Source organism: Periophthalmus magnuspinnatus, chromosome 21 (genome assembly GCF_009829125.3).
Source record: "Periophthalmus magnuspinnatus isolate fPerMag1 chromosome 21, fPerMag1.2.pri, whole genome shotgun sequence".
Classification (NCBI taxonomy): Eukaryota; Metazoa; Chordata; class Actinopteri; order Gobiiformes; family Gobiidae; genus Periophthalmus; species Periophthalmus magnuspinnatus.
In genome coordinates, this window is record NC_047146.1 from 18739765 (window position 1) to 18998076 (window position 258312).

At 41.5% G+C, this 258312-nt stretch overlaps 10 protein-coding genes across 12 annotated transcripts in view; 6 read left to right on the forward strand and 4 right to left on the reverse strand.

Annotated features, from left to right (window-relative positions):
- The window catches only part of parp4 (poly (ADP-ribose) polymerase family, member 4), an 18720-nt gene extending 3147 nt beyond the window's left edge, over window positions 1-15573 (forward strand). The window contains exons 8-36 of the mRNA XM_033986454.2: window positions 538-675; window positions 974-1138; window positions 1234-1385; window positions 1501-1632; window positions 1749-1847; window positions 1928-2111; window positions 2729-2870; window positions 2941-3083; window positions 3175-3306; window positions 3814-3900; window positions 3977-4141; window positions 4238-4284; window positions 4378-4459; window positions 4546-4683; window positions 6011-6200; window positions 6307-6377; window positions 7390-7577; window positions 8324-8423; window positions 8501-8671; window positions 8773-8853; window positions 9068-9148; window positions 9270-9365; window positions 9984-10088; window positions 10175-10198; window positions 11357-11395; window positions 11514-12857; window positions 12941-13043; window positions 13141-13270; window positions 14811-15573. Coding sequence (XP_033842345.1) covers window positions 538-675; window positions 974-1138; window positions 1234-1385; window positions 1501-1632; window positions 1749-1847; window positions 1928-2111; window positions 2729-2870; window positions 2941-3083; window positions 3175-3306; window positions 3814-3900; window positions 3977-4141; window positions 4238-4284; window positions 4378-4459; window positions 4546-4683; window positions 6011-6200; window positions 6307-6377; window positions 7390-7577; window positions 8324-8423; window positions 8501-8671; window positions 8773-8853; window positions 9068-9148; window positions 9270-9365; window positions 9984-10088; window positions 10175-10198; window positions 11357-11395; window positions 11514-12857; window positions 12941-13043; window positions 13141-13270; window positions 14811-15024 — 4743 coding nt within the window. The 3' untranslated portion in view covers window positions 15025-15573. The remainder of the gene's footprint in view (window positions 1-537; window positions 676-973; window positions 1139-1233; window positions 1386-1500; window positions 1633-1748; window positions 1848-1927; window positions 2112-2728; window positions 2871-2940; window positions 3084-3174; window positions 3307-3813; window positions 3901-3976; window positions 4142-4237; window positions 4285-4377; window positions 4460-4545; window positions 4684-6010; window positions 6201-6306; window positions 6378-7389; window positions 7578-8323; window positions 8424-8500; window positions 8672-8772; window positions 8854-9067; window positions 9149-9269; window positions 9366-9983; window positions 10089-10174; window positions 10199-11356; window positions 11396-11513; window positions 12858-12940; window positions 13044-13140; window positions 13271-14810) is intronic.
- A 1151-nt stretch (window positions 15574-16724) lies between these two features.
- LOC129457299 (C-type lectin domain family 4 member E-like) lies at window positions 16725-17677 on the forward strand. Its single transcript, XM_055230667.1, has 3 exons — window positions 16725-16844; window positions 16935-17044; window positions 17473-17677. The coding sequence occupies exons 1-3, from the start codon at window positions 16728-16730 to the stop codon at window positions 17636-17638; spliced, it is 393 nt and encodes a 130-aa protein (XP_055086642.1). The 5' UTR covers window positions 16725-16727; the 3' UTR covers window positions 17639-17677.
- A 5438-nt stretch (window positions 17678-23115) lies between these two features.
- LOC117388900 (protein NLRC3-like) lies at window positions 23116-33694 on the reverse strand. The gene is given in 12 exon segments (XM_055230375.1): window positions 23116-23952; window positions 25600-25643; window positions 26188-26361; window positions 26795-26968; window positions 27050-27783; window positions 27785-28836; window positions 28924-29128; window positions 29229-29298; window positions 29368-29466; window positions 32517-32600; window positions 32676-32810; window positions 33654-33694. Coding segments are annotated over 11 exon segments (3264 nt in total). The 5' UTR covers window positions 32747-32810; window positions 33654-33694; the 3' UTR covers window positions 23116-23395.
- A 3911-nt stretch (window positions 33695-37605) lies between these two features.
- On the forward strand, window positions 37606-39241 carry LOC129457270 (uncharacterized). The gene is made up of 2 exons (XM_055230376.1): window positions 37606-37800; window positions 38711-39241. The coding sequence occupies exons 1-2, from the start codon at window positions 37606-37608 to the stop codon at window positions 39239-39241; spliced, it is 726 nt and encodes a 241-aa protein (XP_055086351.1).
- An 18474-nt stretch (window positions 39242-57715) lies between these two features.
- LOC117388901 (ATP-binding cassette sub-family G member 4-like) lies at window positions 57716-68552 on the forward strand. Its single transcript, XM_055230377.1, has 13 exons — window positions 57716-57838; window positions 58235-58347; window positions 58461-58598; window positions 61604-61749; window positions 62759-62882; window positions 63019-63133; window positions 63215-63357; window positions 63715-63801; window positions 63890-64058; window positions 64145-64245; window positions 64329-64487; window positions 65866-65984; window positions 68327-68552. The coding sequence occupies exons 1-13, from the start codon at window positions 57721-57723 to the stop codon at window positions 68550-68552; spliced, it is 1758 nt and encodes a 585-aa protein (XP_055086352.1). The 5' UTR covers window positions 57716-57720.
- A 2368-nt stretch (window positions 68553-70920) lies between these two features.
- LOC117389794 (nucleoporin NUP35-like) lies at window positions 70921-85931 on the forward strand. The gene is made up of 9 exons (XM_033987520.2): window positions 70921-70963; window positions 73855-74013; window positions 75812-75966; window positions 79324-79369; window positions 81524-81632; window positions 82049-82118; window positions 84509-84637; window positions 85228-85362; window positions 85719-85931. The coding sequence occupies exons 1-9, from the start codon at window positions 70951-70953 to the stop codon at window positions 85794-85796; spliced, it is 894 nt and encodes a 297-aa protein (XP_033843411.1). The 5' UTR covers window positions 70921-70950; the 3' UTR covers window positions 85797-85931.
- Window positions 85932-89287: 3356 nt separating this feature from the next.
- On the reverse strand, window positions 89288-148626 carry LOC117389785 (protein ITPRID2-like). 2 transcript variants are annotated; one of them, XM_033987507.2, is made up of 22 exons: window positions 148527-148626; window positions 136813-136888; window positions 132672-132788; window positions 130398-130440; window positions 127925-127974; window positions 127439-127489; window positions 119970-120009; window positions 119797-119892; window positions 117386-117533; window positions 115338-115398; window positions 107838-107945; window positions 106626-107028; window positions 105681-106119; window positions 105016-105067; window positions 103462-103544; window positions 101080-102447; window positions 99988-100047; window positions 98686-98810; window positions 97283-97394; window positions 97090-97155; window positions 96239-96556; window positions 89288-94387 (listed from the first exon to the last, which is right to left on the reverse strand). In XM_033987507.2, exons 2-22 carry the CDS (start codon window positions 136862-136864, stop codon window positions 94304-94306), a joined length of 3876 nt encoding a protein of 1291 aa, XP_033843398.1. In that variant the 5' UTR covers window positions 136865-136888; window positions 148527-148626; the 3' UTR covers window positions 89288-94303. The 2 variants fall into 2 exon arrangements, with proteins under 2 accessions (XP_033843398.1, XP_055086471.1); XM_055230496.1 differs by lacking the exons at window positions 97090-97155; window positions 97283-97394; window positions 98686-98810.
- Window positions 148627-149539: 913 nt separating this feature from the next.
- On the forward strand, window positions 149540-210590 carry LOC117389786 (protein ITPRID2). 2 transcript variants are annotated; one of them, XM_033987508.2, is made up of 22 exons: window positions 149540-149639; window positions 161224-161299; window positions 165419-165535; window positions 167768-167810; window positions 170210-170259; window positions 170695-170745; window positions 178256-178295; window positions 178373-178468; window positions 180732-180879; window positions 182867-182927; window positions 190320-190427; window positions 191237-191639; window positions 192146-192584; window positions 193198-193249; window positions 194721-194803; window positions 195817-197184; window positions 198217-198276; window positions 199454-199578; window positions 200870-200981; window positions 201109-201174; window positions 201708-202025; window positions 205476-210590. In XM_033987508.2, exons 2-22 carry the CDS (start codon window positions 161248-161250, stop codon window positions 205557-205559), a joined length of 3876 nt encoding a protein of 1291 aa, XP_033843399.1. In that variant the 5' UTR covers window positions 149540-149639; window positions 161224-161247; the 3' UTR covers window positions 205560-210590. The 2 variants fall into 2 exon arrangements, with proteins under 2 accessions (XP_033843399.1, XP_055086470.1); XM_055230495.1 differs by lacking the exons at window positions 199454-199578; window positions 200870-200981; window positions 201109-201174.
- Window positions 210591-212785: 2195 nt separating this feature from the next.
- LOC117389795 (nucleoporin NUP35-like) lies at window positions 212786-229938 on the reverse strand. Its single transcript, XM_033987521.2, has 9 exons — window positions 229874-229938; window positions 226579-226737; window positions 223311-223465; window positions 219690-219735; window positions 217331-217439; window positions 216847-216916; window positions 214089-214217; window positions 213366-213500; window positions 212786-213009 (listed from the first exon to the last, which is right to left on the reverse strand). Exons 1-9 carry the CDS (start codon window positions 229884-229886, stop codon window positions 212932-212934), a joined length of 894 nt encoding a protein of 297 aa, XP_033843412.1. The 5' UTR covers window positions 229887-229938; the 3' UTR covers window positions 212786-212931.
- Window positions 229939-232341: 2403 nt separating this feature from the next.
- Window positions 232342-243175, reverse strand: LOC117388903 (ATP-binding cassette sub-family G member 4-like). The gene is made up of 13 exons (XM_055230378.1): window positions 243053-243175; window positions 242544-242656; window positions 242293-242430; window positions 239142-239287; window positions 238009-238132; window positions 237758-237872; window positions 237534-237676; window positions 237091-237177; window positions 236834-237002; window positions 236647-236747; window positions 236405-236563; window positions 234910-235028; window positions 232342-232567 (listed from the first exon to the last, which is right to left on the reverse strand). Exons 1-13 carry the CDS (start codon window positions 243168-243170, stop codon window positions 232342-232344), a joined length of 1758 nt encoding a protein of 585 aa, XP_055086353.1. The 5' UTR covers window positions 243171-243175.
- Window positions 243176-258312: the final 15137 nt, after the last annotated feature.

The following is a 258312-nucleotide window of genomic DNA, read 5'->3' on the forward strand; positions in this document are numbered from 1 at the left end:
TTGTATACCATAAATCTGACATTTTTTAGCAAAATAAGTGGCCCCTGTTTTTGGCGTAAGAAAATGACTGATTAAAGGAATATTACATGTCGTTGCTTTCATATGTTTATATTAATAAATCAAGCAAAAGGTATAATTTGTTCTCCTTGAGTATGGGGACAAAAACTGAGGGAAATAAATCCTCCATCCAGAACCACGGCCATTATTTAAAATACCGGTAGGTCAGTTTTGTACACTTAGGGTCATCATCTGTCTATAACTGTGAGTTACTTTTATGAAGAGGTTTTGTACAAGCTATTTCATCCCAAAATATAGACAATGAAACATCTATCCTGACCAAGCTCAAGGTCTGGAGCACTGCAATGTACTCGACCATAGCTTGGGAGACACACAGAGGAAAAATAAATACTTGGTGACTACAGCGATTGGAGTTGGCAGAAATATTAATTTCAAAATGATTCCAAACAATAAAGTTAACCTCTGTTGTACATGAATATACAGCTGAGTTTGTTAATATATTGCGGTGTGTTCCTGCAGCTGCTACTGGAGGAGAAGCTGAACATGGGGGCACTGTCTCCAGAGGTGGGGCTGTTTGTGGAGCTGCTGTGGCAGGAGGCTCTGGGCTGCATCAATCTGACGCTCATCACTCCAGTTCACAAGATCAGTCTGAATGATGTATGAAATTTCCATTGTTTATAGTCATTAAAGGGACATATTCTGCAAAATTCCCTTTAATAAGTCTTTAACCATGCTTTACTGTTGTCCCTTTATTGTCAGTTGTAATTGATTCATGCCTGTTTGAGTAATCCTGTATTGTCCTGTTTTGCTTAGAAAACTTCACCTGCTCGCTATGTCTGTATACATAAACATTGACTAAGCCAGTGTTATCATAAAAGTGGATGACTTTCCCAGCATTTCCAACCATTCTCAGTTTTGTTCATTAAAAAAATCACAATTGACTTTGTGTGCGCAGGTGACCAGGGCAGAAGGACTCTTACTGCAGGTTCAAAGAAAAATAACTGATCATAAAATGGAGGAAGCGCTCTCCCTCTGGTCTGAATACTATACTCTTCTCCCCACACGATTTCCCGTCAGTCCAAACATGTCTGAGGTCTCTAAGCAGTTTGACCTTTGCCAGGTAACTGTTATAATCTGGTCATTAATCCTTATGCAATAATATATCAATGCCTTAGAGTGTGTAATTCTAAAACCTTGTGTTCTTGCTTTTTATAGTTAATTAGAGACATTTTGAACGTCAGTGAAATGACATTAGGAAGTGCAATACCGTCAAGCGTAGGTAAATACCGGGCGCTGAGATGTGGTATTGAAGCAGTTCCCCCTGATAGCTTAGAGTTTGAAGCTGTGACTTCTCTGCTTCAAACCAGGTAGAAAATATAATAATAATAATAATAATAGTATTATTATTATTATCTACTATAATATACTCAAAGTACAGTAAAAGTATAAATAATTCTTGCACATTCTTCGTGTTGATTCCAGTAAAATACAAGTTCATCAGATTTATCAAGTGATCAGAGCACCGGAGCTCCAAAATTTTAAGAGTGAACTTGGAAACATCCAACCTCTGCTGCATTCATCCAGTCCTCACAACTTTGTAGGAATCCTTTCTCGGTAAGACTAGTCCCACTTTTAAATAAAAATAAGATGTCTGTGGATTTGTGTGTTTATATAAATTAAAAAAATATATATATTTGAATCAATTGATTTGCTGAAATGTGCTTTTACAGTGGCCTCCTTATGCCTCATGTTGCCGTGGACCAGCATGGCATACAAAGAACTGATGCTGGTAACCTTGGCAGTGGTATCTATTTCACTGACAATATAAAGTTAGTAATTCAAAATCTTTCTCACATGACATACATTATTAAAAAAAATCTTCTGTAATCATCTGTTCTTTGGTTTACAGAACTACTCTGAAATATTCCCAGTGCAGTTCTACAGACGGATCCCGGTTGATGTTGGTTTGTGACGTAGCGTTGGGGTGGTGCAAGGACCTCCTCGAGAAAGATCTAACTCTGACCCAGGCTCCCGAGGATTATGACAGTGTGCACGGGGTCCAAAACAAACCTGGTGTTCAGTCCGAATTCACGGTATCAGTTTATGTTATTATAGTGGTGTTTAGACATATAGGTCATTCAAAATTATAGTTGTGTCTATTGTGCTAATGTTGTCCACATACTAAACAAACAAATTTTAAAGCAAATGATACAACGTAGTACTAGTAATGCTTTGATTTTAAAACTTGTTAAAAATGAGTATCTGGTTTTGGTATTGATTAGTATCTTGTTATTAATCAGGTTTGATTGGCAGCGTTGCTAAGCACCCTCCCTCTGCTAAACCAGTGGTGTGGGCGGGAAGGGGTGTTACCGTCAGCTTCACTCCAGATTGGCGCTTGGGTTGCTTTGTTACTCACAATCGGAATTCCAAATATAACGCGCCTCTATAACTGCTAGCCTTGATGAGCTTCATTTGACTGGAGCCGAATATTATAGATGACATCACACTCAAAGTCCACTTCTTTATACAATCTATGCTTCAAACACTTAGTAACTATGGGCATTAGGTGGGTAATACTGTTGATTATGCAACTAGCACGAGAGATGATGATGAATTCAGGTACAAATTTCCCCATGGTCTTTGGATGATGGGGGACAAACAGATCCCAGAAAAAAGACAAAATGACTTATATGTTTTGTTTGTTTCTTAGGATGATGAATACGTGGTGTACAGTGCTGATCAGGTGAAACTTAAGTATGTGGTGAGGTTCAGCATGGAGGGTGATGAGCTGAAAAACTTTACTCCAGAGATTGATGTATCAGAGGAACCAAGTCTGCTCTCTCCTGAACAAGGTATACTCTTTTCTTCGGCAAACTTTAAGTATTTTGTTGTTTCATGAAGAGTTACTTTATTTGATTATAGGGCCAGGCACAGTTGAGGATGGCATCGGTGACATAAAAAATCCATTAGAAAATGTCACTGCTGGACTTCTGAATAGTTCTGGACAACAGATACCACTGCAGGCTGTTCATGTCAAATGTAAACTTATGGACCTGCTGGCTCAGGTATAACAATTGCTGCATTTGGACTTTTGCCATAATGTAATTAACAACAACAACATAACTTTAAATGTTTAATTTTCTATGTCAAATATAGGTCATCATCTTTCAGAAATACACTAATCAGAGCGCCGTGCCTATAGAGGCCAAGTATGTTTTTCCACTGGATGACTCAGCGGCAGTATCTGGATTTGAAGCATTCATTAATGGCAAACATGTAGTGGGACAAGTAAGTTAAATGTAATAAACAGTAACTGCCTGGGTTAGGGTTAAGGATAGGGTTAGGGTTTGGGATAGGGGTTAGGGATTAGAGGTTAAGGATTAGGGATTACTTTGAGGGCATTATAGTCCAGTCTACTTGAAATAAAGGGATGGATCAGTTTTTTGTAAGAGGCGTGAAATGTTTTTTTTTTCCAGTGATAAAATACAAACCTACTATTAGGCATGTATGACGATCCATATGATACCTACTTATTGAGTTACTGAAAGAGGAATATATTGGAGTTTCAGTTTAGAATTTTTAAGAAAGTACATTGGACATCTTATTCTGGCAAGACTGAAGTGTAATAAATATAATATAGGACGGGTAGTAGGATGCTTGAACTGAAAATGTAAAATCGGAGAATTAATGGGCATGATGAGAGAGAACAAAAAGTTCATTGGTAGACGACACTAACATATGCCTTAAAAATAGACACGTAATCATAATTTGTCATGTCCTTTGTTTTTGCTGTAGGTGAAAGAGAAGGAAACTGCTCGAAGACAATACAAGCAGGCCATTGAGAAAGGCCATGGAGCCTACCTAATGGACCAGGATGCCCCTGTGGGTTGATTCTTACAATAATTCATCAAAGGTTATAACAAGTCACTTTAAACAGTTGATTTTTCTGTTTATATAGGACGTGTTTACCATAAGTGTGGGCAATCTCCCTCCTGGTGCCACTGTCCTGATTAAAGTGACCTTTGTGTCTGAGCTCATTGTTAAAGATGGGAGTGTCTTCTTCTCACTGCCCAGCAGTGTTGCTCCATGGCAGGAGACTGCAGCACTCAACCAGACCACCCAGGTCTAAGTCACTTTTAATCAAAATGGAATACATTTCAAGTTATTGCCATAACGTGGTAATGCAGTGTTTATTTAATTTTTATCTTAATTTGCCCAGGTGACATTAGAAAAAGTCTGTGTCACTGATGAAGGAGCTAATGCAAGGTGAAATTTCATGGTTTAAGCTAAATTGTGTATTATAATTTAATATTATTATATTAAATGTAATCATATTATATTAAATCATTTTCTCCTTAGAGAATTCAATCTTGACATGTCAGTCGAAATGCCTCATGAAATTACTGAAGTAAAATGTACCACTCATAAAGTCAAAATGAAGGTAGGACATTCTAGAGCTAACTCGTATAACTTTACTCGTTTACTAATTTCTCAGGTCAAATTTCACTAATATTTGCATATTTTCAGAAAACTGACTGTAAGGCGGTGGTGAGTGTGCTGCCTGGAGAAGTTATGGGACCAGAAGGTTTTCAGCTCCTGGTCACTCTGACTGAGGTCCATGTGCCGAGGATGTGGGTCGAGAAACATCCCAGCAAAGACAGCCAGGTTTCAGTTATTCTAACTATCTCTACAACAACAAAAACACGTGCAATGCAATATTGTTGAATAATGCAGTGATGATGATGCCTTATTTGGGTTAACTTCACACCTGGTAATAGCACTGTCACAGAATGGAAATAGCATGATAACTGACACAATATGGCATAGAAACATTTTTATTTTCATTAAATTTCCTTACTCCACCTTGACCTGCCACCTTATTGTGGTGGGGGAGTTTGTGTACCCGAACAATCCTAGAAACTGTTACCTGGGGCATTATGTCCCTGGTAGGGTCTCCCATGGCAAACAGGTCCTAGGTGTCAGGTCAGACTAAGAGCAGTTCCCAATACTCCTATGACGAGAAATATATCAAGGACCGTGACGTCGCCCGGTATGGCGCAGCTGGGCCCCACCCTGGAGCCAGGCCTGGAATGCGAGCGCCTGGTGGCCGGGCCTTTGACCACGCCTGAAAGGACGACGTGGGTCTGACCTTCTGTGGGCTCACCACCCACAGAGGGTCTCACAAGGGTCAGGTGCATAGAGGACTGGGCAGCGGTTGAGGACGGGTGTCTCAGCGACTCGGTACAAAAACACACAGCATCTGGCAATACCGACATGGAATGTCACCTCGCTGTTCACGAGTGAGGGAAGAATGGAGCGTGGGATTGACAGGTGGATCAGTGCAGCGTCTGCAGTGATATGGTCACTGTATCGGACCAGTGTGGTAAAGAAGGAGCTGAGTCGAAAGGCAAAGCTCTCAATTTACCGGTCAGTCCTACCCTCACCTATGGTCATGAGCTTTGGGTAATGACCGAAAGAACAAGATTGCGGATGCAAGCCGTTGTAATGAGTTTCCTCCACAGGGGGGCTGGGCGCTCCCTTAGAGATAGGGTGAGGAGCTCAGTCAAACGGGAGGAGCTCAGAGTAGAGCCGCTGCTCCTCCACGTCGAGAGGAACCAGCTGAGGTGGCTTGGGCATCTATTCCATATACCTCCTGGACCGGGCCTTCCCCGCAGGACACGCTGGAGGGACTACATCTCTCAGCTGGCCTGGCAACGCCTCAGGATCTGGAGGAAGTGGGTATGGAGAGGGAAGGCTTGGCCGCCCTGCTAAAACTGCTGCCTCCGCGATCCGGCCCCGGACAAAGCGGAAAATGAATGGATGGAAATTACCAATAAAATAATAATCATGTTTCCTGATAGCTTACAACCCTATATTTGGCTAAATCTATAATTTCCTTCCTGATGCATGGTGTATGTGGCATTTATTTTTGCTGTATTTTCCTACATTTTTACATTCACTGTTCTTACATTCATTGTTTGTGTTTTTTAAGGCTTGCATGCTGGTTTTCTACCCAAGATTTGAGGCCCCCTCCTGTAGAACCTCAGATGAAGTTGTGCTATTGTTGGATGCATCTCAGTCTATGAAGGGAGAGTCCTTGAACACAGCACGAATGCTTGCTCTGCAGATCCTAAACAATCTTGACCAAAATGTCCAACTTAATGTCATTTTCTTTGGCACGGGTACGTGCGCATGTAATTTCTCAATAGAGTTTTTTTTGTCTATACAAGCAATACTATATAATTAACTATTACATTACAAGTATTTCTGTTTTGTGTTTTCAATTAGATCACACAGAGGCTTTTCTGTCTGCCAGACCAGTTGTTGAAGCTCGCCAGGAAGCAAAAAAATTCATTAAGGTAACAAGTGTGTTTTTTACGACAGAGTATAAGGGTCCGTTAAAGAAAAATAAATTGTGCAGGCGCTATGAGAATAAAGTCGTAGCATTTCGACATTAAAGACGTAATTTTACGAGAATAAAGTAGTAATATTATGAGAATAAAATCGCAATTTTATGAGAATATAGGCTGCTGTGCATGAAGTACTTATACTGATGATAGTGTGGTGATGGTGGGCTAAAAGACACAGTATTTCATTGTGCGTAAACCCCAGTTGAAAGTTTATCTGAATAAAATGCTCCAAATTCTCCATAACGCATAACGCATTGGTCTACTCATTCACGAAGAGCAGCCCATATTCTCATAAAATTATGACTTTATTCTCGTAATATTACAACTTTATTCTCATAGTATTATGACTTCTCATAAAATTACAACTTTTTCAGGCTTCGACTTTATTCTCGTAAAATTATGTCTTTAATGTCAAAATGTTACGACTTTATGCTTGTAGCACCCGCATAATTTACGTTATTTAACTGACCGTTATACTCCCTCTTAGTTTTTATTGTAGGCATTAAATTAACAGTATTCTTTTAAAATGCTTACATAATTTGCCCTGTACAAGTTACACAAGAAATGCCTACCAACAAATTATGGTTAATTATAACGATGATATATATATATATATATATATATATATATATATATATATATATATATAAAGAGAGAGAGAGAGAGAGAGAGAGAGAGAGAGAGAGAGAGAGAGAGAGAGAGAGAGAGAGAGAGAGAGAGAGAGAGAGAGAGAGAGAGAGAGAGAGAGAGAGAGAGAGAGAGAGAGAGAGAGAGAGAGAGAGAGAGAGAGAGAGAGAGAGAGAGAGAGAGAGAGAGAGAGAGAGAGAGAGAGAGAGAGAGAGTTGACAGAGAGATGAGTGAGTTGACATCTACAGGCTTGTCTATTTATTCTGAAAATGCATATTAAAGGTAATATCTGCAATGATCATCATCTTTATGACAATGGTTACCTTTCCCCCAGCACTTCTCGTCAGTGGGGGGCAGCACTGAGCTGTGGAGGCCCTTGCGTGCCCTGAGTCTGCTGCCTCCCTCCAGTGGCACAAGGAACCTGCTTCTGCTGTCCGACGGTCACATCCAAAGCCCGGAGCTCACACTGCGGCTGATCCGGGAGAATAGCACGCACAGTCGGCTCTTCACCTGTGGACTGAGGTCTAGGCCATGATCATTTATAGTGGCAGTATAGTGTCTATAGTGCCAGCTGCTTGTTTTTATGGAGACATTTTATATTTCCTGGAAAGAACCACAATATTGCATTAAATTTACCGATAATTCATTTACATTTTGTATAGCCAAGTATCACAACCACTGACACTTCACAGGGCTGTATTGGAGGTTGGCTGTTCAACCTGTGCCAACCATGTTGTGGTTGTGCTCTGGGGCTAGACATTTCCCTCCTATTGTGTAACTGCTGTCTGTCAGCCAAGCGTATTAGAAAGTTCAAGAGTTGAAATTTTTATGACATTAGGACGTGAACAGTGCATTTTCTAGTATCTCTTAAAAACAATGTGTTCTTTTTCTCTTAATTTTCTAATTCTGTTTATTTGTAGCCAGTGTGGCTAATTTCTATCTTCAGTCCCTCGGCAGGTTGATGTCAAACAGTTGACAGGACAGGAAAAAGAACAGCAGCAATTACACAAAAGCAAATGTAACACACCAGCACACTCATTGTACACAAAGGTAGAACAGTTAATTTTAAATTAGAAGTTAAAACAACAACCCTTCACTATCAAAGTGTAATTTGTTGGAGACATATTTGTTAATGTCCATATCCAACTGTTCCAGTTTTAGGGATTATATGAGTCAATATATTTCTCATTTATGGGGCCAGTCTCTGGTCATGTAGTTCCTGATTTATGATTTAAAGAAATAAACATTTTGTGTATTTGACACTCTAGCCCAACAGCCAACCGGCACATGCTGAGGGCTCTGGCTCAGGCCGGAGGTGGAGCCTATGAATTCTTCGACACCAAATCCAAACATACCTGGTTAGAGAAAGTAAGACATATTTTCCATAGCTCCACCATATTGTAAGTTCTTGTTTTATCTGTTTACTTATTATTGCTCTGTTGCAGGTGACATCTCAGATCAAGCGTATGCTGGCACCAGGGGCACGGTCTGTGTCAGTGAAGTGGCAGCAGTTTAACCCAACAGCTCCCCCTCTTGTTCAAGCACCAAAACACCTCCATGCCCTGTTTAATGACTGTCACACTCTTGTCTTTGGCTTTGTGCCACACTGCACTCAGGTATTTGGAATTAAAATAAATATTACTCATTTAATTGCAGAAGTCTGAAATGTAAATATATTTACCCAGTTGATATTGTTTTGAGTGTGTTTTTTTTACAGGCCACACTTCTTGGTAACCTTGGTGGAGAGGAGATTAAAACTATGGTGTCCACAAGTGAGCTGCAGAAGACCAAGGGCACAGTAAGGCTAATGCATAAATAGAATAAATTAAACTTTGACTCACATCTTGGATCTGTTTCCTTAATGTTTGATGTTTTCTAACTATAGCTATAAGTTAAGTATTCTTTTAAAAGCCAATATTGGTGGTGTTGTAAGAGTTTATTATCACATACTCTTCTTTAATATGTAAAGTAAGCAAGAATTTGTTTTTATCAGATTATTACATCTGTTACAGTTTCTTCACAAACTTACTGCAAGAGCCATTATTAGGGATTTTGAAGATGGCAGCCTCGACTCTGATGCAGTTCTTCATGAGGTGTGTGTCTCTCTGTGTATCTGTTTAAACTATTGTAAGTATACATCTTGTGTGATTAGTTTGTCTCTTTTGTGTTTGTTTTTACATGTGTAATAGTAATAACACTGGATTGTGTTTACAGGAAAAGAAAGCTGAGCTCAAGTCATTTGTCATTGAGCTGAGCAAAGAGTTCTCCATCCTCTCTCAATTCACCAGCTTTGTGGCCATAGAGGAAAGGGTATGTCACCTTCACTATTGCACTGATATTGCATAATAATAATAATAATAATAATAATAATAATAATAATAATAACAACAAGTCATTATAATGTATTAGTCTTTCCCAGACGTTCAGAGTCACTTTACAATTCCTTGTATTAGTCATTCATTCCATATTTGATGGTGGTCAGCTACTAATTATAGCCACAGCTACCCTGGGGCAGGCTGGTGGTTGGAGAAGCTGAGGGGATGTCAATCATACACCATATCCATTCTTAGCAAGGTGGGTGAAGTGTCTTGCTTAAGGACACAACAACAGATTGCACTAGAAACACTGTCATCTGTTTGTGGCACCTGGCATACCCTGAAGCCTCCCCTTAAGTACAAACCCAGTCTAGCCCTACTTAGCTTCCCAGATCAAGCAAGATCAGGCTTTGACAAGGTGGTATGGACACAAATAATAATTTCTGTTTACACAAAAAGATTAAAAAGAATATGTCCATGCTCCTTGCATCTCTTAGCTTAAATCATGAGGTGATACAGCATTGTTCAGTAAGAGCCAATTACTAGAGTTTGTTAGATGTAGTTAAAAACATTGAATCAAATGACAATGAATGTGTACTGTAACCTATTGTAGGACTCAGAAGAAGAGAGAGGTTTCACAGACATCCCCAAACTAATTGCTGAGGAAGATGTGGACTTCTTGCCGTACATGTGCTGGGCTGAGGAAGAATCCACTTTGGTAATTGTGTTTAAAAAAACTTTTTCACCTCTATTAGCTGCTTGAAGCGATTAAACAATACATTTTTGTTTTTGGTTTATTTTCAGGAAATGGAAGCTGACGATTATCTGGTATCACACTGGAGTAGCTTATAATTAACACTTTATTACACTCTGCTCCCAGTACATTCCATACAGTCCCCCTCCTCATGTGTCCAACCGTAAAAACGCATTAGTTACTACTCATTTGCCCTCAGTGCATTTCCCCCTTTTAGCTTAGCTTCCACTTTTTTTATTTTGTATAGCACTCTTAAAACTTAGCACATTACATTGTCCCTTCCCCAGTATTTGTCTCAGTCTCTTTTGAAAATCTTCAGGTGCGGACGATTTCGAAGGCAAACTTTTGTAGCAGTATCTGTCAAACAGGATGATAAATGTGGTCAATAGAAGTGACTTGGCTATGGCTTCATCCACAGCATACTTTTTCAGATGTAATGTCTGAGCAGGTTCAGATTTTTCATTAGGCTTAGGGACCACTACCATTCCTGCACATCACTCTGCAAGTTATTCAATTGGCGCGCCCATTTTCTATAACTGCAGCTTTATTACACTCCATTGCTTACACATTCCCCCTCCTAATGTATTTTAACATAACCCTAACCCTAATCCCATCATAAACGCATGTGCTAATTAGTTCCTAACATTTTCCCTTAGTACAGTTATGATTATGAGGTATTGTGTAAAATAATTATTCAATTCAATTCATCTTTATTTTGGACTCATGGTCCATTTTTAAAAACAGACAGGGACAGTGACAATACAAACAATAAACATCTACATTTTAAAAAGAAAGCCATACCAGTGTCTCCACATCCTGGACTGATGATGAATTGCACTGAATCTTTTGCTTGTTAGTGACATTATTATTTCATTATTTGGCTTATTCAGTCTGCAGATAAAACTGTACATTAAAGTTCTTAGTACAGCTTGTTGAGTGTTCATCGCGGCCTCCTCAGGAACACCCGTATAGCATCATTATAAGCCACCTGCAGCCTTTGGAGACTGACTTTTTTGTAATGAGTCCAGAGTTGTGCAGTGTATAATGGTGTACAATATGATTTATTATCTGTACTATTATAGAATTGTGATATATGGCAAAAATTATGATAAATTGTATAAAATAAGACAAACACAATTGACTTACTTAAGACACTATAATTTGTGATTGTTCAACTTCATAATCAGTCTTTTCAGTTCAACAGTGTATGTTGGGTTTTGCTTTATTTTCAGGATTACGAAGAAGACTGTTCTTATCGTTCTGATTCAGAGGTATTGCATGAAAGAAATCATATTCAAATTGATTGCTTGAAAAGAATAATACATACAGAACCTTCATGTTACATGTTTTAATAATACTACATTTTTGTTCTTATTTTCATCCATTTAGTCTCTTTTGGACACAATTTTAGGTGAGCAGGAAGTTCAGGAAGAAGAGGAAGTAGAAGATGATTATAAAGAAGTAGAAGTAGAAGGTGGACTTTTTTCTTTCTGTTCCCCTACAAAAAAAAAAGAAGAAAAAGAAGGAGATGAAATTAAAGAAGACGTTGGAGGTTTCACAATCAGTGGTTTGTGGAGACAAAAATCAATTTCTACTATGCCCCCTCCACCTGCCAGTCACTCTGCTCTACTGAGACAGGGGCAAATGTCTAGATTGAGTGACTCTGCTGACCAAAAGACACAGACTCCGGCACCTCCTCATACCAGTGACTCTTTCCCAGACAGATCAACAGTGAATCTACACTTTGCCCCTAAGAGCAGGCTTACTTGTGTTCAGCAGTCAGCCCCACCACCTCCACCTGCCTTAGTCGAAGATTCAGTTCAAGGAGCCCCTGTGGAATTTCCTCTTGTCAGTTACTCATTGAAATCGATTGAGCCAATGCTTAAAAAACATGGCAGAGCAATTAGGAGCTGCTTGGATAGTGGTCATCAGCCACCCCATCTGAGTCTGTCTGAGTCTTCTGAGAACAGCCATACTTTTACCTCAGTTGAAGGTTTAGCTCCTGGTTTCTCGAGCCGACGACTTAGCCAACGACTTTGCCGACCATCTGGGACGGGTATAAATCTTGACAATGAGGTTTTAAGCTTGGATTTTGATCAGCAGCCACCCCCACCACCTCCCCCAGCCCAAGTCCAAAAAAACACCATTGCCCCTGGAGCACCCCCTCCGGCACCTCCTCATACCAGTCACCCATTCGGATCAGTTCTTGCCCCTTGGTCTTTTGGGAGCAGCCTTGCTTTTGGTCAACAGTCAGCCCCACCACCTCCCCCTGCCTTAGACGAAGATTCATTTGAATTTGTCCCTGTGGCATGTCAGGCTGTCAGGTACTCATTTAAATCATCTGAGCCAAGGGCTGAAAAAGTAGACAAAGGGGTTTTAAGGAGAAGCTTGGATTTTGGTCAGCAGCCACCCCCACCACCTCCCCCAGCCCAAGTCCAAAAACCCACCATTGCCCCAGGAGCACCCCCTCCGGCACCTCTTCCCAGGTACTCAATTCAAGACCAGTCAGTTGTCTGGCTGGCTGGGCCTTATGAGAGCAGCCAGACTTTTACCTCAGTCGAAGATTCAGTCAAAGGAGATACTCAGACACTTCCTGTTACGAGGAGGGTTCGGACGGCAGCTCTTCTTGGTGCCTCACTTGGAAGGGAAGCCGAGGCATTGAAGCAACCAATACCTTACACTGCCAGCGCTCGTATGTCAAAATGGCAAATAATATTCAGTTTGCAGCACCCGGTAAGAAATTGTATATAAATATCTATTGAATGTACATGAATGACTGTCATAAATCTCTGCAAATACTCAAATGTGTGTTGCAGGAAGGTTACTGGGAACTAACAAAGCAACTCGGCAGACTACTGAACTGCAACATTTTCCACTTTGCCAGTGATTTCCTTAAAAGAAAGGGCATTGCCTCATTGGGTAAGCCTTACTCTTCCTATGGGTGAAGTCTCCATAATGCTTATTTACTTTTTGAGTTTATTTCTGTTTGTTTTTTGTGTTTTTTCTTGGTCCCCAGGTTTGAAGGCCCACATGGACATCCTGAAATTACTGGCGACTCTGCTGGTTTTGCAACTGATGAGGCTGGAAAACATTAAAGAAGGACAGATGCTGCGTACTCTCTTCTGCCTGGAGGACAGCATGTGCAGGTCAGTACATCTGCTAGATGTGATGTATGTTTAGCAGTGTATGCAATTTTAGTGACGCTTTAATGAGTTTTGCATTAATCACTTTACAGAAGATCAACCAAAAATAACAACACCTTTGCGTAGTCACAGGACAATTTTGTTTTATTTGATGCTCTCAGTAGTCAATCAATCAATCAATCAACATTTATTTGTAGAGCACTTTACAACACTCAAAGTGACCAAAGTGCTTCCCAGTAAAATCAAATTAAAACAAGTTAAAATCATACTAAAACAGTAAAATAGGAGAATAAAATAGAATAAAATACATTAATACAACAAAATATAAATAATGATAATGTGTCACAACATTACTAGGTGTTGAAGGCCAGTCTGAATAAATATGTTTTGAGCCTGGATTTAAAAAGACCAAAGTCAGTAATGGTGCGCACATCAGGGGGCAGTTTGTTCCAAAGTTTGGGCCCAGCAACAGAGAAAGCCCGATCACCCCACTGTTTGTATTTAGTTTTTGGAACTTCCAAAAGGAGTTGATTCGATGACCTCAAGGCCCGGTTTGAATTTCGGACCACCAACAGCTCAGCCAGGTAGGGCGGGGCGAGGCCATTAAGAACTTTAAAAACAAAAAGTAAAATTTTAAAATCAACTCTAAAAGTAACAGGAAGCCAATGGAGTGAATAAAGGACTGGGGTGATGTGTTGGCGTCTGGATGTGTTGGTTAAAAATCGTGCTGCAGCATTTTGCACAAGTTGGAGGCGACTCAGGGACGACTGAGAGACACCAACATAAAGTGAATTACAATAATCTATTCTAGAGCTGATAAAAGCATGAATCGTTTTCTCAAGGTCATTGCGGTTTAAAAATGGCTTAACTTTTGTTAAAAGACGTAGCTGAAAAAAGCTTGCTCTGACCACGCTGTCAATTTGTTTGTCAAATTTAAAAGCGTTGTCAAGAATGACCCCGAGATTTTTAACAGTTGGTCTGAGCCTTGAGGTCAGTGAGCCAAGATTTAAGGGGGCAGAATCACCAAACAAAATATATTCTGTTTTTTCTTCATTTAAATGCAGAAAATTTTGTCCTAACCACAGCTTGATATCTGCTATACATTTGAACAACGATTCAAGCGCGTTTCCTTGACATTATAGGTAAATATATTTGAATATCATCTGCGTAGCAGTGGAACGCAAGCTTGTACTTGGCTATAATTGACCCCAGGGGCAGCATATAGAGTGAAAACAGGACAGGCCCAAGAATGGAACCCTGGGGTACTCCACAAAACAGAGAAGCAGTGGAGGATGATAGTTCACCTATCTGTACTGAGAAGGTCCTATTGGTCAGGTATGAGGTGAACCACTCAAGTGCTGCACCGCGAATGCCAACATGGTGGTTTAGCCGGGACAGAAGGACTGAATGGTCCACTGTATCAAAAGCAGCTGTTAGATCTAGTTAGATCAGTAGTGGCCCTTAAAATAATTTATGTACATGGACTATGCTCTATCATGTTTAGAAGAAGCACGGTCATCTTTTGATCTCTCCTGTGTTCTAGACCTGACCATTGGGAGGCAGTAAACAAAGCGGTGAAGTGGGTTCGTTGGGCTGATCGACAGTACCCCTGCATCTACAGCCGCCTGGAGTTCGGTCTGAGCTGGGACTCCTCCACAAAACAGCTACTTGGGGCAGAAAGGATCCATCACTGTTCCCCTCTGATAGGGCTTAACCTGAACCCCTCACCATACGAAGGTCCTATAATGCAAAATTAGAGGAATACTTACTACTACTACTACTACTACTACTACTTCTGTGTTTTAAATTACATCACAAGATTCAATAAGCCAATATGGGGGGGCAGCTAAAAGTAAAATAAAGGTTTTGGTAAAAAAATGCTGATTTCTGTTGAACATTTGTGAAGAGAGTATATGGGGCTTGCAAATGTTTTTTAAGTGTAATATTGAGGTGGCCAATTATGAAATGGGGAGGAAAAATGTGTTTTGATTATATTCATTTGATCATATAATTTTTTGTGCCTGGATTGACATGGATAAGTTTGTTTCAGAGAGGAACTGATCAGAATTATATGAAGCTAATTCTAATGTTCAAATGGCATAATCTGATAACTGTCATATCTTCATTAAATATTAGCATCCTTATTGGTGTACTTATTGGTGTACTAGTGACACAAAAAATAATAGCATTTGTTGTCTTTTCTGTATAAGTAATGGAGTTTTTCAGCATTTCTATTGATGATTTCTTTATTAAATAATTATCCAATCAAAATATTCAGTTTGCCTGTACTTATGAATGATAATACGAAGAAATAAAGAAAAGAAAGAACAATCAAGTGTCCTTTAATCTTTTATAGTTCTTTGGGTAAAATGCTGAATGCAACTGAAAATCATCACTTCCTCCTAAATAAAACAAAACTCACTTTCATTCTTTAGCCACATACTTTTTATGCTCGACTCAGAATCAAAGTGCAATGGAGGAGGAAATTTATGTCAATGTTGAACAAGACATATCTTTCAAAACAGGATCCTTTACTGCTGAAAAAGGTAGACTATAAATCTTCATTATGTTTCATTAAAATGTTTCATAACCATATTTTGCATGAATATTTATCCCCAGTGACATGTCATCAAACTAAGGAGAAAAAACTTCGCTGTGCTATTGTTTTGTTGGGAATACTTTGCATGTTGCTGTTATGTGCCCTTATTGCTGTTGGAGCGCACCGTGAGTCAAAATTTACTTATTCAGAATATACTTTTATCATTATTTATCATTTAAATGTAAAGCCCCACTACCCAACTATAATTGTATGCTCTCAGAAAACTCAAGCATTATCTGTCTTTGTTGTGCTACTTCAAATAATATTGAATCACAAGCTACAAGTCAATAGTCACATGTTTTAAACATCTACCTTAACATGGATGAGTTGGATGAAAACATGAGGTCAGGCAATTTTCTGATTACAATAATACTTAACAGAACTCACATGAATGTCAGTGTCCTACTGATGAAACAATGAAACTATGATTATTTTTCTTACAGTTTTTATCAATTTATATATTTATTTATTTTTCAGACTGCTTCTCAATGTGGCTTTCAGCCTCAGATATGACCAAAATGAAAGTCCAGCTAACCATGGAGAGGGACCTTCTGAATGCCAGTCTCAGCATTAAAAAGCAGAACAGTGAGTGTGGGCACAATCAAAATAATGAATGTGGTTTATTGCTCAAATTTCCACCAAAACATTTACCAGGTGTTGTCTTGCCTCCTGATACTGAAACCTCCTTACCCAAAAGCCCCACTAAAATTCAGGAATTTGAATCTTTTCATTTTCACTTGCTAGTGCCATAACAGCGTAAAGTTGGGTGACAACCTGGTTTTATGTGTGGTCAGACTGGCTGCAATTTACGATTGTGATTATTTTTCAGAGGTTGTGTTGCAGTGTCCTCCAGGGTGGAGGATGTTTGAATGGAGTTGTTACCTCATCTCCAATGAATCCAAATCATGGAAACAAAGCCAAAAAGACTGCAGAAACAGAGGAACCCGTCTGGTGGCTGTAGATAGCACTGAGGAGCAAGTATAGAGCACAAAAATCAAAACAAAATTTGAATTGACAATACATTTTTTATTTAGTAAGGGACATTTTATTATCTGTTCATTGTTTCAGGCTTTTCTCTCTGGTCTCATTGAAGAACACACAATGCTGTGGATTGGTCTCGCTGACTCCATTAAAGAAGGGACCTGGAGATGGGTCAGTGGTGATCCTTTGACTTTAAGGTAAGGGGGTAAATAAATAGGCTATTCATAATAAAAGGGTAATTTAACTAATTTGACTGATGGGGGTATTTTGTCAACAATGTCCACTAGTGGGAGCAGTTATTCTTTTAAATTCAGTTCTTATTTGTAAAGAAATATTAACATGAACCAGGTAAAGTAATAATGGCTCCTTTTACTGCAGTCAATAACTTTCTATATGTTATACAAATGGACTGCTCTTAGTGTAAATGATACCTCTAAATTAACTATTTTTATCTTTTAGTTGATGTAGGAAATTGTGAAGTAAAAGCCAAACAGAAGTTACATAAGTTGCATTAAAAAAAACAAAAACAAACTTACACTTCACAACACTTCATACCATTCAGACATGTTAAGAAAAATCTGATCATTACATCTTCTAAATTAACAATAATACAATTTTGTGGTAGTTTCTGGCAAACCCAACAGCCTGATAACGGTGGTGGCATTTGGCAGTTTGGAGAGGAAGACTGCGCTCATATCACAACAGGAACCAACTCTGAAAACAACTGGAACGACTTGTCCTGTAAGACCAGTTTGAGGTGGATCTGTGAGACTGTCCTGGCAACAAAGTAGAGCAAATCATGTCTTAGTTGTAATTCAAAATGTCATGTATTAAATTGAAGGTGTTCCTGTGCTCATATCGACAAAAACTATATTTTCTCCATTTTGAGATGTGTTTGGTGATTCCTCCTCTGGACTCCCTTCTTGTTTCTCCTCTTGTCCCTCCTGTTGTCCCCTTTCTTGTTTCTAGTTTAGTTCCACCTCTTGTTCCTCCTGTTGCATGTAAAAGTCTGAAGCCGATATCTTGTGCCATGAATCCTCAACTTTTACTGTGTTGGCATCAATGTTTTTCTCATAATCTTCAATGATTTGGATATGTTTTTGACAAATGACCTTTGCCCTCTCAGTTGCTAGTTGAGTAAGTTTCTCCTTCAGGTAGTGACCGACTTGCTCTGCCAGAAGATGTTCATAGGCGACTTTATAGTAAGGAGGACAGCAAAGTTCTTTCTCAAACTTCCGATGCTTTCTTCGATAATACTGGACCTTAACAAAAACAGCCACGGTCCAGATCAAAAGCAAAACGCAAATTACTATCATCACATAATTCTGCAAAGCATAAACACAAAATATCAAATCAATATTAATGAGTAACAGTGGATTTCACCCCAGTGCCTCCGAAGTCACCAGAGATGACGCTGGTGAGGAAAGATTTGGTGCCCGTTTGTGCAGAAAACCTCCATCAACCATCAAAAAAACGTTATGAATTTGAAAACAAACTCACCCACATAGTTTCTTGTGTTTAAACTGTGTGGTATTCTATTGGTACACGCTTAAAGGAAGGAACTTTTTTACCGTATAAAGCGTATAAGTAGTGCAATTGATACATACCAGAGATTCAATTTTAAGCCCATTTTCGATATCTTTTTCTTCATCCGTGAGTTGATTCTTTTCTTTGCAAGGCACCCCGATGTGATTGGAGTCAGATTTTGTCTTCACACAAAAATACCAGTCTCCATACAACAGAACTGCACTTAACCAAATGGCACCAACAGACATGAACTGCAAAAAAACTTGACAAAGGAAACTCAAAAAGTTTGAGCAGCATTTTGTCTTGGAAATGTCACATATTCTTCTCTGATTACAAGACTTGATGTAGAACAAAATCCAGGTCAGAATCACAGGAGATACTATCATGTAAAGTACTTCATTACATTGTATGTCAGATGTACACGAGCACTTAAAATCCATGTCAAAAATGTATTGTAAGATGAAGAACAGTATAATGAGCAGACAAGTGCTCGCAGCTTTTGCTAAATCCTTTAAAAATTTTACTACAAAATCACGTCCAAAATGCTTCATGGTGACTTCTTTCAAAATCTCTTAAGTTTGAATTGGAATCGTGGTAATGAGTATTGTAAGTAGCATTTTCTGCCCTTTTGTATGGACTGACCACTGACCACAGGCTGCAGACATTTCAAAAATACCAGTGTGAGATACAACTTCTCCATTTGCCTGTGACGATCTCATGGTGCAAACAAACCACAAACTTGATTTAAATAAAACATATGCTTTTCAGTTATTTAGTATTAAACTATAGTATATGTAGATCAGTATTTTGCATTTTGTCCATTTTGAATTGCAACATTGATCTAAAATGGCTTGATAAGAGAAACAGGTGGATTGACCTACTGTTCAAAACTGCAGAACTGATAGGGCCCGGTTCTTCATAATGACTTTTCACCAGCAAGCAACAGATTTTACGTAATATGTTTCCTTTAACTATGGTTGTGAACTCTCTCTGTAAGGACCCTTAAATTATATTATATATTTTTTAAAAATGTTACTGGAACCTATACCTGTAACCTTAACTCTAAACCCTACCGTACTTTAATTATACTCGGAATTACTAATCGCCTTTTTGTGAATTCCTGATATCATATAATTACAAGTTTGTGGCTCTGTGGGATGTGGCTAAAGGTAGCATAAACACAAACCTTTTTCTGGTTTATTATAAGCTTTTTCTGCATTTATTTCATTTCTCTGAGCCTCTACACCATGCTTAAACATCTCTTTATGTAATGAATTGGGTTTGGCTCATGTCAGAGCCATTATTCACTGGAAATATTATATTTCTGATCGTTATATGCGAGTGTCATGCATCAGTAAACATGAAACAGCTGTTTTGTAGCACATATCAGTTCAATATATAAAGTTGGCATCACTGGAAATACAGTGGTTTATCACAAGATGAAGGCTGTTTGGTGAGAGATTATTATTTTATGCTTATATTTGCTTTTTTCCATCTGAGTTTGCATTCTCTCTTGTCCAATCATCATTTAAAGTGTGGGAGACTGGAAGTGGAAAAATATTTGCATCACATGCCAACTCAATGTGGTGTCTGCTTCAGCTCTTGTTCCCTTTTCATATAATATTTGATTTTACAGTAGCATTCATAAGAATCTAAAGAAATGGCACATTTTGCCTTTGCCTTGTTCATAAGACAAATACACATTTTATTGATAATTATTTTTAACATTAAAAGCTGTTTTGAATACATGGATTTAAACATTGCTGGACCTACAAAAGAACTTGCGAGTGTGACTTCAATGGCACCACAGTGTATATTTATATTTGCTGTGTTATTACACCTCAAAGGTTGACAAAACTACATAACTTATGTGTCGCCTAATCAGACTCTACATAATTCCCCAGAATTCCACATAACGACATTGAGCACCTCGCCCTTGTGAATATTTAAGGTTTATTCAAAACAGTACTAGAGAGGTGTTCTCTAGTAACACAATCAAATTACACACACTTCATGGCAATGTTTACTTTTGGGGTTGTGTAGAAAAGGAGATGCTACAGTCTGTCCGAACATGGCTGGGACAGATGAGTGAAATATTATAGCATTAGTTCAATAGTTCAACGGAATACAATGTTACAACCAAACGGATATTTGGTGCGTCCTAATCTTTTGGACAGGAGAGATGGCGTCTTTGAGGACGATCCTCGTCTGCAGGTAAGTGTACTGAGAAGAAACCATCCACAAGTCTAGTCTTTTGAAATAATTAACAAGCTTATGTCCAAAAACAATGATCATGTGTGTTATGTAAATCAAAACAGAATGAAATGGTTCAGTTTCCAAAAGTAAAAAAAACAAGCAAACTGTTGGGTTTGTAATAGTTTTGGTGACCACATATGATCTGATAGCAAGCATATTGTAATACTGTGTTATATGTTCTTCAACTAAATAGAGTAGAAATAGAAATAGAGTAACTTTAAATTATTATTATTATTATTATTATTATTATTATTATTATTATTATTATTATTATTATTATTATTATTATTATTATTATTATTATTGGTACTGGACCAGCTCTATACTCTTCATCGGGTCCTCGAGGGTTCATGGGAGTTTGCCCAACCAGTCCACATGTGTTTTGTGGATTTGGAGAAGGCATTCGACCGTGTCCCTCGTGGTGTCCTTTGGGGGGTGCTCTGGGAGTATGGGGTCCGGGGCTCTTTGCTAAGGGCTGTCCGGTCCCTGTATGACTGGAGCAGGAGCTGTGTTCGCATTGCCGGCAGTAAGTCAGACCTGTTCCCGGTGCATGTTGGACTCCGCCAGGGCTGCCCTTTGTCACCGGTTCTGTTCATTATATTTATGGACAGAATTTCTAGGCGCAGCCAGGGGCCGGAGGGGGTCTGGTTTGGGAACCACAGGATTTCATCTCTGCTGTTTGCAGATGATGTTGTCCTGATGGCTTCTTCGAGCCAGGACCTGCAGCAGGCACTGGGGCGGTTTGCAGCCGAGTGTGAAGCGGCTGGGATGAGAATCAGCTCCTCCAAATCCGAGGCCATGGTTCTCAACCGGAAAAAGGTGGTTTGCTCTCTCCGGGTGGGTGGTGAGTCTCTGCCCCAAGTGGAGGAGTTCAAGTATCTCGGGGTCTTGTTCACGAGTGAGGGAAGGATGGAGCGGGAGATTGACAGGCGGATCGGTGCAGCATCTGCAGTGATGCGGTCGCTGTATCGGTCCGTTGTGGTAAAGAAGGAGCTGAGCCGGAAGGCGAAGCTCTCGATTTACCGGTCAATCTACGTTCCTACCCTCACCTATGGTCATGAGCTTTGGGTAATGACCGAAAGGACAAGATCGCGGATACAAGCGGCTGAAATGGGCTTCCTCCGCAGAGTGGCCGGGCGCACCCTTAGGGATAGGGTGAGGAGCTCGGTCACACGGGAGGAGCTCGGAGTAGAGCCGCTGCTCCTACACGTTGAGAGGAACCAGCTGAGGTGGCTCGGGCATCTGCTCAGGATGCCTCCTGGACGCCTCCCTAGGGAGGTGTTCTGGGCATGTCCCACCGGGAGGAGGCCCCGGGGAAGACCCAGGACACGCTGGAGGGACTATGTCTCTCGGCTGGCCTGGGAACGCCTTGGGGTCCCACCGGAGGAGCTGGAGGACGTGTCCGGGGTGAGGGAAGTCTGGGAGTCCCTGCTTAGACTGCTGCCCCCGCGACCCGGCCCCGGATAAGCGGAAGAAAATGGATGGATGGATGGATGGATTATTATTGGTCCTTGACATAACACATGGATACAAGTGCACAATTGACGTACTCTAAATTTTAGGCCAAATTCCATCCTTTTTCTAAAAGGGAAACAGACGTTTTAGGCTGCACACGTTTGCATTGTCAAAAATAATTCTATTTGCCTTGTGAGGTGATTTTTGTCTTTGCAAATATCAGACCAACAGATGTGTTTGTCTTGTCCTCTGTGCAGCATGGTGATCCTGATCATCATATTTTCTGGGACTATCACCATTGTCATCAAGGGCATATTGTAAGCAGTTGTGTTCCTATGTAAGTTGTTCTTTTTATTTGTTTTGAATTATATAAATCCATACTTGCTTCATAGGCTCCAGGAACCCCCAAAATGTACTATAATATATCCCACAAATAGGTGTAGCCTTTCGTCACCTCAGGGGTTACGAAAGGCTTCGTAACCCCCTAAATGTACAATAAGCCATTCCATGAATGAGTTATGTTCATCATGGACGTGGCTTGGAGCGAGGACACTTTGTACGGATCAAGGCGTTATTCTGCACGAGCGGTGCTAGCTGTTAGCCTAAAAGCTAACCAGTTACCTTTGTTTACCTTAAAATGTCAAAGAAATTAGCCCAGCAATGGAGGATGTTGATGAACTCACAAAGTCTGGGAGTCCCTGCTTAGACTGCTGACTGGAGGGAAGTAGAACTGATGATGAACATAGGTAGAGGACTTCTGTGTTAAAACGTATGGCTATTTCCTGTATTTTACAAATTTTTGTTTTACATTTTTCTTCATAAACTGCCACTTAACTGATGTAAAACTATGATAAAGATTTACCGCATGTACTACTCCAATGAAACAAGTAATAATTAGAAAAATCTATTAAATCTGTCAAACGCATTTTAAAGTGGTACGGTAATTATTTTATTTTATTTTTTAAACTCTGAAAATCAGTTTTAAAAGAAGCATTGAGTTAATATCACCACTGCTTTTGACCTGGTCGTGTTTATATTGGTTGATATGTTTTGTCTGTGCAGCGTCACTCCGGTACTTATGTGTGGCTCTTAACGGGGTATCCGGTCCTGGGAGTGGTAGTCTCCTCTGTGCCGTGCCTCCTGTACAGTACAGAATGTGTTCAACCAAATTTACATAAATGTTGGATCGCAGTGTGACTCTGAAGTGCTGTATATTATTTCAGAGGAAATAATACATCTCTTGTCAAATTAAATGAAAATAAAATCCTCATTTACAAAGTATTTTTTTCTGCAGATTTGACTGTTCTATTTTACACAGAGGAGGGTGAGTCTGTCGGAGCACACAGAGATACTGAGGAGCCTTCAGTCCAGAGCGTAAACCCAGGGAGCAGAGGCTGTGCAAATGTGGTGTTGAAGGTGTGAAGGTGGGTCAGTTGGTCAGAGGACACTGTGTAGAAGGACAGAGAGCCGGCAGGACAGTCCACAAACACTGCTACTCTCCCAGAAGAGGAGGAACAGGGCTGAGGAAGAACGGTTTCTTTGTTATTATGGCAAACAGAAAAAACATCTTTAGAACAGAGCAGACTCCAGGACTGATCATTGCCTCCAAACAAACTGGCATATCCATGTTCTTTTGTTTTGATTCTTCTGTAAGACACTGATATATAAACCCCTCCACTCCACTGGACCTCCCAGTAACAGCGACCACTCAGATCAGTGGAACACAGAAGCTGTTCCCAGGTCTCAAATCTGTCCTGATGATCTGGATATGGCTGCTCTTCTGTCACAAGTGTCACCTTCTTGTTTTTGTCAGAGAGTTTGAGTTTTCTCTGAGCTGTGTTTGGATCCAGAGTGAGATCGCAGAAATCTGATGGAGAGAAGATACAACACAGCAGCAGTTAGTCCCATGTGAAAACACATTTATTTATAGTTTAATATGGGTAAATCTATTAATTAAAGATAGATTTAAAAGCTTCCAACTGTTTATGATTAATGTATTTATTATTATTATTATTATTATTATTATTTTATATATTTTTTTTATTGGCTGCTATTATTTCACTAGTATTTATTTGGGATCAACTCTTTATTTCCTTTAGTTTCATAGCCTCACACACATCTATTTCATATAATTTTCAAATTAAAACTTTTGTTGATGCAGTGGCAAAGTGCAGCTCCAGTCTCTGACATCACTCCACACATTCCCACACTCGTCTGAGCTCCATGACACAAACTTTCTCCTTTAAAATGTCTCTATATGAATTCACAGTCACTTGTCACGTGCTTGTGTGTAGATAGTTCTGTGCTGAGTCCAACAGCTGTGTCTGTGTCAGTGTGGTGCCAGGATTCCTCGTTTGCCTCCAGCAGCTGTAGTTCTGATGGGGCTTGGTGCACACAGGGGCTGAGACATGTGGCTCTGTGTTGCAGGAGCTTGTTCACAGCTGCTGTCCTTTTGCCAGTGTTTGTGTGATATCTGTTGTAGTTCGAGTGATGAAAAAGCGTGACAGCAGAGGCACAGCTCAAAGGAGAACAGGCTATTGGTTTAAATCCACTGACTCCAGAAGAAGAATGAAGATCACTGTTGTAGATGTTTGAGCTGAAACATGAGTGAAGTTACGAAGCTCCAGACATGCTCCAGGTGTTTCGTTGTTTCCCATGATGCTTTATTTGAAACTCACTGAACTCATAAAACAGTCATTTAAGTCACTTAAATCACAACACCATGTACAGTATTAAAGTGTTATTTGTATGAAACAAATAAAATCCAGAAGACTAACCAGTGTTCGGTGCAGCGTCTGCAGTGATGCGGTCGCTGTATCGGTCCGTTGTGGTAAAAAAGGAGCTGAGCTGGAAGGCGAAGCTCTCGATTTACCGGTCAATCTACGTTCCTACCCTCACCTATGGTCATGAGCTCTGGGTAATGACCGAAAGGACAAGGTCGCGGATACAAGCGGCTGAAATGGGTTTCCTCCGCAGAGTGGCCGGGCGCACCCTTAGGGATAGGGTGAGGAGCTCGGTCACACGGGAGGAGCTCGGAGTAGAGCCACTGCTCCTACACGTTGAGAGGAACCAGCTGAGGTGGCTCGGGCATCTGCTCAGGATGCCTCCTGGACGCCTCCCTAGGGAGGTGTTCAGGGCATGTCCCACCGGGAAGAGGCCCCGGGGAAGACCCAGGACACGCTGGAGGGACTATGTCTCTCGGCTGGCCTGGGAACGCCTTGGGGTCCCACCGGAGGAGCTGGAGGACGTGTCTGGGGTGAGGGAAGTCTGGGAGTCCCTGCTTAGACTGCTGCCCCCGCGACCCGGCTCCGGATAAGCGGAAGAAAATGGATGGATGGATGGACTAACCAGTGTCTGTGTAATCCCTCAGTCATCCACATCAAAAAGACGCAAAAGACGAAGTTTAAACTGGACAAATCGTTGTAGGAGTCAAGACGTTCAGTTTGCTTGACAGATTTAAACTTTGTCTTTTGCTAAAGACTAACCAATGTTAAATGAATTAAGTCAGACTTACATCTCCGGATTGTATTCATCCATCTTTCTCCAGCAGGCTTCAGTCTAAAGGAAACACACATATAAGAAGAGATATAGTGCTTTTGTCTGCTGTATAGTTCTAATATTTGGCACCAGTGGATTCATTATGTTATAATTTTGACAAGATAAACAAAAGAAAATGGATGAATTAAAACTGAATATTCATCTGCAGTTTTTTATTCTTAATCCTTAGCGTATCGCCGAAATATAATAAGGGGAAAAAATGTACAACAAAGTAAGTATAGTTTTGAATACAGGAGAGATTAGTCAAACATGCATGAATCTCTCTAAATACAACACAAACAGTGGGTGAATGAAAACAATTACAACATAGTTAGCTTTAAAGGGTCAATTTTGCATGTCTTCTTCAAAGGTTTGTTATGTTGACTGGTTCTGAAACTGTGGTGCATGCGCCTCCTCTGGTGGATCTGAAGTCTATTTTAACTGGATACACCCTCATTTACGCTTTTCAATGTCGTACGAATGTGGATTTATTTCTTTGAATTATGTTTTTTATATGGTGAGTACTTGTTTTTATATGGTGAGTACTTGTTAGAGTGGATCATACCTCAGAGTGTCCAGTGTGCTGTGAGGGTCCGCCTGTAGAGCAGACAGGAGCTTTATTACTGTGTCTCCTGGATGGTTATAGCTCAGATCCAGTTCTCTCAGATGGGAAGGGTTGCACCTCAGAGCTGAGGCCAGAGAAGCACAGCCTTCCTCTGAGACCAGACAACCTGACAGTCTGAGGACACATATTATTGTAATTAGTCAATTATTAATAACATTTAACCCAGATGAGACAAATAGAGCCTTCTCTGTGGCAGCACCCAGAATATGGAACAGGCTCCTTCTGCCTGTCAGATCCTCTCAGTCTTTAACACAGTTTAAGACTGAAAACCTGCCCCTTCTCCCTGGCATTTAATACTAGCCGGACAGCATATCTTGGTGTTTTATTGCTCTTTCCCTATATTTTGTATTATCTGTATATTTGTTTTTTGTTGACCTTTTATGTGAAGCACTTTGGTCAGCTGAAGTTGCTGTTTGTGCGATATAAAAACATATTGAATTGAACAGAATTAATTCCTGCCCTTTATGTTACTTTTATTAAATGTTCTTTTCCAGTGCAACTACCAACAGGTTATGTAATAATTGTGAATACTATTAATCCCTCTGACCTGAGCTGTTCCAGTTTACAGTGAGGACTCTTCAGACCAACAGACAACATCTTCAGCCCTGAGTCCTTCAAGTCATTGTGACTGAGATCCAGGACTCTCAGACTAGAGGACTGGGAGCTCAGGACTGTAGACAGAGCTTCACAGCTTCTCTCTGACAGGTTACAGCTGTTCAGTCTGGAGAGAGAACACATTGTTTATGCAGTTGGCTCAAACCATCCTCACAAACAAAGGTAAAGGTAAACAAAGGTTACTCACAGAGCTTTGTTGGAGGTCTTGATCACTGGCAGCAGCCTCAGTAGAGCCTCTTCTGAAGCAGAGTATTTCTTAAGCTCAAATCGGTCCAGATCTTCTTCTGATGACAGTAAGATGAAGGCCAGAGCTGACCACTGAGCAGAAGACAGTTCACCTTCAGACAGACGTCCTGAACTCAGGTACTGTTGGATCTGCTCCACCAGAGAACGCTCATTCAGTTCATTCAGACAGTGGAGCAGGCTGATGCTCCTCTCTGCAGACACATCCTCACTCAGCTTCTTCTTGATGTACTCAGCTGTTTTCTGACTGGTCTGGGAACTACTTCCAGTCTGTGTCAACAGACCTTGTAGAAGGCTTTGATTGATTGACAGTGACAGACCCAGGAGGAAGCGGAGGAGCAGGTCCAGGTGTCCATTTGGACTCTGTAAGGCCTGATCCACAGCTGTCTGGTGAAGATGCTTTAGTTTTCTTTTTATACTGAACTTTGTCTTCTGTGTTTTCTCTGAGAGCAGGTTGATCCCAGTGTTGATGAAGGTCTGGTGGACATGAAGAGCAGCCAGAAACTCCTGCACACTCAGATGGATGAAGCAGTAGACTTTGTCCTGGTATAGACCTGGCTCCTCTCTAAAAACCTGTGTGAACACTCCGGAGTACACTGAAGCCGCTGTAACGTCCAGCCCACACTCGCTCAGGTCACACTCATAGAATATCAGGTTTCCTTTCTGCAGCTGCTCAAAAAAAGGCCAGTTTTCCCAGTGACTCCACCATCTTCCTGGTTTCTGGACTCCAGTGTGGGTCTGTCTCAGATCCTCCTTCATACTTGATGCTTTTGACTTTGGCCTGAACCACCAAGAAGTGGATGTACATCTGAGTCAGTGTCTTGGGCAGCTCTCCTCTCTCTCTGCTTTTCAACACATGCTCCAGGACTGTGGCAGCGATCCAGCAGAAGACTGGCATGTGGCACATGATGTGGAGGCTTCTGGACGTCTTGATGTGGGAGATGATTGTCTCAGCCTCATCTCTGAACTTCTTCCTGAAATATTGCTCCTTTTGTGGGTCGGTGAACCCTCTGACCTCTGTCACCATGGAGATGCACTCAGCAGGGATCTGATTGGCCGCCGCAGGTCGTGTGGTTATCCAGAGGCGAGCCGAGGGAAGCAGGTTTCCCCTGATGAGGTTTACCAGGAGCACATGCACTGAGGCGGACTCTGTGGGGTCGGTCAGGGCCTTGGTTTTGGTGAAGTCCAGAGGAAGTCTGCACTCGTCCAGACCATCAAAGATGAAGAGCAAATGGAGGCCTTCAAAGCTGCAGAGTTCTGCTTGTGTTTGACTAAAGAAATGATGAACAAGTGTCACCAAGCTGAAGCTTCTCTCTTTCAGCACATTGAGTGCTCTGAAAGTGAACGGGAACAGCAGCTGTATGTCCTGGTTGGTTTTGCCTTCAGCCCAGTCCAGACTGAACTTCTGAGTGAGCACTGTTTTCCCGATACCAGCCACTCCCTTTGTCAGCACTGTTCTGATTGGTCCATGTGTGTGAGCTGGGCCTTTAAAGATGTCTTCACATGTGATGGCTGTCTCTGGTGGACTTAGTTTCCTGGAGGCTGTTTCCACGTATCTAACCTCATGTTCTTGGTTGACCTTTGAAGGCCCTCCCTCTGTGATGTAGAGCTCTGTGTAGATCTGATTTAGAAGGGTGGGGTTTCCTGCTTTAGAGATGCCTTCACACACACACTCAAACTTCTGTTGCAGATTAGACTTCAGTTTACGCTGACAAACTCCAGAATAACTCTCTGAATGAAGACAACAGATACAGACCTGAGTCTCAAGGATTATAAAATGATCGTGATCACCTTGTTAAATGTGTTAAATGCTCCTACTGCTCCACAGACGCTCAGCCAGCTCCTGCTGCTTCATCCTCCTTAGGAAGTTGAGTGTGATCTTCAGAACAGCCTCACTGCAGCTCCTCTGCTCTTCATCTGCATCCTTCACAGGTTCTAAGCACTCTAGGTAATCAGTACTCAGAATCTTGTGGAGCTTCTCCAGCTCCTTCTGGACAAAAGTGAAGATGTCCTCCTCCAGAAGCTGAACAGACCCAGTATAAACAACACAAATTTAGTCAGTGTCAGATCTGTGTGAAACAAGTTCTCATCCATCTGAACATTTACAAACTTTAGTGACAGACCTTAAATATGGAGTCCAACTGTGTCTGATGGTGCAGACCACTGGAGACCCCTGAACCCTGCAGCTCCATTCTGCAAGAGAGACTAATTAAACACTTATGTTAATTTCAATTGTTTTATTAAAGACTTATGGAAACTCACAGCTCTGTGGCAAAAGCAATTGGATGTCCCATAGACTCCTCACTCCTGAGGGACTCACAGATGGAACCAGGTTCAGACGGAGTATTTTTCTGGTGGATCCTGAGACACAGAACTTCAGTCACAGTGACTATTTTTAACACTTGTGTACACCTCACTCCAGAATCCATCATTATCTACAATGGTTCAGTTTTCACACAGTCAAATACAAACTGTAGACACTGTTATAACATTGTCATTAAGTTTGCCCATACTGTTTACCAAACTGTTACTGGCAGTATACTGTAGGGGTCGCTGTAGTCACATTCTGTTCTGTACTACATGTAGTCTGTACAGCACATGTTGTGGTTCACTGCTAATAAATAACGTGTGCTGCATTACAAATGGACTGATTATTGTGAACAAATCTACATGTCAGAAGAGGGATACATCACAAAGACTTCACAGTCCATGAACACAGCTGGAGCCGGTAAAACAAAAGAGAGAAATTTGAACTCAGCACAAATACAGTAATAGGGGATGGATTCCAGTAACCAGATCCTCTCATCTTTCACGCCGATGTCTCTGAAAACTGAAGTAAGTTCCAGCCAAAATAGCCGCTGCCCACAGTGATAAAAATGCTAAAACCAAGGTCTATATACTCCTCAATCTGAAGGGACCCGTGGCCATATAAAGGGAGCAATCATTCACCTATACAGTACTGTTAGCTACTGGTGTAATTGTTACAGCGGCAGAAACAAGAGAGGACTCAACATGTTTGAAAAGAAGTTCAAGTAAATATGCAATACTAAAACAAATGTCATTATGTGGATATACAACTTTAACAAGAGAGAAGACAAATTAGGAGACACAATCGAGGCATATATGTTTACATTATGAAACATGGAAAAACAAGACAAGCTAATCAGACATAGATTAGTTTGTGGTGTCAGCAGTGACAGAGTCAGATGCTCCCTGCTCAAAGAGATCTTTATGTAACAAATCATCTTAATTAATTATTTTATTTCTATTTTTAAACTTGACTTTATGTTTTTAAGCAAAACATGTCTTGACAAAAATACAGGTAATGTAATTCTAGTAGAATCAACTCCACCCAACTTCTAATTTGAATCTGAAACACGAGCAAACAAAGAGGTGGAGGTGTGTATGCCTTTTTTAGATAATTTAGTTACTCACAGGTTGTCATTTGGGGTGTTTTCATCTTTTGAGTATGTTTCCTTTAAAATTAAACAAAATCATCCTCCATGCTCTACTAAGTGATATACAAACCTCCCCAGCACTGTCTAAGTTTTATTGATGATTTTACCGAGATGCTTTCAGTCATATGCACAGACTTCCATAGTTTAGTCATTACAGGTGATTTTAATGCACCTGTGTATAATTTGACAGAAACACTAAAGAGTTCAGTTCAGTTCTGTCCTTGAAGCCTTTGGCCTGACTCACCCACAACAGAGGGCCCACTCTAGACCTGCTCATTTCAAAATATTTCAAATGGCAATGTGGTCAGTGTTGCTCTGTCTGACCATTTCCGTGTTTTCTTTGACTTGTCTGGTATTATGAAACTCTGGCTGGTCCTGCAGTTGTTTAAACGAGACGCGCCGTAGAGGACTGATGACTCAGTCAGGGCACATAAAGGGAGTGCCAGAGGGCTGAGCGGGAATGGTGCAAGTCTGAGCTCCAGATTCCAGAGAAAAGATGTACATGTACAAGCACAGTTTATGTAGAACAGTGGAGAAGTAATATTTTTGGAAGTTGCAGAAAGAACTCTTGTGTCCTGTTTGCAACAGTAAAGAGATTAACAAACCCTCCAGCTCTACTGTTGTTAGAACTAACTTCCACATGTGCAATGAGTTTGCAGTATTCTTTATTTTTATTTATTTATTTGAAACAGGGACAGTGCACAGAAAACATTAATCTCAAAGAGCAAATGCTCCGTGCCAGACTTAGCTAAAAACTACTTTCCATCTGCAGTCCTCAGGCAGCTACAAAGACCTATTTACATAAAAACATCTCTGACAACAACATCTCATCAATAGCAATGTCTCCGTAAAATAACCACTATCAATTCTTCATTAAACATTTAAAACTGTCAAAATTAGTCTAATTAAGACTAATTCCGCTGCAATATGTTTCAAATTCATCATTAAAATAAAATCCAATTGATTGTTAACAATATCCTCTAAAATGTACAGTTATCAAATCAGTATTATTATCCTATAAAATACAATTTATCAACAGTAATACCATCAAGACAAATATCATTAGGCAAACACTTCTACATAGTGCTGTTCAACCAATCAGAGAGTACGCTCCAGTGATGTAGCGACGTCATTATCCAGAAAAAGTAGAATAAGCTACAAACTAGTGGCGACTTAATTATGCTAGGCACACTGGCTGGCATAAAGGCTCGTCATGGACTGAGACACATTGCGGCCAAGCCTCCGTTGATGGGTTTTATGTAATAAATACACTAAAGCAAATTTCTCAACCTGGTCTGCATTGTACACAAAGACACAGGGAAAACAAAACATCCTGGAACAGTCTTGAGACACGCCTTTGCTCTGACAATGTTTAAATCCAGGCTCAAAATAGTTCTGTTTAGGTGTGTATAAGACTGAGAGGTTTTGTTTAGTTGTGCACATATGACTGAGAGGTTTGATTTTGCACTGCACTTTTATGATTTTTTAATGTTTTGATTTGTTTGTATTGTGATTTTAATGTATTTCGTGTTCTTTGAATTATTTTGTGTACAAAGTCTGTTATGATAAACCTCCATAATAGTCTGTTTGTCTGGACCATGGCAGTTTATTCTGAACTATTGAAGTCAATTGCTTTCTCTCTTTCCTGAAAGAAGTTTGTCAAATGTTGGCTCTTTTCAGATTCCATTTTAATTCCACTTTCAAATCAGCAGTATCTCTGTTGGAGAAACACAGCTGTTAAAGGCATGTGACTTCAGCAGGTCCAGCGGGTGATGGGGCTGGACTAGGATCTCATACGCCAAAGGTCTTTTGCCGAACATAAGGATATATGTCTTTGGCCTACAAAGAGAGGTCATCTGTAGCTCTCATACACTTATGTTGAGTTTAATAAAAAACATGTCATCCATATCATTCTAAAAGGGCTGTTAACATTAAGTTGTGAGTCTGCCTTACTGTGGACCATGTTCTCTTTTAAAATGTATCCATTGTCTAGGGTGATCGCTCTTGAATGAGACAGCACTGGCCCCAGAAGCAGGCCTGTGGACACAGATGGAGTAGTGGCTTTAGTCTGAGCCCTGACATGGAGAACAGTGGTTAGTGATCCTCTCTTACCTGTGAGCTTTGGGGGAGTGAGTAGTTTTAGAGGGAGGGGCTCCGTCCTCTCTGGTCTCTCTCTGATACATGCTCAGTTCAGGTGCTGCTTCTTGTGATCTCAGACCCTTAGGAGGAGCAGATTCATGGCGCCGACTGTAAAAAGTCCACCCAAAAATCAAACATATACCTGTTATGCAACTCAGTTACAATTTTTTGTTTTTTTGTGTAAATGGTTATTGTAATGGTGGAACCACAAATGAATGATTTTGGTTTCACATCAGTAATGCATTGTGGAAGTAGTCAGATGACATTCCTGCCCTGCGCCTTGTATTCAATAGTTTTATTACTATGAAATTTAAGCCCAATTTTTGCTACAGTGAACTCCATATTTTGAAACTTTATGTAGCTATATAAATTGAGAATATTTTCTACAGCTCAAGAGGATCTCACAACCAGCTATACCAGAAATAAATAGAAACAAAAAGTCTAACTAAGAATGTAAAATGAAATCTTAAATAATTTGAAATGAAAAAGCCATAACCACAGACTGAACCAAAAAACACTCTCGACCAAAACCAAAGAAAGTTTGATTTTAATTGAATACATAACCCAAAAGTCTAAAACAAGCTCCAAAGCAGGACTAAACCCAGGTCTAAACCAGGACTATACCAGGACAAAACCAGGTCTAAACCAAAACTAAACCAGGTCTAAACTAGAACTAAACCCAAACTAAACTTAGTATTTGACACATTTTATTATCCTTGAGAAGAATCCACACAAAATCATCAACAAGTATAATTAAAAGTCCAATCTGAAGCAAAAATAAATAATAAAAATAATTATTCACAAAATATCCAACAGTGGGACGTTAGAGCAGAAAAACTATACTGCCGTTTACATCCACAAGTCACTTAAACCGACAGATCACAACAACCATATGAGGAAACTATGAGAGGGACAATAAAAGAAACATATTACATGCCACCGAACACTTACCACTTACTGCGAGTAAAACGGAGACAAATCCACAGACCAGTTATCAGTAAATAACCAGGAAATAAACCAAGAGTCAGGACGAATACCCAAGGCAAATATCTGAACCAATCACAAAAAAGTACCAAAAAAAAAATTACTTCTCCATTCGAAATTGGCATCAACAAAACACCTCCCACAGTGTCCTAAACAGGGTTTCACTTCTTTAAAAAGGTGGTGGTGGCCATGAGTATGGTCAGTGTGCAGAGGAAGTGCAACCCAAATGTTGTAACTATGGGGGAAAGCACTTAAACGAGAGAATGTTGAGCAGTAAACAAGGATGAAGGAAATAATATCCTGTGACGAAGCAGTAAAGCAGGTGAATGGAGTGGATCATGATGTAAGCCAGAAACAACAAGAACAAAATGTAGCAAAGGAAAACGTGACTCAGAATATTGCATGGAAAGAGAAAAAGGAAGTTGGTGACTTTAATTGCTGGAGTGATTTATTTATTTATCTTTATTTATACAGGGGAACCCAATGAGAGCACTTGGGCTCTCTTGTTCAAGGGGGCACCCTGTTTAAAATACAACACAAGCAGAAAAAGTCCATAAAAAACATTAAAAACAAGTGCATGTGTGTATAAAAGTTTGTTATTAAATTGTGATTGTGTCACCAATGTATCCAGTTTTGCTTTTCCTTGGAGTGTTTCCATTTTTGTGAAGCAAAACACCAAAAAGCCCTCTTTCCCATCTCAGTTTTGGTGCGGCTCGTCTTTAAAGCAGTCGTTTGCTCTGGAATTTAATTTTCCGGTATCAATGAGTGACATGCACGTGATTTATTCTGCCAAGTAGTCCCTTATAGATACATTTTATACAGTGCTGTTCTGTTCTAAAAGACAGTGATGGCCAACACACTTTTTCATAGAGAAAAGTGATGGATTTCAAACCCATCACCTGTAGTAAAATGAAGGGCTGAGTGAAAGAGTGAAAGCAACGGTTTCAAAGCAGAGGCCGAAGTCTTCATGTACACCACATCACCTTAATCCTGTATGGGGAGGAAGGTGGCTTGCACTATTTTTTTTTCTGTAATTTATTGGAATACAATGTTTCTCTCTGTAATAAAATGATAATTTTAATTTTAAACTGTTAATCCCGAGATATGTTTTTTTTTAAAGAATACGTTTTCGTCAAGCCAAAACCCAATCAATGCACCATTTAGCGTATAAAGATGTGTAGCTTGCATGTTACTTAAATGTTTTTGTTTTTTGTTTTTTGCTTTTTTTTAAAAAAAAAAAAAAAATAATAATAATAATAATCATATACTTAGTTTTGTATTCAATGACAGTTTAAGATTTTTTGTTTAAGTTTTCATTAAAATCTTGTTGCAGTTTTAAAAGCACCTGATCAGTAGAGGGAGCACTTGTGGGCAAAACAGCATCATCTGCATATAAATGTATGAGGTTCTCTTTTAAACTGTAACCAATGGAATTAAAAATAGTAAAAAGTAGGGGGCCCAAAATTGAGCCTTGGGGCACTCCTTTACTTGTAGTTAGAAAATGTGATTTAAACCCATCGGCTACTAATGCCTGAGTTCTGTTTGTAAGATAATTTTGGAACCAATTACATGTAGTATTGTTAAATCCAATATGTTTCAGACGCTTGAAGAGGACTCCGTGATCCATGATCCACTGAATCAAAAGCTTTAGTTAAATCAAAAAACAGAGCTGGGCTATGAAAACTTTTGTGGTTGCAATGACACCACTATGCCCTTTTCTGAAACCTCATTGATAAGACTTCAAAATAGAGCATTTATTTGATTTAGGGGTGAAATCGAGATCTGAGAGGATTCAAAATATTGTTGAAGCAGTGGTGAATTATTGTAGAATGTCAGGACTGAAATGGGAAGAGGTAAGGGATGATCTTGATAAGGGGCCGAACTTGAAAGCATTGATACGTTTCTGACAATTACAATGCTGCTCCTACAGTGGAATGTGAGGAGTCTTGTAGCCAGTGGGCAGGAGCTTAAGAAGTTTGTTGGTAGTAGGAGTGAGCAACCTTATGTAATATGTGTTCAAGAAACTTGGCTTAAGCAAGGTTAGATTTTGTTTTGACAGATCGTGCAACATTTGTGAGGCAGGGTATCCCTTATAGATTTTTGATTGTTGGTAAGGACGGAGTATGTAGTGGTGTAAGTTTGGGTAGGGGGTAGAAATCTGGTTGTGCTTGATTATTATAACTCTTGTGTGAGACTAGAGTTAAAGAAATTGGAAAGTACAGGACAAAATGTGTGGTGTGGTGATGACTTTAATGCCCATAACACATTGTGGGGAAGTGAGAAGACTGATGATAATGGTCACATAATTGAAGATATGTTAAATGGATGGTGGGAATAAAACTAAAATAGATGCAAACACAGGCAAAGAGTCGGTTCTGGATTTGACTGTTGTTTCTAGTAATATTGCTCCTTTGTGTGTTAATGGGAAGAGCTCCAGAATACAACTATTGGAAGTGATCATTATTCTGCATTTTGTAAAGTTCAGCTGCAAGTGACCGTGTCCGATATAGATAAGGGAGAAAAATGGGTTTTTGCTAAGACCGATTGGATACGGACCGCACAAGGTTTTGCTGTGTACGTCCAAAAATGTAAAATTGAAATAGGTAATCTTACCTCTGATTTCTTGAGTGTCTTTACAGCTGAATTACTTGATTTTCACACTAGCCCCAGGGCCGGCCCAACCTATAAGCAGAATAAGCAGCTGCTTAGGGCCCCGAGGCCAGCAGAGGGCCCCCAAGAGCCCAAACATTTAGATTGAAAATAATATATCACGTCTATTGGACACAGGGCTTGTGTGTTTACAGCAGCCTAAATATCCCTCTCAAATGATTACATTTGTTTTATATCTGTAGTAGCAAAATATCTGTCCATTTGTTTTTGAGTCGGGCAGAGGTGAAGGCAGCTCTGTGTTTACACTGGTACAAGGACCCAACATACTGTAAATTTAAGCCCACTGTCGCCAACTGGAACACAATAAAATCCACCAGAAATGAAGAAAAAATGTCTAGAATTTTTTTACATGTTAACGCCCCTTATATGTTTGTGTTCTGTTCTTGTGACTGTGGTAGTTACGACATTCAAGCTAGGGCCAGCCCTGCCTAGCCCTCACAAACCTTTTGGTAAATAGTTAATATCCACATGAATAAATCTATGCATAGTTTTAAAACATTTTTTTTCAGATGGTAAAGTGAAACCGTGGTGGACCGCACAAGCTCAGCCAATCAGAACGCTGCTTACTTCCAGGTTCTAAGTGGCGAAGCCTCTACCACAAAAGTTCAAAAAAACAGAACTAGTTCTTTTCAAACAGTCTGCAGTGGTCCACAGTTTTGCCTCACTTACCTTATGTGTTCAGAGCATCATAATTATTCATGGCGATGAGTTTAGAAGTGCTTTTCACAACTAGCATGCACTACCTGGACAATAAACAAATTTGAAGTACGGTACATTGGTGAAGTAAATATAGATGATCAATGATAATATTGAAACCAAACCATGAAACAGAATTATCCCGAAAAAACTATTCTAAATGTACAAAATAGTTTTTAGAAAATGAATTGCGATACAGTAAATACATAACAAAATGCAACACTTAAGTAGTTAGTGTGCGTCTACAATGAGGTATAGAAGTTCATAATTCAACCTTCTACAGCTCTGATCTAACTATAGTACAAAAAATTAAGCAAATATTTCCCACTAGTGCAAAGAAAAAGTCTCCACCGTAAATATTGACCCCCAAAAATGATTGTTCCATCTGTCATGTATTGAGCGATAAGTTGATATAGCATTTATCATGACAGGCCTAGGTACAGGAGTGTTAATTGTTGACAAAATGGGCCACTTTTACTTCACACTAAATAATATTTTGTCCGCTCAGTGTGACACCACCTCCTCATCCTAATCAATGCTTTTCTCATAACAGATGTTCCGATTCACCATTGTAATTTTCACTCATGGAGATCAGCTCCCGGAGAACACAGACATCTTGGAGTTTGTGGAGAACACTGAGCTGGCCAAGCTGGTGCAGGCCTGCGGGGGGCGCTGTCACGTGGTCGACAACAAGTACTGGACCAAAGATCAGCAAAAGGAAGACCCACAGCGGAGCAATGAGTTTCAGGTAAGATTTAGGGCTTAATGATTATGACTTTTGTCTGTTCTGTGCAGTGGTGGGTAGTTCTCAATTACATTTACTCAGTTACATTTAATTGAGTAACTTTTGTAATTGTACTTTTCAGAGTACTTTCACTGCTACTTAAGTAATAATTATGTTGAAGTAACAGTACTCTTACTTGAGTAAACATGTTGGTTCCTCTTCCGACTGTAAGTGAATCTACAAGTGACAAAAGCTTTATCTTGACAATAAATTATTTGAACAGCGCTCCTTCAGATGATTTATTTTTTCACATTTTTGTATAACAGATAACAGATTTTGTGCATTGTTTAGTTATTTTTTTAGTTTTCCTTCAAATAAGTTTAACTCCAAATGATATAATTATAATTATATCAGATGTTATGTTCCGACAGTTCCTCTTTTAAGTCACTCTTAATTGAGTAGTACTTTTACTTTTTTCAAATACTTACTTGAGTAATTTATTGTACCACTACTTTGTACTTTCTACTTGAGAAATAATATTTTGAAGTAACATCACAGGTTTCTGCAGAATCAATGAGTGAAGCACTAAACCCTGTTAATCTGAGATGAGATAAATTTGATTTCATTTGTAAATAATAGATGACCAATGAGTTCCTTTCATTTCACATGTATCACTGAAAATAACAGATCTGATTGGACGACCGGGCTTGAGACGCAACGGAGGACGAGGGGATCAGACTGATATCAATCTGTAGAAAAAATACAGAGAGATATTATTCTGGATTTGCCAGGCAAATTAATGATACTTTTTTGAAGTTTAAATTAAATGGAAATTACTTCCATATTATTTTGTTTCTGAATTTTGTTTTTATGATTGTATTGTGACCTGAATAATCATGACTACTAATTAACGTAATCATCTTGACACCCCTAGGTGGAAGCGATCCTGAATACTGTGGAGAAAATGGTTGATGAAAACCAGAAGTATTTAAGCAATGATGCTTTGGAACAAGTAGAGCATGATATTCAGACAGAGCAGAGCCGCATTCACACTGACAGCGGCTTGAGCCTGGAGGAGAGCAGAGAGCAGGCCAAAAACTCTCTCCTCGATAGATACATAGACCAAGCAACAAGATGCCCGCCTTATGCCAAATATGCTGCAGTTATGACTGGAGTAGCAGGTGTGGCACTGGTAGCTATATTGGTGCTACCAAAAGTGATGAAGTTTTTTGCAGAGAAGCCCCCACTGCCCCTTCCCCTCCCCCTCCCCGTGGTGCCCATAGAGCCCCCTGCTCTGCCAGATCTCCCCCCTGCACCTGAAGTGATCCAAGAGGTTGTCCAAGAGGTTGTCCAAGAGGTTGTCCAAGAGGTTGTCCAAGAGGTTGTCCCACCCGTGATATCCGAGTTTCTGAAGTCCATTCTGACACCACCAGAGGACTACGATCCATTTGACCAATTCAACTAGTCTTAAAGGAACTGTGTAAGATTTTGATTTTAAATTGTCACAAGATAAAAGGTAAACATGTTCAAATCAAATATAGTGACTGATAACAATTATAATGCTGATTTCGTCTTAATTACAAAAATACTACACATGATGGCTAAGTTCTTTATGCTATAATTTGGTGTTTTGGTTCAAGACAATTATAAAATCAGAAAGCAGAATGAGCCTGACTTGAGGTGCTTCAGTCCAGTTGGTTTAAACCTGAAAAAAACTGTCTCTGATCTGAATGGTCACAACCTAAACCCCAGCACCTGCAGCCAGACTCTACAGTTCTTTAATGTAGAGTCTGGCTGCAGGTGCTCTACAGTTCCTAATACCTAAATTAAAACTTACACCAATACAGCAGGTCACTGCTTTTTCATGTAACTTAATGAAAAAGCATATTATGATTTTAAATTCTGTAAACATGACAAAACTGTGCACCCAGATGAGTTTCAAATCAAATATAGCTTTTACTGATAACAATTCTAATGTAGAGTTATTCTTAAATAGAAAACAAGTGGACATGGTAGTCTATTTACCTGTTATAATTTGGTGTTTTGGTTCTCAAGAAGATTATCCACTCAGAAATCTGAATGAGTCTCACAAGAGTTTCAGGGCAGCTGTAGAATAGTAGCTTATCACCACAGAGTATGGAGTGAATGAAAACTGCACTGTATAGCATCTTTGAGTGTTCAAAAAAGCACTACATAAACTGAATACATCAGTACATATCATTTTAATACTGCTATAACTAATTAGAATTTGAGTGCATGTGTAACAGTAACAGCCAGTTACTCATTCGAATGCCCACTAGAGATTATATATATATATATATATATATAATATATATGGTCTTCCTTTATATATATGGTCTTCTTTTGGTGTTATATATATAATAACACCAAAGGAAGACCAAATCGGTCACTGTTCAAATGCACAACAAACAGATGGTATTTCAGCAAACTCAGATGTATTAGAAAAACTGAAGTAAAACATGGACAAATGACTAAAAGGGTTTTAAGAGTGAGTATTACACTTCTATGAGGTATTAACTGCTAAAACATAACATTTAGATCACTGTGTTACATTTTATTGTTTTGAAAATGCTGTATTCCCGGAAAACAATGTATTAACACATTTACTAAGTTTCACTTTCATTTTTTGAGGCTGAGTCTCCTCTCCCTTTGCCACTCCCCATTCAGAACGCTATCACAACACAATCAGCGTGCATCCCGCTAATGCAACTACTGCACATCATGACGGGTTTGTCGCGTAGTGTATTGTATCATGCTTCTGTATATTTATGGAGAATTGTCGTGGGAGCATGGATGACGTAGGCTTATGGGCTGAGCATTGGAGAGAATCTGGTTAAACCAGAATCTTACAATTAACCACATGATTTTAATGAGAAAACATATAACATGGCAGCAATAAAAATAATTTGCATAATACTCCTTCTTTAAAACGAAATAAATCCTCATTTCATTTTGACAGCTCCTTGCCAACTCCTGATATGGTCATTTTCAAGAGTCACAGTAAATTGATGTTCCAGTCTTTTTTCTCCCATCTCCATATCTTCTCCATCTCACTTCCATTCTTCCGCTACTTTTCCTCTCACAGAGCAGGTTTGGGTTGCTGAGTAAGGAGAAGTCCAAATCTTTTCTTTAGCGTGACCCTGTGTCTGGAAAACTTGTCATCTGGAGAAAATCTAGCTGGATGCGCCGAACTGGTTGGCTGACCGTCTGGAGCCACTTTCTATAAAACAAACATGGACATGAATAAGACCCAGTGGAGACACAGGGAGGGCATCTGAAACACAGGAACATTTCAGAACATGTTTGTAGAGGTCTGGACTACAGGGTTAGCTGCTTTTACATAGAATAAGACCCCATAGAGACGGTTTTATTCAGGTTTATAATACCAAACTAATAGCATGTAGATTGAAATTTCGATTTAATAACAGCCCATTTGAACATATGTTTTTATTTTTATCATAACGCACCACTAACGATCAGAACAAATCATTTTTGCAGTATATGGCTATATTTGTTTAACTTTTTGGTTTCAATTCATCATAATATGAATAGTTTTGGTACATATGTAAGTACTGGCATTAAAATGATCCTCAATACTTGTTTTAAAATGCAAGTAAATTACAAGACTGGCAACATCGCAAAATAAATGAAAGTGTATTTATTTCACAACATGAGGTTTGAAATAAATATACACTTTAGCAATCACAACAACAACACGATGCTATCAGCTAACTACCTTTAGCGTGTAGACTGTGTGTACAGGCCACAGTGGCTGGTAGTGCTCAGTATTCAAATACAGAAGATCATAATACTGTATTTACTTGAGTAATTATTTATTTAATTATGCATTTTTACAACAGCTTGAGTAATTTAGTTTTAATGTAAAATAAGTTGAATTCATTTTTGGGCTAATGCATTCTCAGTGCAGCAGCTGTAATGCACAGCACACTGGCTTCTATACATATACTGTTACCATGGCTACATATACTGTTAGCTCTCAGCGGATGAACGCACGTGGCTCACTTTGGGAGAGGACCGTGACCCATGAGTCACAGCACTAATCCTCTGATCCACTCACTCTATGGTACTATTAGTCCTGATTTATGTTTATTTATTATCCTGATCATATTTATCGATATTTAAAGGTAATCTTAGTTTAATAATAAAAAAAAAAGATGCTAAATCGCTATAGATCATATTTTACAGGCTGGTATAGAAGACGCAAAGATGCGCGCGTACTGACGTCAGCGCGTACGTGCGCGCTGTTGTTGCCAATCACGTGTTTCAAACATTCTCGTATCTATGCAAACTTTGCAAACCTCGGCTGCGCCAAAAATCTGCATTTGAGAACTTTATTCGACGATTTCTTCGGACAAGACATAACTTTGAGACCCAGACTTCACCCAGACTTCTACGGACCGCCTCCTGACTCCGACTAAGAGACTTCTGGGAGAAAAACACGTGAGGTTTGTGACTTTACAGGTTCACGTTAGTCCTTATGGGGTATTACACAGAATACAACAGATCATGTTTACAGTGAGTTTATACAAAGAAATGTGCGTCCTTGTGCGTTTATGATTTCCTTTTCATACAAAATGCATACTGTATTCACTTGAGTATGTATGTATGTATTTATGTATGTATGTATGTATGTATGTACGTATGTATGTACGTACGTACGTACCTACGTACGTACTCTTGAGTTAAAGTTTTGTCTAATTTCTCTTCTCACTGTGAGTAAGATTACAAGCGTTTGTCGACAGTACTACACTATTTGAATATTTGTGCTATAGCGTCGGATCCTATCGTCGCAGATAGAGCGGGTTGCGGACTTTCCAGCAGCGTAACTCCGCCCAGTCGAGCTCTCGTGTAAATTCAAACGGCGTCTCAAAGCGGAGACACGGGGCTATCTAAATATTTTACCGTCATTACTGTAATCTGCCTCTGTTGTCCTGAAGGTGACGAATGAGAGCGCGGGGGCTGCGGGGTCATTTATTCTATGCGTAAAAGAAAAAAATACGGATGGATGTGTAAAATAGAAGTAGTTGCGTGGAAAAAAAGCAGTAAATTCTGATACTTCGTTTAACATGATTTTTATGGCTATAAAAAAAGACAAAACCGTAATCAACATGATTAGCTCTGTTATCGCTTTCAAACGAAAAATGCAGTCTTTCTCCTGGCTGTCAGAAGCTTCTGCCCGAACTGTGCATCCCTCACTGATTCCATTCAATGCAAGTCAGAGCAGTAATTATGAACATGTAAGAAGTTCAATTGTGTTGTGCAGTATTATCTCATGACGTTGTGCAGGTACATCAAAATGCACTGTACATGTAAGAATTCATAAAACATTTACAAATAAATATATGTTTAACATTTTTGTATTAGGTGGTAGATCTTTCAGACACGATCATTTTAAAAGTAGCTCACATACTGAAAAAGTCTGAGCACCCCTGTCCTAGGCCTACACCCATATGAACTAACTACACCCATATGAACTAACTACACCCATATGAACTAGCACCACTGTTGGAGCACCACATTCTGTAAAGGTTTCTTGCTCTTAGCTTGAAAATGATTTGTTGACTTCTGTGAGAAAAACATGTGAGGTTTGTGACTTTACAGGTTCACGTTAGTCCTTATGGGGTATTACACAGAATACAACAGATCATGTTTACAGTGAGTTTATACAAAGAAATGTGCGTCCTTGTGCGTTTATGATTTCCTTTTCATACAAAATGAAAATGATTAGGCCACAGACAGAGGCTGATAGTGCTCAGTGCTCAAATACAGCAGATCATAATACTGTATCACTTGAGTATTTATGTATGTATGTATGTATATACTTTTAGTTGACCTGTTATTGAAGAAACAGTACTCTTACTTGAGTTCAAGTTTTGTCTAATTTCTCTTCTCACTGTGAGTAAGATTACAAGCTTTTGTTGACAGTACTACATTATTTGAATATTTGTGCTTCTTGCGCTGTTCCTTCAGATACAGTTTTATTTTGTAAATTTTTATGGTCTGTCATTTGAACATACAAGATTTTGTGCATTATTAAAATTCTGGACTTAACCTTAGACTACAAGAAGACCATATATTTTCACCTACTGCTTTTTGCTGTGTTGTACAGGACACTTTAGAGGTCCACACAGTGCGTCAGATGAATGTGTATGTTGAAATAGAGATGTACTCACTAACTGGGTACCTCTTTATAAAAAAAATATAGCTGACCTAAAAACATGACAAATTCACTATATTAGTTCAGGGTAATACATAAGAGTTGGATAAATCAATCAAAATACTGTTGATCTAGTACTGCAGACATGTTAGACATCGAGAGGCCAAAAAACTGGGTAAGGCCAACTGCCAATGTATTATTTCAAAACATTCACATGCATTTGGGGTTATTAAATACAAAATTAAACAGTACCTTCTAATATAACATGTGTGCAAAGAGCTCAACAATTGTTGTTTTGCCATGTGTGTTCAGCTTTTGGCATAAACTGAAATTTTAGAAACAAACGTGAGAAGCGTTTTGGTCTCTACAGTTTTGTCATTTAGGCCCCTTTTCTTGGGTTTGCTGTGTTCCTTTATGGGAGGCTTGTTTGCAGCATCAGTGTCTGACACAAATGTTTCTCTCCACAGATCTGTGTGAGACACAGCCCAGCTGTGCTCCGGACGTCCAGACCTCCTGCAGGCGTCCAGACCTCCTGCAGGCGTCCAGACCTCCTGCAGGCGTCCAGACCCCCTGCAGGCGTCCAGACCCCCTGCACGTGTCCAGACCTCCTGCACGCGTCCTCACATCAGAATCTAAGTCCTCACACACTCTTGTGCACAAAGACATACACATTTACTCAAACACACAAACACACACATACTCACACACTCTTGCGCACACAGACATACACATTTAGACCACCTGCACGCGTCCAGACCTCCTGCACACGTCCTCACATCAGAATCTAAGTCCTCACACACTCTTGCGCACAAAGACATACACATTTACTCAAACACACACACACACATACTCACACACTCTTGCGCACACAGACATACACATTTACTCAAACACACAAACACTCACACACTCTTGCGCACACAGACATACACATTTAGACCCCCTGCACGCGCCCAGACCTCCCGCAGGCGTCCAGACCTCCTGCACACGTCCTCACATAAGAATCTAAGTCCTCACACACTCTTGCGCACAAAGACATACACATTTACTCAAATACACACACACACATACTCACACACTCTTGCGCACACAGACATACACATTTACTCAAACACACAAACACTCACATATACTCACACACTCTTGCGCACACAGACATACACATTTAGAACCCCTGCACGCGTCCAGACCTCCTGCACACGTCCTCACATCAGAATCTAAGTCCTCACACACTCTTGCGCACAAAGACATACACATTTAGACCCCCTGCACGCGTCCAGACCTCCTGCACACGTCCTCACATCAGAATCTAAGTCCTCACACACTCTTGCGCACAAAGACATACACATTTAGACCCCCTGCACGGGCCCAGACCTCCTGCAGACGTCCAGACCTCCCGCAGGCGTCCAGACCTCCCGCAGGCGTCCAGACCTCCTGCACACGTCCTCACATAAGAATCTAAGTCCTCACACACTCTTGCGCACAAAGACATACACATTTACTCAAACACACACACACACATACTCACACACTCTTGCGCACACAGACATACACATTTACTCAAACACACAAACACACACACATACTCACACACTCTTGCGCACACAGACATACACATTTAGACCCCCTGCACGCGTCCAGACCTCCTGCACACGTCCTCACATCAGAATCTAAGTCCTCACACACTCTTGCACACAAAGACATACACATTTAGACCCCCTGCACGCGTCCAGACCTCCTGCACACGTCCTCACATCAGAAGATAAGTCCTCACACTCTTGCGCACAAAGACATACACATTTACTCAAACACACATACTCATACACTCTTGCGCACACAGACATACACATTTACTCAAACACACAAACACTCACACACTCTTGCGCACACAGACATACACATTTAGACCCCCTGCACGCGCCCAGACCTCCTGCAGACGTCCAGACCTCCCGCAGGCGTCCAGACCTCCTGCACACGTCCTCACATAAGAATCTAAGTCCTCACACACTCTTGCGCACAAAGACATACACATTTACTTAAACACACAAACACACACACATACTCACACACTCTTGCACACACAGACCCCCTGCAGGCATCCAGACCTCCTGCATCCAGACCTCCTGCATCCAGACCTCCTGCACGCGCCCAGACCTCCTGCACGCGCCCAGACCTCCTGCACGCGCCCAGACCTCCTGCACGCGTCCAGACCTCCTGCACGCGTCCAGACCTCCTGCACGCGTCCAGACCTCCTGCACGCGTCCAGACCTCCTGCAGGCGTCCAGACCTCCTGCACGCGTCCGGTCCTCCTGCACGCGCCCGGACCTCCTGCACGCGCCCAGTCCTCCTGCACGCGCCCAGACCTCCTGCAGGCGTCCAGACCTCCTGCACGCGTCCGGTCCTCCTGCACGCGCCCGGACCTCCTGCACACGTCCAGTCCTCCTGCACGCGCCCAGTCCTCCTGCACGCATCCAGACCTCCTGCACGCGTCCAGACCTCCTGCACGTGTCCAGACCTCCTGCAGGCGTCCAGACCTCCTGCACACTTCGTCACATCAGAAGCTAAGTCCTCACACTCTTGCGCACAAAGACATACATATTTACTCAAACACACAAACACACACACATACTCACTCACTCTTGTGCACACAGACATACACATTTACTCAAACACACACATACTCACACAATCACGCACTCATGAAAACACACACACTCCTTCCTTCTCTCACTGCTCCTTCTATGCCCTTGCCTTCTTCTACTATGCTCCTCCCTGCTGCTCCTGGTATCCCTCTCCTTGCTGCTTCTGTGATGCCCATCCTCCCTCCTCCTGCTAAGCGGCCCCGAATTCATCCTCCTGCTATGCCCCTCCCCACTACCCTCCCTATGCCCACCTCCGCTGCTCGTGCTAAGATCCTCCCTACTCTTGCTAAGGCCCGCGATGCTCCACATGCTGAGAGTTTCCCTGCTGCTCCTGCTATGCCCCTAACTGCTGCTCCTGCCCTCCCTGCTACTCCTGCTAAGCCCCTCCCTGCTACTCCCGCTATGCCCCTCCCTGCTTCTCCGGCTATGCCCCTCCCTGCTACTCTTTCTATGCCCCCCCCCGCTACTCCTCCTATGCCCACCTCTGCTGCTTCTGCTATGTCCCTTCCTGCTACTGATGCTCAGACCTCCTGCAGGCGTCCAGACCTCCTGCACGCATCCAGACCTCCTGCAGGTGCCCCTCCCCACTACTCCCGCCGTGCCCATCCCCTTATGCACCTCTCTGCCTCCCTTGCGGAGCTGCTCCCTGTTCGTATTGTTAAGGCCCCCCTTGTTCCTTATGCAAAACGCCACGTTGCTCCTCCTGCTAAGGTCCTCCCCACTCCTCCTGCTATGCCCCTCCCTACCACCCCCGCTGTGCCCCTCCCTGCTACCCCCGCGGTGCCCCTAATCGTTACCCCCGCTGTGCCCATCCCCGCTACCCCCGCCGTGCCCCTCCCCACTACCCCCGCCGTGTCCCTCACCTCTGCCCCGGCCGTACCCCTCCCCACTACTCCTGCCGTGCCCCTCCCCTCTGCCCCCGCCATGCCCCTCCCCTCTGCCCTCGCTGTGGCCCTCCCTGCTGCTCCCGCTATGCCCCTCCCCAATACCCCCACTGTGCCCATCCCCTCTGCCCCTGCCGTGCCCCTCACCTCTGCCCCCGCCATGGCCCTCCCTGCTACCCCCGCCATACTCGTTCCCACTACCTCTGCCATGCCCCTCGATGCCGCTCCCATCCCCGTTACCCCCACCGTGCCCCTTCCCTCTGCCCCTGCCGTGCCCCTTCCCTCTGCCCCTGCCGTGCCCCTCACCTCTGCCCCGGCTGTGCCCCTCCCCGCTACCCCTGCCATGCCCCTCCCTTCTCCCCCTGCCATGCCCGCTATGTCCCTCCCTGCTCCTCCTGTTAAGCCCCTCCGTGTTCGTCTTGCTAAGGCCCACCCTGTTCCTTATGCAAAACGCCGCATTGCTCCTCCTGCTAAGGTCCTCCCCACTCCCCCTGCCATGCCCCTCCCCGCTACCCCTGCCATGCCCCTCCCCTCTACCCCCGCCGTGCCTCTCCCTGCTACCCCCGCCGTGCCTCTCCCTGCTACCCCCGCTGTGCCCCTCCCTTCTCCCCCTGCCATGCCCGCTATGTCCCTCCCTGCTCCTCCTGTTAAGCCCCTCCGTGTTCGCCCTGTTCCTTATGCAAAACGCCACGTTGCTCCTCCTGCTAAGGTCCTCTCCACTCCTCCTGCTATGCCCCTCCCTACCACCCCCGCTGTGCCCCTCCCCACTACTCCTGCCATGCCCCTCCCCACTGTCCCTGCTATGCCCCTCCCTGATCCCCCTGCTGTGCCCGTCCCCGCTACCTCTGCCATGTCCCTCCCCAGTACCCCTGCCGTGCCCCTCCCCGCTGCCCCTGCCATGCCCCTCCCCACTACCCCTGCCATGCCCCTCCCCGCTAACCTCACCATGCCCCTCCCTTCTGCCCCTGCTGTGCGACTCCCCCCTACCCCCACCATACCCGTCCCCGCTGTCCCTGCCATGCCCCTCCCCTCTACCCCCGCCGTGCCTCTCCCTGCTACCCCCGCTATGTCCCTCCCTGCTCCTCCTGTTAAGCCCCTTCGTGTTCGTCTTGCTAAGGCCCACCCTGTTCCTTATGCAAAACGCCGCGTTGCTCCTCCTGCTAAGGTCCTCCCCACTCCTCCTGCCATGCCCCTCCCCACTGTCCCTGCTATGCCCCTCCCTGATCCCCCTGGCATGCCCCTCCCCGCTACCCCTGCCATGCCCCTCCCTTCTCCCCCTGCCATGCCCGCTATGTCCCTCCCTGCTCCTCCTGTTAAGCCCCTCCGTGTTCGTCTTGCTAAGGCCCACCCTGTTCCTTATGCAAAACGCCGCGTTGCTCCTCCTGCTAAGGTCCTCCCCACTCCTCCTGCAATGCCCCTCCCCACTGTCCCTGCTATGCCCCTCCCTGATCCCCCTGCCATGCCCCTCCCCGCTACCCCTGCCATGCCCCTCCCCTCTACCCCCGCCGTGCCTCTCCCTGCTACCCCCGCCGTGCCTCTCCCTGCTACCCCCGCTGTGCCCCTCCCTTCTCCCCCTGCCATGCCCGCTATGTCCCTCCCTGCTCCTCCTGTTAAGCCCCTCCGTGTTCGCCCTGTTCCTTATGCAAAACGCCACGTTGCTCCTCCTGCTAAGGTCCTCTCCACTCCTCCTGCTATGCCCCTCCCTACCACCCCCGCTGTGCCCCTCCCTGCTACCCCCGCCGTGCCCCTAATCCTTACCCCCGCTGTGCCCATCCCCGTTACCCCCACCGTGCCCCTTCCCTCTGCCCCTGCCGTGCCCCTCACCTCTGCCCCGGCTGTGCCCCTCCCCACTACTCCTGCCGTGCCCCTCCCTTCTCCCCCTGCCATGCCCGCTATGTCCCTCCCTGTTCCTTATGCAAAACGCAGCGTTGCTCCTCCTGCTAAGGTCCTCCCCACTCCTCCTGCCATGCCCCTCCCCACTGTCCCTGCTATGCCCCTCCCTGATCCCCCTGCTGTGCCCGTCCCCGCTACCTCTGCCATGTCCCTCCCCAGTACCCCTGCCGTGCCCCTCCCCGCTGCCCCTGCCATGCCCCTCCCCACTACCCCTGCCATGCCCCTCCCCGCTAACCTCACCATGCCCCTCCCTTCTGCCCCTGCTGTGCGACTCCCCCCTACCCCCACCATACCCGTCCCCGCTGTCCCTGCCATGCCCCTCCCCTCTACCCCCGCCGTGCCTCTCCCTGCTACCCCCGCTATGTCCCTCCCTGCTCCTCCTGTTAAGCCCCTTCGTGTTCGTCTTGCTAAGGCCCACCCTGTTCCTTATGCAAAACGCCGCGTTGCTCCTCCTGCTAAGGTCCTCCCCACTCCTCCTGCTATGCCCCTCCCTACCACCCCCGCTGTGCCCCTCCCTGCTACCCCCGCCGTGCCCCTAATCCTTACCCCCGCTGTTCCCATCCCCGTTACCCCCACCATGCCCCTTCCCTCTGCCCCTGCTGTGCCCCTCCCCACTACTCCTGCCGTGCCCCTCCCCTCTACCCCTGCCATGCCCCTCCCCGCTACCCCTGCCATGCCCCTCCCCACTGTCCCTGCTATGCCCCTCCCTGATCCCCCTGGCATGCCCCTCCCCGCTACCCCTGCCATGCCCCTCCCCTCTAGCCCCGCCGTGCCTCTCCCTGCTACCCCCGCTGTGCCCCTCTCTTCTCCCCCTGCCATGCCCGCTATGTCCCTCCCTGCTCCTCCTGTTAAGCCCCTCCGTGTTCGTCTTGCTAAGGCCCGCCCTGTTCCTTATGCAAAACGCCGCGTTGCTCCTCCTGCTAAGGTCCTCCCCACTCCTCCTGCTATGCCCCTCCCTACCACCCCCGCTGTACCCATCCCCGTTACCCCCGCCGTGCCCCTTCCCTCTGCCCCTGCCGTACCCCTCACCTCTGCCCCGGCTGTGCCCCTCCCCACTACACCTGACGTGCCCCTCCCCTCTACCCCTGCCATGCCCCTCCCCGCTACCCCTGCCATGCCCCTCCCCGCTACCCCTGCCATGCCCCTCCCCGCTACCCCTGCCATGCCCCTCCCCTCTGCCCCTGCTATGCCCCTCCTCTCTGCTTTTCCTCCTCCTCCCCTTAACCCTCGCTTGGATCCTCTTCCTATGGCCCTCTTTGCCTCTCTCACTCCTTGCCCAAAGCCCCCCTCTGCTCCTCCTGCTAAGCCCTGCCCTGCTCCTCTTGCTAAACCCCTCCCTGCTCCCCCTGCTTTTCCCCGCACTGCTCCACGTGCTAAGCTCCTACCTATTCGCCTTGTTGACACCTGCCATGTTCTTTTTGTTAAGCCCCGCGTTGCTCCTCCTGCTAAGGCCCTCTCTGCTCCTCGTGCTAAGGCCTTCTCTGCTCCTCCTGCTAAGGCCCTCTCTGCTCCTTGTGCTAAGGCCCTCTCTGCTCCTCCTGCTAAGGCCCTCTCTGCTCCTCCTGCTAAACCCCTCCCTGCTCCCCCTGCTTTTCCCCGCGCTGCTCCTCGTGCTAAGGCCCTCTCTGCTCCTCGTGCTAAGGCCTTCTCTGCTCCTCCTGCTAAGGCCCTCTCTGCTCCTCGTGCTAAAGCCCTCTCTGCTCCTCCTGCTAAGGCCCTCTCTGCTCCTCCTGCTAAACCCCTCCCTGCTCCCCCTGCTTTTCCCCGCGCTGCTCCTCGTGCTAAGGCCCTCTCTGCTCCTCCTGCTAAGGCCCTCTCTGCTCCTCCTGCTAAAGCCTTCTTTGCTCCTCCTGCTAAGGCCCTCTCTGCTCCTCCTGCTAAGGCTCTCTCTGCTCCTCCTCCTAAGGCCCTCTCTGCTCCTCCTGCTAAGGCCTTCTTTGCTCCTCCTGCTAAGGCCCTCTCTGCTCCTCCTGCTAAGGCCCTCTCTGCTCCTCCTGCTAAGGCCCTCTCTGCTCCTCCTGCTAAGGCCCTCTCTGCTCCTCCTGCTAAGGCCCTCTCTGCTCCTCCTGCTAAGGCCCTCTCTGCTCCTCCTGCTAAGGCCTGCTTTGCTCCTCCTGCTAAGGCCCTCTCTGCTCCTCCTGCTAAGGCCCTCTTTGCTCCTCCTGCTAAGGCCCTTTCTGCTCCTCCTGCTAAGGCCTTTTTTGCTCCTCCTGCTAAGGCCCTCTCTGCTCCTCCTGCTAAGGCCTTCTTTGCTCCTCCTGCTAAGGCCCTCTCTGCTCCTCCTGCTAAGGCCTTCTTTGCTCCTCCTGATAAGGCCCTCTCTGCTCCTCCTGCTAAGGCCTTCTTTGCTCCTCCTGCTAAGGCCCTCTCTGCTCCTCCTGCTAAGGCCCTCTCTGCTCCTCCTGCTAAGGCCCTCTCTGCTCCTCCTGCTAAGGCCTTTTTTGCTCCTCCTGCTAAGGCCCTCTCTGCTCTTCCTGCTAAGGCCTTCTTTGCTCCTCCTGCTAAGGCCCTCTCTGCTCTTCCTGCTAAGGCCTGTCTTGCTGCTTTAGCTACACTCTCGGCTGCTATTATCATTTCATCATATCATATCATATCATTTCTGACCAGGGACTCCACAGAGTCCACTCCCAACTAACTATAACATTGTGTTATATTGTACATAGGTGTGGAAAAAAAAAAAAATTGAGTGATATTAGAAGTATTAGTATTCTCAAGTTTTGTGGTAAATAGTGTGTTTTTTGTGTTTTAGTGTGTTTAGTGTTTTAAAAGGAAAAATGCAAAAAAAAATGCTTTTTTTCTGTTGTAAATAACCTCCTGCTAAGGCCTTCTTTGCTCCTCCTGCTAAGGCCCTCTCTGCTCCTCCTGCTAAGGCCTTTTTTGCTCCTCCTGCTAAGGCCCTCTCTTCTCCTCCTGCTAAGGCCCTCTCTGCTCCTCCTGCTAAGGCCTTTTTTGCTCCTCCTGCTAATGCCCTCTCTGCTCCTCCTGCTAAGGCCCTCTCTGCTCCTCCTGCTAAGGCCCTCTCTGCTCCTCCTGCTAAGGCCCTCTCTGCTCCTCCTGCTAAGGCCCTCTCTGCTCCTCCTGCTAAGGCCCTCTCTGCTCCTCCTGCTAAGGCCTTCTTTGCTCCTCCTGCTAAGGCCCTCTCTGCTCCTCCTGCTAAGGCCTTCTTTGCTCCTCCTGCTAAGGCCCTCTCTGCTCCTCCTGCTCAGGCCCTCTCTGCTCCTCCTGCTAAGGCCTTCTTTGCTCCTCCTGCTAAGGCCCTCTCTGCTCCTCCTGCTAAGGCCCTCTCTGCTCCTCCTGCTAAGGCCTTCTTTGCTCCTCCTGATAAGGCCCTCTCTGCTCCTCCTGATAAGGCCCTCTCTGCTCCTCCTGCTAAGGCCTTCTTTGCTCCTCCTGCTAAGGCCCTCTCTGCTCCTCCTGCTAAGGCCCTCTCTGCTCCTCCTGCTAAGGCCCGTCTTGCTGCTTTAGCTACACTCTTGGCTGCTATTATCATTTCATCATATCATATCATATCATTTCTGACCAGGGACTCCACAGAGTCCACTCCCAACTAACTATAACATTGTGTTATATTGTACATAGGTGTGGAAAAAAAAAAAAATTGAGTGATATTAGAAGTATTAGTATTCTGAAGTTTTGTTGTAAATAGTGTGTTTTTTGTGTTTTATTGTGTTTAGTGTTTTAAAAGGAAAAATGAAAAAAAAAATGCTTTTTTTCTGTTGTAAATAACATGTAAATAGTTTGATTCTTGTGTGTGTTAAGCAAACAAAAAAACATATAAATAAAATGTTAGGGATCAGCTATTGTGTTTTCTGTTCCCACTCTTCTTGTCGTGTTTCTTCCCACAGAGCTGGTGGTGACGAGGGATCCTCCCCCTGGTGCCCTGGTGGTTTTCTTTTCTTGTTTTGTCAGGTTTTTGTGTGTTGGCGGCACGGTGGCTGAGTGGCAACACTCATGTCCAACCAAACCCTGGTTTGTGTGGAGTTTTTCATGTTTCTCCCCGTGTCTGGATGGGTTTTCTCCGGGTACTCCGGTTTCCCCCATCAAACAAAACATGAACACCAATAAAAATAAAAAAGGTTACTTAAAATACAGTTCACAGTTTTTGTCCTTTGTGTTCAATGACACCTTTGTTCAGTGGAATACTTCTTGTGAAATATATAGAACAGTTACAAACTAATAATACATTAACTTCCAGTACCTGGTTTTCATGATTAAGAGGTCACTATTGTAGCATTTGTGTCCACTGCACATAGAGCTTTAATGTGTGGATTTGCATGTTTCTGCCTGTGTCTCGGTGGGTTTCAATGAGCAACACACTAAACTTTGAGGTGAGAGAATTTTCCTTGTGTTCAAATTGATAGGTGACCAATGAGCAACTTTGTTTCAAGCATCACTAAAATAAACAAATCTGATTGCACAGTAGCCTACTGTTTGGCTCGAGACATAACAAGGGAGTGGTGCCAGGTAGAGACCGATATCCTGTTTAAAAATACAAAGGTATTTAGTGTGGATTTGCCAGGTGACTAGTTAATAGTAATTCCATAGTTTCCATAGTCCCCCCTGTGTGTGTGTTTGTTTGGGGGTGTGGGTGTGTGTGTGGGTGTGTGTGTGTGGGTGGGAGGTCTGCACAACATCTTCATGAGTTCAGGTGCATTTCATAGGTGTGCGCCCCCTGGTGGCATGTGTCATTTACCTTCGCATTAGTAAATCAAGCTTGATTTACTAAGTTTGATGTAGTGCTGTACTGCTAGAAAATACCTTACAAAAATAAAATGAAATAAACTGGCACGGCATAGAAGGTAAACAGCGCCCGCTACTGGTATTAAAGTGGTTTAGCCACAGATCAAATTGAACCTTCCCAAATACCGAATCATAAACTACAATATCCCACTTTATGTACAACTAAGCAGTGTTTATAGACTATCTGGTTTATAGACTATGAATGTAAAAATGACATTGTTACCTCTGTCTCTTATTACGTTTTCACAAGGTATATTTTGTTAAAGTTATGAAGTAGCTACAATTGAGAAAAACTCACCTTGAATGTTATATTTGCCTATTGATATTCAATATAAACAGAAATAAACGGCTGCGACGAAATAATAAAAAATAACGTATGTAATGCACGTAACGTACGCGCAAAGACACCGATGGAAGTATGGTCCGTGGTGTAGGCATGGCCCATTTCGACAAGATGGCGGCTACAGTGAGGAGTACACATTTTCGACCGGGTACTTCGATCGGTACTTAGGGGAGTACTTCGAATGGTACCTTCGAACGGTGCATTTGGCGAATTGAGACACAGCCCTAGAGTCATAGATCACATACATCAGCTCCCAGGAGTCCAATGGGAGCTCTCTTAACAGCATCACAACAAAGTGTCTATGCTGTCAGAATAGCTGCAGACCACGTTAGCGAACAGGCTTTTTTAATTTGACGAATCTTATGTGTATCACTGATTAAGAAAATAAAAGTAGCTCATTCCTCCTCTGTAGTCTGCAGCAGAGGACCATCCCGTCTGCACAAAGAGTGAAAGTGTGGGAACGTTTAGGATGTGTCCAAACCGGTTCTGGTTTGAGCCCTGTTTCGTTCCAGGATGTAGACTTGGTTTAGTCCTGGTTTGGAATTAACTCTGCAGCCTGCGCATCCATGAGTGTGGAGCTCTCCTTCGCTGTGGTTTTCCTACAGATTTTACTTTTTCACACTTTTTTTGTTTTCTTGCTGAGGGGGAGGTTCTGAGGACTGGGGATGCTCTGGGACAGTTTACAAAAATACACTGGATTGAATTAAAGGTTAGGGTATTTAGCCTGAACTCTTGCTGGTTTAAGTACTACAATCACAACTGAACCTGTGTGTCCAGAGTCTTAACCTGCAGAGAGAGACACATACAACTGTTTCTCATTCTCAGTATATGCAAAACTCAGAACCTCCAGAATTCAGTCACTGGACCAACTGGATTTCAGCATTGAAACTGGCAACCCAAAGGAGAGACTCTTGTGAGGCTCATTCTCCTTTCTGATTGAATAATCGTCTTGAGAACCTAAACATCAAATTATAACAGAACGTAGCTATCACATATGTTTCTGGTAAGTATAAATCAGCATTATAATTGTTATCAGTAAAAACTATATCTTATATATCATGTTTATCTTGTTTTGATATTCGAAAACAAAACATTTTCATATTCTTCCTTCAATCAAATAAATAAATCATATCTAAGTATGTTACATTCACAATGGTCTCAAATCACTATTACTATGTTACTAACCATTACTGAATCGAATGTCACTGCTAATATACAACACTATAAAATTCAAACCAAGACAAAGTATAAGTTCTAGTGTTATTTTTATGTTATATTTATTGCATAGTGGAAAATAGTTTGGTTCAGCATTACAGGCAGGTAGTGAAATACTTTGACGTAATCTGCTTAGAGGTATACATGGGAGTCGTGAACTAAAGCGATAAGGCATTAAAGTGACGTGTGTCTATAGAAAAGAAGCTTGAGCATCAATACATTACACGGTCGTTAGATTGTGCTTTGAAAATAATTACAGCTAAATCAGAGATGAAAAAAGACATTCAGGAATAAAATATTTAAAATGCATTTGAGAGTTTAAAATCTTTAGCACCATAGCAGCACAGAAGTCAAAGTCTGTCATACAAATGCATAAGGATAATAAAATAGCACTTTTGATTTAAGCTTCTTTATGTGTACATTCAGTCTAGGTTTATCAAGTTTTGTGGGTGGATTTTCGAGATGGTGAACTGAGGCGTTTCTTCAGGCCATTTTGTTCTTGATTGTGAACAGTTGAGACGCGCACTGCAGTACCCACAACAGCAGAGAGAGGGAGACAAAGGCCTGCCAAATGAAGACAAGATACAGTTACACAGGGCACAGCATTTACAGTTTAAAAAAGCAATAAAACAAAACTAAAAATTAATTGAAAACGTATCTAAATGTTTGATACAGTTCTGCTCGTCCCTAATTTGCAGATATGGGCAGAACTCATTTACATTGACTTGAGTAACCTTTTTGAGTCATATTTTTTATTGAAGTAACAGTACTCTTACTTGAGTAAAAGTGTTGGTTACTCTTCCCACTGTGAGTAAATCTACAAGTGATGAAAAGTTTATGTCGACAATATGAAATTAAGTGAACATTTGTGTTTCTATCATCGCTCCTTCAGATATGGTTTAGTTTGTGTCATTTTTGTGTCTGTTTTTGAAATAAGTTTGTGCAGTATTTAATGTTTCATCCTTCCAGTTACATTCACTTCAAATTATAAATCAGATATTAGGTCCTGACAGTTACTCTCTAAGTTACTGTTGAGTGGTTACTTTTTTTTTTTTTTAACTATTTTTATTTAACGTTACTATTACTTGTGTACAATTTTTCTCACGTACACTTGTACGCGGACGACACAATCCTTTATACGCACAGCCCTTGTCTTAACACTAGTGTATCTCTGCTTCAAAATAGCTTCACTCTCCTGCAGCATGCTTTTTCTGAACTTCGCTTAACTCTAAATGTGCAAAAAACAAAAGGCATGATCTTTGGCAGAAAACTCCCTCACAATATCTGTCTAAATATTGTGACCCTGGACGGTGCAGAAATAGAATTTGTCAAGCATTATAAGTACCTTGGTGTATGGCTAGACTCGTCCCTAAATTTTGAAATGCACATTAATAGTCTGCTTACTAAAGTGAAATCACGAATAGGCTTCTTATACCGTAACAAAGCATCCTTCACACACTCTGCTAAAGAGCTGCTAGTTAAAGCTACAGTCCTTCCTATTTTAGACTTAGGTGTATTTCATATTCATTTTGGTTTAACAAAGACTTTTAGCGTCACAATCGTGTTTTAGTCGATATGTTGTGATTGTTCAGAGCCATTAAACTGCACATGTCTCTGTGTAAATGTAAATGTGGAGCTCGTATAAACTGTGGATGAATCATAATGACCAATGGAACATGACTGATGTGTTATTCAAGTTGGTAAAATGCACAAAACAAAATGCACTTTATGTTCATTCATCTTCAATAAATGGAAGATGAATAAAAAAATGAAGAAAAAATGTATATTTATTTTTAGAGAAAATGGGGTTGATAATCAAGTGTCTCCTTTATTTTTCACTGAATTCTGTTGAATCGATCTGAAATATATCATATCAGTTTGTATCGAATCGACAGTGCACTGTATCGAGGTATGTATCGTATCAACGACTTGATGAAAATGATACGCAGCCGTCCTTATAGGCATCTTTTAAGAAGTGTACGCAGAAGGAACTGAATCAAACCTGACGTTGTTTTTGACAGAGACTGCATGTGGCTGTGTCTGCTGAACAGTGGCACCAGTGTCCTCGCCGGGTTTGCAGTCTTCTCAGTGCTCGGCTTCATGGCAAAAGAACAAGGTGTTTCTATCTCAGAAGTGGCCGAGTCAGGTACAAGAGTATTTTGTATACTGTATTTAACACGTGCATTTTACCCCATGTCTGTGGTCATGTTATTCAATACTGTTTGTACAACTGGAAGGAAAATACAGTGAAAAGATCCTGCAGTGTTTGTCAGAGCCTTCACTGCCACCTTCAGACAAAAGTTCAGAACTGGATTAAAATACATTTCTATATGCGTTTGCTGCACTTGTTTTCATAAAAGTTTACAGATATTTGCATTAAATAAAATAATAAATCACGTTTCATTGGATTTCTATTCCTATTGATGACACTGAGGATGATGGTCAAAGAGTTCAGTTTGGACAGCTCCAGACTCCAGTTTTTACGTTTCTATTCATCCATCAGTGACATCAGTGTTTAATGAAAAGTGTGATTCTTTTACAGGACCGGGGCTGGCCTTTATCGCGTACCCACAGGCCATAGCGATGATGCCCCTCCCTCAGCTGTGGGCCATCTGCTTCTTTATGATGCTCATCCTTCTGGGACTGGACACTCAAGTAAGTATAAAGTACAGTATTCTCTCAAAATACTTCATATATATTCACTAAAATGATGCAGTATAGATTTAAATGGTTAAATTAATTATTATCGTGTTGTTTGTGATGTCCAGTTCGTTGCCATGGAGGTGATCATGACGTCCATCATAGACATGTTTCCCGCGGTGATGCGTCGGCCCAAGCGTCGCGAGCTCTTCCTCCTCCTCTTCTGCCTCACCTGCTTCGTCCTGCAGCTGGTCATGATCACTGAGGTTTTTATTCACTCTTCATTTAAACTATAGACGTGTCAAACTCAAATTCACAGGGGACAAAAGTAAAAACTGAGACAAATTCACAGGCCAAAGTCAATATTTACTGAAAAATGGACTGCACCTGATGTGTAATGTTTAACCTTTTCATGTGGAAACAAACTTTAGAAAATCTGGAACAGCTCAAGCTTCATATCACAAACAAAACAATTATGAGAAAATAAATTAAAGACAAAAAAGAATAAAATAAAAGACAAATCAGTAGTATTCATTTCTTATTTAAACTAATACTTTTGTTTTATTTTTTTGTATAAATCTGCCTCCCACCTTCTTGAAAGCTTCTGTTTTCTACCTTTTTTTTTTGGTCATTTTTGTGGAGTGCTGGAATTAATTTGGCCGAGGTGACTAGCATCTGGGTCGCTAATGAGTCTCAACAGAAAAGGAGGGTCGCTTGCCGGACTCGACTGCACACCAGCGCACTAGCAAAGCACTCTGGGATTTGTCATATTAGTGGTGCAGTATATACAGACGGGACAGATCTAATGCATTTTTTTATTTGATTTGATCTTACAGGCCAAATATAATTACACTGGCCTGGATGGGCCTTGTACCTGATGACCACTCAGTCTGGGACACTGAAGCAGGTAAGAACGAAAACTCTTAGAAGGACACGTATAGATCCAAACCCACTAGTGCACGTTTACTGTTTCACTACCTCAAATTGCATTAAAATGTAATGTTCTGGCTCTAGATCACATGTGTCAAACTCAAGGCCCGGGGGCCAAATGCGGCCCGCCACGTCCTTTTATGTGGCCCGCGAGAAGATAAATTAAAAGGCATGACTGTCATTTTAAAATAAGTCTATGCTGCTTTAATTTGTGCACTGACAATAAACTAATGAGATTTTCCCAGCAATTGGAATGTTTGAAATGTTTGCAAATGATCATCACAAAATGTTCATGAAGAGGAAAACTGTGGGTGTGGAAGGAAGATGGAAGGAAGAAAGGTGAAGGTGAATCCAAGTTTGTCCTTTGAGGAGAAAAACCTGTATGTTTTTTGTGTTATGAGGCACATGAGGCCATATTTGACACCAAACATGGAGCTAAGTATGAAAAAGTGAGTCTGCAAGAAAACTACAAATTGTCCAATAATTAAAAGGCTGTAAAAGGTCGTATTTGATGCAGTGCTGAAGGTCTGTGAGCAGATGTGTCCCGACCAGATACACACTTAGTTAAAAAGTAATTGCATTTATTTTACATGACATTCGGTTACATTTAGTGATATTTACACTGTCGCAGTCACATCTGGCCCTTGATGGCAGCCATTTTGCAGATGTGGCCCTCGGTGAAAATGAGTTTGACGCCCCTGCTCTAGATAAAAGAACAAAACATTATACAATTAGTGTTTGGCAATTTGTTTCGGCTGTGACAGTTTTTTGGCCACGAATCTTCCAGCACATTTGGAGGCCTGTTAAATAGTGCCACATTTGTACGATATTGCAACATTTGTTTGTTCACTCATAGATTATTTAGTCGACCACAAACGACAATGAATCTGAGGCCGGTGACGTTTTATTATGTTCTAATTTGTGCCTGGGTGGAGTGAACATTGAACATGTGAGGTGTGAAATATTTTTATATTTTTTTATATCTTTCTCTGACACTTAATTCTTTTTAATTGCTTTTGATGTAATGACAACTCCCAGTTTACCGGTAATTGTTTTGAAGTTGCTGTGTGTCAGATGATTTTGGTATTTGAATGACAAAATATGCAGATTATCTTACACTCGTCATACACTTTTTGTCTCTCTTCTGCAGCGCTTCGTTCGTCTCTGCAAACCCAATCCCGAGTACTCCCTGAGCTCAAAACACGAGACAGAGTTGAACCACACTGAAGACTGTCCCTCCAAGTGAAACAATGTGAGACGTTACATAACCGCGAGTGTTTTCCTAGACGTGTATTTTTGCTTTCTATTGAACCCGCTTTATTTTAATGATACAAAAAATGTTTAGGAATTTAAAAACTTTAATTAAATAAGAGTGAAAATAAACTTACAATGTCGGAAGTGGTTGATTACACTGTGCACACAAATCAAATCATGCAAGCCCCACATGCAAACAGACAACTACTAAACAACTACGCAATCCTAAAATAACATTACTCAGATATTTAAAGTATAGGCGAAGTATAAGCGATTACTATTATAAGAAAACAGCCAAAGCTTAAGGAGAAAGTTTGAAGTTATCACAAAACGAGTGCAAAAAGTTAAGGCAATTTCAAGCACAGATTTTTTTTTTTGATACCCAAAGTCACAAGGCACAATTAAAGGCAAGTTTGTGCGAGCCTGATTTACCATCCCGATGATATGTCAACACGTATTTAAAGTTAGAAGAGAAATACAACCCCATTCATTATCTCATTCAGACAAAACAAAGCGAGTACAGAAGTTAATCTGACCATATTAATCCAAAAGAGTTTGAGCTGGACGGTTGGGCTTTAGTTCTGCTGGTTTACGTGTCCTTGGTATTTAGGTACGAACCTGAAATAACTGCATTTGTTTTACTCGTGTTTTAAAGCATTTGCGCAGATCAGGCCTGTGCATGTAACTTTATGACCACTGATATTTAGCGTGTCTAATCCAACATCTAAAATAAATGGATCATATCTAAACAGTGACAGAAAATACTTCCCTGAGAGTTTTAAGGTGATATTTGTCCCTTTGTGATTGCTATTTCTCCCTCTTTGGATGATATTTCTCCCTCTGTGGTGATATTTCTCCCTCTGTGGGTGATATTTCTCCCTCTGTGGGTGATATTTCTCCCTCTGTGGGTGATATTTCTCCCTCCGTGGGTGATATTTCTCCCTCTGTGGATGATATTTCTCCCTCTGTGGGTGATATTTCTCCCTCTGTGGTGATATTTCTCCCTCTGTGGGTGATATTTCTCCCTCTGTGGATGATATTTCTCCCTCTGTGGTGATATTTCTCCCTCTGTGGGTGATATTTGCAGGTGGCTGAGATAATGAGTGCCTTGGGCCTGTTGGACTGTGCCCACACCAGGACGAGTGCCTTGTCTGGGGGGCAGTGTAAGAGACTGGCCATCGCTCTGGAGCTCGTCAACAACCCCCCTGTCATGTTCTTTGACGAGCCCACCAGGTCAGACACGATCTATAATTACTGTATATTTGTACTGCTGTTTTTATGTTTATTTGTTTGTTTTTTGGATAAGTTTTTGCTTAGATTTAGTTAGTCAAGGTTAGTCTTATTTTTAGCCTCATGTTTGAAGTGCATTTTCTTCTTTGCATGTGGTTTGTTTATTTTTAATCACCATTGAGACCTACCACAGTGGGAATTACTTAGAGTTATGCTCCTGTGAATATGACATTACTAATAAGAACTGCATATAAAGAAGTATACATAAGAACAGTGGTGGTCTCTGTTGAGGTTATGATCTTGGTTTAGTTTATGTATTTAGTTGGCACTTGGTGTAAAAATAAATCTATAGTATAAGGGTTCCAGGGGTCAAAATATGTCTATTATCTGTTTTGTCAACTTGTTTGTTTGTACAGCACAGTTCATACACAAAGTAATTCAAAGTGTTTTAAAGAATAAGAAAGACATTAAAATCACAATACAACAAATTGAAACATTAATAATCATGAATAATCATCATGAAATTTACATTAAAGGAGAAAAGTGCAGAATAAAACTCTTTCATTCAGATGCACAGATAAACAGAACAGTTTGAGTCTGGATTTAAATATTGTCAAAGTCGAGGCCTGTGTCACATCTTCAGGTTAAGAATGTTCAAGGTTTAAACTGCAGAAAACTGAAACAATGATTCTCCATGTCCAGTCCTGGTTTAGTCCTGGTTTAGTCCTGGTTTAGTCCTGGTTCAGTCCTGGTTTAGTCCTGCTTTAGTCCTACTTTAGTCCTGGTTTAGTCCTGCTTTAGTCCTGCTTTAGTCCTGGTTTAGTCCTGGTTTAGTCCTGCTTTAGTCCTGCTTTAGTCCTGCTTTAGTCCTACTTTAGTCCTGCTTTAGTCCTGTTCAGTCCTGGTTCTTGACCTGAGCACAGGACACATGTGTGAAGTACTTCTCAGTGAAGTATCTGTGTACTTTTCATGTGTGAAGTACTTCTCAGTGAAGTATCTGTGTACTTTTCAGCGGCTTGGACAGTGTCTCGTGTCACCAGGTGGTGTCACTGATGCGCTCTTTGGCTCAGGGAGGACGCACCATCATCTGCACCATCCACCAGCCCAGCGCCAAACTGTTTGAGATGTTTGACAAGGTAAAACACAAATTATTATGCACATTTTTACTAAATAACTTGGACCTAAGTGTTTTTATAGACTATTGTGACAGTTATAGCCCTAATATTGTTTAAATATGAGTGTTTAATTCTGTGTTTTCGTGTTCGTCCACAGCTCTATATCCTCAGTGAGGGCCAGTGTATTTACAAAGGCTCGGTGCCGTACCTCATCCCGTACCTGAAGACCCTGGGCCTGCATTGTCCCACCTACCACAACCCCGCTGACTTCAGTAAGGCAAATCTATAAAAAATAAATCAAATGAAATAAAAAGCATATGTATTATTAACTTCTTTATTGTTTTGCCGTGCAGTCATTGAAGTGGCCTCTGGAGAGTATGGGAACATGAACCCGGTCCTGTTTGAAGCGGTTCAGAGCGGATTGTGTGCTCTGAACGAGACGAAAAGCCTCAACCAAAACAATGGACACCAGATCTGTACCACGACCAACCACAAGGTGCACGAATAAAGATTAAGCACCGAGTATAGACTTTTATTTAGCATTAAAACTACATTTCCATACGATTATATGTATCTGGTAACTTCACAAGACTGAAAACTGATTATAGTTTTATATAAATGTGTCCTAGAATCCTTTTTATCATTTTTTTTTATCAAAGATGACAACATATAAGACATTTCTGAATAAATCTCTTGCCGTCATAGTCACGATTTGGCATCATTTTGGTTCTGAGGAATCGAATGTGAAGCTTCAGACTTATATCACGTGATAATTAAATCAGATCAGCTGTAAACACTGGTTTCTTTTCCTTATTTGCATTTGTAATTATAATATTGTGTTGTTTTTGTCTAGATGGAAAGCCATACTTTTGCAACCAGCACTTTAAAACAGTTCTATATTCTGTTCAAAAGGACGTTTATAACAATATGCAGAGATCAGGTAAATATTTTCGAATAAATCTAACGCTAAATAAGTCACACTGACATATATCTACATACATAATAACATTTCCTCGTCCCACCTGCAGGTTTTGACCCACCTCAGGATCATTTCACACATCCTGGTCGGTGTGGTAACAGGTTTACTGTATCTCAAAATTGGAAACGATGCAAACAAAGTCTTAAACAACACCGGCTTCCTCTTCTTCTCGATGCTCTTCCTCATGTTTGGAGCGCTCATGCCGACCGTCTTAACATGTGCGTTTTAGATCCACTACTGAACCATGAACCTCCTTTGCAACAGAAAAAATACTCGAGTTACATTTACTTTTGTTTCCCATCAGTCCCTCTGGAGATGCCTGTGTTTTTGAGAGAACATCTGAACTACTGGTACAGTTTAAAAGCGTACTGTCTGGCAAAAACCATGGCGGACATACCCTTTCAGGTGACTTCAAACTCGTCCTTCACTTTCCAGTTCACTAAATAAACATCTAAACCCACTCGTTAATACTTTATGTCGTCCCCCAGGTGCTGTGCCCGGTCCTGTACTGCACTATCGTGTACTGGATGACGGAGCAGCCCCCCGAAGCCGCTCGGTTCCTGCTCTTCATCGCTCTGTCCATCTGCACGTCTCTGGTGGCACAGTCTCTGGGGCTGCTGGTCGGAGCCGCCTCCACCTCTCTGCAGGTTCTAGACTCATTTCATTCATTCGTTTCATTTATTTATTCATTCCGAGCGCAGATTTGTTCCTATACAAGCTGGAAAAGGAGCGGGAAGAAGAAAACGTATTAAGTCCCACCCTTGTCTTCCATTAGAACATAAATGAAATGCTTTGTTTAAACTTCCTATTCAGTTGAACAGAAAAACAAATAAAATATATATATACACCTATACACATGTACATATACAAACACATAGACTCATGACAATAAATGCAGCAAAAGGTCAATAATTAAGATGCACAGTGTTACTATAAGCAACATGAGGCATTTCTGAATTGAAAGAGAAAGAAAAAACAGACCGACAATGTTAAGAACAAGAAAACCACAATGAAAAGGAAATAAAAAGCATAAAGTAGAACCAACGCTGACTTTATAGATTTTATACTCCACTGTATGTGACAAGACGGGAGATTAATCACAATTGGAACAAAAATCGAACGAAATACCGTAAATTTGGGACTATAGAGCGCAACTGAATATAAGCCGCACCAGCTAAATTTGAAAAGAAAATCAATTTTGTACAAATATAAGCCGCACCTGAATATAAGCCGCAGGTTTTTGTGTTGTAACATGTGATATTTACACAGAAAGACGGTACACAGAAGGTTTTTTGTGTTTTAATTTAGGAGCTTTTTTAATTTAGGACTTTTTTTCTTCTTTTTTTTAACTGTGTCTGAAAAGCATCAGTTCATAATCTTTCCCCATGTCTCACTTTTGCATTTACTGTTAGAGCGCCCCCCAGTGGCCGTTAGGCAGTAAAAATCTATAAATTAGCCGCACTGTTGTATAAGCCGCAGGGTTCAAAACGTGAGAAAAAAGTAACGGCTTATAGTACAAAATTTACGGTAATCAGAATAACCCAATTGTAAATAGGACAATAAACTATGCAGTGTATTTTTTTTCCTTTTTAAACGACATTTTCCCTGGAGTTACATGAATAAAACCTGCTAACCCTGTGGTTTAGACCAGACTAAAAACCCTCCTCGTCTCTGTGGTGTTTGGTTCAAGCTCCGCAGGATATTTTAGGGTTTTATTGTTTTATTTTTATTTTCCTCAGTGTCATGTTTTATGTTCATCTGTTTTTGTTCGTTGTTGTTTACGTGAAGCACTTTTAGCAGCTTAAGTTGTGTCTTAAATGTGCGATTTAAATACAGTTGAATCGAATCGAAACCTTTACAAATGTGTTGAAAAACGTGCAGAATTTTGTATTTACTCATTAATATTGCATCTTATCTTAATCAAAATCACATGTTTTTAGAGTTTTTCTAAACAATTTCCAGCTAAATCTTTCAGTCTTTGTACTTAGTCTTTTGTTCTTTTGTTTTTTTTCTTCTTTTTTTCAGGTTGCCACATTTATCGGTCCCGTCACTTCCGTCCCAGTGCTGCTCTTCTCCGGTTTCTTTGTCACCTTTGATACGATCCCCAAGTATCTTCAGTGGAGCTCGTATATGTCTTACATCAGGTGTGTCCCAGAATGTCCTCTACACTAACTTTAAACATAACCCTTGGACGTAAAACCCGTCACATGGTTTTTCACGTGGATTTTGGGCTATTGAATTGGCATTTTATTTCCAGTGTTTCTTAACTTCTCTTGCTCAGTGGACTGTATTTTCTAAACTATACATCGCTCTGGAGTATAAGTCGCACCGGCCAAAAAATGCATAATAATGAAGAAAAAAACATATATAAGTTGCACTTTTTGGGGAAACTTTATTTTACAAAATCCGAGACCAAGAACAGGCTTTATATCTAGAGAACAACAGGCTGAATAGCATTTACTGTGGTCCTTCGTTTACGTTCTAAAAATAACCCGCAATAGGTGAAATCTGTGAAGTATCAGCTTTATTTTTTACAATTATTCTCTATGTTTTTGGCTGTAAAACCCCTCACCACACACTTTATACACTTTTCTCACACAGGCGTTAACGTTCTCCATGGAAATAAGTTTTATTAAAGCTAAAGGAACCACATTTCCACAGAGACAGGCCAAGTAACATTCAGGTTTGTGGAGATGCGAGCCCACACACAGTATGGACACATGTTTTTTTTCTACTTTTTTCTGCAATAGAACCGTCCGAAATGAAGAACATCATTTTTTTTTTGTCTATTTTTGGCTAAAGAGTTACATGGTGGAGCTTTAAATACAATTAGCTCAATTAATTTAGCAGATTTAGCGTGTACAGTCGTTTATCGCGGGGGTTATGTTCTAAAAATAACCTGCAAAAGGTATCAGCAAAGTATCAGCTTTATTTTTTACGATTATTCTCTATGTTTCTGGCTGTAAAACCCCTCACCACACACTTTATACACTTTTCTCACACAGGCATTAACATTTTCTCACATTTCTCTCTTGTTTAAACACTCTCAAAGTTCAAACCTTCGTAGATTTTCAAAAAATAAGTGCAGTATTATAGAACAAAACCAAATACTACACTGTACTGTAAATAAAAATGACAGCTTTTAGAAATACTGTAACAAATGTAATTTTAATGAGCAACGTACAAGGTTGGACACATAAGAAATGATTAACAGTGACTCAGGTGTATTTCACAGTTCCTCTGACCCCACCTCTTCCTCTGACCCCGCCTCTTCCTCTGACCCCGCCTCTTCCTCTGACCCCGCCTCTTCCTCTGACCCCGCCTCTTCCTCTGACTCCACCTCTTCGTCCTGGCATCGCTGTAATGTCCCGTAATGTTTTTTTTCCTGTAGTCACTGATAGAAATGTTCGTTTCTGATGCAAGCGTCAAAGAGGAGAAAGAGACTGAAATATAAGTCAGAAGGGTTTAATGAGTTCATCACAGGTAAAGTTAACAATGGAGCACCGGACTCTCAGGAAAGGATAGGAAGAGAGTCCTGAGATGTTTGTCTTTCCAGCTTTTATAGGCCTCCCAGTGTGTGAGGCGGGTCTTCCTCTCGGCAGCATGTGATTACACATTAAAAACCTTTTGGCAAAATCCCTGAATGTGCGTTTTTAAGTCAATCAATCTTATTGTTTTATGACCCTCACAGGATGGGGGCACTCAGTCCTTGGTGAACAGCGCCACAGATAAGAAGTGGCCCTGGTCCTAGATGTTATCTTCTTGGCCCCAGTGCTGTAGATTGCTTTACGACCCTCTCAGGGTGGGGGTCTTTGGTGAGCAGGGCTACAGGCATCTGAGGGTAGCATTACATTGTTAAAAAAAATACCTTACATCACTGATCCACAAACCTAAAGCAGATCCATCTGCACGATCGTCTTGTTGCAGTTACAAACGTTTTTGCTCCTTGTTAAAAATGATTGCTGCTGTCGTCCTTATGTTATTTTTCTCCTTCTTTATGTAACGAACTGAAGATTAATTTATTCCGTAATGGCGCCCCCTACAGGTGCATAACTTCTACCTTCCCTCAGCGTGTCCAGAATTGAACTTTTTCTGTGACAGTTAGTGTCTTCCTCGGGCTTTTGGCGTCTTTGTCGGTGCAGAAAGTTTCATCGACATTGTGGGTTTTGTCGGTGGAGAAAACAAATTGCAAACGTACAGCACTTCAGAGTCACACTGCGATCCAACATTTTACCTGGAATGTTTGACAGTAAGGCTTTAAACTTGATTATATTTCCATGTGGACCAGCAGGTGGCGCCACTAGGCCAAGTTTCAGGTCAGATCTGCAAAGAATCCATGGTTTTTGAGCATTTTTGAGTAATAAAACACCTGTACTCTTAACCTGTAATTGAATAAATGAAACATAGGTAGTACAGTTAATGCCATACTGTGGAACATTCATGGTAAACTGTGTAGTGATTGTGATACTCCTGCCGGTGTTTTCAGGTATGGTTTTGAGGGAGTGATCCTGTCCATCTACAGCATGAACCGCTCGGAGCTGGAGTGTCCGGGGAAAGCGTGCCGGTTCCAGCAGCCAGAGGACGTCCTGCAGCTGATGGACGTGCAGGACGCTAAGCTCTACCTGGACTTCATCGTTCTGGGCATCTTCTTCCTCATCCTGCGTCTGGCCACGTACCTCGTCCTCCGCTACAAGATCAAGGCTGAGAGATAGAGCTCGGTTTTGAGAGGTGCGGTGTCACTGATCATGAGCACAAACGTCAATCATTTCTGTTAAGTCTTTACGTCGCTGGGATGTAACACAAACTTCTCTTTTCCCTTTTGGAACATCTAAAGTCATTTCAAGTGAACTGTGTATTTATTATATTTGACAAACTTGTATCAGGCTTAAAGAAGAAGGGTAGACCTGCTGTAAACACAACACGTGCCTCTGATAAAACAGGGACGATTTAGACGTAAAAACACACAAACCGTTTTACTCTTTTACCTCAGACGTGGAGACAGATGAGCGGCAAAAACCTACATTAAATCAACCGTTTCCATGTGAAATACATTTTATATTTTGACTTGAGCTAATTTAAGCTGCAGCGAGTCCCGTCCCACCACTGTAAGAAACACAAATGTGCCGTACTGCGTCTTTAAACCTAAACCTGGTACTGTATTACACTGTATGAACTGTGCCTGAAAGACTGAATTCCTGTTTAAAGATAATTCTGAAAGACAAAACAAAGTCAAATACTTAAATGGTTTTGGAATAGATGTAAATTTTCTATTATTTGTGATATTTGTAGTTTTTTGTACTTGGATCAAGACACTGTAAATATATAATTTCACATTTGTTTTTACGTAGTCGTTTTGTAATTTGTAATATATTCATTTTTCAAAGTTTGTACATTATTATAGCATTTTCAGCGTGTGTCGTACTAACTCCATTAACCTGATCCAAACATGTTCTTTGGTGCTATCTGAGGTTTGATTGAATTGTGTTTTTAAAACCAAAATCAGGGGCACTTGGAAAACTACCAAAGACAATGCATCTGAAAACTGTGTAATTTAAGTTGTAAGTTGTGTCTCAAGTTGGTTTTGTGCGCTCTGTCTCTGCTCTGACACCTGTGGACCACATGAAAAGACACGTTACAATAAAAATAATACAATAAAAACTTACGGTGGAGTTGTTACTTGGTCGGTAGCGGCCGTAGATTTTAACAAACGCAGGCTTCAGGTTCTGCACTGATTTATTTAGAGTAAATTGTGGAGAACGACAGGTTTGTCTCCTGAAATATGAACACAGCCCATATTAAATAACTTCAGTTTATGTGTTCAGTTATTTAATATGGGCTGTGTTCATATTTCAGGAGACAGCCCATATTAAATAACTGAACACAGCTCATATTAAATAACTGAACACATAAAATGAGGTTATTTTAGTGTTTTTTCTTACCCATTTTTTATCAACACGATCAATTTGTCGACTGTTTTTAAGCTGCAAGACACAAACTGCAATAATCAACAGACGTTTACATTTTTTAATATAATACAGTCATTTTAAAATCTAAATTTAATCTCATTTTTACAAGCTGAATCACTTTAATCATAAATCCTAAAAATTAAATTAGAAACTGACCTCACTGAGAGTCTCTGGGTCTGGAGCAAACCCAAAAAAAAACACTTTTCTGTCCAGAATCACTGTGTTTGAAAAGTGTTCCTCCACAAAGTAGCTGGAAATAAATGCAAGTATAAGTAAAAAGAATGATTTTATGAAATGAATTGTGCTTGTCAACATCAGCGCACAGAGACGTGAGGTTTAGGCTCAGATCAGACTCTGGTTCGGGTCTGATTACAGATAAGGACTTTAAGATGGTAAAAGTGTATGGGCGTGGAAAAATAAGGGTATTCTGTAAAAAGAAATGTTACCCAGTTGAATATTGTGTGGCAGTATTGTATTTGTTGTTGCTTCTATTTATAAAGTGAAATTGATGCAGTTTAAGAGGAGAGGAGGGACCAATGGAGAGAACCATCGACATCTGCAAACACAAGGAAAACAAACTGACATAAATGAAAGTGTGTAACAGTGGAGCTATACGCTATTTATGTGACTTTAGAGCTGATTAGGGTAAGTAGGAATAAGAATGTCATTGTGTGCAGTGATTCTGTATCTGCTTTAGAAAGTATGAAATCTATTAGCAAAGGGGGGAAAGTGTCATTTGTAATACAATACATATAAAGTATGGTAGAGACGCTAGAACATATTTTAATGTATTGTGACATATATTCAAATAATATTCAAATGAGAGGGAAAGGCTGTTCCAACATATGCATCAGCAAGAACAAGAACTTATTGATTTTAAAACTAATAGAACCAGGACTGTATGTGAGGATTTATTTATTTTTTATTTTTTATTTTTTATTTTTTATTTTTTATTTTTTATTTTTTATTTTTTATTTTTTATTTTTTATTTTTTATTTTTTATTTTTTATTTTTTATTTTTTATTTTATTAGTGGCACAAGGGGGCGGTAATACACCTTGCTGGATGTAAGCCGCCGATAAAATTCACAGAAGAAGAAGAACCAGCGGCACACGCGCTGCTTCCGGTGTTTGAAAGTCGCGGACATGGAGCTAGCAGGTGAGTCCTCTGTCTCTACCCGGCTAAATCACGTCTTTATCACGCATTCAGCACACATCTGAGAGACACGGGTGTAAGGGACGTGACCACTGTCCACTGTGCGTCAGAGGAGCGCTCATAAACACCAAATACGCACCAAATACTCACTGGTTTGGGGAGTCCTGGTTATGTCCTGGTTTAGCCCAACTTTAGTCCTGGGATTTAGACATGGTTTGGGCCAAGTTTAGTCAGGGAATTCCCGGTGGCTTGAGCCAGGATTAGGACTAGGTTAGTCCTTTTTTTAACGTTGGTTTACTTCTGATAAAGTCCTTGTTTAGACCTGGGTAAACCACGTGTGTGTGTAAAGTTCTTGTTCAGACCTAGTTTTAAACTGTTTTAATGCAGATCCAGCCCCTCTTGACACATGTTATAGTCCTGCCTGGAATAGTCCTAGTTTTGTCAGTTTAGTCCTGCATAGATCCTTGTTCAGTCAGATAATGGTTCTAGTTTAGGCTGGGTTAGTCCTGGAATAGTCCTAGTTTAGGTAGGATCATATTTTCTGATGATGGTGCATTGTTGGAAAAAGGGTAGGAATTTGGGATTTAGAGTTGACAAGCTTCAAGAAATCAAACAGGTGGAGTTATGGGGAAGAGACTAGGGATTTTCAGGCTAGAGCACTTTGTTTGTGTCTTGGTGCTTTTAGAATGTCCCGTGTGCTCATTACAAGTAGACGCTGGGGAAATGTCTTTATCTTTGTCTTGTCTAGAATAGTCCTAGTTGTCGGTTTAGACCTGCATAGGCCCAGGCTCAGTCGGATAATGCTTCTAGTTCAGTCTGAGTTAGTCCTGGAATAGTCCTAGTTTAGTCCTGGTTCTGATCTGAAAACACTCAGGTTCAGACCGGATTCAGACTGGTTGAAGTCCTGGAACACTGTATCGGGTCTTGTTTAGTCCTTGTCATCATTGATATTGCAGATGAGGGAAATTATTTGGAAGTGTCAAATGGTAAAACATTTAAATCATGTCTCAGTGTGTTTTGGAGGACAGTAGCTTTTTAATATCAATAAAGTTACCTTTAATAGACCCTTTCAAAATGCTTTGTCATCAGAATGAACAGAATTTGTATTGTATCATTCTGGAGTTTGCCATATATCTCTTCATCAGCAACAAAAAGTAGATCATAATCTCCTATTAAATAAACAAACATACAATTATAAAGGCTAGGGATGCACTGTTCCAGGATTTTGCAATCCCTATATTACTTGATATTGATGGATACCAGTGTAGGGACGTAAAATGGCACTTGCTTCCTTAAAACTAGGCCTGTCATGATAATTACTATGTCGACTTATTGTTCAATGTATGAAAGCTGGAACAATATATTTTGGAGCTCAATATTTATCTTGTGCACATTTTCTTTGCAAAAGCGGCTAATTAATGGTTCATTCTGCTATTTATGTGTTGCAGCTTATGTGTTTTTAATGATACTGTCTATTTAAATATGGTTTACTGCTTTGATTTAAGTCTGTCAGTGGCAGAAAGTAGTTTCAGTATTGTTGTTTATCGCAGTATTTATGTGTAGTGATATATCGTATTTCAAAATTTGTTATCAGGCCTACTTAAAACACAGTTGACTTACTACACCAGAGATCCAGTTGTGTAGTGTAACTGTTATTTATCCTTCAAATCACTACTGAACAGCTTTGTAAGAATGAAAGTTCAAACACTATGAGACATTCTAGGTCATAATCAGTCAAATCTATCATTTAATCTTTTCAACAAAAAGCTTTTGTCACAAAAAAGAACATGAAGGGTGAGTGCATCACTGGGTCAAACAAAATGTACCACAGGTGCTCTTTGAGGATCGGGGAGTGAGTAATGGTAGACAAAAATAGAGAGACATTCGAGGCACTATGACTTAGAATAAAAGTCCTTTATCTAGGCAAAGCGGACATGCTGACACATTTCGAAAAACGGCAAAATAAACAGCACTTGCTGGCTACTTGTAGTTATGTCTACTACATGACCATCTGTGTGCATATCTATGCGCATATACTTATGTGCTAATGCATGCTTGGATGCTTGAATTCCAACAAGAGGACACCCCCAACCTAACAGCAGGGGAAAGGGATGCCATTCGGTGGCTGAAAAATAACGTCAGCCGTCTTAAAGTGATGGTCTTGGAGGTCATCCCTAGAACTATGAGGGACGGGGACAGGTTAAAAACTTTGTGTCAAAGGAAACCCTGCAAGCAACCAAGTTTCCAGGTCTTAATGAAGATACTGACTTTTATGTCTTCCTCTAAGAAATCCATCTCCTCCATAAGGTGTCTTTTTAGTATATGTACAGCTATTATTTGAATGTATTTTATGTATTTACACGGTTATTTATAAAAAGCATTTTCTAGATTTATATAGCTGCTAGTCGTAACTGTTTTTCACGTAGGTCTTCGCTCTGTGGTGATTATTCCATTGTAATGTTTTGTGGCTTTGTATGTTTTTTCTAATGGGGAGGACTATGATATTATATTTAAGGCCACCTGGTGGCTTTTTAAAAATCTACCTCTGCCACAAAAAAAAAAGACCAAATCGTTTATTTATTGTAATTATTTATTATCATTTATTGTAAGTCAGAGTGCCTCAGATCTCTCTCTGTTTTTAAAATGCTTTGTCACATGTAGACTTACACTCAGTGGGAAGAGTAATCACAACTTTTACTCTTGTAAGAGTACTGTTACACTATATTACTCAAGATTGTTGTTACTTAATACAAAATATAAAAAATATTACTTAATTAGGACTAAAAGTATGCTTCTAAATAAAGTACAGTTTCTTTAAAATCTTACTCAAGGACATGTAACTAAGTGCTCTCCACTTCTGCTAAATAAGTCCTAAGTGTTGTGTTGTGTTGCAGTGGGCAGCGAGCCGATGACGCTGGGATCTCCCACATCCCCCAAACCTGCATCTGGAGCACAGTTCCTGCCCGGGTTCCTCATGGGCGATCTCCCCGCACCCTCCAGCCCACAGCCCCGCCCCTTTGGCTTCGGCACACCCCTCCTGGACCAATCACAAGGTGCGCTCACAGACCTCATTAGTGTATTGGAAGTACACCTGCCTCCACCACACAGGTTTTCAGAACATGCAAGTTATACTGTAATTTACTCCTTGTTGTATTTTATACAAGTGCATTACGACTACATTACTACTGTCTGACATTGGCTCATGAAGCCTATTTGTCTCGATCAAATGAACCTAAATTTAAAAAATACAGTAACTTTATACAAAATTTGTTTTGTTTTTTACCATTTTACCATGTTATAACATTGTATATGTTCATCAAAACATGCCTGAAGAAGTTTTAAATGTCATCCATGCATGTTTGAGTATTTTAGCGCTTTTTCCCTGGCCCAATCAAACTCTCCTACAGTTTGCTGTAAGATTCTGTGGAATTCTCATGTCATCCATTCTCCCACACGACAATTTTCCATAAATATACAAAAGCATGATACAAAACTGTACGTCCCCTCCTTAAATGTGAGTGTTGTGAAATGTGAATTTCTGCTTTGCTTGTCATTAGTCTTGTGTATTTATTAGTTTAACAGAGCTTAACAGCGCATTTATAACTGCAGAGATCTCCGAGAAAGATGAATGTTCCAGTTAGAATTTACAAGTCGGAACTCTGAAAATCCGACCCTTGACAACTGGCCAGTAGTAATATTTGGAATTATATTGCTACTTTCATCTATTAAACCACCTGCAAACATAAGGATAAGCAACATGGCAAAACTAGTAATGAATTCTTTCCATCTTATTGACCAATGTTGAATTTCAGTTTAGCTTTTTTTTGTCTCTTTTGAAAAGAAATAGCTTTTAGGAGTATAGTTCATAGACCTAGAAGAGACAGACTATTTAAATACATCTAATCTTGTATAACTTTTGAATACTTGCCAGTTTCCAGTATTTTGTGTGGTGATGGGAAATGTGCAATGAATGGAATGTGCAATTTTGTGGAATGTGCAACCATGAGAACTGTGCAGTGAATGTAATGTAGTGTGCAATTTTTAACTTGACCCTTTTGTGACCCCAGCCCCTGGGACAACAGATGGAAATTAGCCTTTGGCTATAATCTGGTGTATTTACATTCATGTTGAATCATGTCTGTTCATCAATATGCATTGTCCCAGTCAAATAAATAAAATAAAATAAAAATAAAGTTAATACTAAAAAAACATTCCTCCCTTGCCTGGTGTTTTCTTCAGTTTTCACCCCTCTCCTCACCAGTGCATTCGACTTATTAGCCAGTAGAGGGCATCAGTCACTAATCAAAGTCCTTCTCTACCTTTGTATCCACTAGTTCATAAAAAAAACACTGCAAACAATGTTTAATGCTGAAAAACAGGATACAAATGGTTACATTCACAGCAGTTTTTGCAGCTCAGTGAGTGACTTCTGGAAGTTCTGAGCCTGTCCATATACATGTGTTGTCCACCAACCAAAAAGTCAGTTCCAGAGCAGCTGGGACTACAATAGTAGAGTGGATGAAAAATGCACTCTACAGCACTTTGGTTTTCTTGAAAATCACTATAGATCTAATTTAATTTTATTATTATTATCTGTAATTTTCAACACAAATGAACAGTTGTTTTCTTATTCTTGTGGTCTTATTCTTGTTCTGCTAAAGACCTTTCTAATTACCTGTTCAAATGTGTGTCTAGCTTTGACACTAGCTTTGACACAACCCTACCAGCTTGTATGTGTCCTCTCTGTGTAGGTTAAGGCACTGGTTCAGTTGTGATTTTAATACCTTTTTTACAACACCAGGAGCGCAGTTCAAATTGCCAACCTTTAAAGCCTCTCTTTCCCCTTCTCAGTAATGGCGTCCTCGGTCGCGGTTGGCCCTGGGAGCACGGTCCCTCAGCCCGTTGTCCCCACACACAAGGACAAGAGCGGGGCCCCTCCTGTTCGGAGCATCTACGCTGAGCTGGCTGGAGCTGGCACCGGCACCCCCGCGGCCCCTCATAGACAGGTACTTCATCACAGCTTCCAAGCGCCTCATAGTGTGACCATCCCAGTCAGGACAGGGGGCAGTGAACAAAAAGAGTCAAGAGGACAGGTCTCGGAGGGGAGGAGCCGAGGGGCCAGTAAACAAAGGCTTTAAAGGGAAAGGTGTGTTCTGCGCACTCAGGTGTTGTGAAAGGTACAGGGCCCTTGGGAGGGAGAAGTATTGTTTTTAAGTCTAAGCATAAAAAAGTAAACTCATAAGTAGGGCTGCAACAATTCGAAGGGATATAACATTAACCTAAATATTGTGATATCGTATTGTCAAATGTCTCACAATAATATTGTCAGTCATCACAGTCTATCAAATGACAAGTCTGTTTGCTTAAATTTATTGTTTTGGTGCAGCAATAGCTAAAACGATTATTTTTGTGCAGACTGCATGAAGAAATAACTGTTATTAAACCCTTATAAATCTTAGTTCTTTGGATTATGACAGAACCAAAGGCTTGTCAAGGCATTTCAAAAGGAAACGTAGCGTATTCACAATTTTGTTAGCCTCCACAAAATATTGCAATAAATATTGTACCATGAGATGCATATCGGACCTATTTAAAGGTCTGTATTTATATTTGAACAAAATGTGTCTTGCCCCAGTACATGTATATTGTATAAGTAACTCCTGAGTTCAAAATAAGTCCATTCTGTGCTGTCTGCATCTACCTGTACAGAGTTTTGCCATCACAGACAACAGCTAACATGGTAACACTCATTTTCTGTTTATCAGAGTTAAGTGCTTTATATGCAGGACAGTATAGTTTAACTGTACTGTCCAGCAAGTTCAACTCTAGGGTCACCTGGGCCTTTCTGTGTGGAGTTTGAGTGGTTTACTTCCAGGTCAAATGCTCCAGCTAAGGTAGTCCTGGCCCAAGATCTGGAGATAGTTCCACTGCCCCTGACAGAATGCCCTAGCGGTACTGAAGGATGGGTCAAATGCAGAGGACCAATTTCCCTTCAAGAACAATAAAATGTACCTCAACCTTTATAAAACTGAAATGGTGATACAAATGTCTTGCTATTACATCCACAGCTACTCTGAGTAAACTCACGTGTCTAAATAAGGTTTGGGAAACAAAAGTCATTGACTGCATTTGCCGTCATTGACGGCAGTAGTAGCCGATGGTTTTAAATCAGATTTTGTAACTTTAAGTAAAGGAGTGCCCCAAGGCTCAATTTTGGGCCCCCTACTTTTTACTATTTTTATTAATTCTATTGGTCACAATTTAAAAGAAAGCCACATACATTTATATGCAGATGATGCTGTTTTGTATGCAACTGCTCCTTCTGCTGATCAGGCACTTTTAAAACTGCAGCAAGATTTTAATGAAATCCAAAACTCCCTCATAAATCTTAAGCTGTTTTTGAATGCAAGTAAAACTAAGTATATGATTTTTTCTAAAAAACATTTCAGTAACATGCAAGCTACAAACCTTTACACACTAAATGGTACATCCATTGAAAGAGTCAAAACTTATAGATATCTTGGGTTTTGGCTTGATGAAAACTTGTCCTTTAAAAAACATTTCTCAGAATTATGTAACAGTTTAAAATCTAAATTATCATTTTATTACAGAAACAAATATTGTATCCCAATGAGTTACAGAAAAGAAATAGTGCAATCAACCTTCCTATCCATACTGGATTATGGGGATGTGGTGTATATGCAGACTTCAGCCTCTGCTTTGAAACCATTGGATCCACTATTTCACTCCGCCCTTCGCTTTGTTACAGGTGATGGATTTGAAACTCATCACTGTACGCTCTGTGAAAAAGTGGGTTGGCCATCACTGTCTGTTAGAAGAGAACAGCACTGCATTAAGTTTATCTATAAGGGATTACTTCAAAAACTGCCAGAATACCTCACCTGCTTGTTAATTATTGATACCGGAACATTTAACACCAGATCACATGACTGCATAAGGCTAAGGACGAGCCACACCAGAACTGAGATGGGAAAGAGGGCTTTTGGCTGTTTTGCGTCACAGAAATGGAATATGCTCCAAGGAAAAGCAAAACTGGACATGTTGGTGACACACATGACTGTGGTCAGTCATACAGCAAGGAACCAAATAAAAAAAACAAAACAGTAAATATACCCCTAAAACTTTTGTCCAGTTGACAGAATTTTATTTTCTAAGTGTTTGTGCATTGGATACGCTAAAAAGTGGACGCAGTTGAGATTAGCATCTCTTATACGTGCTTTATGGACACAGAGCAGATGGGATTAAATTAATAGACAAAACAGGGCAAAGTTTGTCCAAAATGCATGATGAAGTTGTTTAGTGGGTGCTGCTTAATTTATCAAGAAAACAAGTGTAAAAACTTTGTGGAAATTTAACATATTCAAAAGACAGGTGTAAATTATCTGCATAGGATAGACTGGTCCAGTTTCTACACCCATGCATTAAAATGTTGTAAAGTAGAAGTGCACAAGTCTATACATGCTAATTCACAAAGTTAAAATAGCCTATTAATTACACTGTTTTCAAGGCCGCTGTGGTATTATAAAAAGCCACACTTCACCTGTGAAACCTTGGCCCTGTCCCTCATAAGACACAAGAGACAAGCATCCCAATAGCTGTCCTGTCCAGAAAAATGGGTCCACACGGTGTACGGGGAGGGTTGCCGAGCACCGATCTCCTCCTGTGCAGCACTGTACCAAATGGCCAGGGAATGTGCGTGGCCTTTGTTGATGTCCTTTATTCTCCTGCTAATTCACATATAGCAAAATATGAAAGGTTTTAACACTCCGACACACTGTACTAATAAAAGTGAACCCAGAATGAGACAAAGTTTCGGTTTCTCTGACCTTCCTCAGGTGTCCTAATCCTAAATTTAGTCTGATTTCATGTCTGCGACAGTGAGAAAAAAAGTGCATGTGTCTTTGTATAAAGCCTCTGTAAACTTCTGGTTTCAATTTCATCTACAGTGAGCACGCTGTAAAGCTGATGATTTTGTTTTTTTTTTATGGGAAATTGCAGCTAGTTTTAATTCTATTGAATGAATGAAGTAATTGATTCATGTGCTCAGTGCTGTGCCTGTTTGTGCCATAGCAAAGTCCTCATATTCTTTAGGCCTGTCCATGTGTGTCCAGGGCAAATATGGCACAATTCTTTTGCTCAAATGCTAAACTCTCATTTACATATTAAATTGCAGTAGGAATGAGAGGGGCAGTTTCTAATGGTAAATCATGTGCAACATGCCCAGAAATAGCACATGCAATTTTTCAGTTTGCACTCGTAATTTAGCGCTTGTCTTAGTAAATAGGCCCTTTTTTAGAGCGTTTTGTTTACACTAACGGCGTGTTGTACTGTCTTTCCTGAAGATGCAGTCCCCCATGTCAGCACGGCTGGCCTCTACTCCTGGAGCAGGTACGCCCCACACACACACACCCCCACATTTGCCCCACACACACACATACACATTTGCCCCACACACACACATTTGCCTCAGGTTGTGTAGATGGAAGCCCAGGTAGTCACAGACCCATCTTAAAGCTGTGCCATTAGTTGAATTTGAGTCGAGATTCAGTGATTTCTCATGATCAGTGATGACCTTTGGCTTTTTTAATGGAGACGTCTAAAGCCAATCATCTGTCAGTAAAAGCAGATGGTCTGGAGCAGACTTTGGAGGAAAACATTGGGCTGTTTGTGTTAAATGGCCCTGATTGAAAACCATTTTAATTTTGTTGTTGGAAAAAAAAAAAATTCAAATTGTATCAATTTTTTTTTTTTTTTTTGCCTTTATGGCCGCACATCCTTTTGATTGTTTTGAATAAAGGACTTTGGTTGTTTACCTTTTTCAACTCAAAACAAAAATTAAAGCTAGACTTAAATTGAATTGGATATCTAAAATTCATATTTTTAGTTAAAACAAACTTGTTTAAAAATCAGTTGGTACATTCACATGGCCAATCAAAATCAGGTCACTAGAGCAATCAGACCCATAATTAGATCTGATTTCTGGTGAGTCAAATTCATCCAAAACACCAGGAGCCAGTATTTCAAAACTTTGTGTCCGGATCATAATTGATCTGAAACAGGAAGTGATGCGGAGGATGTCACTGAAACGAGGAGGCTGCAGATTTGTATTATTAAAAATTGAACTATTGTATTTAATATTTTATGTGGAACTGGTCTCTCAAAATATCAAGTTACACTAATATTAATGACCACAAAAAAGTACAAGAAATGTAAACTTGCATTTATTGCTCAGGTTTCTCATCTAGAGAACGTTTGATCTGAGAACTGTCAGGTTTTGATAATAATATCCTATGTTATAATGATTAATGACCTCATGACAAAACATTTTCAGAATCCAAGAATCTATTCATGCGGCCGTGGTATTGACTTACATTTGTTGATGTCACCAGTGAAAGATTTTTCTCATTCAACCAAGAGAAACCTTGTCCAAATACTCAGATTATATTAAACACAGTAATTTGACTTCTGTGTTACATTTCTTATAAGGTGCCAAAGGTGCCACTTGAACAAAAAGTCAAATCAATTTGAATTATAAATGAAATGTACAAAAGAAGTTAAATAATTACACTTTTTTAAAACAGTTTTGATTCAATTTAATTTAGATGAATAAAAGTTCTTATATTGTCTATAATATGCAGATTCTGACCAGAATGTCCAAACTCGGTGAGAAGAGCTGTGAGAAATGGAGATGTTAAAACCTTGGATCAGTCTCAAATCCGCCTTTGGGATTACTATGATCCTGATTTTCAGGATATACAATATCCAGATTTGGCTCTAAAGTTTTGAAATGCCCAAAAGGGCAAAAAATCAAGATCAAAGGCAGGATTGGATTTACAAATCTGTATTTGAATATTGTGGGACAAATCCAGTTTGTTATACTGATACTCAAGTTCTGATTCAAATCCAATCTACCTGGGTTAATCCTGACGGATTATGTTTGAAATACTGGCCTCTGGTGACATATGGCAGTTAACCAGTGGATTTCATCAGATTTACTATTATTTATCAGTGGATACAATACAAGTTACTCTAACTTGTTGGAAGACAAAGTACAGTGAATTTTAAAAAGCCTCTTTCTAAAAAAAATGATTCTTTCTATCTTCAACATTTTCCATTTCATTTATGCACAATTGTCAAAACCTGCACAAGTGTCACCAATCAGAAAGAAATCCAGTTACTCTCATCCGATGCATCTGATTACATGGCATTTCAATATGTTAGTGTGCATGTGAACATAGCCAGTGTTGAAGGTACTGTTGCTTTGACACACTAAGCCTGGCGAGTATTTATCACACTGTGGAGACTTCCCTCTTCACACGCTCGCATCAAAGGGACCTGCCTCTTTTATGGGGACCAAAATAATGTTCTAAATTCTTTATTAGATCAACAACATGGTTTCATGTTCAAATATTAGCTGAAAAATTGTTAAAGTTGGTTGGGTTTAGGTTAAGGTTTAGATTAAGGTTAGACAAGTAGTGACTGTGGTTAAGGCTAGGATCCGTCTTCAAGTAATGAATGTGTGTGTGACACTGTGTGTTATAGGAGTGCAACAGCTGTGCATGTCCCCCGCTCAGGTGGACCCTTTCTACAGCCAGGGGGAGACACTGACCTCCGAGGACCAACTGGACCAGACCTGGGTCACAGTTTTTGGGTCTGTACCCCCTGTGCACCTCACGAGCCCCTCCCTATGTTTCCTCATCAAATGCCTGGAGTTGTGTTTTGTTTCATTTCATGTTTAGGCTGAGGTCTTCTCTCAAGCAAAAAACAGGCCATTTTTATAGTCCATACACCTTAACTAAAATCATTTGAATGATTTCAGCCCTGGAATTGCGAATCTCTAAAAGTAAAAGTTAGCTGTTAACTTAAACTCTACCACTAGATCACATCACACAGTGGAACAGAACATTTTGAACTTTGGAGATGTAGACAGCCCAATAATGCAGGATTACTCAGACATGTGTGAATGAAACAAAACACAACTCCAGGTCTGTTTTTTTTTTGGTCTAGACACTTTAGTTGCTGTACGCCTCTGTCTCTTGACCCATGCTGTGTGCTATATTTCTCCAGGTTCCCTCCGGCATCAGCTTCTTACATCCTGCTGCAGTTCGCTCAGTACGGCAACATCCTCAGACACTCGGTCAGTTCTCTACATGACAATATTCTTTTATAATGAATGAGAATGTCCATTTTCGTACAGTGCACATTGGAAGAGAAATACACAATTGAACCAAAATCACAATTTGAGTTAGCGCAATTATTTAGCTAATAGAATTTTCTCTGCAAAGAGTAAAATATCCTGTCATTTTATAGGAAACTCTTGTACCTGTAGTTTAGACCTCTACAAACACATTCTGAAATGCCCCTTTCTGTCAGATGCCCTCCCTGGGTCTCTTCTGTGTAAAAGCTGCTTAGCCTGTAGTTTAGGGGTAATGACCGAAAGGACAAGATCGCGGATACAAACTGCCAAAAAGCAGCTTTAGTGCAGAACTTGCAGATGAACTGTTCTAAATTCCACACTGTGTCCCTACAGAGCACAGAGGTATGTGGGCGGCAGTTTCTCTTATAAGAGTCTACAGAGAAGCTACTCTGTAGTAGATGTGCTTTTATAGTGTCAATATTATTTCCTACCTCTAGCTAAACTAATCCCTGTCACAGAAAAAGCATTTAAATAGAGCAAATGTGCTAAATAAAACTCACTGCTTTACTGCAGCACATTTAAAAACAATTGATATGATTGGTAAAATGCATCCTGTTTACAATGTGCTCAATGAACAGAATCCATCTATTATATTGTAAACTTAATCTGAAACGTCCTATATTACTCACAATTGACTCCGGTGAGCTGTTACCTTCTCAGAAACCCACCTTGACTTGTGTTTTGTTTCATTCATTGAGTAATCCTTATTAGTTTGTCACAAGGAGGAACAGAGCATTTTGATTTTTGGAGATGTAGACAAAGTGGTAGTTTTCAAGTTAACTGCTACCCTTTCACTTAATTATTAATTTAATTAATGTATTTGGAAAATAATTTGTACAATGAGCCTTGCATATTCATGCTTTGCTACATGTTACAGGCCAAATCTCTAATGTACAGTAATGTATACATATATATCCTGGCCTGGCCCCTCGGTCAAATTTTAGAACACATGGCCTGTATGTCAAAAAGTTTGCCCACCCCTGGGTCAGAGGAATCTGTTCAAATACAGAAAGAAACATGGATCTATAATGAAAACTGGATAAGACATTCCCCATCTATCCCGGGGCAAGATTGACTAGTGGCCACAACGTAGGTACTGCAGCTCTCAGGAGCTTGGGCCCAGAAAGTGTTCTCCCACAAGTACAATGCATTTTTTAAGAATTCAAAGCTGTGAATGCTCTATATTCACAACATGAACATTTAAAAAATGTAAAACCTCAAAGCGCCAAAAAAATAGCTTTGTAAGGTTTAGCTCTGAACTCGCTCTAGCTTTTCTCCGGCCTGTACTGAGGAAGTAATGCAGAAGAGAAAATTATTTTTGGGGCAATGAGCACTGGCCATTGAAAACAATATGATACCATCTTATGTTCACCTTCCTGGTCTGAAACCAAAGACTGTATATATAAATGGACACGGCTAACCTGCTAGTCACTGTGTTCCAAATGGAAGTGAGCATGGGTGCTCTTCCAGCTCCATCAACTCTGGCTCCATTTCACTTTATATTGAAAAACATTGCCCCTCTCTGCTGCTGTCTGGCTGGTCATTTTGGTCTTTAAATGTTCATATTAGCCCGCTCTACATAATCCTGGTATTATTAACCTGTTCTGTCCCTAAATCAAGATATGAACATAAATAACTAATAATTCAGACACCTTCATTCCCAGGGGTCCCTCATGCTAACGTTAACAACAGGTTTGATTGACAGCATTGCTAAGTGCACCTTCCTCAACATTGGTGTGTGTCCAAACTTTTGACTGGTGTTGTTTAAACATACACTACCAGTCAGAAGTTTGGACTTAATTCCATATATCGTGCTTCATATATTTGATGTCTTCTGTATGTATAAAAATGCAGAAAGTAGTCAAAATAAATGGGGAAAACACTGAATGAGAGGTGTGTCCAAACTTTTGGCTGGTAGTGTATGTTAGATGGAACAATACATTTTAGGGGTCAGTATTTATTGTGGTACTTTTTCTTTGTACTAGTGAGGAACTTTTATGTAATTTATTACTGATTAAACTACTGAAGTGTTTAATTCTATGTATTTATTGCAGTTCGTATTTTTAACCATATTATTCATTTAGAAGTTGTTTTGACAATTCTACTTTTGGATTGTGTCAGTGGAATAAATTTGTAATATCATTTTATAGTTTATTTTCTTCAGCAATATATCGTACTGCAAAATGTGTTATTGTGACTGGCCTGGTATTGATTGGTTGTCAAATGTATAAAAAATCTGATGACAAAGTATTATATATAGTAAAAGTGTGTGGTCTCGTCTGGCCAAGCTCCTGACCCCTGCTCCTGACTCTGTGTGTCTGTTTGTTTAGATGGCAACTCCCGGGAATTGGATGCACCTGCAGTACCAGTCGAAGTTACAGGCACGGAAAGCTCTGTCCAAAGATGGGAAGGTGTTCGGAGACGCCATCATGGTGGGAGTCAAGCCCTGTATAGACAAGGCGAGTGTCAAAACTTCAGCAGTATGTACTAGGAATGTAACAATAACCGAAATATCTTGGTATTTTCAAAATTAGGGTTGGGCGATATAGGAAAAAAAAAATCCCCATATTGATCTCGATTTTTGATATGATTTTCTTACATCTTATAAAAAACAGACAAGTAGACTTCAGACAGACAGGTGGACTTCAGACATGTGTGCAGGGTGTCAGGATTACCACAGTTGTGTTGATGGGACCAATTTACGGAAAATTCCACATTTAAAGTTTGGAACGTGTTTGTACAATATATCAAGCCTAAAAGTATGCATTATATTATATATATATATATAATCTCAACTGGTAAGTCACCTGACTTTCTAAAATTTAGAAAACATGTTAATACGTTGTTTCCGGTGAATTTAGATTTTCCAAAAATAAAAGGTAACTTGGTAAATTTGTAATGTATTAGCAGTTAGAACCGCACAGAAGTAAAATACCCCCTCTTTAAGACTGTAAAAATCAGGTCCCGTTCCTTTTAAAAGACTATTTCTTGCCAAATACTAGAACACTTTATTTATTTCATTGTTGCCCCTCCTGTGTGTTGTGTGCAGAGTGTTATGGACAGCGTGGATGTCTCCTCCCCCCTCTCCTCCTCCTTCTTCTCCTCTTCTGCACTGCCCTCCACCCCCCGCTCCGCCATCAGGCCTCTGAGTGCAGCCCAGCGTGCCTCGGCCAGCGACTACCAGGTCTGTGAGCTAGAACATGTTTACCTCATATCTGGGGACACAGATGGGCAATGTTGATACAATTTTTAAAATCTTAAATACGGCTCCTTTCAACCTCTAAAACGTATTATAGCAAACTTGCCACCATCAGGGTCTTTTAAAATAATATCTAGAAAAGTGGAAAGAGGCAACGATAGTTCATTATCTATATCACTTAAGAGGTAAAGGTATGGCTGTGACTGGCTAACAGTGACAGGAGGGAGGGGCCAGGAGGAATTTATTTTTATTGGTTGAGTGTATTCTAGCTTCATACCCAGTGAGCAGGGACAGTTGTATGTAATGAGATGTAATATATAATAAAGATTGTTTGTGTGCAGGTTGTGGCCGACAGACAGACCCCCAGGAAAGACGACAGCTTTGTGTCTAAGGCCATGGAATACTTGTTTGGCTGGTGACCATGGCGACCGTGTGTGTGTGTCTGTGTGTGTGTGTGACAGAGAGAGGGTGTGTGTCTGTGTGTGTGTGAGAGAGTGTGTGTGTGTGTGTGTGCTATTCTTTTATTACTTTTCTAAATCTTTGTCTCAATAAAGCTCTATGAACTAACTCTGGCACATTCTCTATTTAAACATATTAAGGCTGAACAAGTTGTGAAGAATAATTGCGATTATGATTCTGTTTAAAGGTAGGTGTAGCTTCCAGGTTAACTGCTATCTTTTACCTTTTGTTTAATACAGATTGGCAATTCCAGGGTTGAAACTATCCAAATAATTCTAGTGAAGGTGTATGGAGTTTAAAAACAGTGAAGCACTTCCTGTATTGCCACATGACATCACAAGGTGGAACAGAGTGTTTTCCATTTGAGAGATGAACTCAAAATATGCAGGTTTTGTGTGTTAAATGTGATGAGGAAACTCCCTTTCTCTCCCAGAATCCATCATGTTTTACAGTATAGTACAGTTTACTTTTTAAAAATCGCAAAATAATGTTGGAATTTGGCTGTTAATTTGCAATGTTTAGGTAGGCCAGAAATCTATGGTAGTATCTGTTCGTAAAGGCGCTTTACCTGATTTTTATGGCCAAAAAACAAGAAAAACTGCCAGTTTCCAGTGAGCAAAAGTTATTCCTCACTTACCTTACGCATTCTGAGCATCCTGATTAATCACATAATGAGTTTGTTAGCTTTTCACAACTTTCAGAGACCAGAGAGCAGTTTTGCTGTCACGGTAATGCTAATAACTGTAAACTTCTGATTTCAACTGTCCTCATTTTGGTTCTGTAGATAGCCGTGATCTTTGCCATTTTTGTGTTGTAAAATCAGCAGGAAACAAACGTCAGGACTATTCTTGTTGGCATTTGCAAGTAATCGCAATTTCCTATTCCCTTTCTTTTCTTAACCTTAACCAAAAGAATGGTTTGATTGCATAACTTTCATAACCTATTGTTATTTAGTTCAATAGAAAACAGCTCAAAATATAGCTTCATGTTCTTAAATTGTGCTGAGATTTTAAGGCCCTGTATTTGAGCAAAATGTGTCTTGCCACAGTACAGATTGCTGTGGATTCAAACATCAAGATCACACGGGAAGAGGCCAAGGAGAACAAACTTGGCCGCCTTAGATTGTGCAGTAACAATATGAGCGGATCGGGGTCTCCAGGTAGAAGTTTTCAGGAAACCCACACACTGACCAATACCTGCTGTTTGATTTACACCATCAACTGCAGCACAAACAATTATCCGTACCCACAAACGCAGAGGGAAAAGTGAAGGAGGAACAACACGTGAAGAAAGCCCTCTCTGCTTGTGGATATCCAAAATGGGCCTTCAATAGATCTAAGAGAGCTAAAAAACAGGACAACAGGGAATCTGAACCCAGAAGGAAAGGAGTAACTATCCCTTCCTATTCTCCAGTATGAGATTCTGGTCTATTTCAAGAGAGCTCGTCTGGACCCCAGTCCGCTGTACATCTTCATCTCAAAGCCACTAACCATTGCTTTGAAGATGGTGAACTTCAGATCTTAGCTTCTTTAACTCCTCTCTCAAACTATTTCTTTTTTTCTGGCTATTTTTGTTAGGAAAGAGAATTCTTCCTTAAACAGGAATGGGGGCCTGAGACATCATCGCTCACAGATCTATGAGTCCATCCTCAGACCCTAAGCAAACAAAAGAAACAAAAGAACAATAGTAGGGCCATTAAAGGTTGAGACAGGAGACAATAGATGTTTACAGTTTCAGTGTAGTTTGTGGTCCCTCCCTTCAGATAGATATAAGGCAGTGTCCACCAGTAATCTGACCACAAATGAAGAAGCGGCTTGGATGAGCAGCAAAACGTCTGCACTCCTATAACAATTTGTCCAGTTGACAACTTCGGCTTTTACGATGGATCAGACCTGGACGACTGAGGGATTACGCAGACTTCATTAGTGGGATGCACACTGATTGTGTTGTGATAGCGCTGCGAAGGAGGGGGTGCTGGGAGCAAAGGGAGGGGAGACTCATAAAATATAAATATATAATATATATCAAAACAATTAAAGGTAACAGGTAAATATGTCATAAAAGTAAAATACCCCTTTAAAAAAAATGAATGGGAAAAAAGTTCTTGCAGATAACAGGAAGTTGAAACCCATGGATGTTAGTATATAGATGTGTGTGAGCAAATGTGGATAGTTGCCATTTGAAAGTGTTTTCTGCCTGTTACCTTTTGTTCAGTAGAGATTAGCAGTTCTAGGGCTGAAATTATCTAAATGATTATAGTGAAGTTGTATGGAGTTTAAAACACAGTGGAGCACTTCCTGTATGAATACTTGACATCACAAGGTGGAACCGAATGTTTTCTGTTTGAGAGAAGAACTCAGAAAATATGCAGGATTTGTATGTTAAACGTCTGAATGAAACAAAAAACAAAACGGCAGACCAGGGTGGTGGTCCCTCTGTTTAAGAAGGGGGACCGGAGGGTGTGTTCCAACTACAGGGGAATCACACTCCTCAGCCTTCCCGGCAAGGTCTATTCCAGGGTACTGGAGAGGAGAATCCGACCGATAGTCAAACCTCGGATTCAGGAGGAGCAGTGTGGTTTTTGTCCCGGTCGTGGAACACTGGACCAGCTCTATATTCTCCATTGGTCCTTAAGGGTTCATGGGAGTTTGCCCAACCAGTCCACATGTGTTTTGTGGATCTGGAGAAGGCATTCGACCGTGTCCCTCGTGGTGTCCTTTGGGGGGTGCTCTGGGAGTATGGGGTCCGGGGCTCTTTGCTAAGGGATGTCCGGTCCCTGTATGACTGGAGCAGGAGCTGTGTTCGCATTGCCAGCAGTAAGTCAGACCTGTTCTCGGTGCATGTTGGACTCTGCCAGGGCTGCCCTTTGTCACAGGTTCTGTTCATTATATTTATGGACAGAATTTCTAGGCGCAGCCAGGGGCCGGGGGGGGGGGTCTGGTTCGGGAACCACAGGATCTCATCTCTGCTGTTTGTGGATGATGATGTCCTGATGGCTTCATTGAGCCAGGACCTGCAGCAGGCAGGCATGTTTATTACATTGTGTCCTTACTGTGAGCAGGCTTGCCTTTCCACAAACATGACTCTTATTTGGCCAGGATGAGAGCAATTTGCTTGTTTCCATAGAAATGTAGTTCCTTTGGCTATAATATTCCACCGTATGGCATAAAATGTATCTATCTTCATGGAGGATATTTTGAAGTATGATTTTAACTTTCTATTACCATGGAATCATACCTCCAGTCTGTGATAGATATATAAAAATTGTTCAATCCGAACTGCAATTTTTCAGACAAAAATGGCTGTCGCAATTAGATTTGCAATGTTTGTTTTAATAATAGGACTCTATTCAAAGATCACGTTTTAAACACGTCTGGAAGAATTGAGAATGACTAAAATAAGACCTGATAAATAAAAGAATCACAATGAAATGAAAGACAAAAAACAAGTGTTTTTGTGAAAATAGAGCTCTTTATTCTAGTGTCTACAGTGGTCCCAAATACAGCTCAGAGCACTTCAAGAAACATTCACTCACCCACATTTCTGCACATTACAAATTATACATCCATCACATGCAGGTTTAAAGCCACACTATGGAACTTTTCTGGTGAAGAAGCTACCATCTGCTTGACTACATTGAGATTGTATTGCTTTGCCTAGAATATTACACAATATGGCATTAAACCTAACCAACATCACAGAGACAAGCAGTTAATGCCACCAGGTCAAGTTACTGACCAGATCTGTGGAATCTAATTGAGCAATTAAAGTGCGTACGACAGGTTTTCATGTTTTCCCAATTATGACTTGGTTTGGTGGATCTGTACCTGAGGTAACTTTAGGTAATTTATCATAGCGTCACAATAATTCAGTGGCAGTTTGTGATTAAAAATTGAGAGCGAAAGTACAAAAATACAGGAAGTAGCATTGAGCTCTAAAACGTAATATCTAACTGAGTGTTTTTTATTTTTTATAGTTTTAAATCTAAAAATTATGGCGTTTTAGTGAAATTAGTAATCTAGTAAGATCTGGCAGAACATCTCTATGGAGACAAGTAGGTGGATGACCCTACACCAGAAAAGCTGCATAGTGCAGCTTTAAGACAGGTTTAGTTATTTCAATACTTTTCATCCATAGAAAGTGACAGAGCAGAGCTGAGTATTCACAGCTGAAGAATTGATACTTCGCAGTGACATCACCCTGGGGGTGTTCTGCATGTATGCCTACGGTGGAATGTTCAACACATACTGTGGTCCCACACATTAGCAAACACTGTCAAGAAAAAAACATACACAATGGATTTAAACAACACATTTTCCTGGTCCTGTTTTGCAGTTTGATTTTCAACAGAAATGTGAGAGACTGAAAAAAAACAGTTGGCTAATGCTGGATAGTTTGTGACTGTAATTTTACGTGAGAGTGACTGGTTTAAGAAAACAGATCATCTCACATGTAGTTCCAGTTTAGTCAATTCTGTATGATCAGATTGTGTTAAAAAGCTGAGATTAAAGTTTAAGTTAAGCAGCTTCAGACGGAGCAGGCACTTCACACCCTCAGGGAATCTTGATGACATCAGCTACAAAGTATCAATAATTAGGTACAAAACAATATTGACTTTCAAGTTTTCTAGAAAAAAAAATCTAGATTTTTTATTAACTCATTTAAAAAAAAAAAAAATCAAAATTGAGTTCCCAGTGTAGATTTTAAACAAGTCCAGGAGAATTAACATTTGACAGAAGACTGATTATCTGAAACTAATCCAAGAATCCCATGCATTTCAGAACACATTTGTAGAGGTGTTTAAGGTGCATTATGTAACTTTTCTGAAGAAGGATACTGCTTGTCTCCATGGAGATGTTACTGCTTTGTCTGGAATGTTTCACGGTAAGGCATTAAAGGCCCTATAGTAAGCAACATTAAGTCTTGTGAGCTTTAAGCCATGTTATAATGCTGTTGCTCATCTAAAATACACTCATGTGTGAATGAAACAAAACAACTCCAGGTACATTTTTGTCTTTATAACAGAAAATGGCACAAAATGGGCCCTTTACACATCCATCTTTATTGAGACTATAGAAAATATATGCAAACCAAGTTAAAGTGCATATGACAAGTTTTCCCGTTTTTCTAATTATGACTTGGTTTGGGGGAAAAGTAGTTGTAAAACTATAACTATTTACCACATAAGTTAAGTGTCAGTTTGTGGGAAAAAGTTGAGAAAAGTACAAAAATACAAAAGGTGGTGAGTTTTAAAACAGAAAAATCCCTCTAACTATGTCATTAACACAGAAAAATTAATCTAAAATGCAGGGAAAACTTTTTAGTCAAATCTTTGTTTTTTATGTTTTAGCAAAATGTCTAACCTGTATTATGGAATTTAAATACCATATTAAGCAGCATTCCAGGCAAAGCCATGACATCTCCATGGAGACAAGCAGGTGGAGTAGAAAAGTTACATAGTGCACATTTAACTACAGAGTTAGCAGGTTTTTATACAGAATACAACCCCATTGAAATACAGGGACATGTAGTTCCCAAAGCAGACATTATTGATAAGGTAGTATAGTGTACTCTTAAAGAGGGGGTATTACACGCTAGCTAACACATAACATACTTAGATCACCATGTAACGTATTAACATGTTTAATAAGTTTCAGTTTTGTTTTTAATGCTCTGAGTCCCCCCTCCCCTTGGTTCCTAATGCTCCCCCTTCAAAGAGCCATCACAACACAATCAGAGTGCAACCCTTACTGAAACTACTGCACATCGCATCAGGTTTGTGAAGGTGTAGTGTATTGTTTTGTATCATGTTTTTGTATATTTATGGATGATTATTGTGTGGGAGCATGGGTCACATAGGCTTGTGGGCTGAGCATTGGACAAAATCTTACAGCTAACCATAAAGAGGGTTTGAATAAGACCCAAGAGAAATCTCTAGATTACCCAAAAGTCGATTTTGCATAATACCTCCTCTTTAATAAAATGACAATTGTGACCGTTCAACTAGAACACACGAACTCACGTCTGCATAGAAAGAACCTTTTTTCTTTCTTACAACACTGATTTACATTATATTAAAGCATTTCTGTTATATTAAATACATTATATATTATTGTTGACATGATTTGTGTGTGTGTTTTTTACATTATACCAACAAATGAAGATAGTAGTTGGTGGCTGAATGTTAGTTTGTCATATCAAATGTCATATCTTTCATTTTCATTCCATTTAATTAAGCTACACATTTAAAAAATCCATTTCTGCTCCTATAATCACATATCATAAACATACATTGACTTTAATCCAAACTTGTATCTCCAAAACTGCAAAAAATAGAATGTCTATAATGAAAAAATGACTTGAATACAAGTTATTAATCTGCATTGAGTAGATCTGATTTTTCTAGCTTAACGGTGCATTATACAACTTTTCTGGCAGAGGGTTCCACACTTGTTTGTCTCCATGGAGATGTTATGACTTTGTCAAAAATCTTCCACAGTATGGCATTAAAAAAAGACCTACTGTGCTTGTGTCAGCTCTATAGTTATCATCTCTGACACTCATGGATCATTATGTTATAATTTAGACATTTGAAATCAGAATATTCATCTAAAATGACTTCATAAAAGTAACAAATCCGCTGATAGAGGTTTTTCATGCTCTACTGTCCGAACAGAATGTAGAAGGGATTGGCTGCTCTAGTAATACATTTGATGTCACACCATAGAAGATTCCAGACAAAACGATCATGCCAAAAATGACATAGTGCACCTTTAACACCATTGGTTGGATAAATTAGCTAGTAAACTCCAATGACTAACAGGCAATGATATGGGTTTGAAAAATGAATCCAATATCTGAGTCAGAACTACTCACTTTATGGCGAGACACTGCAGGGGAATAAGGACAACATAAATGTAAGAAAAATGTATTAAAAGTTTTTCATCATGTATTAAGGCATTTTGTGTGTAAAGAAATTGCCAAAATTGCACATATTTGAGACATAGTATTCTGAACATATGGATAGAAGTTTAAATGTCTTGCTTCATTTTGTTGACATTAAATACAAAATAAATACAGGAGGGTTAATATCTTATTCATCTGTAGAGTAAACTACATCTTAGAGGGGGTATTTTACTTCTCTAGGGTATTCATTGTCAACACATAACATAGTTGGATCATCTTGTTACTTTGTATTGTTTCGAAAATGCTATATTTATTTCATTTTTGTGTTTGCATAAGGTTTATCAGGTTGTTGTGTACAGTTTTGTAGCATGCTTTTGTATATTTATGCACAATGGTCACATGGGAGCATGGATGTAGGCTTGTGGGCTGAGCACACAATCTTACAATTAAGTGAAGAGGGTTCAAATAGTGCCCAGGAGAGATCACTAAAATACTCGAACATGCATGGATGACATCCAAAACCTCTTGAAATGCAACTTTTATTGATAACAATTTTAATGCTGATTTATTCTGTATTATATAAAAACATTGAACATGATGCTCAATTTATTTATGTCATAATTAGGTGTTTTGGTTGTCAAAATGATTATCCGATCAGAGAGCAGAATGAGCCTCACATGAGTCTCTCATTTGAGTTGCCAGTTTCAATGCTGAAATCCAGTTGGTTTAAACATAAAAAGACTCTCTCTAAACCTCAGCACCTGCAGCCCATTATGAATCAGTGCCTTGCCTGTAGTATCTCGTTTAAAAAGCAGTATTCAAGTCATTGTAAATAATTTAGGGCTGTCAATCAATTCTCATAAAAGCCTAACTGTAAAGCAGTGACATTATCATGTGTTCATTACTGTCATCAACATCATTCAAACACCACTGTGGCTGTAGTTGTGTAACACAGTGATGTGAGTCTGAGTCAGATTCTCCTCGTGAAAGAGCCACTAAGGAAGCTAAACTAGTGGAAACTGAACAACGTCTGTAAGTCATAATACTTTTGGAGAGCTATTGTGTTGGCTTTTACAACAAGGATGGGACAGCCGCACCGCTTGGATCCTCCTGCTCTGCATGCGCAAAGTAAACACTCCTCTGCAGGCCCGTGCACGCACGCACGCACACACACACACATACACCCACACACACACACCCCTACACACCTATACACACGCTTCGTGTCCCCGCACACACACAGAGCACACTAGTTTTTTATATGAACTGCTCACTCGTCTCCTCAAATCAGCTGAAGTTGGGCTTGCTGATGGCCAAAATGAACATGCAATTATTTTGAGCAAAAAATGGTCGCTGTTACGATTACTGTACATTAACGCGATAATAGCGTGCTAAAATTGACAGCCCTAAAATAATTATATCTATTTTTGCAGTGTGTCTCAGAACTCTGGTCCCGTTCAGAGCTCTGCCTTGTGGGAGTGGTCTGAGACATTACAGTGTTTTTACAGTCTACAGTGTTACAGACGGGGGCGGGGGTATGAGGGGGAAGTGGTCGCTGTGGTTACTGTTGTTTGGAGGGAGCAATGGAGGCCAGCAGCTCATTGTAGATTTCCCGCCGAATTTCCTGAGAAACACTCTGGCGAATCTGAAAACAGAATGCAGAGATATTAAAGTGCCTGTGTACTGTCTGTATCTAGTTATAAAGCATCTCATTCATCAGGAGGAGCGCATTACTGCACATAGCAGTTGTTGTTAACATTATCGCGGCATTAAACTTTGCTCCGGTTATTTGAAAATTATGAAAAGCACTTGTAAACTCATCGTTGTGAATAATTAGGATGCTCACATTCAGCATAACTTGTGAAAATATCTGACTCCTATTTTAGTTAAAACCTCAAAGCTTTTAATAGAGTCGCCTATATGTACATTTTTTCTCAAATATCTGTCTCCTCGTATAAATCAAATTTTACTTTTACTGGCAACTAGTGTTTTTTTTTTTACAATTACAAAAATTGACATGGTGTAAATGTTATTTTGTGTTATCGAGCTGATTATCAAACACAATGCCGAAAGAGCTCCTCCCTTTGAGTTGCCAGATCATATGACTAAAACCAGTTTGTAATTACTGTCACAATAACAAATTTTGAAATGTAATATGCAAATCAATATACACAATAAACGGCAACACTGAAGCCAAATCATAAAGCAGAATTATTCTCAAAAAGTAATATAAATGTACAATATTGTTAAATATTGTTAAGCTGTATAAATGGACAGCAGAATACAACACTTAATAATAATTACTGTGTGTATGTTTAGTTCATAATTCAATCTTCTACAACACAAATCTTATCATTTTGCAGAAAAATAACCAAAAATTTCTCACTACTGCAAAGAAAAGTACCCACGATAAATACTGATCCCCAAAAATGTAGGTTTAATTTATAATATATTGAACGGTAAGTCAATATAGTAATTATTGTGACAGGTTTATTACAAATAGGCCTAAAAGGTCTCTGAAAGTGGTTCCCAACCTTATTTGTCTTGAGTATTCCCTAACCGTTGTCTCACACAGGGCACCATATACAGTGGGTACATAAAGTATTCAGACCCCCTTAAATTTTTCACTCTTTGTTATATTGCAGCTATTTGCTAAAATCATTTAAGTTACCGTAATTTTTTTCTTCATTAATGTACACACAGCACTTCATATTGACTGAGAAACACAAAATTGTTGAATTTTTTGCAGAATTATTAAAAAAGAAAAACTGAAATATCACACGGCTGTAAGTATTCAGACCCTTTGCTCAGTATTTAGTAGAAGCACCTTTTGAGCTAATACAGCCATGAGTCTTTTTGGGAATGATGCAGCAAGGTTTTCACACCTGGATTTGGGGATCCTCTGCCATTCCTCCTTGCAGATCCTCTCTAGTTCTGTCAGGTTGGATGGTGAACGTTGGTGGACAGCCATTTTTAGGTCTCTCCAGAGATGCTCAATTGGGTTAAATTTCAACAAAGTTTCTCTGTCAATATGGGGTACTTTAATGAGGGAAAAAATTAACTTAAATGATTTTAGGAAATGGCTGCAATATAATAAAGAGTGAAAAATTGAAGGGGGTTTGAATACTTTCCGTACCCACTGTATATTGTGTATCAGTGTTTATCTTGTAATTGGCAACTTATTTTCAACTTATTATACAATTATACCTCATTGGATATTTTGCAGTAACGTCACGCTGGCAGGGGGCGTATTATATGTACATATACGACACAGTGCATACATAATCAACACATTTTCAGGAGTTGGATCAATATGAGCGATCATGGTCCTGTTTAGGAACAGTGTAATTGGTCGAACAGGTATCCACATTTCAATCTCTAGGACAGTCTTTTCGTGATGCCACCAAAGTGGGGATTTAGTGGTTAGTTCCACTTTAAGTCAGGACATCACTCATTACAATGTAAATATGCACATACATCAGTGGTCAATCAATACCTCTCGGATCAGCTGCTCCAGGTTGTCCACAGGTGGCCTGGTCTCTGGCTCCTGGCCCTGCCCCGCCCTTGTGGGTGTGTCCTCTGTGCTGTGTAGCCCCTCCTCCGGTTCCTCTGAGGGGTGGGGCTGTGGAATCTCTGCTCTGGATCGAGGAGGGGGGGCGGGAGTTATGTTGATGGACGCGCTGTAATGTCCCTTCCCCTGACTTTGGGACCTTCTGACTGGACTGGAGCAACAGGAGGAGGCAGGGGAGCCGCTGTTACTATGGTAACGGAGTTCTGATTGGAGGAGGAGCTGCTCTCTCAGGAGGTCCGACACCTGCACACACAGAGCGGATAGGCTACGATCAGACATCTGCTAATCAACCCTAAATCTGGAGTCAGAGGCCTCTAATAAAAGATGACCTGTACTTTACTAACCCGTCTGCTCATCCAAAATGTACCTAGTTATATTTTGTTTTAGTACTGCACGTTTGAGTAATTATATGAACTGAAAGAGACTGGTGATGATTTATAGATAAGCTCTCTACCTAGGACGTCACAATTTTGGGAAATTTTAAATCTGAGGCTCAAAACAAGTAAAAAAGATTTTTATTTTTTTTTTAAAGTGTGATTGAAGCTATATATGACTTCGGGTTTGCTTTAGATGAGGCACCATGGTTAAAGTCTATGTATCCTTTATTGTGTACGCAGCTGAAGCTGTTCTACAAGCCCTGGGGTGGGCAATTATTTTTACCCATTTCAGTAAAACACTGTATAGTAATCTGTATAGTAATTTAGTAATTATAAAAAGCTTGTGGGGGCCAATTAAAACCAGCCTAGGGTTTGTACTATGTGTGTGAGGGGACTAACCGGCTCCATGGCTCTCAGGGCCGACGCGGAGGACAGGTTGTCTTCACTGGAGCCCTGCGGAAAACCCTGGAGAACATACAGTGTTTATAATGGGAAATCAAGTATCAAGTAAATATCATGTCTTTGCCCATGTAGAGCAGGACATGAATAACTCAAATATAATCAGATAGTAGATGAAATACATGAAAAGTACCATGTGTGATGGGGGGTTGAGCTCCAGAAGCCTCTCCTCCAGCAGGGCCTCCAGCTCCTGTAGTTCCTCTCTGACAGCCGAGCGCAGATGCTGCAGCTGCTGCACCTCCAGCCTGAACACAGCATGGTCACTGTTAGACGGCGTCCACAGGGAGTGTCACATCTCCGTCACTTCACATATTGTGCACCAGTCCCAAGCAGGGACGTAACAATATGCATCTCATGGTATAATATTTATCGCAATATTTTATGGAGGCTAACAAAATTGTGAATATGCCGTTTTTCCTTTTAAAATACCTTGACAAGGATTTGGTTGTGCCATTATCCAAACAATTAAGATTTAAAAGTACTCAATAGCAGTTTCTTTTTCATATAGTCTACACTGAAAAGAGCAGCAGGAACTACATAAACCATGGCACATGGTTTATGTAGCTCCTGCTGTTTTTTAGCTATTGCTGCACCATAACAATGAAGTTAGGCAAAGAGACTTTTCCATATTGTGATGTCCTACTATATTATTGTGAAACTGTTTATGATGTGATTGTTACAGCTCTAGTCCCCAGCATGGTTACTACGGCAACTACAATGCTTAAAATGAGACGGGTTTCCAAATAGGGCAATGACATTGACCCCCGCCCCAGTGGATCTAAAACCTAAAAATGCACTTGATTAATGTGTAGAAGTTATTTAGGGACACGAAAATATGAATAACTCAGAGAAGGAAGGAAGAGAGGAGGGAGGGAGGAGAAGAGGACAGAGAGGGGAGAGAGGGGGAAGGAGAGGGGAGGAAAAAAAGGAAAGGAAAGAGGAAGGAGGGGTGGGAGAGAGGGAGAGATGAAGGAGGGGAGAGGAAGAGAAGAAGGAGGGGAGAGGGAAAGAAGAAGGAGGGGAGAGAGAAAGAAGAAGGAGGGGAGAGAGAAAGAAGAAGGAGGGGAGAGAGAAAGGAGAAGGAGGGGAGAGAGAAAGGAGAAAGAGGGGAGAGAGAAAGGAGAAAGAGGGGAGAGGGAGAGAAAAAGGAGGGGAGAGGGAGAGAAAAAGGAGGGGAGAGGGAAAGAAGAAGGAGGGGAGAGGGAAAGAAGGAGGGGAGAGGGAAAGAAGGAGGGGAGAGGGAAAGAAGGAGGGGAGAGGGAAAGAAGGAGGGGAGAGGGGAAAGAAGAAGGAGGGGAGAGGGGAAAGAAGAAGGAGGGGAGAGGGGAAAGAAGAAGGAGGGGAGAGGGGAAAGAAGAAGGAGGGGAGAGGGAGAGAAGAAGGAGGAGAGAGGGAAATGAGGGACAGGAGGGGATGGAGAGAGGAAGGACGTAAGTGAGGTAAGGGAGAGTAGAGAGGAGCAAAGGAGGGAGAATGGAGAGGAGGGAAGGGAAAGAAAGGAGAGAGGAAGGAAGAAAGGAAAGAGGGGGGGGGTACCTGTCGCTGGGGCTCAGGTGTCTGTAGACAGGGGCCTGCTCTCTCAAGATGGACAGCTCCAGCTCCATCATCTGATTACGGAAGGCGTTCAGGCTGCGCCTCTTCAGCAGCAACTCCGACACAGTCTGAGGGCACACACAGTGCAGGTGTGGACAAGCGAACATAAAGCTTGTGGTGAAGTACTCGAGACTGGCCTCAAGACAAACTTTTTTACGGTTTTGGTCTCGTCTTGGAAGTGTATTTGGACTTAGACCTTGAATCGCACCCTGGAGACCAAGTCCAACACTCGACAAGTGCATTTCATTACAGTCGCTGCTGTCAGCAAATGTCTTGTACCAGGAGTGCAGCCTGTGCACTCATTTGGAGCCAGTGGACATAGCGCAGTACATCACTACACACAAGCTCCCAGTCTGTGGAGTGTCTGCGACAGCATGACCCTTTGTCACAGCGCAGGTTCGACTAGGAATTCTGAAACCTACCCGTTCGCGCTCCTAAAGTCAGCACACCTCTCATCATCTTTTTGTTCTCTCTCTCCTCCCTGTGTATAGTGGACACTGGCTCCCTCCTCATAATGCACTGATTAGACCAAGACCTAACTTGGTGACTGATCTAAACTTACGCTACAGTGTCCGCAGAAAGGACTACGACATGTGGGCTGAAGTTTGCCCTATAAAAGTGCGCAAATCTACTGTATTTGTCATGATGTGTGTTTGGTAAAAGCTGGAAAATATCACTGCAGATCCAGTAAAATAATGTCCAGATAAAGTCCAGTTATGAACATGAAACCAAAGTGTCTGCGTAGTCCCTCAGTTGTTCAGGCATGAAACAAAAGTGTTCCAACACGTGCTCAGTGACCCTTCAGACTAATGCTAACATACGTAGTGTCCCTTCAGGCTAATGCTAACATGCACACCATGGATCTATTGAAATAACTGGATAGGGTATTGCTATCTTAGAGCTGTCGCAAGTTGGAGGCCACTTATTGGTACTACAATGAAAAAATCCCTCCTGCCGAGAAAGGATTTTTATTGAAAAGCGTAATGTAATCATAAACTGCTCGTGTTCTGCTGACAGGGCACATACAGCTTTCACAAAGGTTGAATTTTGTGTTGATTTTTATGTATGTTCAGCTCAAAATCTATCTGCTGTCTTAAAAATCACTTTTTAATCTTTAGCGTCAGTACACTATGTCCGCTCTAGCTAAGCTCAAAAGCTGATTGGTTAGAGCGGTCACATGGTACAACATGAACGAGCATGTGAGTGATGTGAACGACAAGCATCGGTCAAATAAAGACAGTGTACCTTAGGAGAGGCCGAAGGTGCTCGCTGCTCTGCTAACACATCTAGGCTTCCAAATCGACTCTACAAAAAAACAAAAAAACAAAAAAGCAGGGTTAGGACAAATTTCCTAGGTGAAAAGGTTTCTCATCAACAGAGTGAAAAGAGTTAAAAACTGCTAAGACTGCTATTGCATGCTATATTATGTATTGTTTATAACGAACATTTAAATGCTTGTTTCAAAGGGCAACTATTAAATACTATTAAATATGCAGAAAGCCATTTTCTTGTCATGTATTTAACGTCTCCCAATTCCCTTTGTTTTAAGGGTAGCGCCCTAGTGATCTTGGTTTCAATAATATAGTTCATCTCCCCCTAGACAGTATAAATATTAGCTCCTTCGAGATAGCAGCTACCAAGTCTTGATTTCAAAAACATTGTCCAGATTACGACCGTTGAAACTTTTTCTACATATACCACTCCTAGGTGAATGCCTTTGTCAAAGCAATTAAAGCTCTAGTGAAAAGCTACATTTAACTGATGAAAATTATTTTAGTCAGTTTAGCTTAAAGAGGGGGCATTATGCAAAATCGATTTTTTGAGATTTTTTGAGTTTTCTACGTTGTATGTTGTTCCCTCATCAAGGTGTCATCCATGCATGTTTGAGTATTTTAGTGATCTCTCCTGGGCCTTATTCGAACCGTGCTTACAGTTAGCTGAACAGTTCAATCCAATGCTTGGCCCACAAGCCTACATCATTCATGCTCCCACATGACAGTCCTCCATAAATAGCATATAAAAAACATGATACAAAACTGTACACAAATACTTGACAAACCTGATGTGCAGTAGTTTCATTAATCCGATGCACGCTGATTGTGTTGTGATAGCGCTTTGAAGGGAGAGTGACTTAACGCGGGGACCAAAAGGAGGGAAACTTATAAATACATGTTAATACGATGCTTTCGGCGAATATAGCATTTTCAAAAAAATAAAACGCAACATGGATATCTAAATATGTTATGTGTTAGCAATTAACACCCCATAGAAGTAAAATACCCCTTCTTTAAGTAAAACACACAAAAATCGTAGTATCATTGGTGGCCTTGTCCTCACCTGTCCCAAACTGTGCAAGGTCCCTCTGATCTCCTGGAGCACTCTGCGGAGCTGCATCTCAGAAGTGGACATGAGGTGAGGATGGACAGCTGCCTCAGGGGAGAACATGGGACCCCCAAAGAGAGATGATGAGGGCGGGCCCAGGTGGAACCCGGGGTGAGGGGGCGGGGCCTCAGGCTGGTAAGGCTGGGATGCCAGAGTGGGTGGAGTCATATGATGGAGATGGGAGTGGCTATCATAGTGAGACAGAGAGGAGGGAGTCGGCGTACCCTGAGACTGCCCAGAGTAGGGGGAGTAGCTAGCAGCGTTCTGAGCTAATATAGGTGCAGTGTGGGTGGAGGAGTGCAGGGTGGAGTAAGAGCCTCCAAACCAGGGCACGGACATGGTGGGAGAGCTATGAGGGGCTGAAATGTGACCATAATGCACAAAGGGATGGTGCTCGGGCCTGGTGGAGTGATGGGGCACGCCTGGGTAGGAGCCATGGTGTGCGAGCAGGTTGGGCGTGCTGCTGTAAGGATTACCATAGGGGTACATGTAGGGGTGCACATGAGGATGCGTCACTCCTGGGGGATGTTGGTACGGTGTTTGCTGGTGATTCGCATAAAGCTCCGGGACACTCTGGGTCCTATAAGAGCCCCCTGTCCAGTCGGGCGGGGGGCTGGAACTAACGGAGGAGCGTGGGATGGCCCGGAGTGGGTTGACCGTGCCCTGGCCATCGATGTCATCCCGGGGCAGTTTGGGTGTGCCAGCTGCTTTGCCCCGCCCCAGATGGATTCGCACTGAGGACACAACGGTGGTGGTGGGCAGGGAGGAGGATCTCTGGAGGGGGACCCCACAGCGAGCCCTAGTACTGCCCTGGATCCTCTGGTTGAGTCTGGCTCGGTGAAGAGCACCGAGCACTGGAGAGGGGGGAGGATGGGGGAGGCTGGACTCTGAGCGTTCAGACACAAAATCCGGGGACTCTGCCTGGCTAGGCCTGTCCTCGTCCAAAGACTCTCCCAAGAGGCTAAACTCAGGTACTGGTTTGACATATGATTCCTGTTCTGGTGTCTGTAATGTGTCCTCCAAAGTCTTCCCATCCAACAGTCCCTCTTCTGACTCTGTTTTTGAGGTGTCTATTGTGGGCGAGTGGCTGTGCTGTGCCTGGGGGCCGGTCAAATTTTTGGGCAGCTGGTGAACGGTGTATTGGGGGATAGTGGTGTCCGTAACCCGGTCAGGCTCGTCGTAGTCCAGCCGTTTGCTCTGCTCCACTCCCCCAGTGAGTAGTGCGAAAGCCGGTTGGTCGACGGCGACAGGTGTGGCCAGGTCCTGGGATGGGTGAGAGGTCACGGTGGTCTCGCTGTCACAGGAGTCGCTGCTCTCCTGGACCTGAACATACACACCAAGTACCAAGTTACACTCAGCTGCATGTCCACAAGATATTTTTATCAACTAGGAATGCTCTTTATTGCTTTATCTAAAAAAACAAGAACTCATTGTAAATGCAAGTGAGACATCACCCATAGGATTGGGCTCAAGCCAAATGAAACCAATCAAGGCTAGAGGTTATAGCGAGCATCACGGCAAGAGGCAATGTCGAGTGAGGCTGTTAAAAGGTAATGGCCCTTTCTGCCTGCACCGCTGATTTGGTAGGGAGAGAGAACTTAGCAACAGGTTTGATTGGCAGCATTGCTAAAACTAGCAGGATCGACCTCGGGGAGAGAATAAAAACCCCAGGATCATGTAGAGTGGGTTAATATGAACATGTTGCATGGCAGCATCAGTTGCAGTGAGAGGGGGTGACGGTTTTTCAATAGAAAGGGAATTGGAGCCGATAAAGCCGAATTGCACCCACTTCCTATTTGGAACACGGCTGCAACCATGTTAACTATGTCCAAACAGTCTATGACTACAAGTTGATTTGTCCAAACAGTTTATGACTATAAGATGGTTTGTTTGGACACAGTCACACTTTTATTAAAGCCCCACTTGCATCTCTGCAAACCTGACTCTTATTTGGCCTGGAGGAGGGTTTTTTCCATTTCCATGGAATCATGCAAGTGACGTTCCACCTCCAGAAAGTTACACAATGTTGCTGACCATTCCACCACAGGCATACACCCCCAGCATGATGTTACTGCAAACTATCAAATGAGACACTTTCCAGGGAAGGCAGTAACATCTCCATGGAGACAAGCAAGTGGGGGACTTCCAACAAAAAAGTTATATAGTGGAACAGGAATTTTGTTAGATAATAGCCTCGTTTTATATTTTAATTATTTGTGATTTAATTTTTGTTTTACACAGTGGATACACGTCTTTTGATGGTTGTAGCCACAGCTGTCCTGATGCTGACATAGTTGAAGCTGCCAGTCTGCCAGTGGCCTTTGTGTGTGTGTGTACCTTTAAGAAGCTGCAGGAGTCAGGGGAAGGTTCTTCTGCAAAGCCACTGCTGTCTGACTGCTGGCTCACGGTGCGGGACAGGTCTGAGGACACACAACAAGTGGAACTTTAAGCTTATGAAATGTAAAAGTGTGGCATCTCAATTAAAAGGAACTGTATAGGGTTCCCGCACTCTGCTTGAAATTGTTTTCCAGGACGTTTTTAAATATGTAATCGTGGTGTCTACAAATAAATGACCCACATTTTTTCAACTTAACTTGCAGTCTAACTACAGTGGTCCCTCGCTATATCACAGTTCACCTTTTGTGGCCTCGTTGTTTCACAGATTTTTTTTTGTGCAATTTTGAATGATTTTACAGTGTATGAACGTGCATTGTGTTCTGCGTCCTGATTGGCTAAGGGACTGTAGACCATTGTCAATCATTCTCCTCCGTGCTGTGTCTACAAAACTGACTACTTCGCAGATTTCGCCGGCTATTTTTAGAACGTAACCCCTGCGATAAACGAGGGACCACTATATACCCAAAGTCCACATATTCACTTTGCAATGTGGTGCAATTGCCTCGTATATATGGCTTGTCAAAAGATGTTCTTGAGTTGAACGCAATTAGATGGAGAACATATATGGCCATAAGTGTTGGCAATATATTCTTATTTGAATAGTATTGTGTCCCTATGGTTGCCTTATAAAACAGAAAGGGACAAGAAATGTTGTGCAAAATAGGTGTAATTTCCTGCATTTTAGTGTGGTTTAGAGGTACTACTTTTTTTTACTGTGATGGCCAATAATACATCAAAGCAAAATGGGGAGAAATTTCAAGGACAAAATAAATTTTTCTGAACATTTGGCCCCATTTAATTTCCATATGTTTTCCATGTCTGGAAAATAGGTCAGTTATTTTCCAGGTTTTCTAGGACATGTGGGATTTTAAATTTGATAAAAAATGATCTGACTGTGTCCCCAAAAATGAGGTAAACATGTTCAAGTAGTGCCAACCGATGAAATGCTGATTTATTTTTAAATAACTTGGCTATCATGTCCAATGTTTTCTATGTTATAATTTGGCATTTTGGTTCTCAAGACGATCATCCAATTAGAAAGCAGAATGAGTCTCATATGAGTCTCTCAGTCTTTCAATGCTGAAATCCAGTTGGTTTGAACCCAAAAGGCCTCTCTCTGATCTGAATGGTCACTACTTAAACAGCACCTGCAGTCAATCATTAACGAGTGCCAGTGCACCCTCTGCAGCTCAGTGAGTGAAGATTTCACATGGACAGTTCATATGCTGGGAATGAGAAAAATTGGTATGTGTCCTTTATCTGCAGGTTAAGCCTTAAAACCCACGTTCAGCTGTGATTGTAATACAGTTGTTTTTTAAACATTTAGAGGGCAGGCTACATACAGTTACTTTAAAATCGAATAATGATGATATAAAACTATCTATCTTTGTGTTGGTTAAATCAATTATCATGTTAAGCCCTAAAAGGCAACTGCTGTTGTGATTTTGGGCTTTACAAAAATAAATGACATTGGCTATTGGATGCGGTGCTCACCTGCGTTCCTGGAGCTGCTCAGTGGAGGCACATCATCCTCACCGCTTTGGATCTGTTTAGTACAAAATGTCTGAATGAAATGAATAAGGCACTCAGTACAAGTCATCGCTAGTTAAGCACGTGTCTGAAATCCCAAAACAAGTGAGTGGGCAAAAAAAATGAACAAGCCCCCATTTGTCTTTGGCCTTCAGGTTAGGGGATTATTTTACTACTATGGGGTATTAACTTCTAACACATTACGTATTTTGATCCCCATGTTACATTTTTTTGTTTTTTGTTTTTTTAAATGCTAGATTAGCTGAAAAAATGTACTAACATATATTAATAAATAATTACTATATATTATGATTTATTACGTTTCAGTTTTGATTTTGATGCTCTAAGCTTCCCCGCCCTTTGCTCTCTGCGCTGTCACTCCCCCTTCAGAGCGCTATCACATTATAATCGGTGTACAACCCACTCATGAAACTACCCAGGAGAGATCACTAAAATACTCAAACATGCATGGATGACATCTAAAACCTCTTCAGGCATGTTTTTGAAGAGGGAATGTTATACCAGAAATCTCAAAAAATCGATTTTGCATAATATCCCCTCTTTAAGTTGTCGATTGGCCGATCACTGCATACTGTATATTTTTAATACTGTCTAAAATAAATAATTACCTCCTCAATGTCAAAGGAGTCTGCGTTCTCAGTGCGCAGCAGAGCGAGCTGAGGGTTCATGGCCCTGTCTGCAGGCCACATCTCATTGGCTGGTTTCTCTCCCACTCCAGCACTATGACTGACTGTTTGTTCTTCATGTGTCTTGCTACTGGCTGTCGACTCTGCGTCTCCTGTGCTGTGATTGGTCGTCTGTTCCATGTCTTCGTTGTTGTGATTGGCTATGTGTTCCCCAGGTTGAATGCTCTGATTGGCTGTTTGTGCCTTGTCTTCCGGGCTGTGATTGGCTGTTTGCTCCACACCTGACAGGCTACTGGCAGTTATTTCTACATCTCCTGTTCTGTGATTTGGTGTCTGTTCCACTTCTCCTTTGCTGTGATTGGTAATAAGTTCGACCACCTCTGCACTCTGATTGGTTGCTGGTTCTAAGGGTTGTTCAGCACTACGAAAGTAGTAAATATAGGAAATGTTACATTACCAAATGTCAAACACTTTACATCAAGGAACCATTCACTCATTAAAATATCATGTGGAAGTTATACTTATTAGCATTTATGTAAAGTCACAACATATCAAAACCTATATGTTTATATGATCTTTTCTCCTTTACACAGGGATGGGTCTTTTTAACTTTACCATTTCAAATACACCCAAACATCTATCAGCATTGAATATTGGTAAATCAGCCAATACAGATATATTATATTTCGCCCACTCTTCAACACAATTAATAATTTGTGAAATAATTTTTATTAAAAACAGACCCTAATCAATTCCCGCTCATAATATTTTTATAATGCAGGTGACCTATTAACTGTTTTGATAACTCAATTAAGTGCATTTCATAAAGCAGACTGTGCATGTAAGTTTAACAAAGGCTTTAGGGACCAGGAATCAGACCATCTGCCAGTAAATTTATGCCAAATGTCTGTTGATAGGCCTACTCACCTGTGCACTGTGTCCTTGTCCGGCTCTCCATCGCTAGTGCTCTCCTCAGATACCGATGGTAGAACTGTGGTGTCCATCTTGAGTTTGCCGTGTCTCCCCTCCTCTCCCTGTGCACTACTGTTTGTGCCAGGCTGTGGGCTGGCAGCCGCGTTAGCTTGTGCAGTAGCGTTGTCTGGTGCATTGCCGTGCATATTAGCCTGCACATTATCTTGTGCATTATCTTGTGCACTAGCTGGTGTATTATCTTGTGCACTAGCTGGTGCATTAGCCGGTGCATTAGCCTGCGCATTAGCCTGTGCTAGCAGGTTGTGTTTGCTGATGCTCTTCTTGAGGAGTTTTGCGGCATTCAGAGCAGACACGCTCTTCTTCGGGGCAGGAGGTTCTTTCGAGTCGCCCTCTCTTCCTGCACACAGCAAACAGGCCAGTCAAGACTAAGACAGATATTCACATTTTCATTATGACAATTACAGTAAAGTAAAGCAAAGTACAGTAAACCGTTTTAGGTTTTAACCATGCTGTAATTATGCTCCTTCATCATAAGTTTACTCAAAATTTTAGGGATTCATGCATGTTTGAGTAATCCTGTATTGTCCCACATTTTAGAGGCTTGAGTGCACAGAAAATTTCTATCTTCACCTATCCCCTTTCCCCTCCCACTTGCAACCATAGAAGGGCACCCTTCAGTGGGAAGACTGCCTATCAACCCTGGCTTGGCATGTTTTTACTTTGCAGGGGGCACTGGAGAGCCATTTTTAAAAGATTGAATTTTAATCCACAGGTCATCAAAATGCACAAATGCTACATTAGGTTTGTCTGTATCTGATGGTGTTTACAAAAGTTACAGGGATTTTTAATACTTCCAAAATGGCCCCTTCTTTAAGAGCTCATCGTGACCACAGTCCGAGACTTAAAACTTGTAAATTATGTTAACAACTTTTGACCCCAGATATGTCGTGATGATGCTGCCTCAGTCTGAAGTCCATCGGATCAAAACCCAAGGACCAGTCTGTTAAAGTATCAGGTCTAGATTTTAGACATCTCAAGTTTTACCCAATATGGCCAACGTCTTGCATGGTTTAGGGCGGGGCCATAATATACTTTTTTTGTCCATCTCAGGATGCTCTATATACCTGCCAAGTTTTATACACTTGCAAAGTATGACTGTATACCCATCTCTGGGGCAGATGCGGCTGTATAACTGACATATCTGACCTGGGTCTCTGGGGGTAATGCGGTGCACCGGTTGACCCGACACTTGGCTGTACAGCTGGAAGAACTCATTGGCGACACTGGTCAGAACTTCGATCTGACGGAAGCGACCTGCAAAACACAGCCTCACATTAGACAAGGCAGATGGCACATTTATAAGAGCACAAGTGCTAAGGCTACCAGTTTAAACTCAGCTACCTTCCGCTGTCATTGTTATAGCATTAGGAGAAATAGTGCCTGGCCAACCAAAACCACACACAATATTTTACAGATGTGTGGGTCTGGAATTGTATCCTGCCTCCCGGATTTTTAATGGGCATCACTGACAGGCAGATTAACTAATTATAGAAAAGCCTGGTCAAACAAACATGGTGGGGAAAAAGGCAAGTTTATTTGTATAGCACAATTCGTACACAAAGTAATTCAAAATGCTTTACAGAATAAGAAAGACATTAAAATCATAATAACAAATCAAAATATAAATAATCGTCATAAAATTAACTTTAAAAGAGAAGAGTGCAGAACAAAACCTTTCAGTTAAATGGACAGCTAAACAGAACCGTTTTGAGCCTGAGTTTAAACATTGTCAACATCTCCTGTCTCTCACTTTCAAGCAGCTAAAACCTGGAACAGTCGCCCTGAAGATGTAACGCCATGTTTAGTCCTGACTCTGGGCACCAGCAGATGGTTCATATGTCACTAACATGTCAGAAATGGGCATGGAGAGACTTGTACACCAGCAGAGCTGCTTTAAAGTCTATCCTCTGAGCCACAACAAGCTAGTGCAGAGACCTGGAAAAAGGGGTCCCAGGATTGATCCCCGGGGCACCCCACAGGTCAGGGCCATTTTATCTGAGACACATGTTCCAATTTCAACAAAGTAGTCCCTGTCTTCTAGCTAGGACTTGAACCAGTTTAGACGACTGAGTGGACATCCCTGGTACTGCACTAGTCTCTGTAGGAAGATCCCATGATTAACCGTGTCAAAAGCAGCATTCAGATCTAACATGATCAAGACTGAGGCTGAGAGTCATTTGTCACCTTGATAAGAGCAGTCTCAGTGCTGTGGCGGGGGCTAAATGTGACTGGAAAACATCAGAGGAGTTGTTCATTTGGAGAAAGTTAGTAAGCTGTTGGTAAACTTTTTCAAGGACTTTGCTTAAAAAACTGCAGATTTGAGATGGGTTGGTAATTATTACTCACTGGGTAATCAAGACTGGCTCGATAACTGTAGTTTTTAAAGCTGTTTGGAATGTTCCAGATTGAAGTGACATGTTAACTACGCAAGTGAGTGGTGATGGCAAACTCTTGAGCACATACTTTAGAAATCTAGTGGGCAACACATCGAGGTAAAATAAGGCAAACGTTCTGAGGTAAAATAAGTTATATATTTTGTTCTGAATTCAGGTCCTCGGAGACGGGTCTGACTAAGAGCGGTTCAGAAGCCCTTCATGAAGAAAAATACAACAAGGCAGTTTACGTCGCCCGGACTGGCGTTACCGGGGCCCCACCCTGGAGCCAGGCCTGGGGTGGGTGCTCGGCAGCGAGCGCCTGGTGGCCGGGCCTTTCCCCACGGGGCCCGGTCGGGCCCAGCCCGAAGAAACGACGTGGAGCCATCCTCCCGTGGACCCACCACCTGCGGGAGGAGCCATGAGGGGCGGGTGCGGAGAGATCCGGGTAGCAGTCGAAGGCGGGAACCTCGACGACCGGATCTCCGGACATGGAGACTAGCTCTGGGGACATGGAATGTCACCTCGCTGGGGGGGAAGGAGCCTGAGCTTGTGCGGGAGGTTGAGCGTTACCGGCTAGATATAGTCGGCCTCACCTCCACGCACAGCTTGGGCTCTGGAACCCATCTTCTTGAGAGGGGTTGGACTCTCCATTTCTCTGGCGTTGCCCGCGGGGAGCGGCGGCGAGCTGGTGTGGGCTTGCTCATTGCCCCACAGCTCAGCCACTGCGTGTTGGGGTTCACTCCGGTGAACGAGAGGGTCGCGTCCCTGCGCCTTCGGGTCGGGGACAGGTCTCTCACTGTTGTGTCGGCCTACGGGCCAAACAGCAGTGCAGAGTACCCGGCCTTCTTGGAGTCCCTGGGAGGGGTACTAGACAGTGCACCAACCGGGGACTCCGTTGTTCTCCTGGGGGACTTCAACGCCCATGTGGGTAACGACAGTGACACTTGGAGGGGCGTGATTGGGAGGAACGGCCTCCCCGATCTGAACCCGAGCAGTGTTTTGTTATTGGACTTCTGTGCTAGTCACAGCTTGTCCATAACAAACACCATGTTCGAGCACAAGGGTGTCCATCGGTGCACATGGCACCAGGACACTCTAGGTCGGAGGTCGATGATCGACTTTGTTGTCGTGTCATCTGACCTCCGACCGCGTGTCTTGGACACTCGGGTGAAGAGAGGGGCTGAGCTGTCAACTGATCACCACCTGGTGGTGAGTTGGATCCGCTGGCGGAGGAGGAAGCCGGACAGACCTGGCAGGCCCAAGCGTATTGTGAGGGTCTGCTGGGAACGTCTGGCGGAGCCCTCTGTCAGGGGGGTCTTCAACTCCCGCCTCCGGGAGAGCTTCTCCCTGATCCCGGGGGAGGTTGGAGACATGGACTCCGAGTGGGCCATGTTCTCCACCTCTATTGTTGATGCGGCTGCTCGTAGCTGTGGTCGTAAGGTCTGTGGTGCTTGTCGCGGCGGCAATCCCCGAACCCGGTGGTGGACACCGGAAGTAAGGGATGCCGTCAAGCTGAAGAAGGAGTCCTATCGAGCCTTGTTGGCTCGTGGGACTCCTGAGGCAGCTGATGAGTACCGGCAGGCCAAGCGTGCCGTGGCTCGGGCAGTCACAGAGGCAAAAACTCGGGGTTGGGAGGAGTTCGGGGAGGCCATGGAGGAGGACTATCGGACGGCCTCAAAGAGATTCTGGCAAACCGTCCGACGCCTCAGGAGGGGAAAGCAGTGCTTCACCAACACTGTTTACAGTGCGGGTGGAGAGCTGCTGACCTCGACTGGGGATGTGGTCGGGCGGTGGAAGGAATACTTTGAGGATCTCCTCAATCCCACTGTCACGTCTTCCGAGGAGGAAGCAGAAACTGGGGACCCAGAGGCGGACTCGTCCATCACCCTGGCTGAAGTCACTGAGGTGGTTGGCAAGCTCCTCGGTGGCAAGGCTCCGGGGGTGGATGAGATCCGTCCTGAGTACCTCAAGTCTCTGGATGTTGTGGGACTGTCTTGGCTGACACGTCTCTGCAACATCGCGTGGCGGTCGGGGACAGTACCTGTGGAATGGCAGACCGGGGTGGTGGTCCCTCTGTATAAAAAGGGGGACCGGAGGGTGTGTTCCAATTACAGGGGAATCACACTCCTCAGCCTTCCCGGTAAGGTCTATTCCAGGGTGCTGGAGAGGAGAATCCGACCGATAGTCGAACCTCGGATTCAGGAGGAGCAGTGTGGTTTTCGTCCTGGTCGTGGAACACTGGACCAGCTCTATACTCTCCATCGGGTCCTCGAGGGCTCATGGGAGTATGCCCAACCAGTCCACATGTGTTTTGTGGATCTGGAGAAGGCATTCGACCGTGTCCCTCGTGGTGTCCTTTGGGGGGTGCTCTGGGAGTATGGGGTCCGGGGCTCTTTGCTAAGGGCTGTCCGGTCCCTGTATGACCGGAGCAGGAGCTGTGTTCGCATTGCCGGCAGTAAGTCAGACCTGTTCCCAGTGCATGTTGGACTCCGCCAGGGCTGCCCTTTGTCACCGGTTCTGTTCATTATATTTATGGACAGAATTTCTAGGCGCAGTCAGGGGCCGGAGGGGGCCTGGTTTGGGAACCACAGGATTTCATCTCTGCTGTTTGCAGATGATGTTGTCCTGATGGCTTCTTCGAGCCAGGACCTGCAGCAGGCACTGGGGCGGTTTGCAGCCGAGTGTGAAGCGGCTGGGATGAGAATCAGCTCCTCCAAATCCGAGGCCATGGTTCTCGACCGGAAAAAGGTGGTTTGCTCTCTCCGGGTGGGTGGTGAGTCTCTGCCCCAAGTGGAGGAGTTCAAGTATCTCGGGGTCTTGTTCACGAGTGAGGGAAGGATGGAGCGTGAGATTGACAGGCGGATCGGTGCAGCGTCTGCAGTGATGCGGTCGCTGTATCGGTCCGTTGTGGTAAAGAAGGAGCTGAGCCGGAAGGCGAAGCTCTCGATTTACCGGTCAATCTACGTTCCTACCCTCACCTATGGTCATGAGCTTTGGGTAATGACCGAAAGGACAAGATCGCGGATACAAGCGGCTGAAATGGGCTTCCTCCGCAGAGTGGCCGGGCGCACCCTTAGGGATAGGGTGAGGAGCTCAGTCACACGGGAGGAGCTCGGAGTAGAGCCGCTGCTCCTACACGTTGAGAGGAACCAGCTGAGGTGGCTCGGGCATCTGCTCAGGATGCCTCCTGGACGCCTCCCTAGGGAGGTGTTCTGGGCATGTCCCACCGGGAGGAGGCCCCGGGGAAGACCCAGGACACGCTGGAGGGACTATGTCTCTCGGCTGGCCTGGGAACGCCTTGGGGTCCCACCGGAGGAGCTGGAGGACGTGTCCGGGGTGAGGGAAGTCTGGGAGTCCCTGCTTAGACTGCTGCCCCCGCGACCCGGCCCCGGATAAGCGGAAGAAAATGGATGGATGGATGGATGGATGTTCTGAATTATATGAAAATATTCAAGAGGAGATGTCTCATTTCTAATAAATTGCTACAAATTAGCAGCTATGGTTGTTCTCTCCCAAATAAGGACAGTTATTTCCTATCGGTCTTTATAGACCTTTCGTCATTTGAACAGAATGTAGAAGGGACTGGCTGGTCAAGCAAAGAGAAATCAGAAAATTAAAAAAAAAATGAACTTAAAAGATTTCATAGAGAGTATCTACGATAAAATGACATTATTTCAGCTAAGCGTAACTTCACAATTTACAGAAATCCACACAACCTTTTCTTAAGTATTGGGTCCTATAACTTGCCATTGAGGTCCATGGTTGTCATGATCGGGGTTGGCTGCTCTTGTGGCTGGCTGACTTTTTAAAATTTTTATCTTACATTTTAACTTAATATTTGGGGATTTTGACCAACTAACAAGTGCAGCTTGTACAGTTCAAAGGACAGAAGTTAAGCACTATTGCAATGAGTGATTTAAGCAGGTTGTTTTACCTGTATCCATGGCGACCCTGTATGGAAATACCGACGCTAGTCAGCCAACTATAAAATACTACAGACTTTTCACAACAATATAATGGGTTTTCAACACCAAATATGGCAGAAGACATTCCAGAGGGAATGGCCCAACTCATCACCAACCGAAACAGCAGAGTGAAAGAAGCTGAAGAAGACTAGAGGCTGCCCTGTTGGACAGGGACAAACAAAGTGATTTTGACTGATCGACTGATATTACTTAACAATGATGCACTTTTCCCCAGTAGAGAAAAAAGTATTTCCTCCTTAGTTTGTATGTGCTGACAAAAAAACATTGCCCTATAATGTGGATAGGCATAGGTTCAGCAATTAGGGATATTAAACACAGACCACCTTAGACTCCTCATCTGACAACCAGCTCAATTTAAAACTATAAGCTCTTTAGGATGTTGTGAAGTCTCATGAACCTAATTGGAACTGAAGACAACTTTCAAACCAGATTTCTTAATAGCAGCAGTGAATCCCAGTGTATAAGCCATTTTCTGTCCCTTTCTGATCAGACACCTGGTCTAAAATGCCAGTACATGACAGCTGTGAGGACAGACAGACACAGGAGGAAGAACAGAATAAACATGTGTCAGTGAGACATGTTCCACAGCTGCACCTGCTCCGTCACCACTGCACAGATACATCCTGTTTAAAGCCCACACTATTCTGACCCAGCATCAGTGAGGGTGGACGTTTAAACGCACCGACTACACTTCAAGAGCCAAGGACAAACACAGCTTTGTCCTCGTTGCCATGGAGACGCAGCGACCGCACTAATTAACCCAGAGAATCCGTGTCCCGCCAGGTCAGACAGCTCCTGCCTGCACCCGCTGTCCCATGTCTCTGTCTGGGGGAACCTTAACTTGGTCCATTGCTGCTCCAGGCTTTTACTGTGGCGCACATGAACTGGAGGGTGGACAATCGAATACATGTTACAGAGGCCAGAGAGTTTATCAGGAGGAAAATAATAGTGCCAGGGCTGGATTCAACAGAAGACGTTCTAGGTTGACTGAAAACATGCCCTTTATGTCAGTTAGTTGACTAAAAGACAATATGGCGAAGTAGGCGCTGACAAAACTTCTCAAAATTATTAATTATTTCCGTAACGCATGATCCAAACTGCACTTACAAGACTAGGAGCTCACTAACCTGGCTAACACCAGAGTGATGTGTGTAGCGCACTGAAGAGAGTTCTACACACTTACTGATGTGCCATTGGGAAAAGGCAAAACATGAGAAATATTTTAATCTGATTAGTAGAAGCTTCTCAATACTGGAACAAGCTGGAAATTTTGCTTTTGTTTTATTCTAGTAGAAAAACTTTTTTTTTACATGCAGAATGAAGCAGTTTGTGCATTTGTGGAAAGATAGTGCTTTTCTCTTACGCTAATGCATCTAATAGCACTCTGGGATTGATCTGAACAATGGGAGCTGGTCTAGATGGATTCTTGTGAGTTTGTGAACTCTTGCTGAGCTCACAAGAGTTCATGCACAAAGCAAAACCACTATACTCAAAAAAGTACTAGTAAACTGTTTATTTGGAAAGAGGGAGGCAGCTGAAACTATTCACTCCCAGATATCTGGATAACTTACTTCATGCCTCCTCTCTGCTGCTGTGGTAGACACATCGTGTGTTACAATTACAATAGACATTAGCATTGCTGATGAGAAAATTAATTGACTATTCACATGTTGTCCCCTGTCCCACTCCCCCTGTGGACTGTAACTCTTTCAGATGCCCCGATGACAGCTGGACCCTCTCCTCCTCCCCGCCTGGCCCTCCTCCACCCGCCTCCCTCTCCTCCTCGCTTGGCTCTCATCCTTCTCGCCCGGCTCTCCTCCTCCTCGCCTGGTCTTCCTCCTCCTCGTCTGGCCCTCCTCCGCCCCCCCTCCCTCCTCCTCGCCTGGCCGATTTTTCCTGTTGTTTTGTTTTTGTGTGTAGGCAGCACGATTGCTGAGTGGCAACACTCATGCCTCACAGCAAGAAGGTTTGGTTCGATCCCCGGGTTGCCCAGGCCTTTCTGTGTGGAGTTTTTCATGTTTCTCCCCGTGTCTGGATGGGTTTCCTCCGGGTACTCCGGTTTCCCCCATCAACCAAAACATGAACGCCCTTCGAGACAACTGTTGTTGTGATTTTGGGCGTTACAAAAATAAAATGAATTGAATTGAATAGAAATTAAGGTCGAAAAGATGCCATCAACTGATGAATTAACTCAATGACTAAAGATCTACAGCCCTAATTAGAGGAGGGGTCTGTAAATGCGTTCAGCACCGATACAGATGTCCCACAGACGGGGCGACACTCACTGGTGAGGGCATAGTTTGGGTTTTCCAGCTCCAGTCTCTGCAGTTGAGCTCCCAGGAACACCTACAACACAAAACACATGTTTCAATAGTGCCAGTGAACACACAGTACAGTCTTGTTTACATATAAATCACATAACTAGATCAGATAGCCCAATAATGAGATGTGATGTTTGGTGAGTGTTTACAACACAAGAGAAATGTGATCATCAGAAACACCTGGTGACATGTGTCAGTAAATCAGGGGATACATACTATTCCTTAAAGCAGACCTTTTGTGTAATGTCAACTTTTCAGAGCTTTTAACCATGTTGTAGTCGTTTCCCTTCTGAAATTGTATTTAGAGTGATCTACCCCCATTTTCACCACCACGGGGAAGCGGCCGCTGCACGGTACTTCTCCAAAGTAATTTTCTTAATCGGGGATACACATGTATTCCGCAGCACTGCGTAGTCATTTTAGTACAAATGAAAAAAAATTCACTGCTTTCTAGTGTGACGTACAGCTATCCATAGGAAGGGTCAGCAGTAGCACTGCTCTTTTTTGTGTTGTTTACGGCAACATCAGCTCCATTGGGAAATTATAAAAATTATACACAGGTGTTATAGATTAGATTAAATATATTATCTATATAGCAGACACGAGCACAGTAGGTCTTCTTTAAGTAATCATCAACTTAAACAGCAATCAAATACTTTGGGGCAAAAAAGTATTTTGTCAGTCACCAATTGTGCAGGTTCTCCCACTTAAAACAATGAGAGGAAGTGTAATTTTCATCATAGGTTCACTTCAACTGTGAGAGACAGAATGGGGGGAAATAATCCAGGAAATCACATTGTAGGATTTTTAATGAATTAATTGGTAAATTCCTCAGTAAAATAATTATTTGGTCACCTACAAACAAGCAAGATTTATGGCTCTCACAGACCTGTAAATTTCTTTAAGAGGCTCCTCTGTCCTCCACTCGTTACCTGTATTAATGGCGACCTAGTGAATGACCTGCAGAGAGCTAGGACCAAAGTAACAAAGCCTACAATCAGTAACACACTACGCCACCAGGGACTCAAATCCTATAGTGCCAGACGTGTCCCCCTGATTAAGTACATGTCCAGGCCTGTCTGAAGTTTGCTAGAGAGCTTTTGGATGATCCAGAAGAGGGCTGGGAGAATGCCATATGGTCAGATGAAACCAAAACAGAACCTTTTAGTAAAAACTCAACTTGTCATGTTTGGAGGAGAAAGAATGCTGAGTTGCGTGCAAAGAACACCATACCTACTGTGGAGAATGGGGGTGGAAACATCATGCTTTGTGGCTGTTCTTGTGCAAAGGGACCAAGATGATTGATCCGTGTAAAGGAAAAAATTAATGGGGCCATGTATCGTGAGATTTTGAGTGAAAACCTCCTTCCATCAGCAAAGGTATTGAACATGAAAGGTGGCTTGGTCTTTCCGCATGACAACAATCCCAAACACATCGCTCCTGCAACGAAGGAGTGGCTTCATAAGAAGCATTTCAAGGTCCTGGCGTGGTCTAGCCAGTCTCCAGATCTCAAAGAAAACCTTTGGAAGGAGTTGAAAGTCCGCATCCCCAAAACATCACTGCTCCAGAGGAGATCTACATGTGGCAATGGGCCAAACTACCAGCAACAGTGAGTGAAAACCTTGTGGAGACTTACAGAAAACATTTGACCTCTGTCATTGCCAACAAAGGGTTTAACAAAATATTGATATGAACTTTTGTTATTGACCAAATACTTATTTTCCACCATAATTTGCTAATAAATTCTTTAAAAATCAGACAATGTGATTTTTCTGGATTTTTTTCTCATTTTGTCTCTCATAGTGAGGTCTACCTATGATGAAAATTACAGGTCTCTTTCATCATTTTAAGTGGGAAAACTTGCACAATTAGTGGCTGACTAAATACTTTTTTGCCCCATTGTACGTGTTAATTTGATTCTTCATTGAATTTGCATGGTACCAGCATTAATCCTTCAGAATGAGCATATGTATGAGTATATGAGTGTTTGGTACAGTAAGAAGTGGTGGTACCTTGAAGTCAATGCCCCGGGCGCAAGATGAACCGTTGAAGAAGCGTGAGGGCACCTTGGAGGCCAGGTCTGGTTCTTCTCGACCGAAGCCTAGGTTCATGAGGATCTCCTCAGGGTCCTCCTCGTACAAGTCCAGGAGCTCCGACACACTGCGTGCACACACACACAATTGGAATATACAATTAAAATTAGGCTATTACTAATATGATATGTGAATGTGATATTATGATCCACTTTGTATTTTTTATGTTCCCTTGAAGAGGTTGCCAGTGTCATCTGATTCTTCTAAATGTTCACACTTCATTGTGATTGGTTAAATCCACCAGTCACTGACTCAAGGCTGACCAACAGGAGGTGGCTGGGTATGTGTTTGAGCATAGAGCTGCATTCATGAGAAAATGAGTGATTCACTTTTGACAAAATTGCAATTCATCACAGGAATGTTAGTCTTTGACCCTGGAAGCAAGACAAAGATGTGCCACCATAAGATTCATATGTTGTCCATATGAATAGTTTATGATCTCAATAACTGTCCCATAAAATATTTGGTTGGCTAAGACAGGCCTAAGGCCTACATAGTAACAGTTTTACCTCTACTGGGTTAGTTTTTCGTGCCTGAATCTCTTGTTGACACACACTTGGCTGTTGAAGCGGATGTTTGACTGACTGTAAGTGCAGCTAATTCATGCTATCCTGAACATTAACATTGTTCATCTATACTATAATCACAGTCATTATTTGCATATCTAATTATTTGTACACAGGTTATTTGCAAACCACCAGTAACTAGCCACATCCTGGAGGTAATCATGCCAACACAGCTCTTCAGAAGAACACAAACTACTTAAAATAGGCTTGTTGGATGAACTTAAAAGGATAAATGCAAACAGATGACAGGAGGGAGTGACTCCTCCCTCCTCTCACCCATCTGTCACTGTCAGCCAATCACAGCCTGGTGATTTTGCCTTTGAACCAATCATCTTGCAAGTCATTTCATACAAAAAGGATTTAAACACAGAGATATAAAAGCACTCTCTCGTCCCTAATCCTTTCTGTTGTTTCAGCAACAACCCCTCCTCCCCATTGCCACTGCAGCAGCAGAAATATGAGCCTCCCCAGCCCCTTAAACATACCATATAAAAGAGTTTGTGCCATGTGCTGGAAACGTTTTGTTGAATGCAAGAGTGTATAGGATTGTTAAATGTGATGTCATTTTATCATTTTATCTCTCTCTCTATTGTTTGTAGAGGACTTTGGAAGTTCTTCAGTCTTGTCTCTCATGCAGGTACATGATCTTGGATGTTCTTCAGACATGTCCCTATAGCATTTGGGTGACCTTATCTTTGCAATAACTGAGGGTAGTGGTGAACATTATCAATACTCTCACCAGACTCCACCAGGTCAGTATGGTGTATTGAACAACCTACTGGACATCTCACCCTGATACAGTATATTATGCTCTTATTTGATTTTAATAGTTTTATTATAATGAGGATTTGTTAAACACAAATTTATTTTATATTTCCATTGTATTCTTTTTTTTCTGTATTGTGCAGCACTTTGGAAACTTTTGTTTATGAAATGTGCTATATAAATAAAATGGATTGGATATCACTTTTGGATACAAGACATCATCTGAAAATAATAAACATGTTTACAAAACATTCTCTTTTTAAAATGAGATGCGTCATTGCTGGTAAACAAAAAAAGGATTGTTGTCATTTAACGCTAATAAGGTTACAAGTGTGGCAGAAAGTGCACAAGATTGAGGTAAGAAGCTAGGCCAAGATAAACCAGCGGTGACTTAAAGTAAAATATACACACTGGTAATCCTATATTATGCTAGATTACTAGTGCATTATTTAAGGTAATTGTTTCTTGTTTGATAAATAATGAACAAAAACACAACTAGAAATTAGCGATGAGTTGATAAGGATTTGTTGAGCTGATATTGATATTTGTCCTACTGCTGTGGCCAATAACCAATAATTGTTGATACAACATATAGCTTTTAGAATCCATAGTAAGGCCCAAAAAACTATTTTTAAGTTGAAGTAAAGATCACAAATTAACTGCATCTGCAAAAATAAAATGTAATAAATGTATTTATTTGGGATCTAAAATAATTTGTTAGAGGATTGTGTAACATACAGCCATATTGTTCACTTTCAATTCAGTGTTCAATTTCCATTTTTACTCAAGAGTCTGTTCAAAAAGGCCACTCAGAGAATGGGGAAGTGCCCCAAAAATATCAGCATCGGATACTGGAACCTATATATCGCCCAACCCTACAAGAATTCAGCGAGGTTCAGTGAAGTTTCTGCTTACGCCAGGAAGTGACACCATCACTTCACAATCCTGGTTTATTAACAGCTAATAATTTCCTGGTTTATTGCCTGGGTTAGCACTCACCTGGACACTGTGCTGCTCTTGCCGGAGCCGGTGGAGTTCATGCTGCGGGCGCGATCTTTGAACTGCGACCTCTTCTGATCCGCCGCGAGACCAAAGCTGGAACACACACACCCCACATGAGCGCCCCTATAGATTGGAGGAGGTATTGCATGGGCGCAGGTCCCACTACTCACCCAGGCTCGCTCCGGCTGGTGCTGCACTGCAGGTGGTTGGCTGAGAAGAAATGTAAATAGTCATTAGCATAGATACACTACTATTCTTTTAACCATATTTTAGCTGTTCCCCATTCTCATTTACCCTAAATTGAACATTTGGATAATCTCAAACCTGGAATTGCCAATCTCTGCTGAACAAAAGGTAAAATATAGTTGTTAACTTGGAAACTACCACTTCATGACATCACAAGGTGGAGCAGAGCATTTTGAGCTTTGGAGATGTAGAGAAACTAATAATGCAGGATTACTCAAACATGTGTGAATGAAACAAAACACAACTCCAGGTAACTTTTTGATGAGGCAACAATATTCTAATGCTCACAAGAGTCAGTTTTGCATCATGTTGGACCTTTAATGAACATTTGTATTTTTCTATATTCTGTAATCATGATAAAACCAAAATTGTAATCTGGCTTCAAGAAAAAAGTAATTGGTTTGTCCTGAGCAGGTGTTTTTTGAGATGGGAGAAGTTTGAAATGTGGCACTGCACCTCCCCACAGAAATCCCAATGTTTTCTTAGTGCAGCAAGTCAAGTCTTGTAGCTGCTCTGCTCTGTGTGCGCACTTTTCACACTGATGGAGAATTGTGCTCAGTAGTTGATTTAAAAGGTTGTTAATGTGTTTGCTCATTTATTTTAAAACAAATCTACTTGAGTATCTTATAGTGTTACAATTCAAACTTGATTTTACGCATTTCACGTTTACTTACTATGGGGTGGGTAGCCCAATCACACGTTTGTGCATTGAGGTTTGTGCAGAAGCCAAAGGCCAAGTCCCAAATTAGCAAAAAAATATGGCAACACCGACAAACATAATTCAGTCTATTTTAATGGCAATACAGACTAGTTTGTGAAAAACATGCAGGGTAAACGCTCTGTGCATTTGTGGACAGGGTGTCATGCTTTTCTCTCAACTGGATGTAATCAAAGTATCCCCTTTCGGCTTGTTCTGCTGTTGTGAAGCTTCAACCAAACAGATTCAAATAATCATCATGATGTTCCGCCTTTTCCATCGCTTTCAGCGAGAGCCATCCCATATCAGTTTTGAAAATGCTATACTCGCCAAAAGCAACATACTAAAAAGTTTCACTTTTGTTTTTGATGCTCCGAGTCTCCCTTCCCTCCACTCTCTGCATTAAGTCACTCCCTGTTCAGAGCTCTATCATAACACAATCAGTGTGCATCCTGCTAATGAAACTACTGCATATTGTATCAGGTTTGTCAAATTGCTGGGTACTTTTTTTGGATTATGCTTTTGTATATTTATGGATCATGTGGGAGCATGGATGACGTAGACTTGTGGCCTGAGCATTGCACAGAATCTTACAGGTAACAGGGTTCGAATAGAGAAGCTGGTAGAAAGCTTAATATCACTTCTTTAAGGAATAGGCTTGATACACCGATGTTGATACAGAATGATATGATGAATAATTTTCACAACAGTATAATGATACTTTTATAAAAGGCCTGTACACAAAATATTTAACCAAAATGCGTCCCAGTATAGATATATTGCATAAGCAGCTCTTGCAGTCTAAATACGTCTGTGTACTGCCTGCTAATAAACATAAAGCATTTTAATTGAAGAGAAGAGAATTGACATGCTTGTTGTTGTTACCATTTCAAAACTCCACTCTGTCCTTTAAAAGTGAAAAGAGCTTATAAACTCATTGTAGTGAATAATTAGGATGCTCGGAATGCATAAAGTAAGTGAGGAGCAACTTTCGATGACTAGAAACAATATAAAATTAACTAGTTCTGTTTTTCACGTTTTTAAGACCATAAATATTTGGTACAGCAACTTTAACATTACTATGCCATCTGATAAAGCTCAAGACCGTTCAAAAACTCAAGATTTTTTTTGTTCAGTATTGTTACTTGCTCTAATCAGGAAGTAGTTAGTGGGGAGTATTAGTATCAAATAGTATGATTTAGTGTTATCACAATATTACAATTTCAAACTTAGGAATAGACTTATACCACAGAGATAATAAAAAGCAATCTTAAGACAAGGTAGAATGTGACTTTCAACATGAATTCAAAGTACTTTCTTTTATTTTACCAGGTGGTATTATATCTGTGTAATCCTTCAGTTGTCCATGCAGGTTCACTAGTTTATGTGGTCTTTGTTAGTTCTGACACAGCTCAAGATCATTTAAAGCTATTCAGAAAAGGTTCATTTCTGTCCTGTGAATGTGACTTTTTAAAGTATTGATACCTGCTCAAATGAGTATATAATTTTGATATTAGTTTTAGTATTGATTACCATTTGATTTCTGCTACTTTTGACAACCCTAATCTGACTGTTGATACTTTTTACCATCCTTGTATCTTAGCTGTACAACTGTAAATTTAATTGACTTGAACGAGCCCCTCATTCAGCTGAATCTAACACTAGCATGAATGTTTCTGAGCACTAGTTTGCACGCAGCAATCAGCCTCTGTGAATAGAGATCTACAGTCCTGACAAGCACACAAAACACAGGATTTTACCTTTTGTTTTCAGTCCACAAACATGCACCTTTAGAGGAGCTGGCTCAGGAGGTGGCCCATGGCTCTGCTCCGGGCTTTTGTTGGGAATGTTTAGGTTGACTTGCACACACTTAGCGACCACTTAGGAAAAAGCAGTCCTCTGTCTGCAGCCTAAATGTCAGACGCTGATCAGAATGAGTGCCTGCACCCAGGGCTCACCACAAGATTGTCCACTATCCCCACTAATGTTTATTCTTTTTACCCCCTGGCTTTACGTTCCCTATTGTTTTGCATTATGGTTAGGTTTAGGGATGTCCTCAAATCTAATCTACAGTATCAGGACTATTGTGAGAAGAGGACTGTTGCCATGCAAGTTGTTAGCATTACCGTGAGGGTAAAACTTCACTTTAGTCTGTGAAAGGTTTGAAAAGTGCTTATAAACTCATTGCAGTGAATAATTAGGATGCGTGCAAAGCATGAGGTAATAGTGTTGACAATAAACGCAAGGCTCTGTTAGCATAGCACTCACGGGGATAATAACTTGTGACTTTGAAACATGCTTTTGGTCATGTTGGATTAAGGATTTCACAGTCACAAGAATGCATAAGGTTTTCTTTCAATACTGTATATAGGGTACTCAGAACAAACACAACCCCCCCTCCCTGAGTGTTGGAAAGTGAGTGGGAGGACGGCCCCTACCACGTCTGCTCCTGCCACATCTGCTCCTGCCACGTCTGCTCCTGCCACGTCTGCTCCAACCACATCTTTAGAATACGCTCCTATCATGTCTGCTCCTGCCACGTCTTTAGAATACGCTCCTGCCACGTCTGCTCCTGCCACGTCTTTAGAATACGCTCCTGCCACGTCTGCTCCTGCCACGTCTTTAGAATACGCTCCTGCCACGTCTGCTCCTGCCACGTCTTTAGAATACGCTCCTGCCACGTCTGCTCCTGCCACGTCTTTAGAATACGCTCCTGCCACGTCTGCTCCTGCCACGTCTGCTCCTGCCACGTCTGCTCCTGCCACGTCTGTAGAACACGCTCCTGCCACGTCTGTAGAACACGCTCCTGTCACGTCTGTAGAACACGCTCCTGTCACGTCTGTAGAACACGCTCCTGTCACGTCTGTAGAACACGCTCCTGTCACGTCTGTAGAACACGCTCCTGTCACGTCTGTAGAACACGCTCCTGTCACGTCTGTAGAACACGCTCCTGTCACGTCTGTAGAACACGCTCCTGTCACGTCTGTAGAACACGCTCCTGTCACGTCTGTAGAACACGCTCCTGTCACGTCTGTAGAACACGCTCCCGTCATGTCTGCTCGTGTCATGACATTCCGTTGCAGTGGGAGACGGGCTCCTCGTTAGGGCCTATTGTGCAGAGGGCCTCATGCATCTCTCTGTTGACTAATTTACACACCACTCAAACAGGTGTAATCTGAAACTACTGTAGAACGTCTCAGGACTATAACGTCAACAGGCATGCACAATTTAGATATCGAGCCCATCATCTATAACAACAAAACTGTCACAAACGCAAACCCCGAAATCCATGTGTTTAAGAATGAATGACTTTTGGGGGGACTTTTGCCATAGCATTGCTTTTTACTCTGTTCTAATAATGTTCCCTCATCAAAAACATGCCAGAAGAGGTTTTAGATGTTATCCATGGAGGTTTGAGTAATTTTGTAATCTCTCCTGAGCCCTATTTGACCCTCCACTGCAATACTCAGCCCACAAGCCTATGTCAAATAGGGATGGGACGATATTAAATTTTAGACTCACGATTATCGTGGCAAAAATAATCGCGATTAACGATATTATCGCGATAATTATTAACCTGTTAACGTTCCAACGGCCCGGGCGTACTTTACAACTTTACAGCAATGTACATACACTTCTGCGTCACCCGCACAAACAATCTACACATCAAATGAAAGTTGCGGCGCTCGTCTTTCTGGATATGCAAACCATTTTCACCTGCAATCACCACAGTGCTGACAGGAAAGACGTTTTTATAGAAAAGTCATAAAGAGTGAATCTGGACTTCACTTACCATTGAGCGCTCTGGTTCTGTCAAACATCAACATATTCACACAAAGTTGGTCTCATTTGTTCTGTAAAGGTCCAGAGAATATATTCCAGTCAAGAAATTATGTCCACAAAATAAGATCCTCCATGTCCAATCTGCTGCAAGAAAGTACTCCAAATATGAAATCTGCTCCGTCACTTCTTTGCCTTTCTTTAGTCGATTTCAGGCATAATAAACTTCTGACAGCGCCAACTTTGTTCCCCAGTGCTAAACACACGTGTTAGCTTGTGATTGACACCAGTGTTGGCCAATAAGGTGGGGGTTGTGGGTTACTGAGGCCGCAGACAGCGAATCAGTGCTACAGATGACTGAAAGTTTACGCCCCACTCTTCCCCTTGTAGAATCAACCAATTACATCACACACATTTAGTGACGTTTTCCCCTTACAGCCAATGAGCAGCGGGACAGGATGATGTATCACATGCCATGGTTTTCCGTAAACAGACGTACCCGGAAGAAAATATGACTCCTCAATGCCATGCTGTCGAAATGGACCGGTCCTTGTTGCGCCGGAAGTGACGCAAGTGCCCGTCGATGAACACTTAATTTTTTTAATTAAGGCACTTTGGTGAATTGGGAAACGAATGGATGCAGAAATGTGTGCATAATGGTGCATTTTACGTTCTGTTGTTTTGCGTTTTAACTGGTACGTTCCTGTGGAGAATTACGGATCAGACTTTGTTTATTGTTGATATCTGACAGAATATAGTTCAGACAGAGATAAGCACAGAAGCTACAAGTGTCATTGCTATGTCAGAGTGAGAAAACACCACAAACTAACATCTAAACGTTGTATTGGAACTGGAAACATGAGGCAGTGTGGTGCCGTAAAGGCAATTATAATCGTGCGCAATGATCGCGATTATTAAAAAATGCCACGAACGATTAATTGCGGACCTTATTTATCGTGATTAACGATATTATCGTATATCGTCCCATCCCTAATGTCAAATATGCTCACACAAGACAATTCTCCATAAATATACAAAAACATGACACAAAACTGTACACAGCAACCTGACAAATGTAATGCAATGTGCAGTAGTTTCATTAGCGGGATGCACGCTGATTGTGTTGTGATGGCGCTCTGAAGGGGGATGGACTTGGCGGAGAGCAAAGGGAGGCTTAACCTATAATATTGTGGATAATAATTAGGATGCTCTGAACATGTAAGAGATTTCAACAATGGAGTAGACGGGAGTTTTGCCATGACAGTGAAGCTAACAACAACTAGCATGCTAACCACACATTTCCTGATTATTGAACAGTAAAGTGCTTATATCAATATATCTCAATATATCTGTACAGGTGCAAGACACATTTTCGTCAAATGCATGAGAACAATTCAGTACAGGCAGGACTGGATACCATTTTTTTTTTCTGCATACCAGTACCTTAAAGATACCGGGACACGCCGTTTCTTTAGCTTTTCTGTTTTACCAAGATAATACACAGTGCTTTGTTAGGACACATAAGTGCTGTTTATGCCACTTGTTTGCACTTTGTTGTGCAAAGTGAGCATTTGTACTGTTGAATAAATCAGTGCAGTGTAAGTATTGGTCATTGATGCTGACTGGGTGCAGGTGCTGGGGTTTAGGTAGTGATGATTCAGATCAGAGAGAGCCCTTTTAGGTTCAGAACAACTGGATTTCAGCATTGAAACTGGCAATCCAGACTCCTGAGTGGCTCATTCTACTTTCTGAGTGGATGATCAACTTGAGAACTAAAACACCAAATTATAACAAGCAATTTGGCCAGTGTTTATGTTTTGCTATGTATCAGTAAATGCTATATTTGATTTGATGTAGTCCTGAGTTCTAAAACATAATCCCTCTACCCATGTCATCAACACGGAAATTAAATTTTTCCATTTCAGTACAGCAAGGAACACACACATTTTTTGTAAGTTTAAACCTTCTTTTAACAATAAAGATGCTGTCACTTATTTTTATTTTTATCACTAATTGAAACTATTTTGACCCTTGTTAACATTATGGGTGCTAGGTAACAGCTATGGTTTTACCTATATATACACACACTGCCAGGCCAAAAAAAAAAAAAAAAGTCACACTCGAATATTTGGACCGCCTTTAGCTTTGATTACCGCATGCATTCACTGTGGCATTGTTTCATTAAGCTTCTGCAATGTCACAAGATTTATTTGCATCCAGTGTTGCATTAATTTTTCACCAAGATGTTGCATTGATGATGGTAGAGTCTGACCTCTGCACAAAGCCTTCTCCAGCACATCACCACAGAGTCCAGACCTTAACCCCATTGAGAATCTTTGGGGACAATCCATGTGTGAAAATGTTGTCTCATGCTCCCTGAACCACTCTTTCACAATTTGAGCCTGATGAATTCTGGCATTGTCAACTTGGAATATGCCCGTGCCATCTGGGAAGCAAATATCCATTGATGGAATAACCTGGTCATTCAGTATATTCAGGTGTCAGCTGACCTCATTCTTTGAGCACAGACTGTTGCTGAACCTAGACCGGACCGACTGCAGCAACCACAACCTATTTGCTTAGTTAAATCCAGGTGGCGACTTTTTTTTTGGCCAGGCAGTGTATATAGAAGTAAATTATAAACACCAAATTAAAAAAAGAAAAACTGGGCAGTATTCTCATAAGCATTTTAAAGCCTCCTTCCAGCTGCTCTGCTCAGTATTCACACTGTGGTGTATAGGACTGGTGTCAGCAGCCCCCTCAGCCCTGGTATCAGGACTGGCAACATGCTTTTGAAACACCAACTTTGGAAAACCATCATTTTGGTCAAACATTTGTGACATGTGTAATATTTATATGTGTTTTGTTTATACATAGTTTAAATACACAAAAAAAGAAAGGCTGTCTCATACTGACCTTCAGCTCCCAGTGACAGGTCATCCTCAAAACTGCAGCCGTTCCTTAGACCTGTAGAGAACAAACTTTAGAGTGTGCCCCTGTCATGGGTGCCCCTGTCACAACTTTATAACACGCTCCTGTCATGTCTTTAAAACACCATAGCCAAGATAGTCAGCTGATATTTGCAATTTTCAGCTTTTTGGATATTGGCACAAAAATTTCCAGCAAAGCCAATATTTGATTCAAGCCGGCCAGCTGCCTTAATATGCATAAAATGCTTAAAATTGAACACTTTAGTACAAAGAGATTACTGAAAAAACATGAGGGAAAGTTGTGTTGTGTATGAGTTTGTGGTAAACTCAAATACTCTTCATGCAGAACACAGATTTCCAACAGTCAGTATCCTCTTCTCTTCTTCACACAAACATCAAATGCAGAGCCACGCTGGGCTGTGCCACACAGTGTACACAGTGCTGTTCATGGAGTATTAGAGTGATCTCTTACCCCTGTTCGGGGAGCCACTGTGCTCATCCAGAGAAGCTCCAATGGGCGTCCTATGAACAAACAGAGAAGAGGGAAGGCTCAGATGAGACATAAGGAGGAGCAGGAGAGTCCATCCTGTCTGAACCTCTCCTTGTCCAGCCCTGAGCCACCTCCTCAGCAGTAACAGTCACTCTGAGCTAACAGGTCCAGAGGCAGGCGCAAGCAGGAGCGAGGCAGGACCAGATCTGTTCTCCTGAAGCTTAATGGAGCGTCCTGGACGGTCCTGACAGTGGCTCTGCTCTGCTAACTCTTACACAAGCTCGTGTTATCACTGGGACAAACTTCAGGACAGCGCTGAGCACACACATAAAGTGTTGTGTAACGTCTGTTTGCCATGGCCCTCACGTCCCTCTACAGGCACCGTGTGGCTGCCATGTTGGCCCTGAGCCCTCCACCTGTTGCTACAGTAACACACCAGTGCGCTCAGGAAGCTTCCGTCTGTAACAGAGGGGCCGACTGAAAAACTACATACACTAGTAAAAGAGTCAAGACTAGTGCACCCCACTGCCCTTCCCCTCAAGTGAAGGGGGCCAATTGCACTTCAAATTTGTCAACTAGGATATTTTCAAACTAAGGTATAGTTTACTTTACTGGGACAACCTGTCAGGAGCAGTGAGCTGCTGCCATAAACCGCTTGGGCACACATCATCTAAACTTGAGCTAGTCTTGGTCAAAATTACCGTAGCTGGAGGATTTGACTTATTGTGTTATATCATGTTTTTTTAATTTTTTCATCAAAGAAGCCAAAACCAGACAATACAAATGCAACGTCCATGTAGGGGAGGTCCATGATGCCATGCAATACAATGTGGACCAATAAAAAATATGCTTTTTTAGGGCGATGACTAAACTAAAGTAAATTAGTGTGACATTTAGCAGACTAAAAATCTAACTTAAATAAACTAAAAATCTTTCCTCTCCCCTCCCCCATGTGTGTCCTGTGCTGTGGGTGTGAGCAGGTCAGCTGATAAGAGCGTGCTCACACACACGGCTTGCTCGCCCGACCTGTTCCCCGCCCTGCTTCATGTGTTTGCTCTGCTCTACTCACACCAGCCTGGTTCTGCTGCACAGTAAATACACACAGGCTTACAGGCAGAGAGACAGAGAGAGGCAGAGAGAGGCAGAGAGAGGCAGAGAGAGACAGAGAGAGGCAGAGAGAGGCAGAGAGAGGCAGAGAGAGACAGAGAGAGACAGAGAGAGGCAAGAGAGAGGCAAGAGAGAGGCAGAGAGAGGCAGAGAAAGACAGAGAGAGAGAGGCAGAGAAAGACAGAGAGAGAGAGGCAGACAGAGAGAGACAGAGAGAGAAAGAGAGGCAGAGAGAGACAGAGACAGAGAGAGGCAGACAGAGACGGAGAGAGACAGAGAGAGAAAGAGAGCCAGAGAGAGACACAGAGAGGCAGAGAGACAGACAGAGAGAGGCAGAGAGAGACAGAGAGAGACTGAGAGAGAGAGAGAGAGAGACTGAGAGAGGCAGAGAGAGAGAGGCAGAGTGAGACAGAGAGAGAGAGAGAGGCAGAGTGAGACAAGAGAGAGGCAGAGAGAGGCACAGAGAGGCAGAGAGAGGCAGAGAGAGGCAGAGAGAGGCAGAGAGAGGCAGAGAAAGACAGAGAGAGAGAGGCAGACAGAGAGAGACAGAGAGAGAAAGAGAGGCAGAGAGAGACAGAGACAGAGAGAGGCAGACAGAGATGGAGAGAGACAGAGAGAGAAAGAGAGCCAGAGAGAGACAGAGAGAGGCAGAGAGACAGACAGAGAGAGGCAGAGAGAGACAGAGAGAGAGAGAGAGGCAGAGAGAGAGGCAGAGGCAGAGTGAGACAGAGAGAGAGAGGCAGAGAGAGAGAGAGGAAGGTAGAGGCAGAGAGAGAGAGGCAGAGAGAGAAAGAGAGAGGCAGAGAGAGGAAGACAGAGGCAGAGAGAGAGAGAGGCAGAGAGAGACAGAGAGAGGCAGAGAGAGGCAGAGAGAGAAGGGGTGGAGGGATTTATCCACCTGCAAACTCCAAATGATAGAGGTAGGAGAGAGGGAGAGGTGGAGGAGGGAAGAGATGAGGAGGGGGGTGAGACAGAGAGAGGAAAGAGGAGATGGATGGAGAGAGAAATATAAAGTGGGGGGGTGTAAGGTGCAAGGAAGAGAGGGAAGCAGTGAACTGCTGCTGGAAGACAGAGAAGGAGAAAGAGGAAAGGGAGAGAGACGAAAGATGGAGGGAGATGGAGAGAAAGTGACAGATACATGCAAGGTGAGAAGAAATGGTAGAAAGAAGAGAAGGAGATAGAAAGATATAAATACATAAAATTACATAAATAATTTAAAAAAATTGATTCATAGAACATAGTTAAATATTTAACTTTCAGTTTAAATATTGACTTTCTTGTTCCCTGGCTTTAAAAGAGCGGACAGATAAAGAGCTGTAATCATGTATAACACATCCCAGGACAGTACCTGCACTCAGACAGCCAGGTGCTGATCTTGTGTGGGACACGCCCTGAAACACACACAGGAAAATGTACCATGTAAAGACAGTTTCACCTTTGAATACTACCAGATCTAAACTAGGTCTATAACAGGACAAAGTCAGGTCAAAATAGGACAAAAGCAGGTTAAAATTGGGACTATATCATGACTAAAGAGATAGTGAGGCTATTAAGATGAACACCAACACTGTAAAGAGATAAAAGGTAGCATTTTTATTACCGGTACTCATTTCATAACAATGACCTATCAGACAAGAGACAAGCATGTTCAAATATAGCTTTTAATTATACCATTTACTTACAAAAACAATGGACATGATTTCCAAGTTGTTTATGTTATAATTTGATAAAAACTCCAGCACCTGCAGCCAATCATGGATCAGTGCTAGTGCAGCCTCTGCAGCCAATGAGTGAATTCTGGAGGTTCTGAGTTTTCACATGGAGCATGGCCTGTCCATATACTAAGAATGAGAAAAACATCTATTTCTCTGCAGAAGCTGCACTAGCTCTGATTAGTGATTGTCTGCAGGTGTTGGAATTTCGGCAGTGACCATTCAAATCAGAGAGTCCTTTTAGGTTTAAATCTAATGGATTTCAGTATTGAAACTGGCAACACAAATGAGAGACTCATGTGAGACTCATTCTGCTTTCTGACTAGATAATCGTCATGCGAACTAAAAGGCCAAATTATAACATAGTAAAAAAACAAAACAAATCGTAATTCTGTCTGTTTTTGATTTTTTGAGTGAAGACATTTCGCTGCTCATCCAAGTCACTTCTTCAGTTGTGGTCACATTGCTGGTGGACACTGCTTTATTTCCATCTGAAGGGAGGAGCTAACTGAACCTAACACACCTGTTTGTTTACAGTGTGTATTTGTTGGCTAGGTGCAGTGAATTACACTAAGTGTGAACTGTGCCTGAGTCATATTTTGCACAATCATTCCGTAATTGTTTTCCTTGTTTAGATTAAGGTTGGAGGATGAAGTTATAAATCAGAGACAAATTATGTCTAAGGCCCCCATTCCTGTTCAACTATAGACTGTCTTTCCAAACAAAAATTCCTTCTTTAATTCCCCTCATAAACCATTTGTTTTCTTTGACTGTGATCTGTACCTCACTATCTTCAAAGGAGTAGTAAGTGGCTTTGAGATGGAGCTGTTCAGCAGACTGGGGTTCTGAGGAGCTCTTGCAACAGTGTTGGTACATCCTCTTATGAAGTGACTTTTGTTTGTCCGGTGTAACGCTCACTGCACTCTTCACTACACTGAATGGAGTAGACCACATTGCTTTCTTTGTGCCTCTGGGTTTTGTCCTTTGGGTGAACCAGTTTCTGTCTTAAAGTGTTTGTAGATTTGAAATAGAGAAATCCTGTGAAACTTTTCAGACAGGTTCAGATTCCCTGTTGTCCTGTTTTTTTTAGCTCTCTTAGATCTATTGAGGGTGCATTTTGAATATCCACAAGTCAAGAGGGCTTTCTACATGTGATGTCCTTCTTTCATGTATGCAATTGTGCAAAATATAACTCAGGCACAGCTCACACTTAGTGTAGTGCAATAGACAAAGCCAACAAACAGAAACTGTAAAAAAAAAACATCTGTGTTAGTTTCAGTGTAGTTAGCTCCTCCCTTCAGACAGATATATGGCAGTGTCCACTAGTGGTCTGACCAGAACTGAAGAAGTGCCTTGGATGAGCACAGAAACGTCTTCACTCAAAACCTTTTGTCCAGTTGACAGAGTAAAATTTTTCTTTTGCTATGGCTCATACCTGGATTACTAGGACTACACAGACAATAATACTTTAAAAAAATAATAATAATAATTACATTTTTTCTAGTATCTTTCAAACCTGGTATAAAGTGGATGCTTCTTTTCAAGAAGCAAGATCAACTATGGATCATAACTGGGTGACTGTTATATTTTTGTGCCTGTGTAATCCGTTAAATAACTTGGCCATCATGTCCAATACTTTTGTAATTAACAATAAATCAGCATTACAATTGTATCAAATTATAAAGCTATATTTGATTTGACCATGGCTGCCTCATATCTGGGGACACAATTAAGTCATGTTCAGGGAATTTGAAATCAAAATCTTGTCACCAGGTGTTTTTGATAATCAGATTTCTCTTGTGCTGTAAAAACACATCATGTCAGACCCATTACACTACTGGTAGTGTAGGGCAATGGGTACATTTATACCCACTGTCCTACACTACCACAGGGGTTGGTGTAATACTGACCGTTGTGCTGTCCGCTGCCTGGGTCTTGGTTCTGACTCAGGTCCTGGTCTGATGATGGTTTGGGGGAGGACTGCCACATGGACTCTCTGCTCTGAGCCCACAGACGACGCCTGCGTTCTGGGACAAAATAATAAACACAAAAACAGTAAAGTCCTCTCCTCTGCACTAGGGCTGAACAATTTGGGATGTTTTTTTTAGATATATCTTTTAAAGAAGACATTGTGCTTGTGTCTGCTATATTATATATATATATATATATATATAGTTGCAATCTATGACACGTGTGGATCATTGTGTTGTATTTTGGATAGTGGTTATTATGCAAAATCAATTTTTTAAGCCTTCTACTGTGTTATAACTTTGTTCCCTCATCAAAAACATGCCTGAAGAGGTTTTAGATGCAACATACAGTAGTGTCATTAGTGAGATGCACGCTGATTGTGTTGTGATAGTGTTATGAACGGGGAGTGACATAGCACAGGGAGCAAAGGGAAGGGAGACTCAGAGTCTCAAAAAACTAAAGTGATATCTATAAAACATATTAAATCATTGTATTCAAAACAATTAAACGACAAACAGTCATGTAGCTGTCGGCTCCTCCAGATAGCTGCACTGAATCCTCTGCCTATCACCGATTATGAAAATAAAATTGGATACTCAAGTAAGTACAAAGCAGTGGGCACTGGTGATAAAAAATCGGTTAGAATGGAGCAATGCCGTCTTGAATACAAAGAGAATAAACATTACATGTACGAATCATTTTAAATATAATTTCAGAGGTTTTAACCATGTTAAAATTGTGTTTCTTTTCATTTACCCTCTGAAGAGTTCCTTTTGCATAATAGGCTAGTTTTAATAATACGATTCTGCTCAAAGCATTTTAAACGCATCCAGAAGAACTGACAACAAGACTGAAATGTGACATGAAAAAGTAATACAAGAATCACATTTCATAACATGTTTGTTCTAAATTACAGGGTAAGCAGTTTTTAGCAAAATAAGGCAGATTTTGTTGTTTGTGGAGGAAATTATGATACTTCAAAAATTACAGCCTTTGTGCTTTCCTAATCGTGACTAGTCAAATTGTGATTTTAATTCAATTGTGATTAATCTTGCAGTCCCACAAGATCATTCAAGGATTATTCAACTTCTTGCAACATATTTTGAAAAAAGTTCCACCAAAATTTAACTAAACTGGGTTGAAATCAACATACCTGGAGCTGTGTTTCATTTCATGCCTGGTTCTGGCTGCATTTAGTTAGCCTTATTAATATGGTCTTATCTTATGTTTAATCTCTAGGTTTAGTTTTGACACAGTTTGACAAGTACTGTTAACACTCACTTTTGTTTAAACAGAACTGAACGTCTGTCAAAAAGATATGAAAATCCTGAAATAAATATGTAGCAAAAGAAAAAAGTTTTAGAGTGAAGCTGTTTAATTTCTCAAGTGACTTCTGCAGTTCTGGTCAGATTGCTGGACACTGCCTTATATCTATGTGAAGAGTGGAGGGAGGAGCCATCTACACTAAAACAACACTTATTTGTTAACAGTTCCTGTTTATTAGCTGGGTCTATTGAACTACATTAACCTCCTGAGACCCGAGCTCTTGCATGTCAGGCTTTATTAATTTCTCTTTGTTATTTGGGCTGGTTGGACCCGATACAAAAAAATATCTTTTTGCATTATGTAGTTTCTGAGAAAAAAATATGTAAATCAAATGTCCTCATATGTGGACATTTTAATCATTTAGATAAAACATTTGAATAATGATTTTCAAAAACTATTAAAGACCCTGAACACAGCAACATTTGTCCTGATGTAAAAACAAAATAAAAAAAACAACAATGGTGCCTCTTGGAACAATGTGTCTCGTGTGAAGAGCTGCTGACAGGAGCAGGAAGAAAAACAAACAACAAAAAAAAAATATTCCAAACATTCTAAACTGTTAAAAATATATACTGAATATATAATATATTTGCATTATTGCTGTTCTTGTTGCTGTTCTTCTTCTTCTTCTAAAAATTTACATTGTGGCCTAGACAACCCAAAATGTGTTGTCCACATATGAGGACGCCAGGTCTCAGGAGGTTAAGGTCATTATCACACATGTTGATTCTGTGAACCAATCCCAGTGCGCACTAGATTTAGTTGTGTTTACTTCACTTTTGTGTCGGCCTTGTTCACATACAATGCGCATCATTCACCCTTAAACACTACACCATGAGCCATGCGAGCGTCCATTAGCTGATAGCCAAACTTATTTCCATGACAACGCACTTCAAGTGGGCAGAGCCCCGTGAAAATGTATGTACACGCTCACTTCCCCTATGCACGATGATCTTTTCTTTCACCTGTGGTTAAATACACCATGTGGACTGTATGTGTTGGCGGACAAAAAGCTTTTTGAACGACACAGACACAGGCTCACCTGCGCAGACACAGGCAGGAGGAGATGTATTAAGATATTAAGTTGATCCAAATTTCCAACGTAAGGCAAACGTGTCAAACAGCAGCTTTGCAGTGCCCGCTCATATAAATATGTGATTGAAGCACCTTTTTGCCCAATTCCAAGGACTTTTACCATCATCGTGGACTGCATAGGTCAGATTGAGGTCAGCCACATTCAAGGCACACTCACTCTGCTCCAGAGTGCGGGTGAAGCTGCTCCAAAACCTCCTGTTTCAAGTGCTCTCGGACCGGCTGTTGAAACCAGCCCAAGCACACCGCTGTCAAAGCCAATGTTCTTTTATGTAGACGTAACTAGGCAAGGTGAAAACAACCCAAGTGTAAACTGTGCCTGACTCATACTTTGCATAATTGTTCACACCTTAGCATACCGGCTATCACTATGTTTTTTCTTGTTTTGATTTAGGCCTGATGATGAAATTATAAATTGGAGATAAATGACCTCAATAGACCAAGCTAACAAACAAACTGTATACAAATAGGTCTATTAGTTTCAGTGTCATTAGCTCCTCTCTTTAGACGGATACAAAGGCAGTGTCCACCAGCGATCTGACCAGAACTAAAGCAGTCGCTTGGATGAGCAGTGAAATGTCTTCTCTAAAACTTTTGGCCAGTTGACAGAATTTAATTTTTCTTTTGCTATGGCTCATACCTGGATGACAAGGATTACACAGACAATACATATTTTTTTATTTTACATTTTTTCTAATATCTTTCAAACCTGGTATAAAGTGGATGCTTCTTTTCAAGAGGGACTAGCTGATAAACTAGTATAAACAGGGTTAGTCCCAGGGACGAAACCAGAGGCTTGTACTATGAAGTTGTCTGAACTTATCCTGTACAAATTTCTCTTATCTGGATAGACTAACCCAGATTATGGGTGGTTCTAGATAAGCAGTAGTATGAAGCAGGAACAAAGATGGGGTTAGCACCAGCCGACCAATCAGAATGATAGAAGAGTTAAGAGCTACATACTTCACACACAAGGAAGTGTCAATCAAAATAATGAAATAGAGGAAGAATTCAAATAATAAAGACCAAGCCAAAGGAAACGCAGTCACTGTGTTCATGTGAAGTTGTCACTTGGCGACCAATCACATCCACGCACATTATGCCATGGAGAAAGTAGAGCCTATTTGAATATTACTCATCGACATAGAAGAAGCGTCAATGACATCATCATACAGCGCCATGGACTGAATGAACAGCACTTATGTCTGCAACAAGAAACATGTAAAGGCGCACGACTTGTGCAAATCTGCACGATTACAGTTTAGTTTTTAGATCTTTACTAATTATGATAGCATATATTTAGTTTAAATAGTTTAAGTATCATTCTACTTTATAAATCCCTGCACACTGATATAAAATAATATGTGCTGGATCTCCTCTCTTGTTCAGATCACAGCTGATTGGTCAAAGAGTCATTCAGCTTCAGAGTACAGGCCTAAGGGCTAAACCAAGACTAAACAGGGAGTAAATCTGGACTAAACGAGGGCTAAACGAGGGCTAAACGAGGGCTAAACGAGGGCTAAATAAGGGATGAACCAGGACTAAACCAGGACTGAACCAGGACTAAACAATGAAACAATCAGGTCTAAACTGGGTCTAAACTGGGTATCTATCTATCTAAAAGACTGCAGACAAGCATCAGTAATGTTAGCTGCTCCTCACCTGCAGGGGGGCTGGGCTCCAGGGCCCCTGAGCTGTCCACAGGCCCCTGCATCACAGCACAGGGTCAGCTGGGCCCCTGAGAAAACACAAACAAATCAAGTCAAGCACAAAACAACACATTTGATTTAAAGAGATAGTGTCCCATGTATTTCAGAACATGTTTGTAGTAAACATCGGATGATATTGAAATTTTGTCTCACAAAAATAATTGCAGTTTACAATCAACAGTTTAAAAATTTCATGGATTTGAATAATTATAAATTTGATGTTGCGAATAAGTTCCATGTTTAAACAAGTTTTTAATATAAATGTAGTTTGTTATCAGTAAAAACAACTACAGTCTAACGGAAAACATTATGGATAAGCAGGGCCGTCCTCAGAAGTTTGGGGCCTGGGTCAAGAAGCCTCACAAACCTGGGAGAGGAGTAGCAACTTTTACACAGAATATAGACCCCATGGAGACAGTGGGAGGGCAACTGACAGTTAGGCCTCTGAATATTCCAGCTGAACTCAACTTTATCCAAATAGTTCTGCTTTTGTTTATATTATACATTAGACATCAGGGGGTACTGGTGCTAGTGCTGTATTACAGGTATCTGGCAGATATTGTTTTTCTATTTCTAATGGAAACAGAATAGCAAGGAATCAACAAAAATGGTTGTATGTGATTATATTATCTCAGAAAATACACTTGTGACCTTTGTATAGCAATGTCTGGCAATTTTTACAAAACTGAAATGATGATGATGATCCCCTGCATGTTTCAGCGCCTCCTCAGTCAATATGGATGAAACCAAACACCCATCACCGTATTGTATTTAATGAAAACAATCTATTCAATCTAGGGCTGTCAAAAGTATCAAAAATCAGATACTAATGAATACTAAAACTGGTATCGAAACTAAATACCCATTTGAGTGTGTATTAAAAAAGTTACTCACAGAACAGAAATGAACTTTTCCTAAATAGCTTTAGAATGATCTTGAGCTGTATCCCGATTAGTATTAGGGGGCTTTCACACCTACACCATTTAGTCTGGTTTAAGCGGCTTGTTCATTTCAATGAACAATCCTTCATCTCTGACATGTATTACAGTGTTATCAGGTTAACATCAGCATTCCATGACCCTGATATAGCCTTACATTTTTTAATTAATATAGTGAATGAAACTGCAGACGGACATGCACATAGAAGAAAAAATACAATGAAAAACTGCAACAAAAAACTGAAGTTTAATTAAAGAAAGAACTTCAGACTTCAGCCTCTAATTTGAAACCTTTAGATCCACTCTTTCACTCAGGTCTTTATTTCATAACAGGTTATTAATTTAAAACCCATCACTGTGTACATTATGAAAAAGTAAGCTGGCCATCGCGATCTGTCAGAAGAGAATAACACTATATAAAAAGTATCTATAAGGAACTATTTGATAGACTGCCTTAATATCTCACTTGTTTGTTGAACTTCGATGTGCGAACTTTTAATACAAGATATCTCGTTCAAAAACTGGTAACTCTAAAGAACTAAAATGGGGAAAAAAAAATGGTTATTTTGCTTTACAAAAATGGAGTAGGACACTGGATACACTGGTGCCACTAATGCACTTTAATAATCTGGTGATAAACATTTATAATCATGCCTTCACCTGTTTTTAATGTTTTAAATTGACCAACGTAGTTTTTTGTTTTGTTTGTATTGTTCTGTATTTTAACAGGGAACTGATGACTCACTCATCTCCTTGTATAAATATAAAATAAATGAAATTAATTAAATGAAAATGAGTTTGGAACACCTGCAATTTTGGTTGGTTTGGGCTGGTGTGAGAGTGGACCAGTTATATTTGGTGCAGACTAAAGAACCACACTGAGACCACCTTCTGGAGGTGATCTCTGTACGTTTCCAAGCAAACTCCAGTCCTGTTCACTTGTAGCCATCACGTCCCTAAAGTAAACGTTCTCTTGCTCTAACACCTCATCTGCTGTGACCGATGACCCAGTGTTGAGAGCAAATGTCTGACAAATTGGTAAAATCTAGCTTAACTTAAATTGACAATTAACAGATTGACTCAGGACTTTCCTCCGGCCAATGGGGAAAACGGTTTCTACTTCATTCTCGTTTCCGAGGCTATTTGCAACCTGAAATGAGGAGTTTATTCTCATTTTTCTTTGTTCGGTTTGTTTGAGCAGCAGTTTGAAAGCAGTCTGAAAAAGTATGGTATGGCTGAAAACAGCAACAACGTTTGAACTTTACTTCCAATTGAACCAGTTAATGCACTTTCACACTTGTCCGGTTAAGACCACATAGATACTATACCATGGATCACTATGGAAACTACCTGGACGACTGAGGGATTACACAGATGTAAGGCCACATGGTAATATAAAAGAAAGTACTACCATTTAGTGTTGAAAATGGCATTCTACTGTCTAAATAAAGAGTGTTTTTTATTATGATTGTAATATTGGTATCAAAAATAGTTAATACTAAGTACAATCATTAGTCTGTTCTTCCCCTTCAAGGTTAGCATTTCACAGTACAAAAAGTAATGTGTCAAATATTTATTTATTTTTTAATCAGAAGTCCCATCTGATTTTTAAGGCAGTCCTAAGCCAGAGGAGGAGCAGAGCCAGAGGAGGAGCAGAGCCAGAGGAGGAGCAGAGCCAGAGGAGGAGCAGACCCAGAGGAGGAGCAGAGCCAGAGGAAAAGACAGGAGAAGAGATAGAGGAGCAGACAGGAGCAGCGGCGTGTGAGGCAGGAAGTGTGCATTTGGGATAGTGCTCACCACTTCCTGTTCAGAGCTATTTTTAGAGCCGTCACCGCAGACCTCAATGACAACACAACTTTAACAAACTGCTTATGTGGAGGAATTAGCAGAGGGGACTAAGAGCCAGTAGCCTAGTAGTTGTAGCTGCAGTAATAATAGTCACGATAATGTAGTAAGAGATGTAGTAAGTGATTTTATTGCTGTGACGATCTGTTATTTTAGTTAAAATTGTCATATCTGGATTCACTAATTTACTTCAATAGCTCAATTCTAGGGATGGGATGAGATCTTGTGCCATGAGATCTCACAAGATTAAATTACCACGAGACTGTAAACAGATGGGAAAAACATCTTACAAGCTTTTATCCTGCGTTTTTACATTTAACACTGGCATGAAAGAGTAACACCTCACTCAGGCTCTGGAAAGTTGTGCATCTTTGAGCAGCTGTAGTTAAACACTCCTCCACATAGAGACTTGCAGCTCACATATTCTGACAGAGTACTTTAGACTCCCAATTTTTATTTAGCAACTAATCAGTGTTAGCATTTGTTAAAAAAATAAAAATAAAAAATAAAAAATAAAAAAGATAGCGAAAAATATAATCAAAGTCACATGTAGTGTTTTCAGCACTTAAAGTGTTTAAAAAGATTCTCAAAGAGATATTTAGACTTTCTTCATCCATACCTTATTTTAAAGTAAGAAAAAGAGAGAACACTTCTGAGAGAGTGATCGGTGGATTTAACCAAGTGCATAGAAGTGTGAATTTTCAGAAAAAAGATGACTTAAATTACCCCTACAAAGCAATAGAAATGTACCACCCACAAGTAGGACTGTAGTCCTTTAGTCGTTTAATAGATTAATCACTTGATGGCCGCTTGGCAAATCCAGAATATCCAGAATATCTCTCAATATTTTTATACAGAGGGATATCAGTCTGGTCCCCACACCCTCCAAGCCAATGTCTCCAATCAGATTTGTTGAGTCTGTGTATGGTGTCACTGATGCAGTGTCATTTGACATGCAATATGAAAGGAAAGCACAATCCTTCTTTTGCACCATGGAAGAACATGGTCAGTCAGAAACTCCACATACTTTACAGAGGTCATTTTCACACCTTCATGGACCCTAAAGGGGCCGACCAGCTCCTCATGATTCCGGCCCAAAACATGACTCTGCCACCTCCTTGCTGACATCATAGCCTTATTGGGACATGGTGGCCGTCCACCAACCATCCACCACTCAATCCATCTGGACCATCGGGGTTGCATGGCACTCAGGGAGTAAGACTGTATTCATGTATTTCTGGGCCTACTGGAGCCGTTTCTGCTTGTGAGTATCGGTTAAGTGTGGCCGAATAGAAGGTTTATGCATAACTGCAAGCCTCTGGAGGATCCTACACCTTGATGCTCGCAGGAATCCAGAGGCACCAGCAGCTTCAAATACCCGTTTGCGGTTTGTAATGGCATTTTAGCAGGTGCTCTCTTAATCCCATGTATTTGTCTGCCAGAAACCTTCCTCATCGTGCCTTTATCTGCACAAATCTGAGTGCGCTCTGAATCAGCTACAAATCTGTTAATAGTACGATGATCATGCTTAAGTTTTCATGACATATCTAAGGTTTTCATACCTTGTCCAAGGTATTTAACTATTTCATGCTTTTCAGCACTAGAGAGATCCTTTTTCTTTCCCATATTGCTTGAAAATGTTGGTCTGCTTAATAATGTGGAACGTCCTTCTTAAGTAGTTTTTCCTTTAATTGGACTTACCTGCCAAACTAACTGGCACAGGTGTCTGAGCTTGATTTTACTGACCCAAAGAGTCCTGAGACACAATACCATCCATGAGTTTCAATGGAAAACAAAAAAATTGTACCTTTATGACACTTAAACACAATTTGCATAATAATTTGGAACGCGATATAGTAAAGTTTTGCTAAACCTTATTATACCGGCCACTTTAATAAGCCACATTTGCACTGTTGTATTAGTATTTTATTTTATTAAAGTATTTTATTTCATTTTTTAAGCATATCTTTTTAACTTTGTGCATGTCCTTATTTGTAGTTGTATATATTCAGTGTGTTTTATGTTGCACTTTATCACCGAAGTAAGTAGTTTGTGAACTATGTTCACAGATGATGGCAATAAAAGTCTTCTTATTCTGATTCTTACGCAGCGCACCTGAAATCATCATCACACTGGTAGTGTGCTGCTCGGGTCCTGACTAGAATCAGGAAGTATGTGGCTCAGAGAATAGACTTTAAACCAGCTCTGCTTGTGTACAAGTCTCTCCATGGCCTAGCACCAAAGTACATCTCTGAAATGTTAGTGCCATATGAACCATCTCACACTCTGAGGACATCAGGGACCGGCCTCCTGGTGGTGCCCAGAGTCAGGACTAAACATGAGGAATTAGCGTTTCTTCCTGAAGAAGTGAGACAGGCCTCTACTATGATCATGTTTAAATCCAGGCTCAAAACGGTTCTGTTTTGCTGTGCATTTGACTAAAATGTTTTTGTTCTTCACTCTTTTAATGTTAATTGTATGATGATTATTTATATTTTGATTTGTTTATATTCTGCTTTTAATGTCTTTCTTATTCTATAAAGCACTTAGTTTGTGTAGGAATTGTGCTATACATATAAACTTGCCTTGCCATGTGTTTTGTATTTACATCAACAAGATTCACATTGCTCCTTATTAAATTTGTGTTATTTTATCTATTTTACATACCCTGTATGTGCTATAGAAGGAAAAATTCAAATTTATTAATTATTTGGGTCAATCAATAATACTATCCATCATGGTATAATTTGGGGATGGTATGACGAATAGAAAAATATAGATATTGCCCAACTCTATTTGCCACAGTGAGGAAAGGGTTAACCTGATGTCAATTTGCAGAAAGCCCCTACAGTGTGAAGTTTCTTACAGTTTTATGACTGAATAAATGTAGGTTTGATACATTTAAAGGTCCTTTATTACGCAAAATTGACTTGTGAGCTATAAGACATGCTGTTACCTCATGAAAAACTTACCTTGAGTTGTGTTAGGTTTCATGCACACAAGTTTGAGTAATCCTGAATTATTAGGCTGTCTACATCTCCAAAGCTCAAAATGCCCTGGTTCACCTTGTGATAACTTGAAAACTACAGCTTCATGACAAAAGCTACCTTTTACCTTTTGTTCAGAAGAGATTTAGCAATTCCAGGGCTGAAATCATCCAAATGATTCTAGTGAAGGTGTAAGAAGATTAAAAACACAGTGGAGCACTTCCTGTATGACATCACAAGGTGGAACAGAGCGTTTTGTTTAGTTAGTTATCGAGTAATCTTTCGATTATTTACTTTGATGAATCAAGTAATACATTAATTTACTGTATTTTCCATAAAAACATACTAGTTGTTATTTGTTTTAACTATGAGCACAACATAAAAAACAAGTAGTTTATCTACCTGAAATAACACTGTTATTCCTGATTGCACATCAGTATGTCCCCAAAACAGAAACATTTCGCTTATATGAAAGATCTGACAGACCGATCAAAACGTCCTTTGAATATTTATTACCAGTACTTGTTAACAGACTGTAGTAAACAGGCCACATTAAATGTGAACTACAGTTACAGTTTCTATTAATTAATTTAATAAAAATTTAACTTTCATGTTCCAACAGCCAAGATAAGAGTTAAACATCTACCGTATTCTCCGAACTATACGTCCCACTTTTCTTCGTAGTTTGGCCGGGGGCCCGACTTATATGTGAAATTATTAAAATATATAATTTCACATCTTCATTATTGTGACACTGACAAAAGCATGAGGGAACTCCAGACTTGTGTCCCAGGATAACAGCCACGCGGAAACACCGCTTTATCTACTTCCAGAGTTGACATAGAAGCGGCATCGAGGATGAAAATTCAATAGATTTAGTGATTTGGAGTGAGATTGAGAGTAAATTTATTAGCTTATTTTTTTATCCTTTAGTTATTTGATTAACTGTTAATATCTTACGTTAACATACCAGACACTTATTCTGTTCGTTGTCTATGCTTCATGTAGCTGAATAAATATAAATGTGTTACATTAGTGTGCTGCACTGCTATTCAACCTGTTGTTCTCTATTTTATTGTTATTATTATAACTTGCCTTTAAAAGATAAAATGCCTGTTCTTGGTCTGGGATTTTGAAAAATAAATCCACCAAAAATGCAATTTATAGTCCAGTGTGACTTAAACATGTTTTTTTTTTCTCTTCTTTTTCTCTGCATTTTTTCGCTGGTGCGACTTATAGTCCGGAAAATACGGTACACGCGTTTATCCTGCTGTGTTGTGCTTTGAGCTCTGTCTGCAGCGCTGAAGTAGAGTCATTTTGCAGCACTAGTGGCCTTAATCTAATGCACAATTCACTATAGTAAGTGCAGGGTGACACCTCTTACTTTCATTTTCAATAGTTGATCTTTGACATCTTTTGCTGTTTAGTTGCATTTTATTTTTCACTTCACTTGCTTTGTTTGGGTACCTTAACAGTGTGGACGATCTGCAAGTCTGATGCTGCTCTTTAAGGGTAAATATTGTGTCTCATTCACAAATAGATGAACAAAGCCAAATTTATGAGCTTGGTGGTGAATTGAGCTCTGTACACAACAATATGACAAAAAATGTATGTTGCAATTTTCTTGGAGCTGGATCATACTTTCGATTTTATCACAATTTATGTTTAGTGTCTTTAAAAGGTAAATAAACTAAACATCTTCTTCTGAAAGGGTACACTTCATTGTGTTTGGTTAAATCCACCTGTCACTCACAGAGCATTGTTGAAGCTGACCAATAGGAGGGGTGGGGTTTTTTATGAGCATGGAGCTGCACTCAAGTGAGTGAATCATGATATGGCCATGCTGAGAAAATACCGCACTGACACAAGCTTTATGATTCATTTTTATCCACATATTGCCCAGCCCTATTACTACAAACTCAATTACGGTCTAAACTGTGCACTGCTTGACCCAAACATAATAAGGAATAAAGAAAAATTATATCTATGGCAATAATATTTGGACATCCACAGCTCTGTTTGACTTCCAACCTAGAAAGCAGTGGAATTAGGTCACCACTCTAAAAACTGTCAAATATTAGCCCGTATCGGTCAACCCATATGGCTGGGTTTTATCCTCACAACATTCTATAGGCCAATAATATTTAACACAGATGGGGCAGCTCAAAAGAATATAGTTTAAATGCAGTTTTTTTGTTGTTAATACAGAGTTCTTGGTCTAGTCATCAATAGAAATGACCAGGTACAACATCTGTGACTTTACCTTTTGAATATGTTATGGAAAACTACAGTGGAATGAACAGGGAAAACTGTCTCTGGCTTCACCACTGGGAGAATGACATCATCACATTCTAGAATCTGAAAAACAAATATTGGTCTATCTCTAGAAGCAATAATATCACCGTGGTGACAGAGAACCCACTGGAAAAGTTACATCATGCAGCTTTAAAAGGAAATGTTTATTGATTAACTTTAAAAACTTTATTGTTGCTTTGCTAATCTCCATGGCCCCATAGACCCACCTCTAGACTAGGGAGGGCCTGATATGGATTTTATGAGTCGATACCTAGTTCCAATATTTGGCCTGCTGCTGTGGTTGATAATGGCTATTTGCCGATACTGATATTTATCTTTTAAAATCCACAGCGAGGCTATGTCTCAAGTTAAAGTAACATATACACACAATAATGTGGATACACAATGTGTTATATGGCTGTATCTTTACACAAACATGTAGCAGTGTTCAATTTCCATTTTCAGTCATTAGTCTGTTCAAAAAGGGTACACAGAATGGAGCACCACCCAAATAATATTGATACTGAATATCAGTATTGAGTATCAGTATTGGCCAACATCAATACTGGAACAGATATATTGCCCATCCCAACTCTAGGCCTCTATTAACATTATTGTGACTACTACGACTACGACTACGACTACGACTACGACTACGACTACGACTACGACTACGACTACGACTACGACTACTACTACTACTACTACTACTACTACTACTACTACTACTACTAGTGACTTGTCAAATATACAAATAATCGTAGTTGTACCGTATTTTCCGGACTAAAAGTCACACTTTTTTCATAGTTTGGCCAGCGGTGCGACTTATATGTGAAATTATTAAAATATAGAATTTCGCACCTTCATTATTGTGACACTGACAACCTTGCAAGGGCACTCCAGGCTCTGTACCAGTATGACAGCCATTCGGAAACAGCACTTCATCTACTTCCGGAGTTGACGGAGTTCAGAAGTGACACCGAGGATGAAGTGTCGCTTGAAGTGTTGAGGATGAATTCAATGGATTTAGTGATTTGGAGTGAGAGCGAAAGTAAACTTGTTAACTTGTTTTTTCTGCTTTAGTTATCTGATTAACTGTTAATATCTTATGTTAACAAACCAAAAACTTATTCAGTTTGCTGCTTATGTTTCATGTAGCTGAATAAATATGTGTTATGTAACGGTTGCTTATGCATGTTACAGTTCACTTGATTGACCAATAGATGGAGCTGGTGCGTTTGTAATACCTGTAGGAAAATGTACTTGACTTGTTTTCTTTTATGCATTTCATATTTAATTTCCCCTTATTTATAAGACCATAAAGTTGTATATCTAGTTTATCCTAAGTCTAGTTTAAAGTCACAAAAACTACTTCCTGTCTTCCAGTTCAGCCTTGTTTTTTACTAATCACTGATGTGGAGTCTTACCCGACAGAGCACTATTTAAGAAACAATTGAAAAGTAAAATATAAAGTTTTTGGTTCACCGGTTTGTTTATTAGCGGGCCAAAGCGGTATGTATATTTTCCATTTGTTCATATGCAATTTTGTGTGTGCATGTAATATGAGCAAGAGCTTACCGGTATGTTATTTTTTATGTGTTTGCTAGTTCTACAGTGTGAACTGTGATGAAGAAGTAAGACCACAGTAAACATCAGTGAAAAGAACTCTCATGTCTCTCATGTTTGTAGACAAGCCGGCATACTGTTAATATCTTACGTAAACATACCAGACACGTGATGAGTTCGTTGTCTATGCTTCATGTAGGTGAATAAACATAAATGTGTTACATTAGCGTGCTGTACTGCTGTTCAGCCTGTTGTTCTCTATTTTATTCTTATTATTATAACTTGCCTTTAAAGAGAAAATGTCTGTCCTTGGTCTCGGATTTTGTAAAATAAATTTCCCCAAAAAATGCGACTTAAAATCTAGTGTATCTTATATATGCTTTTTTTCTTCATTATTACGCATTTTTTCGCTGGTGCAACTTATGCTCTGAAGCGACGTATAGTCCGGAAAATAAGGTAGTTTGATAATCCAAACCATTATCTGAACTAATCAGACTCTACATATGTAAAGACCTTTTATAACAAAGACAGACGCATTATTACATCAAACTGTAAAAAAAAAATAAAATCTTAATTCTATCAATAATACTTTATTTTTAAAAGTCTTTCTGACTACAAGATTGCTAAAATAATCATTAGTTGCAGCCCTACTTGCTTCTATAAATACTGTTAAAGTCACTCACATCATGTCCTTAGGCAACATACTCCAAACCGCCTGTATGAAGGTCTAATGTCTATACTTTAAAACTGTAATGGTGCGAAGCTGACTACACTTTGGTAGAATTTACCCTTAAAAGCTACATTTACATACTACATCAACATTGGTACTAAAGCCAGAATTAAACCTGGACTATAACAAGACCAAACAGAGTCTACATCAGGATCAAACCAGGACTAAACCAGGACCAAACCAGGACCAAACCAAAGTGAACACAGCCTTAATGAGTCTTTTTCTAACTACTACTTCAATTACAACAACAACTACCACTACTACAACCACAATCTGTTTTCTGTTGTCCAGTGAATGGTTGACAGAGCATTAATGACCCCTGCACTCCATAAGAGATTACAATATAATCCAATTATACAACATAAAGTATAAAGTTACAGGACAAAGTATAGTCCCCACTGACGCACGAGAAGTGTGGATAAAATAATGCATAAACAAACTAGAATGAACCAGAACTGAACCAGAATTGTACCAGGACTGTACCAGGATTAAACCAGGACTAAACCAGGACTAAACCAGAATTGTACCAGGACTGTACCAGGATTAAACCAGGATTAAACCAGGACTAAACCAGGACTAAACAGGCTCCAAGAACAAGACTAAACCAGGATTTAACCGCAGGACGCAACCAAGACTAACAAGTACTTTATAAAGTTAGATGTCCAGATCTGAACTATAACTAATTAATTGAATCAGCTATTATAATGCTTGGAATAAATCAAGACTAAATCAGGACCAAATCAGGACCAAACTAGGACTAAACAGGGACTAAACAGGGACTAAACAGGGACTAAACAGGGACTAAAGAGCCGGACAAATGAGCAGGACCAAAACAGGATTAAATCAGGACTAAAAAGCAGGACCAAACCAGGAATAAACCAAGAATTAAGAGCAGGATTAAACCAGGATTAAACCAGAATTAAACCAGGACTAAACAGGACTGACTCAGAACTAGACAATACCCAAGATAGACAAACGTGTCAACACCATACGTAAAGTTGTCACACATCAATTACACCTCAAGGGTCAGGATTAAACTAAATTAATTTCACCTTTGAGATCGTTTTAGACGAAGTCCTACCTAGTCCCGGATCAGTGCATGTGTATCTCAGGTTTAGGAGCAGTTAAATCCTGGTTTTGTCCTGTTTTTGTTTTAGTTTGCGCTTCTCTCCGGGGACTGGTTGTTCCAGTTGTCCCCGTGCGCAGTAGACTCACTGGGGCCCCGGACGATCGGAGTTGTAAAGTTCAAGAGCGTCCGGTCCAGAGGCAGGGGCCGGGGTTCGTGTCGCTGTGACGGGGTACTCACCTCATGTCGATCCGCTGCGTCAGGCTGCGTCAGTCCAAACTGTCACAAACTTGTACCAAACTTTTCCCAAACTCTACGCTGGACTTCCGCTTCCTGGAGCAACGCACGGAGAGGGGCGGGGACTCAAAAACACACAAACCCAGAAAAAACACAGAATACTTAAAATGCTGGTGAAAAACAGCGAGAGCGCGACATCTGCCGGACAGGTCTGGAGGAGCACAGGTGCCCGGGCCTAAAGTGTGCGCTTCACTGGCACCGTGGCACGGGTTGAGCGCTCAAGTCACGTGGTTTAGTGCCGCTATAGGAAGTATCTAAATACATTTATCGAAATTACGCAGTATTAATTTTGAGTAAACAGAAGGAAGCACGTGATCTGATTTCCATGGAATAGAAAGTTAAAACCAGACTAGGTGAGGAGGGCCTCTTCCTTCTTTTTTCCCACGTAAAGTTGATACATTCTATCTATCTATCTATCTATCTATCTATAATCTATAGCTATATCTCTATCTAATCTATCTATCTATCTATCTATATATATATATATCTAGCTATATATATATAATATATATATAAGATATATATATATATAGATAGATGAGATAGATAGATAGATATAGATATAGATATAGATATAGATAGATAGATAGATAGATAGATAGAATGTAGCAACATTTACGTGGAAAAAAGAAGGAAGAGGCCCTCCTCCTAGTCTGGTTTTAACTTTCTATTCCATGGAATCAGATCACGTGCTTCCTTCTGTTACTCAAAATTAATACTGCGTAATTTCGATAAATGTATTTAGATACTTCCTATAGCGGCACTAAACCACGTGACTTGAGCGCTCAACCCGTGCCACGGTGCCAGTGAAGCGCACACTTTAGGCCCGGGCACCTGTGCTCCTCCAGACCTGTCCGGCAGATGTCGCGCTCTCGCTGTTTTTCACCAGCATTTTAAGTATTCTGTGTTTTTTCTGGGTTTGTGTGTTTTTGAGTCCCCGCCCCTCTCCGTGCGTTGCTCCAGGAAGCGGAAGTCCAGCGTAGAGTTTGGGAAAAGTTTGGTACAAGTTTGTGACAGTTTGGACTGACGCAGCCTGACGCAGCGGATCGACATGAGGTGAGTACCCCGTCACAGCGACACGAACCCCGGCCCCTGCCTCTGGACCGGACGCTCTTGAACTTTACAACTCCGATCGTCCGGGGCCCCAGTGAGTCTACTGCGCACGGGGACAACTGGAACAACCAGTCCCCGGAGAGAAGCGCAAACTAAAACAAAAACAGGACAAAACCAGGATTTAACTGCTCCTAAACCTGAGATACACATGCACTGATCCGGGACTAGGTAGGACTCCGTCTAAAACGATCTCAACGGTGAAATTAATTTAGTTTAATCCTGACCCTTGAGGTGTAATTGATGTGTGACAACTTTACGTATGGTGTTGACACGTTTGTCTATCTTGGGTATTGTCTAGTTCTGAGTCAGTCCTGTTTAGTCCTGGTTTAATTCTGGTTTAATCCTGGTTTAATCCTGCTCTTAATTCTTGGTTTATTCCTGGTTTGGTCCTGCTTTTTAGTCCTGATTTAATCCTGTTTTGGTCCTGCTCATTTGTCCGGCTCTTTAGTCTCTGTTTAGTCCCTGTTTAGTCCCTGTTTAGTCCCTGTTTAGTCCCTGTTTAGTCCTGGTTTGGTCCTGATTTGGTCCTGATTTAGTCTTGATTTATTCCAAGCATTATAATAGCTGATTCAATTAATTAGTTATAGTTCAGATCTGGACATCTAACTTTATAAAGTACTTGTTAGTCTTGGTTGCGTCCTGCGGTTAAATCCTGGTTTAGTCTTGTTCTTGGAGCCTGTTTAGTCCTGGTTTAGTCCTGGTTTAATCCTGGTACAGTCCTGGTTCAATTCTGGTTCAGTTCTGGTTCAGTTCTGGTTCATTCTAGTTTGTTTATGCATTATTTTATCCACACTTCTCGTGCGTCAGTGGGGACTATACTTTGTCCTGTAACTTTATACTTTATGTTGTATAATTGGATTATATTGTAATCTCTTATGGAGTGCAGGGGTCATTAATGCTCTGTCAACCATTCACTGGACAACAGAAAACAGATTGTGGTTGTAGTAGTGGTAGTTGTTGTTGTAATTGAAGTAGTAGTTAGAAAAAGACTCATTAAGGTTGTGTTCACTTTGGTTTGGTCCTGGTTTAGTCCTGGTTTGATCCTGATGTAGACTCTGTTTGGTCTTGTTCTAGTCCAGGTTTAATTCTGGCTTCAGTACCAATGTTGATGTAGTATGTAAATGTAGCTTTTAAGGGTAAATTCTACCAAAGTGTAGTCAGCTTCGCACCATTACAGTTTTAAAGTATAGACATTAGACCTTCATACAGGCGGCTTGGAGTATGTTGCCTAAGGACATGATGTGAGTGACTTTAACAGTATTTATAGAAGCAAGTAGGGCTGCAACTAATGATTATTTTAGCAATCTTGTAGTCAGAAAGACTTTTAAAAATAAAGTATTATTGATAGAATTAAGATTTTATATTTTTTTTACAGTTTGATGTAATAATGCGTCTGTCTTTGTTATAAAAGGTCTTTACATATGTAGAGTCTGATTAGTTCAGATAATGGTTTGGATTATCAAACTACCTTATTTTCCGGACTATACGTCGCTTCAGAGCATAAGTTGCACCAGCGCAAAAATGCGTAATAATGAAGAAAAAAAGCATATATAAGATACACTAGATTTTAAGTCGCATTTTTTGGGGAAATTTATTTTACAAAATCCGAGACCAAGGACAGACATTTTCTCTTTAAAGGCAAGTTATAATAATAAGAATAAAATAGAGAACAACAGGCTGAACAGCAGTACAGCACGTTAATGTAACACATTTATGTTTATTCACCTACATGAAGCATAGACAACGAACTCATCACGTGTCTGGTATGTTTACGTAAGATATTAACAGTATGCCGGCTTGTCTACAAACATTAGAGACATGAGAGTTCTTTTCACTGATGTTTACTGTGGTGTTACTTCTTCATCACAGTTCACACTGTAGAACTAGCAAACACATAAAATATAACATAAGCTCTTGCTCATATTACATGTACACACAAAATTGCATATGAACAAATGGAAAATATACATATCGCTTTGGCCCGCTAGTAAACAAACCGGTGAACCGAAAACTTTATTTAAGAAACAATTGAAAAGTAAAATATAGTGCTCTGTCGGGTAAGACTCTACATTAGTGATTAGTAAAAAACAAGGCTGAACTGGAAGACAGGAAGTAGTTTTTGTTACTTTAAACTAGACTTAGGATAAACTAGATATACAACTTTATGGTCTTATAAATAAGGGGAAATTAAATATGAAATGCATAAAAGAAAACAAGTCAAGTACATTTTCCTACAGGTATTACAAACGCACCAGCTCCATCTATTGGTCAATCAAGTGAACTGCAACATGCATAAGCAACTGTTACATAACACATATTTATTCAGCTACATGAAACATAAACAGCAAACTGAATAAGTGTTTGGTTTAACGTAAGATATTAACAGTTAATCAGATAACTAAATCAGAAAAAACAAGTTAACAAGTTTACTTTCGCTCTCACTCCAAATCACTAAATCCATTGAATTCATCCTCGACACTTCAAGCGACACTTCATCCTCGGTGTCACTTCTGAACTCCGTCAACTCCGGAAGTAGATGAAGTGCTGTTTCCGAATGGCTGTCATACTGGTACAGAGCCTGGAGTGCCCTTGCAAGGTTGTCAGTGTCACAATAATGAAGGTGCGAAATTATATATTTTAATAATTTCACATATAAGTCGCACCGCTGGCCAAACTATGAAAAAAGTGTGACTTTTAGTCCGGAAAATACGGTACAACTACGATTATTTGTATATTTGACAAGTCACTATTAGTCGTAGTAGTAGTCGTAGTAGTAGTCGTAGTAGTAGTCGTAGTAGTAGTCGTAGTAGTAGTCGTAGTAGTAGTCGTCACAATAATGTTAATAGAGGCCTAGAGTTGGGATGGGCAATATATCTGTTCCAGTATTGATGTTGGCCAATACTGATACTCAATACTGATATTCAGTATCAATATTATTTGGGTGGTGCTCCATTCTGTGTACCCTTTTTGAACAGACTAATGACAGAAAATGGAAATTGAACACTGCTACATGTTTGTGTAAAGATACAGCCATATAACACATTGTGTATCCACATTATTGTGTGTATATGTTACTGAGACATAGCCTCACTATGGATTTTAAAAGATAAATATCAGTATCGGCAAATAGCCATTATCAACCACAGCAGCAGGCCAAATATTGGAACTAGGTATCGACTCATAAAATCCATATCAGGCCCTCCCTAGTCTAGAGGTGGGTCTATGGGGCCATGGAGATTAGCAAAGCAACAATAAAGTTTTTAAAGTTAATCAATAAACATTTCCTTTTAAAGCTGCATGATGTAACTTTTCCAGTGGGTTCTCTGTCACCATGGTGATATTATTGCTTCTAGAGATAGACCAATATTTGTTTTTCAGATTCTAGAATGTGATGATGTCATTCTCCCAGTGGTGAAGCCAGAGACAGTTTTCCCTGTTCATTCCACTGTAGTTTTCCATAACATATTCAAAAGGTAAAGTCACAGATGTTGTACCTGGTCATTTCTATTGATGACTAGACCAAGAACTCTGTATTAACAACAAAAAACTGCATTTAAACTATTCTTTTGAGCTGCCCCATCTGTGTTAAATATTATTGGCCTATAGAATGTTGTGAGGATAAAACCCAGCCATATGGGTTGACCGATACAACGGGCTAATATTTGACAGTTTTTAGAGTGGTGACCTAATTCCACTGCTTTCTAGGTTGGAAGTCAAACAGGGCTGTGGATGTCCAAATATTATTGCCATAGATATAATTTTTCTTTATTCTTTATGTCTTTATGTTTGGGTCAAGCAGTGCACAGTTTAGACCGTAATTGAGTTTGTAGTAATAGGGCTGGGCAATATGTGGATAAAAATGAATCATAAAGCTTGTGTCAGTGCGGTATTTTCTCAGCATGGCCATATCATGATTCACTCACTTGAGTGCAGCTCCATGCTCATAAAAAACCCCACCCCTCCTATTGGTCAGCTTCAACAATGCTCTGTGAGTGACAGGTGGATTTAACCAAACACAATGAAGTGTACCCTTTCAGAAGAAGATGTTTAGTTTATTTACCTTTTAAAGACACTAAACATAAATTGTGATAAAATCGAAAGTATGATCCAGCTCCAAGAAAATTGCAACATACATTTTTTGTCATATTGTTGTGTACAGAGCTCAATTCACCACCAAGCTCATAAATTTGGCTTTGTTCATCTATTTGTGAATGAGACACAATATTTACCCTTAAAGAGCAGCATCAGACTTGCAGATCGTCCACACTGTTAAGATACCCAAACAAAGCAAGTGAAGTGAAAAATAAAATGCAACTAAACAGCAAAAGATGTCAAAGATCAACTATTGAAAATGAAAGTAAGAGGTGTCACCCTGCACTTACTATAGTGAATTGTGCATTAGATTAAGGCCACTAGTGCTGCAAAATGACTCTACTTCAGCGCTGCAGACAGAGCTCAAAGCACAACACAGCAGGATAAACACGTGTACCGTATTTTCCGGACTATAAGTCGCACCAGCGAAAAAATGCAGAGAAAAAGAAGAGAAAAAAAAAACATGTTTAAGTCACACTGGACTATAAATTGCATTTTTGGTGGATTTATTTTTCAAAATCCCAGACCAAGAACAGGCATTTTATCTTTTAAAGGCAAGTTATAATAATAACAATAAAATAGAGAACAACAGGTTGAATAGCAGTGCAGCACACTAATGTAACACATTTATATTTATTCAGCTACATGAAGCATAGACAACGAACAGAATAAGTGTCTGGTATGTTAACGTAAGATATTAACAGTTAATCAAATAACTAAAGGATAAAAAATAAGCTAATAAATTTACTCTCAATCTCACTCCAAATCACTAAATCTATTGAATTTTCATCCTCGATGCCGCTTCTATGTCAACTCTTGAAGTAGATAAAGCGGTGTTTCCGCGTGGCTGTTATCCTGGGACACAAGTCTGGAGTTCCCTCATGCTTTTGTCAGTGTCACAATAATGAAGATGTGAAATTATATATTTTAATAATTTCACATATAAGTCGGGCCCCCGGCCAAACTACGAAGAAAAGTGGGACGTATAGTTCGGAGAATACGGTAGATGTTTAACTCTTATCTTGGCTGTTGGAACATGAAAGTTAAATTTTTATTAAATTAATTTATAGAAACTGTAACTGTAGTTCACATTTAATGTGGCCTGTTTACTACAGTCTGTTAACAAGTACTGGTAATAAATATTCAAAGGACGTTTTGATCGGTCTGTCAGATCTTTCATATAAGCGAAATGTTTCTGTTTTGGGGACATACTGATGTGCAATCAGGAATAACAGTGTTATTTCAGGTAGATAAACTACTTGTTTTTTATGTTGTGCTCATAGTTAAAACAAATAACAACTAGTATGTTTTTATGGAAAATACAGTAAATTAATGTATTACTTGATTCATCAAAGTAAATAATCGAAAGATTACTCGATAACTAACTAAACAAAACGCTCTGTTCCACCTTGTGATGTCATACAGGAAGTGCTCCACTGTGTTTTTAATCTTCTTACACCTTCTCTAGAATCATTTGGATGATTTCAGCCCTGGAATTGCTAAATCTCTTCTGAACAAAAGGTAAAAGGTAGCTTTTGTCATGAAGCTGTAGTTTTCAAGTTATCACAAGGTGAACCAGGGCATTTTGAGCTTTGGAGATGTAGACAGCCTAATAATTCAGGATTACTCAAACTTGTGTGCATGAAACCTAACACAACTCAAGGTAAGTTTTTCATGAGGTAACAGCATTTCTTATAGCTCACAAGTCAATTTTGCGTAATAAAGGACCTTTAAATGTATCAAACCTACATTTATTCAGTCATAAAACTGTAAGAAACTTCACACTGTAGGGGCTTTCTGCAAATTGATATCAGGTTAACCCTTTCCTCACTGTGTCAAATAGAGTTGGGCAATATCTATATTTTTCTATTCGTCATACCATCCCCAAATTATACCATGATGGATAGTATTATTGATTGACCCAAATAATTAATAAATTTGAATTTTTTCCTTCTATAGCACATACAGGGTATGTAAAATAGATAAAATAACACTAATTTATTAAGGAGCAATGTGAATCTTGTTGATGTAAATACAAAACACATGGCAAGGCAAGTTTATATGTATAGCACAATTCCTACACAAACTAAGTGCTTTATAGAATAAGAAAGACATTAAAAGCAGAATATAAACAAATCAAAATATAAATAATCATCATACAATTAACATTAAAAGAGTGCAGAACAAAAACATTTTAGTCAAATGCACAGCAAACCAGAACCGTTTTGAGCCTGGATTTAAACATGATCATAGTAGAGGCCTGTCTCACTTCTTCAGGAAGAAACGCTAATTCCCCATGTTTAGTCCTAACTCTGGGCACCACCAGGAGGCCGGTCCCTGATGTCCTCAGAGTGTGAGATGGTTCATATGGCACTAACATTTCAGAGATGTACTTTGGTGCTAGGCCATGGAGAGACTTGTACACAAGCAGAGCTGGTTTAAAGTCTATTCTCTGAGCCACATACTTCCTGATTCTAGTCAGGACCCGAGCAGCACACTACCAGTGTGATGATGATCTCAGGTGCGCTGCGTAAGAATCAGAAGAATCAGAATAAGAAGACTTTTATTGCCATCATCTGTGAACATAGTTCACAAACTACTTACTTCGGTGATAAAGTGCAACATAAAACACACTGAATATATACAACTACAAATAAGGACATGCACAAAGTTAAAAAGATATGCTTAAAAAATGAAATAAAATACTTTAATAAAATAAAATACTAATACAACAGTGCAAATGTGGCTTATTAAAGTGGCCGGTATAATAAGGTTTAGCAAAACTTTACTATATCGCGTTCCAAATTATTATGCAAATTGTGTTTAAGTGTCATAAAGGTACAATTTTTTTGTTTTCCATTGAAACTCATGGATGGTATTGTGTCTCAGGACTCTTTGGGTCAGTAAAATCAATCTCAGACACCTGTGCCAGTTAGTTTGGCAGGTAAGTCCAATTAAAGGAAAAACTACTTAAGAAGGACGTTCCACATTATTAAGCAGACCAACATTTTCAAGCAATATGGGAAAGAAAAAGGATCTCTCTAGTGCTGAAAAGCATGAAATAGTTAAACACCTTGGACAAGGTATGAAAACCTTAGATATGTCATGAAAACTTAAGCATGATCATCGTACTATTAAGAGATTTGTAGCTGATTCAGAGCGCACTCAGATTTGTGCAGATAAAGGCACGATGAGGAAGGTTTCTGGCAGACAAATACATGGGATTAAGAGAGCACCTGCTAAAATGCCATTACAAACCGCAAACGGGTATTTGAAGCTGCTGGTGCCTCTGAATTCCTGCGAGCATCAAGGTGTAGGATCCTCCAGAGGCTTGCAGTTATGCATAAACCTTCTATTCGGCCACACTTAACCAATACTCACAAGCAGAAACGGCTCCAGTAGGCCCAGAAATACATGAATACAGTCTTACTCCCTGAGTGCCATGCAACCCCGATGGTCCAGATGGATTGAGTGGTGGATGGTTGGTGGACGGCCACCATGTCCCAATAAGGCTATGATGTCAGCAAGGAGGTGGCAGAGTCATGTTTTGGGCCGGAATCATGAGGAGCTGGTCGGCCCCTTTAGGGTCCATGAAGGTGTGAAAATGACCTCTGTAAAGTATGTGGAGTTTCTGACTGACCATGTTCTTCCATGGTGCAAAAGAAGGATTGTGCTTTCCTTTCATATTGCATGTCAAATGACACTGCATCAGTGACACCATACACAGACTCAACAAATCTGATTGGAGACATTGGCTTGGAGGGTGTGGGGACCAGACTGATATCCCTCTGTATAAAAATATTGAGAGATATTCTGGATATTCTGGATTTGCCAAGCGGCCATCAAGTGATTAATCTATTAAACGACTAAAGGACTACAGTCCTACTTGTGGGTGGTACATTTCTATTGCTTTGTAGGGGTAATTTAAGTCATCTTTTTTCTGAAAATTCACACTTCTATGCACTTGGTTAAATCCACCGATCACTCTCTCAGAAGTGTTCTCTCTTTTTCTTACTTTAAAATAAGGTATGGATGAAGAAAGTCTAAATATCTCTTTGAGAATCTTTTTAAACACTTTAAGTGCTGAAAACACTACATGTGACTTTGATTATATTTTTCGCTATCTTTTTATTTTTTTTATTTTTTATTTTTTTACAAATGCTAACACTGATTAGTTGCTAAATAAAAATTGGGAGTCTAAAGTACTCTGTCAGAATATGTGAGCTGCAAGTCTCTATGTGGAGGAGTGTTTAACTATAGCTGCTCAAAGATGCACAACTTTCCAGAGCCTGAGTGAGGTGTTACTCTTTCATGCCAGTGTTAAATGTAAAAACGCAGGATAAAAGCTTGTAAGATGTTTTTTCCCATCTGTTTACAGTCTCGTGGTAATTTAATCTTGTGAGATCTCATGGCACAAGATCTCATCCCATCCCTAGAATTGAGCTATTGAAGTAAATTAGTGAATCCAGATATGACAATTTTAACTAAAATAACAGATCGTCACAACAATAAAATCACTTACTACATCTCTTACTACATTATCGTGACTATTATTACTGCAGCTACAACTACTAGGCTACTGGCTCTTAGTCCCCTCTGCTAATTCCTCCACATAAGCAGTTTGTTAAAGTTGTGTTGTCATTGAGGTCTGCGGTGACGGCTCTAAAAATAGCTCTGAACAGGAAGTGGTGAGCACTATCCCAAATGCACACTTCCTGCCTCACACGCCGCTGCTCCTGTCTGCTCCTCTATCTCTTCTCCTGTCTGCTCCTCTATCTCTTCTCCTGTCTTTTCCTCTGGCTCTGCTCCTCCTCTGGGTCTGCTCCTCCTCTGGGTCTGCTCCTCCTCTGGCTCTGCTCCTCCTCTGGCTCTGCTCCTCCTCTGGCTCTGCTCCTCCTCTGGCTTAGGACTGCCTTAAAAATCAGATGGGACTTCTGATTAAAAAATAAATAAATATTTTACACATTACTTTTTGTACTGTGAAATGCTAACCTTGAAGGGGAAGAACAGACTAATGATTGTACTTAGTATTAACTATTTTTGATACCAATATTACAATCATAATAAAAAACACTCTTTATTTAGACAGTAGAATGCCATTTTCAACACTAAATGGTAGTACTTTCTTTTATATTACCATGTGGCCTTACATCTGTGTAATCCCTCAGTCGTCCAGGTAGTTTCCATAGTGATCCATGGTATAGTATCTATGTGGTCTTAACCAGACAAGTGTGAAAGTGCATTAACTGGTTCAATTGGAAGTAAAGTTCAAACGTTGTTGCTGTTTTCAGCCATACCATACTTTTTCAGACTGCTTTCAAACTGCTGCTCAAACAAACCGAACAAAGAAAAATGAGAATAAACTCCTCATTTCAGGTTGCAAATAGCCTCGGAAACGAGAATGAAGTAGAAACCGTTTTCCCCATTGGCCGGAGGAAAGTCCTGAGTCAATCTGTTAATTGTCAATTTAAGTTAAGCTAGATTTTACCAATTTGTCAGACATTTGCTCTCAACACTGGGTCATCGGTCACAGCAGATGAGGTGTCAGAGCAAGAGAACGTTTACTTTAGGGACGTGATGGCTACAAGTGAACAGGACTGGAGTTTGCTTGGAAACGTACAGAGATCACCTCCAGAAGGTGGTCTCAGTGTGGTTCTTTAGTCTGCACCAAATATAACTGGTCCACTCTCACACCAGCCCAAACCAACCAAAATTGCAGGTGTTCCAAACTCATTTTCATTTAATTAATTTCATTTATTTTATATTTATACAAGGAGATGAGTGAGTCATCAGTTCCCTGTTAAAATACAGAACAATACAAACAAAACAAAAAACTACGTTGGTCAATTTAAAACATTAAAAACAGGTGAAGGCATGATTATAAATGTTTATCACCAGATTATTAAAGTGCATTAGTGGCACCAGTGTATCCAGTGTCCTACTCCATTTTTGTAAAGCAAAATAACCATTTTTTTCCCCCATTTTAGTTCTTTAGAGTTACCAGTTTTTGAACGAGATATCTTGTATTAAAAGTTCGCACATCGAAGTTCAACAAACAAGTGAGATATTAAGGCAGTCTATCAAATAGTTCCTTATAGATACTTTTTATATAGTGTTATTCTCTTCTGACAGATCGCGATGGCCAGCTTACTTTTTCATAATGTACACAGTGATGGGTTTTAAATTAATAACCTGTTATGAAATAAAGACCTGAGTGAAAGAGTGGATCTAAAGGTTTCAAATTAGAGGCTGAAGTCTGAAGTTCTTTCTTTAATTAAACTTCAGTTTTTTGTTGCAGTTTTTCATTGTATTTTTTCTTCTATGTGCATGTCGGTCTGCAGTTTCATTCACTATATTAATTAAAAAATGTAAGGCTATATCAGGGTCATGGAATGCTGATGTTAACCTGATATCACTGTAATACATGTCAGAGATGAAGGATTGTTCATTGAAATGAACAAGCCGCTTAAACCAGACTAAATGGTGTAGGTGTGAAAGCCCCCTAATACTAATCGGGATACAGCTCAAGATCATTCTAAAGCTATTTAGGAAAAGTTCATTTCTGTTCTGTGAGTAACTTTTTTAATACACACTCAAATGGGTATTTAGTTTCGATACCAGTTTTAGTATTCATTAGTATCTGATTTTTGATACTTTTGACAGCCCTAGATTGAATAGATTGTTTTCATTAAATACAATACGGTGATGGGTGTTTGGTTTCATCCATATTGACTGAGGAGGCGCTGAAACATGCAGGGGATCATCATCATCATTTCAGTTTTGTAAAAATTGCCAGACATTGCTATACAAAGGTCACAAGTGTATTTTCTGAGATAATATAATCACATACAACCATTTTTGTTGATTCCTTGCTATTCTGTTTCCATTAGAAATAGAAAAACAATATCTGCCAGATACCTGTAATACAGCACTAGCACCAGTACCCCCCTGATGTCTAATGTATAATATAAACAAAAGCAGAACTATTTGGATAAAGTTGAGTTCAGCTGGAATATTCAGAGGCCTAACTGTCAGTTGCCCTCCCACTGTCTCCATGGGGTCTATATTCTGTGTAAAAGTTGCTACTCCTCTCCCAGATTTGTGAGGCTTCTTGACCCAGGCCCCAAACTTCTGAGGACGGCCCTGCTTATCCATAATGTTTTCCGTTAGACTGTAGTTGTTTTTACTGATAACAAACTACATTTATATTAAAAACTTGTTTAAACATGGAACTTATTCGCAACATCAAATTTATAATTATTCAAATCCATGACATTTTTAAACTGTTGATTGTAAACTGCAATTATTTTTGCGAGACAAAATTTCAATATCATCCGATGTTTACTACAAACATGTTCTGAAATACATGGGACACTATCTCTTTAAATCAAATGTGTTGTTTTGTGCTTGACTTGATTTGTTTGTGTTTTCTCAGGGGCCCAGCTGACCCTGTGCTGTGATGCAGGGGCCTGTGGACAGCTCAGGGGCCCTGGAGCCCAGCCCCCCTGCAGGTGAGGAGCAGCTAACATTACTGATGCTTGTCTGCAGTCTTTTAGATAGATAGATACCCAGTTTAGACCCAGTTTAGACCTGCTTGTTTCATTGTTTAGTCCTGCTTTAGTCCTGGTTTAGTCCTGGTTTAGTCCTGGTTCATCCCTTATTTAGCCCTTGTTTAGCCCTTGTTTAGCCCTCGTTTAGCCCTCGTTTAGCCCTCGTTTAGCCCTCGTTTAGCCCTCGTTTAGCCCTCGTTTAGCCCTCGTTTAGCCCTCGTTTAGCCCTCGTTTAGCCCTCGTTTAGCCCTCGTTTAGTCTTGGTTTAGTCTTGGTTTAGCCCTTAGGCCTGTACTCTGAAGTTGAATGACTCTTTGACCAATCAGCTGTGATCTGAACAAGAGAGGAGATCCAGCACATATTATTTTATATCAGTGTGCAGGGATTTATAAAGTAGAATGATACTTAAACTATTTAAACTAAATATATGCTATCATAATTAGTAAAGATCTAAAAACTAAACTGTAATCGTGCAGATTTGCACAAGTCGTGCGCCTTTACATGTTTCTTGTTGCAGACATAAGTGCTGTTCATTCAGTCCATGGCGCTGTATGATGATGTCATTGACGCTTCTTCTATGTCGATGAGTAATATTCAAATAGGCTCTACTTTCTCCATGGCATAATGTGCGTGGATGTGATTGGTCGCCAAGTGACAACTTCACATGAACACAGTGACTGCGTTTCCTTTGGCTTGGTCTTTATTATTTGAATTCTTCCTCTATTTCATTATTTTGATTGACACTTCCTTGTGTGTGAAGTATGTAGCTCTTAACTCTTCTATCATTCTGATTGGTCGGCTGGTGCTAACCCCATCTTTGTTCCTGCTTCATACTACTGCTTATCTAGAACCACCCATAATCTGGGTTAGTCTATCCAGATAAGAGAAATTTGTACAGGATAAGTTCAGACAACTTCATAGTACAAGCCTCTGGTTTCGTCCCTGGGACTAACCCTGTTTATACTAGTTTATCAGCTAGTCCCTCTTGAAAAGAAGCATCCACTTTAAACCAGGTTTGAAAGATATTAGAAAAAATGTAAAATAAAAAAATATGTATTGTCTGTGTAATCCTAGTTATCCAGGTATGAGCCATAGCAAAAGAAAAATTAAATTCTGTCAACTGGCCAAAAGTTTTAGAGAAGACATTTCACTGCTCATCCAAGCGACTGCTTTAGTTCTGGTCAGATCGCTGGTGGACACTGCCTTTGTATCCGTCTAAAGAGAGGAGCTAATGACACTGAAACTAACACACCTATTTGTATACAGTTTGTTTGTTAGCTTGGTCTATTGAGGTCATTTATCTCCAATTTATAATTTCATCATCAGGCCTAAATCAAAACAAGAAAAAACATAGTGATAGCCGGTATGCTAAGGTGTGAACAATTATGCAAAGTATGAGTCAGGCACAGTTTACACTTGGGTTGTTTTCACCTTGCCTAGTTACGTCTACATAAAAGAACATTGGCTTTGACAGCGGTGTGCTTGGGCTGGTTTCAACAGCCGGTCCGAGAGCACTTGAAACAGGAGGTTTTGGAGCAGCTTCACCCGCACTCTGGAGCAGAGTGAGTGTGCCTTGAATGTGGCTGACCTCAATCTGACCTATGCAGTCCACGATGATGGTAAAAGTCCTTGGAATTGGGCAAAAAGGTGCTTCAATCACATATTTATATGAGCGGGCACTGCAAAGCTGCTGTTTGACACGTTTGCCTTACGTTGGAAATTTGGATCAACTTAATATCTTAATACATCTCCTCCTGCCTGTGTCTGCGCAGGTGAGCCTGTGTCTGTGTCGTTCAAAAAGCTTTTTGTCCGCCAACACATACAGTCCACATGGTGTATTTAACCACAGGTGAAAGAAAAGATCATCGTGCATAGGGGAAGTGAGCGTGTACATACATTTTCACGGGGCTCTGCCCACTTCAAGTGCGTTGTCATGGAAATAAGTTTGGCTATCAGCTAATGGACGCTCGCATGGCTCATGGTGTAGTGTTTAAGGGTGAATGATGCGCATTGTATGTGAACAAGGCCGACACAAAAGTGAAGTAAACACAACTAAATCTAGTGCGCACTGGGATTGGTTCACAGAATCAACATGTGTGATAATGACCTTAACCTCCTGAGACCTGGCGTCCTCATATGTGGACAACACATTTTGGGTTGTCTAGGCCACAATGTAAATTTTTAGAAGAAGAAGAAGAACAGCAACAAGAACAGCAATAATGCAAATATATTATATATTCAGTATATATTTTTAACAGTTTAGAATGTTTGGAATATTTTTTTTTTGTTGTTTGTTTTTCTTCCTGCTCCTGTCAGCAGCTCTTCACACGAGACACATTGTTCCAAGAGGCACCATTGTTGTTTTTTTTATTTTGTTTTTACATCAGGACAAATGTTGCTGTGTTCAGGGTCTTTAATAGTTTTTGAAAATCATTATTCAAATGTTTTATCTAAATGATTAAAATGTCCACATATGAGGACATTTGATTTACATATTTTTTTCTCAGAAACTACATAATGCAAAAAGATATTTTTTTGTATCAGGTCCAACCAGCCCAAATAACAAAGAGAAATTAATAAAGCCTGACATGCAAGAGCTCGGGTCTCAGGAGGTTAATGTAGTTCAATAGACCCAGCTAATAAACAGGAACTGTTAACAAATAAGTGTTGTTTTAGTGTAGATGGCTCCTCCCTCCACTCTTCACATAGATATAAGGCAGTGTCCAGCAATCTGACCAGAACTGCAGAAGTCACTTGAGAAATTAAACAGCTTCACTCTAAAACTTTTTTCTTTTGCTACATATTTATTTCAGGATTTTCATATCTTTTTGACAGACGTTCAGTTCTGTTTAAACAAAAGTGAGTGTTAACAGTACTTGTCAAACTGTGTCAAGACTAAACCTAGAGATTAAACATAAGATAAGACCATATTAATAAGGCTAACTAAATGCAGCCAGAACCAGGCATGAAATGAAACACAGCTCCAGGTATGTTGATTTCAACCCAGTTTAGTTAAATTTTGGTGGAACTTTTTTCAAAATATGTTGCAAGAAGTTGAATAATCCTTGAATGATCTTGTGGGACTGCAAGATTAATCACAATTGAATTAAAATCACAATTTGACTAGTCACGATTAGGAAAGCACAAAGGCTGTAATTTTTGAAGTATCATAATTTCCTCCACAAACAACAAAATCTGCCTTATTTTGCTAAAAACTGCTTACCCTGTAATTTAGAACAAACATGTTATGAAATGTGATTCTTGTATTACTTTTTCATGTCACATTTCAGTCTTGTTGTCAGTTCTTCTGGATGCGTTTAAAATGCTTTGAGCAGAATCGTATTATTAAAACTAGCCTATTATGCAAAAGGAACTCTTCAGAGGGTAAATGAAAAGAAACACAATTTTAACATGGTTAAAACCTCTGAAATTATATTTAAAATGATTCGTACATGTAATGTTTATTCTCTTTGTATTCAAGACGGCATTGCTCCATTCTAACCGATTTTTTATCACCAGTGCCCACTGCTTTGTACTTACTTGAGTATCCAATTTTATTTTCATAATCGGTGATAGGCAGAGGATTCAGTGCAGCTATCTGGAGGAGCCGACAGCTACATGACTGTTTGTCGTTTAATTGTTTTGAATACAATGATTTAATATGTTTTATAGATATCACTTTAGTTTTTTGAGACTCTGAGTCTCCCTTCCCTTTGCTCCCTGTGCTATGTCACTCCCCGTTCATAACACTATCACAACACAATCAGCGTGCATCTCACTAATGACACTACTGTATGTTGCATCTAAAACCTCTTCAGGCATGTTTTTGATGAGGGAACAAAGTTATAACACAGTAGAAGGCTTAAAAAATTGATTTTGCATAATAACCACTATCCAAAATACAACACAATGATCCACACGTGTCATAGATTGCAACTATATATATATATATATATAATATAGCAGACACAAGCACAATGTCTTCTTTAAAAGATATATCTAAAAAAAACATCCCAAATTGTTCAGCCCTAGTGCAGAGGAGAGGACTTTACTGTTTTTGTGTTTATTATTTTGTCCCAGAACGCAGGCGTCGTCTGTGGGCTCAGAGCAGAGAGTCCATGTGGCAGTCCTCCCCCAAACCATCATCGGACCAGGACCTGAGTCAGAACCAAGACCCAGGCAGCGGACAGCACAACGGTCAGTATTACACCAACCCCTGTGGTAGTGTAGGACAGTGGGTATAAATGTACCCATTGCCCTACACTACCAGTAGTGTAATAGGTCTGACATGATGTGTTTTTACAGCACAAGAGAAATCTGATTATCAAAAACACCTGGTGACAAGATTTTGATTTCAAATTCCCTGAACATGACTTAATTGTGTCCCCAGATATGAGGCAGCCATGGTCAAATCAAATATAGCTTTATAATTTGATACAATTGTAATGCTGATTTATTGTTAATTACAAAAGTATTGGACATGATGGCCAAGTTATTTAACGGATTACACAGGCACAAAAATATAACAGTCACCCAGTTATGATCCATAGTTGATCCATCCCTCTTGAAAAGAAGCATCCACTTTATACCAGGTTTGAAAGATACTAGAAAAAATGTAATTATTATTATTATTTTTTTAAAGTATTATTGTCTGTGTAGTCCTAGTAATCCAGGTATGAGCCATAGCAAAAGAAAAATTTTACTCTGTCAACTGGACAAAAGGTTTTGAGTGAAGACGTTTCTGTGCTCATCCAAGGCACTTCTTCAGTTCTGGTCAGACCACTAGTGGACACTGCCATATATCTGTCTGAAGGGAGGAGCTAACTACACTGAAACTAACACAGATGTTTTTTTTTTACAGTTTCTGTTTGTTGGCTTTGTCTATTGCACTACACTAAGTGTGAGCTGTGCCTGAGTTATATTTTGCACAATTGCATACATGAAAGAAGGACATCACATGTAGAAAGCCCTCTTGACTTGTGGATATTCAAAATGCACCCTCAATAGATCTAAGAGAGCTAAAAAAAACAGGACAACAGGGAATCTGAACCTGTCTGAAAAGTTTCACAGGATTTCTCTATTTCAAATCTACAAACACTTTAAGACAGAAACTGGTTCACCCAAAGGACAAAACCCAGAGGCACAAAGAAAGCAATGTGGTCTACTCCATTCAGTGTAGTGAAGAGTGCAGTGAGCGTTACACCGGACAAACAAAAGTCACTTCATAAGAGGATGTACCAACACTGTTGCAAGAGCTCCTCAGAACCCCAGTCTGCTGAACAGCTCCATCTCAAAGCCACTTACTACTCCTTTGAAGATAGTGAGGTACAGATCACAGTCAAAGAAAACAAATGGTTTATGAGGGGAATTAAAGAAGGAATTTTTGTTTGGAAAGACAGTCTATAGTTGAACAGGAATGGGGGCCTTAGACATAATTTGTCTCTGATTTATAACTTCATCCTCCAACCTTAATCTAAACAAGGAAAACAATTACGGAATGATTGTGCAAAATATGACTCAGGCACAGTTCACACTTAGTGTAATTCACTGCACCTAGCCAACAAATACACACTGTAAACAAACAGGTGTGTTAGGTTCAGTTAGCTCCTCCCTTCAGATGGAAATAAAGCAGTGTCCACCAGCAATGTGACCACAACTGAAGAAGTGACTTGGATGAGCAGCGAAATGTCTTCACTCAAAAAATCAAAAACAGACAGAATTACGATTTGTTTTGTTTTTTTACTATGTTATAATTTGGCCTTTTAGTTCGCATGACGATTATCTAGTCAGAAAGCAGAATGAGTCTCACATGAGTCTCTCATTTGTGTTGCCAGTTTCAATACTGAAATCCATTAGATTTAAACCTAAAAGGACTCTCTGATTTGAATGGTCACTGCCGAAATTCCAACACCTGCAGACAATCACTAATCAGAGCTAGTGCAGCTTCTGCAGAGAAATAGATGTTTTTCTCATTCTTAGTATATGGACAGGCCATGCTCCATGTGAAAACTCAGAACCTCCAGAATTCACTCATTGGCTGCAGAGGCTGCACTAGCACTGATCCATGATTGGCTGCAGGTGCTGGAGTTTTTATCAAATTATAACATAAACAACTTGGAAATCATGTCCATTGTTTTTGTAAGTAAATGGTATAATTAAAAGCTATATTTGAACATGCTTGTCTCTTGTCTGATAGGTCATTGTTATGAAATGAGTACCGGTAATAAAAATGCTACCTTTTATCTCTTTACAGTGTTGGTGTTCATCTTAATAGCCTCACTATCTCTTTAGTCATGATATAGTCCCAATTTTAACCTGCTTTTGTCCTATTTTGACCTGACTTTGTCCTGTTATAGACCTAGTTTAGATCTGGTAGTATTCAAAGGTGAAACTGTCTTTACATGGTACATTTTCCTGTGTGTGTTTCAGGGCGTGTCCCACACAAGATCAGCACCTGGCTGTCTGAGTGCAGGTACTGTCCTGGGATGTGTTATACATGATTACAGCTCTTTATCTGTCCGCTCTTTTAAAGCCAGGGAACAAGAAAGTCAATATTTAAACTGAAAGTTAAATATTTAACTATGTTCTATGAATCAATTTTTTTAAATTATTTATGTAATTTTATGTATTTATATCTTTCTATCTCCTTCTCTTCTTTCTACCATTTCTTCTCACCTTGCATGTATCTGTCACTTTCTCTCCATCTCCCTCCATCTTTCGTCTCTCTCCCTTTCCTCTTTCTCCTTCTCTGTCTTCCAGCAGCAGTTCACTGCTTCCCTCTCTTCCTTGCACCTTACACCCCCCCACTTTATATTTCTCTCTCCATCCATCTCCTCTTTCCTCTCTCTGTCTCACCCCCCTCCTCATCTCTTCCCTCCTCCACCTCTCCCTCTCTCCTACCTCTATCATTTGGAGTTTGCAGGTGGATAAATCCCTCCACCCCTTCTCTCTCTGCCTCTCTCTGCCTCTCTCTGTCTCTCTCTGCCTCTCTCTCTCTCTGCCTCTGTCTTCCTCTCTCTGCCTCTCTCTTTCTCTCTCTGCCTCTCTCTCTCTGCCTCTACCTTCCTCTCTCTCTCTCTGCCTCTCTCTCTCTGTCTCACTCTGCCTCTGCCTCTCTCTCTGCCTCTCTCTCTCTCTCTGTCTCTCTCTGCCTCTCTCTGTCTGTCTCTCTGCCTCTCTCTGTCTCTCTCTGGCTCTCTTTCTCTCTCTGTCTCTCTCCATCTCTGTCTGCCTCTCTCTGTCTCTGTCTCTCTCTGCCTCTCTTTCTCTCTCTGTCTCTCTCTGTCTGCCTCTCTCTCTCTGTCTTTCTCTGCCTCTCTCTGCCTCTCTCTGCCTCTCTCTGCCTCTCTCTGCCTCTCTGTGCCTCTCTCTGCCTCTCTCTTGTCTCACTCTGCCTCTCTCTCTCTCTCTGTCTCACTCTGCCTCTCTCTCTCTGCCTCTCTCAGTCTCTCTCTCTCTCTCTCTCAGTCTCTCTCTGTCTCTCTCTGCCTCTCTCTGTCTGTCTCTCTGCCTCTCTGTGTCTCTCTCTGGCTCTCTTTCTCTCTCTGTCTCTCTCCGTCTCTGTCTGCCTCTCTCTGTCTCTGTCTCTCTCTGCCTCTCTTTCTCTCTCTGTCTCTCTCTGTCTGCCTCTCTCTCTCTGTCTTTCTCTGCCTCTCTCTGCCTCTCTCTTGCCTCTCTCTTGCCTCTCTCTGTCTCTCTCTGCCTCTCTCTGCCTCTCTCTGCCTCTCTCTGTCTCTCTCTGCCTCTCTCTGTCTCTCTCTGCCTCTCTCTGCCTCTCTCTGTCTCTCTGCCTGTAAGCCTGTGTGTATTTACTGTGCAGCAGAACCAGGCTGGTGTGAGTAGAGCAGAGCAAACACATGAAGCAGGGCGGGGAACAGGTCGGGCGAGCAAGCCGTGTGTGTGAGCACGCTCTTATCAGCTGACCTGCTCACACCCACAGCACAGGACACACATGGGGGAGGGGAGAGGAAAGATTTTTAGTTTATTTAAGTTAGATTTTTAGTCTGCTAAATGTCACACTAATTTACTTTAGTTTAGTCATCGCCCTAAAAAAGCATATTTTTTATTGGTCCACATTGTATTGCATGGCATCATGGACCTCCCCTACATGGACGTTGCATTTGTATTGTCTGGTTTTGGCTTCTTTGATGAAAAAATTAAAAAAACATGATATAACACAATAAGTCAAATCCTCCAGCTACGGTAATTTTGACCAAGACTAGCTCAAGTTTAGATGATGTGTGCCCAAGCGGTTTATGGCAGCAGCTCACTGCTCCTGACAGGTTGTCCCAGTAAAGTAAACTATACCTTAGTTTGAAAATATCCTAGTTGACAAATTTGAAGTGCAATTGGCCCCCTTCACTTGAGGGGAAGGGCAGTGGGGTGCACTAGTCTTGACTCTTTTACTAGTGTATGTAGTTTTTCAGTCGGCCCCTCTGTTACAGACGGAAGCTTCCTGAGCGCACTGGTGTGTTACTGTAGCAACAGGTGGAGGGCTCAGGGCCAACATGGCAGCCACACGGTGCCTGTAGAGGGACGTGAGGGCCATGGCAAACAGACGTTACACAACACTTTATGTGTGTGCTCAGCGCTGTCCTGAAGTTTGTCCCAGTGATAACACGAGCTTGTGTAAGAGTTAGCAGAGCAGAGCCACTGTCAGGACCGTCCAGGACGCTCCATTAAGCTTCAGGAGAACAGATCTGGTCCTGCCTCGCTCCTGCTTGCGCCTGCCTCTGGACCTGTTAGCTCAGAGTGACTGTTACTGCTGAGGAGGTGGCTCAGGGCTGGACAAGGAGAGGTTCAGACAGGATGGACTCTCCTGCTCCTCCTTATGTCTCATCTGAGCCTTCCCTCTTCTCTGTTTGTTCATAGGACGCCCATTGGAGCTTCTCTGGATGAGCACAGTGGCTCCCCGAACAGGGGTAAGAGATCACTCTAATACTCCATGAACAGCACTGTGTACACTGTGTGGCACAGCCCAGCGTGGCTCTGCATTTGATGTTTGTGTGAAGAAGAGAAGAGGATACTGACTGTTGGAAATCTGTGTTCTGCATGAAGAGTATTTGAGTTTACCACAAACTCATACACAACACAACTTTCCCTCATGTTTTTTCAGTAATCTCTTTGTACTAAAGTGTTCAATTTTAAGCATTTTATGCATATTAAGGCAGCTGGCCGGCTTGAATCAAATATTGGCTTTGCTGGAAATTTTTGTGCCAATATCCAAAAAGCTGAAAATTGCAAATATCAGCTGACTATCTTGGCTATGGTGTTTTAAAGACATGACAGGAGCATGTTATAAAGTTGTGACAGGGGCACCCATGACAGGGGCACACTCTAAAGTTTGTTCTCTACAGGTCTAAGGAACGGCTGCAGTTTTGAGGATGACCTGTCACTGGGAGCTGAAGGTCAGTATGAGACAGCCTTTCTTTTTTTGTGTATTTAAACTATGTATAAACAAAACACATATAAATATTACACATGTCACAAATGTTTGACCAAAATGATGGTTTTCCAAAGTTGGTGTTTCAAAAGCATGTTGCCAGTCCTGATACCAGGGCTGAGGGGGCTGCTGACACCAGTCCTATACACCACAGTGTGAATACTGAGCAGAGCAGCTGGAAGGAGGCTTTAAAATGCTTATGAGAATACTGCCCAGTTTTTCTTTTTTTAATTTGGTGTTTATAATTTACTTCTATATACACTGCCTGGCCAAAAAAAAAGTCGCCACCTGGATTTAACTAAGCAAATAGGTTGTGGTTGCTGCAGTCGGTCCGGTCTAGGTTCAGCAACAGTCTGTGCTCAAAGAATGAGGTCAGCTGACACCTGAATATACTGAATGACCAGGTTATTCCATCAATGGATATTTGCTTCCCAGATGGCACGGGCATATTCCAAGTTGACAATGCCAGAATTCATCAGGCTCAAATTGTGAAAGAGTGGTTCAGGGAGCATGAGACAACATTTTCACACATGGATTGTCCCCAAAGATTCTCAATGGGGTTAAGGTCTGGACTCTGTGGTGATGTGCTGGAGAAGGCTTTGTGCAGAGGTCAGACTCTACCATCATCAATGCAACATCTTGGTGAAAAATTAATGCAACACTGGATGCAAATAAATCTTGTGACATTGCAGAAGCTTAATGAAACAATGCCACAGTGAATGCATGCGGTAATCAAAGCTAAAGGCGGTCCAAATATTCGAGTGTGACTTTTTTTTTTTTTTTTGGCCTGGCAGTGTGTGTATATATAGGTAAAACCATAGCTGTTACCTAGCACCCATAATGTTAACAAGGGTCAAAATAGTTTCAATTAGTGATAAAAATAAAAATAAGTGACAGCATCTTTATTGTTAAAAGAAGGTTTAAACTTACAAAAAATGTGTGTGTTCCTTGCTGTACTGAAATGGAAAAATTTAATTTCCGTGTTGATGACATGGGTAGAGGGATTATGTTTTAGAACTCAGGACTACATCAAATCAAATATAGCATTTACTGATACATAGCAAAACATAAACACTGGCCAAATTGCTTGTTATAATTTGGTGTTTTAGTTCTCAAGTTGATCATCCACTCAGAAAGTAGAATGAGCCACTCAGGAGTCTGGATTGCCAGTTTCAATGCTGAAATCCAGTTGTTCTGAACCTAAAAGGGCTCTCTCTGATCTGAATCATCACTACCTAAACCCCAGCACCTGCACCCAGTCAGCATCAATGACCAATACTTACACTGCACTGATTTATTCAACAGTACAAATGCTCACTTTGCACAACAAAGTGCAAACAAGTGGCATAAACAGCACTTATGTGTCCTAACAAAGCACTGTGTATTATCTTGGTAAAACAGAAAAGCTAAAGAAACGGCGTGTCCCGGTATCTTTAAGGTACTGGTATGCAGAAAAAAAAAATGGTATCCAGTCCTGCCTGTACTGAATTGTTCTCATGCATTTGACGAAAATGTGTCTTGCACCTGTACAGATATATTGAGATATATTGATATAAGCACTTTACTGTTCAATAATCAGGAAATGTGTGGTTAGCATGCTAGTTGTTGTTAGCTTCACTGTCATGGCAAAACTCCCGTCTACTCCATTGTTGAAATCTCTTACATGTTCAGAGCATCCTAATTATTATCCACAATATTATAGGTTAAGCCTCCCTTTGCTCTCCGCCAAGTCCATCCCCCTTCAGAGCGCCATCACAACACAATCAGCGTGCATCCCGCTAATGAAACTACTGCACATTGCATTACATTTGTCAGGTTGCTGTGTACAGTTTTGTGTCATGTTTTTGTATATTTATGGAGAATTGTCTTGTGTGAGCATATTTGACATTAGGGATGGGACGATATACGATAATATCGTTAATCACGATAAATAAGGTCCGCAATTAATCGTTCGTGGCATTTTTTAATAATCGCGATCATTGCGCACGATTATAATTGCCTTTACGGCACCACACTGCCTCATGTTTCCAGTTCCAATACAACGTTTAGATGTTAGTTTGTGGTGTTTTCTCACTCTGACATAGCAATGACACTTGTAGCTTCTGTGCTTATCTCTGTCTGAACTATATTCTGTCAGATATCAACAATAAACAAAGTCTGATCCGTAATTCTCCACAGGAACGTACCAGTTAAAACGCAAAACAACAGAACGTAAAATGCACCATTATGCACACATTTCTGCATCCATTCGTTTCCCAATTCACCAAAGTGCCTTAATTAAAAAAATTAAGTGTTCATCGACGGGCACTTGCGTCACTTCCGGCGCAACAAGGACCGGTCCATTTCGACAGCATGGCATTGAGGAGTCATATTTTCTTCCGGGTACGTCTGTTTACGGAAAACCATGGCATGTGATACATCATCCTGTCCCGCTGCTCATTGGCTGTAAGGGGAAAACGTCACTAAATGTGTGTGATGTAATTGGTTGATTCTACAAGGGGAAGAGTGGGGCGTAAACTTTCAGTCATCTGTAGCACTGATTCGCTGTCTGCGGCCTCAGTAACCCACAACCCCCACCTTATTGGCCAACACTGGTGTCAATCACAAGCTAACACGTGTGTTTAGCACTGGGGAACAAAGTTGGCGCTGTCAGAAGTTTATTATGCCTGAAATCGACTAAAGAAAGGCAAAGAAGTGACGGAGCAGATTTCATATTTGGAGTACTTTCCTGCAGCAGATTGGACATGGAGGATCTTATTTTGTGGACATAATTTCTTGACTGGAATATATTCTCTGGACCTTTACAGAACAAATGAGACCAACTTTGTGTGAATATGTTGATGTTTGACAGAACCAGAGCGCTCAATGGTAAGTGAAGTCCAGATTCACTCTTTATGACTTTTCTATAAAAACGTCTTTCCTGTCAGCACTGTGGTGATTGCAGGTGAAAATGGTTTGCATATCCAGAAAGACGAGCACCGCAACTTTCATTTGATGTGTAGATTGTTTGTGCGGGTGACGCAGAAGTGTATGTACATTGCTGTAAAGTTGTAAAGTACGCCCGGGCCGTTGGAACGTTAACAGGTTAATAATTATCGCGATAATATCGTTAATCGCGATTATTTTTGCCACGATAATCGTGAGTCTAAAATTTAATATCGTCCCATCCCTATTTGACATAGGCTTGTGGGCTGAGTATTGCAGTGGAGGGTCAAATAGGGCTCAGGAGAGATTACAAAATTACTCAAACCTCCATGGATAACATCTAAAACCTCTTCTGGCATGTTTTTGATGAGGGAACATTATTAGAACAGAGTAAAAAGCAATGCTATGGCAAAAGTCCCCCCAAAAGTCATTCATTCTTAAACACATGGATTTCGGGGTTTGCGTTTGTGACAGTTTTGTTGTTATAGATGATGGGCTCGATATCTAAATTGTGCATGCCTGTTGACGTTATAGTCCTGAGACGTTCTACAGTAGTTTCAGATTACACCTGTTTGAGTGGTGTGTAAATTAGTCAACAGAGAGATGCATGAGGCCCTCTGCACAATAGGCCCTAACGAGGAGCCCGTCTCCCACTGCAACGGAATGTCATGACACGAGCAGACATGACGGGAGCGTGTTCTACAGACGTGACAGGAGCGTGTTCTACAGACGTGACAGGAGCGTGTTCTACAGACGTGACAGGAGCGTGTTCTACAGACGTGACAGGAGCGTGTTCTACAGACGTGACAGGAGCGTGTTCTACAGACGTGACAGGAGCGTGTTCTACAGACGTGACAGGAGCGTGTTCTACAGACGTGACAGGAGCGTGTTCTACAGACGTGACAGGAGCGTGTTCTACAGACGTGACAGGAGCGTGTTCTACAGACGTGGCAGGAGCAGACGTGGCAGGAGCGTGTTCTACAGACGTGACAGGAGCGTGTTCTACAGACGTGACAGGAGCGTGTTCTACAGACGTGACAGGAGCGTGTTCTACAGACGTGACAGGAGCGTGTTCTACAGACGTGGCAGGAGCGTGTTCTACAGACGTGGCAGGAGCGTGTTCTACAGACGTGGCAGGAGCAGACGTGGCAGGAGCAGACGTGGCAGGAGCAGACGTGGCAGGAGCGTATTCTAAAGACGTGGCAGGAGCAGACGTGGCAGGAGCGTATTCTAAAGACGTGGCAGGAGCAGACGTGGCAGGAGCGTATTCTAAAGACGTGGCAGGAGCAGACATGATAGGAGCGTATTCTAAAGATGTGGTTGGAGCAGACGTGGCAGGAGCAGACGTGGCAGGAGCAGATGTGGCAGGAGCAGACGTGGTAGGGGCCGTCCTCCCACTCACTTTCCAACACTCAGGGAGGGGGGGTTGTGTTTGTTCTGAGTACCCTATATACAGTATTGAAAGAAAACCTTATGCATTCTTGTGACTGTGAAATCCTTAATCCAACATGACCAAAAGCATGTTTCAAAGTCACAAGTTATTATCCCCGTGAGTGCTATGCTAACAGAGCCTTGCGTTTATTGTCAACACTATTACCTCATGCTTTGCACGCATCCTAATTATTCACTGCAATGAGTTTATAAGCGCTTTTCAAACCTTTCACAGACTAAAGTGAAGTTTTACCCTCACGGTAATGCTAACAACTTGCATGGCAACAGTCCTCTTCTCACAATAGTCCTGATACTGTAGATTAGATTTGAGGACATCCCTAAACTTAACCATAATGCAAAACAATAGGGAACGTAAAGCCAGGGGGTAAAAAGAATAAACATTAGTGGGGATAGTGGACAATCTTGTGGTGAGCCCTGGGTGCAGGCACTCATTCTGATCAGCGTCTGACATTTAGGCTGCAGACAGAGGACTGCTTTTTCCTAAGTGGTCGCTAAGTGTGTGCAAGTCAACCTAAACATTCCCAACAAAAGCCCGGAGCAGAGCCATGGGCCACCTCCTGAGCCAGCTCCTCTAAAGGTGCATGTTTGTGGACTGAAAACAAAAGGTAAAATCCTGTGTTTTGTGTGCTTGTCAGGACTGTAGATCTCTATTCACAGAGGCTGATTGCTGCGTGCAAACTAGTGCTCAGAAACATTCATGCTAGTGTTAGATTCAGCTGAATGAGGGGCTCGTTCAAGTCAATTAAATTTACAGTTGTACAGCTAAGATACAAGGATGGTAAAAAGTATCAACAGTCAGATTAGGGTTGTCAAAAGTAGCAGAAATCAAATGGTAATCAATACTAAAACTAATATCAAAATTATATACTCATTTGAGCAGGTATCAATACTTTAAAAAGTCACATTCACAGGACAGAAATGAACCTTTTCTGAATAGCTTTAAATGATCTTGAGCTGTGTCAGAACTAACAAAGACCACATAAACTAGTGAACCTGCATGGACAACTGAAGGATTACACAGATATAATACCACCTGGTAAAATAAAAGAAAGTACTTTGAATTCATGTTGAAAGTCACATTCTACCTTGTCTTAAGATTGCTTTTTATTATCTCTGTGGTATAAGTCTATTCCTAAGTTTGAAATTGTAATATTGTGATAACACTAAATCATACTATTTGATACTAATACTCCCCACTAACTACTTCCTGATTAGAGCAAGTAACAATACTGAACAAAAAAAATCTTGAGTTTTTGAACGGTCTTGAGCTTTATCAGATGGCATAGTAATGTTAAAGTTGCTGTACCAAATATTTATGGTCTTAAAAACGTGAAAAACAGAACTAGTTAATTTTATATTGTTTCTAGTCATCGAAAGTTGCTCCTCACTTACTTTATGCATTCCGAGCATCCTAATTATTCACTACAATGAGTTTATAAGCTCTTTTCACTTTTAAAGGACAGAGTGGAGTTTTGAAATGGTAACAACAACAAGCATGTCAATTCTCTTCTCTTCAATTAAAATGCTTTATGTTTATTAGCAGGCAGTACACAGACGTATTTAGACTGCAAGAGCTGCTTATGCAATATATCTATACTGGGACGCATTTTGGTTAAATATTTTGTGTACAGGCCTTTTATAAAAGTATCATTATACTGTTGTGAAAATTATTCATCATATCATTCTGTATCAACATCGGTGTATCAAGCCTATTCCTTAAAGAAGTGATATTAAGCTTTCTACCAGCTTCTCTATTCGAACCCTGTTACCTGTAAGATTCTGTGCAATGCTCAGGCCACAAGTCTACGTCATCCATGCTCCCACATGATCCATAAATATACAAAAGCATAATCCAAAAAAAGTACCCAGCAATTTGACAAACCTGATACAATATGCAGTAGTTTCATTAGCAGGATGCACACTGATTGTGTTATGATAGAGCTCTGAACAGGGAGTGACTTAATGCAGAGAGTGGAGGGAAGGGAGACTCGGAGCATCAAAAACAAAAGTGAAACTTTTTAGTATGTTGCTTTTGGCGAGTATAGCATTTTCAAAACTGATATGGGATGGCTCTCGCTGAAAGCGATGGAAAAGGCGGAACATCATGATGATTATTTGAATCTGTTTGGTTGAAGCTTCACAACAGCAGAACAAGCCGAAAGGGGATACTTTGATTACATCCAGTTGAGAGAAAAGCATGACACCCTGTCCACAAATGCACAGAGCGTTTACCCTGCATGTTTTTCACAAACTAGTCTGTATTGCCATTAAAATAGACTGAATTATGTTTGTCGGTGTTGCCATATTTTTTTGCTAATTTGGGACTTGGCCTTTGGCTTCTGCACAAACCTCAATGCACAAACGTGTGATTGGGCTACCCACCCCATAGTAAGTAAACGTGAAATGCGTAAAATCAAGTTTGAATTGTAACACTATAAGATACTCAAGTAGATTTGTTTTAAAATAAATGAGCAAACACATTAACAACCTTTTAAATCAACTACTGAGCACAATTCTCCATCAGTGTGAAAAGTGCGCACACAGAGCAGAGCAGCTACAAGACTTGACTTGCTGCACTAAGAAAACATTGGGATTTCTGTGGGGAGGTGCAGTGCCACATTTCAAACTTCTCCCATCTCAAAAAACACCTGCTCAGGACAAACCAATTACTTTTTTCTTGAAGCCAGATTACAATTTTGGTTTTATCATGATTACAGAATATAGAAAAATACAAATGTTCATTAAAGGTCCAACATGATGCAAAACTGACTCTTGTGAGCATTAGAATATTGTTGCCTCATCAAAAAGTTACCTGGAGTTGTGTTTTGTTTCATTCACACATGTTTGAGTAATCCTGCATTATTAGTTTCTCTACATCTCCAAAGCTCAAAATGCTCTGCTCCACCTTGTGATGTCATGAAGTGGTAGTTTCCAAGTTAACAACTATATTTTACCTTTTGTTCAGCAGAGATTGGCAATTCCAGGTTTGAGATTATCCAAATGTTCAATTTAGGGTAAATGAGAATGGGGAACAGCTAAAATATGGTTAAAAGAATAGTAGTGTATCTATGCTAATGACTATTTACATTTCTTCTCAGCCAACCACCTGCAGTGCAGCACCAGCCGGAGCGAGCCTGGGTGAGTAGTGGGACCTGCGCCCATGCAATACCTCCTCCAATCTATAGGGGCGCTCATGTGGGGTGTGTGTGTTCCAGCTTTGGTCTCGCGGCGGATCAGAAGAGGTCGCAGTTCAAAGATCGCGCCCGCAGCATGAACTCCACCGGCTCCGGCAAGAGCAGCACAGTGTCCAGGTGAGTGCTAACCCAGGCAATAAACCAGGAAATTATTAGCTGTTAATAAACCAGGATTGTGAAGTGATGGTGTCACTTCCTGGCGTAAGCAGAAACTTCACTGAACCTCGCTGAATTCTTGTAGGGTTGGGCGATATATAGGTTCCAGTATCCGATGCTGATATTTTTGGGGCACTTCCCCATTCTCTGAGTGGCCTTTTTGAACAGACTCTTGAGTAAAAATGGAAATTGAACACTGAATTGAAAGTGAACAATATGGCTGTATGTTACACAATCCTCTAACAAATTATTTTAGATCCCAAATAAATACATTTATTACATTTTATTTTTGCAGATGCAGTTAATTTGTGATCTTTACTTCAACTTAAAAATAGTTTTTTGGGCCTTACTATGGATTCTAAAAGCTATATGTTGTATCAACAATTATTGGTTATTGGCCACAGCAGTAGGACAAATATCAATATCAGCTCAACAAATCCTTATCAACTCATCGCTAATTTCTTGTTGTGTTTTTGTTCATTATTTATCAAACAAGAAACAATTACCTTAAATAATGCACTAGTAATCTAGCATAATATAGGATTACCAGTGTGTATATTTTACTTTAAGTCACCGCTGGTTTATCTTGGCCTAGCTTCTTACCTCAATCTTGTGCACTTTCTGCCACACTTGTAACCTTATTAGCGTTAAATGACAACAATCCTTTTTTTGTTTACCAGCAATGACGCATCTCATTTTAAAAAGAGAATGTTTTGTAAACATGTTTATTATTTTCAGATGATGTCTTGTATCCAAAAGTGATATCCAATCCATTTTATTTATATAGCACATTTCATAAACAAAAGTTTCCAAAGTGCTGCACAATACAGAAAAAAAAGAATACAATGGAAATATAAAATAAATTTGTGTTTAACAAATCCTCATTATAATAAAACTATTAAAATCAAATAAGAGCATAATATACTGTATCAGGGTGAGATGTCCAGTAGGTTGTTCAATACACCATACTGACCTGGTGGAGTCTGGTGAGAGTATTGATAATGTTCACCACTACCCTCAGTTATTGCAAAGATAAGGTCACCCAAATGCTATAGGGACATGTCTGAAGAACATCCAAGATCATGTACCTGCATGAGAGACAAGACTGAAGAACTTCCAAAGTCCTCTACAAACAATAGAGAGAGAGATAAAATGATAAAATGACATCACATTTAACAATCCTATACACTCTTGCATTCAACAAAACGTTTCCAGCACATGGCACAAACTCTTTTATATGGTATGTTTAAGGGGCTGGGGAGGCTCATATTTCTGCTGCTGCAGTGGCAATGGGGAGGAGGGGTTGTTGCTGAAACAACAGAAAGGATTAGGGACGAGAGAGTGCTTTTATATCTCTGTGTTTAAATCCTTTTTGTATGAAATGACTTGCAAGATGATTGGTTCAAAGGCAAAATCACCAGGCTGTGATTGGCTGACAGTGACAGATGGGTGAGAGGAGGGAGGAGTCACTCCCTCCTGTCATCTGTTTGCATTTATCCTTTTAAGTTCATCCAACAAGCCTATTTTAAGTAGTTTGTGTTCTTCTGAAGAGCTGTGTTGGCATGATTACCTCCAGGATGTGGCTAGTTACTGGTGGTTTGCAAATAACCTGTGTACAAATAATTAGATATGCAAATAATGACTGTGATTATAGTATAGATGAACAATGTTAATGTTCAGGATAGCATGAATTAGCTGCACTTACAGTCAGTCAAACATCCGCTTCAACAGCCAAGTGTGTGTCAACAAGAGATTCAGGCACGAAAAACTAACCCAGTAGAGGTAAAACTGTTACTATGTAGGCCTTAGGCCTGTCTTAGCCAACCAAATATTTTATGGGACAGTTATTGAGATCATAAACTATTCATATGGACAACATATGAATCTTATGGTGGCACATCTTTGTCTTGCTTCCAGGGTCAAAGACTAACATTCCTGTGATGAATTGCAATTTTGTCAAAAGTGAATCACTCATTTTCTCATGAATGCAGCTCTATGCTCAAACACATACCCAGCCACCTCCTGTTGGTCAGCCTTGAGTCAGTGACTGGTGGATTTAACCAATCACAATGAAGTGTGAACATTTAGAAGAATCAGATGACACTGGCAACCTCTTCAAGGGAACATAAAAAATACAAAGTGGATCATAATATCACATTCACATATCATATTAGTAATAGCCTAATTTTAATTGTATATTCCAATTGTGTGTGTGTGCACGCAGTGTGTCGGAGCTCCTGGACTTGTACGAGGAGGACCCTGAGGAGATCCTCATGAACCTAGGCTTCGGTCGAGAAGAACCAGACCTGGCCTCCAAGGTGCCCTCACGCTTCTTCAACGGTTCATCTTGCGCCCGGGGCATTGACTTCAAGGTACCACCACTTCTTACTGTACCAAACACTCATATACTCATACATATGCTCATTCTGAAGGATTAATGCTGGTACCATGCAAATTCAATGAAGAATCAAATTAACACGTACAATGGGGCAAAAAAGTATTTAGTCAGCCACTAATTGTGCAAGTTTTCCCACTTAAAATGATGAAAGAGACCTGTAATTTTCATCATAGGTAGACCTCACTATGAGAGACAAAATGAGAAAAAAATCCAGAAAAATCACATTGTCTGATTTTTAAAGAATTTATTAGCAAATTATGGTGGAAAATAAGTATTTGGTCAATAACAAAAGTTCATATCAATATTTTGTTAAACCCTTTGTTGGCAATGACAGAGGTCAAATGTTTTCTGTAAGTCTCCACAAGGTTTTCACTCACTGTTGCTGGTAGTTTGGCCCATTGCCACATGTAGATCTCCTCTGGAGCAGTGATGTTTTGGGGATGCGGACTTTCAACTCCTTCCAAAGGTTTTCTTTGAGATCTGGAGACTGGCTAGACCACGCCAGGACCTTGAAATGCTTCTTATGAAGCCACTCCTTCGTTGCAGGAGCGATGTGTTTGGGATTGTTGTCATGCGGAAAGACCAAGCCACCTTTCATGTTCAATACCTTTGCTGATGGAAGGAGGTTTTCACTCAAAATCTCACGATACATGGCCCCATTAATTTTTTCCTTTACACGGATCAATCATCTTGGTCCCTTTGCACAAGAACAGCCACAAAGCATGATGTTTCCACCCCCATTCTCCACAGTAGGTATGGTGTTCTTTGCACGCAACTCAGCATTCTTTCTCCTCCAAACATGACAAGTTGAGTTTTTACTAAAAGGTTCTGTTTTGGTTTCATCTGACCATATGGCATTCTCCCAGCCCTCTTCTGGATCATCCAAAAGCTCTCTAGCAAACTTCAGACAGGCCTGGACATGTACTTAATCAGGGGGACACGTCTGGCACTATAGGATTTGAGTCCCTGGTGGCGTAGTGTGTTACTGATTGTAGGCTTTGTTACTTTGGTCCTAGCTCTCTGCAGGTCATTCACTAGGTCGCCATTAATACAGGTAACGAGTGGAGGACAGAGGAGCCTCTTAAAGAAATTTACAGGTCTGTGAGAGCCATAAATCTTGCTTGTTTGTAGGTGACCAAATAATTATTTTACTGAGGAATTTACCAATTAATTCATTAAAAATCCTACAATGTGATTTCCTGGATTATTTCCCCCCATTCTGTCTCTCACAGTTGAAGTGAACCTATGATGAAAATTACACTTCCTCTCATTGTTTTAAGTGGGAGAACCTGCACAATTGGTGACTGACAAAATACTTTTTTGCCCCAAAGTATTTGATTGCTGTTTAAGTTGATGATTACTTAAAGAAGACCTACTGTGCTCGTGTCTGCTATATAGATAATATATTTAATCTAATCTATAACACCTGTGTATAATTTTTATAATTTCCCAATGGAGCTGATGTTGCCGTAAACAACACAAAAAAGAGCAGTGCTACTGCTGACCCTTCCTATGGATAGCTGTACGTCACACTAGAAAGCAGTGAATTTTTTTTCATTTGTACTAAAATGACTACGCAGTGCTGCGGAATACATGTGTATCCCCGATTAAGAAAATTACTTTGGAGAAGTACCGTGCAGCGGCCGCTTCCCCGTGGTGGTGAAAATGGGGGTAGATCACTCTAAATACAATTTCAGAAGGGAAACGACTACAACATGGTTAAAAGCTCTGAAAAGTTGACATTACACAAAAGGTCTGCTTTAAGGAATAGTATGTATCCCCTGATTTACTGACACATGTCACCAGGTGTTTCTGATGATCACATTTCTCTTGTGTTGTAAACACTCACCAAACATCACATCTCATTATTGGGCTATCTGATCTAGTTATGTGATTTATATGTAAACAAGACTGTACTGTGTGTTCACTGGCACTATTGAAACATGTGTTTTGTGTTGTAGGTGTTCCTGGGAGCTCAACTGCAGAGACTGGAGCTGGAAAACCCAAACTATGCCCTCACCAGTGAGTGTCGCCCCGTCTGTGGGACATCTGTATCGGTGCTGAACGCATTTACAGACCCCTCCTCTAATTAGGGCTGTAGATCTTTAGTCATTGAGTTAATTCATCAGTTGATGGCATCTTTTCGACCTTAATTTCTATTCAATTCAATTCATTTTATTTTTGTAACGCCCAAAATCACAACAACAGTTGTCTCGAAGGGCGTTCATGTTTTGGTTGATGGGGGAAACCGGAGTACCCGGAGGAAACCCATCCAGACATGGGGAGAAACATGAAAAACTCCACACAGAAAGGCCTGGGCAACCCGGGGATCGAACCAAACCTTCTTGCTGTGAGGCATGAGTGTTGCCACTCAGCAATCGTGCTGCCTACACACAAAAACAAAACAACAGGAAAAATCGGCCAGGCGAGGAGGAGGGAGGGGGGCGGAGGAGGGCCAGACGAGGAGGAGGAAGACCAGGCGAGGAGGAGGAGAGCCGGGCGAGAAGGATGAGAGCCAAGCGAGGAGGAGAGGGAGGCGGGTGGAGGAGGGCCAGGCGGGGAGGAGGAGAGGGTCCAGCTGTCATCGGGGCATCTGAAAGAGTTACAGTCCACAGGGGGAGTGGGACAGGGGACAACATGTGAATAGTCAATTAATTTTCTCATCAGCAATGCTAATGTCTATTGTAATTGTAACACACGATGTGTCTACCACAGCAGCAGAGAGGAGGCATGAAGTAAGTTATCCAGATATCTGGGAGTGAATAGTTTCAGCTGCCTCCCTCTTTCCAAATAAACAGTTTACTAGTACTTTTTTGAGTATAGTGGTTTTGCTTTGTGCATGAACTCTTGTGAGCTCAGCAAGAGTTCACAAACTCACAAGAATCCATCTAGACCAGCTCCCATTGTTCAGATCAATCCCAGAGTGCTATTAGATGCATTAGCGTAAGAGAAAAGCACTATCTTTCCACAAATGCACAAACTGCTTCATTCTGCATGTAAAAAAAAAGTTTTTCTACTAGAATAAAACAAAAGCAAAATTTCCAGCTTGTTCCAGTATTGAGAAGCTTCTACTAATCAGATTAAAATATTTCTCATGTTTTGCCTTTTCCCAATGGCACATCAGTAAGTGTGTAGAACTCTCTTCAGTGCGCTACACACATCACTCTGGTGTTAGCCAGGTTAGTGAGCTCCTAGTCTTGTAAGTGCAGTTTGGATCATGCGTTACGGAAATAATTAATAATTTTGAGAAGTTTTGTCAGCGCCTACTTCGCCATATTGTCTTTTAGTCAACTAACTGACATAAAGGGCATGTTTTCAGTCAACCTAGAACGTCTTCTGTTGAATCCAGCCCTGGCACTATTATTTTCCTCCTGATAAACTCTCTGGCCTCTGTAACATGTATTCGATTGTCCACCCTCCAGTTCATGTGCGCCACAGTAAAAGCCTGGAGCAGCAATGGACCAAGTTAAGGTTCCCCCAGACAGAGACATGGGACAGCGGGTGCAGGCAGGAGCTGTCTGACCTGGCGGGACACGGATTCTCTGGGTTAATTAGTGCGGTCGCTGCGTCTCCATGGCAACGAGGACAAAGCTGTGTTTGTCCTTGGCTCTTGAAGTGTAGTCGGTGCGTTTAAACGTCCACCCTCACTGATGCTGGGTCAGAATAGTGTGGGCTTTAAACAGGATGTATCTGTGCAGTGGTGACGGAGCAGGTGCAGCTGTGGAACATGTCTCACTGACACATGTTTATTCTGTTCTTCCTCCTGTGTCTGTCTGTCCTCACAGCTGTCATGTACTGGCATTTTAGACCAGGTGTCTGATCAGAAAGGGACAGAAAATGGCTTATACACTGGGATTCACTGCTGCTATTAAGAAATCTGGTTTGAAAGTTGTCTTCAGTTCCAATTAGGTTCATGAGACTTCACAACATCCTAAAGAGCTTATAGTTTTAAATTGAGCTGGTTGTCAGATGAGGAGTCTAAGGTGGTCTGTGTTTAATATCCCTAATTGCTGAACCTATGCCTATCCACATTATAGGGCAATGTTTTTTTGTCAGCACATACAAACTAAGGAGGAAATACTTTTTTCTCTACTGGGGAAAAGTGCATCATTGTTAAGTAATATCAGTCGATCAGTCAAAATCACTTTGTTTGTCCCTGTCCAACAGGGCAGCCTCTAGTCTTCTTCAGCTTCTTTCACTCTGCTGTTTCGGTTGGTGATGAGTTGGGCCATTCCCTCTGGAATGTCTTCTGCCATATTTGGTGTTGAAAACCCATTATATTGTTGTGAAAAGTCTGTAGTATTTTATAGTTGGCTGACTAGCGTCGGTATTTCCATACAGGGTCGCCATGGATACAGGTAAAACAACCTGCTTAAATCACTCATTGCAATAGTGCTTAACTTCTGTCCTTTGAACTGTACAAGCTGCACTTGTTAGTTGGTCAAAATCCCCAAATATTAAGTTAAAATGTAAGATAAAAATTTTAAAAAGTCAGCCAGCCACAAGAGCAGCCAACCCCGATCATGACAACCATGGACCTCAATGGCAAGTTATAGGACCCAATACTTAAGAAAAGGTTGTGTGGATTTCTGTAAATTGTGAAGTTACGCTTAGCTGAAATAATGTCATTTTATCGTAGATACTCTCTATGAAATCTTTTAAGTTCATTTTTTTTTTAATTTTCTGATTTCTCTTTGCTTGACCAGCCAGTCCCTTCTACATTCTGTTCAAATGACGAAAGGTCTATAAAGACCGATAGGAAATAACTGTCCTTATTTGGGAGAGAACAACCATAGCTGCTAATTTGTAGCAATTTATTAGAAATGAGACATCTCCTCTTGAATATTTTCATATAATTCAGAACATCCATCCATCCATCCATCCATTTTCTTCCGCTTATCCGGGGCCGGGTCGCGGGGGCAGCAGTCTAAGCAGGGACTCCCAGACTTCCCTCACCCCGGACACGTCCTCCAGCTCCTCCGGTGGGACCCCAAGGCGTTCCCAGGCCAGCCGAGAGACATAGTCCCTCCAGCGTGTCCTGGGTCTTCCCCGGGGCCTCCTCCCGGTGGGACATGCCCAGAACACCTCCCTAGGGAGGCGTCCAGGAGGCATCCTGAGCAGATGCCCGAGCCACCTCAGCTGGTTCCTCTCAACGTGTAGGAGCAGCGGCTCTACTCCGAGCTCCTCCCGTGTGACTGAGCTCCTCACCCTATCCCTAAGGGTGCGCCCGGCCACTCTGCGGAGGAAGCCCATTTCAGCCGCTTGTATCCGCGATCTTGTCCTTTCGGTCATTACCCAAAGCTCATGACCATAGGTGAGGGTAGGAACGTAGATTGACCGGTAAATCGAGAGCTTCGCCTTCCGGCTCAGCTCCTTCTTTACCACAACGGACCGATACAGCGACCGCATCACTGCAGACGCTGCACCGATCCGCCTGTCAATCTCACGCTCCATCCTTCCCTCACTCGTGAACAAGACCCCGAGATACTTGAACTCCTCCACTTGGGGCAGAGACTCACCACCCACCCGGAGAGAGCAAACCACCTTTTTCCGGTCGAGAACCATGGCCTCGGATTTGGAGGAGCTGATTCTCATCCCAGCCGCTTCACACTCGGCTGCAAACCGCCCCAGTGCCTGCTGCAGGTCCTGGCTCGAAGAAGCCATCAGGACAACATCATCTGCAAACAGCAGAGATGAAATCCTGTGGTTCCCAAACCAGGCCCCCTCCGGCCCCTGACTGCGCCTAGAAATTCTGTCCATAAATATAATGAACAGAACCGGTGACAAAGGGCAGCCCTGGCGGAGTCCAACATGCACTGGGAACAGGTCTGACTTACTGCCGGCAATGCGAACACAGCTCCTGCTCCGGTCATACAGGGACCGGACAGCCCTTAGCAAAGAGCCCCGGACCCCATACTCCCAGAGCACCCCCCAAAGGACACCACGAGGGACACGGTCGAATGCCTTCTCCAGATCCACAAAACACATGTGGACTGGTTGGGCATACTCCCATGAGCCCTCGAGGACCCGATGGAGAGTATAGAGCTGGTCCAGTGTTCCACGACCAGGACGAAAACCACACTGCTCCTCCTGAATCCGAGGTTCGACTATCGGTCGGATTCTCCTCTCCAGCACCCTGGAATAGACCTTACCGGGAAGGCTGAGGAGTGTGATTCCCCTGTAATTGGAACACACCCTCCGGTCCCCCTTTTTATACAGAGGGACCACCACCCCGGTCTGCCATTCCACAGGTACTGTCCCCGACCGCCACGCGATGTTGCAGAGACGTGTCAGCCAAGACAGTCCCACAACATCCAGAGACTTGAGGTACTCAGGACGGATCTCATCCACCCCCGGAGCCTTGCCACCGAGGAGCTTGCCAACCACCTCAGTGACTTCAGCCAGGGTGATGGACGAGTCCGCCTCTGGGTCCCCAGTTTCTGCTTCCTCCTCGGAAGACGTGACAGTGGGATTGAGGAGATCCTCAAAGTATTCCTTCCACCGCCCGACCACATCCCCAGTCGAGGTCAGCAGCTCTCCACCCGCACTGTAAACAGTGTTGGTGAAGCACTGCTTTCCCCTCCTGAGGCGTCGGACGGTTTGCCAGAATCTCTTTGAGGCCGTCCGATAGTCCTCCTCCATGGCCTCCCCGAACTCCTCCCAACCCCGAGTTTTTGCCTCTGTGACTGCCCGAGCCGCGGCACGCTTGGCCTGCCGGTACTCATCAGCTGCCTCAGGAGTCCCACGAGCCAACAAGGCTCGATAGGACTCCTTCTTCAGCTTGACGGCATCCCTTACTTCCGGTGTCCACCACCGGGTTCGGGGATTGCCGCCGCGACAAGCACCACAGACCTTACGACCACAGCTACGAGCAGCCGCATCAACAATAGAGGTGGAGAACATGGCCCACTCGGAGTCCATGTCTCCAACCTCCCCCGGGATCAGGGAGAAGCTCTCCCGGAGGCGGGAGTTGAAGACCCCCCTGACAGAGGGCTCCGCCAGACGTTCCCAGCAGACCCTCACAATACGCTTGGGCCTGCCAGGTCTGTCCGGCTTCCTCCTCCGCCAGCGGATCCAACTCACCACCAGGTGGTGATCAGTTGACAGCTCAGCCCCTCTCTTCACCCGAGTGTCCAAGACACGCGGTCGGAGGTCAGATGACACGACAACAAAGTCGATCATCGACCTCCGACCTAGAGTGTCCTGGTGCCATGTGCACCGATGGACACCCTTGTGCTCGAACATGGTGTTTGTTATGGACAAGCTGTGACTAGCACAGAAGTCCAATAACAAAACACTGCTCGGGTTCAGATCGGGGAGGCCGTTCCTCCCAATCACGCCCCTCCAAGTGTCACTGTCGTTACCCACATGGGCGTTGAAGTCCCCCAGGAGAACAACGGAGTCCCCGGTTGGTGCACTGTCTAGTACCCCTCCCAGGGACTCCAAGAAGGGCCGGGTACTCTGCACTGCTGTTTGGCCCGTAGGCCGACACAACAGTGAGAGACCTGTCCCCGACCCGAAGGCGCAGGGACGCGACCCTCTCGTTCACCGGAGTGAACCCCAACACGCAGTGGCTGAGCTGTGGGGCAATGAGCAAGCCCACACCAGCTCGCCGCCGCTCCCCGCGGGCAACGCCAGAGAAATGGAGAGTCCAACCCCTCTCAAGAAGATGGGTTCCAGAGCCCAAGCTGTGCGTGGAGGTGAGGCCGACTATATCTAGCCGGTAACGCTCAACCTCCCGCACAAGCTCAGGCTCCTTCCCCCCCAGCGAGGTGACATTCCATGTCCCCAGAGCTAGTCTCCATGTCCGGAGATCCGGTCGTCGAGGTTCCCGCCTTCGACTGCTACCCGGATCTCTCCGCACCCGCCCCTCATGGCTCCTCCCGCAGGTGGTGGGTCCACGGGAGGATGGCTCCACGTCGTTTCTTCGGGCTGGGCCCGACCGGGCCCCGTGGGGAAAGGCCCGGCCACCAGGCGCTCGCTGCCGAGCACCCACCCCAGGCCTGGCTCCAGGGTGGGGCCCCGGTAACGCCAGTCCGGGCGACGTAAACTGCCTTGTTGTATTTTTCTTCATGAAGGGCTTCTGAACCGCTCTTAGTCAGACCCGTCTCCGAGGACCTGAATTCAGAACAAAATATATAACTTATTTTACCTCAGAACGTTTGCCTTATTTTACCTCGATGTGTTGCCCACTAGATTTCTAAAGTATGTGCTCAAGAGTTTGCCATCACCACTCACTTGCGTAGTTAACATGTCACTTCAATCTGGAACATTCCAAACAGCTTTAAAAACTACAGTTATCGAGCCAGTCTTGATTACCCAGTGAGTAATAATTACCAACCCATCTCAAATCTGCAGTTTTTTAAGCAAAGTCCTTGAAAAAGTTTACCAACAGCTTACTAACTTTCTCCAAATGAACAACTCCTCTGATGTTTTCCAGTCACATTTAGCCCCCGCCACAGCACTGAGACTGCTCTTATCAAGGTGACAAATGACTCTCAGCCTCAGTCTTGATCATGTTAGATCTGAATGCTGCTTTTGACACGGTTAATCATGGGATCTTCCTACAGAGACTAGTGCAGTACCAGGGATGTCCACTCAGTCGTCTAAACTGGTTCAAGTCCTAGCTAGAAGACAGGGACTACTTTGTTGAAATTGGAACATGTGTCTCAGATAAAATGGCCCTGACCTGTGGGGTGCCCCGGGGATCAATCCTGGGACCCCTTTTTCCAGGTCTCTGCACTAGCTTGTTGTGGCTCAGAGGATAGACTTTAAAGCAGCTCTGCTGGTGTACAAGTCTCTCCATGCCCATTTCTGACATGTTAGTGACATATGAACCATCTGCTGGTGCCCAGAGTCAGGACTAAACATGGCGTTACATCTTCAGGGCGACTGTTCCAGGTTTTAGCTGCTTGAAAGTGAGAGACAGGAGATGTTGACAATGTTTAAACTCAGGCTCAAAACGGTTCTGTTTAGCTGTCCATTTAACTGAAAGGTTTTGTTCTGCACTCTTCTCTTTTAAAGTTAATTTTATGACGATTATTTATATTTTGATTTGTTATTATGATTTTAATGTCTTTCTTATTCTGTAAAGCATTTTGAATTACTTTGTGTACGAATTGTGCTATACAAATAAACTTGCCTTTTTCCCCACCATGTTTGTTTGACCAGGCTTTTCTATAATTAGTTAATCTGCCTGTCAGTGATGCCCATTAAAAATCCGGGAGGCAGGATACAATTCCAGACCCACACATCTGTAAAATATTGTGTGTGGTTTTGGTTGGCCAGGCACTATTTCTCCTAATGCTATAACAATGACAGCGGAAGGTAGCTGAGTTTAAACTGGTAGCCTTAGCACTTGTGCTCTTATAAATGTGCCATCTGCCTTGTCTAATGTGAGGCTGTGTTTTGCAGGTCGCTTCCGTCAGATCGAAGTTCTGACCAGTGTCGCCAATGAGTTCTTCCAGCTGTACAGCCAAGTGTCGGGTCAACCGGTGCACCGCATTACCCCCAGAGACCCAGGTCAGATATGTCAGTTATACAGCCGCATCTGCCCCAGAGATGGGTATACAGTCATACTTTGCAAGTGTATAAAACTTGGCAGGTATATAGAGCATCCTGAGATGGACAAAAAAAGTATATTATGGCCCCGCCCTAAACCATGCAAGACGTTGGCCATATTGGGTAAAACTTGAGATGTCTAAAATCTAGACCTGATACTTTAACAGACTGGTCCTTGGGTTTTGATCCGATGGACTTCAGACTGAGGCAGCATCATCACGACATATCTGGGGTCAAAAGTTGTTAACATAATTTACAAGTTTTAAGTCTCGGACTGTGGTCACGATGAGCTCTTAAAGAAGGGGCCATTTTGGAAGTATTAAAAATCCCTGTAACTTTTGTAAACACCATCAGATACAGACAAACCTAATGTAGCATTTGTGCATTTTGATGACCTGTGGATTAAAATTCAATCTTTTAAAAATGGCTCTCCAGTGCCCCCTGCAAAGTAAAAACATGCCAAGCCAGGGTTGATAGGCAGTCTTCCCACTGAAGGGTGCCCTTCTATGGTTGCAAGTGGGAGGGGAAAGGGGATAGGTGAAGATAGAAATTTTCTGTGCACTCAAGCCTCTAAAATGTGGGACAATACAGGATTACTCAAACATGCATGAATCCCTAAAATTTTGAGTAAACTTATGATGAAGGAGCATAATTACAGCATGGTTAAAACCTAAAACGGTTTACTGTACTTTGCTTTACTTTACTGTAATTGTCATAATGAAAATGTGAATATCTGTCTTAGTCTTGACTGGCCTGTTTGCTGTGTGCAGGAAGAGAGGGCGACTCGAAAGAACCTCCTGCCCCGAAGAAGAGCGTGTCTGCTCTGAATGCCGCAAAACTCCTCAAGAAGAGCATCAGCAAACACAACCTGCTAGCACAGGCTAATGCGCAGGCTAATGCACCGGCTAATGCACCAGCTAGTGCACAAGATAATACACCAGCTAGTGCACAAGATAATGCACAAGATAATGTGCAGGCTAATATGCACGGCAATGCACCAGACAACGCTACTGCACAAGCTAACGCGGCTGCCAGCCCACAGCCTGGCACAAACAGTAGTGCACAGGGAGAGGAGGGGAGACACGGCAAACTCAAGATGGACACCACAGTTCTACCATCGGTATCTGAGGAGAGCACTAGCGATGGAGAGCCGGACAAGGACACAGTGCACAGGTGAGTAGGCCTATCAACAGACATTTGGCATAAATTTACTGGCAGATGGTCTGATTCCTGGTCCCTAAAGCCTTTGTTAAACTTACATGCACAGTCTGCTTTATGAAATGCACTTAATTGAGTTATCAAAACAGTTAATAGGTCACCTGCATTATAAAAATATTATGAGCGGGAATTGATTAGGGTCTGTTTTTAATAAAAATTATTTCACAAATTATTAATTGTGTTGAAGAGTGGGCGAAATATAATATATCTGTATTGGCTGATTTACCAATATTCAATGCTGATAGATGTTTGGGTGTATTTGAAATGGTAAAGTTAAAAAGACCCATCCCTGTGTAAAGGAGAAAAGATCATATAAACATATAGGTTTTGATATGTTGTGACTTTACATAAATGCTAATAAGTATAACTTCCACATGATATTTTAATGAGTGAATGGTTCCTTGATGTAAAGTGTTTGACATTTGGTAATGTAACATTTCCTATATTTACTACTTTCGTAGTGCTGAACAACCCTTAGAACCAGCAACCAATCAGAGTGCAGAGGTGGTCGAACTTATTACCAATCACAGCAAAGGAGAAGTGGAACAGACACCAAATCACAGAACAGGAGATGTAGAAATAACTGCCAGTAGCCTGTCAGGTGTGGAGCAAACAGCCAATCACAGCCCGGAAGACAAGGCACAAACAGCCAATCAGAGCATTCAACCTGGGGAACACATAGCCAATCACAACAACGAAGACATGGAACAGACGACCAATCACAGCACAGGAGACGCAGAGTCGACAGCCAGTAGCAAGACACATGAAGAACAAACAGTCAGTCATAGTGCTGGAGTGGGAGAGAAACCAGCCAATGAGATGTGGCCTGCAGACAGGGCCATGAACCCTCAGCTCGCTCTGCTGCGCACTGAGAACGCAGACTCCTTTGACATTGAGGAGGTAATTATTTATTTTAGACAGTATTAAAAATATACAGTATGCAGTGATCGGCCAATCGACAACTTAAAGAGGGGATATTATGCAAAATCGATTTTTTGAGATTTCTGGTATAACATTCCCTCTTCAAAAACATGCCTGAAGAGGTTTTAGATGTCATCCATGCATGTTTGAGTATTTTAGTGATCTCTCCTGGGTAGTTTCATGAGTGGGTTGTACACCGATTATAATGTGATAGCGCTCTGAAGGGGGAGTGACAGCGCAGAGAGCAAAGGGCGGGGAAGCTTAGAGCATCAAAATCAAAACTGAAACGTAATAAATCATAATATATAGTAATTATTTATTAATATATGTTAGTACATTTTTTCAGCTAATCTAGCATTTAAAAAAACAAAAAACAAAAAAATGTAACATGGGGATCAAAATACGTAATGTGTTAGAAGTTAATACCCCATAGTAGTAAAATAATCCCCTAACCTGAAGGCCAAAGACAAATGGGGGCTTGTTCATTTTTTTTGCCCACTCACTTGTTTTGGGATTTCAGACACGTGCTTAACTAGCGATGACTTGTACTGAGTGCCTTATTCATTTCATTCAGACATTTTGTACTAAACAGATCCAAAGCGGTGAGGATGATGTGCCTCCACTGAGCAGCTCCAGGAACGCAGGTGAGCACCGCATCCAATAGCCAATGTCATTTATTTTTGTAAAGCCCAAAATCACAACAGCAGTTGCCTTTTAGGGCTTAACATGATAATTGATTTAACCAACACAAAGATAGATAGTTTTATATCATCATTATTCGATTTTAAAGTAACTGTATGTAGCCTGCCCTCTAAATGTTTAAAAAACAACTGTATTACAATCACAGCTGAACGTGGGTTTTAAGGCTTAACCTGCAGATAAAGGACACATACCAATTTTTCTCATTCCCAGCATATGAACTGTCCATGTGAAATCTTCACTCACTGAGCTGCAGAGGGTGCACTGGCACTCGTTAATGATTGACTGCAGGTGCTGTTTAAGTAGTGACCATTCAGATCAGAGAGAGGCCTTTTGGGTTCAAACCAACTGGATTTCAGCATTGAAAGACTGAGAGACTCATATGAGACTCATTCTGCTTTCTAATTGGATGATCGTCTTGAGAACCAAAATGCCAAATTATAACATAGAAAACATTGGACATGATAGCCAAGTTATTTAAAAATAAATCAGCATTTCATCGGTTGGCACTACTTGAACATGTTTACCTCATTTTTGGGGACACAGTCAGATCATTTTTTATCAAATTTAAAATCCCACATGTCCTAGAAAACCTGGAAAATAACTGACCTATTTTCCAGACATGGAAAACATATGGAAATTAAATGGGGCCAAATGTTCAGAAAAATTTATTTTGTCCTTGAAATTTCTCCCCATTTTGCTTTGATGTATTATTGGCCATCACAGTAAAAAAAAGTAGTACCTCTAAACCACACTAAAATGCAGGAAATTACACCTATTTTGCACAACATTTCTTGTCCCTTTCTGTTTTATAAGGCAACCATAGGGACACAATACTATTCAAATAAGAATATATTGCCAACACTTATGGCCATATATGTTCTCCATCTAATTGCGTTCAACTCAAGAACATCTTTTGACAAGCCATATATACGAGGCAATTGCACCACATTGCAAAGTGAATATGTGGACTTTGGGTATATAGTGGTCCCTCGTTTATCGCAGGGGTTACGTTCTAAAAATAGCCGGCGAAATCTGCGAAGTAGTCAGTTTTGTAGACACAGCACGGAGGAGAATGATTGACAATGGTCTACAGTCCCTTAGCCAATCAGGACGCAGAACACAATGCACGTTCATACACTGTAAAATCATTCAAAATTGCACAAAAAAAAATCTGTGAAACAACGAGGCCACAAAAGGTGAACTGTGATATAGCGAGGGACCACTGTAGTTAGACTGCAAGTTAAGTTGAAAAAATGTGGGTCATTTATTTGTAGACACCACGATTACATATTTAAAAACGTCCTGGAAAACAATTTCAAGCAGAGTGCGGGAACCCTATACAGTTCCTTTTAATTGAGATGCCACACTTTTACATTTCATAAGCTTAAAGTTCCACTTGTTGTGTGTCCTCAGACCTGTCCCGCACCGTGAGCCAGCAGTCAGACAGCAGTGGCTTTGCAGAAGAACCTTCCCCTGACTCCTGCAGCTTCTTAAAGGTACACACACACACAAAGGCCACTGGCAGACTGGCAGCTTCAACTATGTCAGCATCAGGACAGCTGTGGCTACAACCATCAAAAGACGTGTATCCACTGTGTAAAACAAAAATTAAATCACAAATAATTAAAATATAAAACGAGGCTATTATCTAACAAAATTCCTGTTCCACTATATAACTTTTTTGTTGGAAGTCCCCCACTTGCTTGTCTCCATGGAGATGTTACTGCCTTCCCTGGAAAGTGTCTCATTTGATAGTTTGCAGTAACATCATGCTGGGGGTGTATGCCTGTGGTGGAATGGTCAGCAACATTGTGTAACTTTCTGGAGGTGGAACGTCACTTGCATGATTCCATGGAAATGGAAAAACCCTCCTCCAGGCCAAATAAGAGTCAGGTTTGCAGAGATGCAAGTGGGGCTTTAATAAAAGTGTGACTGTGTCCAAACAAACCATCTTATAGTCATAAACTGTTTGGACAAATCAACTTGTAGTCATAGACTGTTTGGACATAGTTAACATGGTTGCAGCCGTGTTCCAAATAGGAAGTGGGTGCAATTCGGCTTTATCGGCTCCAATTCCCTTTCTATTGAAAAACCGTCACCCCCTCTCACTGCAACTGATGCTGCCATGCAACATGTTCATATTAACCCACTCTACATGATCCTGGGGTTTTTATTCTCTCCCCGAGGTCGATCCTGCTAGTTTTAGCAATGCTGCCAATCAAACCTGTTGCTAAGTTCTCTCTCCCTACCAAATCAGCGGTGCAGGCAGAAAGGGCCATTACCTTTTAACAGCCTCACTCGACATTGCCTCTTGCCGTGATGCTCGCTATAACCTCTAGCCTTGATTGGTTTCATTTGGCTTGAGCCCAATCCTATGGGTGATGTCTCACTTGCATTTACAATGAGTTCTTGTTTTTTTAGATAAAGCAATAAAGAGCATTCCTAGTTGATAAAAATATCTTGTGGACATGCAGCTGAGTGTAACTTGGTACTTGGTGTGTATGTTCAGGTCCAGGAGAGCAGCGACTCCTGTGACAGCGAGACCACCGTGACCTCTCACCCATCCCAGGACCTGGCCACACCTGTCGCCGTCGACCAACCGGCTTTCGCACTACTCACTGGGGGAGTGGAGCAGAGCAAACGGCTGGACTACGACGAGCCTGACCGGGTTACGGACACCACTATCCCCCAATACACCGTTCACCAGCTGCCCAAAAATTTGACCGGCCCCCAGGCACAGCACAGCCACTCGCCCACAATAGACACCTCAAAAACAGAGTCAGAAGAGGGACTGTTGGATGGGAAGACTTTGGAGGACACATTACAGACACCAGAACAGGAATCATATGTCAAACCAGTACCTGAGTTTAGCCTCTTGGGAGAGTCTTTGGACGAGGACAGGCCTAGCCAGGCAGAGTCCCCGGATTTTGTGTCTGAACGCTCAGAGTCCAGCCTCCCCCATCCTCCCCCCTCTCCAGTGCTCGGTGCTCTTCACCGAGCCAGACTCAACCAGAGGATCCAGGGCAGTACTAGGGCTCGCTGTGGGGTCCCCCTCCAGAGATCCTCCTCCCTGCCCACCACCACCGTTGTGTCCTCAGTGCGAATCCATCTGGGGCGGGGCAAAGCAGCTGGCACACCCAAACTGCCCCGGGATGACATCGATGGCCAGGGCACGGTCAACCCACTCCGGGCCATCCCACGCTCCTCCGTTAGTTCCAGCCCCCCGCCCGACTGGACAGGGGGCTCTTATAGGACCCAGAGTGTCCCGGAGCTTTATGCGAATCACCAGCAAACACCGTACCAACATCCCCCAGGAGTGACGCATCCTCATGTGCACCCCTACATGTACCCCTATGGTAATCCTTACAGCAGCACGCCCAACCTGCTCGCACACCATGGCTCCTACCCAGGCGTGCCCCATCACTCCACCAGGCCCGAGCACCATCCCTTTGTGCATTATGGTCACATTTCAGCCCCTCATAGCTCTCCCACCATGTCCGTGCCCTGGTTTGGAGGCTCTTACTCCACCCTGCACTCCTCCACCCACACTGCACCTATATTAGCTCAGAACGCTGCTAGCTACTCCCCCTACTCTGGGCAGTCTCAGGGTACGCCGACTCCCTCCTCTCTGTCTCACTATGATAGCCACTCCCATCTCCATCATATGACTCCACCCACTCTGGCATCCCAGCCTTACCAGCCTGAGGCCCCGCCCCCTCACCCCGGGTTCCACCTGGGCCCGCCCTCATCATCTCTCTTTGGGGGTCCCATGTTCTCCCCTGAGGCAGCTGTCCATCCTCACCTCATGTCCACTTCTGAGATGCAGCTCCGCAGAGTGCTCCAGGAGATCAGAGGGACCTTGCACAGTTTGGGACAGGTGAGGACAAGGCCACCAATGATACTACGATTTTTGTGTGTTTTACTTAAAGAAGGGGTATTTTACTTCTATGGGGTGTTAATTGCTAACACATAACATATTTAGATATCCATGTTGCGTTTTATTTTTTTGAAAATGCTATATTCGCCGAAAGCATCGTATTAACATGTATTTATAAGTTTCCCTCCTTTTGGTCCCCGCGTTAAGTCACTCTCCCTTCAAAGCGCTATCACAACACAATCAGCGTGCATCGGATTAATGAAACTACTGCACATCAGGTTTGTCAAGTATTTGTGTACAGTTTTGTATCATGTTTTTTATATGCTATTTATGGAGGACTGTCATGTGGGAGCATGAATGATGTAGGCTTGTGGGCCAAGCATTGGATTGAACTGTTCAGCTAACTGTAAGCACGGTTCGAATAAGGCCCAGGAGAGATCACTAAAATACTCAAACATGCATGGATGACACCTTGATGAGGGAACAACATACAACGTAGAAAACTCAAAAAATCTCAAAAAATCGATTTTGCATAATGCCCCCTCTTTAAGCTAAACTGACTAAAATAATTTTCATCAGTTAAATGTAGCTTTTCACTAGAGCTTTAATTGCTTTGACAAAGGCATTCACCTAGGAGTGGTATATGTAGAAAAAGTTTCAACGGTCGTAATCTGGACAATGTTTTTGAAATCAAGACTTGGTAGCTGCTATCTCGAAGGAGCTAATATTTATACTGTCTAGGGGGAGATGAACTATATTATTGAAACCAAGATCACTAGGGCGCTACCCTTAAAACAAAGGGAATTGGGAGACGTTAAATACATGACAAGAAAATGGCTTTCTGCATATTTAATAGTATTTAATAGTTGCCCTTTGAAACAAGCATTTAAATGTTCGTTATAAACAATACATAATATAGCATGCAATAGCAGTCTTAGCAGTTTTTAACTCTTTTCACTCTGTTGATGAGAAACCTTTTCACCTAGGAAATTTGTCCTAACCCTGCTTTTTTGTTTTTTTGTTTTTTTGTAGAGTCGATTTGGAAGCCTAGATGTGTTAGCAGAGCAGCGAGCACCTTCGGCCTCTCCTAAGGTACACTGTCTTTATTTGACCGATGCTTGTCGTTCACATCACTCACATGCTCGTTCATGTTGTACCATGTGACCGCTCTAACCAATCAGCTTTTGAGCTTAGCTAGAGCGGACATAGTGTACTGACGCTAAAGATTAAAAAGTGATTTTTAAGACAGCAGATAGATTTTGAGCTGAACATACATAAAAATCAACACAAAATTCAACCTTTGTGAAAGCTGTATGTGCCCTGTCAGCAGAACACGAGCAGTTTATGATTACATTACGCTTTTCAATAAAAATCCTTTCTCGGCAGGAGGGATTTTTTCATTGTAGTACCAATAAGTGGCCTCCAACTTGCGACAGCTCTAAGATAGCAATACCCTATCCAGTTATTTCAATAGATCCATGGTGTGCATGTTAGCATTAGCCTGAAGGGACACTACGTATGTTAGCATTAGTCTGAAGGGTCACTGAGCACGTGTTGGAACACTTTTGTTTCATGCCTGAACAACTGAGGGACTACGCAGACACTTTGGTTTCATGTTCATAACTGGACTTTATCTGGACATTATTTTACTGGATCTGCAGTGATATTTTCCAGCTTTTACCAAACACACATCATGACAAATACAGTAGATTTGCGCACTTTTATAGGGCAAACTTCAGCCCACATGTCGTAGTCCTTTCTGCGGACACTGTAGCGTAAGTTTAGATCAGTCACCAAGTTAGGTCTTGGTCTAATCAGTGCATTATGAGGAGGGAGCCAGTGTCCACTATACACAGGGAGGAGAGAGAGAACAAAAAGATGATGAGAGGTGTGCTGACTTTAGGAGCGCGAACGGGTAGGTTTCAGAATTCCTAGTCGAACCTGCGCTGTGACAAAGGGTCATGCTGTCGCAGACACTCCACAGACTGGGAGCTTGTGTGTAGTGATGTACTGCGCTATGTCCACTGGCTCCAAATGAGTGCACAGGCTGCACTCCTGGTACAAGACATTTGCTGACAGCAGCGACTGTAATGAAATGCACTTGTCGAGTGTTGGACTTGGTCTCCAGGGTGCGATTCAAGGTCTAAGTCCAAATACACTTCCAAGACGAGACCAAAACCGTAAAAAAGTTTGTCTTGAGGCCAGTCTCGAGTACTTCACCACAAGCTTTATGTTCGCTTGTCCACACCTGCACTGTGTGTGCCCTCAGACTGTGTCGGAGTTGCTGCTGAAGAGGCGCAGCCTGAACGCCTTCCGTAATCAGATGATGGAGCTGGAGCTGTCCATCTTGAGAGAGCAGGCCCCTGTCTACAGACACCTGAGCCCCAGCGACAGGTACCCCCCCCCTCTTTCCTTTCTTCCTTCCTCTCTCCTTTCTTTCCCTTCCCTCCTCTCCATTCTCCCTCCTTTGCTCCTCTCTACTCTCCCTTACCTCACTTACGTCCTTCCTCTCTCCATCCCCTCCTGTCCCTCATTTCCCTCTCTCCTCCTTCTTCTCTCCCTCTCCCCTCCTTCTTCTTTTCCCTCTCCCCTCCTTCTTCTTTTCCCTCTCCCCTCCTTCTTTCCCTCTCCCCTCCTTCTTTCCCTCTCCCCTCCTTCTTTCCCTCTCCCCTCCTTCTTTCCCTCTCCCCTCCTTCTTTCCCTCTCCCCTCCTTCTTTCCCTCTCCCCTCCTTCTTTCCCTCTCCCCTCCTTCTTTCCCTCTCCCCTCCTTCTTCTTTCCCTCTCCCCTCCTTTTTCTCTCCCTCTCCCCTCCTTTTTCTCTCCCTCTCCCCTCTTTCTCCTTTCTCTCTCCCCTCTTTCTCCTTTCTCTCTCCCCTCTTTCTCCTTTCTCTCTCCCCTCTTTCTCCTTTCTCTCTCCCCTCCTTCTTCTTTCCCTCTCCCCTCCTTCTTCTCTTCCTCTCCCCTCCTTCATCTCTCCCACCCCTCCTTCCTCTTTCCTTTCCTTTTTTTCCTCCCCTCTCCTTCCCCCTCTCTCCCCTCTCTGTCCTCTTCTCCTCCCTCCCTCCTCTCTTCCTTCCTTCTCTGAGTTATTCATATTTTCGTGTCCCTAAATAACTTCTACACATTAATCAAGTGCATTTTTAGGTTTTAGATCCACTGGGGCGGGGGTCAATGTCATTGCCCTATTTGGAAACCCGTCTCATTTTAAGCATTGTAGTTGCCGTAGTAACCATGCTGGGGACTAGAGCTGTAACAATCACATCATAAACAGTTTCACAATAATATAGTAGGACATCACAATATGGAAAAGTCTCTTTGCCTAACTTCATTGTTATGGTGCAGCAATAGCTAAAAAACAGCAGGAGCTACATAAACCATGTGCCATGGTTTATGTAGTTCCTGCTGCTCTTTTCAGTGTAGACTATATGAAAAAGAAACTGCTATTGAGTACTTTTAAATCTTAATTGTTTGGATAATGGCACAACCAAATCCTTGTCAAGGTATTTTAAAAGGAAAAACGGCATATTCACAATTTTGTTAGCCTCCATAAAATATTGCGATAAATATTATACCATGAGATGCATATTGTTACGTCCCTGCTTGGGACTGGTGCACAATATGTGAAGTGACGGAGATGTGACACTCCCTGTGGACGCCGTCTAACAGTGACCATGCTGTGTTCAGGCTGGAGGTGCAGCAGCTGCAGCATCTGCGCTCGGCTGTCAGAGAGGAACTACAGGAGCTGGAGGCCCTGCTGGAGGAGAGGCTTCTGGAGCTCAACCCCCCATCACACATGGTACTTTTCATGTATTTCATCTACTATCTGATTATATTTGAGTTATTCATGTCCTGCTCTACATGGGCAAAGACATGATATTTACTTGATACTTGATTTCCCATTATAAACACTGTATGTTCTCCAGGGTTTTCCGCAGGGCTCCAGTGAAGACAACCTGTCCTCCGCGTCGGCCCTGAGAGCCATGGAGCCGGTTAGTCCCCTCACACACATAGTACAAACCCTAGGCTGGTTTTAATTGGCCCCCACAAGCTTTTTATAATTACTAAATTACTATACAGATTACTATACAGTGTTTTACTGAAATGGGTAAAAATAATTGCCCACCCCAGGGCTTGTAGAACAGCTTCAGCTGCGTACACAATAAAGGATACATAGACTTTAACCATGGTGCCTCATCTAAAGCAAACCCGAAGTCATATATAGCTTCAATCACACTTTTAAAAAAAAATAAAAATCTTATTTACTTGTTTTGAGCCTCAGATTTAAAATTTCCCAAAATTGTGACGTCCTAGGTAGAGAGCTTATCTATAAATCATCACCAGTCTCTTTCAGTTCATATAATTACTCAAACGTGCAGTACTAAAACAAAATATAACTAGGTACATTTTGGATGAGCAGACGGGTTAGTAAAGTACAGGTCATCTTTTATTAGAGGCCTCTGACTCCAGATTTAGGGTTGATTAGCAGATGTCTGATCGTAGCCTATCCGCTCTGTGTGTGCAGGTGTCGGACCTCCTGAGAGAGCAGCTCCTCCTCCAATCAGAACTCCGTTACCATAGTAACAGCGGCTCCCCTGCCTCCTCCTGTTGCTCCAGTCCAGTCAGAAGGTCCCAGAGTCAGGGGAAGGGACATTACAGCGCGTCCATCAACATAACTCCCGCCCCCCCTCCTCGATCCAGAGCAGAGATTCCACAGCCCCACCCCTCAGAGGAACCGGAGGAGGGGCTACACAGCACAGAGGACACACCCACAAGGGCGGGGCAGGGCCAGGAGCCAGAGACCAGGCCACCTGTGGACAACCTGGAGCAGCTGATCCGAGAGGTATTGATTGACCACTGGTGTATGTGCATATTTACATTGTAATGAGTGATGTCCTGACTTAAAGTGGAACTAACCACTAAATCCCCACTTTGGTGGCATCACGAAAAGACTGTCCTAGAGATTGAAATGTGGATACCTGTTCGACCAATTACACTGTTCCTAAACAGGACCATGATCGCTCATATTGATCCAACTCCTGAAAATGTGTTGATTATGTATGCACTGTGTCGTATATGTACATATAATACGCCCCCTGCCAGCGTGACGTTACTGCAAAATATCCAATGAGGTATAATTGTATAATAAGTTGAAAATAAGTTGCCAATTACAAGATAAACACTGATACACAATATACAGTGGGTACGGAAAGTATTCAAACCCCCTTCAATTTTTCACTCTTTATTATATTGCAGCCATTTCCTAAAATCATTTAAGTTCATTTTTTCCCTCATTAAAGTACACATAGTACCCCATATTGACAGAGAAACTTTGTTGAAATTTAACCCAATTGAGCATCTCTGGAGAGACCTAAAAATGGCTGTCCACCAACGTTCACCATCCAACCTGACAGAACTAGAGAGGATCTGCAAGAAGGAATGGCAGAGGATCCCCAAATCCAGGTGTGAAAAACTTGCTGCATCATTCCCAAAAAGACTCATGGCTGTATTAGCTCAAAAGGTGCTTCTACTAAATACTGAGCAAAGGGTCTGAATACTTACAGCCGTGTGATATTTCAGTTTTTCTTTTTTAATAATTCTGCAAAAAATTCAACAATTTTGTGTTTCTCAGTCAATATGAAGTGCTGTGTGTACATTAATGAAGAAAAAAATTACCGTAAATTTCGGACTATAGAGCGCACCTGAATATAAGCCGCACCAGCTAAATTTGAAAAGAAAATCAATTTTGTCCATATATAAGCCGCTCCTGAATATAAGCCGCAGGTTTTCATATTGTAACATGAGATATTTACACAGAAAGACGGTGCACCGACACGCTTTTTTTAAAACTGTGCCTGAAAATTGGCACCAACACGACATCAACACGAGACAAACACACCTGCAGGTTTAGAAAATAAATCTGCACCGACACGGAAAATCTGCTTTTATTTCCTCTGAATACTTTTGTCATCTGGATTCATTGATGCCGAGCTTATGTGCAGTGGCTCTATTTCAGGGGTCGGCAACACGCGGCTCCAGAGCCGCATGCGCCTCTTTCAGCCTTATACTGCGGCTCTGCGTGGCTTGGGAAAATAAATTTTAAGTATTTAATTGAAGTGTATTTTATTTGTGTTAGCTCTTTTTTGTTGTAGTTTAAATTGGAAGATTATTATGATCTTAAAATAAAATAATATTTTCTTATTTTCGTTGCTCAAAATAAGCGTCACACTCGCGGAACAATGTTCAAAACAAACACCGCTCACGTCTCACAGACACAGACACAGACACAGCTCACAGTCCTGCGTAAAGAGCCCTGATTTTCAGACGCTGTGCGCACAGGGGTCAAGAGCAACTTTCGCCCATCCCTAATGACACACTAATAAGCTCGTCTGTCATGAAAATCCTGCAGAAATCTATTTGATGTAGTAGCAAGTATATTATCTGCTCTTGTCTCCGCGATGACGTATCACGTATAACACATCAGACACGTCGCCCAAAAGTAGAGCCACAATCGAGTGAAAATGAGCCAAAACAAAAGCCTTTGGAGAGCTTTTAACAAAGGGGAAAAGGACAACTGAGGAGCCAGAAGAGGAGACTATGACCTCCAAGAAAAAGGAAGATCAATTTAACAGACAATGCCTACTTAAAATCTGGGTTTGTCGCTACAGGTTGTTGCTCTGCGTAATATGCGGGAAAAGCAAATGAGGCAATGAAACCTTCAAAACTGCTTTGGCACATGGAGACTAAGCACCTGGGATTAAACGATACGCCTTTGGATTTTTTTTTTTTGAAAGAAACTGCGGAGCAGAGTAGACATAATCACATAATCAGCGCAGGGCTCCCACTGATGCAGCGGTTTGGTGAGTTGTATTTTTTATGCACTTAGTTATTTTTGCCATATTTATCTGCCAAGTGTAGAAGGCTTGTCCGTGAAAATAAAACCTACATTATTCCGTTACATTATTATTATTATACACAGTGTTATCTTCATTTTAGATGTCAAAAAGTATTTGCGGCTCCGAGTGTTTTATTTTACGTGGAAAGTGGGTGTTAAAAGGGTGTTAAAGGCCGACCCCTGCTCTATTTCCTTCTTTATCTTAAAAACTGCATCATATCCATTTCATGATGCGCAAAATGATCGTTAATAATCAAAACCAGTGAAGGGGCCGTTATCCAGTGAAATTCTATAAATAAGCCGCACTGCTGTATAGGCCGCAGGGTTCAAAGCGTGGGGAAAAAGTAGCGGCTTATAGTCCGAAATTTACGGTAACTTAAATGATTTTAGCAAATAGCTGCAATATAACAAAGAGTGAAAAATTTAAGGGGGTCTGAATACTTTATGTACCCACTGTATATGGTGCCCTGTGTAAGACAACGGTTAGGGAATACTCAAGACAAATAAGGTTGGGAACCACTTTCAGAGACCTTTTAGGTTTATTACAAATAGGCCTGTCACAATAATTACTATATTGACTTACCGTTCAATATATTATAAATTAAACCTACATTTTTGGGGATTGGTATTTATCGTGGGTACTTTTCTTTGCGGTAATGAGAAATTTTTGGTTATTTTTCTGCAAAATGATAAGATTTGTGTTGTAGAAGATTGAATTATGAACTAAACATACACACAGTAATTATTATTAAGTGTTGTATTCTGCTGTCCATTTATACAGCTTAACAATATTTAACAATATTGTATATTTATATTACTTTTTGAGAATAATTCTGCTTTATGATTTGGCTTCAGTGTTACCGTTTATTGTGTATATTGATTTGCATATTGCATTTCAAAATTTGTTATTGTGACAGTAATTACAAACTGGTTTTAGTCATATGATCTGGCAACTCAAAGGGAGGAGCTCTTTCGGCATTGTGTTTGATAATCAGCTCGATAACACAAAATGACATTTACACCATGTCAATTTTTGTAATTGTAAAAAAACAAAACACTAGTTGCCAGTAAAAGTAAAATTTGATTTATACGAGGAGACAGATATTTGAGAAAAAATGTACATATAGGCGACTCTATTAAAAGCTTTGAGGTTTTAACTAAAATAGGAGTCAGATATTTTCCCAAGTTATGCTGAATGTGAGCATCCTAATTATTCACAACGATGAGTTTACAAGTGCTTTTCATAATTTTCAAATAACCGGAGCAAAGTTTAATGCCGCGATAATGTTAACAACAACTGCTATGTGCAGTAATGCGCTCCTCCTGATGAATGAGATGCTTTATAACTAGATACAGACAGTACACAGGCACTTTAATATCTCTGCATTCTGTTTTCAGATTCGCCAGAGTGTTTCTCAGGAAATTCGGCGGGAAATCTACAATGAGCTGCTGGCCTCCATTGCTCCCTCCAAACAACAGTAACCACAGCGACCACTTCCCCCTCATACCCCCGCCCCCGTCTGTAACACTGTAGACTGTAAAAACACTGTAATGTCTCAGACCACTCCCACAAGGCAGAGCTCTGAACGGGACCAGAGTTCTGAGACACACTGCAAAAATAGATATAATTATTTTAGGGCTGTCAATTTTAGCACGCTATTATCGCATTAATGTACAGTAATCGTAACAGCGACCATTTTTTTGCTCAAAATAATTCCATGTTCATTTTGGCCATCAGCAAGCCCAACTTCAGCTGATTTGATGAGACGAGTGAGCAGTTCATATAAAAAACTAGTGTGCTCTGTGTGTGTGCAGGGACACGAAGCGTGTGTATAGGTGTGTAGGGGTGTGTGTGTGTGGGTGTATGTGTGTGTGTGTGCGCGTGCGTGCGTGCACGGGCCTGCAGAGGAGTGTTTACTTTGCGCATGCAGAGCAGGAGGATCCAAGCGGTGCGGCTGTCCCATCCTTGTTGTAAAAGCCAACACAATAGCTCTCCAAAAGTATTATGACTTACAGACGTTGTTCAGTTTCCACTAGTTTAGCTTCCTTAGTGGCTCTTTCACGAGGAGACTGTCCACTCTATATACAGACTCACATCACTGTGTTACACAACTACAGCCACAGTGGTGTTTGAATGATGTTGATGACAGTAATGAACACATGATAATGTCACTGCTTTACAGTTAGGCTTTTATGAGAATTGATTGACAGCCCTAAATTATTTACAATGACTTGAATACTGCTTTTTAAACGAGATACTACAGGCAATGCACTGATTCATAATGGGCTGCAGGTGCTGAGGTTTAGAGAGAGTCTTTTTATGTTTAAACCAACTGGATTTCAGCATTGAAACTGGCAACTCAAATGAGAGACTCATGTGAGGCTCATTCTGCTCTCTGATCGGATAATCATTTTGACAACCAAAACACCTAATTATGACATAAATAAATTGAGCATCATGTTCAATGTTTTTATATAATACAGAATAAATCAGCATTAAAATTGTTATCAGTAAAAGTTGCATTTCAAGAGGTTTTGGATGTCATCCATGCATGTTCGAGTATTTTAGTGATCTCTCCTGGGCACTATTTGAACCCTCTTCACTTAGTTGTAAGATTGTGTGCTCAGCCCACAAGCCTACATCCATGCTCCCATGTGACCATTGTGCATAAATATACAAAAGCATGCTACAAAACTGCACACAACAACTTGATAAACCTTATGCAAACACAAAAATGAAATAAATATAGCATTTTCGAAACAATACAAAGTAACAAGGTGATCCAACTATGTCATGTGTTGACAATGAATACCCTAGAGAAGTAAAATACCCCCTCTAAGATGTAGTTTACTCTACAGATGAATAAGATATTAACCCTCCTGTATTTATTTTGTATTTAATGTCAACAAAATGAAGCAAGACATTTAAACTTCTATCCATATGTTCAGAATCCTATGTCTCAAATATGTGCAATTTTGGCAATTTCTTTACACGCAAAATGCCTTAATACATGATGAAAAACTTTTAATACATTTTTCTTACATTTATGTTGTCCTTATTCCCCTGCAGTGTCTCGCCTTAAAGTGAGTAGTTCTGACTCAGATATTGGATTCATTTTTCAAACCCATATCATTGCCTGTTAGTCATTGGAGTTTACTAGCTAATTTATCCAACCAATGGTGTTAAAGGTGCACTATGTCATTTTTGGCATGATCGCTTTGTCTGGAATCTTCTATGGTGTGGCATCAAATGTATTACTAGAGCAGCCAATCCCTTCTACATTCTGTTCGGACAGTAGAGCATGAAAAACCTCTATCAGCGGATTTGTTTCTTTTATGAAGTCATTTTAGATGAATATTCTGATTTCAAATGTCTAAATTATAACATAATGATCCACGGGTGTCAGAGATGATAACTATAGAGCTGACACAAGCACAGTAGGTCTTTTTTAATGCCATACTGTGGAAGATTTTTGGCAAAGTCATAACATCTCCATGGAGACAAACAAGTGTGGAACCCTCTGCCAGAAAAGTTGTATAATGCACCGTTAAGCTAGAAAAATCAGATCTACTCAATGCAGATTAATAACTTGTATTCAAGTCATTTTTTCATTATAGACATTCTATTTTTTGCAGTTTTGGAGATACAAGTTTGGATTAAAGTCAATGTATGTTTATGATATGTGATTATAGGAGCAGAAATGGATTTTTTAAATGTGTAGCTTAATTAAATGGAATGAAAATGAAAGATATGACATTTGATATGACAAACTAACATTCAGCCACCAACTACTATCTTCATTTGTTGGTATAATGTAAAAAACACACACACAAATCATGTCAACAATAATATATAATGTATTTAATATAACAGAAATGCTTTAATATAATGTAAATCAGTGTTGTAAGAAAGAAAAAAGGTTCTTTCTATGCAGACGTGAGTTCGTGTGTTCTAGTTGAACGGTCACAATTGTCATTTTATTAAAGAGGAGGTATTATGCAAAATCGACTTTTGGGTAATCTAGAGATTTCTCTTGGGTCTTATTCAAACCCTCTTTATGGTTAGCTGTAAGATTTTGTCCAATGCTCAGCCCACAAGCCTATGTGACCCATGCTCCCACACAATAATCATCCATAAATATACAAAAACATGATACAAAACAATACACTACACCTTCACAAACCTGATGCGATGTGCAGTAGTTTCAGTAAGGGTTGCACTCTGATTGTGTTGTGATGGCTCTTTGAAGGGGGAGCATTAGGAACCAAGGGGAGGGGGGACTCAGAGCATTAAAAACAAAACTGAAACTTATTAAACATGTTAATACGTTACATGGTGATCTAAGTATGTTATGTGTTAGCTAGCGTGTAATACCCCCTCTTTAAGAGTACACTATACTACCTTATCAATAATGTCTGCTTTGGGAACTACATGTCCCTGTATTTCAATGGGGTTGTATTCTGTATAAAAACCTGCTAACTCTGTAGTTAAATGTGCACTATGTAACTTTTCTACTCCACCTGCCTGTCTCCATGGAGATGTCATGGCTTTGCCTGGAATGCTGCTTAATATGGTATTTAAATTCCATAATACAGGTTAGACATTTTGCTAAAACATAAAAAACAAAGATTTGACTAAAAAGTTTTCCCTGCATTTTAGATTAATTTTTCTGTGTTAATGACATAGTTAGAGGGATTTTTCTGTTTTAAAACTCACCACCTTTTGTATTTTTGTACTTTTCTCAACTTTTTCCCACAAACTGACACTTAACTTATGTGGTAAATAGTTATAGTTTTACAACTACTTTTCCCCCAAACCAAGTCATAATTAGAAAAACGGGAAAACCTGTCATATGCACTTTAACTTGGTTTGCATATATTTTCTATAGTCTCAATAAAGATGGATGTGTAAAGGGCCCATTTTGTGCCATTTTCTGTTATAAAGACAAAAATGTACCTGGAGTTGTTTTGTTTCATTCACACATGAGTGTATTTTAGATGAGCAACAGCATTATAACATGGCTTAAAGCTCACAAGACTTAATGTTGCTTACTATAGGGCCTTTAATGCCTTACCGTGAAACATTCCAGACAAAGCAGTAACATCTCCATGGAGACAAGCAGTATCCTTCTTCAGAAAAGTTACATAATGCACCTTAAACACCTCTACAAATGTGTTCTGAAATGCATGGGATTCTTGGATTAGTTTCAGATAATCAGTCGTCTGTCAAATGTTAATTCTCCTGGACTTGTTTAAAATCTACACTGGGAACTCAATTTTGATTTTTTTTTTTTTTTAAATGAGTTAATAAAAAATCTAGATTTTTTTTTTCTAGAAAACTTGAAAGTCAATATTGTTTTGTACCTAATTATTGATACTTTGTAGCTGATGTCATCAAGATTCCCTGAGGGTGTGAAGTGCCTGCTCCGTCTGAAGCTGCTTAACTTAAACTTTAATCTCAGCTTTTTAACACAATCTGATCATACAGAATTGACTAAACTGGAACTACAACATGTGAGATGATCTGTTTTCTTAAACCAGTCACTCTCACGTAAAATTACAGTCACAAACTATCCAGCATCAGCCAACTGTTTTTTTTCAGTCTCTCACATTTCTGTTGAAAATCAAACTGCAAAACAGGACCAGGAAAATGTGTTGTTTAAATCCATTGTGTATGTTTTTTTCTTGACAGTGTTTGCTAATGTGTGGGACCACAGTATGTGTTGAACATTCCACCGTAGGCATACATGCAGAACACCCCCAGGGTGATGTCACTGCGAAGTATCAATTCTTCAGCTGTGAATACTCAGCTCTGCTCTGTCACTTTCTATGGATGAAAAGTATTGAAATAACTAAACCTGTCTTAAAGCTGCACTATGCAGCTTTTCTGGTGTAGGGTCATCCACCTACTTGTCTCCATAGAGATGTTCTGCCAGATCTTACTAGATTACTAATTTCACTAAAACGCCATAATTTTTAGATTTAAAACTATAAAAAATAAAAAACACTCAGTTAGATATTACGTTTTAGAGCTCAATGCTACTTCCTGTATTTTTGTACTTTCGCTCTCAATTTTTAATCACAAACTGCCACTGAATTATTGTGACGCTATGATAAATTACCTAAAGTTACCTCAGGTACAGATCCACCAAACCAAGTCATAATTGGGAAAACATGAAAACCTGTCGTACGCACTTTAATTGCTCAATTAGATTCCACAGATCTGGTCAGTAACTTGACCTGGTGGCATTAACGGCTTGTCTCTGTGATGTTGGTTAGGTTTAATGCCATATTGTGTAATATTCTAGGCAAAGCAATACAATCTCAATGTAGTCAAGCAGATGGTAGCTTCTTCACCAGAAAAGTTCCATAGTGTGGCTTTAAACCTGCATGTGATGGATGTATAATTTGTAATGTGCAGAAATGTGGGTGAGTGAATGTTTCTTGAAGTGCTCTGAGCTGTATTTGGGACCACTGTAGACACTAGAATAAAGAGCTCTATTTTCACAAAAACACTTGTTTTTTGTCTTTCATTTCATTGTGATTCTTTTATTTATCAGGTCTTATTTTAGTCATTCTCAATTCTTCCAGACGTGTTTAAAATGTGATCTTTGAATAGAGTCCTATTATTAAAACAAACATTGCAAATCTAATTGCGACAGCCATTTTTGTCTGAAAAATTGCAGTTCGGATTGAACAATTTTTATATATCTATCACAGACTTATGTCTATCACAGACTGGAGGTATGATTCCATGGTAATAGAAAGTTAAAATCATACTTCAAAATATCCTCCATGAAGATAGATACATTTTATGCCATACGGTGGAATATTATAGCCAAAGGAACTACATTTCTATGGAAACAAGCAAATTGCTCTCATCCTGGCCAAATAAGAGTCATGTTTGTGGAAAGGCAAGCCTGCTCACAGTAAGGACACAATGTAATAAACATGCCTGCCTGCTGCAGGTCCTGGCTCAATGAAGCCATCAGGACAACATCATCCACAAACAGCAGAGATGAGATCCTGTGGTTCCCGAACCAGACCCCCCCCCCCCCCCCCCCCCCCCGGCCCCTGGCTGCGCCTAGAAATTCTGTCCATAAATATAATGAACAGAACCGGTGACAAAGGGCAGCCCTGGCAGAGTCCAACATGCACCGAGAACAGGTCTGACTTACTGCTGGCAATGCGAACACAGCTCCTGCTCCGGTCATACAGGGACCGGACAGCCCTTAGCAAAGAGCCCCAGACCCCATACTCCCAGAGCACCCCCCCAAAGGACACCACGAGGGACACGGTCGAATGCCTTCTCCAGATCCACAAAACACATGTGAACTGGTTGGGCAAACTCCCATGAACCCTTAAGGACCAATGGAGAATATAGAGCTGGTCCAGTGTTCCACGACCGGGACAAAAACCACACTGCTCCTCCTGAATCCTTTCCTTCTGGGTTCAGATTCCCTGTTGTCCTGTTTTTTAGCTCTCTTAGATCTATTGAAGGCCCATTTTGGATATCCACAAGCAGAGAGGGCTTTCTTCACGTGTTGTTCCTCCTTCACTTTTCCCTCTGCGTTTGTGGGTACGGATAATTGTTTGTGCTGCAGTTGATGGTGTAAATCAAACAGCAGGTATTGGTCAGTGTGTGGGTTTCCTGAAAACTTCTACCTGGAGACCCCGATCCGCTCATATTGTTACTGCACAATCTAAGGCGGCCAAGTTTGTTCTCCTTGGCCTCTTCCCGTGTGATCTTGATGTTTGAATCCACAGCAATCTGTACTGTGGCAAGACACATTTTGCTCAAATACAGGGCCTTAAAATCTCAGCACAATTTAAGAACATGAAGCTATATTTTGAGCTGTTTTCTATTGAACTAAATAACAATAGGTTATGAAAGTTATGCAATCAAACCATTCTTTTGGTTAAGGTTAAGAAAAGAAAGGGAATAGGAAATTGCGATTACTTGCAAATGCCAACAAGAATAGTCCTGACGTTTGTTTCCTGCTGATTTTACACACAAAAATGGCAAAGATCACGGCTATCTACAGAACCAAAATGAGGACAGTTGAAATCAGAAGTTTACAGTTATTAGCATTACCGTGACAGCAAAACTGCTCTCTGGTCTCTGAAAGTTGTGAAAAGCTAACAAACTCATTATGTGATTAATCAGGATGCTCAGAATGCATAAGGTAAGTGAGGAATAACTTTTGCTCACTGGAAACTGGCAGTTTTTCTTGTTTTTTGGCCATAAAAATCAGGTAAAGCGCCTTTACGAACAGATACTACCATAGATTTCTGGCCTACCTAAACATTGCAAATTAACAGCCAAATTCCAACATTATTTTGCGATTTTTAAAAAGTAAACTGTACTATACTGTAAAACATGATGGATTCTGGGAGAGAAAGGGAGTTTCCTCATCACATTTAACACACAAAACCTGCATATATCTCTCAAATGGAAAACACTCTGTTCCACCTTGTGATGTCATGTGGCAATACAGGAAGTGCTTCACTCTTTTTAAACTCCATACACCTTCACTAGAATTATTTGGATAGTTTCAACCCTGGAATTGCCAATCTGTATTAAACAAAAGGTAAAAGATAGCAGTTAACCTGGAAGCTACACCTACCTTTAAACAGAATCATAATCGCAATTATTCTTCACAACTTGTTCAGCCTTAACATGTTTAAATAGAGAATGTGCCAGAGTTAGTTCATAGAGCTTTATTGAGACAAAGATTTAGAAAAGTAATAAAAGAATAGCACACACACACACACTCTCTCACACACACACACAGACACACCCCCTCTCTCTGTCACACACACACACACAGACACACACACACGGTCGCCATGGTCACCAGCCAAACAAGTATTCCATGGCCTTAGACACAAAGCTGTCGTCTTTCCTGGGGGTCTGTCTGTCGGCCACAACCTGCACACAAACAATCTTTATTATATATTACATCTCATTACATACAACTGTCCCTGCTCACTGGGTATGAAGCTAGAATACACTCAACCAATAAAAATAAATTCCTCCTGGCCCCTCCCTCCTGTCACTGTTAGCCAGTCACAGCCATACCTTTACCTCTTAAGTGATATAGATAATGAACTATCGTTGCCTCTTTCCGCTTTTCTAGATATTATTTTAAAAGACCCTGATGGTGGCAAGTTTGCTATAATACGTTTTAGAGGTTGAAAGGAGCCGTATTTAAGATTTTAAAAATTGTATCAACATTGCCCATCTGTGTCCCCAGATATGAGGTAAACATGTTCTAGCTCACAGACCTGGTAGTCGCTGGCCGAGGCACGCCGGGCTGCACTCAGAGGCCTGATGGCGGAGCGGGGGGTGGAGGGCAGTGCAGAAGAGGAGAAGAAGGAGGAGGAGAGGGGGGAGGAGACATCCACGCTGTCCATAACACTCTGCACACAACACACAGGAGGGGCAACAATGAAATAAATAAAGTGTTCTAGTATTTGGCAAGAAATAGTCTTTTAAAAGGAACGGGACCTGATTTTTACAGTCTTAAAGAGGGGGTATTTTACTTCTGTGGAGTTCTAACTGCTAATACATTACATATTTACCAAGTTACCTTTTATTTTTGGAAAATCTAAATTCACCGGAAACAACGTATTAACATGTTTTCTAAATTTTAGAAAGTCAGGTGACTTACCAGTTGAGATTATATATATATATAATATAATGCATACTTTTAGGCTTGATATATTGTACAAACACGTTCCAAACTTTAAATGTGGAATTTTCCGTAAATTGGTCCCATCAACACAACTGTGGTAATCCTGACACCCTGCACACATGTCTGAAGTCCACCTGTCTGTCTGAAGTCTACTTGTCTGTTTTTTATAAGATGTAAGAAAATCATATCAAAAATCGAGATCAATATGGGGATTTTTTTTTTCCTATATCGCCCAACCCTAATTTTGAAAATACCAAGATATTTCGGTTATTGTTACATTCCTAGTACATACTGCTGAAGTTTTGACACTCGCCTTGTCTATACAGGGCTTGACTCCCACCATGATGGCGTCTCCGAACACCTTCCCATCTTTGGACAGAGCTTTCCGTGCCTGTAACTTCGACTGGTACTGCAGGTGCATCCAATTCCCGGGAGTTGCCATCTAAACAAACAGACACACACAGTCAGGAGCAGGGGTCAGGAGCTTGGCCAGACGAGACCACACACTTTTACTATATATAATACTTTTTTTCTGTGTGAACTCCGCACACCCGACTGGGCGACAGGTGCGTAGGAGGTGAAGCACTTGTCTAAAAATTAAAGAAAAACTCCCGCACACTGTCTCACTCTTGATGCAATTTTATTCCATACAACGTTTCGGTCGCTCTGATACCGCTCTGATACCTGAAGAAGGTCAGAGCGACCGAAACGTTGTATGGAATAAAATTGCATCAAGAGTGAGACAGTGTGCGGGAGTTTTTCTTTAATTTTTATATATAATACTTTGCCATCAGATTTTTTATACATTTGACAACCAATCAATACCAGGCCAGTCACAATAACAAATTTTGCAGTACGATATATTGCTGAAGAAAATAAACTATAAAATGATATTACAAATTTATTCCACTGACACAATCCAAAAGTAGAATTGTCCTCAAAAAACAACTTCTAAATTAATAATATGGTTAAAAATACGAACTGCAATAAATACATAGAATTAAACACTTCAGTAGTTTAATCAGTAATAAATTACATAAAGGTTCCTCACTAGTACAAAGAAAAAGTACCACAATAAATACTGACCCCTAAAATGTATTGTTCCATCTAACATACACTACCACCCAAAAGTTTGGACACACCTCTCATTCAGTGTTTTCCCCATTTATTTTGACTACTTTCTGCATTTTTATACATACAGAAGACATCAAATATATGAAGCACGATATATGGAATTAAGTCCAAACTTCTGACTGGTAGTGTATGTTTAAACAACACCAGTCAAAAGTTTGGACACACACCAATGTTGAGGAAGGTGCACTTAGCAATGCTATCAATCAAACCTGTTGTTAACGTTAGTATGAGCGACCCCTGGGAATGAAGGTGCCTGAATTATTAGTTATTTATGTTCATATCTTGATTTAGGGACAGAACAGGTTAATAATACCAGGATTATGTAGAGCGGGCCAATATGAACATTTAAAGACCAAAATGACCAGCCAGACAGCAGCAGAGAGGGGCAATGTTTTTCAATATAAATTGAAATGGAGCCAGAGTTGATGGAGCTGGAAGAGCACCCATGCTCACTTCCATTTGGAACACAGTGTCTAGCAGGTTAGCCGTGTCCATTTATATATACAGTCTTTGGTTTCAGACCAGGAAGGTGAACATAAGATGGTATCATATTGTTTTCAATGGCCAGTGCTCATTGCTCCAAAAATAATTTTCTCTTCTGCATTACTTCCTCAGTACAGGCCGGAGAAAAGCTAGAGCGAGTTCAGAGCTAAACCTTACAAAGCTATTTTTTTGGCGCTTTGAGGTTTTACATTTTTTAAATGTTCATGTTGTGAATATAGAGCATTCACGGCTTTGAATTCTTAAAAAATGTATTGTACTTGTGGGAGAACACTTTCTGGGCCCAATCTCCTGAGAGCTGCAGTACCTACGTTGTGGCCACTAGTCAATCTTGCCCCGGGATAGATGGGGAATGTCTTATCCAGTTTTCATTACAGATCCATGTTTCTTTCTGTATTTGAACACAGATTCCTCTGACCCAGGGGTGGGCAAACTTTTTGACATACAGGCCATGTGTTCTAAAATTTGACAGAGGGGCCAGGCCAGGATATATGTATACATTACTGTACATTAGAGATTTGGCCTGTAACATGTAGCAAAGCATGAATATGCAAGGCTCATTGTACAAATTGTTTTCCAAATACATTAATTAAATTAATAATTAAGTGAAAGGGTAGCAGTTAACTTGAAAACTACCACTTTGTCTACATCTCCAAAAATCAAAATGCTCTGTTCCTCCTTGTGACAAACTAATAAGGATTACTCAATGAATGAAACAAAACACAAGTCAAGGTGGGTTTCTGAGAAGGTAACAGCTCACCGGAGTCAATTGTGAGTAATATAGGACGTTTAAGATTAAGTTTACAATATAATAGATGGATTCTGTTCATTGAGCACATTGTAAACAGGATGCATTTTACCAATCATATCAATTGTTTTTAAATGTGCTGCAGTAAAGCAGTGAGTTTTATTTAGCACATTTGCTCTATTTAAATGCTTTTTCTGTGACAGGGATTAGTTTAGCTAGAGGTAGGAAATAATATTGACACTATAAAAGCACATCTACTACAGAGTAGCTTCTCTGTAGACTCTTATAAGAGAAACTGCCGCCCACATACCTCTGTGCTCTGTAGGGACACAGTGTGGAATTTAGAACAGTTCATCTGCAAGTTCTGCACTAAAGCTGCTTTTTGGCAGTTTGTATCCGCGATCTTGTCCTTTCGGTCATTACCCCTAAACTACAGGCTAAGCAGCTTTTACACAGAAGAGACCCAGGGAGGGCATCTGACAGAAAGGGGCATTTCAGAATGTGTTTGTAGAGGTCTAAACTACAGGTACAAGAGTTTTCCTATAAAATGAAAATTCTATTAGCTAAATAATTGCACTAACTCAAATTGTGATTTTGGTTCAATTGTGTATTTCTCTTCCAATGTGCACTGTATGAAAATGGACATTCTCATTCATTATAAAAGAATATTGTCATGTAGAGAACTGACCGAGTGTCTGAGGATGTTGCCGTACTGAGCGAACTGCAGCAGGATGTAAGAAGCTGATGCCGGAGGGAACCTGGAGAAATATAGCACACAGCATGGGTCAAGAGACAGAGGCGTACAGCAACTAAAGTGTCTAGACCAAAAAAACCAGACCTGGAGTTGTGTTTTGTTTCATTCACACATGTCTGAGTAATCCTGCATTATTGGGCTGTCTACATCTCCAAAGTTCAAAATGTTCTGTTCCACTGTGTGATGTGATCTAGTTGTAGTGTTTAAGTTAACAGCTAACTTTTACCTTTAGAGATTCGCAATTCCAGGGCTGAAATCATTCAAATGATTTTAGTTAAGGTGTATGGACTATAAAAATGGCCTGTTTTCTGCTTGAGAGAAGACCTCAGCCTAAACATGAAATGAAACAAAACACAACTCCAGGCATTTGATGAGGAAACATAGGGAGGGGCTCGTGAGGTGCACAGGGGGTACAGACCCAAAAACTGTGACCCAGGTCTGGTCCAGTTGGTCCTCAGAGGTCAGTGTCTCCCCCTGGCTGTAGAAAGGGTCCACCTGAGCGGGGGACATGCACAGCTGTTGCACTCCTATAACACACAGTGTCACACACACATTCATTACTTGAAGACGGATCCTAGCCTTAACCACAGTCACTACTTGTCTAACCTTAATCTAAACCCAACCAACTTTAAGAATTTTTCAGCTAATATCTGAACATGAAACCATGTTGTTGATCTAATAAAGAATTTAGAACATTATTTTGGTCTCCATAAAAGAGGCAGGTCCCTTTGATGGGAGCGTGTGAAGAGGGAAGTCTATACAGTGTGATAAATACTCGCCAGGCTTAGTGTGTCAAAGCAACAGCACCTTCAACACTGGCTATGTTCACATGCACACTAACATATTGAAATGCCATGTAATCAGATGCATCGGATGAGAGTAACTGGATTTCTTTCTGATTGGTGACACTTGTGCAGGTTTTGACAATTGTGCATAAATGAAATGGAAAATGTTGAAGATGGAAAGAATCTTTTTTTTTTAGAAAGAGTCTTTTTAAAATTCACTGTACTTTGTCTTCCGAATACAAGTTACTCTATCCACTGATAAATAATAGTAAATCTGATGAAATCCACTGGTTAACTGCCATGTCACCAGAGGCCAGTATTTCAAACATAATCCGTCAGGATTAACCCAGGTAGATTGGATTTGAATCAGAATTTAGTAGAGTAGAGTATCAGTATATCAAACTGGATTTGTCCCACAATATTCAAATACAGATTTGTAAATACAATCCTGCCTTTGATCTTGATTTTTTGCCCTTTTGGGCATTTCAAAACTTTAGAGCCAAATCTGGATATTGTATATCCTGAAAATCAGGATCATAGTAATCCCAAAGGCGGATTTGAGACTGATCCAAGGTTTTAACATCTCCATTTCTCACAGCTCTTCTCACCGAGTTTGGACATTCTGGTCAGAATCTGCATTTTATAGACAATATAAGAACTTTTATTTATCTAAATTAAATTGAATCAAAACTGTTTTAAAAAAGTGTAATTATTTAACTTCTTTTGTACATTTCATTTATAATTCAAATTGATTTGACTTTTTGTTCAAGTGGCACCTTTGGCACCTTATAAGAAATGTAACGCAGAAGTCAAATTACTGTGTTTAATATAATCTGAGTATTTGGACAAGGTTTCTCTTGGTTGAACGAGAAAAATCTTTCACTGGTGACATCAACAAATGTAAGTCAATACCACGGCCGCATGAATAGATTCTTGGATTCTGAAAATGTTTTGTCATGAGGTCATTAATCATTATGACATAGGATATTATTATCAAAACCTGACAGTTCTCAGATCAAATGTTCTCTAGATGAGAAACTTGAGCAATAAATGCAAGTTTACATTTCTTGTACTTTTTTGTGGTCATTAATATTAGTGTAACTTGATATTTTGAGAGACCAGTTCTACATAAAATATTAAATACAATAGTTCCATTTTTAATAATACAAATCTGCAGCCTCCTCGTTTCAGTGACATCCTCCACATCACTTCCTGTTTCAGATCAATTATGATCCGGACACAAAGTTTTGAAATACTGGCTCCTGGTGTTTTGGATGAATTAGATTTCACTTGTGCTGCAAACACTCACCAGAAATCAGATCTAATTATGGGTCTGATTGCTCTAGTGACCTGATTTTGATTGGCCATGTGAATGTACCAACTGATTTTTAAACAAGTTTGTTTTAACTAAAAATATGAATTTTAGATATCCAATTCAATTTAAGTCTAGCTTTAATTTTTGTTTTGAGTTGAAAAAGGTAAACAACCAAAGTCCTTTATTCAAAACAATCAAAAGGATGTGCGGCCATAAAGGCAAAAAAAAAAAAAAAAAAAAAAAAAAAATTGATTCAATTTGAATTTTTTTTTTTTCCAACAACAAAATTAAAATGGTTTTCAATCAGGGCCATTTAACACAAACAGCCAAATGTGTTCCTCCAAAGTCTGCTCCAGACCATCTGCTTTTACTGACAGATGATTGGCTTTAGACGTCTCCATTAAAAAAGCCAAAGGTCATCACTGATCATGAGAAATCACTGAATCTCGACTCAAATTCAACTAATGGCACAGCTTTAAGATGGGTCTGTGCCTACCAGGGCTTCCATCTACACAACCTGAGGCAAATGTGTGTGTGTGCGGCAAATGGGTGTGGGTGTGTGTGTGTGTGTGTGTGGGGCAAATGGGGGTGTGGGGGTGTGTGTGTGTGTGTGTGTGTGTGGGGCAAATGTGTATGTGTGTGTGGGGCAAATGTGTATGTGTGTGTGTGGGGCGTACCTGCTCCAGGAGTAGAGGCCAGCCGTGCTGACATGGGGGACTGCATCTTCAGGAAAGACAGTACAACACGGCGTTAGTGTAAACAAAACGCTCTAAAAAGGGCCTATTTACTAAGACAAGCGCTAAATTACAGTGCAGTGCAAACTGAAAAATTGCATGTGCTATTTCTGGGCATGTTGCACATGATTTACCATTAGAAACTGCCCCTCTCATTCCTACTGCAATTTAATATGTAAATGAGAGTTTAGCATTTGAGCAAAAGAATTGTGCCATATTTGCCCTGGACACACATGGACAGGCCTAAAGAATATGAGGACTTTGCTATGGCACAAACAGGCACAGCACTGAGCACATGAATCAATTACTTCATTCATTCAATAGAATTAAAACTAGCTGCAATTTCCCCATTAAAAAAAACCCAAAATCATCAGCTTTACAGCGTGCTCACTGTAGATGAAATTGAAACCAGAAGTTTACAGAGGCTTTATACAAAGACACATGCACTTTTTTTCTCACTGTCGCAGACATGAAATCAGACTAAATTTAGGATTAGGACACCTGAGGAAGGTCAGAGAAACCGAAACTTTGTCTCATTCTGGCTTCACTTTTATTAGTACAGTGTGTCGGAGTGTTAAAACCTTTCATATTTTGCTATATGTGAATTAGCAGGAGAATAAAGGACATCAACAAAGGCCACGCACATTCCCTGGCCATTTGGTACAGTGCTGCACAGGAGGAGATCGGTGCTCGGCAACCCTCCCCGTACACCGTGGGGACCCATTTTTCTGGACAGGACAGCTATTGGGATGCTTGTCTCTTGTGTCTTATGAGGGACAGGGCCAAAGTTTCACAGGTGAAGTGTGGCTTTTTATAATACCACAGCGGCCTTCAAAACAGTGTAATTAATAGGCTATTTTAACTTTGTGAATTAGCATGTATAGACTTGTGCACTTCTACTTTACAACATTTTAATGCATGGGTGTAGAAACTGGACCAGTCTATCCTACGCAGATAATTTACACCTGTCTTTTGAATATGTTAAATTTCCACAAAGTTTTTACACTTGTCTTCTTGATAAATTAAGCAGCACCCACTAAACAACTTCATCATGCATTTTGGACAAACTTTGCCCCGTTTTGTCTATTAATTTAATCCCATCTGCTCTGTGTCCATAAAGCACGTATAAGAGATGCTAATCTCAACTGCGTCCACTTTTTAGCGTATCCAATGCACAAACACTTAGTAAATATACTCCTAAAACTTTTGTCCAGTTGACAGAATTTTATTTTCTGTTTTGTTTTTTTTATTTGGTTCCTTGCTGTATGACTGACCACAGACACTCAGGTCAACATGCGCACAAATTTATTTTATTTATTTATTTATCTTTATTTATACAGGGGGGACCCAATGAGAGCACTTGGGCTCTCTTTTTTATGAGTGCCCTGTTTAAAATACAACACAAACCGAAAAAACAATCAAAACAAATAAGTCCATAAAAAACATCAATAACAAGTGCAGGTGTGTGTATAAAAGTTTGTTATCAGATTATTAAATTGCAATTGTGTCACCAACGTGTCCAGTTTTGCTTTTCCTTGGAGCATATTCCATTTTTGTGAACAGCCAAAAGCCCTCTTTCCCATCTCAGTTCTGGTGTGGCTCGTCCTTAGCCTTATGCAGTCATGTGATCTGGTGTTAAATGTTCCGGTATCAATAATTAACAAGCAGGTGAGGTATTCTGGCAGTTTTTGAAGTAGTCCCTTATAGATAAACTTAATGCAGTGCTGTTCTCTTCTAACAGACAGTGATGGCCAACCCACTTTTTCATAGAGCGTACAGTGATGAGTTTCAAATCCATCACCTGTAACAAAGCGAAGGGCGGAGTGAAATAGTGGATCCAATGGTTTCAAAGCAGAGGCTGAAGTCTGCATATACACCACATCCCCATAATCCAGTACAGATAGGAAGGTTGCTTGCACTATTTCTTTTCTGTAACTCATTGGGATACAATATTTGTTTCTGTAATAAAATGATAATTTAGATTTTAAACTGTTACATAATTCTGAGATATGTTTTTTAAAGGACAACTTTTCATCAAGCCAAAACCCAAGATATTTATAAGTGTCGACTCTTTCAATGGATGTACCATTTAGTGTGTAAAGGTTTGTAGCTTGCATGTTACTGAAATGTTTTTTAGAAAAAATCATATACTTAGTTTTACTTGCATTCAAAAACAGCTTAAGATTTATGAGGGAGTTTTGGATTTCATTAAAATCTTGCTGCAGTTTTAAAAGTGCCTGATCAGCAGAAGGAGCAGTTGCATACAAAACAGCATCATCTGCATATAAATGTATGTGGCTTTCTTTTAAATTGTGACCAATAGAATTAATAAAAATAGTAAAAAGTAGGGGGCCCAAAATTGAGCCTTGGGGCACTCCTTTACTTAAAGTTAAAAAATCTGATTTAAAACCATCGGCTACTACTGCCGTCAATGACGGCAAATGCAGTCAATGACTTTTGTTTCCCAAACCTTATTTAGACACATGAGTTTACTCAGAGTAGCTGTGGATGTAATAGCAAGACATTTGTATCACCATTTCAGTTTTATAAAGGTTGAGGTACATTTTATTGTTCTTGAAGGGAAATTGGTCCTCTGCATTTGACCCATCCTTCAGTACCGCTAGGGTATTCTGTCAGGGGCAGTGGAACTATCTCCAGATCTTGGGCCAGGACTACCTTAGCTGGAGGATTTGACCTGGAAGCAAACCACTCAAACTCCACACAGAAAGGCCCAGGTGACCCTAGAGTTGAACTTGCTGGACAGTACAGTTAAACTATACTGTCCTGCATCTAAAGCACTTAACTCTGATAAACAGAAAATGAGTGTTACCGTGTTAGCTGTTGTCTGTGATGGCAAAACTCTGTACAGGTAGATGCAGACAGCACAGAGTGGACTTATTTTGAACTCAGGAGTTACTTATACAATATATATGTACTGGGGCAAGACACATTTTGTTCAAATATAAATACAGACCTTTAAATAGGTCCGATATGCATCTCATGGTACAATATTTATTGCAATATTTTGTGAAGGCTAACAAAATTGTGAATACACTACTTTTCCTTTTGAAATGCCTTGACAAGCCTTTGGTTCTGTCATAATCCAAAGAACTAAGATTTATAAGGGTTTAATAACAGTTATTTCTTCATGCAGTCTGCACAAAAATAATCTTTTTAGCTATTGCTGTACCAAAACAATAAATTTAAGCAAACAGACTTGTCATTTGATATCCTGTGATGACTGACAATATTATTGTGAGACATTTGACGATACGATATCACAATATTTAGGTTAATGTTATATCCCTTCGAATTGTTGCAGCCCTACTTATGAGTTTACTTTTTTATGCTTAGACTTAAAAACAATACTTCTCCCTCCCAAGGGCCCTGTACCTTTCACAACACCTGAGTGCGCAGAACACACCTTTCCCTTTAAAGCCTTTGTTTACTGGCCCCTCGGCTCCTCCCCTCCGAGACCTGTCCTCTTGACTCTTTTTGTTCACTGCCCCCTGTCCTGACTGGGATGGTCACACTATGAGGCGCTTGGAAGCTGTGATGAAGTACCTGTCTATGAGGGGCCGCGGGGGTGCCGGTGCCAGCTCCAGCCAGCTCAGCGTAGATGCTCCGAACAGGAGGGGCCCCGCTCTTGTCCTTGTGCGTGGGGACAACGGGCTGAGGGACCGTGCTCCCAGGGCCAACCGCGACCGAGGACGCCAGCACTGAGAAGGGGAGAGAGAGGGAGTTGGAGGCTTTAAAGGTTGGCAATTTGAACTGCACTCCTGGTGTTGTAAAAAAGGTATTAAAATCACAACTGAACCAGTGCCTTAACCTACACAGAGAGGACACATACAAGCTGGTAGGGTTGTGTCAAAGCTAGTGTCAAAGACCGATATATGTGTCACATTTGAACAGGTAATTAGAAAGGTCTTTAGCAGAACAAGAATAAGACCACAAGAATAAGAAAACAACTGTTCATTTGTGTTGAAAATTACAGATAATAATAATAAAATTAAATTAGATCTATAGTGATTTTCAAGAAAACCAAAGCGCTGTAGTGCATTTTTCATCCACTCTACTATTGTAGTCCCAGCTGCTCTGGAGCTGGCTTTTTGGTTGGTGGACAACACATGTATATGGACAGGCTCAGAACTTCCAGAAGTCACTCACTGAGCTGCAAAAGCTGCTGTGAATGTAACCATTTGTATCCTGTTTTTTCAGCATTAAACATTGTTTGCAGTGTTTTTTTTATGAACTAGTGGATACAAAGGTAGAGAAGGACTTTGATTAGTGACTGATGCCCTCTACTGGCTAATAAGTCGAATGCACTGGTGAGGAGAGGGGGGAAAAACTGAAGAAAACACCAGGCAAGGGAGGAATGTTTTTTTAGTATTAACTTTATTTTTATTTTATTTTATTTATTTGACTGGGACAATGCATATTGATGAACAGACATGATTCAACATGAATGTAAATACACCAGATTATAGCCAAAGGCTAATTTCCATCTGTTGTCCCAGGGGCTGGGGTCACAAAAGGGTCAAGTTAAAAATTGCACACTACATTACATTCACTGCACAGTTCTCATGGTTGCACATTCCACAAAATTGCACATTCCATTCATTGCACATTACACTCATTGCACATTTCCCATCACCATACAAAATACTGGAAACTGGCAAGTATTCAAAAGTTATACAAGATTAGATGTATTTAAATAGTCTGTCTCTTCTAGGTCTATGAACTATACTCCTAAAAGCTATTTCTTTTCAAAAGAGACAAAAAAAAAGCTAAATTGAAATTCAACACTGGTCAATAAGATGGAAAGAATTCATTACTTGTTTTGCCATGTTGCTTATCCTTACGTTTGCAGGTGGTTTAATAGATGAAAGTAGCAATATAATTCCAAATATTACTACTGGCCAGTTGTCAAGGGTCGGATTTTCAGAGTTCCGACTTGTAAATTCTAACTGGAACATCCATCTTTCTCGGAGATCTCTGCAGTTATAAATGCGCTGTTAAGCTCTGTTAAACTAATAAATACACAAGTAATGACAAGCAAAGCAGAAATTCACTCTCAAAGACTCACAAAATTGTACGTCCCCTCCTTAAATGTATCATGCTTTTGTATATTTATGGAAAATTGTCATGTGGGAGAATGGATGACATGAGAATTCCACAGAATCTTACAGCAAACTGTAGGAGAGTTTGATTGGGCCAGGGAAAAAGCGCTAAAATACTCAAACATGCATGGATGACATTTAAAACTTCTTCAGGCATGTTTTGATGAACATATACAATGTTATAACCAGTGTCGGGAGTAACGGCGTTAAAGTATAACGGCGTTACTAACTGCGTTATTTTTTCAGTAACGGAGTAATGTAACTAATTACTTTTCCTAGCGTCGTAACGCCGTTACCGTTACTGACAATAAAATGTAGCATGTTACTTTTAATTGAGTTCACTCTGCTCTTCATCAGAGTCTCTCAGCCGAGGAGCTGCTGTTGTGTTTCTTTGGTGAAAGAGGAGGCTGGGGTGAGATAAAAGGCTCGTTTGAGATGAGGCGGGCGCAGATACGACGCCGTCAATTGGTGCGCGGTGCATGCCGGTTAGTTTTGTGTCCAAGATGCCACCGACATGCTCTGACGTGTGCGCCGGTAACGGGAAGTTTTTGAGCGAGGCGAGCGCAGCAGCTCTCCACAGACTGCGGCCACCTGCATGGACTACAAACGCGTAATGCATGATGGGAAATGTTGTCCTGTCCACACGGGCGTCGACAGCTGATTGGGTCCGAGTTGTGTTTTGATCAGAAATGTGACTGTGTTCTCTCCAAAGAGGAACAGGCTCAGATCAGAGGTGATTAATATTTGAATACTGGACAGAGAATTACAGTGCGTGGCCAGAGAAGCTTAAAGGTTTTGTCTTATTTTACATGATTTACATTTGAATGCCTTAGTTTTGCAAAACATGGTAATGAATCTTTTCAGTATTTTACTGAAAGCACTTTATTGTTATTGTTTATTTTAATGAAGAAAATACTTGAAGTTCAGTTGTCTGAAACTGTGTGATATGTTGATTTATTTGCACTTCAAATGAAATGTTTAATATTTTTTAAATTTTTGATACATTCTATAATTTACTTGAAAACAAATGCAATATAATTGCAATCTGTTAAAGTGAAATAAATGTTAAAGGTTCACATCTGTTGTGTTTTTATTGTTTTAACATAATAAGTAACGTGGAGTAAAGTAACGCAGAGTAGTTACTTTGCCTAGTAACTAGTTACTTTGCCTAGTAACTAGTTACTTTGCCTAGTAACTAGTTACTTTGCCTAGTAACTAGTTACTTTGCCTAGTAACTAGTTACTTTGCCTAGTAACTAGTTACTTTGCCTAGTAACTAGTTACTTTGCCTAGTAACTAGTTACTTTGCCTAGTAACTAGTTACTTTGCCTAGTAACTAGTTACTTTGCCTAGTAACTAGTTACTTCTCCCAAAAGTAACTGAGTTACTAACTCAGTTACTTTTTAGGAGAAGTAACTTGTAACTATAACTAATTACATTTTTGAAGTAAGATGCCCAACACTGGTTATAACATGGTAAAATGGTAAAAAACAAAACAAATTTTGTATAAAGTTACTGTATTTTTTAAATTTAGGTTCATTTGATCGAGACAAATAGGCTTCATGAGCCAATGTCAGACAGTAGTAATGTAGTCGTAATGCACTTATATAAAATACAACAAGGAGTAAATTACAGTATAACTTGCATGTTCTGAAAACCTGTGTGGTGGAGGCAGGTGTACTTCCAATACATTAATGAGGTCTGTGAGCGCACCTTGTGATTGGTCCAGGAGGGGTGTGCCGAAGCCAAAGGGGCGGGGCTGTGGGCTGGAGGGTGCGGGGAGATCGCCCATGAGGAACCCGGGCAGGAACTGTGCTCCAGATGCAGGTTTGGGGGATGTGGGAGATCCCAGCGTCATCGGCTCGCTGCCCACTGCAACACAACACAACACTTAGGACTTATTTAGCAGAAGTGGAGAGCACTTAGTTACATGTCCTTGAGTAAGATTTTAAAGAAACTGTACTTTATTTAGAAGCATACTTTTAGTCCTAATTAAGTCATATTTTTATATTTTGTATTAAGTAACAGCAATCTTGAGTAATATAGTTTAACAGTACTCTTACAAGAGTAAAAGTTGTGATTACTCTTCCCACTGAGAGTAAGTCTACATGTGACAAAGCATTTTAAAAACAGAGAGAGATCTGAGGCACTCTGACTTACAATAAATGATAAATAATAAATAATTACAATAAATAAACGATTTGGTCTTTTTTTCAGCAGAGGTAGATTTTTAAAAAGCCACCAGGTGGCCTTAAATATAATATCATAGTCCTCCCCATTAGAAAAAACACACAAAGCCACAAAACATTACAATGGAATAATCACCACAGAGAGAAGACCTACGTGAAAAACAGTTACGACTAGCAGCTATATAAATCTAGAAAATGCTTTTTATAAATAACCGTGTAAATACATAAAATACATTCAAATAATAGCTGTACATATACTAAAAAGACACCTTATGGAGGAGATGGATTTCTTAGAGGAAGACATAAAAGTCAGTATCTTCATTAAGACCTGGAAACTTGGTTGCTTGCAGGGTTTCCTTTGACACAAAGTTTTTAACCTGTCCCCGTCCCTCATAGTTCTAGGGATGACCTCCAAGACCATCACTTTAAGACGGCTGATGTTATTTTTCAGCCACCGAATGGCATCCCTTTCCCCTGCTGTTAGGTTGGGGGTGTCCTCCTGTTGGAATTCAAGCATCCAAGCATGCATTAGCAAATAAGTATATGCGCATAGATATGCACACAGATGGTCATGTAGTAGACATAACTACAAGTAACCAGCAAGTGCTGTTTATTTAGCTGTTTTTTTAAATGTGTCAGCATGTCCTCTTTGCCTACATAAAGGACTTTTATTCTAAGTCATAGTGCCTCGAATGTCTCTCTATTTTTGTCTACCATTACTCACTCCCCGATCCTCAAAGAGCACCTGTGGTACATTTTGTTTGACCCAGTGATGCACTCACCCTTCATGTTCTTTTTTGTGACAAAAGCTTTTTGTTGAAAAAATTAAATGATAGATTTGACTGATTATGACCTAGAATGTCTCATAGTGTTTGAACTTTCATTCTTACAAAGCTGTTCAGTAGTGATTTGAAGGATAAATAACAGTTACACTACACAACTGGATCTCTGGTGTAGTAAGTTAACTGTGTTTTGAGTAGGCCTGATAACAAATTTTGAAATACGATATATCACTACACATAAATACTGCGATAAACAACAATACTGAAACTACTTTCTGCCACTGACAGACTTAAATCAAAGCAGTAAACCATATTTAAATAGACAGTATCATTAAAAACACATAAGCTGCAACACATAAATAGCAGAATGAACCATTAATTAGCCACTTTTGCAAAGAAAATGTGCACAAGATAAATATTGAGCTCCAAAATATATTGTTCCAGCTTTCATACATTGAACAATAAGTCGACATAGTAATTATCATGACAGGCCTAGTTTTAAGGGAGCAAGTGCCATTTTACGTCCCTACACTGGTATCCATCAATATCGAGTAATATAGGAATTGCAAAATCCTGGAACAGTGCATCCCAAGCATTTATAATTGTATGTTTGTTTATTTAATAGGAGATTATGATCTACTTTTTGTTGCTGATGGAGATATATGGCAAACTCCAGAATGATACAGTACAAATTCTGTTCATTCTGATGACAAAGCATTTTGAAAGGGTCTATTAAAGGTAACTTTATTGATATTAAAAAGCTACTGTCCTCCAAAACACACTGAGACATGATTTAAATGTTTTACCATTTGACACTTCCAAATAATTTCCCTCATCTGCAATATCAATGATGTCTGAATCCGGTCTGAACCTGAGTGTTTTCAGATCAGAACCAGGACTAAACTAGGACTATTCCAGGACTAACTCAGACTGAACTAGAAGCATTATCCGACTGAGCCTGGGCCTATGCAGGTCTAAACCGACAACTAGGACTATTCTAGACAAGACAAAGATAAAGACATTTCCCCAGCGTCTACTTGTAATGAGCACACGGGACATTCTAAAAGCACCAAGACACAAACAAAGTGCTCTAGCCTGAATCACATCCAGCCTCTTCAGTGAAGACTCAGCAGCAGACGCATAGGTAACACATCCACACTCATCAGCTCCTCAATCCCTCCCTACAAGACATCTCATAATGTTCAAAACCTTTTGACACTTCACAATAATATTATCCATATGACATTTTCAAGTCAATCTGGTATCAAAATGCACAACTGGGAAATGAAAACTGTCCACATCCTCTAGTTTGGATTGATATAATTTCAAGTTACATTGTTTATTGCTTTTCTATGTAAAAAACAACATTCTCAGTCTAATCCACTGAGAATCTAAAACCCTAGTCTCTTCCCCATAACTCCACCTGTTTGATTTCTTGAAGCTTGTCAACTCTAAATCCCAAATTCCTACCCTTTTTCCAACAATGCACCATCATCAGAAAATATGATCCTACCTAAACTAGGACTATTCCAGGACTAACCCAGACTAAACTAGAACCATTATCTGACTGAACAAGGATCTATGCAGGACTAAACTGACAAAACTAGGACTATTCCAGGCAGGACTATAACATGTGTCAAGAGGGGCTGGATCTGTATTAAAACAGTTTAAAACTAGGTCTGAACAAGAACTTTACACACACACGTGGTTTACCCAGGTCTAAACAAGGACTTTATCAGAAGTAAACCAACGTTAAAAAAAAGGACTAACCTAGTCCTAATCCTGGCTCAAGCCACCGGGAATTCCCTGACTAAACTTGGCCCAAACCATGTCTAAATCCCAGGACTAAAGTTGGGCTAAACCAGGACATAACCAGGACTCCCCAAACCAGTGCGTATTTGGTGCGTATTTGGTGTTTATGAGCGCTCCTCTGACGCACAGTGGACAGTGGTCACGTCCCTTACACCCGTGTCTCTCAGATGTGTGCTGAATGCGTGATAAAGACGTGATTTAGCCGGGTAGAGACAGAGGACTCACCTGCTAGCTCCATGTCCGCGACTTTCAAACACCGGAAGCAGCGCGTGTGCCGCTGGTTCTTCTTCTTCTGTGAATTTTATCGGCGGCTTACATCCAGCAAGGTGTATTACCGCCCCCTTGTGCCACTAATAAAATAAAAAATAAAAAATAAAAAATAAAAAATAAAAAATAAAAAATGAAAAATAAAAAATAAAAAATAAAAAATAAAAAATAAAAAATAAAAAATAAAAAATAAAAAATAAAAAATAAAAAAATAAAAATAAAAAATAAAAAACAAAAAATAATAAATAATAAATAAATAAATCCTCACATACAGTCCTGGTTCTATTAGTTTTAAAATCAATAAGTTCTTGTTCTTGCTGATGCATATGTTGGAACAGCCTTTCCCTCTCATTTGAATATTATTTTAATATATGTCACAATACATTAAAATATGTTCTAGCGTCTCTACCATACTTTATATGTATTGTATTACAAATGACACTTTCCCCCCTTTGCTAATAGAGTTCATACTTTCTAAAGCAGATACAGAATCACTGCACACAATGACATTCTTATTCCTACTTACCCTAATCAGCTCTAAAGTCACATAAATAGCATATAGCTCCACTGTTACACACTTTCATTTATGTCAGTTTGTTTTCCTTGTGTTTGCAGATGTCGATGGTTCTCTCCATTGGTCCCTCCTCTCCTCTTAAACTGCATCAATTTCACTTTATAAATAGAAGCAACAACAAATACAATACTGCCACACAATATTCAACTGGGTAACATTTCTTTTTACAGAATACCCTTATTTTTCCACGTCCATACACTTTTACCATCTTAAAGTTCTTATCTGTAATCAGACCCGAACCAGAGTCTGATCTGAGCCTAAACCTCACGTCTCTGTGCGCTGATGTTGACAAGCACAATTCATTTCATAAAATCATTCTTTTTACTTATACTTGCATTTATTTCCAGCTACTTTGTGGAGGAACACTTTTCAAACACAGTGATTCTGGACAGAAAAGTGTTTTTTTTGGGTTTGCTCCAGACCCAGAGACTCTCAGTGAGGTCAGTTTCTAATTTAATTTTTAGGATTTATGATTAAAATGATTCAGCTTGTAAAAATGAGATTAAATTTAGATTTTAAAATGACTGTATTATATTAAAAAATGTAAACGTCTGTTGATTATTGCAGTTTGTGTCTTGCAGCTTAAAAACAGTCAACAAATTGATCGTGTTGATAAAAAATGGGTAAGAAAAAACACTAAAATAACCTAATTTTATGTGTTCAGTTATTTAATATGAGCTGTGTTCAGTTATTTAATATGGGCTGTCTCCTGAAATATGAACACAGCCCATATTAAATAACTGAACACATAAACTGAGGTCATTTAATATGGGCTGTGTTCATATTTCAGGAGACAAACCTGTCGTTCTCCACAATTTACTCTAAATAAATCAGTGCAGAACCTGAAGCCTGCGTTTGTTAAAATCTACGGCCACTACCGACCAAGTAACAACTCCACCGTAAGTTTTTATTGTATTATTTTTATTGTAACGTGTCTTTTCATGTGGTCCACAGGTGTCCAAGCAGAGACAGAGCGCACAAAATCAACTTGAGACACAACTTACAACTTAAATTACACACAGTTTTCAGATGCATTGTCTTTGGTAGTTTTCCAAGTGCCCCTGATTTTGGTTTTAAAAACACAATTCAATCAAACCTCAGATAGCACCAAAGAACATGTTTGGATCAGGTTAATGGAGTTAGTACGACACACGCTGAAAATGCTATAATAATGTACAAACTTTGAAAAATGAATATATTACAAATTACAAAACGACTATGTAAAAACAAATGTGAAATTATATATTTACAGTGTCTTGATCCAAGTACAAAAAACTACAAATATCACAAATAATAGAAAATTTACATCTATTCCAAAACCATTTAAGTATTTGACTTTGTTTTGTCTTTCAGAATTATCTTTAAACAGGAATTCAGTCTTTCAGGCACAGTTCATACAGTGTAATACAGTACCAGGTTTAGGTTTAAAGACGCAGTACGGCACATTTGTGTTTCTTACAGTGGTGGGACGGGACTCGCTGCAGCTTAAATTAGCTCAAGTCAAAATATAAAATGTATTTCACATGGAAACGGTTGATTTAATGTAGGTTTTTGCCGCTCATCTGTCTCCACGTCTGAGGTAAAAGAGTAAAACGGTTTGTGTGTTTTTACGTCTAAATCGTCCCTGTTTTATCAGAGGCACGTGTTGTGTTTACAGCAGGTCTACCCTTCTTCTTTAAGCCTGATACAAGTTTGTCAAATATAATAAATACACAGTTCACTTGAAATGACTTTAGATGTTCCAAAAGGGAAAAGAGAAGTTTGTGTTACATCCCAGCGACGTAAAGACTTAACAGAAATGATTGACGTTTGTGCTCATGATCAGTGACACCGCACCTCTCAAAACCGAGCTCTATCTCTCAGCCTTGATCTTGTAGCGGAGGACGAGGTACGTGGCCAGACGCAGGATGAGGAAGAAGATGCCCAGAACGATGAAGTCCAGGTAGAGCTTAGCGTCCTGCACGTCCATCAGCTGCAGGACGTCCTCTGGCTGCTGGAACCGGCACGCTTTCCCCGGACACTCCAGCTCCGAGCGGTTCATGCCGTAGATGGACAGGATCACTCCCTCAAAACCATACCTGAAAACACCGGCAGGAGTATCACAATCACTACACAGTTTACCATGAATGTTCCACAGTATGGCATTAACTGTACTACCTATGTTTCATTTATTCAATTACAGGTTAAGAGTACAGGTGTTTTATTACTCAAAAATGCTCAAAAACCATGGATTCTTTGCAGATCTGACCTGAAACTTGGCCTAGTGGCGCCACCTGCTGGTCCACATGGAAATATAATCAAGTTTAAAGCCTTACTGTCAAACATTCCAGGTAAAATGTTGGATCGCAGTGTGACTCTGAAGTGCTGTACGTTTGCAATTTGTTTTCTCCACCGACAAAACCCACAATGTCGATGAAACTTTCTGCACCGACAAAGATGCCAAAAGCCCGAGGAAGACACTAACTGTCACAGAAAAAGTTCAATTCTGGACACGCTGAGGGAAGGTAGAAGTTATGCACCTGTAGGGGGCGCCATTATGGAATAAATTAATCTTCAGTTCGTTACATAAAGAAGGAGAAAAATAACATAAGGACGACAGCAGCAATCATTTTTAACAAGGAGCAAAAACGTTTGTAACTGCAACAAGACGATCGTGCAGATGGATCTGCTTTAGGTTTGTGGATCAGTGATGTAAGGTATTTTTTTTAACAATGTAATGCTACCCTCAGATGCCTGTAGCCCTGCTCACCAAAGACCCCCACCCTGAGAGGGTCGTAAAGCAATCTACAGCACTGGGGCCAAGAAGATAACATCTAGGACCAGGGCCACTTCTTATCTGTGGCCCTGTTCACCAAGGACTGAGTGCCCCCATCCTGTGAGGGTCATAAAACAATAAGATTGATTGACTTAAAAACGCACATTCAGGGATTTTGCCAAAAGGTTTTTAATGTGTAATCACATGCTGCCGAGAGGAAGACCCGCCTCACACACTGGGAGGCCTATAAAAGCTGGAAAGACAAACATCTCAGGACTCTCTTCCTATCCTTTCCTGAGAGTCCGGTGCTCCATTGTTAACTTTACCTGTGATGAACTCATTAAACCCTTCTGACTTATATTTCAGTCTCTTTCTCCTCTTTGACGCTTGCATCAGAAACGAACATTTCTATCAGTGACTACAGGAAAAAAAACATTACGGGACATTACAGCGATGCCAGGACGAAGAGGTGGAGTCAGAGGAAGAGGCGGGGTCAGAGGAAGAGGCGGGGTCAGAGGAAGAGGCGGGGTCAGAGGAAGAGGCGGGGTCAGAGGAAGAGGTGGGGTCAGAGGAACTGTGAAATACACCTGAGTCACTGTTAATCATTTCTTATGTGTCCAACCTTGTACGTTGCTCATTAAAATTACATTTGTTACAGTATTTCTAAAAGCTGTCATTTTTATTTACAGTACAGTGTAGTATTTGGTTTTGTTCTATAATACTGCACTTATTTTTTGAAAATCTACGAAGGTTTGAACTTTGAGAGTGTTTAAACAAGAGAGAAATGTGAGAAAATGTTAATGCCTGTGTGAGAAAAGTGTATAAAGTGTGTGGTGAGGGGTTTTACAGCCAGAAACATAGAGAATAATCGTAAAAAATAAAGCTGATACTTTGCTGATACCTTTTGCAGGTTATTTTTAGAACATAACCCCCGCGATAAACGACTGTACACGCTAAATCTGCTAAATTAATTGAGCTAATTGTATTTAAAGCTCCACTATGTAACTCTTTAGCCAAAAATAGACAAAAAAAAAATGATGTTCTTCATTTCGGACAGTTCTATTGCAGAAAAAAGTAGAAAAAAACCATGTGTCCATACTGTGTGTGGGCTCGCATCTCCACAAACCTGAATGTTACTTGGCCTGTCTCTGTGGAAATGTGGTTCCTTTGGCTTTAATAAAACTTATTTCCATGGAGAACGTTAATGCCTGTGTGAGAAAAGTGTATAAAGTGTGTGGTGAGGGGTTTTACAGCCAAAAACATAGAGAATAATTGTAAAAAATAAAGCTGATACTTCACAGATTTCACCTATTGCGGGTTATTTTTAGAACGTAAACGAAGGACCACAGTAAATGCTATTCAGCCTGTTGTTCTCTAGATATAAAGCCTGTTCTTGGTCTCGGATTTTGTAAAATAAAGTTTCCCCAAAAAGTGCAACTTATATATGTTTTTTTCTTCATTATTATGCATTTTTTGGCCGGTGCGACTTATACTCCAGAGCGATGTATAGTTTAGAAAATACAGTTCACTGAGCAAGAGAAGTTAAGAAACACTGGAAATAAAATGCCAATTCAATAGCCCAAAATCCACGTGAAAAACCATGTGACGGGTTTTACGTCCGAGGGTTATGTTTAAAGTTAGTGTAGGGGACATTCTGGGACACACCTGATGTAAGACATATACGAGCTCCACTGAAGATACTTGGGGATCGTATCAAAGGTGACAAAGAAACCGGAGAAGAGCAGCACTGGGACGGAAGTGACGGGACCGATAAATGTGGCAACCTGAAAAAAAGAAGAAAAAAAAACAAAAGAACAAAAGACTAAGTACAAAGACTGAAAGATTTAGCTGGAAATTGTTTAGAAAAACTCTAAAAACATGTGATTTTGATTAAGATAAGATGCAATATTAATGAGTAAATACAAAATCCTGCACGTTTTTCAACACATTTGTAAAGGTTTCGATTCGATTCAACTGTATTTAAATCGCACATTTAAGACACAACTTAAGCTGCTGAAAGTGCTTCACGTAAACAACAACGAACAAAAACAGATGAACATAAAACATGACACTGAGGAAAAGAAAAATAAAACAATAAAACCCTAAAATATCCTACGGAGCTTGAACCAAACACCACAGAGACGAGGAGGGTTTTTAGTCTGGTCTAAACTACAGGGTTAGCAGGTTTTATTCATGTAACTCCAGGGAAAATGTCGTTTAAAAAGGAAAAAAAATACACTGCATAGTTTATTGTCCTATTTACAATTGGGTTATTCTGATTACCGTAAATTTTGGACTATAAGCCGTTACTTTTTTCTCACGTTTTGAACCCTGCGGCTTATACAACAGTGCGGCTAATTTATAGATTTTTACTGCCTAACGGCCACTGGGGGGCGCTCTAACAGTAAATGCAAAAGTGAGACATGGGGAAAGATTATGAACTGATGCTTTTCAGACACAGTTAAAAAAAAGAAGAAAAAAAGTCCAAAAATAAAAAAGCTCCTAAATTAAAACACAAAAAACCTTCTGTGTACCGTCTTTCTGTGTAAATATCACATGTTACAACACAAAAATATTGTTATATTCAGGTTCGGCTTATATTTGTACAAAATTGATTTTCTTTTCAAATTTAGCTGGTGCGGCTTATATTCAGTTGCGCTCTATAGTCCCAAATTTACGGTATTTCGTTCGATTTTTGTTCCAATTGTGATTAATCTCCCGTCTTGTCACATACAGTGGAGTATAAAATCTATAAAGTCAGCGTTGGTTCTACTTTATGCTTTTTATTTCCTTTTCATTGTGGTTTTCTTGTTCCTAACATTGTCGGTCTGTTTTTTCTTTCTCTTTCAATTCAGAAATGCCTCATGTTGCTTATAGTAACACTGTGCATCTTAATTATTGACCTTTTGCTGCATTTATTGTCATGAGTCTATGTGTTTGTATATGTACATGTGTATAGGTGTATATATATATTTTATTTGTTTTTCTGTTCAACTGAATAGGAAGTTTAAACAAAGCATTTCATTTATGTTCTAATGGAAGACAAGGGTGGGACTTAATACGTTTTCTTCTTCCCGCTCCTTTTCCAGCTTGTATAGGAACAAATCTGCGCTCGGAATGAATAAATAAATGAAACGAATGAATGAAATGAGTCTAGAACCTGCAGAGAGGTGGAGGCGGCTCTGACCAGCAGCCCCAGAGACTGTGCCACCAGAGACGTGCAGATGGACAGAGCGATGAAGAGCAGGAACCGAGCGGCTTCGGGGGGCTGCTCCGTCATCCAGTACACGATAGTGCAGTACAGGACCGGGCACAGCACCTGGGGGACGACATAAAGTATTAACGAGTGGGTTTAGATGTTTATTTAGTGAACTGGAAAGTGAAGGACGAGTTTGAAGTCACCTGAAAGGGTATGTCCGCCATGGTTTTTGCCAGACAGTACGCTTTTAAACTGTACCAGTAGTTCAGATGTTCTCTCAAAAACACAGGCATCTCCAGAGGGACTGATGGGAAACAAAAGTAAATGTAACTCCAGTATTTTTTCTGTTGCAAAGGAGGTTCATGGTTCAGTAGTGGATCTAAAACGCACATGTTAAGACGGTCGGCATGAGCGCTCCAAACATGAGGAAGAGCATCGAGAAGAAGAGGAAGCCGGTGTTGTTTAAGACTTTGTTTGCATCGTTTCCAATTTTGAGATACAGTAAACCTGTTACCACACCGACCAGGATGTGTGAAATGATCCTGAGGTGGGTCAAAACCTGCAGGTGGGACGAGGAAATGTTATTATGTATGTAGATATATGTCAGTGTGACTTATTTAGCGTTAGATTTATTCGAAAATATTTACCTGATCTCTGCATATTGTTATAAACGTCCTTTTGAACAGAATATAGAACTGTTTTAAAGTGCTGGTTGCAAAAGTATGGCTTTCCATCTAGACAAAAACAACACAATATTATAATTACAAATGCAAATAAGGAAAAGAAACCAGTGTTTACAGCTGATCTGATTTAATTATCACGTGATATAAGTCTGAAGCTTCACATTTGATTCCTCAGAACCAAAATGATGCCAAATCGTGACTATGACGGCAAGAGAGTTATTCAGAAATGTCTTATATGTTGTCATCTTTGATAAAAAAAATGATAAAAAGGATTCTAGGACACATTTATATAAAACTATAATCAGTTTTCAGTCTTGTGAAGTTACCAGATACATATAATCGTATGGAAATGTAGTTTTAATGCTAAATAAAAGTCTATACTCGGTGCTTAATCTTTATTCGTGCACCTTGTGGTTGGTCGTGGTACAGATCTGGTGTCCATTGTTTTGGTTGAGGCTTTTCGTCTCGTTCAGAGCACACAATCCGCTCTGAACCGCTTCAAACAGGACCGGGTTCATGTTCCCATACTCTCCAGAGGCCACTTCAATGACTGCACGGCAAAACAATAAAGAAGTTAATAATACATATGCTTTTTATTTCATTTGATTTATTTTTTATAGATTTGCCTTACTGAAGTCAGCGGGGTTGTGGTAGGTGGGACAATGCAGGCCCAGGGTCTTCAGGTACGGGATGAGGTACGGCACCGAGCCTTTGTAAATACACTGGCCCTCACTGAGGATATAGAGCTGTGGACGAACACGAAAACACAGAATTAAACACTCATATTTAAACAATATTAGGGCTATAACTGTCACAATAGTCTATAAAAACACTTAGGTCCAAGTTATTTAGTAAAAATGTGCATAATAATTTGTGTTTTACCTTGTCAAACATCTCAAACAGTTTGGCGCTGGGCTGGTGGATGGTGCAGATGATGGTGCGTCCTCCCTGAGCCAAAGAGCGCATCAGTGACACCACCTGGTGACACGAGACACTGTCCAAGCCGCTGAAAAGTACACAGATACTTCACTGAGAAGTACTTCACACATGAAAAGTACACAGATACTTCACTGAGAAGTACTTCACACATGTGTCCTGTGCTCAGGTCAAGAACCAGGACTGAACAGGACTAAAGCAGGACTAAAGTAGGACTAAAGCAGGACTAAAGCAGGACTAAAGCAGGACTAAACCAGGACTAAACCAGGACTAAAGCAGGACTAAAGCAGGACTAAACCAGGACTAAAGTAGGACTAAAGCAGGACTAAACCAGGACTGAACCAGGACTAAACCAGGACTAAACCAGGACTAAACCAGGACTGGACATGGAGAATCATTGTTTCAGTTTTCTGCAGTTTAAACCTTGAACATTCTTAACCTGAAGATGTGACACAGGCCTCGACTTTGACAATATTTAAATCCAGACTCAAACTGTTCTGTTTATCTGTGCATCTGAATGAAAGAGTTTTATTCTGCACTTTTCTCCTTTAATGTAAATTTCATGATGATTATTCATGATTATTAATGTTTCAATTTGTTGTATTGTGATTTTAATGTCTTTCTTATTCTTTAAAACACTTTGAATTACTTTGTGTATGAACTGTGCTGTACAAACAAACAAGTTGACAAAACAGATAATAGACATATTTTGACCCCTGGAACCCTTATACTATAGATTTATTTTTACACCAAGTGCCAACTAAATACATAAACTAAACCAAGATCATAACCTCAACAGAGACCACCACTGTTCTTATGTATACTTCTTTATATGCAGTTCTTATTAGTAATGTCATATTCACAGGAGCATAACTCTAAGTAATTCCCACTGTGGTAGGTCTCAATGGTGATTAAAAATAAACAAACCACATGCAAAGAAGAAAATGCACTTCAAACATGAGGCTAAAAATAAGACTAACCTTGACTAACTAAATCTAAGCAAAAACTTATCCAAAAAACAAACAAATAAACATAAAAACAGCAGTACAAATATACAGTAATTATAGATCGTGTCTGACCTGGTGGGCTCGTCAAAGAACATGACAGGGGGGTTGTTGACGAGCTCCAGAGCGATGGCCAGTCTCTTACACTGCCCCCCAGACAAGGCACTCGTCCTGGTGTGGGCACAGTCCAACAGGCCCAAGGCACTCATTATCTCAGCCACCTGCAAATATCACCCACAGAGGGAGAAATATCACCACAGAGGGAGAAATATCATCCACAGAGGGAGAAATATCACCCACAGAGGGAGAAATATCACCACAGAGGGAGAAATATCACCCACAGAGGGAGAAATATCATCCACAGAGGGAGAAATATCACCCACGGAGGGAGAAATATCACCCACAGAGGGAGAAATATCACCCACAGAGGGAGAAATATCACCCACAGAGGGAGAAATATCACCACAGAGGGAGAAATATCATCCAAAGAGGGAGAAATAGCAATCACAAAGGGACAAATATCACCTTAAAACTCTCAGGGAAGTATTTTCTGTCACTGTTTAGATATGATCCATTTATTTTAGATGTTGGATTAGACACGCTAAATATCAGTGGTCATAAAGTTACATGCACAGGCCTGATCTGCGCAAATGCTTTAAAACACGAGTAAAACAAATGCAGTTATTTCAGGTTCGTACCTAAATACCAAGGACACGTAAACCAGCAGAACTAAAGCCCAACCGTCCAGCTCAAACTCTTTTGGATTAATATGGTCAGATTAACTTCTGTACTCGCTTTGTTTTGTCTGAATGAGATAATGAATGGGGTTGTATTTCTCTTCTAACTTTAAATACGTGTTGACATATCATCGGGATGGTAAATCAGGCTCGCACAAACTTGCCTTTAATTGTGCCTTGTGACTTTGGGTATCAAAAAAAAAAATCTGTGCTTGAAATTGCCTTAACTTTTTGCACTCGTTTTGTGATAACTTCAAACTTTCTCCTTAAGCTTTGGCTGTTTTCTTATAATAGTAATCGCTTATACTTCGCCTATACTTTAAATATCTGAGTAATGTTATTTTAGGATTGCGTAGTTGTTTAGTAGTTGTCTGTTTGCATGTGGGGCTTGCATGATTTGATTTGTGTGCACAGTGTAATCAACCACTTCCGACATTGTAAGTTTATTTTCACTCTTATTTAATTAAAGTTTTTAAATTCCTAAACATTTTTTGTATCATTAAAATAAAGCGGGTTCAATAGAAAGCAAAAATACACGTCTAGGAAAACACTCGCGGTTATGTAACGTCTCACATTGTTTCACTTGGAGGGACAGTCTTCAGTGTGGTTCAACTCTGTCTCGTGTTTTGAGCTCAGGGAGTACTCGGGATTGGGTTTGCAGAGACGAACGAAGCGCTGCAGAAGAGAGACAAAAAGTGTATGACGAGTGTAAGATAATCTGCATATTTTGTCATTCAAATACCAAAATCATCTGACACACAGCAACTTCAAAACAATTACCGGTAAACTGGGAGTTGTCATTACATCAAAAGCAATTAAAAAGAATTAAGTGTCAGAGAAAGATATAAAAAAATATAAAAATATTTCACACCTCACATGTTCAATGTTCACTCCACCCAGGCACAAATTAGAACATAATAAAACGTCACCGGCCTCAGATTCATTGTCGTTTGTGGTCGACTAAATAATCTATGAGTGAACAAACAAATGTTGCAATATCGTACAAATGTGGCACTATTTAACAGGCCTCCAAATGTGCTGGAAGATTCGTGGCCAAAAAACTGTCACAGCCGAAACAAATTGCCAAACACTAATTGTATAATGTTTTGTTCTTTTATCTAGAGCAGGGGCGTCAAACTCATTTTCACCGAGGGCCACATCTGCAAAATGGCTGCCATCAAGGGCCAGATGTGACTGCGACAGTGTAAATATCACTAAATGTAACCGAATGTCATGTAAAATAAATGCAATTACTTTTTAACTAAGTGTGTATCTGGTCGGGACACATCTGCTCACAGACCTTCAGCACTGCATCAAATACAACCTTTTACAGCCTTTTAATTATTGGACAATTTGTAGTTTTCTTGCAGACTCACTTTTTCATACTTAGCTCCATGTTTGGTGTCAAATATGGCCTCATGTGCCTCATAACACAAAAAACATACAGGTTTTTCTCCTCAAAGGACAAACTTGGATTCACCTTCACCTTTCTTCCTTCCATCTTCCTTCCACACCCACAGTTTTCCTCTTCATGAACATTTTGTGATGATCATTTGCAAACATTTCAAACATTCCAATTGCTGGGAAAATCTCATTAGTTTATTGTCAGTGCACAAATTAAAGCAGCATAGACTTATTTTAAAATGACAGTCATGCCTTTTAATTTATCTTCTCGCGGGCCACATAAAAGGACGTGGCGGGCCGCATTTGGCCCCCGGGCCTTGAGTTTGACACATGTGATCTAGAGCCAGAACATTACATTTTAATGCAATTTGAGGTAGTGAAACAGTAAACGTGCACTAGTGGGTTTGGATCTATACGTGTCCTTCTAAGAGTTTTCGTTCTTACCTGCTTCAGTGTCCCAGACTGAGTGGTCATCAGGTACAAGGCCCATCCAGGCCAGTGTAATTATATTTGGCCTGTAAGATCAAATCAAATAAAAAAATGCATTAGATCTGTCCCGTCTGTATATACTGCACCACTAATATGACAAATCCCAGAGTGCTTTGCTAGTGCGCTGGTGTGCAGTCGAGTCCGGCAAGCGACCCTCCTTTTCTGTTGAGACTCATTAGCGACCCAGATGCTAGTCACCTCGGCCAAATTAATTCCAGCACTCCACAAAAATGACCAAAAAAAAAAGGTAGAAAACAGAAGCTTTCAAGAAGGTGGGAGGCAGATTTATACAAAAAAATAAAACAAAAGTATTAGTTTAAATAAGAAATGAATACTACTGATTTGTCTTTTATTTTATTCTTTTTTTTCTTTAATTTATTTTCTCATAATTGTTTTGTTTGTGATATGAAGCTTGAGCTGTTCCAGATTTTCTAAAGTTTGTTTCCACATGAAAAGGTTAAACATTACACATCAGGTGCAGTCCATTTTTCAGTAAATATTGACTTTGGCCTGTGAATTTGTCTCAGTTTTTACTTTTGTCCCCTGTGAATTTGAGTTTGACACGTCTATAGTTTAAATGAAGAGTGAATAAAAACCTCAGTGATCATGACCAGCTGCAGGACGAAGCAGGTGAGGCAGAAGAGGAGGAGGAAGAGCTCGCGACGCTTGGGCCGACGCATCACCGCGGGAAACATGTCTATGATGGACGTCATGATCACCTCCATGGCAACGAACTGGACATCACAAACAACACGATAATAATTAATTTAACCATTTAAATCTATACTGCATCATTTTAGTGAATATATATGAAGTATTTTGAGAGAATACTGTACTTTATACTTACTTGAGTGTCCAGTCCCAGAAGGATGAGCATCATAAAGAAGCAGATGGCCCACAGCTGAGGGAGGGGCATCATCGCTATGGCCTGTGGGTACGCGATAAAGGCCAGCCCCGGTCCTGTAAAAGAATCACACTTTTCATTAAACACTGATGTCACTGATGGATGAATAGAAACGTAAAAACTGGAGTCTGGAGCTGTCCAAACTGAACTCTTTGACCATCATCCTCAGTGTCATCAATAGGAATAGAAATCCAATGAAACGTGATTTATTATTTTATTTAATGCAAATATCTGTAAACTTTTATGAAAACAAGTGCAGCAAACGCATATAGAAATGTATTTTAATCCAGTTCTGAACTTTTGTCTGAAGGTGGCAGTGAAGGCTCTGACAAACACTGCAGGATCTTTTCACTGTATTTTCCTTCCAGTTGTACAAACAGTATTGAATAACATGACCACAGACATGGGGTAAAATGCACGTGTTAAATACAGTATACAAAATACTCTTGTACCTGACTCGGCCACTTCTGAGATAGAAACACCTTGTTCTTTTGCCATGAAGCCGAGCACTGAGAAGACTGCAAACCCGGCGAGGACACTGGTGCCACTGTTCAGCAGACACAGCCACATGCAGTCTCTGTCAAAAACAACGTCAGGTTTGATTCAGTTCCTTCTGCGTACACTTCTTAAAAGATGCCTATAAGGACGGCTGCGTATCATTTTCATCAAGTCGTTGATACGATACATACCTCGATACAGTGCACTGTCGATTCGATACAAACTGATATGATATATTTCAGATCGATTCAACAGAATTCAGTGAAAAATAAAGGAGACACTTGATTATCAACCCCATTTTCTCTAAAAATAAATATACATTTTTTCTTCATTTTTTTATTCATCTTCCATTTATTGAAGATGAATGAACATAAAGTGCATTTTGTTTTGTGCATTTTACCAACTTGAATAACACATCAGTCATGTTCCATTGGTCATTATGATTCATCCACAGTTTATACGAGCTCCACATTTACATTTACACAGAGACATGTGCAGTTTAATGGCTCTGAACAATCACAACATATCGACTAAAACACGATTGTGACGCTAAAAGTCTTTGTTAAACCAAAATGAATATGAAATACACCTAAGTCTAAAATAGGAAGGACTGTAGCTTTAACTAGCAGCTCTTTAGCAGAGTGTGTGAAGGATGCTTTGTTACGGTATAAGAAGCCTATTCGTGATTTCACTTTAGTAAGCAGACTATTAATGTGCATTTCAAAATTTAGGGACGAGTCTAGCCATACACCAAGGTACTTATAATGCTTGACAAATTCTATTTCTGCACCGTCCAGGGTCACAATATTTAGACAGATATTGTGAGGGAGTTTTCTGCCAAAGATCATGCCTTTTGTTTTTTGCACATTTAGAGTTAAGCGAAGTTCAGAAAAAGCATGCTGCAGGAGAGTGAAGCTATTTTGAAGCAGAGATACACTAGTGTTAAGACAAGGGCTGTGCGTATAAAGGATTGTGTCGTCCGCGTACAAGTGTACGTGAGAAAAATTGTACACAAGTAATAGTAACGTTAAATAAAAATAGTTAAAAAAAAAAAAAAGTAACCACTCAACAGTAACTTAGAGAGTAACTGTCAGGACCTAATATCTGATTTATAATTTGAAGTGAATGTAACTGGAAGGATGAAACATTAAATACTGCACAAACTTATTTCAAAAACAGACACAAAAATGACACAAACTAAACCATATCTGAAGGAGCGATGATAGAAACACAAATGTTCACTTAATTTCATATTGTCGACATAAACTTTTCATCACTTGTAGATTTACTCACAGTGGGAAGAGTAACCAACACTTTTACTCAAGTAAGAGTACTGTTACTTCAATAAAAAATATGACTCAAAAAGGTTACTCAAGTCAATGTAAATGAGTTCTGCCCATATCTGCAAATTAGGGACGAGCAGAACTGTATCAAACATTTAGATACGTTTTCAATTAATTTTTAGTTTTGTTTTATTGCTTTTTTAAACTGTAAATGCTGTGCCCTGTGTAACTGTATCTTGTCTTCATTTGGCAGGCCTTTGTCTCCCTCTCTCTGCTGTTCTGGGTACTGCAGTGCGCGTCTCAACTGTTCACAATCAAGAACAAAATGGCCTGAAGAAACGCCTCAGTTCACCATCTCGAAAATCCACCCACAAAACTTGATAAACCTAGACTGAATGTACACATAAAGAAGCTTAAATCAAAAGTGCTATTTTATTATCCTTATGCATTTGTATGACAGACTTTGACTTCTGTGCTGCTATGGTGCTAAAGATTTTAAACTCTCAAATGCATTTTAAATATTTTATTCCTGAATGTCTTTTTTCATCTCTGATTTAGCTGTAATTATTTTCAAAGCACAATCTAACGACCGTGTAATGTATTGATGCTCAAGCTTCTTTTCTATAGACACACGTCACTTTAATGCCTTATCGCTTTAGTTCACGACTCCCATGTATACCTCTAAGCAGATTACGTCAAAGTATTTCACTACCTGCCTGTAATGCTGAACCAAACTATTTTCCACTATGCAATAAATATAACATAAAAATAACACTAGAACTTATACGTTGTCTTGGTTTGAATTTTATAGTGTTGTATATTAGCAGTGACATTCGATTCAGTAATGGTTAGTAACATAGTAATAGTGATTTGAGACCATTGTGAATGTAACATACTTAGATATGATTTATTTATTTAATTGAAGGAAGAATATGAAAATGTTTTGTTTTCGAATATCAAAACAAGATAAACATGATATATAAGATATAGTTTTTACTGATAACAATTATAATGCTGATTTATACTTACCAGAAACATATGTGATAGCTACGTTCTGTTATAATTTGATGTTTAGGTTCTCAAGACGATTATTCAATCAGAAAGGAGAATGAGCCTCACAAGAGTCTCTCCTTTGGGTTGCCAGTTTCAATGCTGAAATCCAGTTGGTCCAGTGACTGAATTCTGGAGGTTCTGAGTTTTGCATATACTGAGAATGAGAAACAGTTGTATGTGTCTCTCTCTGCAGGTTAAGACTCTGGACACACAGGTTCAGTTGTGATTGTAGTACTTAAACCAGCAAGAGTTCAGGCTAAATACCCTAACCTTTAATTCAATCCAGTGTATTTTTGTAAACTGTCCCAGAGCATCCCCAGTCCTCAGAACCTCCCCCTCAGCAAGAAAACAAAAAAAGTGTGAAAAAGTAAAATCTGTAGGAAAACCACAGCGAAGGAGAGCTCCACACTCATGGATGCGCAGGCTGCAGAGTTAATTCCAAACCAGGACTAAACCAAGTCTACATCCTGGAACGAAACAGGGCTCAAACCAGAACCGGTTTGGACACATCCTAAACGTTCCCACACTTTCACTCTTTGTGCAGACGGGATGGTCCTCTGCTGCAGACTACAGAGGAGGAATGAGCTACTTTTATTTTCTTAATCAGTGATACACATAAGATTCGTCAAATTAAAAAAGCCTGTTCGCTAACGTGGTCTGCAGCTATTCTGACAGCATAGACACTTTGTTGTGATGCTGTTAAGAGAGCTCCCATTGGACTCCTGGGAGCTGATGTATGTGATCTATGACTCTAGGGCTGTGTCTCAATTCGCCAAATGCACCGTTCGAAGGTACCATTCGAAGTACTCCCCTAAGTACCGATCGAAGTACCCGGTCGAAAATGTGTACTCCTCAGTGTAGCCGCCATCTTGTCGAAATGGGCCATGCCTACACCACGGACCATACTTCCATCGGTGTCTTTGCGCGTACGTTACGTGCATTACATACGTTATTTTTTATTATTTCGTCGCAGCCGTTTATTTCTGTTTATATTGAATATCAATAGGCAAATATAACATTCAAGGTGAGTTTTTCTCAATTGTAGCTACTTCATAACTTTAACAAAATATACCTTGTGAAAACGTAATAAGAGACAGAGGTAACAATGTCATTTTTACATTCATAGTCTATAAACCAGATAGTCTATAAACACTGCTTAGTTGTACATAAAGTGGGATATTGTAGTTTATGATTCGGTATTTGGGAAGGTTCAATTTGATCTGTGGCTAAACCACTTTAATACCAGTAGCGGGCGCTGTTTACCTTCTATGCCGTGCCAGTTTATTTCATTTTATTTTTGTAAGGTATTTTCTAGCAGTACAGCACTACATCAAACTTAGTAAATCAAGCTTGATTTACTAATGCGAAGGTAAATGACACATGCCACCAGGGGGCGCACACCTATGAAATGCACCTGAACTCATGAAGATGTTGTGCAGACCTCCCACCCACACACACACACCCACACACACACCCACACCCCCAAACAAACACACACACAGGGGGGACTATGGAAACTATGGAATTACTATTAACTAGTCACCTGGCAAATCCACACTAAATACCTTTGTATTTTTAAACAGGATATCGGTCTCTACCTGGCACCACTCCCTTGTTATGTCTCGAGCCAAACAGTAGGCTACTGTGCAATCAGATTTGTTTATTTTAGTGATGCTTGAAACAAAGTTGCTCATTGGTCACCTATCAATTTGAACACAAGGAAAATTCTCTCACCTCAAAGTTTAGTGTGTTGCTCATTGAAACCCACCGAGACACAGGCAGAAACATGCAAATCCACACATTAAAGCTCTATGTGCAGTGGACACAAATGCTACAATAGTGACCTCTTAATCATGAAAACCAGGTACTGGAAGTTAATGTATTATTAGTTTGTAACTGTTCTATATATTTCACAAGAAGTATTCCACTGAACAAAGGTGTCATTGAACACAAAGGACAAAAACTGTGAACTGTATTTTAAGTAACCTTTTTTATTTTTATTGGTGTTCATGTTTTGTTTGATGGGGGAAACCGGAGTACCCGGAGAAAACCCATCCAGACACGGGGAGAAACATGAAAAACTCCACACAAACCAGGGTTTGGTTGGACATGAGTGTTGCCACTCAGCCACCGTGCCGCCAACACACAAAAACCTGACAAAACAAGAAAAGAAAACCACCAGGGCACCAGGGGGAGGATCCCTCGTCACCACCAGCTCTGTGGGAAGAAACACGACAAGAAGAGTGGGAACAGAAAACACAATAGCTGATCCCTAACATTTTATTTATGTTTTTTTGTTTGCTTAACACACACAAGAATCAAACTATTTACATGTTATTTACAACAGAAAAAAAGCTTTTTTTTTTTCATTTTTCCTTTTAAAACACTAAACACAATAAAACACAAAAAACACACTATTTACAACAAAACTTCAGAATACTAATACTTCTAATATCACTCAATTTTTTTTTTCCACACCTATGTACAATATAACACAATGTTATAGTTAGTTGGGAGTGGACTCTGTGGAGTCCCTGGTCAGAAATGATATGATATGATATGATGAAATGATAATAGCAGCCAAGAGTGTAGCTAAAGCAGCAAGACGGGCCTTAGCAGGAGGAGCAGAGAGGGCCTTAGCAGGAGGAGCAGAGAGGGCCTTAGCAGGAGGAGCAAAGAAGGCCTTAGCAGGAGGAGCAGAGAGGGCCTTATCAGGAGGAGCAGAGAGGGCCTTATCAGGAGGAGCAAAGAAGGCCTTAGCAGGAGGAGCAGAGAGGGCCTTAGCAGGAGGAGCAGAGAGGGCCTTAGCAGGAGGAGCAAAGAAGGCCTTAGCAGGAGGAGCAGAGAGGGCCTGAGCAGGAGGAGCAGAGAGGGCCTTAGCAGGAGGAGCAAAGAAGGCCTTAGCAGGAGGAGCAGAGAGGGCCTTAGCAGGAGGAGCAAAGAAGGCCTTAGCAGGAGGAGCAGAGAGGGCCTTAGCAGGAGGAGCAGAGAGGGCCTTAGCAGGAGGAGCAGAGAGGGCCTTAGCAGGAGGAGCAGAGAGGGCCTTAGCAGGAGGAGCAGAGAGGGCATTAGCAGGAGGAGCAAAAAAGGCCTTAGCAGGAGGAGCAGAGAGGGCCTTAGCAGGAGGAGAAGAGAGGGCCTTAGCAGGAGGAGCAAAAAAGGCCTTAGCAGGAGGAGCAGAGAGGGCCTTAGCAGGAGGAGCAAAGAAGGCCTTAGCAGGAGGTTATTTACAACAGAAAAAAAGCATTTTTTTTTGCATTTTTCCTTTTAAAACACTAAACACACTAAAACACAAAAAACACACTATTTACCACAAAACTTGAGAATACTAATACTTCTAATATCACTCAATTTTTTTTTTTTTTCCACACCTATGTACAATATAACACAATGTTATAGTTAGTTGGGAGTGGACTCTGTGGAGTCCCTGGTCAGAAATGATATGATATGATATGATGAAATGATAATAGCAGCCGAGAGTGTAGCTAAAGCAGCAAGACAGGCCTTAGCAGGAAGAGCAGAGAGGGCCTTAGCAGGAGGAGCAAAGAAGGCCTTAGCAGGAAGAGCAGAGAGGGCCTTAGCAGGAGGAGCAAAAAAGGCCTTAGCAGGAGGAGCAGAGAGGGCCTTAGCAGGAGGAGCAGAGAGGGCCTTAGCAGGAGGAGCAGAGAGGGCCTTAGCAGGAGGAGCAAAGAAGGCCTTAGCAGGAGGAGCAGAGAGGGCCTTATCAGGAGGAGCAAAGAAGGCCTTAGCAGGAGGAGCAGAGAGGGCCTTAGCAGGAGGAGCAAAGAAGGCCTTAGCAGGAGGAGCAGAGAGGGCCTTAGCAGGAGGAGCAAAAAAGGCCTTAGCAGGAGGAGCAGAAAGGGCCTTAGCAGGAGGAGCAAAGAGGGCCTTAGCAGGAGGAGCAGAGAGGGCCTTAGCAGGAGGAGCAAAGCAGGCCTTAGCAGGAGGAGCAGAGAGGGCCTTAGCAGGAGGAGCAGAGAGGGCCTTAGCAGGAGGAGCAGAGAGGGCCTTAGCAGGAGGAGCAGAGAGGGTCTTAGCAGGAGGAGCAGAGAGGGCCTTAGCAGGAGGAGCAGAGAGGGCCTTAGCAGGAGGAGCAAAGAAGGCCTTAGCAGGAGGAGCAGAGAGGGCCTTAGGAGGAGGAGCAGAGAGAGCCTTAGCAGGAGGAGCAGAGAGGGCCTTAGCAGGAGGAGCAAAGAAGGCTTTAGCAGGAGGAGCAGAGAGGGCCTTAGCAGGAGGAGCAAAGAGGGCCTTAGCAGGAGGAGCAGAGAGGGCCTTAGCAGGAGGAGCAAAGCAGGCCTTAGCAGGAGGAGCAGAGAGGGCCTTAGCAGGAGGAGCAGAGAGGGCCTTAGCAGGAGGAGCAGAGAGGGCCTTAGCAGGAGGAGCAGAGAGGGCCTTAGCAGGAGGAGCAGAGAGGGCCTTAGCAGGAGGAGCAGAGAGGGCCTTAGCAGGAGGAGCAAAGAAGGCCTTAGCAGGAGGAGCAGAGAGGGCCTTAGGAGGAGGAGCAGAGAGAGCCTTAGCAGGAGGAGCAGAGAGGGCCTTAGCAGGAGGAGCAAAGAAGGCTTTAGCAGGAGGAGCAGAGAGGGCCTTAGCAGGAGGAGCAGAGAGGGCCTTAGCACGAGGAGCAGCGCGGGGAAAAGCAGGGGGAGCAGGGAGGGGTTTAGCAGGAGGAGCAGAGAGGGCCTTAGCAGGAGGAGCAGAGAGGGCTTTAGCACGAGGAGCAGAGAGGGCCTTAGCAGGAGGAGCAGAGAAGGCCTTAGCACGAGGAGCAGAGAGGGCCTTAGCACGAGGAGCAGCGCGGGGAAAAGCAGGGGGAGCAGGGAGGGGTTTAGCAGGAGGAGCAGAGAGGGCCTTAGCAGGAGGAGCAGAGAGGGCCTTATTACAAGGAGCAGAGAGGGCCTTAGCAGGAGGAGCAGAGAAGGCCTTAGCACGAGGAGCAGAGAGGGCCTTAGCAGGAGGAGCAACGCGGGGCTTAACAAAAAGAACATGGCAGGTGTCAACAAGGCGAATAGGTAGGAGCTTAGCACGTGGAGCAGTGCGGGGAAAAGCAGGGGGAGCAGGGAGGGGTTTAGCAAGAGGAGCAGGGCAGGGCTTAGCAGGAGGAGCAGAGGGGGGCTTTGGGCAAGGAGTGAGAGAGGCAAAGAGGGCCATAGGAAGAGGATCCAAGCGAGGGTTAAGGGGAGGAGGAGGAAAAGCAGAGAGGAGGGGCATAGCAGGGGCAGAGGGGAGGGGCATGGCAGGGGTAGCGGGGAGGGGCATGGCAGGGGTAGCGGGGAGGGGCATGGCAGGGGTAGCGGGGAGGGGCATGGCAGGGGTAGAGGGGAGGGGCACGTCAGGTGTAGTGGGGAGGGGCACAGCCGGGGCAGAGGTGAGGGGTACGGCAGGGGCAGAGGGAAGGGGCACGGCGGGGGTAACGGGGATGGGTACAGCGGGGGTGGTAGGGAGGGGCATAGCAGGAGGAGTGGGGAGGACCTTAGCAGGAGGAGCAACGCGGCGTTTTGCATAAGGAACAGGGCGGGCCTTAGCAAGACGAACACGGAGGGGCTTAACAGGAGGAGCAGGGAGGGACATAGCGGGCATGGCAGGGGGAGAAGAGAGGGGCACAGCGGGGGTAGCAGGGAGAGGCACGGCGGGGCTAGAGGGGAGGGGCATGGCAGGGGTAGCGGGGAGGGGCATGCCAGGGGGATCAGGGAGGGGCATAGCAGGGACAGTGGGGAGGGGCATGGCAGGGGTAGCGGGGAGGGGCATGGCAGGGGTAGAGGGGAGGGGCACGGCAGGAGTAGTGGGGAGGGGCACAGCAGGGGCAGAGGGAAGGGGCATGGTGGGGGTAACGGGGATGGGAACAGCGGGGGTAAGGATTAGGGGCACGGCGGGGGTAGCAGGGAGGGGCACAGCGGGGGTGGTAGGGAGGGGCATAGCAGGAGGAGTGGGGAGGACCTTAGCAGGAGGAGCAACGCGGCGTTTTGCATAAGGAACAGGGTGGGCCTTAGCAAGACGAACACGAAGGGGCTTAACAGGAGGAGCAGGGAGGGACATAGCGGGGGTAGCAGGGAGAGGCACGGCGGGGGTAGAGGGGAGGGGCATGGCAGGGACAGCGGGGACGGGTATGGTGGGGGTAGGGGGGAGTCGCACAGCAGGGGCAGAAGGGAGGGGCATGGTGAGGTTAGCGGGGAGGGGCATGGCAGGGGTAGTGGGGAGGGGCATGGCAGGGGCAGCGGGGAGGGGCACGGCAGGGGTACTGGGGAGGGACATGGCAGAGGTAGCGGGGACGGGCACAGCAGGGGGATCAGGGAGGGGCATAGCAGGGACAGTGGGGAGGGGCATGGCAGGAGGAGTGGGGAGGACCTTAGCAGGAGGAGCAACGCTGCGTTTTGCATAAGGAACAGGGAGGGACATAGCGGGCATGGCAGGGGGAGAAGGGAGGGGCACGGCAGGAGTAGTGGGGAGGGGCACAGCCGGGGCAGAGGTGAGGGGCACGGCAGGGGCAGAGGGAAGGGGCACGGTGGGGGTAACGGGGATGGGCACAGCGGGGGTAAGGATTAGGGGCACGGCGGGGGTAGCAGGGAGGGGCACAGCGGGGTGGGTGGGGAGGGGCATAGCAGGAGGAGTGGAGAGGACCTTAGCAGGAGGAGCAACGTGGCGTTTTGCATAAGGAACAGGGCGAACACGGAGGGGCTTAACAGGAGGAGCAGGGAGGGACATAGCGGGCATGGCAGGGGGAGAAGGGAGGGGCACAGCGGGGGTAGCAGGGAGAGGCACGGCGGGGGTAGCGGGGAGAGGCACGGCGGGGGTAGAGGGGAGGGGCATGGCAGGGGTAGCGGGGAGGGGCATAGCAGGGACAGTGGGGAGGGGCATTGCAGGAGGAGTGGGGAGGACCTTAGCAGGAGGAGCAACGCGGCGTTTTGCATAAGGAACAGGGTGGGCCTTAGCAAGACGAACACGGAGGGGCTTAACAGGAGGAGCAGGGAGGGACATAGCGGGCATGGCAGGGGGAGAAGGGAGGGGCATGGCAGGGGTAGCGGGGAGGGGCATGCCAGGGGGATCAGGGAGGGGCATAGCAGGGACAGTGGGGAGGGGCATGGCAGGAGGAGTGGGGAGGACCTTAGCAGGAGGAGCAACGCGGCGTTTTGCATAAGGAACAGGGTGGGCCTTAGCAAGACGAACACGGAGGGGCTTAACAGGAGGAGCAGGGAGGGACATAGCGGGCATGGCAGGGGGAGAAGGGAGGGGCATGGCAGGGGTAGCGGGGAGGGGCACAGCCGGGGCAGAGGTGAGGGGCACGGCAGGGGCAGAGGGAAGGGGCACGGCAGGGGCAGAGGGAAGGGGCACGGGGGGGGGTAACGGGGATGGGAGCGGCGTCGAGGGGCATGGCAGAGGTAGTGGGAACGAGTATGGCGGGGGTAGCAGGGAGGGCCATGGCGGGGGCAGAGGTGAGGGGCACGGCAGGGGCAGAGGGGATGGGCACAGTGGGGGTATTGGGGAGGGGCATAGCGGGAGCAGCAGGGAGGGCCACAGCGAGGGCAGAGGGGAGGGGCATGGCGGGGGCAGAGGGGAGGGGCACGGCAGGAGTAGTGGGGAGGGGTACGGCCGGGGCAGAGGTGAGGGACACGGCGGGGGTAGTGGGGAGGGGCACGGCGGGGGTAGCGGGGATGGGCACAGCGGGGGTAACGATTAGGGGCACCGCGGGGGTAGCAGGGAGGGGCACAGCGGGGGTGGTAGGGAGGGGCATAGCAGGAGGAGTGGGGAGGACCTTAGCAGGAGGAGCAACGTGGCGTTTTGCATAAGGAACAAGGGGGGCCTTAACAATACGAACAGGGAGCAGCTCCGCAAGGGAGGCAGAGAGGTGCATAAGGGGATGGGCACGGCGGGAGTAGTGGGGAGGGGCACCTGCAGGAGGTCTGGATGCGTGCAGGAGGTCTGGACGCCTGCAGGAGGTCTGAGCATCAGTAGCAGGAAGGGACATAGCAGAAGCAGCAGAGGTGGGCATAGGAGGAGTAGCGGGGGGGGGGCATAGAAAGAGTAGCAGGGAGGGGCATAGCCGGAGAAGCAGGGAGGGGCATAGCGGGAGTAGCAGGGAGGGGCTTAGCAGGAGTAGCAGGGAGGGCAGGAGCAGCAGTTAGGGGCATAGCAGGAGCAGCAGGGAAACTCTCAGCATGTGGAGCATCGCGGGCCTTAGCAAGAGTAGGGAGGATCTTAGCACGAGCAGCGGAGGTGGGCATAGGGAGGGTAGTGGGGAGGGGCATAGCAGGAGGATGAATTCGGGGCCGCTTAGCAGGAGGAGGGAGGATGGGCATCACAGAAGCAGCAAGGAGAGGGATACCAGGAGCAGCAGGGAGGAGCATAGTAGAAGAAGGCAAGGGCATAGAAGGAGCAGTGAGAGAAGGAAGGAGTGTGTGTGTTTTCATGAGTGCGTGATTGTGTGAGTATGTGTGTGTTTGAGTAAATGTGTATGTCTGTGTGCACAAGAGTGAGTGAGTATGTGTGTGTGTTTGTGTGTTTGAGTAAATATGTATGTCTTTGTGCGCAAGAGTGTGAGGACTTAGCTTCTGATGTGACGAAGTGTGCAGGAGGTCTGGACGCCTGCAGGAGGTCTGGACACGTGCAGGAGGTCTGGACGCGTGCAGGAGGTCTGGATGCGTGCAGGAGGACTGGGCGCGTGCAGGAGGACTGGACGTGTGCAGGAGGTCCGGGCGCGTGCAGGAGGACCGGACGCGTGCAGGAGGTCTGGACGCCTGCAGGAGGTCTGGGCGCGTGCAGGAGGACTGGGCGCGTGCAGGAGGTCCGGGCGCGTGCAGGAGGACCGGACGCGTGCAGGAGGTCTGGACGCCTGCAGGAGGTCTGGACGCGTGCAGGAGGTCTGGACGCGTGCAGGAGGTCTGGACGCGTGCAGGAGGTCTGGACGCGTGCAGGAGGTCTGGGCGCGTGCAGGAGGTCTGGGCGCGTGCAGGAGGTCTGGGCGCGTGCAGGAGGTCTGGATGCAGGAGGTCTGGATGCAGGAGGTCTGGATGCCTGCAGGGGGTCTGTGTGTGCAAGAGTGTGTGAGTATGTGTGTGTGTTTGTGTGTTTAAGTAAATGTGTATGTCTTTGTGCGCAAGAGTGTGTGAGGACTTAGATTCTTATGTGAGGACGTGTGCAGGAGGTCTGGACGCCTGCGGGAGGTCTGGACGTCTGCAGGAGGTCTGGGCGCGTGCAGGGGGTCTAAATGTGTATGTCTGTGTGCGCAAGAGTGTGTGAGTGTTTGTGTGTTTGAGTAAATGTGTATGTCTGTGTGCGCAAGAGTGTATGAGTATGTGTGTTTGAGTAAATGTGTATGTCTTTGTGCGCAAGAGTGTGAGGACTTATCTTCTGATGTGAGGACGTGTGCAGGAGGTCTGGACGCGTGCAGGGGGTCTAAATGTGTATGTCTTTGTGTGCAAGAGTGTGTGAGGACTTAGATTCTGATGTGAGGACGTGTGCAGGAGGTCTGGACGCGTGCAGGGGGTCTAAATGTGTATGTCTGTGTGCGCAAGAGTGTGTGAGTATGTGTGTGTGTTTGTGTGTTTGAGTAAATGTGTATGTCTGTGTGCGCAAGAGTGTGTGAGTATGTGTGTGTGTGTGTTTGAGTAAATGTGTATGTCTTTGTGCGCAAGAGTGTGTGAGGACTTAGATTCTTATGTGAGGACGTGTGCAGGAGGTCTGGACGCCTGCGGGAGGTCTGGACGCCTGCGGGAGGTCTGGACGTCTGCAGGAGGTCTGGGCCCGTGCAGGGGGTCTAAATGTGTATGTCTTTGTGCGCAAGAGTGTGTGAGGACTTAGATTCTGATGTGAGGACGTGTGCAGGAGGTCTGGACGCGTGCAGGGGGTCTAAATGTGTATGTCTTTGTGCGCAAGAGTGTGTGAGGACTTAGATTCTGATGTGAGGACGTGTGCAGGAGGTCTGGACGCGTGCAGGGGTTCTAAATGTGTATGTCTGTGTGCGCAAGAGTGTGTGAGTATATGTGAGTGTTTGTGTGTTTGAGTAAATGTGTATGTCTGTGTGCGCAAGAGTGTGTGAGTATGTGTGTGTGTGTATTTGAGTAAATGTGTATGTCTTTGTGCGCAAGAGTGTGTGAGGACTTAGATTCTTATGTGAGGACGTGTGCAGGAGGTCTGGACGCCTGCGGGAGGTCTGGGCGCGTGCAGGGGGTCTAAATGTGTATGTCTGTGTGCGCAAGAGTGTGTGAGTGTTTGTGTGTTTGAGTAAATGTGTATGTCTGTGTGCGCAAGAGTGTATGAGTATGTGTGTGTGTTTATGTGTTTGAGTAAATGTGTATGTCTTTGTGCGCAAGAGTGTGAGGACTTATCTTCTGATGTGAGGACGTGTGCAGGAGGTCTGGACGCGTGCAGGGGGTCTAAATGTGTATGTCTTTGTGCGCAAGAGTGTGTGAGGACTTAGATTCTGATGTGAGGACGTGTGCAGGAGGTCTGGACGCGTGCAGGGGGTCTAAATGTGTATGTCTGTGTGCGCAAGAGTGTGTGAGTATATGTGAGTGTTTGTGTGTTTGAGTAAATGTGTATGTCTGTGTGCGCAAGAGTGTGTGAGTATGTGTGTGTGTGTGTTTGAGTAAATGTGTATGTCTTTGTGCGCAAGAGTGTGTGAGGACTTAGATTCTGATGTGAGGACGTGTGCAGGAGGTCTGGACGCGTGCAGGTGGTCTAAATGTGTATGTCTGTGTGCGCAAGAGTGTGTGAGTATGTGTGTGTTTGTGTGTTTGAGTAAATGTGTATGTCTTTGTGCACAAGAGTGTGTGAGGACTTAGATTCTGATGTGAGGACGCGTGCAGGAGGTCTGGACACGTGCAGGGGGTCTGGACGCCTGCAGGGGGTCTGGACGCCTGCAGGAGGTCTGGACGCCTGCAGGAGGTCTGGACGCCTGCAGGAGGTCTGGACGTCCGGAGCACAGCTGGGCTGTGTCTCACACAGATCTGTGGAGAGAAACATTTGTGTCAGACACTGATGCTGCAAACAAGCCTCCCATAAAGGAACACAGCAAACCCAAGAAAAGGGGCCTAAATGACAAAACTGTAGAGACCAAAACGCTTCTCACGTTTGTTTCTAAAATTTCAGTTTATGCCAAAAGCTGAACACACATGGCAAAACAACAATTGTTGAGCTCTTTGCACACATGTTATATTAGAAGGTACTGTTTAATTTTGTATTTAATAACCCCAAATGCATGTGAATGTTTTGAAATAATACATTGGCAGTTGGCCTTACCCAGTTTTTTGGCCTCTCGATGTCTAACATGTCTGCAGTACTATATCAACAGTATTTTGATTGATTTATCCAACTCTTATGTATTACCCTGAACTAATATAGTGAATTTGTCATGTTTTTAGGTCAGCTATATTTTTTTTATAAAGAGGTACCCAGTTAGTGAGTACATCTCTATTTCAACATACACATTCATCTGACGCACTGTGTGGACCTCTAAAGTGTCCTGTACAACACAGCAAAAAGCAGTAGGTGAAAATATATGGTCTTCTTGTAGTCTAAGGTTAAGTCCAGAATTTTAATAATGCACAAAATCTTGTATGTTCAAATGACAGACCATAAAAATTTACAAAATAAAACTGTATCTGAAGGAACAGCGCAAGAAGCACAAATATTCAAATAATGTAGTACTGTCAACAAAAGCTTGTAATCTTACTCACAGTGAGAAGAGAAATTAGACAAAACTTGAACTCAAGTAAGAGTACTGTTTCTTCAATAACAGGTCAACTAAAAGTATATACATACATACATACATAAATACTCAAGTGATACAGTATTATGATCTGCTGTATTTGAGCACTGAGCACTATCAGCCTCTGTCTGTGGCCTAATCATTTTCATTTTGTATGAAAAGGAAATCATAAACGCACAAGGACGCACATTTCTTTGTATAAACTCACTGTAAACATGATCTGTTGTATTCTGTGTAATACCCCATAAGGACTAACGTGAACCTGTAAAGTCACAAACCTCACATGTTTTTCTCACAGAAGTCAACAAATCATTTTCAAGCTAAGAGCAAGAAACCTTTACAGAATGTGGTGCTCCAACAGTGGTGCTAGTTCATATGGGTGTAGTTAGTTCATATGGGTGTAGTTAGTTCATATGGGTGTAGGCCTAGGACAGGGGTGCTCAGACTTTTTCAGTATGTGAGCTACTTTTAAAATGATCGTGTCTGAAAGATCTACCACCTAATACAAAAATGTTAAACATATATTTATTTGTAAATGTTTTATGAATTCTTACATGTACAGTGCATTTTGATGTACCTGCACAACGTCATGAGATAATACTGCACAACACAATTGAACTTCTTACATGTTCATAATTACTGCTCTGACTTGCATTGAATGGAATCAGTGAGGGATGCACAGTTCGGGCAGAAGCTTCTGACAGCCAGGAGAAAGACTGCATTTTTCGTTTGAAAGCGATAACAGAGCTAATCATGTTGATTACGGTTTTGTCTTTTTTTATAGCCATAAAAATCATGTTTAAACGAAGTATCAGAATTTACTGCTTTTTTTTCCACGCAACTACTTCTATTTTACACATCCATCCGTATTTTTTTCTTTTACGCATAGAATAAATGACCCCGCAGCCCTCCGCGCTCTCATTCGTCACCTTCAGGACAACAGAGGCAGATTACAGTAATGACGGTAAAATATTTAGATAGCCCCGTGTCTCCGCTTTGAGACGCCGTTTGAATTTACACGAGAGCTCGACTGGGCGGAGTTACGCTGCTGGAAAGTCCCGCAACCCGCTCTATCTGCGACGATAGGATCCGACGCTATAGCACAAATATTCAAATAGTGTAGTACTGTCGACAAACGCTTGTAATCTTACTCACAGTGAGAAGAGAAATTAGACAA

Bases quoted from the DNA above. Each gene is read 5' to 3' on its own strand.
- LOC129457299 (XM_055230667.1), top strand. From the start codon at position 16,728: ATGTTTGAATGGAGTTGTTACCTCATCTCCAATGAATCCAAATCATGG. The intron at 16,845-16,934 runs GTATAGAGCACA...TCATTGTTTCAG, and splicing joins TAGATAGCACTGAGGAGCAA to GCTTTTCTCTCTGGTCTCAT. The intron at 17,045-17,472 runs GTAAGGGGGTAA...ATTTTGTGGTAG, and splicing joins GGTGATCCTTTGACTTTAAG to TTTCTGGCAAACCCAACAGC.
- LOC129457270 (XM_055230376.1), top strand. From the start codon at position 37,606: ATGTTCCGATTCACCATTGTAATTTTCACTCATGGAGATCAGCTCCCG. The intron at 37,801-38,710 runs GTAAGATTTAGG...TGACACCCCTAG, and splicing joins AGCGGAGCAATGAGTTTCAG to GTGGAAGCGATCCTGAATAC.
- LOC117388901 (XM_055230377.1), top strand. From the start codon at position 57,721: ATGTGGCTGTGTCTGCTGAACAGTGGCACCAGTGTCCTCGCCGGGTTT. The intron at 63,358-63,714 runs GTGCACGAATAA...GTTTTTGTCTAG, and splicing joins GTACCACGACCAACCACAAG to ATGGAAAGCCATACTTTTGC. The intron at 64,488-65,865 runs GTTCTAGACTCA...TCTTTTTTTCAG, and splicing joins CCGCCTCCACCTCTCTGCAG to GTTGCCACATTTATCGGTCC.
- LOC117389794 (XM_033987520.2), top strand. The intron at 81,633-82,048 runs GTCTGTACCCCC...ATATTTCTCCAG, and splicing joins ACCTGGGTCACAGTTTTTGG to GTTCCCTCCGGCATCAGCTT. The intron at 82,119-84,508 runs GTCAGTTCTCTA...CTGTTTGTTTAG, and splicing joins GCAACATCCTCAGACACTCG to ATGGCAACTCCCGGGAATTG.
- LOC117389785 (XM_033987507.2), bottom strand. From the start codon at position 136,864: ATGCAGGGGCCTGTGGACAGCTCAGGGGCCCTGGAGCCCAGCCCCCCT. The intron at 127,490-127,924 runs GTAAGAGATCAC...TGTTCTCTACAG, and splicing joins CAGTGGCTCCCCGAACAGGG to GTCTAAGGAACGGCTGCAGT. The intron at 106,120-106,625 runs GTGAGTAGGCCT...CTACTTTCGTAG, and splicing joins GACAAGGACACAGTGCACAG to TGCTGAACAACCCTTAGAAC.
- LOC117389786 (XM_033987508.2), top strand. From the start codon at position 161,248: ATGCAGGGGCCTGTGGACAGCTCAGGGGCCCTGGAGCCCAGCCCCCCT. The intron at 178,296-178,372 runs GTGAGTAGTGGG...TGTGTGTTCCAG, and splicing joins ACCAGCCGGAGCGAGCCTGG to CTTTGGTCTCGCGGCGGATC. The intron at 201,175-201,707 runs GTTAGTCCCCTC...CTGTGTGTGCAG, and splicing joins CCCTGAGAGCCATGGAGCCG to GTGTCGGACCTCCTGAGAGA.
- LOC117389795 (XM_033987521.2), bottom strand. The intron at 217,440-219,689 runs GTACGCCCCACA...TGTGTGTTATAG, and splicing joins GGCCTCTACTCCTGGAGCAG to GAGTGCAACAGCTGTGCATG. The intron at 216,917-217,330 runs GTCTGTACCCCC...ATATTTCTCCAG, and splicing joins ACCTGGGTCACAGTTTTTGG to GTTCCCTCCGGCATCAGCTT.
- LOC117388903 (XM_055230378.1), bottom strand. From the start codon at position 243,170: ATGTGGCTGTGTCTGCTGAACAGTGGCACCAGTGTCCTCGCCGGGTTT. The intron at 239,288-242,292 runs GTTTTTATTCAC...TGATATTTGCAG, and splicing joins AGCTGGTCATGATCACTGAG to GTGGCTGAGATAATGAGTGC. The intron at 236,564-236,646 runs GTGACTTCAAAC...GTCGTCCCCCAG, and splicing joins TGGCGGACATACCCTTTCAG to GTGCTGTGCCCGGTCCTGTA.